Here is a 288,358-nt window from a genome sequence, read left to right on the forward strand (position 1 = left end):
ATTCATGACAGAAATGAAAAATAACTGAACTTTTCTCAGATCCAGCTTCTAAAATGAATTGCTATAGCACATTTGGCTACTTTTCTGGAAACCTAGAATATTGATAATTTAATAAAAAATGCAGTGGCCTATTTAGATCAGCTAGTAGCATTCACCTGCTTTTTTCCTAGATGAAGTTTCCACAGCCTTGAAAGGAGCCTCTATTTTGTAAATCTTAACCTGTGTGAATATAGCAGAGGTGTATAACCTGAGGCCCCAGGGGCACATGCAAACTTAAAAACCTCAGGGACCTCCAAATGTTATATAAGGAAAACATTAAATTCTTTTTGATGAGTAATCATAGCAAATCTATGATTACTAGGACTACCTACGGGAGCACCTTCTGCCGATGTCAGCACCCCACCGTCCTGTGCGCTCCCACAGAGAGGGCCTCCTCAGGGTGCCACCGCTCAAGGAATGTCGGCTGGTGGCCCCCAGGGGGAGGGCATTCTCAGTGGGTGCGCCAGCCCTCTGGAACACCTTACCTACCGAAATCCGGATGGCCCCTGACCTCCGTACCTTCCGTCGCGACTTAAAAACTTTTTTGTTCCAGCAGGCTGGCCTGGCATGATAGCGTTAATTAGGGTCCCAGTTTGTGTGCATTAGTGTTTCTTATTATTTTATTGTTCGGTCTGTATACCTTCCCTTCCTCTGTACACCGCCCCGAGTCCCTCGGGAGAAGGGCGGTTTATAAAAACTAATAAATAAATAAATAAATAAATAAATAAATCTATTATTTTTAGCAGAAGAAGCAAAATCAAATTTAGTACAGCAACAGGCATGTCAAAGTGCTTAAAATCAGAAGCTGTACATTTCCATTTGTTTCTATGTGGATTTTGGAATTTTTCATGGGCAAGTTGATTGCTTTTGTCAAGTTGTATTATGAACACTTGGGGGGAGGGGGGTAGAAGCCCTACCTTGTTTGAAAACCCTTATCAAGAAAAAAAAGTTAACACTTCCTTTCACAAGCATTTTTTGCATACGTATCTGCAGATTCAGATAACAAATGAAACGCCTACAGAAGTAACATGAAAGTTTAATTTTATTCTTGTTAGACATCCCAAAATATTGTTATAAATACAAGATACATAAAGAGATTACTACATTCTTTATTTTATAAAGTAATATTCTGTAAGTACATTTATATACAAAATTTACAAACGTATTCAGATAACTATGTCTCTACATTCACAGAATAGCCTAAGTAATTTAGAGAAAAGTAAATTTGTTTGATTTGGCAAAATAAAGTTAAATAAAAAGAAAGTTGTTTGTTTATATATGAAAAATGTAGAATTAAGATACCCACCAAAAAAAAATCAGTTGATTAAAGGAAGATGCCATTTTGGTTAAGTCCTTTTCTGAAAAATATTCTGTTGATTTAATTCAGAATTAAATTTTGAGTCAATGAAAGTCCTTGCCTAGACCATACCCCAAATTTATGCAACCTTCCATATTTTATTTCATCTGTGTTTTACAGATTTCCACGGTAGCGTGCTGTTGTTTTGTGGCACTAACTAGGTTAAAAATAGGGGCCCAGGAAGCTACCTCAAACAAGTACAAAAAGGTTCATAGCACATCTTTGTAAAATGTGCCTTCAAAAGTCCATACTATTCAAAGATCTCAAGGCTTAAATATTTCAATATCTCCTTTCTTTTTATACAACTTACTGTATTCCTTCCTTTTGCAAGCCGATCTCTAACCATCTGACTTTTAAACAATCCAGTTTCTCCTATTAACAACTATCCATTTTTGATTTGGAGTATTAATATTGTTATAATAATTGCGGCAAAGCTGCTAAGCTGAAATGTTTTTCAGTACCACTTTAGACAGATATGAGCTTGATTTAGAGGGTTTCAGGAAATGCCAAGCTCTTTCCCTATACTGAATTTTATGTGCAATGCTTTGGCATCATATTTCTCTCTGCTGCTGTTTTTATTACATTGCCATGTGTGCTTTAGACCTTTAGATCCTGTAAAATAAATAAACTATAACAAGAAAGTGTTAAAGACAGAGCTCTATGTACAGCACTTCTGACTGGTGCATTACCTACCATTCTTGGTTCAAGTACTTGGGAAAGCAAGCCCATGCTCATCAGGAACTTAATAGATCAATATACTGCACACAGAGAAAAGGCTAGGTCATTCAGGTTGGTGTTGATGAATTGCCTTAAAGCAAACACCAATTGCATGAATACTAGACTTGCTATGGTTGAAATTGGAATGGAGTTTGAAGGACATTCTCTCCACTTTATCTTGTTTTTCCCTATTCCAGAGAAACATGAAAAAGGTTTCAATGAGTAAGAGAGAACAAAGTAGGGGAAAAGGGACTAAGTAAAAATGGCTACAATTTGTATGCAATATGTTTTCAGGAAGCTTGCCAAGGCCTGTTCTTTGTAAAACTAGATTTGAATAAACATTTAAATATGAAATATGAAACAAGATGCCAATGGCAGTAAGACTAGTTTTTAAAATAATCTATATTCTTTTTAAAATAGCATACATTGCATTCACCACTGCTTGCACAAAATGTTCCAAAATGGTAAAAAACATTCACTACTCATTGTTCTGTGTTAACAGGCTGATACTTTAATTTCAGTATTTGAGCTATTGTAGAAAACTACAAAAATGCTAAAAGTGGGGAACACGTACCTATTCTGATATAGAACAAGTTGAGGTTTAACATGATTGCAGCCAAAACTGAAATCTTAATCTAGTGAATTCCAAAAAAATAAAATCTAGCTTTTGGTCAATAGACATATTGACCTGAAAAGGCAAGCATTATGCAGCATTAAAGGTGACATTAAACAGCATATTTTACAATTACCTAGTGATCTCTCCTAAGTTAACTTAGGTGTAGTATTTTTAACATGACCATAGAAGAAATTGGTTAAATGAATGGGCCTGCACCCATGTCAAGTTATCTTTTGCCACAGATTTATAAAGACACAGTTTAGTGCAAAAATTGATTACAGATAAACAGTTTCTCAGAACACATATATAAAAATGAAATTAAAAACTATAAGGGTGACAATCGATTCAGTGAATTATTTCCTTCCTCAGCTGTAGAAAGTTTGACAGTTGTCAGCTTACGAGGAGGATGCTGAGGGCTCTTGCGAAGATTATCATCCATCTGCAAAAGCAACATAAAGGCCAATTTGGATAGTTGAATAAAATTACTTTTAATATTGTTCACATTGCAATGTTCAATCATTTATTTTAAAAGGTAATTATATACGCAATAGTGCAATTTTCTTGAGTTCAAGAACAACAGATTAACTAATGAGTTTAATGAATTACCTTATTAATGCCATGCGTATTTTTTATACTTCAACAGCTTAACTCCAATAGTAAGTATGTTGTTTCTTATTTATCCATTAAAAGAAACAGATATGGTCCTTTAAAGATTATCTTATCTATGTATGAGATACACTTTAAAGTATTTCCTATCCATTTCTCTGTAATTCATCCCTCTTGTTCACCATGTGTGCCTGATTCATTCAGCTGACCTGACCAAACATTGTTGCATGCTTCATTTTATAATATCATCTCCTGAATGACAACATGTTTTCCAATTTATCTGTACAAATTTCTTTTCACCTCTCACAGGGAGTTAAGTGTAAAACCATGCAGCTTCCCATCAGATAAGAAAGCACTTTAGAAGTGGGAAAATGAGACATAATATTCTTGGCCAGAGTTAATTACCACTATTTTCTTAAGATCAAACAATGGAGAGCGAAAAGTACTAATAAAGTTAAAATACCTGCCAATAACAAAACAGGAAATGAGCTTGTTAAATATTTATTTAACAAGAAAATTAGAGTCAGACAGCGATTTTGAATACTGCCCAATTGTTTAAAAAGTTTGTTCCTCTACTGATTCTGACAAACCACCGAATATCTACTGTTACATAAAGCAAACAGAACTCTGGTTTCTGCCAAACAGGAAGCTACAAATCTTATGTCTAAAGTTATCCTTAAAAGGAATTTGTGTCTGCAAAGAGAAATAAATACTCAAAGGTTGACTGCTCTATGTTAGTTGCCAACTTCCTCCCGGCAAAACCAAACTACAGATGATTAACAGGTGGAGAGGTACTGACATCAAATGGCTAGATAATTTAATTTATCTTAATTTACCAAAGTAATAGTACTTTTTGCTCTCTGTTGCTCTTTTTGATTATCTATCTCAGCTTGTTCTAACAAAAAACTCTTTAGGGAAAATACATCACTTGATTGGAATAAATAACCAGAATGAAACCAAGACTGAGCAAGCATCTCTAGTGTGTCTCCCTCTATTAACAAAGTGTTAATTTCCATTACAATCTGACAACTTGTTAGGAAATAACTGCTTTTAATAATTTTGACTGATAGTCATTGTATTTATGGAATGACTCCTTTATCACATGGAATATTACTGAGTGATTTACTTATCATTCTTTTATTATTTACTTAAATACTTGAGAAAACATACTGATAGTTAGCTGCCATATTTGAATTATACTCCCCTAATGAATCCCTGGGATAGTTTAGGGCTGTTAATTTCAAGTTCATATTCTTAAGATACCCTTTCATGCTGACAATGGTACTGAAGCTTAAACACTTCAATAAATGCTCATTAATTTATATATGCAGAGATCAAACATTTGTGGAGATATAGAATACATTGCTAATTTCCTAGTATTAAATTATAGCCGCCTGTGTATAGAATTATATGGGGTGATGTAAATTCCCAAAAGGAAATTTAATCCTAATCACCTGAGTTCATTTTTCCTACTGCACCTAGAACACTGTGTGGAGTTGTTTTCAGGTACTGCATTTTCTCCTTTATCTTTTCCTTTATTGGTACTGCATTTTAGGAATGGCACTGATAAACTTGAGGATGTACAGAGGAATGCAACCAAGCTGATAAGGGGTCTGGAAGGAAAAGTGTAGGAGGAATAATTATAGGATTTCTACATGTTTTGCCTGGAGAAAGCTGTAGGAAAATGTGGTAATTATCTTCAAGTATCTGAAGGGCTTTCACGTTGAAAATGGGGCAAAAATGTTCAGTTGTTTAGAAAACAGAATAAAAACCAACAAATTTAAATTATAAGAAAATAGATTTCAGGTGGACACCATCATGGTGAAAAGCATCTTAGTTGAACTGACTGAGGCTTATCTATCTAATTTGTGCTTCCTCTAGCTTAAGAGACAGCTAAAGCTAAAATCTGTCAGTCTTATGACAGGCAGATGGATGCTATACTTAACATTCAGCTGTGAGTTTCAAATTGAAACCTACACACTACTTATTCAACCTTGTTTGATTAGCACACTTTAGAGCCTTAACTTTGGCTCATTTCAGGACTTTACCCCAGGAATACTAGATGGAAAGTACAGTAGGATCTGTTCAACGAAAGATGTTGTCCTTGTAGTTGGAATGAACTTGAAACCCTATTATTGCCTTGCGCACGGTCACTCATGCGCTCGTGACCTCTCGTCTTGATTACTGCAACGCTCTCTACATGGGGCTACCCTTGAAGACCACTCGGAGGCTCCAGCTGGCACAGAATGCAGCCGCGAGAGTTGTGTCGGGGGTCTCCCGATACTCCCGTGTTACACCTTTGCTCCGCGAGCTGCATTGGTTGCCAGTTGTCTTCCGGGTGAGGTTCAAGGTGTTGGTAATGACCTACAAAGCCCTCCATGGCATGGGTCCAGAATACCTTGGGGAGCACCTGCAGCCGGCATCAACTTCCCTCCGCCCAGTACGCTCCCACAGAGAGGGCCTCCTCAGGGTGCCGCCGGTCAAAGAATGCCGACTGGTGGCCCCCAGGGGGAGAGCGTTCTCTGTGGGTGCACCGGACTTATGGAACCATCTTCCGGTAGAGCTCCGGATGGCGCCCGACCTCCGCTCCTTCCGGTGCGACCTTAAAACCCATCTCTTTAAGGAAGCGGGCCTGGCCTGATGGGATGGGGTGGGTTTGTTATTATGACTTTAATTTTAAATTTGTACTATGGGCATTGTTTAATCATGTTTTAATAATTTTAACTTTTGTATCTGTCTTTTACGTATTGCCCTGTTAACCGCCCTGAGTCTCTTGAGAGAAGGGCGGTATATAAATTAAATAAATAAATAAATAAATAAATAAATAAATTATTACTGTAATATTATTATTATATTTTGATCACACCTTTTTAATTATGCATGTACAAGTAATCCTCATGTTAATACCAGATGTTCAATTTATCAGGTGTGTCAAACTGCTGGCCCGCAGGCCGGATGCATCATAGTGAAACCGTGCCCACCCCATCACTGGCAATGGAAAAAAACTCACAATATGTTGCAACACATCACATGACGTTGTGAGTTTGACACCCCTGAATTTATGATGGCAGTGAATGAGGACTTACAATGAGTACTTGGAATTTTGGCCATCACAGCATCCCAACAGTCATATATTAATTTGGTGCTCAGCTTGCAATTACAAATGGCGGACATATGATCAAGATTTCCAATGTTCCATGCCAACTTCCCTCAAGCAAAGTCAATGGGAAAGCCAACAGGAAATTGGAAGGACCTTGCTTAATGGCCCACATGGTTCTTGCTTAAGAAAAGCAACCTGGACCACTAGAACTGCTGTCGCCAAGCAATGCAGTCACATGATGCCACACTTCACAACTGTATTGTTTAGCAATATCAATTCCAGTACCAATTGCAATCATAAATTGAGGACCAGCTATATAACTGAAGACAGCAAATACATCTAATAATCAATCTTGCCTCCTATTTTCTGTACAACAACATCTCTATGACCTGGGTTGGGTTGACAGAAGATGACTGGCCCAGTTACTAAGCTGGCTTTTATCAGTAAGGGAGCACTGGAAGTAATTGACTTCTGGTTTCCAGGCCAGCATCTTAACCAAACTGGTTCTCTATTGTGTATTTTTTCACTACCGTATACTAAATTATGTGCAGACATATCTTCACCATGCCATAACAAAACTGCAATCTTGTATGAGGGAGAGGTAATCCATTTTCTATCAGCAGATTGGAACCATACCATCACCAATATTGTGGCTAAGTTACTATTCTCAATTATTTCCATAAGAAGTCATATAACATTGGAGCGATGACATCATGAAGTCTTTTATATTATTAAGTTTATATGCTGCCTTCTTACTATCAGGCGACTTTGCAATAATTGTTGAATTTCTCTTGTGTTTTATATTGTTTTATTATAATTTATTCAATTTCTCCTACTGATTTTAAGTCTTAATTTTATATTTTTTATACTGTTTTATATGACAGTAATATTGACTTTGATATATCTGGTCATTGCTTCTGAAAGCTTTTTTTAACTTTGCTGGTCAGTGACTTCAGTTAAAAAAACTGGCTTCTCTGGAGTGAAGGTAATTACTGCAGTTTGGCCTATGTTTAGTCACTATGTCATAAGCATGGCAGTTAGTCTTGTTGATTCATGGCTTGATTAACTAGCAGTGTCCATCTTTGGTATAAAAAAATCATTAAGCAGTTCATACGGGACAAAGCTTGTATATTAGCACCAAAACCTTGTATTTTTATATTAATACATTAATTTTGCCTGAAAAGACATAGACCCTCATATCCTTAAATTATCTTGGATATTTTTATTCTGAACCATTCACAGTTGCTAAGTAATGACTATATACAGTAAATGTGTGTAAATTTATAAAAGCTATATTTAAAATGATATTGCTGAGGACAGTTAGTTTGTGCGTCCAAGTTTAATTACTGATTAAAATTTCTCATAGTTCAGCTAGTTCTTTTAGTATTTACTGTTCATTTTTAGTTGAGTTGGATGATGGTCTCTTTAGGGAATCTGTTTTCATGCCTTTTGCCAGAATTCCTGCTATCTATTGTCTATGAAAGAGCTAATGAGTCCTTTGTAGAACATCAAAATAATTTAAACATATCCATCTGCTTTGTTAGATTTCAATCACATCTGTCCTTTTGACTCTGGAACTGCTTAAATTATTGGCTACATTTTCCCATATTGCATTTGTGTATAGAAATATACATAAGGCCTATCTGATATCTTCCTTAATGTTCAGATGACTTTTTTCTTTCCTTTATCAAATAAACATCAGTTATTATTTGTTAGGTAGAAATTCTAAGTGCTAATTAAATAAAACCCATCCAAAGATTACAACAAATCTGCCTGCCCCTTTAAGTGGCTTACATATTTTTATATATTCAAGAATTTTATGGTGGCATTATGTGAATTGTCCATACTGTACCCAACTTATATATTTACTTACTATGGAAGAAAATACAGTCAACTCAAGTACTGCCTGCTCCCTCTTTTTTAAATCAAGTGCCAATGCTGATTTTTTAAACATAATCAACCAATAAAGGAGAATATTTGTACATAATGTAATACTGAGTATTATCAAACAGTCATTTCAAAACCTAACTTATTGATACACAATAATTTAGGGTTCAGTTGTCCAGAACAATTGTAGTTTCATATATTTGTGCCATAGAACTGCCAAAGTAAGGCAGAAAAATGAGCTAAAGCTAAAGAATGAGACACTATTAAAAGAAAAAGCAACTTAAAGAACAAGGGTGTCAAACTGGTGGCCCGCGGGCCAGATGCATCACATGCAGCCCGCACCCACCCCAGCTCTGCAAAGGCAAAAAAAAGTCACAATACACTACGATATGTCACATGACTTGATCAAGTTTGATAAAGATGATAAATGCAGAACCATTCTTGGTTTTTTCCTCCCGCAGCCTATCATCTCATATGGTTTTCTGCAATGAAAACTACACTACAGGCATCAGAGTTTGAATAACACAAAAGCAGCTGGAACTAACTGCAGTAGGAAGCATCCCAAAACCTGAGATGGATTCTGCTCTCCTTGAGTGCTCTTTTCTAGTACAGGTTATCATTCTCTTTCTAGCTGATTAAAGCCAAATGTACTATCTGATCCCTATCTATCAGTTAGAAAATCAGAATGAACAAGAACCTTTTCAATCAAATTAGATTCCTTGTTCACAAGCTGTGTAAGTTTCTGGAGATTTGTATCAACTGTATCTTGTCCCTCTGGAGAGGTCCCTAAATAGGCAAGAAAGAAAGAAGACAAAGTTAGAAGCAACCAAGCTCTTTGCAAAACATTTCAAGAATTTTCACAGAGAAAAAAATCATATAACGTATGCTGATAGAGTCCTAAACCTTTACCATTTTTAAAGCTTTTGCAAATTTATACGGCAGATTCCAAGGTTTCTGATGAAGAATTTATTTCCAGTATAGACTTAGTGCAAACAAGCATTTGTAGATTTCAAGATGTATATATGTAGGGGACAAGTGTATCATTTACCTGAGAGGTTTCGTCTAAAGTAGCAACTCAGAATATCATCACAGAAGCGACATAAGTTGGGAAGCTGCTTAAGATGCTCTTGTAACTGGACTTTAAGGAATGGTGCTTTATAAAGAGGTGCAAGAAAACCAAATACGAAGGCATCAAGAGTTGTAGGTCTAGATATAACGAATACATGACATTATTATCTCAAATCCCTTTTAAAACTTTCAGAAATATATAAGTAAAATGTTATGTTTGAAAATTTTGAATTCATAAAAATGTAACATGCTCAACTATAGAAACAGTCGAGAAATTTGTGTCATTATTTCACGGTAGTTTAATAATCTAATAAGACTGTATTTTCTGAAAATGACTAATTTCTCTTCATTATTTATTTAGCATATGGCAGACATGTCAAACACAAGGCCTGGGGGTCAGATCCGGCCCGCGAAGTGCTTTCATGCGGCCCACGAAGCCATCCTGGAAACAGTGAGGGAACGGCCCCCACTGTCTTGGCCCTGGCCCAGAGACCCTCCTCCTGCCAGAGACCCTCAGATCTGTCCCACTCCTGCCCAGGCCCCCATAGGCACCCTTGATGCGAACGATGTAGAGCTGGCCACGCCCACCCAGGCCATACACACTCTAGCCATGCCCACCCAGTAGGCCACGCCCACCCTGGCCATACCCACCCGGCCCCGCGAGGGCAACCGCAATGCTGATGCGGCCCTCAATGAAATTGGGTTTGACACCCCTGGCATATGGCATCCAGAGGTCATGCAATCACTGATATACAACACTAATAAACCACATTATACATAGAAACACAAATATTTGAATAAAACATCAGCAAATACATGTATGTGTGTGTGTGTGAACAATACGTAGATGAAATAAAATATTGAATTAGGATAAAACCATGATAAAATTGCTATCATATGGCACCACAGAATCACAATAGGATAGATCCTATAGTTCAATATCTAAGGAAGTAACCTATCTAACTGCTTCTACTGTTGCTGTGATGAGATCATCCCAGGTGCCTTGAAACCTCCTGAAGAGACTTTCTGGAACTATGTGTATTATCATTTGTTCCAATGCACCACACTCACATTGCAGGATTTTGGCCATTCCCCACTTAAAGAACTTTGTCTTAATTCTGACATGGCCTGTCCTGATTTTATTCGGATGGCTCCATCTTTTCCAGAGCAGCTGCATTCCTAGAAGTGGTTTTATTGGATCTATGTGATCAGTTTGGTTATAGTTATCAAGGGTCATCCATTTTGATCACCATTCTTCATCTAAATTGTAAAACTGCAGTATGTTATTCCAAATTGGTTTCCTAGACTTAAGCCTGGTGCAAGATAGAGAATCTAATATTTTATGTATTGGTAGATCTCTAACAGTATATGGACTGTTTATCTTATTCCACTCTTGAACTGTCTGTTGTTGACTGAGATAAGGGGGGGGGCAATGTTAGAAAGAACATGGAACCAGGATAGCGATGTAGATTTGAAGGTTTCAGATGTTATTCTCATTGTATCACTAAGATAAACTTCAATCTTGTTGGTATGACAATTTCTTCCCCATACAAATGTGCAGTATTCAGCGACAGAGTAAACTAGTGATTGTACCATAGTTCGCAGTGTTTATTATGGTTGTGTTCCCCACCCTGTTCCTGCAATTTTCCTAATCAAGTTGTTCCTGGTTTTCAATTTTTGTCCAGTTACTTCAAGATGTTTTCTAAATATGAAGGATCACTCAAGATTTGTCTTCACCAAATGGGCTTAAACCAAATAGTTATAACAGTCAACTAAGCAGTTGCAATTAGCTGCAGGCTATACGTGTAAAGCAGCAGTTTTTCTGAAGTGTAAAGCCTGTTATCAGTAATATCAGCTGTCAATATCAGATGGTCCTCATACAAAGGAATTGATAAATGAACAGCTTTAAGCCAGATTTTGATATTTGGAACATAATCTACATTTCATCAGCAGGCATCAAAGTCAAGTCTAACTCTTATATAAACAGATGAAAGTGTCTTCAGGATAAATCGTTAGCATTTTGCCCAAAAAAACCTGAATTGGAACCCACATGACTTAGACAAGTTAAATAAATCTCTTCCATGGCCATATCATTGATTCAGATATGTGAATGTGTTTTTTTCTCCACATCAATGTAATTATAAAAAAGATGATTTTCCATGATAAAAGAAAACAGCATCCTGAATGCTATATAAAATCAACATTGCTTCAGCATACAGTGCACTGAAAATGGAAATACATAGGTGAGGGCCTTTTGTAGAGCAGGATCTGAGCAGCTATACCATGGGAATAACTGGACAGTCATTGTCTAGTTTTAGCAAGTTAAAGCTTTCATCAAAAGCACTATAAAATAGTGTCCTAGCAGAGAAGCAGCTTTATTATGCAGAAGAATAGACTTCTGATATCTACAATTTAAATTTTTAAAAAATCCACAAACTGGACAGAATTCTAGAAATTTAATTTAGTTTTAAATTGGTAATCAATGAGGCAATTGCCTGCTTGAAAGAGGGAAGAAATGGCCACATTAGCCATAAGTAACCTGTTGGTGATAAAAAAAACATGCAGTAAACATGGTGTAGTAACTGCGGTTAGGTATATGGATCTTGGTGATTAACTTGGCTTTTAAAAATAATTAAGCCTCTTTTAAAATTTATGCTGTAGGTTTCTTGCATTTTTGACTCAAAATTGTGGAAAATTATGCCACTGATATTCAAGGTATATCTATGTCATTTTATATAGAATCTGGAAGAAGCTGTTCTTGAATTCTTTTTAAAATTCTTTTTAATTAGTTATCATTTAGTTTATGGTGATCAACAATTGAACAAGTGTAGATATTAAAAGCTGGCAAGTCAAACAAAGCCTAAACATATTTTTAAATACAAAATGTAGTAGCATTAAAAATGCCTTGCAAACACCATAAATATTCTGTACTCACTTATTTCCAAAGAAAAATGGAGCTGAGCCTAGTCTATTTGACAGAAGATTCAGACACTCTTTTGCATCTCTGTAAATCTAAGATGGAGAAAAGTTCATTTGCACAAAACTTTTCTAGTACTTATTTCAAATCAATGTAGTATTCATAATAGATAGTAAAGTATTAACTTTGACATTACCTATCACTATATCACAATGTTGAAAAATGTGCCATTACAGACACAGCCATTTGCAGCCAAACATAATGTTGCCAAAATAACATGTACATGATGATGTCATCAATTAAATGCTATTACAATACTTGTGTCTTAGTATTTAACACAACTGCATAAGTTGGAATATTTGCATAACACCATCTCATATATGCTGCAATTCGATTCCTCATGCAACAGTTACAGAATATCTTTTTTAATCTTGAAAGAGTTCTGAGAACTTGACTCTTGTTTGTGGAAGCATACAAAACACCACATTTCTACTTACTCCATTATATATTAGCCCATTTTCTCTGTTTTTACAGGATTTTACAGAAGCCCTGATGGCACAATGGTTAGAATGCAATATTGCAGGCAAACTCTGCCCATAGCCTGGAGTTCAGTCCTGATGGAGCTCAAGTTGACTCAGCCTTCCATCCTTCCGAGGTTGGTAAAATGAAGAACCAGATAGTTGGGGACAATATGCTGACATCGTAAACTGCCCAGAGAGTGCTGTATAGCACTATGGGGTGGTATACAAATGTGTTATGGCTATTTTTCTCTGTGGCTCATTCATTTTGTTATCATATTATTCCTACAAATCAAAAGTAGGGAACCTGTATTTCAAGACAGGAAATATATTAAAATTGGAGTGACTATGCTATAACAGCCTTATTATAAGAATCATTTAGAATCCTTCAAAAATTAATGAAAAAAGTTAGCTTGGTGTTGTATTCCTGTTCCACCTACAATGTTCCTTGAGCTCCCCAAAAATGTTGTGCAACCCTCTGCCACCATTTTTTTTTTCATCCTTGATAACCTAATTTATCAAGCTACTCCTGAATTTTGTAGTGCTTCAGTTATCTTAAATGTATTTTTCCACTCAAGTTATTAAATGTATTAGCATATTTCAAAGCACTGGTGCTAAAATTAGAGTCCCATTTTATAAATGTGCCAATTTTGACTTAACTACCTAGTTCTTCAGGATGTCCATACTGCCTCTTAAACTTTCCAGCCACACAAAAAATAAAAAAAATCCAAGATGTTGCTCTTAGAACCACAGAAATACTGGGGTTTGAGTATAACCCATGGGCTGCCCATCTCTACTATTAGCAGTGTATATTGTATGTATTATAATGCATTATAATGTATTATATAGCAACACTATAGCTTTGTGTATCATGCTGAAGGGCTATAGGAGCTTATATACAGTATATACATATATATATATGTGTGTGTGTGTGTGTGTGTGTGTGTGTAAATTACTAACAAAGAATTTAGGGAGGCTGATATGCATTTCGGACTCATTAGTCCTCATCAGTCAGTCATACCCTTCTGAGATTCGAACCTGGGCTGCTTGCACGTTAGGCAGTGTTTTTACTTCTTGAGCCACAGGGTCTCTCTCGCTTTGTTAGCCTTTTTGCAAGGGGAGAAATATGTGTCATATGTTAACTCTTAGATTACCTTGCTAGGCCCCAAACATGGGGCAAATCTTTATTTCCTGTTTTCAGGCCAGTTCGATGGCCTTTGAGATAAGGCTGAAAACAGGAAATAAAGATTTGCCCCATGTTTGGGGCCTAGCAAGGTAATCTAAGAGTTAACATATTCCGTCGAAACGTTGCGCCTACACCTTTAGTTCTACGTGGGGAAAAACCCGAATAACCAAAGATCCATATATATATATATATATAATAGAAAAACAAAACCCAAAGAAAATTAAATTCAGGCCATCTCTTATTTAAAGGGACACTCTAATTCATATTAGCTTCCAATAAATGGAACATATCAGAGGAAATATTGCTCATAGGTTTCAAGAAAGTAGCAGGAATTATAGCAATTATAGCAACACAGATAAAACAGTGGAGTGCTTTTACAACGGTGGACACATTTTGAGCACTACTTTTGTGCTGAGAAATCTCTCATACTGGCTGCAAAGGTTACAAAGTTATGAAAAGCTCTGGAAAATATTCCTATATGGTAAACAATTGTTCTTTTTGTTTTAATTTCTGTTTTGGAAAAAAAGCTTGTGCAGGGTTTTAGATTTGATTCCAAAATAATGCTTTGGAATTTACATAAGTATAAACAAAGTACTTGTCTTGAATGTTTTCAAAGTAACATTTTTCTTCGTTTGTATAGCACCATATTAGATTAATCTTTTTTAATGTTAATAATAAAGTGCACAGAGGAGGAATTTGGTTTAAAAGGCAAATGGATCTTTCTATAATAGTCTGGCAAATATAAAGGTGTTCTCCCACAAAATTAGGCTCCTTCTCACAAAAATATATGCTATATATAAATATAAGAAAAGACTATATATTCTGTTCTGATAGATAAATATTCTGTAAATAATGTCAAACGAAACAAGACACCACTTCATTCTGAAGATTAAACATCTGCCCTCATATAGTAAAGTAGAATAGTAAACAATATCATGCTGTTTAGTATATCTGCATCAATTTTAACTGATTAAGAAAATTTACCTGAACTTCTACTTCAGTGATGCTATAGAGTGGAGGTCCTCCCTTTGTCAGCAAGATCCTATTAAGAGCTTCCCTGGACATCTTTCTAGGTAGGTACCAACTCAATGGAAATGGAATCCTTGAAGCAAACCATGGTTTTGTCAAATTATAGTAATTATCAGCTTCAATCCAAAAAGTATACAGCTGTATCATGAAGATAAAGAACGTTGATATTCAAGAATGAGGACACATTCTATAAAGACCACAATATTCTTTTCATTCTTAAAAACTAAATTCAGATTTTTTACTGAAGCTTTTCAGTTCAAAATCTACATAGCCCAGATTTATGACTAGGGAAATTCAGCACATTTATTATAACGAAATGACTAGAAATAACATTTTTCTTCCTCTAAGGGCATATTCTTCCTGAAATATCATTTGTGTAGCTAAGTAATAAAAGTAATTAATTTGAAAAACATATGTGGTAACAATAGTTGAGCACATATTGCACCAACATATGACTTGTTTTGATCACAGTTGCTGAACAAGCCACAGAAATTTGGTTCAAACAGAGCAAACCATAATGCCTTGGTTCATGAGTCATGCTAACCAAAATCAAAATTAATAACATTATGGTTTAGTATGATGTGTGAATATAACCTTGAAATTCCAAAAAAATCTCATAATTAGCTTAATGGTTGTGATATCACATGCCTATTTTTACAAATTGCAGGCAGAAGCCTATATAACAAAAATATAAAGAACATTTGTAAGTTTATTTGCTTTGTGCCACTTCACAATATAAATATAAAATCCACTTATTTTGAAAACTAATAATGAACTATTGCATATTACTGCTGCTTGATTAATTTCCGTTTGCTTTTCTGCATTTGCAGTTCTATGTTTTATATGACCCATCTACAGAAAACATATAAATATTTTAATAAAATAAATCATAGCACCCTTTTCACCTTCTAGTTTTTACCTTCTGTTGAAAGATTTTAATCAAATCTCCATTCACAGTGTGAAGTAACACACTCCAGACTTAGGTTGAACCTTGTTTTTCAGAGGTAGGCCACACAAGTATAACTTATAAAGCGGATTAAGCTTCCTGTTTAGTTACATTAATCTCATTTTCAATTATAAATTTAAATGTTGATTTTAAACAGACACCTCCTTAAGTGTTTTATAGTAAATTCATACAAACGCTAATCCCAAATTAAGTTCCATTAATTTCAGTGATAGAAATATGAGGTTATTAAGTTATACAATCAAATTCAATTTAAAACTAACAGAACATGAAAGCAAAACCTTCTGCTTGTAATTGGATACTTCATTGCCAAAGTTGGAAATATTAAGGAAAATGTTATACTGCATGGTTTAAAGAGAACATCAGCATATCAATTTCTGCCAATCTATGATTTCTTTATAGCTAACACTATCTTCAAACAACTAAAATGATACATATGTCCATGGAAGTGCCAAATGGAGTAGAGTATCAAACTGATTCTACTATTGCTAAAGCAGGTTAGAAGAGTTCACTTATAGCATCAAACTGAAAGCCAGATTAGAAATTATAAAACTCATGTGCAAGTTCTAAGTTAGATTAAAGAAGAACAAGAAAGACAGTTTCCACAATATTAATATATACCTGCCATTTTCACGGAGAACATCAGGAATCACTTTGAAGTTCTGAGGTCATTGAGACAGAACCAGAGGAACTGGTTAAGGAGGAAAGTGAAAAGAGACTGCCAAAGATGAGGAAACAGAAGAAAGCAAACTGGATGTCAGGGAAAAAAACAAAACATCAAAATTGCCAAGAAGAGAAGCCAAAGCCAAGAAAAGTAAAAACCTCAGGAAGGAACTGAGGGAAGAGTTTCAGAGAGCTTTTAGAAGAGACATGAAGCACTATTATAACATCTATAAAGACACAAAAGATGGAAGCAGAAATTTAAAAAGGATAATCTTCTGACAAATCTCTGAAGAAAGTTTCAGTCTCAAATTGGTATGCTAAAGGATGCCAATGGACATATAGTAACTGATTAGAAAATCAAAGATTAAAGGGGCATACTAAAATATTACACAGTAGAAATGTCAACATCCAACGTGCCTTAAAACACATTCCCTATTTACACAATTCTTAGTACTAGAAGATGAAATTACAGTAGATCAGCATCCTGGTCATTATCAAGTCAGAAGGCTATAGGAACTGATAGAATACTCACAGAAATATAGCAAACAAAAAAGAAGAATCAATAAAGGTTCTAACCAAGCTATGCCAGCAAATCTGGAAAATGACATAATGGCCAACAGATTTAAAGAGGTCAATCTACACTCCTTTTTTTTAAATTTTCTTTTTTCATTTTTAAATTATTTTTTATTTTTTTTAAAAAAACTAGTTTATAGTATAAAATACAAAAATACAAAATCAAGTAGTGGGAAACAAAGAGGAGAGGAAGGTAAAGAGAGAAGTGTGGGAGAGAGGGAGAAAAAAAAGGGGGGTTGATGGTAGAATAAGGCATTAATATTGAACCTCAACTTTTTACTTTTCCATAACAGCATAAACTAGCCATTTCTATAATAGCAAATCAATCTAATCAATAAAACCCAAAATCAAAGTTTCATTTTTTTCCACCTCAAGGACAAAGTCCAGAAGTTTCCAAGTAGAAACAAAAGTATTTATATTCTTTTATCAGAATCAGAATCAAAATTGAGCTGGAAGGGACCTTGGAGGTCTTCTAGTCCAGCCCCCTGCTCAAGTAGGACACCCTATATAATTTCAGACAAGTGGCTGTCCAGTCTCTTCTTAAAAAACCTCTAGTGATGAAGCACCCACAACGTCTGAAAGCAAGCTGTTCCACTGGTTACTTGTCCCCACTGTCAAGAAGTTTCTCCTTAATTCCAGGTTGCTTCTCTCTTTGATCAGTTTCCAACTATTGTTTATTGTCTTGCCTTCTAGTGCTTTGAAAAATAAATTGACCCCTCCTCCTTGTGGCAGCCTCTCAAATACTGTTGTTAGCTGCGAAGTCGTGTCCGACCTACCGTTGTCTATGGACAACGTTCCTCCAGGCCTTCCTGTCCTCTTACCATCTTCTGGAGTCCATTTAAGCTCACGCCTACTGCTTCAGTGACTCCATCCAGCCACCTCATTCTCTGTCGTCCCCTTCTTCTCTTGCCCTCAATCTTTCCCAGCATTAGGCTCTTCTCCAGTGAGTCCTTCCTTCTCATTAGGTGGCCAAAGTATTTGAGTCTTAGCTTCAGGATCTGGCCTTCTAAAGAGCAGTCAGGGTTGATCTCCTCTAGGACTGACCGGTTTGATCGCCTTGCAGTCCAAGGGACTCACAGGAGTCTTCTCCAGCACCATAGTTCAAAGGCCTCAATTCTTTGGCGCTCAGCCTTTTTTATGGTCCAACTTTCACTGCCATACATTGCAACTGGGAAGACCATAGCCTTGACTATACGCACTTTTGTCGACAGGGTGATCTCTCTGCTTTTTAGTGTGCTGTCTAGATTTGCCATGGCTTTCCTCCCCAGGAGCAAGCGTCTTTTAATTTCTTGGCTACAGTCCTCATCTGCAGTGATCTTGGAGCCCAGGAAAATAAAATCTGTCACTACCTCCATTTCTTCCCCATCTATTTGCCAGGAATTCAGAGAGCCGGATGCCATGATCTTGGTTTTCTTAATGTTAAGTTTCAACCCAAATTTTGCACTCTCCTTCTTCACCCGCAACAAGAGGCTCTTTAGTTCTTCAATTTCTGCCATTAGTGTGGTGTCATCTGCATATCTTAGGTTGTTGATATTTCTTCCGGCAATCTTAATTCCAACTTTTGATTCATCTAGCCCTGCCTTTCTCATGATGTGCTCTGCATATAAGTTAAATAGGCAGGGTGACAGTATACAGCCTTGCCGGACTTCTTTCCCAATTTTGAACCAATCAGTGGTTCCGTGTCCAGTTCTCACTGTTGCTTCTTGACCCGCATATAGGTTTCTCAAGAGACAAATAAGATGGTCTGGTACTCCCATCTCTTTAAGAACTTGCCACAGTTTGTTGTGATCCACACAATCAAAGGCTTTAGCATAGTCAATGAAGCAGAAATAGATGTTTTTCTGGAACTCCCTAGCTTTCTCCATGATCCAGCGTATGCTAGCAATTTGATCTCTAGTTCCTCTGCCTCTTCGAAATCCTCCCTGTACTTCTAGTAGTTCTCGATCCACACACTGCTGGAGTCTAGCTTGTAGGATTTTAAGCATAACTTTACTAGCATGTGCAATGAGTGCAATGGTGTGATAGTTTGAACATTCTTTGGCACTGGCTTTCTTTGGAATTGGAATGTAAACTGATCTCAAATACTAGAATACTGCTATCATGTCCCCCTTCTTTTCTCTAGACTGGCGATTCCCAAATCCTGCAACCATTCTTCATATGTTTTAGTCTCCAGGCCTTTAATCATCTTAGTTGCTCTTCTCTGCACTTTTTCAAAAAATTTTCAAAACGGTTAATTTAGCCATCTCTGCTAACTCCATCAACTTTTGTAGCCATTCATACCTGGTGGGAATCGAAATGTCCTTCCATTTTTGTGCATAGTCTTGCTGCCATCAACATATATAAGACCAAAGTTCCAAAAAAATTTCAAAGTCTTTTTCAATTAAGCCCAAAATAAAAGTTTTTGGTTTTATCTTTATATTCACTTTAAGAATATTCTGTAAAGCCGTCAATCCAATACCAAAAATAGGAAATTTAACTATGTGCACACACCTATCATACAATATCCTTAATTTCACATGCTAGTAAAATAATACTTCAGATCATCGAACATAGATTAGAGTCCAAATGGAAAAAGAAACACTTGATGTTAAAGCTGGCTTTAGAAAAGGCCAAGAAACATGAGACATTATTGCTGATGCATGATGGATAATTAAAAGCCACAAAATACAAAAAAGTTGTAGTATGTGATCCATTGGTTATAGAAAGGCATTTGATTGTTTTATCATGTCAACCAGGGCTTTTTTTCTCATAGAACGCTCAGAACGGCGTTCCGGCACTTTTTTTTTTGCAAAAAAAAAAACAAAAAAACCAGCTCCCTTATTGGCTTTCCTAAGCCTATTGCAGGGCTAGGCAATCTTGGCCCTTTTTTATGACTCATGGACTTCAACTCCCAGAAATCCTGAGCCAGCCATGCTGAGGGGAAAGGGAGAGGTTTCCAAGCTGAGCCATGCTGGCTCAGGAATTCTGGGAGTTGAAGTCCTTGAGTCATAAAAGAGCCTGCACTAGAGGAGGACATTAAAATTATTTACAGGATTACTTCTTTAGGAACTAAACTTTTAGAATCTAAAACAGCTAATTCAAAAAAGCCAACAGGAAAGAACCTCACATTTTTCATCTGCTTCTGTCTTTTGGAAGGTAAAATTAGATAACAAAATAATCTATTTCTTATGTTAACATCTCTGCAATGAAATCAAAGGTAACAGGAAAGAAATGAGAAACATTTTTCTCAATGTAATATGATTCTAGAAAAAAAATAGCATCTTTTGTACACTCTTGAAAACTATTTTGAATCTAAATAATTCTTAAGAATGAAATATTCTTAATTTGGACTTTACTTTTACTGTTTGGACTGTTGTGTGTTTTGAAAAATAGATTATTTAGAATCTAGTTATGTTGCACTTCAGTCTTTAAATAATTAACCTAGTATATACATAACAATATATGATGTTTTCCCTGGTGAGCTTAACATCAATAACAACATTTATTAAAAAGGCTAAAATAATTTCTGGTGGTATTATCTGTATATTAAAATTTTGGACAAGCAGTGATCATGTATCCTAGCAAAAGATGCTACATATGTCCATAAGCGTAGTCAGTAGCATATGCCTTTTTAAAAATATCAAACATGCAAAGAAACAAAAATAAGTCCAAAATGGCACCCTAAGGATACCTGCATACATGCAAATGCTTCTCTGGGATCAGTAACACAGCAGGGATTGCTTTTTCCTTCCAGTAACATATACATAAAACCAGTTTATTGCATTTGGCAATTCTACTAAAAAAAAATCTCATTGTCAACCAATATAATTCATTTAATTTGAAATCAAGTGAAAAATTGATTTAAATTATTTTATTAAAACAAATTAATGGCAATTCTTTTATAAGAAGTTGCCTCAAACAAAATGAGTTTGACATGGCTGCTCTAGATAGTTGAATGCTCCAAAATAAATTCTAGACCAGGCCTGTACATGCAGCCTACCAAGCACCCTTGGACAGAGCATAGACTTTTTTTTTAAAAGTAATAAAATCATCACCACTGCCCTGAAAGTCATGTTGTTTAGTGCCTCCATGGCTTACCATGACCACAAGCTCCAACACTGTAGATGCTCCTCTAGTCACCAAATCATTGATTAGCCCACCAGCATTCCTTTGCAGACCACAAGGATTTTTAATTTATCAGTGTGGGCCTTTCCCTTCTACAAGTTGCACAGATCTCTTCTAGATTTTCCTCTTGCCTTTCCGAATTAACTCCTTGGTCTGTCATTGAGCAAGAATTGACTTTGTAGGGAAGCATATTATCATTTGATGTATATTTAACATATGCTCTACCTTTATTTACCAATTATATAATATTTGTATGCAATCCATGTGGTGAGGTTTGGGGCAACTTACAATAGAAAAAATATATTTTTAAAATCATAAGATTAAAACATAAAAGCAGGGCTTTTTTTCTCATACAACACTCAGAATGGTGTTCCGGCACCTTTTTTGCACCAAAAAAAAAAAAGCTTTTGCACAAGCTATGCTACTCTTTCTATTGGCTTTCAAAAGCTAATAGGAATTGCTACTGAGCACTCCAAAAGACCTGGCTGGCAAACGCTGCACCGGCTAGTTGTCTGCAGCGAAAGCAAGTAGGCAGGAACTTTGCATCCTTCCCTGCTGCCCAACTACACCATCTCAACTAGGTAAGTAAGAGAGGACAAGGAGTGGGAGGTAGGTTCTGCGGAGTCCATGTGCACTCCTTCCTTGTGCTCACCTGTGTCAGCCAGGCTGGTGGCCTACCTGGTGCTGGACCTGTGCCACCGTCGCCTCGCCCTGCGCGCCTTAAGTGGCCGCCCTGCATCGCCTGGCCCGCACCGCCTCCACTGCCCGCCCTGCACAGCCCTGCCATATAGAGTGGGCTCTGCTGCTCCCACAGCACCAGCCGCGCCGGCTCCAGCCCTGGGGGGGGGGAGCCCGCCACCAACACCCCTCACACCTGTGACTGCAGCAGCGCCGCCCCCCACCCACCCTGCCTCCTGCACCTGCCAAGATGAGAGTTCCGGCACCTTTTTTTTTTTTTTTAGAAAAAAAAAGCACTGATGTCAACTATAGAAAAATAGAGATTCCAGAGTATCTCATTGTTCTAATGTAAAACAAGAAGTGACAGTATGGTCAGAACATAGCAAAACAGATTGGCTCCAGATTGGCAAAGAAGTAAGACAAGGATGTATCCTTTCATTTATTTAACTTATTTGCTGGATATATATTATGGGAAGCTGGGTTGAAAGAGATTAATATGATTTTAAAACTGGAGAAAGAAACATCAATAACCTGCATTAGAATGGTATTATTCTTGATAGCTGAAAATGAATCTGCAGAGTGTAGTGAAAATTAAAATCAAATAAAAAGAAAACCAAATTAATGGCATCAGGTATAAAAAACAAGGCTTAGAATTGACAATGAAGATATTGAAGTAATAGATAGCTTCTGCTTTTTAGGATCAACTATCCATAGTAAAAGAACAAGTAGTCAAGAAGTACACTACATATTAGCATTTGGGAGAACTGCTAAGAAGGCCTTTAAAAAAGATGCCATGATGTGTTTATACTACAAAGATTGGAATAGTGCTAGCAGTGTTATTCCCTGTGCCACTTTATGGAAGCAGGATAGGAACAGTATTGACAATTTTGAATTCTGGGATTGCAGAAGTGTTCCAAGAATACCATGCATTGCCAAGAAAACAAACAAATGGATCACTGAACAAATCATCCCAGAGTTCTCTCTCAAAACATAAATAACCAGGCTCAAATTATGCTACTTTAAAACAGTATATGAAGTCCTAACTCCGGAGAAGGAGCTAATGCTGAGACAAAAAAATGGAGTAAAAGAAAAGAAAGGGATTACTAGCTATAAGACTGATGCATTACTAGAAGACTTGAAGGACCAATTTAGGGGCAGATTGTCATAGAGAAAATAAATCTACGTAATGGCAAAGAGTTGACTCTAACTTGATGGCACATAATTTCAATGAGAAATATTAACTTTGGCACACATGCCTACTGATCATCTTAGTGCAAGCCTATATAAGTTTACTGCCCATTGCCTAACATTATCCTGGTTTTTCTAAATCATTAGTGAATTCAGTGTTATGTATCTGCAGTGCATGCTGGATAAAAGATTGGCTAAGTACTATTGCTTTGCTGCCCTTATTTTTCAACATGTTAGAAAATCAGAAGAAATATCCGCCAATCAAGTTTCTGCAGCAGAAATGGAACAAGTACAACACTGGGCTCTGTTGGATGGCTTTAGGCCAGTTTGCGTGCTGTTGTTTCAACAAACCATTCTGGCATAACACATTTGTAAAGTGTCAATTCATTCCCATGCTGTTTTTCCTGAGAATGATTCCTGGCCTTTCATTTCACTGTCATGTTACTACAGCCTTGAGGAAATTAGTAGGTACAGTAGAAAAAGTATTAATAAAAATATGAACTAAACCTTTAGTGCCGTAATGCAAATCCACCAACTTCCAACTCACCTGCAAGTTCCTTGAGTAGCATCAGGTGTATTTCCAATGAAACCACAAAGTTACCTTTAGGCTGAGTTTGATCATAAGCACCCATCCTTATAAATATATTTACATCAATATGAAAGTGATGAATTGATTAAAATAAGTCTCTCAAGCTCAATAGGAAATGAATAACAGAATGGTGACAGAAGAGGCTTATGAGGAACCAGGTGGAACATCCAATCACCCACTGCTAATCACCTGACTTCACCTCCAATATACAGGATAGTAAAAATAACAAGCTTGCTAAGTCACAATAAATGGAAAAACATCATTTTAACATTGATACAGCTATGTACAATTTAAGTCTGTCAGTCACAACTGTCAGGAATTGTGCAGAGATCTCCTCGAGCTAACAAGAAATTGCACAGACAAAAAAGGGTACTGAGAGCAGCAAAGTTCACACAGTAACCACACAGATACACTGAGGTGTGAAAAACAGAATACTTTACTTTGTGGTGTAATACAAAGCACAGTCAAAAATAAACAGTCCAGGTCATACACGTGTAAAGAACAGATAAACAATAGTAACAGTCCAAGGAGTATTCCAAATACAAAGTCTTACCAGTCCAAAGGTCAAAACACAGTTGTTCAGGTTTAACACAGTAGCAAACCAACAATAACAGTAACAGAGTAACAGTGAAAAAACAGCGAGCAGAGAGAGAGAAACTACGTCCCTAGCTCCCTCTTATGGCCATTGGGAGGCAAACACACCCTTGGCCAATCATCACATTTAAAGTGATATCATACATCATGGCTTATATATTTCCAACCCAACCAGGTAGGCTTAATCATATGCTTAACAACAACTGTGGACTAGGGAGAAGATGAAGGCCATAATTTGAGGATGGAGTGGAAATAACTATGCTGTGGTTAAATGCACTTTGAGAGACCATAAGGCTCTTACCATAGCAGGATGTAGTTTTTCTTCAAGCAGTGCAATATATGCCAGTGTGTCAGCTCCTTCTTTTGAAGACAATTCATAATCAGCATTATATTTCTGCCAAAAAAAGGCAGCAGAGAGCTATATGAAACTTTCTAAAAAGAAACTAGATGTAACAACTGGTTACACATTTTATATTTCACTAAACACATGGAATAATAAAAATAACATTTCTATCTTTTTCTTTGAAATGGATTTACATATTTTAAAATATAGATAGCACGACTACGTACTTGAAATGCCTGTTTGAAATGTTCTGAACATGGAAAATTCTGTTTTCAGTTTTTGCTTTGAAACATGAATCAATGGAGCTTTTTGAGTGTTATGATGTCTACAACTGGTTTGTGTTTGTTATTTAAAAAAATCTTTAAGCTAAAAAGATCTAGAAAATGCATTGGAAAATAGAAGGTTTTGTCCCTATTACCACTGGATAGAGCTAAATGAAGAGGTGAGATATGATGGGATATAATCTGAGAGGGAGGGAGTGTATTACAGAGAAGTAAGAGACAAATGAGTTCAGATAATTTGTGTGAGAGGATAAAAATGGCTCCTCCCTAATAGTTCCCAGAGTATATCTTTATGTAGGTAGTAGCCTGCTTCAGTTTGGTAAGATTTTGTCTATAGGTGTGGAACAATACAGAAATCTGCTTGGAAGAATCACTCTGGGTCTTTCTTAGTCTTGGGAAACTGACATGGGCTGAGAGAGAATCAGTTAAACATGAATGCTCTCTGCTGATAACTGTTGTGTTTAGGGTTTTGTTTTTGTTTTTTGCTTTGAGGAAGTTAAAACTGCATGGGTTGCAACATAATGCTATTGTTCCTATGGAGTCTTTATGTGTTTTATCTTTCAGGCAGGTTATAAAACATCTAAGTGTATACTGTGCATATGCATCCTAAATTATGTTGCTATGCTGCTCTCTTTTCAAACTATTAAATGCATGAAACAATGTTACACTGTCTGCTGAATTTTAAAGATAGGTTGTCAGATCCAAGCAACTAACAGAATCATCTACTCTCATTCAGTCCTTCCTACTTCTTAAAACATGAGTGAGGCCTCTTCAGCAAGTCTCATTATGGAGACATTTGTTATCAATAAACAAATCAATTCTTTCTGGTAGTGGGCTCCATTGTAGTGAAAGGAATCCAATAAATTACTGGAGCTGAAACAAGCTTGCTTTCAACTACAGTTAAGGAAGAAGGTTAAATTATATTTTGTCAGATAGTCCCCAACATATTTAACAACCATTTAAAATTACAATAGCCTTGGGAAATGTGCCTTATGGTCTATGAAGCACTTCCAGCCATCATAAATGCCATACTGCCCTGCACAGTTACGTCTGCATAGAGGGGAGGAGAAACCCTTTAGAGGGCTGCAGGATGAAAGCTGAAATCCTAAAGATTTCGGCTCTACTCCTGCAGCCTCATGAAGAATTTCCCCTCTTTGCATGAAAAGGAGGGGAAACCCTTTAGCTGACTACAGGAACAGAGCTGAAATCTTTAGGATTCAGCTCTGTTTCTGCAGCCTCACAAGAATTTCCCCTCCATACACAAAGGGGAGCTGAAATCTTTTGGTGGACTGCAGAAACACTCCAGAGCAAAAGGGCTTCTTGCCAGGAGGATTTCAGCCCGGTGTAGACTTAAAACCCTCCAACAGGCAGGCCTTTTGCTCTCAAAGAACTACCTCCCAAGAGGATTTAGCTCCATGGCAATTCTTTCACTCCATCCACTTAATGAAGAGATTGATTGCTTAATGACCACTTTGTTCCACAACAGAGATTCCAGTCCCAATTGTGGTCACACGTTGAGATCTACCTGTTATCAAATTATTTAACTTTCATATATTTTTATTAATTGGTTCTTTTCAAAATGGATCCTAATTATGTTTTTTATTGTTTTACTTATAGATTGCCCAGAATTCTTAATGGCACTGGTTTGATATACATTTTCTCAACAAAAATAAATGTAAAATCTTCCCTCTGAGTCTTGGAATCCTCAATGTCACAAGCAGAAAAGTATATTTTTTCTGTTGCATTATTTATGAACTATGCTGAAGAGATTCTATCCTTTTTAGTTCTCCAGTGGTCCAGTTCTAGGGCTGTCTAGATAGCCTGTAAAAGGTATGTTTAAGTGTTGCTTAATGGGAACCTTTGAAGTATATCTTTTATAAGGTTATGCTCTTGGCATAATATATGGCATATACTACAGTATATAACAGGATGACCTATTATTTGCATGAGTCTGTAACTAAAAAAAGAAGAAAGCAGTTGATTTCTAGTTTCTATTGTTCTATGATAGAACGTTCAAAATATTTCAAATTGTATTACATCAGAACATTCTGATGAAATTATGGATTTAGGAAATACAATTCAGCTCTACAGTGAATGTGCATACCAACATACAGTTTCAGAGTTGTTCCCCAGGAGAACAAAATATAATTCTCTCTGCTGACCAGATGCTATACTATAAATCAAGTTGCAGCCATTCTTAACTGCTTCACCATTCATGAATTTTACTTTAAGCAGAAACCTGTGATTTGAGCAAGATAACTCACTCTCCTCCGGCTCTTTTGTAAGCAGTTTCTGTTAGAAGAAGAGTTAAACAAAAAAAGAGGAGGAATTCTAAGTGCCAATAAAACATGGTTTTTATTTGCCCTGATGCATTTCAGAAAACGTGTTCTTTTTCAAATACACTTCTAGAATATCCAAGAACTGACTCTGTCAATTTGTTCATGTACGTTCCAGGAGTGCCCTTGAAAAAGAACACATTTTCTGAAACATCTCGAGCCAAGTTAAAAAAAAAAAAACTGGCCCACATTAAAAATAAAATCCTGTTGCCTGCTCTCAAAAGAAAGTATATATCTAACCATACACAGACATAACATATACACATCGTAAATACATACATACATACATATATTAATCACTGTCCATTTTGAATACATAATGGAAAGAGGAAAGTTGAGTGTTCACAAGGTTGGTGCTATATGGAACAAAAAATACCTTGAATTGGACCTAGAAGCAACCCAATGCAATTCCTGGAGCAGAGGTGTGCTGTTGTAGAAGGAGATAACTGCCAATGCCACTGCATTCTGCACTAGCTGAAGCTTCTGAATACTCTTCAAGAACAGCCCCATTACAGAAATCCAATCCGGAGGCGATTAGGACATGAGCAGAGACTCCCAATCTAAGAATGGGTGCAACTGGTACACAACATGCAGCTGTGTAAAGGCCCTTCTAGCCGCAACTGCCATTTGCTACTTGAGCAAGAGTTATGTATTCAGAAGACCTCCAAATTACACAATGGGTCTAACTGGGAAGTGCGACCCCATCCAGCACCCAGGGTTCAGCAGAAGCTGTTGTTCCCCATCTAGTCCCTCACTGGGCACTGGGATGAGGTTTATAGTGGCACTTAATTTCTTAGAGACAGAGATATATGATTGGGTATCATCAGTGTACCAATGATATATCAGGGTGAGGAATAAGTTCATTCACACAGCTTCATGTAGATGAAAGCACCGAACTCTGCAGCACCTCACATGGTAAAGGCTGAAGGCAGGATCTCTCCTCCCAAATCACCACCAACTGGAATTGACTCTGAAGGAGGAGGAGAACCAGCACAACACTGTGTATCCCTCTAAGCCAAGATAGAAGAATACCTTGGCCAATGGTGCTGAAGGCTGCAGAGAGCTCAAGTACAACCCCATCCACCCCCACCACAGAACATAGGAAAACATGACCAATGCCATTTCAGGCCTGAAAGGTGCCTGAAAGAGATCCAGATAATTTATTTCGTCCAATGTCCTCTGAATCTGTTATGCAACTACCTTCTCAATCACCTTCTGCAAAAAAGGAGTTAGATACTGGATGAAAGTATCCCACCATCCCAGTAGGAAGGGATCCAGCAATGGCTTCTTGAGAAGGAAGTGAAGCAGGGCCCCCTTAAGAGGTAAAGGAATAACCCCCTCACTCAAAAACAATTAAGATTACTTCTTAATTTAAGCAGATAGCAATACAAAGAACAAAGACAGTGACACTGCAATCCTTTATCCTACAATCACCAAAGCAAAAGGATCTGTACTATGTAGCTGGTATTAACACTAACTAATGGATGTGCTATATCTTCAGTTTCAAAAATTCCACTTCTCTATTATACCACTAATACAGCTAGTTTGTAGTAGTCCAAACCTGATATAACTATGTCAGAGAAAGTACAAATAGTTTACTACTGATACTGTCCATTTAATATAGAAATTAAATGGCACCAGTTCCTCCAGTATTCCTGTGACAAAACTATATACAGTACTAACAAATATAAAACAAGCCTAGAGTATATCGTCCTTAGTCTTTAAACATACTGAAATGGGTAATATTAAATATAAAACTTACCTGTTTTCTTAAAAAGTTTAATATTTTTGCTGGCTCAGAAATAACAATATCATCTGATAATAATAATGGTATACTCCCTAAAAAAGATTAAATCAGATAAGATCATACAAACAGAACTGCATTGATAACTCAACAGACCCTAAAGTTTTATTATATCAGATACCAATTAGTTCAGTATCTAGAGTTTGAGTTGTATCAGATTGTAATCTAACTTATTTGTCATTTAATCTTTAGACAAGTAATGTCTTTGTAATAATGCTTACATTTTGTAGTTGTGATACTATATCAGCATATCAGATGAGATGGGTCTTGATTCTGTTACTAGATATATATCATAGCTCTAAATGTTGACAACCTATTATCCTACCTAATTCCTTTTATATGATTCACACATAGCTTGCATAGTACAATTATGTTTTAAACCAAGGGTCCCCATGGCTGTTAGGAATTGGGCCGTGCCAGCAGCAGGCAAGTGAGCAAAGCTCCGTCTGTGCATGCGTGGGATCTATGTTGCGCACAAAATCATCCTCCCCCTGGGTCTGTGGAAGTCAATTTTTCTTCTAAAATCCATTCCTGGTGCCAGAAAGGTTGGGGACCACTATTTTAAAAAACAGAACCACATCAAAGCAGTTTGTTCAATATTTTGTGGCCCTTATCTTGCAACATAGCGCAGGTATAAAACAAACTTTATTTTGAGTCTATCCACTGTTTGTTTTGTATTTCAAGACTGGACTATAAGCCAAGTCAAACCAATTTCTTATTTAGACAGTTCTAAGTATATACAGTATATACAATCACTACTTGAAACAGAAGTGGGCAATTAATTTTCCCAGGGGGCTGCATGAGAAATTGGTACAGTTGTGGAGGGCTGGCGCCATTGGCACCTCCCTGCCAGTCCCTACCACTACATACCCCTTGTTGCCTTCCCCACCCACCACTGCCATGGGCCAGACACAGATAGTCAAAGGACCAGGTGTAATGCATAGGCCATAAAATGCCCAAGTCTGACATAAATGTGCCATTAAACTTTTAAAATATTCAGGTAATACCTCTTTGTGCTTTCCATTCATTATCTATTACACTGATTTTCAATGGTGCGCCTGAAAACCTGGCATATGTCTGTAATAAAAGTTAAAAAAACACAATTCAATAATGTACCATTCAGAAATTTTTTGAAAGTGAAAATGACAGCTTGGAAAACTGCAGCTACTTCTATAAGGTTCATGCTTACTATGCTGTTGCCATAGTAAGCATCAAGGCTAAAATAACCAATAAGAAATTATCAATTAATTCTGCAAATTTTAGTGGGAAATTAATTGTCCACTAGAAGAGAGCTAAATTTAAAGAGTTGCTTTTTAAATACATTTACCAATATTTAGAAAAACAAATCCACTTCACACCCAAAATTGAATCCAGTTTGGTCTAGTGATTAAGGTACTGCTCTAGAAACCAGGAGACTATGACTTCTAGTTTCACCTTAGGCATGAAAGCTGGCTAGGTGACTGGTCCAGTCACTCATTCTCTGTCAGCCAACTCATCTCACAGGGTTGTTGTTGTGGGGAAAGGAGGAGGAAGCACTATTAGGTATATTCATTGCCTAGAAGTATTTATAAAAATAATAATGGATGGATGGACGGACAGACGAACAGATAGATAGAATTTCACTTCCTGATTGCAAATACAGATTTGGAAATGGAAAATGTCCATGTTTAATTTTTCCACATATGAAGCTAGTTTATCTTAAGACAAAGAATATAGGAATCACAAATGTTGACATACTTTTTCAAATTATTTTGCTATCCTAAAGCCTCTGAATCAGTCCTGAAAGAAGTCCAGACTTCCAAATAAAACACAACTTTCCTCAATCCAATGTCTTTGAATACATTACTTTTTCAAATCTTATTAATCTCATTCAGAAAGCTCAGAGTTTTACAGCATAGTAAGAGTTGTAGTGCAAGTATTTGAAGGGCACAATTTTGGGAAAGGCGGTTTTAGTCAACAGTAATCCCTGTGGAGCTTCTGTGATGTGTCCAGAGGTATATTTGAGTAGATATATTTGAGATATATTTGAGACATATTTGAGGGGCTGCCACAGAGAAGATGGGGTCATCCTATTTTCCAAAGCATCAGAAGGCAAGACAAGGAGAGAACCAACCTAGAACTAAAGAGAAATTTTCTGACAGAACAATTAACCAGTGGAACAGCTTGCCTTCAGAAGCTGTAGGTACTCCATCACTGGTAGCTTTTAAGAAGAGATTGGGCAGCCATTTTTCTGAAATGGTATAGGGCAGGGTTTCCCAACCCCCGGTCTGTGGACTGGTACTGGGCCATGGCATGCCAGCAATCAGTCTGCACAAGTAAGCAAAGCACCATGCATGGGATGCAGACAGCACACAAAACCATGCACTCTCTGGTGCGTGGAAAAACCTTTTGGTTTTTTGGTACCCAAAAGGTTGGGAACCTCTGGTATAGGGTCTCCTGCTTGAGCAGGGAATTGGATTAGAAGATCTCCAAGTCCCTTCAACTCTGTTATTCTGTTATATTTTCAGAGACCAGACAGATATCTTTCTCCGTTTAGCACCATGCATATTTGCTCAAAAGTCAGATTGATCATTAATCTTATTTTTATTATATATACAGTGTACTTCAGATACGTCTGCCAAAGAATGGATTTTTTAAAATTAGCATCTAAAAAAAACTATGTTGATTCCCCGAAGAAAAACAATGCAATGATTACATATAAAAATGGAAACAATAAATTAAAATATTGTGGAAATGAGGTCAGAGGAAGCTTGCCTTCTGAAGATGGAAAGCACAGACATAATAACTCAGTAAATATATGCTGCAAGTATGAGATTACGCCGTTTTTTTCCAAGGCCATGCTTTCCAAATGTGTTGAACTGTAGCATCCATCATCATTGTCAAGCATAATGGTCGGATTAAATTAAGACCGACATTAAAAGGCAATTCCTAATTACTTAATCTGGGAGATATTATAGCACGTCCCTGTAATGCACTAAGCTACAGACCGCGAAAGCTAACGGCCGCAATACTTAATCCAGTTTTATTTCCCTCCAGAACTGATGCCCCATTTATACAGACTCGTTGCAACCTTTCTGGGGAAGCCAGCCCAACAACGGCCCTGGAAATGCTGAAGTTCGTTTCTCCAGTTCTACTCCAGGGACGGCCACCGTACCCGCTGGGCCGGTTCTTGCAGTAGCCAGAACCGGACAACCCTCCCGTTTCGCCTTCCAGCTTCAGTTTTTGTTTCTCCTCGCCACAAGAGGCTTTCGCTCGCGTGACCTTGCCAGTCCCCCCGTTACCATGACAACGAGGCACTCGGCGTGCACGGACGGCAACCCCCAGTCACCGCCCCAGCAACTCAGCTCCATTGAAGACGCCATGTTGACACCGTTCACCTTTGGCCTCGCAAAGCCCCGCCCCGTGAGTTGTCTTCGCCTCCCCGTAGACTGGGCGCTGAGGCAGCCTCTCGCGCGTATGACCGTTGGTCTCGGGGACGAATGTGGCGCGTGCCCGGTTCAACAGCTTGAGCGCGCGCGCGATCTCCCCATCAGCCGTGCTAAAGAGACAGGCGCCTTTCCCAACCTGCTGTTCCTCGTTAAATTCGGGGGTGCAAAATATGGGCGACCGCAAATAGGAGCAGTGAGGTCGCGTTTTGAAGCTTTCGCTGCCATATCACCTGATTTCTTGGCTCTCCAAAATTAGATAGCTATGAAATACGCTGGCTTTCACTTTACCTTCTCCCCAGCCAGCAACTCCTTTCGGGGAATGATGAGATATTCAACAAACGTGACAAGTACTTGGTGGGGAAAGCTAGTCTTGCAGTTCTTAAGTCTGGGTCCAAGAGCGAACTATTGGCGCTGTTGAGATTGCTGTGCGAAAGGCTTTCACTTACCTTTCAGGAGCTTCATTTTCGACAAGTTCGTATTTCACGTGCAAAACAATAGGGCTCACCTTTGTAGCGTGCAGATTGGCAACACACTTCCAGCTGGGGGAAGTCAGCCCCCAAGAGAAGGAAATATTAAAAGAGTAGAAAAATATATTTCCTCAAAGGATCTTAAAAGAGGCACAAAAACATGCCCAGTTTTTCTTAATAGTCCCAAGTCTCCTTCCCCCAAGCAGAAATCAGCTCTGTATAAATGCAGATGTAAATCCAGGAAGGTTGAAGCTAGATCAAGAAGACAAAGACATCTAAAATCTACATACCTCACCCAAACTCTTAAGAGTCATCAGCCCGAGGGAAGCAGGATATGACCTTTGGGACATAATAGGATTAACCCATCACCATCAGAATACCAGAAAGGCACACTCAGACCCAGGTTAACAATTCTAAACAAAAGGCTCTAGAGCAGACATGTCAAACACAAGGCCCGGGGGCCAGATCCGGCCCGTGAAGTGGTTTTATGCGGCCCGCAAAGCCATCCTGGAAACAGTGAGGGAACGGCCCCCACTGCCTTGGCCCTGGTCCAGAGACCCTCCTCCTGCCAGAGACCCTCAGATCTGTCCCACTCCTGCCCAGGCCTCCATAGGCACCCTTGATGAGAAACGATGTAGAGCTGGCCATGCCCAGCCAGTAGGCCATACGCACTTTAGCCACGCCCACCCAGTAGGCCACGCCCACCCAGGCCACACCCACCTGGCCCCTTGAGGGCAACCGCAATGCTGATGCGGCCCTCAGTGAAATTGAGTTTGACACCCCTGCTCTAGAGGGTATAAAAACCCACTCCCTACAAGTGTTCACTCTCTTTTCTGCCAGAGCCATCTTCCTGTCTGGTTCTCCTCTTCAATAAACTACAACCTTCTTCCTAAAGCAGTCGCCATGTTTATTCCCAGCTTGGACTGAACCATGATGAAGACTTCTACCAACATAGCTAAGGCCATCTCGGTTATGTGTAAACATTCCCAGCTTCAATTTTCTACAGTTAAGGAGGAAGCTTTCTTGAAGATACAATTCAACAACGCTCAGCAAAATATTGAGAGGGTTTTCTAAAAAACACACAAACCCCCACTGAATTAATTTATTCACTGACCACTTACAGCTTCCTCACAAGAAACAGGACTACAGATGTTTCTTTATCCTCTAAAAAAATGTTGACTTTACAGCATGTCGCTGAAACAGAATCTTTTATTGCAAATCTTATTTGGCTTTAAAGAATGTGATTGTTTTTATTAATTTATGCCCCCCAAGAAGGCTAAGATAAATAGGTGACTATTAGGTTTATATCCTGCCTTTCTTCCAGACATTGAAGTTAATATATTGTTTCCTCTTTCAATTTTATCCTCAGATAGGTTAAATGTTTAGGCTTTAAGATGGACTTCCACTCCCATAATTCCCCAACCAGCCTTGAGAAATATTGGATTAGACTATGAGATAATAAGGGACGTGGTGGCTCAGTGGGTTAGGACGCTGAACTTGTCGATCAGAAGGTCGGCAGTTTGGCAGGTTGAATCCCAAGTGCCGCGTAACAGAGTGAGCGCCTGTTACTCGTCCCAGCTTCTGCCAACCTAGCAGTTTGAAAGCACGTAAAAATGCAAGTAGAAAAATAGGGACCACTACGGTGGGAAGGTAACAGCATTCCGTGCACCTTTGGCGTCTAGTCATGCTGGCCACATGACCACGGAGACATCCTCGGACAAGCGCTGGCTCTTCGGCTTTGAAATGGAGATGAGCATCGGCCCCTAGAGTTGGAAACGACTAGCACGCATGTGTGGGGAAACCTTTACCTTTATGAGATAATGGTTGGTTCACTGAGCTTCTCATCTTGGGATGAATAAGACCCTAGTTCTTCCCAGTGTCAGTGCAGTTCTTAAACATATCTCCACCTGTCTCTTCCTATCTCCCAATTTTATCTGTGGAATTTTTTACATAGAGTGATCATCACAAGGCTTATGGCTTTGTAACGGAAGGAAAATGAACTTGGGTTTTCAAAATTTGCAGATTATATCTTGATCTTTAAGCCATTATTGTTTTAAATGTTCAGTGTTTAAACATGGGTTGTTGAAAAAACACTTGGTTTCACATATTATAAATTATAATATCCTGGATTGTACAACTAAGCCAAAAGCACATTAGAATGAGGATGATGTATTCACCCCAAATTTTAGAATACCATAGTCAAAAGTTCTGTAGTATACTATATGAACATGTAAAGTTTTCAAGATCTATTGTTTTAAAAAAGCAGTCCTTCAAAGAAAACGTTCTGCAACTTTAAAAGAAGACCTTGGGGAAAATATCTGGTACACCTGGGGATGCAAGAAAAATAACTATTCTAAGGCACACACATACAGTATTCTTTGCAAGTTATCCTCTTGAGCAGTGTTACTAATTGTTAAAGTTTTATGGAAAGTTTACAGTCTATGCAGAATGACTTAAAATATTTTGTGGTTTCAGTAAACCCTCTGTTCCTGGAGCTATTTTTTAGTTTATCCTTTTTCCACCATGGATACAGAAATTCACAATCTCAGTAGTAAAGCAAGTAAATAATATGCAAAACCATGTGGCTGTTTTCCACATTTCTGGTGAATTAAATGTGCACATGTTTAAAAATTACAAGTTAACTTTTGCATATATTTTGTGGATCATTTTGCAGGGTGCATCTGAAGATATAAGTGAGAAACTTCTAGTGAAGGGAATTAAAACAAAGTGAAAGAATATGTCCATTGGATTGGATTGGATTGTGAAGTATGTGATTATTTGCTAAGGCAGAAACTAGATCTTATAAGAACAGTTAACAAGGCATCAATGGTAACATCTCTGTATTGTGTATCTGGTTAATGGGTAAATAAGGTTATATATACAGTATTTACAATGCTTTTTTTGTAAAAGAAAAAGGTGCCGGAACTCACATGTCATACAACCCGCCTTGCCTACCCTACAAGGTTCCATTCAAAAAAGGTGCCGGAACTCCATTCTGAGCGTTCTATGACAAAAAAGCCCTGAGTATTTACATAGTAACCATTCTTTCAAATAAACATATGAATTATACAAAGATGTAAACAAGGCAACAAAATACTTTTGTGAAGACTGTTGTACAGTAAAATGTCCCTCTGATAGCCCAACCTTACACTATTACCACAAAGTAGGGCACCTAAAACAGAGGATTTGTGAATCTTTATTCCTAATATCACCTTTCTATATAATTCTTGTTGACTTACCTCCTTGGTATTTCAGATACAAATTCTATGTTTAGTAGGTAAACCTATGTTCTCCCATTTGCTATTTTCCTTTTTGTCAAACATCCATTAATAATTTGTCATCACTAATGTCCAAGAAGCTATCAATCTCTATTTTCTCTTTTTCAATGTCTTTTTAATGTGTTACTTTAACAACAAGTTTGATGTAAGAATTGATCGGTTTACTAGATGTGTAACTTGCCTTTCCTTCAGGAAGTCAAAGCAATACACAGAATATTCTTTGCCCACCACAATGAATGAGTCAAGGGAAATGGTTCAAAGTCATCCAATGAGCTTCCATGTTTGAAGGTGAAGTTAAATTTGGGTTCTTCTTGATTCTAGCACATTAACGAGCTACAGATAGATAGATAGATAGATAGATAGATAGATAGATAGATAGATAGATAAATAGATAGAGACCCATCCATCCATTTTATCTCAGGACCAAAGACTTCACAGTTCAGCTCTGAGCTAAGTATATTCTCTTCTATTGGCATATACATTTATTAGTATTACTAGAAGAAATAGGGAGATAAGCTATAGATCTGGCACTCCAGATAGGGGTGACATAGCACTCTCAATCTCTGTCATTGTTGCCCTGGGATTACTTTAGCTTATCTGGAGATTGCAAGCTCCTCATGTTTGCTAGAGATTAACAGTGAGAAATGTTTTTATGGCCGGAGGCTTCATTCAAGATTTTTGAGGAGTAAGAAATGCAATGAGTAGGCAGATGATAAATAAGTAGGGATGCAAATGGATTTTCCATCTTTGGAGAAAAGTTATTTAAATTTATTTAATTTAGTATTAAATTATCCTTATTATGGCTTGCACAACTTTTTTCCTATTTTCTTCCCTCAAAAGTAAATTCTGGCAACTCCAGTGAAATTTTGTGAGTGGTACTCTTCTGGACACAAGGATTTTCAGGTTACCATAATGGTAACTCTATAACTATAATGGCATAGAAACTCAATTACCGGTACTTCTGTATTTGGTGTAATTCCTAGATCCTAGGTTACTAATTGGCTAAACAGTTCTAAGTGATATCATTTAAAAACAAAAGCCAAAGTAATAATATCATTCTTCCGAATCAAAAATTTGGAGCTTATTCACATGACTATTGAACACATAATAGTTACAGAAAAATAGTAGAGTTTTGTATGTTGGGTCCCAGACCATGTATTTTGGCACACATTGAATAAAGTTAAACAAAATTTAACTGTAATGCAGAAATCGAATCCTGAAAATGTTGGGGGTTTACAATTAGCTCACTTACAAACTTTTCCCTACAATTCTCATCTATCTAGGCAGGATCCGAAAAGGGTGAGTCTACAACAAGAAGTGAATAGAGGCAAACCCCAAAGTATCTTACTTCCACTGCTTACTTTTTTGCTCTTTCTGACATCCCTCCTCCAGTAAAGAGACAAGTAGCTCTTACCAAAAGCCTAAACTTGGTGGGGGTGGGAGGTGGGGGTGGGTGGTGGGATGAAAATTAGGCCAAGGAATGCATTAAATTAACTGGAGAGCCCTGAATTGCCCACACCTGCCCTGGGCTGAAGCAATGGTCTGATTCAGCAGGAAGCAGTTTCAGATGCCATGACTTCAACAATAGTCCATAAGCAGGAAGTCACAATGATCTGTATCTTCTTACATTCATACAGATTAAATTAAGCTCCTCAGGATATGATCCAGAATAAGCAATTTGAGAATAAAATGCCTACTTTTCTCAGAACCATTTTTAAGAAAAGATAAAGGTTCTTTTGTTGTATTCTAGGAATCAATTTTAGAACTTGTCTTAATCAATTATTCATGTCTCATAGCACTGACATTTTCTTAAATAAAACCAGCACAACCAGATCAATTTTCTATGTGCCTAAGATGTACATAGAAATGTGTGTTTATATAAACAGAAGGGAAAGAAACATTGTAAAGATTGAGTTGAAACTCATACTTTAGCTCATATGCAGAAACTAAAGATTTAAAATACAATAAACATTTTCTTGTCCCAGTATCTAGTCAAGACTATTTGTCTAGTGCAGATTTTTAAATGTTTTCAGGCTGTGGAATCTATTACTTTTTTAGTCAAGAGGTAAAACTCTACTTCAGTGATTCTCAACCTTAGCAACTTTAAGATGGGTGAACTTCAGTTCCTAGAATTTCCCAGCCAGCATCTAGTGATAGAAAATCAGCTGCTTGAGTGATACATTTAGTGGGATTTTTTTTGTCCATAGTCCCTTGAGGAATCTCCATCAAGTTCTGAGGAGTTGAAAAACTCTGCTCTAGGCTTCTGGTTAGGGGTCACGGCATGACAGACGCAGGAAGACAGGGCTCTGTCCTCCATGCTCGATTTTGCCCCGCTGGGGACCCTAAAAAGGGTCAAAAATCACCCCAGAGAGGCAACAAAGAAGGAGGGGACCCTTGTTGATCGTAGTGGGGTGGTGGCCCTTTATTTTGATCCAAGGAAGCCCTCCAAACTGGCAGGAGAAAGAAGCTGCTGACAACCAAAGAAAATAAGTACTAACGAGTAACTTTTGAGCAACGTGGATGGAACTGGGTGAGACTTTATTTTCTCTTTATGACTTTAAAACTTTTTCCTGGAAAAAGCCACCCAAAACAAAGAATCCTCGCCAATGAGAGAGGGAAGGGGAGTGTCTGCCCCATTCCCTCAGGAAAAGAAAAGTGGCAAACTAATTGCTTGGGGGGAAAACAGAGAAAATTACAAGATTAATTTGGAATCAATACAGATATATAACTTTGAAATTAGGGGACTAAAAGTGCTTTTGAAACTTTGTTAGAAAAGAGATTTGACTATATGACCATGGAGATGCTGCAACTGTCCTAAGTGTGAAAAGAGGTCATAAGTCATTTTTTTCAGTGCCATTGTAACTTCAAACAGTCGTAACCAAAGTATTTTTGGAATTTTCATTGAAGTAATGGAATGTGTACAAATGTGCATGAATTTAAATAAGTTCCTCATGCTAATAAGTAATAGCAATCTGTCTTCAGTTTTGGCAGTTTCATAATTTAACAGATTAAAGTGTCAAGAATTTAGCTTTGTTAAATTAAATAGTAGACATTAGGGTTGTGCACACTTCTAAAACCAGATGAAATAAGTGCTTTAGACTTCACATAAGGACAGCAGCTCTGCCATAAATTAAAGTAGCCCAGCATTAAAGTAGCCCAGCACAGCATCACTGCCATAAATTCCTTTTTAAACAGATTTCTCTGCTTTAAGAAACTCACTCTTTATAGTTCATGTGACTCTTAAAGTAGGGGCACTGTGTTTTTTTTTGTAGGATCAAGCAAAACCCTAAAAAGTAGTCAAGTTAGGTAAATTAATTGGAAATAATGCTATGCTTGTAGTTATCCAAGATCTAAAACACTCTTTGAAATCATTTTGAAGCAGATAACCCTCTTATTAGTAACAGGAATATCTAAAAGTTATTAAAATGACATAAAATGCAAATTTACACAAATGTGAAATTTCATATTTCAAGATGTTAACACAAGTTTAACTCGATGTATAAACTGACATTTGTTTTGTTTCCTTTATATCATAATTATATGACAGCATAAATATACATTTATAAATAGATATAAAATACTAATAACTTTGTACAATATTACATTATGTATTCCTTTTAAATCATTGTCTTCTTCTTTTCCTTAAATCTAAGTGTACCCTGGATTTTCTGATGGTCTCCTATCCAAATCCTAAATTGGCTAATTTTAGTGGATTTGAGATCAGCCAAAGGGGCAAACCACCACCCCTCCAACCCTCAAAAAAACAAAGCACTGTGCTCAGCTCCAAAATTTAGAATGATAGCTTGGAGAAAAATACAGGAAAAAAGTAGGTGATGAGAATGGAATTATACTCACTGTAGGAAATGATTGGCTGGAATTCTGAACAGGCAAAGAATGAATATAGCATGTAGCATTTTCTAGCACAGAGGCCCCCAACCTTTAGGGCACAGGGACCAGTTCCATGGAGAGGTTTTTTCGTGGACCAGGAGGGGCATGGTTTTGCGTGCTGCCTGCATCCTGCGGATGGGGCTTCGCTTGTTTGCAAAGACCAATTTCTGGCATGCCGCGGACCGGTGCCGGTCCATGGACCTGGGGTTGGGGACCCCTGTTCTAGCAGATAACACTTGCTTACATATACATTAACTCAATTAGAAACCTTTCCTAAAATATAGATACTGTTGCTCTGATAATGTGGCTAATGATCCCACTAAATGAGGAAATAGCTTCTCAGAGCTATGGGCCACACATATTCATTAATTTTGAACTTCAAAAAGCTCTTACAAAGCCATAATTATTGGATAACTTTTGAAACCTGCTGCTTATCGTATGGCATCCTGCTCTCAGTCTCACTATTAAACATTAAAAAGGAAATGATTTGTGGACAAAAATTAGCTGTTAGTATTTTATGAAAACTACATGGATGCTTTCTATGAATGCTGAATGTTATTGTCAGGTGACAAAAGACAGTGATGGATTTCTAATTGCATTTTCAGACAGAAATAATAGACCTCAACGCACACAGACACATCACTCAGAGTGCTGAGCTGATTATTTAATAACAAAGCTCACACATAAACACAAAATAATTTCCAACAAGAATTAAAAATAAATCTAATGCCAAATCCTCTGCTTATTTAACAAACAGTCCTGTTGAATTCAATGAGACGTACTCCAGAATATGTGCAATCCTACGTTTGCATAGGATTGCACCATAAAGAATTAAAGTTCCATTTCACAGTTAAAGTGGATTGTTCAAAATCTGCACTAAACATCCTCATAAATTACAAATCATAAAAAAAAACTGCTTTTTGTGTACTCTATGTTGTTTACGAAATCTATCCATTCATCCTAGTCCCATCTTCCAGATGCATATGCCTTTCAGAAATAGGAATCAAAGCCCATCATATGAGGAGAATGCCAAGTTGGGACAACAGCTGATTGGCTTCATGTTTTAATTGAGATTTAAAACCAGCAACAATATCAAGGTAAAGTTATCACCACCGCTCTGGCAGCTTTACAATAACACATGGTAAAATTAGGGGCAGTTTTCATTCCTCATTTGACTCGCACGTATTGATGATCCGGAGCTCGAGCTTCCAGATCCCGCCTGGAAATTCCTCCAGTAGTTGGCGGCGGAAGCGCACGATTTGGCCACTGGAGCCCAGCCTCGGTCCCTTTCGATCGCCCCTTTTGCTAAATCGATTCTCCAGTTCTTGCCCGGAGAGGCTGCCGCCGTTCGCGGAAGGAGGGGCCTGGCCTCAGGTAGCTTCCTCCCTCCGTCTCTTTCTTAAGGGGGAAAAGGTCGTTTCGCCTCCCCATTCCGCGCACGTGTGCAGGCAGAGACTAGCGGAGCCTGGAGAAGAGCGAAGCAACTGAGCCGGCAAGCGGGCTGTGGGCGGGATGAGGAGTCAGTGGACGGGCCTTTGCCTTCTCCTGCTGCATACTCTGCTGCACTTTTCTCCCGCTTTTCGCGCTGAGCTCGTCCCTCAAGGTACGGTGGTCTCTCTGGAAGACTTGAGGGAGCGGGGTAGACGGGAAAAAAAAAGTTTTCGTGTTTTGACCCTCTTTGCTGCAGCTGCACTTTAGAAGAGAGAAGTATGAGCCAGAGTAGGTCCCAGACTTTTTGTCAAAGTGGGCTCCTGAGGTCCTGCTGAGCAGGCAGTTTGATGGACAATACATGACAGCTACAGGATCCTCAAAAAAAAAAACCCTTCTAAATAATTTCCCTTGCTTCTCTCTGTTCTGCCGAAATGTGGAAAAATTCTAATTTAAACATCACCAGTGCCAAAGATGCTGTTTTAAAGTAGTACACCTTGGGAAAGGGGGATTCAAACTGTGTTGTTACAGAAATCTCTTTTTCGAATCCAGATTTTGATACTCCCTTAGCTTTTCTCTTACATTAGTTTTTAAAAAGAATTATCTTTAAATAAAAACCGTAAATAATCATTTCCATTGGTTTGTTGATCTCTGTTCCTTGGGCAGTTTGTCACCGTTTGACACTTTGAGCTAGACATACACACTTGTTTGTCTTTGGTCAATCTCTGCATCTTCCTCTCTTTTGTTAATAGCCAACAACATTAACAAAATTATATTTTAAAGATCACAGATCTCTCATTTGAATGCCATTAGTATAAATGTGTTTTTTTATTCCAAGTAGTATGTTTAGATTATTGCTAAGAAAAAAATTAAAAGATTTGTGTTATTACACAGGATGTGAAAGGGCACATCCTATGTAAAAGCTGACTTAATGGGACTTAATCCCATGTAAATATGCTGTGTAAAGCAGTGTTAGAAAAGTAATTATTTATCAACTAAGGAAAACTCTTGTTAATCACAATGTGATCTTCTTCTGGATAAATGTAAAGAATACTGCTTATCCCAAATTGATTTGTTTATTCAAAATCATACCCTGCCTATGTTATTAAAAAAACAAAACAAAGTAAGTAATAAGACCTCACTTAGCTAGAACTACAAAACAATGAAAGTCAAAGAGATAAAATAATAAAGAAGTATAAAGTAGAAATAAAGAGAGGGACAAAACCCAATAGGGTTCAAAAAAATCAGTTTCATATTTTCTAAAAGGCCACTTAAGAAAACAGATATTTTCAGTGCCAAAAATTATATAGAATCTTAAGTCTGCTGGAAAACTTCTCACTGCTTCTCCCAGACATTACCTAAAAAGAGGAAATGTATGGGAAAAAAGAGAAAAGAATGAATGGCAAAAACAGGTAGAGATTTGTTTGTGCTCTAAAGTACTATAACATAACTTGAAATCTAATATGTTTCCTCTTAGTGGGCAAGATCAAATAATTTATGAGTCTACTCAGTCTGCTGCTGATGAAGTTGAAGGGCAATTCCAAGTCCTCATTTCTTCCCCTAGCCTAGCTCTTCATTTTTAACCTGGTGTTCCTTCAAACAAAAGGTGCTTTTTGGAGGACTGTGTTCTGTAGAGGTAGACATACCTTCCAAGTGGAGGAAGACTTCTAAAGTCAAGTGAAAAAGCTTAGCTTTGGCTGAAATCTGATGATTCACATTGAGGGACAATGACCAGAATCCTATGTTATTGATGAGGATTTTTGAAAGATATATTAAATAGTTAGAATGTTCTCACGTTGCTTAACAAAAGCCAGTGGAATTTATTATTGAAGGAAGAACAGTTTGAAATAAACTTAGGCATGATCCATTGAGATTTCCTAGGTGCATTAAAACAAAAGTTTAAATCTTTCTCCAAATGTTGTGACCCAGTTATATTTATGGGAGAGGATAAAATAATTAAATATATAACTAGAAGGTAGTCATCTTTAACTATTTTATTTACATTTAAATGTAATCTGATCAAATTTAATTTTTTTCTAGGTTTCCAAAAATGTTTTTTTTTTGAAGATGAGTTGCCAGGATGCCATTTAAATGTTAAATGTAACTTTGAGGTCTTAAAAGTTTAATTGTGTCATGAGTGACCGTGTGCAACTGTGTGTGAAATAAGTTGAGATGACACTACAGTACAATTACATGTAAGCCATTTTTCATGAGTCGCATGGAGGTTCCTTTTGGAAATCGTAATGACCAATGATTTAAGTTTCTTTTTCTTTCTTTATAGTATTGGATCTCCTCTCAATACCCAACCAGAAACTAGTAAAGACCTACTTACAGCAATCAATTTCTGATCCTGCTGTCAATGAAATATATGTGCTCTCAACATTCAGACTACACGCAAAAAGTACAGCCCTTATATTTGGCTTATATTCCTCCAATGAAAACATAAAATATTTTGAGTTCATAGTAATGGGACGAGTAAATAGAGGTAAGGTGTATGCAATGAAAACATTTTATGTACTTTATATCTGCTAACTGATTTGAGACCCATTCTACAAATGTAGGATATAGCTTAGCAAGTTTTCTGGTAAGAAAATTAATGCAATTCATTTAGACTCAGATGTTCTGTGGAGGGGCTACATGCAAAGTTTTCTGTTCTTCTCAATCTTATCCTTACTTTGACATTGGGAGCCTGCTCATCTGAACAGAGACTGAAATAGTGATTAGCCCAACATCACTTCTGAGATTTATTTTTTTCATATCCGTATGTCATCATCTCAGACCTGGAAAAAAAGAGAGGGGAAAAAAGTGTTTCATTCCCAAAGTAGTCTGAGAAAAAATAAATAAATAAATTGATTATTTGATGTCTGGTTCATTTTGTTAGCTCCTTAGAGCTTTTCTTAATATTTTCAGATATAATGACATTCTTTTTGAACAGCGACATCAGTAGAGGTTATTACAATAGTGCTAAAGAAATTTTAAGAGGGCTAAGATTAGGAAACAAGGCATTTAAACACAATTCTTTTTAATTTTATTAAATTGTTCCCTATGATATTTGTTGCTTTTTTACTTTCAAGGAAATGTGAGTATTAGCTTATGGCAAAATCTTGTTTCTATAGTTACACAATCTTCATCGGTGTTCATTCGTTTTCTTTGCCAGGAAGGTATCCCAAACAATGAAGTAGCTAAGTGATTTTTTAAAAATTTATTTATTTATTAAATATATATGCTGCCCATCTCAGTATCCAGAGTGACTCTAACCATAAAATCAATTTTAAATATAGAAAAAGTTAAAATTAGAGGGATTAAGTAGAGAAAAAGAGTAAAAAACTTTTCTTTTTTCCCCCCTTGAAAAATCTTGTTTCAAATTACTGAAGAATTTGATACATACATACACATGCTAAATTCTTCATATGAAAGAAAAGAAATTGATTTAGTTGATCATAGAGTTTAGCTCTGACTGAAAAAGCTAAATATTCCAAGTGCAGATGCTTTGTACAATCAGATGTTGAGCAAGGAAGTGTTTTGTTAAGCTGAATGTTTAGAGCAGAGGTGTCAAACTAGCGGCCCGTGGGCCAGATGCGTCACGTGCAGGCCAACCTACCCTGGCTCTCCAAAGGCAAAAAAGTGACAATATGTCACAATATGTCATGTGACACGATCGAGTTTGACACCCGTGGCTTAGAGCTATGGCCAGATCTGAAACATAAGTACACCCCAATTGGATCAGACAAGACCTATCTCAGCCTAGCAGTTTTTTTTCAATCTGATGCTCCCAGGTTGCTTACAAACAGAAAATGGAGGCATACCCCTCTAATCACCACTGTTTCTTATAACTGGCGCTTAAAGGCACACTACCACCAGATGTAACCTCAAGTCAAGATTAATAATCCTGGATAGTATCCTCCCCTTTTAAAGCCACCCAAGTCACCACCTCCTATAATAAGTAATTCCACAGGTTAATTGCTTTGTAAATAAGTAACTTCTTGTATATATAAGTCTATATCACAATATGGAAATTGAATGGACAACATGAAAAAGTGCAAAGTTACTATCCAGAGAAAAGTGAATAAGGAATGTGCATCAACTTTCTGAGTCATATTGCAATCAAGCTGACTACTTCATTTAACTGCACTTAAATCCATCCCACAACATTTAATAGATTAGTTAACTTTTAAACAATAATTGTTGAGATGTATTTTCAGTGCTGTTTTATGTGTCCACATACTCAGAAGTAAGCCTCATTCAAGAAAACATGCCTTGATTTGATTTATGAGTATGTAAATTATAATCTTCACTGAGGATTACATGCAATTAACTCAGTATGTTAATCCTATACTATTTCTTTGAATACAAACTAGTAAAGAAGGCAAGTATGAAGCACCATTTTTAAAAAGGCCCTTTCTCTCAATAGGAGAGAATGCTTTCTCTAGGATAATGCTTGCTTTGATGAGTTGGACATATATCATATAAGACTAAAGAATAGGGGGGGGGGTTTGCTTGAGGTTTGTAACCAGCCCCTGCAATTTTAACACATTTGTTGTTGTTAGTTGCGAAGTCGTGTCCAACCCATCGCGACCCCATGGACAATGTTCCTCCAAGGCCTTCCTATCCTCTACCATCTTCTGGAGTCCATTTAAGCTCACGCCTACTGCTTCAGTGACTCCATCCAGCCACCTCATTCTCTGTCGTCCCCTTCTCTTGCCCTCAATCTTTCCCAGCATTAGGCTCTCCTCCAGTGAGTCCTTCCTTCTCATTAGGTGGCCAAAATATTTGAGTTTCAACTTCAGGATCTCGCTTTCTAAAGAGCAGTCAGGGTTGATCTCCTCTAGAACTAACCGGTTTATTTATTTATTTATTTATTTTTGGGACTTATATGCCGCCCTATCTCCCGAAGGACTCAGGGCGGCTAACAACAATAAAACCAACAATACAAAAATTAAAAAAGAATTAAACAAACAGCTCCAAAATAAATTAATTACACAGTTAAAAATTAAAACAATTTAAAAACCCATCGTCAATCCAGGTCAGCCTGAAGGAAAAGAAAAGTTTTGAGGTCGCGGCGAAAGGACCGGAGGTCCGGGGCCATCCGAAGCTCAAGGAGGAGTTGGTTCCAAAGGGCTGGTGCTCCCACAGAGAAGGCCCTCCCCCTGGGGGTCGCCAGCCGACATTGTCTGGCCGACGGCACCCTGAGGAGGCCCTCTCTGTGTGAGCGCACTGGGTGATGGGAAGTCGTCCCCGGCAGCAGACGGTCCTGCAAATATCCCGGGCCTAAGCCATGTAGGGCTTTAAAGGTAAGTACCAGCACCTTAAATCTCACCCGGAAGACAACTGGTAGCCAATGCAGCTCATGCAGGAGGGGTGTAATATGGCAGTATCGGGATGCTCCCATCACTACCCGCGCGGCCGCATTCTTCACCAGCTGAAGCCTCCGGGTGGTCTTCAAGGGCAGCCCCATGTAGAGAGCATTGCAGTAATCTATCCGAGAGGTAACGAGTGCATGAGTGACCGTACGTAGGGCATCTCGGTCCAGATAGGGGTGCAACTGGCTCACCAGGCAAACCTGGGCAATTGCCCCCCTGGCCACGACTCCAATATGATCTTCAAAACTGAGTCGTGAGTCCAGGAGGACGTCTAAATTGTGCGCCCTATCAACGGGAGGCAACACCTCTCCTCCCATAACCAAAGATGGAACCTCTTGGACAAACCTCTTGGTTTGAACGCCTTACAGTCCAGGGGACTCGCAGGAGTCTTCTCCAGCACCATAGTTTAAAGGCCTCAATTCTTAGGCGCTCAGCCTTTCTTATGGTCCAACTTTCATAGCCATACATTGCTACTGGGAAAACCATGGCCTTGACTATACACACTTTTGTTGACAGGGTGATGTCTCTGCTTTTTAGTATGCTGTCTAGATTTGCCATGGCTTTCCTCCCCAGGAGCAAGTGTCTTTTAATTTCTTGGCTGCAGTCCCCATCTGCATTGTTCTTGGAGCCCAGGAAAATAAAATCTGTCACTACCTCCATTTCTTCCCCATCTATTTGCCAGGAATTGAGAGGGACGGATGCCATGATCTTGGTTTTCTTAATGTTGAGTTTCAAGCCCACTTTTACACTCTCCTTCTTCACCTGCATCAAGAGGCTCTTTAGTTCCTTTTCACTTTCTGCCATTAGAGTGGTATCATCTGCATATCTTAGGTTGTTGATATTTCTCCCGGTAATCTTAATTCCAACTTTTGATTTATCTAGCCCTGCCTTTCTCATGATGTGCTCTGCAGATAAATTAAATAGGCAGGGTGACAATATACAGCTTTGCCGGACTCCTTTCCCATTTTTGAACCAATCAGTGGTTCCATGTCCAGTTCTCACTGTTGCTTCTTAATCCGCATATAGCTTTCTCAAGAGACAAATAAAATGGTATGGTACTCCCATCTCTTTAAGAACTTGCCACAATTTGTTCTGATCCACACAATCAAAGGCTTTAGCATAGTCAATGAAGCAGAAGTAGATGTTTTTCTGGAACTCCCTACTTTCTCCATGATCCAGCGTATGTTGGCAATTTGATCTCTAGTTCCTCTGCCTCTTCAAAATCCTGCCTGTACTTCTGGTAGTTCTCGATCCACATACTGCTGGAGTCTAGCTTGTACGATTTTAAGCATAACTTTACTGGCATGTGGAATGAATGCAATGGTGTGATAGTTTGAACATTCTTTGGCATTGCCTTTCTTTGGAATGTAAATTGACCTTTTCCAATCCTGTGGTCACTGTTGAGTTTCATTGTAGCACTTTTATTGCATCATCTTTTAAGATTTTGAATAGCTCAGCTGGAATATTGTCACCTCTACTAGTTTTGTTGTTGCTCAGATTTCCCAGGGCCCATTTCACTTCTAGGATGTCTGGCTCGGTGTCAGTGACCACCCAATTGTGGTTATCTGGGACGTTAACCTCATTCTTGTATAGTTCTTCTGTGTAATTTTGCCACCTCTTCTTAATCTCTTCTGCCTCTGTTAGGTCCCTGCCATTTTAGTTCTTTATCATGCCCATCTTTGCATGAAACGTTCCCTTCATATCTCCAATTTTCTTGAAGAGATCTCTGGTCCTCCCTATTTTATTGTTTTCTTCTATTTCTTTGCACTGTTCATTTAAGAAGGCATTCTTATCTCTTCTAGCTATTCTCTGGAATTCTGCATTCAATTGGGTGTATCTTTCTCTTTCTCCCTTGCCTTTCACTTCCCTTCTTTCCTCAGTTATTTGCAAAGCTTCCTCAGACAGCCATTTTGCTTTCTTGCATTTCTTTTTCTTTGTGATGGTTTTAGTTGCTACCTCTTGTACAATGTTGCGAACCTCCGTCCTTAATTCTTCAGACACTCTGTCTATCAGATCTAATTCCTTAAATCTATTTGTCACCTCTACTGTGTATTCATCATATGATTTAGTTCATATCTGAGCGGCCTAGTGCTTTTCCCTACTTTCTTAAACTTAAGCCTAAATTTTGCAACAAGAAGCTCATGATCTGAACCACAGTCAGCTCCTGGTCTTGTTTTTACTAACTGTATAGAGCTCCACCATTTTTGGCTGCAGAGCACAAAGTCAATCTGATTTCTGTGTTGGCTGTCTGGTGATGTCCATGTGTAGAGCAGTCCCTTGGGTTGTTGGAAAAGAGTGTCTGCTATCACCATCATATTCTCTGGACAAAATTCTATCAGCCTGTGCCCTGCTTCATTTTGTACTCCAAGGCCAAACTTGCCTGTTATTCTGGTTATCTTTTGGCTTCCTACTTTAGCATTCCAATCCCCCATGATGATAAGGACATAATTTTTGGTGCTAATTCTATAAGGTGCTGTAGGGCTTCATAGGTAAAGGTAAAGGTTCCCCCGCACATGCGTGCTAGTCGTTTCCAACTCTAGGGGCCAGTGCTCATCTCTGTTTCAAAGCCGAAGAGCCAGCGCTTGTCCGAGGATGTCTCCGTGGTCATGTGGCTGGCATGACTAGATGCCAAAGGCGCACAGAACGCTGTTACCTTCCCACCGTAGTGGTCCCTATTTTTCTACTTGCATTTTTACGTGCTTTCGAACTGCTAGGTTGGCAGAAGCTGGTATAAGTAACAGGCGCTCACTCTGTTACGCGGCACTCGGGATTTGACCCGCCAAACTGCCGACCTTCTGATTGACAAGCTAAGCGTCCTAACCCACTGAGCCAGAACCAGTCAATTTCATCCTCTTTAGCACCAGTGGTTGGGGCATAGACTTGGATTGCTGTGATATTGAATGGTTTGCCTTGGATTTGCACTGAGATCATTCTGTCATTTTGGGGATTGTATCCCAGTATTGCTTTTCCTACTCTTTTATTGACTATGAAGGCTACTCTATTTCTTCTGAGGGATTTTTGCCTGCAGTAGTATACCTGATGGTCATCTGAATTAAATTCACCCATTCCTGTCCATTTTAATTCGCTGATTCCTAAGATGACCTGCTCACTTTTTGAAAGATATGAGAACAGATCTAAAGCATGATATTAATTTCCATTGGGTGTCTAGCTAGGGACTAAAACGGGTCTCCAACCCCTGGTCCTGTTCAGAACTGTGCTGCACTGATGGAGGTGACCAGTGAGCAAGCAAAACGAAACCATCCCCACTCCTAGTCTGTGGAAAAATTGTCTTTCACAAACCCGGTCCTTGATGCCGAAAAGGTTGGGGACCACTGGACTAAAGGCATTAAAGTAAAAAGGCCAGATTAGACATCATTTGGTTGTATCATTTATAGACTTCATAACTTGTCTTTTTACAATTGCATGTAGACTTATTTCATTCAGGCACCAGGCTACCTTTGGAACTTAAATGTCCTTTTCCACCTTTGTTGCTGGGATTTAGTTATATAATAACAGTTTTAAATTTGGAACTTTCTTGGTAAATATGCTGGCAGCAGCAAAAATGCTTTGTGCACAAAGGTGGAAAGATACTTTAATTCCCACAGTGTGTTCTGTACCAGCCTGCTACCAGCCCTGCAGAAAAGGCAGGGACAACCCCTTTTACAAGAAGGCAAGAGGCTGGAATTAAGCCTGCCAAATTTATTGATACGGAACAAGACACGAACCAAGAAACAGGAGCTTTTCAAGCGGTTGCCTTCAGCAAACCAGCCCTCCCACGCATTCCCCTTTTATACAGTTCAGGGCGTGGCTTCTCTCTGCCTCCTTCCAAGGTGCCCCATTGCCTTCCTCTGTTTACTCCTGATTGACTGCCTCCTGTGTCGGGCGTCCTTGAACAGGGCCAGCTGTGGGTCATCTTCATCCACGCTGTCAGGCTCACACAGCTGGGTCTCCGTCGTGACCAGGTGGGAGGGGCCTGGCTGAGGGCTCTCATCAGCAAGATCTTCAACCCCCTCAGCAAGCTCTTCAACACCCCCCTCCTCCTCTGAGTCGTCCGACCCAACTGCCCAACCCACAGGCTGACCCTGAATCACAACACAGTGGATGACTGACTGGAAAAACTGATGGAATAAGCAAAGCAGGTCTAAACTGATTGATTGCCTTAATCAAAGAAAAGAATACAACTAACTTTGTTACCAGTTGGAAACCGCTTTTGGACATTGTGCTTGAGGTGGAAAAAAAATGAAAACTTTGGGTTTTGCTGATTAGATATGTTTGTTATAGAAATAACTAATATAAATTACTATGTAAAAGTACATTATTGAGGCTGTATAATAATATCTTATTCTACTGTGCTAAAGTCAATACTTTCCTTTCTTTTTTTCCTTTCCCCTATCCTTTTTCTCTTCCCTTTTTCCTCCCCCTACTTTGTCACTCTCTTCATTTTTCTTTGTATTTTATAGTTTGATAAACTAACTAATAAATTAATAATTAGAATAACGTTTGTAGTTCTGGCTGGATTTTTCAGTGGTATTCTTTCAGTTTTCATCATAAGGATGTGATTGGAGGAACACATTTCCAATCCTCTTCTGTCCTTTTTGGTTGTGTCTAAGGTTTTCCAGTGAAATCTTTTCTGTACTCCAGTTTTTTCTTCCAGGAATTGGTTTGGCAGTATAATTCGCCTTCTAAGCTTATTTTCCTCCAGCCTTGAAACTGACTGCTGCTTTTCTTTTATATATCCTGAAAGCATTTCTTGGAGTCCTTTGATCTACAGCTTTCCTGGCCAATTTCCTTGTCCCTTTCCCTATGGATTTCCCTTTCTTCTTTCTGATTCTTTTTCTAGCTTGAAATACACCCAATTTATTTTTCTATTGTATCTTCCTGCCCACTTCATTCTATTTCCTCACATTTTTTCCCCTCTTTTGGTCCCTTTCATTTAGTCTGTTTTCCTCCTCTTCCATTCCCTCTTCTATTTTACATCTTTTGTTTGTGGCCATCTCCATCCTCAGTATATTTTTCCCATTTTTTATGTCTTCATATTTTCCAGTTTCCTGGCTTTGATCAGACACAGACATGAAGTGGTCTGGTTTCAGGGAGTGATGAAAATACAGCACCTGCTTCTAAAATCTGTGGAAACATTTATAGGATCCCTTGGGAAATCATGATCTCTTATAACCACAGAACAAAGAAGAACCAAAACCCTGGGAATATTACTGTTTTACTGTAAATCCTCAGATCCTGAGATTTAACAAGGATTCAGTGAAGACACCTTTTTATGTACCTTTGCTTTTGATCTACCTTAATATTGGAGGAAAGCTTCTTTGATGGCCTCCTTTGATCAGAATGGAAGTCCTTCTCAAAGTGGAATCAATGAACTCTAACAGAAAGTCTTGGCCATTTGTGCACACAGAGAGATACATTTTACCAGGGCTTTTTTTGTCCTAGAATGCCCAGAATGGAGTTCCGGCACATTTTTTGGATGGAACCTTGTAGGGTAGGCAAGGCGGGTTGTATGACGTGTTTGAGTTCCGGCACCTTTTTCTTTTACAAAAAAAGCACTGCATTTTACCAGTTAAGGATAATATTTGTAGTTCAGGGTTGACCTTGGTTGTTTTGTTTGTTTCAATACCCACACTAGGTAACACCATTCCTCAACTGAATTATGGGAAGTGTTTATTCATTATTTTTAGAGTATGTTGTAATCATGATTGTGATCAAAGCCCTGGGCACTACACATGTAAAAGAAACAGGGCTTTGATCATGCAACCGTAGCCATTATTTTGACTTTATTTTTTGACATCCCTCTTACCTCAATATCCCTGATTATCAACCATATAAATCTTTCTAGATTGGATTATTGTAATTCTCTCTACATGGGACTATCTTAGAAAAGTCTTTTGAATCTTCAGTTGATCTAAAATTAGTAGTGAACATGGTAGTGTGTGCTCGCTTAGTAAATGATTTTATACCTGCTTTGAAATAGATGCACTTGTAACCAATCTTTTTTTAAATATGCTTCAGCCATCTTGAATGCAAGATAAATCATATTGCCTATTATCATACCAGTCATACAACTATAACTTAAGTTAAAATTCAGGTATCTGATTATGAGAGAGGATGTTTGATCAGAAAAAGAAACAACTTCTTAGTAATCATGGTCAAAGAACTAATGAGGGGATCTTTCAGACTGTTGATTTAGGGAAAAGATCTAGTTAATCATAAAAGGAAAAAGAAATAACAGAACAGAACATATTTTTTATAAATGTATATTTGCTCTTTTCATATTGGCAAGCAATTTTTATTCCTTTCTGAATTAGTTTTCTTAGATTAATAATTTTAGGTGATGTCTTTACAATGTTCCAAGTGTATCTCAGTTATATCATTGATATTTTTATGGAATTTATATAGTTCACAAAGTGTTTTAAACTATATCAAATTATGTAAGCACCAGAAAGGTGATGTAAATAAATAGATAGATGCATAGATGGATAGATAGATAGATAGTTAGTTTCAAAATATTGGAAAAAATATTTTTCCATGAGTTATCTTGGAATTGTGCTGCTTTAAGCAAATAATTATAGGTTATTAACAGTTTAAAACATATTCTAGAAACTTCATATTTTGAGATGCTACCTTAATGCTACCAATCAAAGTCTTATAACTCATTAGTCTTTTCTACCTTCATACATTTTATTTGCAAATATCAAAGAAGTGGGAATACGCAAAAAGCTATAGCTACCAGAATTGCCTCAAATTGATATGCAGCATATAAATTTAATAAATAAATGAAATAATAAATAAATATACCGTAGGTGGCAGATGCCAATCCTCATCTTTCATAATGTTTATGAGACAAGTTAATTATGTAATAAAGAGTTGTCTAGAATTTTGGAATTTGTCAGCCCTTGTATTTTTCTAAATTTTATTGAAAGTAAAATTTAATTTCTGACATATATTCTAAACAAACAGTCTATACCTGGCTAAGACAGTCTACATGAACATAGTTACTGTACAATAATAGTTGCAGGAGGAGATTTTTGTTTCTTTTATTTTGGCCAGTCTAGAATATTTCTTGTCCTGTTTGTATGTTCTGTATGTTTTAAATGAATTTAAATGAAGCAGAACTTGCTTATAATCTGATCTGCTTGACTTTGACACAACATTCTTTTTAAGAAGATGTCGATTTCTTTCTTCTTTTTTTTTAAAAAAGCTTTTTTTCTTAAAAGAATGCTTCAAGAGGGAGAAAGCTGCCACTGATTTATTTTATTGCTCATTTGACTAATAAAAGGAGCAACAATAGTTAGGGAATTGATTACTGTTATACCTGAACTTGTCAACACAGTCCATGATTTATCCCTGACAGCCAGGGTTTGAGACCAGAGCGCTGCATGACGGGTTGAGCTCCTGTTACTTGCCCCAGCTCCTGTCCACATAGCATTTTGAAAGCATGCAAATGCAAGTAGATAAATAGGTACCACTTCAGTGAGAAGGTAACAGCATTCTGTGTGCCTTGGCACATAGTCATGCTGGCCCTATGACTACGGAAGTATCATTAAATAACACTGGCTCCCTTGGCTAAAAAAAAGAGATGGACATGACTGGACAGAGGAATCCTTCACCTTTTCCTTTACCTATACCTGTATTATTAATTAATGAAGCTGAATGTTGATAACGCCCTCATATTGATACAGAATTCACCCATATAACCCTAAGATTGGGTTAGGGTGCATTATCTACTGTAGTCATTAGGGATAAATAATGGACTGTGTCTTTACTGTCATAATGAAATCCTTATTCTCTAGAGGTGTTATGTTCAGAATACAACATATTTTGAACATTATTAAAAATTACATTGATTTAAGTGGGATAGGTTAAGTGGGATAGGTTAAACATAGGTTAAAAGCTGACTGCGCTAAAACAATAAAAACGTATTTTCTAGAAATGAACCAAATAATCACAGAACCATCTGTGAATTGAAAGGCTCCCTTTTGGGTAGGCTGCAATATCTTCAGATGCTTCCCATCCATTCAATATCTCCACCATCTGTAGCTTCTTGGTGAGACGAAATGGCTCACTTTTAAAAACTGTCTATTATAAATGACGTAACTTCAGTTAAACACAATGCTTTGAAACCCAATCTATTGTTTAATGAGATCTCTGGTATCTTACATTTTGTACAAATGACACTGTTTTTCAGAAACAGAACAGGGACTTTTGGGTTTCCCACAATGAAAACAACTTCATTGTATATTGGCACCAGTAATTTAATTTTTTTTTTGGTAGCATAAAAGGACAGGAACACAGATGTTTTAAATATAATTATGCCTTTGGTCCTAGACAGCATTTCCCTCTAGCTCTCTCCAAAAACAAGCTGAGCCTTGATCTTCCATCCAATCTTGCTGCCTTCAGGCTTTCCAGTCTCTTGGTCCTTTGCCAACTCTGGGCTCTTCTACCTTTTTCTGTTTTTTTCTTGTTCACTGACTTTCTGTGTAGTTCTGATCCAGATCTTATGTATGCAGGAGACCTGCCAGATTCAAAGGCCAGCATTTGTTCATCTATGTAAAGTTGCAATGCAATTAGAGAGAAAACAGTTTCTTCTTTTCATTTCTTCCCACCCAGCCTTGTAACCCCATCATACCCCACGTTCCGGACTTAATGTTTTTTTACATCTGAACTAACATCTCATCAGCTTAATAACTTCTGACCCCATTTGTGAACAATGGCTCATATGGACAGTTCCATCTCATGGCTCGCGTACAATACTCTGGATCGGACTTGTGCGCCCTCAGAGGGGTTTCTCCCTCCTGGATACGACCAGCCTTCTTTTCTAACATTCCCCTTGATGACGGACCCAATTGCTGGGGTTCCGAGAGGTGGCTGGGCTTAACTAGGGGCCTCGAGTGGAGACGTGCTAAGAGGCCCCTGATAAAATTTTTAGCCGGTTATTTTAAAAGGTTAGGGAGGGGGAGGGAGGGGAGGGTAGGGAGGGAATCTTTAACCAGCACTCAGTCTGGACCTGTTAGAGGTCCTGACGGGACGGGGTCGGGGGAGGTGGCTGCTGGTTCTGGGAATGTGGGGGTGGGTTTCAAATCCCCACGGCGATAGGGAATGGCAGCAGGTGTTTGCGTGGAGGGCCATATCAACACCTGGGATCGCGCCCCCGCTATCTCCGAGCGGTGGTGCGCTCCGACCCTCCGGTTAGCACCCTCTTACCCGGGGATGAGGGTGATCAGGCCCCAGAGCTCAGGTTGGTCTATTTTAACGCTAGATCCGTAGTTAACAAAGCTCCCCTCATCCATGATCTGATCGAGGAGGAAGGTGCGGATCTAGCGTGCATCACGGAAACTTGGTTGGGTTCGGAGGGAGGGGTGCCTCTCACCAAGTTATGCCTGCCAGGTTTCCGGGTGCTGCACCAGCCACGGGCTCAGGGCAGGGGTGGTGGGGTGGCAGTGGTTATTCGGGAGACTTTGTGTCCCCGGGAGGCCACCATTGTCCAGATGGCCGGGAGTGAATCCCTCCTCTTGAGATGTGGTTCTTGGGTTCAGTTGGGTTTGTTGCTTACATACCTGGCGCCCAGCTGTGTGGCAACAGCCCTGCCTGAGCTGCTCGACACCCTCTCAGGGTTGGCGGTGGAGTTCCCCAGGCTTATAGTCCTGGGTGACTTCAACCTGCCGTCACTGGGAGGGTCGTCGGAGTTAGCTCAGGAGTTCATGGCTTCCATGACAGCCATGGGCCTGACCCAGGTTATTGAGGGCCCGACTCATGTGGGGGATCATACTCTCGACCTGGTATTCCTGTCTGGACAGTGGTTGGATGATCTGGGAGGGGGCTCCCCATCCATCACCCCTCTGTCATGGTCAGATCACCACCTCCTGAGGCTGGTTTTCCGTCATGCCACCCCCCGCCGCTGGGCGGCGGAACCGACCAGGTGGTTCCACCCCAGGCGCCTAATGGACCCGGATCGGTTCCAGAGGGCGCTTGGGCCTATACCTATCACCCTTACCCACAGCCCAGTCGATGGTCTGGTGGAGGCCTGGGAAACGGCTGCCACCAGGGCACTTGACTGCGTTGTACCCACGCGACCTCTGACCCGGCGCAGATCCCGTTGGGCCCCATGGTTCTCTGTGGAGCTCCGGGAGATGAAGCGTCGGAGACGAGGTCTAGAGAGCGGTTGGAGATCCAGCCAATCCGAATCCGACCGATTGCAGTTAAGAACCTTTATAAGGTCTTATCTTGCGGCGATAAGGACGGCGAAGTCTAACTACTTTGCCGCCCTTATCGCGTCCGCAGATAATCGCCCGGCCGCCCTGTTTAGGGTGACTCGCTCCCTCCTTAACCAGGAGGTGAGAGAGGATCCCTTGCAGGGACGAGCCGAGGAGTTTAGTCATCATCTGGCGGACAAAATTGCTCAGATCCGGACCGGCCTGGACTCTGACTGGGCAGAGTCTGATGTGGAGGAATCAGGCGGTCTTGAGCACGTTATCTGGACTGAGTTCGACCCTGTTTCCCCTGATGATGTGGACAGGATCATGGGGAGACTGACCACCACCACCTGTTTGTTGGATCCGTGCCCCTCCTGGCTAGCTTATACGGCTCGGGAGGGAACACGAGGCTGGTTCCATGCAGTAATAACTGCTTCTTTGAAGGAGGGTGTCTTCCCTGCCGCCTTGAAGGAGGTGGTGGTGAGACCCCTTCTCAAGAAGCCTGCTTTGGACCCGGCTGCTTTAGACAACTACCGTCCAGTCTCCAACCTTCGCTTTCTGGCGAAGGTTGTTGAGAGTGTGGTGGCGCATCAGCTCCCTCTGTTCCTGGAGGAAACTGATTATCTGGACCCATACCAATCGGGTTTCAGGCCCGGACACAGCACGGAGACGGCATTGGTCGCGCTGGTGAATGATCTCTGGAGGGCAAGGGACAGGGGTTGCTCCTCTGTCCTGGTCCTATTAGATCTCTCAGCGGCTTTCGATACCATCGACCATGGTATCCTGCTGCGGCGTCTCAGGGGGTTGGGAGTGGGAGGCACCGTTTTACAGTGGTTCTCCTCCTACCTCCAGGGCCGCTCGCAGTCAGTGTTGACGGGAGGGCAGAGATCCGCCCCGAGGCCTCTCATTTGTGGAGTCCCTCAGGGGTCGGTTCTCTCGCCTCTCCTGTTCAACATCTATATGAAGCTGCTGGGCTTCGGGTGGGGTATCACCAGTACGCTGATGATACCCAACTTTTTCTTTCCACCCCGAACCAACCCAGTGATGCCCTCTCCGTGATGTCCCGGTGCCTGGAGGCGGTTCAGGTCTGGATGGGGAGAAACAGGCTTCGTCTCAATCCCGCCAAGACTGAGTGGCTGTGCATATCGGCATCTCGGGTTAACCAAGTTATTCCACCTCTAACGATGGGGGGTGAGGTGTTACCCCCCATTGATAGGGCTCGCAACCTGGGCATCCTCCTGGATTCACGGCTCAATTTTGAAGATCACATAGGAGCCGTGACCAGGGGGGCTTTTGCACAGGTTCGCCTGGTGCGCCAGTTGCGTCCCTATCTGGACCAAGACGCCCTACGCACAGTTACTCATGCGCTTGTGACCTCCCGTTTGGACTACTGTAACGCTCTCTACATGGGGCTGCCCTTGAAGACCACTCGGAGGCTTCAACTGGTGCAGACTGCGGCCGCGCGAGTTGTAATGGGGGTCTCCCGATACTCCCATGTAACACCTCTACTCCGTGAGCTGCATTGGCTTCCGGTTGCCCTCCGAGTGAAATTCAAGGTGCTGGTTATCACCTATAAAGCCCTACATGGCCTGGGTCCGGGGTATTTGAGGGAACACCTGCTGCCGGCATCAAACGCCCTTCGCCCAGTGCGCTCCCACAGGGAGGGTCTGCTCAGGGTCCCGTCGGTAAGAGATTGCCGGCGGGTGACACCCAGGGATAGGGCCTTCTCAGTGGGGGCGCCTGCCCTCTGGAACCAGCTGCCGGTGGAGCTGAGGACTGCTCCCGACCTCCGATCATTCCGCGGGGGCCTGAAGACCTGGCTCTTTGAGCTCTCGGGCCCAGGCTGAGGAGACATTCATTTTAATTGGGGGTTTTAATAGTACAGGGTTGATTTAATATTTTTTAAATTGGGTTTTAACTTTTGTATGGTTGATTTTTAACTCCCTGTAAACCGCCCTGAGTCCTCAGGGAAAGGGCGGTATATAAATGCAATAAATAAAATAAAATAAAATAAAATAAAAGGCCATAAAGAATCTAAAATCCAAGAAAGCTGAGGAGTTTTTCTCATAACTTCATCTCTGTTTAAGATAATTCTGAGGTCATTTTCCTTCCTTCCTTCCTTCCTTCCTTCCTTCCTTCCTTCCTTCCTTCCTTCCTTCCTTCCTTCCTTCCTTCCTTCCTTCCATATGCTGCCCATCTTGCCATTAAGTGGCTTTTTTGTTTTCTTCATTTAAAAAATAAAAAAGAGAAGTTCAATATATTGTAATTTATCTTCTTTGACTGAAAATTATATGATATTTTGAATATTCAGAATTAACCTTAGTTTTGAGGAATAAAGTGCAGTTTAGATGTATTGTCTCTCATGTCATGTCTAGTTTGATCCTAAGGTGCTACATTTGGACTGACATGAAAAGGGAAAAATGAATTAATATAGTATTATGTATTTAGCATGGACAAATGACAAGGTTATCTGAATGTTCTTTGTCAGGCAGTAAAATATCTTAAACAAATCATGCTCTACGTCTATTTCTGTAGAACTAGTTAGGAAATAGAAATTAGATTTGTGGCCAAGTCCAAGGCTACCCAGTGACTCTTTGACTTCAGATTCAAGTCCAAAAATCTGGATACAAGTTTACACTATTGTTTCTTTAGCAATGTCTAAGAAAATACTGATTTCTAAATAAACTTGTGTTAAGAAAAAAAGTGGTTTCTTTGGTGCGGCACAAACTCATTCCAGTTTAGTAAATAAAATTTACAAGTCATAGTTTTCTATAGTGTATGAATCAGGCCTAGGTCAGCTTTTCCTAACTAAGATCCTCTAGATATGTTGTATTATATCATAGAAGGGCATTAGTTTGGAGGAAAGCTGCATTCCATGTGATATTTAGGTTATTTATCATGTCCATTCATCCATATGGATAATGTACAAAAGAATATACAAGAAGGTATTTATTTATCATATTTACGTGGCTATCTATCTCACATGACAGACCATACAAATAATTTTAAAAGCATAAAAAGTATAAAATATATTATTATCAAAATGCTAAGAGTGTCAGATATTCTCAACAATGATGCCTCAACAGATCTCTGACATCCCCCCCACTTAGTGCCCATATAGGGATTCTAGACTAAGTCCCCATTTGACTCCTTCCCCCAGCCCGGCCAGCCTCTCCCCTACAGCCAGCCCCATGCCATGAAAGGATTTAAAGATCAGAACTGGCACCTTGAATTGGATATGGAAGCAAACTGGCAACCTGTGCAAATCATGTACCCCACGCTAGAGGCATACACAACTGCCTGTGTTACCACATTCTGTACCAGCTGAAGCTTTTGGATATCTTTAAGGATGGCCCCATGTAGAGCACATTACTTTAGTCCACCTGGTAAGTGACCGTAACATGTAGATATAGGTATAGATACAGTTGTAAACTCAGGTAGAGGACTATATTGCTACAAAAGAGGATTTTCACCTAAGAACAGCTGTGTAGGCAAAGAGTTGCTATAATTTTCTATTCACTTTCTCAAACAGACTGAGATTTCTACTGTAAGTTGTGAATTGTATTGTATTCACATATTCCAATGGTGTTATTTTCTGTTAGTTTCTCTCCGATATTTGAGGAATGATGGGAAATTAAATGCTGTGATCTTCAACAATGTGCCTTTGGCTGATGGAAAGCGCCATACAGTCCTCCTTCGGTTAAGTGGATTGCAGCATGGCAACAGTAAAGCTGAATTGTATGTGGACTGTGAGCAAGTGGATTCTGTTCAAATTTTACCTAATTTTTTTTCGGGGCTGCAGCAAAGCTCAGGATCTATAGAATTACGAACACTCCAGAAGAAATCACAGGTGAGTACTGAAGGAAGGGAAAAATGTTTGTGTAGGAAGGGCTTATGGTCCATGAGCTAATATACTCTTGACCCATATTTCCATGCCTGGAATCTCCCCAAATACATCACTGAAATCTGGTAGCAAAATGGCCATTTTTAGTAGTATGATTTTCAGAGTTTTTATTTTAATAAATCAAAGATGTGTGAAGCCTTCTCTACCCTAGCATGTTTAGAAAATCAAGGTATAAATCAAAACAATAAAATCAAAGCAATAGAACCATCCTTCCTTTGCCCCTTATTTTTATTGTCAGATGACTTTAGATGATTTGAAGCTGATTGTGAGGGGGTCTTTGTCCCAAGTGGAAACTCTACAAGACTGTTTTCTCCCACAGACAGAGCCACCAGTTCAGTATTCAGGTAAGGTTGATATCTTGACTGTAAGTAAATTAAACAACCCTTCACAAAACTGTTGTTTAAAGCCTAAACCTTCGTACAGCTGTATTTTTTATCTGGGACTCCAAGCCATCTGCTCACCATATGCTGAATGCACTTTCACAGCAGCAGGATCACTCAAGGAGTTCTTTAACACTAGATGTTCATATTCTTAGACATTTATTTGCTTGGTGGACATGTTTCTAATATTTGTTTTCTTAGCAAGTCTTAACAACCAAAAATAATTTTAACAATTTCATTAGCAAATGAAACCTAAAAGAATATGGACACATAAGAATAGTATATTTTGTGTATTAATTGGAATTAATGATAAATAAGCATAGTACAATTATATTTTTATTTATTTATTTATATCCTGCCTAGCAATGAACTTGAGAGGTGAGTTAGGCTGAAAGTCGATGACTAGCCCAAAGCCACCCAGCCAGCTTTCATGTCAGAAAATGGGATTAGAATTCACAGTTTCTCAGTTTCTAACCTGGTGCCTTAATTACTAGACCAAACAGGTCCTCAATACTGTACAGAATCTATACACTACCTAAATTAGAACTGGTTTGTTTTTTACATGACTGATAGCTTCTGCATATATCTACTTACATAGAAGTTAGATGCCATTGTTGTTGTTGTTAGTTGCGAAGTCGTGTCTGACCCATCACAACCCCATGGACAACGTTCCTCCAGGCCTTCCTGTCCTCTACCATCTTCTGGAGTCCATTTAAGCTCACATCAGATGCCATAATTCTCTATAAACAAAGGTTTCCGGCATACATTGAAAAATAGAAATAACTCTGTGTAAAGTATTCTTCATAGCTGTATTATGTAAAATATAAAAAACAGGTCTTTCGTAAATACTGTTTTTGAAAAATATCAGTTTATATGCTTAAGTGCAAATTTGAAAATAATCATTAAAAATTAGGTAGCAAACAATACATCTCCCACTGTGACTTGTTTGCTTACTACTCTTGTTCTCCAGATCTTGAAAACGTCACAGCTTTCTGGCAACATTAGGATGGTCCTCAATAGTTGAGTACTACCAAATGGGTGGGGCCATAATTAAACATATAGATGGGGCTTGGTTGGGGAAATTTCGTGGGCCGTCTTTTTTAATTTGAGGGATACCTATTTCCAATTGTTTCTGTCTACCTGGTATATTTGGGCGGAGTGGATGCTCTGGGTCCCCTCTATTAAATGTCATCTTGTGGGACCAAGGAAATATGCTTGCCTTTTTTCAGCCTCAGCCCCGCCAGATATAATCAGCCCCCTCTCTCCAGGGGTTCTGGGAAGCACATAATATCTGGCTTTGCTTCCAGGTCTAGAATTAATATGTTTGTGGTGCTCTTGTGCTTGTATTATTATGGTTTGTTTTTAATTTAGGCTTGTTTAATGTTTTTTTTTAAATGTTTTACACTCTTTTAACTATGTATTTGAATTTTATAATCTGTCCAGTCTCCTAGAGTGGGTGGCCATAATAAATTGCAATGAATTAACAATTATTTAATTAAGGGAAACTGCTGCCAGCATTCAGCAATCATAACCTGAGCCCTGCAAAAGTGGACTTGGAGTCTTTTGGCACCCAAGCCAAAGCATAATGCTCCCCTTGCTTTATTTTTAAACCATGCTTGGGGTGGAATGTCTTTTCAATAAAGAACAGTTCCCTGTAAAGTGGGATGCCTAAGTATCTTATAGTTAAATGAGAATTTCACTCAAGTTCAGCTGGATAACTATATGAAACACTTAGTGTTTGAAAGGACTGTATCACTGCTGGTATTGCTAAGATTTCTGATCCTACTGTATTTTCTGTTATTTGCTTGATTCTCATGCATGTCTCTACAGGTGACTTTAACAGGCAATTATTAAGTCACATGTTGCAAATGAATCAGATACTAAATGAAGTGAAAGATCTCCTCAGACAGCAGGTATCTCTGAGCTTTTTGTTACAGCTTCTTTGTTTTGCGCAAAGAAATATATACAATAATGTTATTTTAGGAAAAGAACTGATTGTGTTCAAATGCAAAAAAGATCGTTTAATCTTCTCCAACTTAGTCCTCTTCTTTCATTGGCTGGATTTCTGTTCCAAAATTGAAAATGGTATCTCAGAACAGGAAGATGTGCCTAATTTTATTACATTATTTGTCAGCAAAGAGCCCATTCCTGCAAACACTTTTAGACCTGCCAAAATTATGACCACTAGGACTATTTAGGGTGAGAGCAAGAAAATAAGGCAAGAAATGTGTGTTAAGGCCACACTCCAAAGCACAGGTGTCAAACTCAATAGCGTCACGTGACATATCATGATTTTCGCAATGTTTTTTGCTTTTGTGGAGCTGGAGTGGACGTGGCCTGTGCATAATGCATCTGCCCGTGAGTTTGACACCCCTGCTCCAAAAATATTGAACTGCCTGGTCACCTGACTAGGAATCTAGATCCCCACTAGATTTAGATGCTGGAGCATAATTTTAATTCAGCAATCAAGCTGAACATGCAATAAAGGTGACATTAATTTAATTTAATAATTTAATTTAATAATTTGATTTCTATACCGCCCTTCTCCCGAAGGACTCAGGGCGGTGAACAGGGCAATACACAATAAAAATATTATACAAAAATTAAAAAGCCATTAAACATTATGCCCTTAAAATTAATACATATTACAATTAAAACTATTTATAAAACCCAACCCCATCCCATCAGACCAGGCCAGCTTGTTCGAAAAAGAAAGTTTTGAGATCGCGCTGGAAGGAGCGAAGGTCGGGGGCCATCCGGAGCTCAACCGGTAAGCTGTTCCAAAGGTCTGGCACGCCCACAGAGAACGCTCTCCCCCTGGGGGTCACCAATCGGCATTCTTTGATTGGTGGCACCCTGAGGAGGCCCTCTCTGTGGGAGCGCACTGGACGGAGGGAAGTTGACGCCGGCCGCAGGTGTTGCCGTAGGTAATCCGGACCCATGCCATGAAGGGCTTTGTAAGTCATCACTAACACCTTGAACCTCACCCGGAGAGCAACCGGTAGCCAATGCAGCTCGCGGAGCAAAGGTGTAACATGGGAGTATCGGGAAACTCCCAAGACAACTCGCGCGGCTGCATTCTGCACCAGATGGAGTCTCCGGGTGGACCTCAAGGGCAGCCCCATGTAGAGAGCATTACAGTAGTCTAGATGAGAGGTCACGAGCGCATGAGTGACTGTGCGCAAGGCATCCCGGTCTAGATAGGGCCGCAACTGGTGCACCAGGCGAACCTGGGCAAAGGCCCCCCTAGTCACAGCTCCAATATGCTCTTCCAAAGAGAGCTGTGAATCTAGAAGGACCCCCAAGTTGCGGGCCCTATCTACGGGGGGTAATAGCTCACCCCCCATGGCCAATGATGGAATAATCGGAATTTCCCGGGATGCCGGCACGAACAGCCACTCAGTCTTGTCAAGGTTGAGTCGAAGCCTGTTCCTCCCCATCCAGACCCGGACCGCCTCCAGGCAACGGGACATCACGTCGAGGGCATCGCTGGGGTGGTTTGGGGTAGAAATAAAAAGTTGGGTATCATCAGCATATTGGTGATACCCAACTCCAAAACCACGAATTATCTCACCCAGCGGCTTCATATAGATGTTGAACAGGAGAGGCGAGAGAACCGATCCCTGAGGAACTCCACAAATGAGAGGTCTCAAGGTCGATCTCTGCCCCCCTGCCAACACCGACTGCGAACGTCCCAGAAGGTAAGAGGAGAACCACTGGAGAACTGTGCCTCCCACTCCTAACCCTCTGAGACGCTGCAGCAGGATACCATGGTCGATGGTATCAAAAGCCGCTGAGAGGTCTAAAAGGACTAGGACAGAGGAGCAACCTCTGTCCCGAGCCCGCCAGAGATCATTCGCCAGCGCGACCAATGCCGTCTCCGTGCTGTACCCGGGCCTGAAACCCGATTGGTACGGGTCTAGGTAGTCAGCTTCATCCAAGAACAAAGGGAGCTGCTGCGCCACCACGCTCTCAACAACCTTCGCCAAAAAGCGAAGGTTGGAGACTGGACGATAGTTGTTTAAAATTGCTGGGTCCAAGGCAGGCTTCTTGAGGAGGGGTCTCACCACCGCCTCCTTCAAGGCGGAGGGAAAACTACCCTGACTCAAAGAGGCAGTAATCACTGCCTGGAGCCAGCCTCGTGTCCCATCCCGAGCTGCATAAGTCAGCCAGGATGGGCACAGGTCCAACAAACACGTGGTGGAGCTCAGCTTCCCCATGATCTTGTCCACTTCTTCAGGAGTCACAGGATCAAACTCTTCCCAGATTAAATCGACAAGGCCGCCCGTATCCTCTTCGTCAGACTCTACCCAGTCGGAGTCCAAACCGGTCCGGATCCGAGCGATTTTGTCCGACAGAAATCGGCTAAATTCCTCGGCTCGACCCTGCAAGGGTTCCTCCCTCACCTCCTGATTAAGAAGAGAGCGAGTTACCCTAAACAGGGCGGCCGGGCGATTATCTGCGGACGCGATGAGGGTGGCAAAGTGGTTAGACCTAGCCACCCTCAACGCTGCGAGATAAGTTCTCGTAAACGACCTTAGTCGTAACCGGTCGGATTCGGATCGGCTGGACCTCCAACAGCTCTGTAGGCCCCGTCTCCGACGCTTCATCTCACGGAGCTCCATGGAGAACCATGGGGCCCGTTGGGATCTGCGTCGGGTCAAGGGCCGCATGGGTACAACTTGGTCGAGTGCCTCTGTGGCTGCCCTTTCCCAGGCTTCCACTAAGGCATCGACCGAGCTGTGAGCAAAGGAGGCAGGTGGGGGCCCAAGTGCCGTTTGGAACCGCTCAGGGTCCATAAGGCGCCTAGGGCGGAACCATCTTGTTGGCTCAGCAACCCCATGACAGGGAGTGGCAAAACGGAAGACCATCCGCAGGAGATGATGATCGGTCCATGACAGGGGTGAATTAATTGGGGAACCCCCCCCAAGATCATCTAACCACCGTCCGGATAGAAAAACCAGATCGAGCGTGTGACCCCCCCCGTGAGTTGGGCCCAGAATAACCTGCTTCAGGTCCATGGCCGTCATGGAAGCCATGAACTACCGAGCTAACTCAGATGATCCCCCCAGGGATGGTAGGTTGAAGTCACCCAAAACAATAAGTTTGGGGAACTCAACCACCAACCCTGAGAGGATATCGAGAAGCTCAGGCAGGGCTGCTGCCACGTGTCTAGGTGAAACGTACACCAGCAGCAAGCCCAACTGAGCTCTGGGACCACATCTCAGGAGGAGGGACTCACACCCGGCTATCTGGACTGTGGTGGCCTCCCGCGGACATAGGGTCTCCCTCACAACAACTGCCACTCCACCGCCCCTACCCTGAGCCCTAGGCTGGTGCAGCACCCGGAAACCTGATGGGCTAAGATCAACCAGGGGGACTCCGCCCTCTGGGCCCAACCAGGTCTCCGTGATGCAAGCCAGGTCCGCATGCTCCTCCTCAATCAGATCACGGATGAGAGGTGCCTTATTCATAACGGACCTGGCATTGAAATACACGAGCCTGAGCTCAGGTGGCTGCACATCCTCGCTCCCGGTACCACGTGCTGAAATTAGAGGGTCGGAGCGCATCACCGCTTGAAGACAGCGGGGACGCACCCCCGGGAATTGATGTGGCCCTCTGTTCCTACACCTGCGGCCATTCCCAACCGCCGTGGGAATAGATAATCCCACACCCCGCCCAGGGGCCCCGTAGGCCCCCAGCCCAACTCCCACCACGGCGCGATCAATCCCTGACCTGGTCTGAGAAACGGTTGGCGGAACCCCCCTAGTTTCCAACCGAGCCGGTAAACCCACCCCCCTCCCTAACCCCTCAAAACATTTAGCTAAAAAACACACCAGGGGCCTCTTGTTAAATTTGGAAGAGAGGCTCCTGTCCCTGCCCAGCCATCTCTCGGGGTCCCAATAATTGGGCCTGTCATCAAGAGGTCCGATGGAAAGGCAGGCGGGTCGCACCCAGGAGAGGGGGGCACCCCTGAGCGCCAGTAAGGCTGTGCTGGAGTAAGATAAAACCATTAGTCCGGGGGAGTCCAGTCAGGCAGTCCATCAGTCAAAAGTTGGAAAGCTGAAAAGCTGGTCAAGAGTGTCCAAGGTCAAGAGTGTCCAGTTCACCAGCTCCCTGCCACTGAGCTGGGTACCAATCAGATGACTCCGAAATAGAACAGGCACCTCCCTCTCACGAAGGGCACAGATCTACCATGGGATGGACAAATACCAACTCAGAAAGGCATACCTCCCTAGATCTCTCACCTCTAGGGAGGCAGCAGATGGTAGTTGGTTGGTACAGATGATAACATATACGAGCCGCCCTGTCACAGAGGCTCGTCCAGGACCTTCTTGCTTCAGTAGGGACCATAGAGAGAGAAAGAGAAGAGCAGCAGTTATCAGGGTTAACTTGAGGGTAACCATAGTTAGGTTGAATGAAGATGATAAGGTGTAAATTTTAAATTAATACTTTGGCTTGAGGAGATGTAGGTTTCAAACCTTAGACCTAAGTATTAGCTGCTCTATGTACTTCTACTAAATCCATCAGAGAGCTAAAATACAAAAGGGCGGCTGTTTATTTGGAACAGACTTGTCATACATTCAGTATGAATAAATATGCTGGTATCAATCTCTTACTGAGGATTTGCAAACCTAAGCTATGCTATAGCATTAATTGTATAATGTGCCTTTTATGGACAAAAAGTAATGAAGTCAGAATAATTTGAGGTAGATGGCTTTGTTTAATACATTTTATTTGTTCAACTAAGGTTAAGGAAACAGCATTTTTGAGGAATACTATAGCTGAATGCCAGGCATGTGGTAGGTGCTTTTGATCTTCTGGGTTTAAGTAGGATTTTTATAAACTTTACAATTAAATCACAAGAAACCTGTTATTATGTTTAGTTGCTAACTATATACTTAGGTGGCATGAGACATGATTGATTTTTATGGAGCTTCCTTAAATAATGGTGGAATTATGCATATAGCCTTAAGTGATTAACAATTAATTTAATAGCCTGGCTCTATGCATGCTAACTCAGTAATTGTGTTGTGCATGCTGCTGTTCACATAATAAGTGCAGAAATGAACTACTCTGATTCAGCAGGAGAAATGACCTGCTGGCTTACTGAGGGATATTCTCATTGTCTGTCTCAAGATTTACTTGATTTAAAATGCTATATTTTATCATCATAGGATTGGGAATCGGAAGTTTCCCCACTCCTTCCCCACATCCCCCAAAACCCAAATGTGAAGCCAATACTTGTTTCCCAGGGGTGCACTGCATAGACACGACAGACGGCTACCAGTGTGGTCCTTGTCCTGAAGGCTTCACTGGAGATGGAATTATTTGCACAGATATTGACGAGGTGGGTTATTCTTTGAGTGCTTTTCAGAAGGAACCCAGGGCTAGTCTGAGGTACAGTATTTTTCTACCCAAGACATAGGTGGAGATAGCAGAGACTGAAACTAACTTAAGAGAATCAGCTTTTCTAGCATACCCAAAGGCAGCAGGTGAGTTTAAAAGCTGCAGACAACAGGGCATAAACAGCTTTGTTCTCTGAGGGAGAAAAACAGAGGAGAAATACTACATTTGCATCTATGCATTTGTTCCTTATGATACAGATAGTCCGCAACTGATCACTGTAATTGAAGCCACAATTTGGTCATAATTTGTGATGATGGTTAAGTGAGTTGCCATGTAACCATGCCTGAAATTTTTATCTTTTACATGGTGATTGTTAAGCAAATGTGGTGGTTGTAAAGTGAATGCTAGAGCAGCCACATTTCAAAAACAAAAATTGTGGGGTTCCTTTTTCATTCTAACATTAGAATTAGGGATTCAGAATGTGAGCCAAATAGAGCATCGAACAAATATCTGCATGTTTAACTTGGTTGGCTGGATGGTTGGCCTTATAATTAGCACATAGTAAAAATTGGACCTTTCTCTTTCAGTGCCAATATAAGCCATGCTTCCCAGGAGTGCAATGTGTGAACATGGCTCCAGGTTTCAGATGTGAAGCCTGCCCACCAGGATATATTGGGCAGATCATCCAAGGAATGGGAATAAACTTTGCCAAAAGTAACAAACAGGTTTGCCATCTCATTACTGTTCTTTGCAATCAAAAGCAGCCTGGTTCCTATAAATATTTTACTTCATATAGCTGAAGTAATATTTCTTCAAAATCTAATTAGTCATTTCTATACAAATGCCTGCATCATTTCTGTATATACAGCAAAGTGTGATTTATATACTGCTCAAAAAAATAAAGGGAACACTTAAACAACACAGTGTACTGTATTTAATAGTAGGATGTCTTATTTTGTGCTCCCTTTATTTTTTTGAGCAGTATATTATTAATAGGCTTTCAGTTGATAGCCCACTCATTTTAAGGTCTTCAAGGGCTTTGTAACATTTTAAATTTATTTTGTCATTGTTTTGTGTCTGGTCCAACACACATATCCTTAGGTTCTTCTTAGTTGGATTTGTTGAAATGTGATACTATCGTGACACATTACACCTTTGCCCTTTCTTGAGTGGAGCTTCCCAGGGTCTCCCCCACTTCCTCTAAGGACCCTCAGGTCTTTACCTGAGATTCTGTCCATTTAATGTCTTGTAAAATCGCTTAATGCTACAACTGGAAATGCTGGGATTGCAATCATTGCAAAGCAGTCACATGGGCATCTTGCTTAATGACCGTTTCACTCTACAACCAAGATTTCAGTTCCAGTTGTGGTTGTAAGTCAAGAATTACCTGTAATTTAATTTCCATCTGCTTCTCACTTCAAAGGCTTGCATTCATGACCATTCAGCATTTATCACCAGAAAAGGCTGTGAGTGCTGCAAAAAGGAGATTTGATGTTTGCTGGTGTCCCTGATCTTTCAACTTGCTCCTTCTTTTTTCTAGACTTAGTGCAAAAAACAAGCAACTTTCTCTGATGTTCTGTTATCAGATTATAACCAAATGGAAACATTGTGATTTAAACTTTACTTTCTTTTTTGTTGTCTGTGTTTTGCTTTGTTTATTGTCTTGCCTCATGAAGCGTTCTAAAAATCACTCATTATCTTGGGAGCTTACACTGATTTCAGAAGATTGTTGTTGTTTTAAAAAATGGATCTTATAATTTTTAAGTTAAGAAAATAAATGCCTATAATCTTTATCTACAAAAACCAGCAGCTCAAAATAAAGACTTTCCACAAAGAGCAAATATAGACTTAATGCGAGTTATGTGTGAAATGTTTTGCTTATTTACAATAACTGATTTCATTTGTTCCCCAGTCTCCCCATCCAACTTCAGCCAGTTTTTGAAATATATATTCATTATATCGTACAGACTGAATACACCTGCTGCAGTGGAATGATTTGACTTTTTCTTCTACATAAAAACTCAGTTATGATTTAATAATATAATTCTTTAAAAATATTCCATTTTCTATATTTAAAGTATATTCCTTGCTATAACCGTTTTATTCTTAAATAGTGTAGCTGTTAAGAGTCGGTTTTTTATTATATTAGGCTTGTTTGGACATAGATGAATGTCAGCGTATAGCAAATGGAGGTTGTGTCCCAAATTCCCAGTGTATAAACACCATGGTAAGCATTACTTACAATTCTCTGAATTTACTCATTCTTTATCTTTCAGAAATAACACTAAAGTTGTCTTGTTGATGACTTTTTTGCTGTGAATAGAAGAAACACATTAATGAAAGCAATAGCAATAGCACTTATATATCACTTCACATTGCTTTACAGCCCTTTCTAAGCAGTTTACAGAGTCAGCATATTGCCTCCAATAATCTGGATCCTCATTTTACCGACCTCAGAAGGATGGAAGGCTGAGTCAACCTTGACCCAGTGAGAATCGAACTGCTGGCATTTGGCAGAATTAGCCTGCGGTGCTGCATTCTAAGCCATCATGGCTCTTATATAATAGACTTATTATTAAGTTTGATATTGTTGGAACCATGATGTCCTTACTTTGAATAAGTTTTGATGTCCAAGGCTAGAGAAATGCATCCAAGACATGGATGAGTAGGGAGGAGTGTTAAATGATGATGTGCATCATCATGATAAAAATCTCAGGAGTTCTATACTTACATCAGATGTTGGAATGCCTGTACAGTATGTATAAGGCTGGGATTTGCATTATGAAACAAGCATGTGTGCATTTATTTATAGATTATTTATATTTTGCATTTCTAGGACACCCATCTCCATCATGGAGGGACTCTGGGTGGTATACAGTATTGTTTTACTTCATAATGGCTTGCTACAGATGCTGAGAATTACAAGATATCGGAAGAAGTTGCTGACAGTTTAACTCAATGTTTCTCAACTTTGGCAAGTTTAGGGTGGCTGGCTGAGGAATTCTGAGTGTTGAAGTTCACCCATCTTAAAATTGCCAAGGTTGAGAAACACTGGTTTAACTGAATGTATAAGTATTACCTTTAAGACTTCTTAGATAAATGGATAAAATGCCAAATGATTGAAGAACAAAAGTTGAACCTAATCTTCAAAAAGGAATAAAAGGAAAATCCAAAGAACTATAGAGCACTTAGTCTGACAAAAATGTCCATAAAATTCTAAAACAGACCATAAAAAGCTTGATCTGTTAAATATCATGAACTCAATATAATAATTAGAAGTCAGCATGGATCTGGCAAAGAGCAAGTCTTCCCAAGTGTAATCTCTCTTTTTTTTGTTAGATATCTTCTGTGATAAATTGTGGAAATGCTATAGCTCTAATATAGCTCAACAAAGCAACTGAAAAAAGATCCTGTGAATTTCTGATTAACAAGTTAATAAGGGTGGGCTGGATAACAACAAAGTAATGATTCTAAGTTAGAGGAAGACAGATTCTAACTGAGCATTAAAAAAATATAGCAAGTCAGCAATGGAACCACTTACCTAGACAGTGGTTGTTTTTTGTCACTAGATCTTTTAGTTGCAATGTTTAGTTTATGGATTTATCTGCTTTTCCCAAGGGTTCTTACCACTGTGGTGCTTGCAAGCCAGGATTTACTGGAGACCAAGTCAGAGGGTGCAGAGCTGAACGAAGCTGTAGAAATCGTGTTCTGAACCCTTGCAGTATCCATGCCGATTGTTCAGAAATAAAACAAGGAGACATCTTGTGTGTTGTAAGTCAATGCTCTTCCCATCATTATTAAATATATATAAAACTTAATCTAGGGCAGGGATTAAGAAGAAAAGAAAAGCAAACAAGACTAATATACAAGACAAAATATGCTATAGTAGGCCCAGAGACCCTCCTCCTGCCAGAGACCCTCAGATCTGTCCCACTCCTGCCCAGGCCCCCATAGGCACCCTTGATGCGAACGATGTAGAGCTGGCCACACCCACCCAGTAGGCCATATGCACTTTAGCCCCGCCCACCCAGTAGGCCACGCCCACCCTGGCCATACCCACCCGGCCCCTTGAGGGCAACCGCAATGCTGATGCGGCCCTCAATGAAATTGAGTTTGACACCCATGGCTTAGAATATGTTCTAAATGTGATACTATTATGACATACTATAGCTTTGCCTAATTTAGTATCCTTAGATATTATGGGAATATAGCTCCTGAAATTCATTGGCTATGCACATAGAAATTCAAGGGCCTACAAACTCATTCAGAAGACATCAGATAGCGAAGGCTGACATACAAGGATATGGATCAAATTCTTGTTGAATTTCAGTTGAAAAAGAAAGAATAGGAAGGACTGTGCCCACAAAGATAACTCCAATATTTCTTTCATTTTGTTATACTTTTGCTCACAGTGTGGCATTGGCTGGGCTGGTGATGGCTTTCTGTGTGGAAAAGATGTTGATATAGATGGCTATCCAGATGAAAAACTTCCATGCTCAGCTGACAGTTGCAAAAAGGTTAGCAGTTTGACAGAGGTCTGAATGACAAGATGAGTATGTTTTATGTTTGTTTCATGTTTCAAAATTTTATCAAAGAACTGCTAGAAAAAGATAACTGAAAACCTTTTGCGTCCTAGAGATATAGTGAAATATCATATGTATTCTTCCTATTGATGCTAGTTTGTGATTACCAACACTGCAATCCATTTCATCTGATGGCACTGGTTGGAAATGAATGCTCTATTGTGCTCACTTTGTAGGACAACTGCATGTTTGTTCCAAACTCTGGACAAGAAGATGCTGATGGAGATGGTGTGGGAGATGCGTGTGATGATGATGCAGATGGGGATGGTATTCCTAATGATCAGGTACTGGTTAGGAATTGGTGTTTTCTATAATTAAGCAATGCTGCTACCAGTCTGGACAACAGGGGCCATTGTATAAAAAAAGTAATCCATCTCTATATTGATTTTTACCATCGTGTACCAGCACTTTTGGCATTTGTAGAGGTTAAAAAATACATTTTATGCAATAGTATAAATAGGCCATGTCAGCTAGTAAACATGGTAAGAATAATTGTGGTTGGGTGAGCATTTTGTTCTCCCAAAGTTACAATTTAAAAAAAAGAAGTTTGAAAAGGACATTTCTTTTTTTTAATATATTGTATTAATTTTTTAACATCATCACTTTAATGTTTGGTAAATAGCGTGTTGTCTGGGTTTATATTTAAAAACAAATAATAATTAATTACTATAATTCCATAATCCACATAGCAGCTTCCCTTGATTTACTCTTCCAATAGTATTCTCTTTTATCAACCTTGAATTAGTACATTTCTTAGTATTTTGATAGATAACAATTGAATGTAAACATTTTTCTAGTATTTCTACAAGTAACAACCACATCAATATAAAGCTTCTTTTCTAATTGATCGTTCTTAATTACCTTGTCATAGATCCTGTTTTCAAAGTTCTTATTTAGATTTGTTTTCCTTGCACTAGATGTCAGCACCAGTTTATTTTTCAGTTTTCAAAATAGGCAATTGCCTTTTGTTTTCATCAATAATCTTTTGCCAAGAAAATCTTAAACCAATTCCACCAATTTCAAACTTATCCAGATTTAAGCCTTATATTCATTTCATTTCAATATATTTCTGTCCCCCATAAAAGTTTAATTCGCCGCTTCCATCTGTGGGAGAGTGGAGCAAAAGTCCCCCTCCTTTTCACTTTCAGAGGATTTTTGCTTCTTGGAGTTTTTTTTCCAGGAAATCAATTATCAAGTAGAAGAGAGAGAATTGATATTCTTAAAAGGTAAAGGTAAAGGTTCCCCCGCACATGCGTGCTAGTCGTTTCCAACTCTAGGGGCCGGTGCTCATCTCCGTTTCAAAGCCGAAGAGCCAGCGCTTGTCCGAGGACGTCTCCGTGGTCATGTGGCCGGCATAACTAGACGCCAAAGGCGCACGGAACGCTGTTACCTTCCCACCGTAGTGGTCCTTATTTTTCTACTTGCATTTTTACGTGCTTTCGAACTGCTAGGTTGGCAGAAGCTGGGACAAGTAACAGGCGCTCACTCTGTTACACGGCACTCGGGATTCGACCCGCCAAACTGCCTATCTTCTGATCGACAAGCTCAGCGTCCTAACCCACTGAGCCACCGCGTCCCTAGATATTCTTACCCAGTTCCAAACACGTTGTTTATGATCAAGCTTAAATTAGTGCTTTTTGGCTTCAGCTGCTCATAGCTTGGGCTAGATTCTGGCATGAAGCTACCCTTACTTCTGCTAGTTTCTGGATGGCTTTCCCCAGATGAAAGGATCGACTGCCATCTCTCCACGGTCAGTGGGGCATCCCTCCTTTGTCGCCTCTTTGGGCCCATTTAGGGTCCCCAAACAGAAAAAAATCGGCCATATTGTGTGGAGCCCTGCGATCCCTAAGATGCTGCGCTACTGTACAAAACCGGAAGCCCTGAAAAGGACATTTCTGCTCTGAAATCAAAATGTTTTTTTAATTAAATGTTACTTTTTATTTTGTGGGGTACCCCAACTACGAAAATTGGGCCACAAGAATCTGACTAAAGTAAGTGAGTGATTCTCAGTAGGCCTATCCTTTTACTGTTAATCTTGCTAAGCAAAATCTTGAGTGGCTATAAACTGGGAAGGATTTACATGTGTTAGATTTGACTTTCCAGTAATTGTGCAGGCTTCTGCAGCTGTCTGTGCTCTGGGTAACAGTTAATGCTCTTGATATTTAGCCTTGTTTTGTCAAATAAAGGAGAAACTCTGACATGGGAAGGCTAAGGGGGACAAGTGATGTCACATACCTTAAATTATGCAATATGCATTGATCACAAAAAATTGTAATTCACAGCATTTGCATGATGTTATGATGGCATCATAGCTCTACTGGATGCCTACAAATATGGCATCTTTTTAGTGTGTTTCTCTTATCCATTTATCTCTCTGTATAATTTTTATATTTAGATGACCAATATCCTGTCTCCCAACTATACCCAAAATTGATGCAGATTATTTGGTTATTTTCTTATCCATTCAGATAGGAGTATGTAGTGAGCATAAATATGCTTAGATATTTGCAAATCTTTACAGGTTGCAAATAACCACCATGTTTTAATGCCATCTGTCAGGGCCATCTGATGGGCAGTGACAAAGAATCCATCCTAGGTCACATTAGATGACCTTATTTAATCAAGGGGACCCAGAGTATATCCTTCCTATTGGACTCCCTGTGAGGGGCAGAAATAATTGGGGTTAGACAGTCCTCCAAATAATCTGACCTTTTCTCATGAAGGCTTTATAGGTGATAATCAGCACCTTGAATTGCATCTGGAATTACAACTTTCACAGATAAGATTGATAAGATAACCTTTATTGTCATTTTTTTTTACTGTGGGCACACTGGCACACATTAAAAATGAAATTCTGTTGCCTGGTCTCAAAGTATACACATACATAACAAACATACAAACATGCTATATACAACTAATGTATATACGTGCACCCTTACATATAAATACATATAAATATTAGTCACTGTCCATCTTCAATACATAGTGGAAAGAGGAAGCTTGAGAGTTTACAAGGTTAATACTGCATGGAATAAAACTGTGACTGAATCTGGATGTTCTGCTTTGGATGAAAGGAAAGCTGAAGTAAGATCACAAGCAAGTCACAATTTTACTTAGCAACTGATTCATTTAACAACACTTGGTTGGCCTGGAGTAAAGACTGATGATATCTAATCCTGGGCCATTAGATGACCTCAACCAGTGGCTTCAAACAGAGATTAAGTGGGAGAGGGGAGAGGATAAAACTCTCACAAAGCAGTATCTAAGGCTAGACTTCTAAATTTATCTCAATTTATTTATCTATTTAGATTTATCTAACTCTCTATTTCAGGACAACTGTGTCTTGGCTCCTAATGTTAACCAGAAGAATAGTGACCAAGATATCTTTGGTGATGTTTGTGATAACTGTCGCGTGGTATTAAACAATGACCAGCGGGACACTGATGGAGATGGCAAAGGAGATGCCTGTGATGATGATATGGATGGAGATGGTGGGTCAAACTTCATTACCAACATATTGAAAAGTCATGTAGGCAACTATGTGTAGCATTTAGGGGGTTTGTGGTTTGCATATAAACAATCACATTTAGGCAACTGTACATGCTTTGAAGTATTTCAGACCTGCTTTCTCATATCAGTTTATCAGAAAGCTACTTTGGCGTCAGATGGGCAGTGACCTCAGTGCCACATCATGGGCAGGAGATGGTAACATAGCTTAGATTGAAAATTAGGCAGACCCATACAGAGCGTTCATTCTTTGCTCTGATATTGGAGGCACTGAAATTTCTAAAATCATGCCTGTGACAGAGCAGCAGCACAAAACTGAAGGTGCACAGATGACAGTTCCTTCCCCCCCCCCCAGGATACTCATTTAACTAACAAAAAATTCTTCCTGATGCTTGTAAGCATTTCTTTTCAATTGCCTTCACTTCATCCCTGCCCCTTGGGCTGGAGCCATGATTGAGGGTTGGCAAGGCTCTGGATTCAAACTCTCTTCCAGCACACCTTCACCTAAACCCCAACATGTTTCTATTTTCCTATATCTTGATATTGAACAGATGTCTGGAAACAGTGTCAATGTGCAGCAGGGGATTTTTGGCATCAGATTTCTGGTTGATGTACCTTATTTCTGTTTCAGAAAGTGCATTCTAACTTATCCTGTGATCCCTGAGATATCTTTCCAGAATTATACTTCAGCTGAATCGGTAGCTAATTTTTTGTTGCCCAGGCCCAGAATGGACTTCTGGAAGCGGCATCCACACAGAGAACTGGTTGTTCCCATATTTGAAACCCACCACTAGTCAGGCATACACTTTGACATATGAAGCATAGATAGATTGATACTCCCACACACAACACATGCACAACTTGGGAGTCCCAGATTCTTAATTCCTGTTCAAAGAGTAGGTGATGATAATGGCTATAAGGATCCATTTGGGGAATTGCCATTGCATCCAGAATCAACAATGGAAGCTCTCATTCTAGGAGGTCCTAAAACTTATGACTATTTTGTCTTGTTAAGAATGGTAACAAAAACTGAGTAGGGCCAGGATGGATATACCACCTTCATCCAGATCCTACCAAGGCTAGTAATCCACAAGTGATATCTTTCCATCTTTGTTTAAAATAATATTGCATATAAACATATAAAAATGAACCAAGTAATAATTTGAAAGACATCTGCCCAGTCAACCCATTCTACATTCTATCTAACAGGCTACCCTAAGAATTAAGATGAGGTAGAGCAGTGGTGAACAATCTTTTTATGGCTATGTCCAATATTTATTTTTCCTTTTTTTTCAACCATGGGAAGATTTATCCATGTCAGAAACTGAAAAAATGTCAGCCTTTTTTTTTACATGGATGGATTCAAATAGTACTTTTAGCAGTGGTTTAAGAAACCCTTTCCTCATTTTTGCCCTTCCCCCAATGGGAAAAAGAAAACCTGAGCAAAAGTTGTGATACCAAAAATTGGTCATTATGCTTGAATTTCTGAGATCTGGTCTGGGAATTTACTTGGACACATTATTCTCCATCCTGGTTTTTTGGTGAATATGAGGTTACATTAATTATGTGTGCAATTTTATTCAGGGATTAAGAATCTTTTGGACAACTGCCAGAGAATAGCCAACTGGGAGCAGAAAGATAAAGACAATGATGGTGTTGGTGATGCATGCGACAGCTGCCCTGATATCAGCAATCCCAATCAGGTGAGCAGATAGCTGGTGTATCTGCAAAGGCATTGGTCTTCAGTGGAATTAAAAATGAGAATGCAAATTGCTATAAAGTTGCAGGTTTATTACTCTTTCTTCATTCAGGCTTATTAAAAGTATTTTACAAGATGTATTCAAAGCCATTGCTGTTTCATCTTACATTCATAAATTTGAGCAAAGTCAAGAATAATTGAATTAATATAGGTAGTCCTTGAATTATGACAAGCCTCAAATTTTTGTTACTAAGTGAGACCATCTTTAAGTGAGCTTTGCCTCATTTTATGACCTTTCCTGACACAGTTTTTAGTAAATTAATAAAACAATTAAGTGAATCTGGCTTCCCCATCGATCACATGACCCTGGGACACTGCATCCATCATAAATATGAACCAGTTACCAAGCATCCAGATTTTGATCATGTGATCATGGGGATGCTGCAGTGGTTCTAAGTGTGAAAAAATAGTCATAAGTTACTTTTTTCAGTGCCATTTTAACTGAGTGGTCGCTAAAGGAATGGTTGTAAGTCGAGGATTACCTGTACCAAATCAGAACAGTTTTTAATAGCTAATAGCTAATCAAATGACTGCCTGAATGTTTTCTAAAAAGGAAGACTTTTATAAGCTCCTAGAATGTTATTACTAAGATAATGGTGATGGTTTCATTTGACCACAAATATTCAGAAAGGAAGAAAAGCCCATTGTGAAAAGTTTCAACCGGACAATTTTCCCCAAGTATCTTTAAATGGTATTCTCTCCAGAATTTTCTGCAAAATGCCAGTTTGAAAAAGCCAGTGTAGATAATTGTTTTTCAGTGCAATGTACATAGCAGTATTCATAACCTTTCATCTTATATAATGTAATTTATTTTTATTATTTTTGGGTTTTACAGTCAGATACTGACAATGATCTGGTTGGAGATTCCTGTGACACCAACCAAGACAGGTAAGGTAAAGTTTACTGTAATGTGCTTTAATATTGTGTTTCTTAACCTTAACAGCTTTATATGTGTAAACTTCAAATCCAAGAATCACAGTGTTGAATCACAAAATTGGAGAATTGGGAGGAGCCATGCAAATCACTGAATCTACTTCACTCAGAGCAGGAAACCAAATTAAAATTTTCAGAAGATAGCTGCTTAGTTTCCATTTGAACAAATCCAGTGAAGAGACATTCGCTGTATGTTTGTCTAATTGGTTCTCTTGTATGAACTGTTCTTGCCATGTACATTAACATTTTTTCCTACAAAATGTTTGTCTTTGAGCCAAATGAAATGAAATAGTTCAAATCCACGATTGGAATTGTTATCTCTTTGATTTTTTGGGGGGAAAGGTTTTCCAATGGGACAAATATTCCAAGTATAATTACAATCACAAGAAATAACATTTCTGCTCTATTTAGCATTGGTCAGAACCCACCCTAAGTCATGTCTCTTATTTACCTGACTACATTTTAAAAAGGGTTCATAAATTGAACAGGGCCCAGTCTAGGACATTTGGGGTGATCAGGGACTGGAAATTAAATTCTACAGGGAAATAGAAGGATGTGTTTAGCTTTGCAGAAAACCTACTGAAGAAGGATAAGGTAGTACTTTAGGGATTTCCCCCCTATCACAGAATATACAATGCAGATTTTTGATTCAGGAAAGCGGATTCTGGATTCATAATAGGGGGAGCTTCTTAGGGCTCAGAACAGAACAACAGACATTTTCAGTATTTTTCCAGTGGAAGAAGCATACCATTTGTTCTGCTTCATGTAGAAAATAGAATCACCAATTAAGAAGTTGCCAAAAAAAAGGAAGCATAATGAAAACCTCTCTGGTTTAGTTTTGTGCAAAAAATTGAAAAAGGATACTAAAGTGTGAAAGCCCTAATAAGCAGGCATATACATAGAATGAAGGCTACTGCTAAGCTTGTAAGCCGCCCTGAGTCTTTGGAGAAGGGCGGGATATAAATGGAATTTTTTAAAAAAGTCATGAGCATCTGAGAGAGCAGAGAAGCAGATAATGAAATGTGCTTCACCATGTTATTGTGTAAACACTGTCTCTTTTTTACTTGTGTTACGTTGCACACAAGTATGTAATAGGTGGAGCTGGACAGAATCTTGGCTTGCTGTGTGTGTCACTACAGAGCTGAAAGCCTGCCTACCAGCAAAGAAGGAAAAAAAAAAACATCAAGGAAGCCCTCAGAACATGTGGCTATTCCAAGTGGGCCTTCATCAAATCTCAAAAAAGACCTAGCAGGAGCTCCTCCATAACAGATGAAGAAAACAATAAATGAAGCAACGTAGTCATTCCATACATTGCAGGAATATCGGAAAAGCTCAGCCAACACACATACATGCACACTTCAAACCGAAGAATACACTAAGGCAGAAGCTTGTCTATCCCAAGGATAAAACACCCAGACAAGCTGAGCAACGTGTTATATGCAGTACAATGCAGTGAGCCATGTGCAGATCTGTACATTGGGGAAATGAAGCAACAACTTCATAAACGTATGGCACAACACAGGAGAACAAACCTATCAGGACAAGAGTCAGCAATCTGTCTGCATTTAAAAAACAAAGGCCACTCTTTCAAAGACAGCAAAGTCCACATTTTGGACAGAGAGGATCGCTGGTTTGAAAGAGGGGTAAAGGAGGCCATCTATGTCAAAATTGGATAGCCTTCTCTCAACATAGGGGGAGGGATACGACATCATCTATCTCCAGTCTACAACACAGTCCTTTCAACTGTTCCAAGAAGGCTTCACACCCATTTGCACTACTCAGGTGACCCTGAAGACACAAATAAGTCTCCAGGTAGCTTTAATGACTCGCTAAAAGAATGCAAATGAACAGCTGTCTGCAGGAGTACAAATCTTTCCATTCCCCACTATCCAGTCAGAGCTGAAGAAGCTTCTTGAATGAGAAGCAAAATGTCTTCAAAGAAAAACAAAGTCCAGTTGTCTTGTGAAAAAGCATCTTTGGGTCATTTACAATGATGTAATTAGCAAGAGCATTTATGGAGGATGTTAAAAAAATAAAGACCATCGCAACAATAATTTAATCCCACCCTTTTTAAACTTTACTGGCAATTATCATCATCTTTGGCTTCAATTAGTATTGACATCTGTCAGCCCTTTAAGGTAGACCACACCAGGAAATCAATGCCATGTGGCTCTGTCCTATTTTTATTGTAGAGCTACGTAACAGAATTTTGCAAGTCTGAATGTGCTTCTCTCCTTTATCTTTGTGTGAACTAAGGAGCTTATCTACAATATTTACTCTTATTACTTTCTTGTTCTGGATTCAGGTCCTGTTTATCTATCTGTTGCCTTGGTAGTGGCTCTTGCTTTTGTCCTTCAAGGCCATTCCCCTGTTGTCTATATCATCAAGCATACTATGAATGGAGATGTTTCTAGCACTCTGTGGAATAACACAATGCCATGCTCTTTACTCATACAAAATTATAGCCCAGATTCTTACACTTGGGGATAGACTTCCCCCATCTGGTGACAGAATGTAACTTGCATCTGACTTATCTTTACTATTAGCTTCACTCAGCTTCAATATTATTTGTGCTGGCTGGAATGATGGAAATTGTAGTCCAGTTATGTTTAAGAGCTAATGCAGTATACTAATTAAGGTGTTGAACTAGGACTGGAACATCAGGCTCAGATCTTCTTCAGTCAGGGATGAGTATGGGGTGACTAAGCCAGTCACCCTTAGTTCATCTGCCTCACAAAGTAGTGGGATGGAGTATTATCTCAACTGCCTTGGAATTTGGTAAGGATGGTGGGATATAAGCAAATAGATAAATAAATCAGGAGAAAAGAGTTGGAAGAGATTAGGAACATAGATATAGAAATTAGCACATTGTGTATGTGGTTTTTTTTCTACCTTGCTATACCCTAGTGATGGGGATGGACACCAAGACAACACTGATAACTGCCCCACAGTCATTAACAGCTCCCAGCTTGACACTGATAAAGATGGCTTGGGGGATGAATGTGATGATGATGATGATGACGATGGAATTCCTGACCACGTCTCTCCAGGGCCTGATAATTGCCGGCTGGTTCCTAATCCAGGACAGGAAGATGAGAACAGTAAGACCATCCTCTTTCTTTTCAGTTCTGCACTACTGATTTTATTTTTGAATTTATTATTACTGAACTAGTGCTTCATTCCCCTGGAGAAGGTTCAGCAGGACCAGGAATAAAGGAATCATTCTGGATTTTCTGAAACATTCCATTCCCAAATTGGTCATTTTTGCAAATCACTTTGCACCTATGCTTTGGCAAATGAACTATTTCAAGCATCGGTTTAAACTTCAGCTATCAAATGACACCCCTTAAACACGTGAGTTTTGGTTTGCAGGTGATGGAATTGGTGACCTTTGTGAATCAGATTATGATCAAGATACAGTTATTGACCAGATTGATGTTTGCCCTGAGAATGCAGAGGTTACCCTGACTGATTTCAGAGCTTATCAGACTATTGTCCTGGATCCAGAAGGTGATGCTCAGATTGATCCAAACTGGGTGGTTTTGAATCAGGTAAATAATTTTTGAAATCTAAAAGCAGTCAGGAATGAACAGTTGCAATGAAAACTAAACACTTCTCCAAACGTGATTAATCTGATTATGTCTTTAGCAGTGAAATGAGTTGGTTCTCAGAGGAAAATAATCACTTCGTTGGTTTAGCAAAGAACCCCAGAGTTGTCTACAAACAAGCTAGAAATAAATCACCTGAGCAGAAATTTGCTTTGAGAATTAGGAGGGAGCCCCTAATAAATTTGCCTTCTAGGTCAAGAGATAGTACTTGGTTAACATAAGAAATTTAAAGGGAAAGTAGTAAGAGCCATTCTATTCTAGTAAGAGCCTTGGTGGAGCAGTGGGCTAATGCCTCCTTAAGTAACACCAGCTGCCTGCAATTAGTGCAGGTTCGAGTCCCACCAGGCTCAAGGTTGACTCAGCCTTCCATCCTTCCGAGGTAGGTAAAATGAGGACCCAGATTGTTGGGGGCAATAAGCTGACTTTGTAATAATGCCGCTTGGGGTGTGTGTGAAAGCCCTAACAAGCAGGCATATACATAGAATGAAGGCTACTGCTAAGCTTGTAAGCCGCCCTGAGTCTTCGGAGAAGGGCGGGATATAAATGTAATAAAAATAAAAATAAAATAAATAAATAAAAAATATTCAGGGTACTCTTAAGACTGAAAAGTCCAAATCAATGTACAAGAGTCTGCAGCTGTAACATAAAATGCTTATGCCATGTTTCTTTTCCTGCCAAGAAACAACAGGCATATGTCTGTAGCAAAATCAAGCTCATGGATGTCTTTGAAAAAGTTAAAAGGTTTAAGTAGCCAATGGCCATAGTTCAGCTGATGACAAAGTTCAAAAAAAAAAAAGGCACAGTAGCAGCAACTGACTTTAGAAGCAACTCTATGGAATGATAGAAGAACAGGCCCAGTGGCTGAAAATCTTAATGAGAAAGAAGAGATTTAGAAAACATTGTGCCCTGCAGGAACCCAAAAACAATTTTCAAGCTTTATAGATAAAACAGGAGTGGCCAGGAGAGGAAAAATAAACTGCAGGATGTGTCAGGCTTTACCTAAGCCAACGCTGAAAGTCAATGATTCAGAACAGATGATAGATTCTGTTTACTGCAAGAACTAGAAAAGCCATTGAAGAACAAATCTAACAACTGCCAAGAATAAAATGCAGGCCATATTTATTTCAAAAGCAAGTTTACATATGTGTACCTCTTTCTACTGCCAGCATTATATTACAGGCTAAGAATTTCTTGGGACAAGAGTAACAGTTGGCATCTAGACTTTGTTACGATAACAATCCACTTTGATGTCAGGTTTTTTTTTCTAACTTTGCCAGGTGGTGGATTCCTAAAGGGCAGAGGGGAGGGAAGAACAATGTTGGAGCCCAAAATACTGCAGTGAGTTTCTTAAGCCATTAAAAAAATAAAATCAAAACACTGGCTTACAAAGTGTCTGATCTTTGTTATCACTAATCTTAGAGCAGGGGTCTTCAAACTTGGCCCTTTTATGACTTGTGGACTTCAACTCCCAGAATTCCTCAGCCAGCTTTGCTGGCTGGGGAATTCTGGGAGTTGAAGTCCACAAGTCATAAAAGGGCCAAGTTTGAAGACCCCTGGCTTAGAGCATGAGAAATAAAGATGACCTTCAACTCATAGTACAAAATAAAAAATATGATTTCACTGATGTAACAGAGATCTGCTGGAATGCTTCCTATATAGCAACTAAAGGGTACCGTTTATATAAATGAGATAGAAGCCATTGAAAAGGAGGGAGAAATCACATTGTTGGTTAAAAATATGCATTCTTTCTCATAAATTTAAATGAATGAACTTGCTAATGCTATAGAAGCATCTGGCTTAAGAAAAAAAAGATCAACAAATAAAAGCAGTATTGTTGTAAGTATCTGCTATTGCCTAACTGACCAAACAGAAAAAGCAAATGATGCCTTCTAAAAATGCAGATCTTTCAAAGAGGCATGGAATCATAGTGATACAGTAAGAGACTTTAATTACCAAACATCCGTTGGGAGATAAATTCTATCCTAGATTTTCCATTTCTAACTTGCCTTGGTAATAACTTTTTCTTTAGAGAATGTAAGGAAGTACAAGAGGATCAACTGTTCTTGACTTGATAATATTCAGTAGAAAAGACTTAGTTGAGGAATTAGTAGTAGAGGAAAAAAATGAGAAAAATGACCAAATAACATTGGAATTCCTGATTTTACATTCATACATATACAGTATACACACAGATTTATCACATTATTCCCTTTTGGGTTGTAATATTATGCAAAGCACAGGAAAAATAGAAGAAGTGGACAAAATCAAGGCAGAATATAAGACAAAAATTGAATTCTAATTCAATTTAGTTTACACAAACACTATGCTATCTTATACCATTGCTATTCAGTGCCAAGACTAGTTTATAATAATAATAATAATAATAATAATAATAATAATAATAATAATAATAATAATAATAATAATAAACCTTTATTGTCAAAGTACAACATGTGTACATTGAGATTAGCTGAGCCTCCCCCTGTGCTCTCTCCCCCCAACACACAGTGACAACAAACCCTCCATCCCACCACACTATGTGAACCAACTACACCACACACCGGCCTCCCAAGTCAACTCTGCATAAGATTACATCCCATTCAAAAGCCTAACAGCCCACGGATAAAAGCTATTCTTCAGCCTGTTGGTACGGCTGGCTATATTCCTATATCTCCTACCGGATGGTAGGAGAGTAAAGAGATACCGTCCAGGGTGTGAGTCATCCCTGAGAATCTTCCTCACTCTTCCAAGGCAATGAGCCCTGGCGATGTCATCCAGTGGTGTCAGGGAACAGCCCACAATGTCTTGTGCTGTGCTCACTACCCTCTGTAATACTTTCCTATCCGCGGCTGTCAGATCGGCATACCAAACCACAATACCATATGAGAGGACGCTCTCTATGGTAGACCGGTAAAAGAGGGTCATTAGCTGTTGTTCTACCCTGTTCTTCCGCAAGATCCTAAGAAAGTGAAGCCTCTGTTGGGCCTTTCTAGCCACCTGGGTTGTGTTAACTTGTGTCAACCTCTCCAGACTTTTCTGTCTTTGCACACCATTCTTATTTTCACCTTGAAAGTGTTTATGAAATATGAAAGATAAAAGAATAAAATACAAATAAACAAGGATTGAAATATGATAGAGAATATAGTTTTCCAGAGTTTCCAAGTAAGGAATGGTGAGGTAGAACATCTCTGAATGGAAACAATGACTGTGAATAAGACTGAAGGACCAGTGAATATGCCAGTTCCATGGAATCTCTCTGGATAAGGACATGATGGGAGATTGTCAATGTGTTTTGAATATCTGTTCCTCATAAGGAGACCATAGGACATCAATTACTAGCAGATTTGAGTGCAAGGAAGTGAAAGGAACCATCATGGTCTCAACTTTGATCCTTTAAAACAGGCATGTCAAACTGCTGGCCCATGGGTCAGATGCATCATACTAAAATTGCACCCACCCCATTGCCGGCAATGAGGAAAAAGTCGCAATACGTCGCGCGATGTCACGTGACGTCGTGGGTTTGACATGCCTGCTTTAAAAGGACACTGAGCTTGGTAAATTCATTTTCAGAAATTACCTGTTCAACTACTTAAGGGTAATAGAGATCTTCAAAACAATAAGTTTGAAAAGCCACTTAACTATAAGCTTAAGAAGTTAAATAATTAGAAATAAATGGCAAAACACTGAATAAAAATTTGGAATAGTATGATAGACATGTCTGTGTGTAAAGAGCCAATTTGGTGTAGTAGTTAAGCACCAGGCTAGAAATCAGGAAACTACGTCTTAGGCATGTGACTTTGGGTTGCTCATTCTCTGTCAGCCCAAGGAAGAAGGCAATGGCAAACCAATTCTGAAAATCTTGTCAAGAAAACTCCAGGGACTTGTCAGGAATCAAAAATGGTGTAGAAGGCACACACAGAAAAGTATGTGTGTACATTTACAAAAGAGACCTTTCTGAACTCATTGGTTTGATATTTTTGTATTTTACTGTAGGAAGCAAAATCTAATTTCTTCTACTCTTTGGTTCACTAATTGTGTTACCTACATTTTGCAGGGTATGGAGATTGTGCAAACTATGAACAGTGATCCTGGACTTGCTGTAGGTATGTACCCATTTCTACGAAGACATTTACAGCAAATCCATACACACTAAAATGTTTGCGCATAATCAATTTAAACAATGCAATTCACTCCCCATTCTTCAGCCAGCTGAATTTACCATAGGAGTGTTCATTGCATCTCTCCTTCCAATCCTTCATCATTCTGCTTAATAGAAAGTGCTCATCACAGAAAGTCTAGTGAAGAATGAATAAGCTGTAGGAGCACCAGTCTCTTGTAAAGCATATATAAAGGGCAAGCTTTAATTCCTTCATGACTGGTTAAAAATTAAGTGAACAGAAATTGGAAAAATCCTTATTTGTACCTTGAAATGCTGTTGTCAATAAAAGTAGACAGTGGTGGATTTGATTGCCAACCGTGAGACTCAGCATAAAACAGTTGGTATTTATTGATAAGTCTTCCTGGTGCTGGTGGATTGGGGCTCTTGGATCCAAAAGATTCAACAGTCCCTTGCAATGATATTTCTGGTGGGGATGTTCTTCATATGTTTAGAATCATAATTCCCATTTTCTAGCTTTCACCCAAACCAGCAAACAATTCTGGGAATTGTCCCAAGGCATGTGGAAAACTCCAGGTTGGGGAAAATCTTATCAGTGAATCAGATTCTATAATTGCAGATGGTTTGGATTTCATGCATCTTGTTTACATCTATTGGATAGGTTATACAGCTTTCAATGGAGTTGATTTTGAAGGCACTTTCCATGTGAATACAGTAACAGATGATGACTATGCAGGCTTCATTTTTGGTTATCAAGACAGCTCCAGCTTTTATGTGGTAATGTGGAAACAGACTGAGCAGACCTATTGGCAAGCCACTCCATTTCGAGCTGTTGCAGAGCCTGGGATTCAGCTGAAGGTACTGGTTTAAGCAAAATGATAAAGGCTTTCATCTAACAATATGCTTGGAGAGAATTGCCAACATCTGTGTTGTATAACATTACTTTGTTGGGATGTTTTACAGACTGGAAAGGTCTTTACAGATTTTGGCATTCCTTAGAATGTTGAAGAAAAAATGTTGATGGATATTTCTTCTTTTTAACATGTCTGTGTGTAGGCTGTTAAGTCAAAGACTGGGCCTGGAGAACACCTCAGAAATTCACTTTGGCACACTGGAGACACTAATGATCAAGTCCGATTGCTCTGGAAAGATCCACGAAACGTTGGCTGGAAAGATAAAGTTTCCTATCGCTGGTTCCTACAACACAGACCTCAGGTTGGATATATTAGGTAAAGCTTTGAGGCAAGAAGAGCTTTATTGTTTTATATCCATTTTCATGTTATTGACTAACATGTATATATATTTATACACATATACACATACCAACAACTGGGTTAGACTTGCTGAATTGAATATATACCGTAGTTTCCGGCGTATAAGATGACTTTTTAACCCATAAAAATCTTCTCAAAAGTCAGGGGTCGTCTTATACGCCGGGTGCTGAAACTTTAGGGACAGGGCTGGGTGGAAAACCTGGAGCGGATCTCCCATTTGGTCTGCACAGGGAAAGCGGGACCAATTGGAGAAGAAGCTGCAGTCTGTGATTTTTTACAGGCTGGGGTCTGGACGTCTTTCCTTCTAAAGTTGAAGAGCAGCTGTAGTCTATCCCAACTTGAAAGGCAGGTGGGGAATGCCACAGCCAGAGCAGCTGCTTAGCTCTAAGGACACATTTGACTCAGGAACTGGGCAGGCTGGCTGGAAAACCTAGAGCGGATCTCCCATTTGGTCTGCACAGGGAAAGCGGGACCAATTGGAGAAGAAGCTGCAGTCTGTGATTTTTTACAGGCTGGGGTCTGGACGTCTTTCCTTCTAAAGTTGAAGAGCAGCTGTAGTCTATCCCAACTTGAAAGGCAGGTGGGGAATGCCACAGCCAGAGCAGCTGCTTAGCTCTAAGGACACATTTGACTCAGGAACTGGGCAGGCTGGCTGGAAAACCTAGAGCGGATCTCCCATTTGGTCTTTTTTTTAATCCCATTTATATCCCGCCCTTCTCCGAAGACTCAGGGCGGCTTACAATTTAAAGCACAAATCAATGTGCTTAGCAATAGCCTTCATTCTATGTGTATGCCTGCTTATTAGAGCTTCCACCCCCCCCCAAGCAGCATTATTACAAAGTCAGCTTATTGCTCCCAACAATCTGAGTCCTCATTTTACCTACCTCGGAAGGATGGAAGGCTGAGTCAACTTTGAGCCTGGTGGGATGCAAACCTGCACTAATTGCAGGCAGCTGGTGTTACTTAAGGCTCTGCACAGGGAAAGCTTTAGAGTGAATTAGGAAAAGTGAAAAAGTGAATTAGGAAAATAGGAAATGGTTGCTGGAATTGGGTATGTGTAGTTTAACGAAGAGAAAGGTGAGGGGTGACATGATAGCAGTGATCCAATATCTCAGGGGCTGCCACAAAGAAGAGGGAGCCAAGCTATTCTCCAAAGCACCTGAAAGCAGGACAAGAAGCAATGGATGGAAACTAGTCAAGGAGAGAAGCAACCTAGAACTAAGGAGAAACTTCCTGACAGTTCGAACAATTAACCAGTGGAACAACCTGCCTCCAGAGGTGGTGACTGCTCCAACACTGGAAGTTTTTAAGAAGAGACTGGACAGCCATTTGTCTGAAATTGTATAGGGTTTCCTGCCTTAGCAGGGGGTTGGACTAGATGACCTCCAAGGTCCCTTCCAACTACTACTTCTTCTTCTTCTTCTTCTTCTTCTTCTTCTTCTTCTTCTTCTTCTTCTTATTATTATTATTATTATTATTATTATTATTATTATTATTATTATTATTATTATTATTATTTTATTATTATTATTATTATTATTTAATCCACTTGCACTGTTTTATGTTTACATGTTTGATGACAAACAGCGTTATGTTTATAAGTGACAGTTTTCCTACTAAGTACCTGCATGTCATAAGCATTTGAATTAAAATTACCATATTAAAATCAAATCTGATGTTTTTTAATTTTTATTTGGTGTGCATTGGAAGAGGGGTAGTCTTATACGGCGAGTATAGACCAAACCCTATAATTTAACAGGAAATGTAGGGGGTCGTCTTATACGCCCAGTCGTCTTATATGCCGGAAAATACGGTATCTTCATACTATTAAACTGGTAGGCGAGGGGATCTTTTGCACATGCCTGCATACACTTTATTTATTTTATTTATTTATTTATTTTTATTTTAATCCCATTTATATCCCACCCTTCTCCAAAGACTCAGGGCGGCTTACAATTTAAGCACAAACCAATGTGCTTAGCAATAGCCTTCATTCTATGTATATGCCTGCTTATTAGGGCCACCCCCAAGCGGCGTTTAATCAAATCTAATCACTTTAATCAAATCTAATCTTTAAAGTTTGAAAGATTTGAATCAGTTCAATATTTTAGGTTTTTCTTTTGTAATTTTATTAAAAGTTTTTAAAACAGAGGTAAAAACCAAAAATAAACTAATATAAAATATGGAAGAAAAAAAATAAAAGAGAAAGCTTTAAAGTTCAACAAAGAAGGAAAAAGAAAAATATAAAAGAAAGAAGATACAAAGAGGTGACTTCCATTCCTCTTTGCAGCAGTTATATGTACAATTATAAGTTTACCTGTTACCATATACTATATCTTCATTTTTTCTGTTTTATGTAAAAGTCCATCTAGTCTAGAAAGAATATTGATTTATAAAGTGAATTTCTCTTATTTTAATGATCAGAAAATCTCTCTTTAGCTTAAATTGATTACACTGGAAAGTATTTAAAAAAATGACAGTTGCAACCTTGTGTTCATATAGATTGCATTGCAGCTGTGAGCTTGATTGAACTCTTATTGACTCCCAGCTGAACCCATGAGTCAACCCAAAAACCTCAGTTCCTGCTGTCTCCTCACAAGGAATAGTAGTCCAAAGTGCAAGTGAGTGATCTCATGATCTCTCCTTATCCAGAAAGACTATGCCAGCCAGAATTTGACATCTGGCCATCTGTCTCTGCCACAGTGCTATCCCTGCTCCTTCAGGGACATTTGGTCCACCATAGATTCCTCCCCAGAAGTAAATCAATTCAATATTTTGAAGCAAATTACAAAGTTGAAGGGATTCAACTAAACTTTTTGGATCAAGCTGATGTTCAGCTTCAATTGTGCTTGATTTACAACCTCTCTGATAGATATAATAACAAAAAACAATAACAATAAATTAAATTTTAGATATAATGTCTGTGCATTAAGCTTCATTGAACATAATGAATGAAGTTAGTAAAATAAGGATTTAGATTATTGGGGGCAATACACTGACATTTGTAAACCGCTCAGAGAATGCTGTAAAGCATTATTGGAATGGTATATAAGTTAAGTGCTATTGCTATAATGACACTTGCTGCACAGAGAATGAAGTCACTGACATTTTTAACTTTTGTCTCCATTTCAAAAGGGCAAGATTTTACGAAGGATCTGAACTGGTAGCAGATTCTGGAGTAACCATAGACACAACCATGCGTGGAGGAAGACTTGGTGTTTTCTGCTTCTCTCAGGAAAATATTATTTGGTCCAATCTGAAATATCGTTGTAACGGTAGCATTTTTCTTCCATCTGTTTTCTTGCATAATCAAAAACCAACTGAATAAAGGCTAACTCCTTTAGTATGGTTACAGGAATAACTACATCTTTAGTCACCCTTTTACATAAACACTGGACTACACCAACCCACTATTTTTCCATTGTAAGAATGCATATTGCCATTGTGAGTCCCAGGAAGTTTCCTTATTTTAAAAAAATGATGCTTTATTTTAATTAAAATAAAAACACTTATTTTAAAAACACATTAAAAACACTTTCCAGTGCTGAAGCAGCGGATCAAGCTTACAGTTGCATAGTGATATTGCATATCTCCTCAGCTCCAAAGTTGTGATTTTTTGGCAGCAAACAGGCCAAGCAACAGTATCTTTCTTTGCTTGGAAAGAGAAAGTCAGATGGGTCATTATTGGTTCAAAGTTTTCCACATAGCTTCAGAGCACAACCTTTGCAAGCTGTGTTTCTCATTGGCCTTTCCTTGAAATGGGTATATAGTGTGGAAGCTGAAATAGCCACTAAATGGTGTGCTGTATGCTGTCATTCACCAGATTTGTCACTGGTGGACCAGAGTGGTTCAGGTGCTGAAGATGGATCAGGAAAACCAAAGTTCAAATCTTAGTTGACCATTGTGGATGATCAAGTGACTTTGGGTCAATTGTTTTCTCAGCCCAAACAAACTGGAAGACAAAATTAAGGGAAAGCTTAACTGCTCAGAGAAAAGAAAAAGGCAGGACATAAATGCAATAAAGTATTATTCTGTTGATTTAATTCTTTTTCAAATTAGTATTTAATTGGAGGTGCATCTCTGCCCTTAATTTTCATTGGGATTATAGAATAAGTACAGGGAGGTTTTTCACTATTTCTTTTTCTAATCTGAGAAATCATCAGTGTAGCCTTGGGGACAGTTTCCAGGGCTTCCAACTGAAGCTTGCTCTCTCTTTTTAGCAGAATTATAATTTGGAGGACAAGAAGTGACATGCTGACATTCATATTTAATTAGTGAATTTTTTTTAAAGTTTTATAGCTATATCTACCATTTCCTTACCTGCAATTTAAAAACAAAAAAACTCAACAGTTCCATAACCACAATGGACAGTGATTCTATCTCCTTTCTTGATTTCAGATACAATCCCAGAAAATTTCCAAGAATTTCAAGCTCAGAAGTATGGAGTTGGAGGTATTTAAGGAGAATCAAGAATGCAAGATATTATGGTGACTAACAATGCAGCACCTTTTTAATTCTTATACAGTTGTTTGTGTATAAATGCCCAGTTCATTTGCTATGATTGATAAATAAAAAGATAAAGTAGATTAGGGTTTCTTTTTGTTTTCATTTATTTTAAGATAATGTAAAATTTAACTCCCAGTATGATTTTGTAGGCAATAACAGACAAAGACTAATAATGTGTTACACAAAAACACAATGAGAGGCTGAATATGTAAATGATTTGATATTTATAAGACAGAAATATGGAAATAATTTTGCTCGCTAATTTATATATTGATTCAAATCCAGAACTAAATGCAATAACTGATCTGAATTTCACACAAGGAAGGACTAGCAGATTAATTTCCCATAGAAATTGCCATGTAAGACCAATTTTTCAGTAAACTGACACCCCCAGTAATAAATCACACCAAATCTCATGTTCCTCTTCAATTTTAGTATTTACAATGGTTCAGATTAGTCCTAAAAGCATACACAAGAAGGGTGGATAGTAGGATTTATTTTTTATGACTTCTTTAAAGTCCCATCCAAATGGTAAATAATCAGAAGAGAGATGGAAGAGCAAGTCATCATCCAACTGCCCTGCAGCAGATGAAGCGGATTTTAGACCACTACATTAGCTAACACAGCTTTCTCTGATCAAACACATTTTCATGTTTATGTTACCATTCTGGCCTCCTAATATAATCAACCCTGGATGGTCCCACCTGGCTGCTCAACCCACTTACTTGAGCCCTCTGAGGAAAATCAGTGGCTGCTTCACCACCTGGGATCCTTTGCCTGGACAAGAATAGGCATGAAGGCAAAGTCAAGAAATGTTTAGAGAGAGGAGGGGAAGCGATCCTAACATTTGTGTTCCAAAATGACTAAGCCTTGCTAAATACCTCATTGGTTTCTTTTCCTTCTCAAGTTGTGTTCTGTAAACTTACTGGAAGCATCCGAGTCTGCAACCTATATAGCAGAAGTCTTAAAATTGAGCTTAGATGCACAGCAGGACTCCTCAAGATCTTTGGAGGTTATTATCCTATGAGCAGAGCTGAGCTGAACAGAAGAAACAGCCAAGCTGGGCAACATCTCTGCAATTGGCCTCCTTGGAGCCACAAAGCCAGGTTCAAGATGGCTTTTTGTTCTTGGTCAGCATCACGGTGCCTTTGCATTTGTGCACTGCCCCAGAATGGGGATAGCATCTCTGAACACATCTCCAATAGGAGCCACAAGGAACAATAGCCAATATCAAAGTTGCAGAGCAAGTCAAGGAACACAAACTCTGTGTTCTGCTGGCAATGAGCCAAAACCTATCAGTAGGTGACAACAGTGAAGAGTGGAAGTGAGAATCAGCATCAGGAAGAAGCCCAGACATTTCCCCAACTTAGAATTTTGAGGTTGCAACAACCCTTGAGTGCTAAATGCCACCTCTCACTTAAACACAACACTTGTGCTTCTTTCCCACCCTTGGACCTTATAACTCACAGTGGCTATTAAGAAAAATGATCTTGATGGATATATGCAGGTTAAGGAACTGAAGCATCTTAAAGTCCAGAATAGTGAGATAACATTTGGATGTGTTTCAGACTGACTCCTCCCTAAATCTGAACTACAAGGTGGAGGAGGTATAGCAAAATCAGATTTGCAAGATCCCATTATTATGGCCTTTCTGCGGAGTTTATGTCTCGGTCTGGTCTGCCTAATGGGGTTGGTACACCTAAAATGCCTCTGAAATAATTTATTTATTTTATTTTTATTTTAATCCCATTTATATCCCGCCCTTCTCCGAAGACTCAGGGCGGCTTACAATCTAAGCACAAATCAAATGTGCTTAGCAATACAAAATTACATTCATTAAAAAAGAAACTTCTTTGAGAGGCAATATTAGATGAAGTTCTTAATGTATTTTCTTGGTATAATAACCTCTGTGCGACTCTGCCTTCACAGTGTCTTTTTCAATCTTTGCCAATGCAAAGCTGGAGAATTCTGGGGATTAAAGCCCACATATTTTAAAATGGCTAAAGTTGAGAAACATTGCTCTACGGCAAATCAGTCCCACACTGACCTTGCAAATGTATCACTAACTTCATTCCTACTATCATGTCTCGTTTCTAAACCCCTTCCTGCCAGAGTAACCACTTGTATATAACATGTCAGTTTAATTCACACTTGGTAGTAAGCCGCAGATTCTTTAAATGTAGTTTGCTGAAATAAGTACAACAGGCCATGTTCACTGGAGGTGCCTTAATTGTGTTGTGCTGTCACATTTGTTGGAGAAAACAGAAATCAGAAACTAGCACTCTTGCAACAGATTATACAGACCTATTCTCACGTATTAAACACTGTGGCATAGATTGAATTAATTAATTAGCTCCCAATATGAGAGAAAAATAATACCAAGGCAAAAACGGAACAGCTTTTAATGCACACTTTTAGAGATGCACATAGGAAGCTTCCCCATGCAAGCATGTAGCAAATAATGAGGAGCATGTTACCAACTGTTCAGCAGCTGTGCATACAAAACAGACATTGTGCCCACAATTGCCCACATAGATCCAAGAGTAGGGGGGGGGTGTAACCCTGTTAAAGGATGCTGGAATCATAGCAACCAGCTATCTGAAAGGATAGGAAAGATTTTATCGCCTGTCCTTTAAACGAGAGGGCTGAAGGCAAGAACTATGTGCCCCTGCAGTTTTCACATACTGTTCTTCATTTAAACATTTAGCTTGCAAGTGATCTACTGTTCACTGGACTGTCTTGGGGCTGAAACATCAGTGCTTCTGCTTCTCCCCCATCCCTTTATCTTTTCTCCAGTCCCTGCTTTCCTGCTGAGCTTCTTCTAGTCCCCGCTGGTTTCAAAGATGCGAACAGTAGCCAAGGCTTCCTTTCACATGAAGTCAGCCAAGTTGCTGACTGCTGAAATAGCTGCTAAGCAGAGGCATTCATTTAATGGCCTAAGAGTCCTCCCCCATCCTCGTTCAGCACAGCACACGGTGACACACACAAGGGTGTCTGTTGGAGTGTTTATATACGTGTGTGTGTGTTGGAGGATGTTTATATATATATTTCAACAAACACCTGTGTGTAGGTGTGTATGAATACACACATGCCACACACACTTCTCTCTGGGTTATTACAAGCTTTGTATAACAGCTGGAAAAGATATTAAATGATACATCTTGCATATTAATCTCAATGAAGCAGGAAAACGTGGGTTGTTCTTTGTGTATCATTTCATCCTATTGATTTCACAGCTCCAATTGTCTGGTTTTGAATCTCACATCCACTTATGCAAGGACAGGATTACAAAGAAAAATCACTGTTGCATTCATAGTGAATAAAGTTTATTGTTTTAAATAGTACGAGCTAGTGGCTAAGATTTCCTACAATGTAGGGAAAAATAGTTTTCAACATAAAAAGCTCAAATCAGGTAAAAAGAGGCAGAAAATATTACAGGTAGTTCTTGACTTACAATGGATCATTTAGTTGTAACGGTTGCAATTGCACTGAAAAAAGTGACTTATGTCCAGTTTCATATTTACAACCTTTGCAGCATCCCCACGATCATGTGATCAAAATTCAGATGCTTGGCAACCGGTTCATATTTATGACCTTTGTTGTGTCCCAAGGTCATGTGATTACCTTTTGCGACCTCCTGACAAGCAAAGTCAATGGGGAAGCCAGATTCACTTTACAACCAGGTTACTAATTTATCAACTGCAGTAATTCACTTAACTAATATGGCAAGAAAGGTTGTAAAATGGGGCAAAACTCACTTAACAACAGAAATTTTGAGTACAACTGTGGTCTTATGTTGAGGACTACCTGTACCTTAATGCAAAGTCATCACTAAAAGCCAACATGGGTTTGTCAAAAACAGATCATGCCGTACAAATATTATTGCACTCTTTGACCAAGTGACAAAATTAGTGGACCAGAGGAATGCTGTAGATATAATTTACTTGGACTTCAGTAAAGCATTTGATAAAGTAGATCACAACCTACTACTTGATAAGATAGAAAAATGTGGGTTAGACAGCATCACCACCAGATGGATTCGTAGCTGGCTGACAGGCCGTACTCACCGAGTGGTTCTCAATGGAACTGCATCTACATGGAAGGAAGTGTGTAGTGGGGTGCCCCAGGGCTCTGTTCTGGGCCCAGTGCTCTTCAACATCTTCATCAACGATTTGGATGAGGGGATAGATGGGGAACTCATCAAATTTTCAGATGACACCGAGCTGGCAGGAATAGCCAACACTCCAGAAGATAGGCTTAAGATACAGAAGGATCTGGACAGACTTGAACACTGGGCACTATCTAACAAAATGAAATTCAATGGTGACAAAAGTAAGGTTCTACATTTAGGCAGGAAAAATCAAATGCACAGGTATAGTATAGGTGGTACCTTGCTCAATAGTAGTAACTGTGAGAGGGATCTCGGAGTCCTAGTGGACAATCACTTCAATATGAGCCAGCAGTGTGCTGCAGCTGCCAAAAAAGCCAACACGGTGCTAGGCTGCATTAACAGAGGGATAGAATCAAGATCACGTGAAGTACTAATACCACTTTACAATGCCTTGGTAAGGCCATACCTGGAATACTGCATCCAGTTTTGGTCACCACGATGTAAAAAAGATGTTGAGACTTTAGAAAGAGTACAGAGAAGAGCAACAAATATGATTGGGGGACTGGAGGCTAAAACATATAAGGAACGGTTGCTGGAATTGGGTATCTAGTTTAACGAAGAGAAGGGTGAGGGGTGACATGATAGCAGTGTTCCAATATCTCAGGGGCTGCCACAAAGAAGAGGGAGTCAAGCTATTCTCCAAAGCACCTGAAAGCAGGACAAGAAGCAACGGATGGAAACTAGTCAAGGAGAGAAGCAGCCTAGAACTAAGGAGAAATTTCCTGACAGAACAACTAACCAGTGGAACAACCTGCCTACAGAAGCTATGAATGCTCCAACACTGGAAGTTTTTAAGAAGAGACTGGACAGCCATTTGTCTGAAATGGTATAGGGTTTCCTGCCTGAGCAGGGGGTTGGACTAGATGACCTCCAAGGTCCCTTCCAACTTCTCCTTCTCCTTCTCATTATATTATTATTATTATTATTATTATTATTATTATTATTATTATTATTATTATTATTATTATTATTATTATTATTATCTAACCCTAGCCCTAGCCCTAACCATAATTTCATTTTCATTGTCCATGCGATTTTCCCATGTATTTTATTGCAGCTGAAAAAGGACTCAGAACAAAAAGCTGTTACGTTCTTTCCTTGGAGAACCTCCTATAATCTACCCCTAACATCCATTTTCAGCCCTAACTCCAAAGTAATCTAACCCTAACCCTAATCCCAGCCCTAACTCTAGTTTTCATTGTCAATGGGATATTCCCATGTATTTCATTGTGGACCACAAAAAAGTCCACATGAAAATCTGTTATGTTTTCTTTCCAATTAGAACTTCCTATAATATATTCCTAACATCCATTTTCAACCCTGACTCGAAGGTAATCTAACCCTAACCCTACCCTAACCGCAGTTTCATTTATATTGTCCATGCAATTCTTCCATGTATGTCATTGAGGCCCAAAAAGCACTCATAACGAGAAGGTGTTATGTTCCCTTTCTTCACACCATTTTTCATCCATGACTCCAAAGTGATCTGACCCTAATCCTAGCCCTAACCCCAACCCAGTTTCATTTTCATCATCAATGGGATGTTCTCATGTATTTCACTGTGGACAACAAGAGTCCAAAGAAAAAGCTGTTGTGTTCTTTCCTTTGAGAACCTCCTATAATCTAGCCCTCATACCATTTTTCAACCCTGACTCTAAAGTAATCTAACCCTAACCCTATCCCTAGCTTCACTTTCATTGTGAATAATGTTTTCCAATGTATTTCACAGTGGCCTAAAAAGATCTCAGAACAAAAAGCTGTTATATTGTCTTTCCTGTGAGAACCTCCTTTAATATACTCCTAATACCCATTTTCTGCCTTGACTCCAAAGTCATCCAACGCTAATGCTAACCCTAGTCCTAACCCTAGTTTCATTTTCATTGTGAATGGGATTTTCCCAATGTATTTCACTGTAGACCACAAAAGAGTCCAAACGAAAAGCTGTTATGTTCTCTTTCCTTTGAGAACCTCCTATAATCTAACCCTGAAATCATTTTTCAGCCCTGACTCCAAAGTGATATAATGCTAACCCTAACCCTAGCCCTTGTTTCATTGATTGTCAATGGTACTTTCCCATCTATTTCACTGCAGTCCACAAGAGTCCAAACAAAAAATTGCTGTCTTCTCTTTCCATTGAGAACGTCCTTAATCTATCCCTAACATCCATATTCATTCCTGACTCCAGCGTGATCTAACCCTAACCCTAGCCCTAACCCCCTAACCCGTTTCATTTTCATTGTGAATTGGATTTTCCCATGTATTTAACAGAGGCCCACAAAAGAGTCCAAACGAAAAGCTTTTATGTTCTCTTTCCTTTGAGAACCTGCTATAATCTGGCCCTCACACCATTTTTCATCCATGATTCCAAAGTGATCTCACCCTAAACTTAATCCTAGCCCTAACCCTAACCCTAGTTTCATTTTGATTGTCAATGTGATTTTCCCATGTATTTCACTGTGGACCACAAAAGAGTCCAAACAAAAAGCTGTTATGTTCCCTTTCCTTTGAGAGCCTCCTAGAATCTAGCCCACACATCATTTTTTCATACATGACTGCGGAGTAAGTAAGTAATCTAAGCCTAGCCGTAACCCTAGCTAGCCCAAAACCCTAACCGTAGTTTCATTTATATCGTCCATGCGATTTTTCTATGTATTTCACTGTGGCCCAAAAAGCACTCAGAACTAAAAGTTGTTGTCTTTCCTGTGAGAATCTCTTTTAATCTACCCATAACACCCTTTTTTCTGCCCTGACTCCAAAGTGATCTAACACTAATGATTTAACCCTAACCCTAGCCCTAGCTTCATTTTCATTGTCAATAGGATTTTCTCATATATTTCATCGAGGACCACAAGAGTCCAAACGAAAAGTTATGTTGCCTTTCCTTTGAGAACCTCCTAACCTCTAGACCTCACATTATTTTTCATCCATGACTCCAAAGTGATCTAACCCTAGCCCTAGCCCTAACCATACCCGTAGTTTCATTTTCATTGTCCATTTGATTTTTCCATGTGTTTCACTGCGGCCCAAAAAGGACTCAGAACGAAAAGCTGTTATGTTCTCTTTTCATTGAGAACCTCCTTAATCTACCCCTAACATCCACATTCATTCCTGACTCCAAATTGATCTAACCCTATTCTTACCTCTAGATTCATTTTCATTGTCAATTGGATTTTCCATGTATTTCACAGTGGCCCACAAGAGTCCAAATGAAAAGCTTTTATGTTCTCTTTCCTTTGAGATCCTCCTAGAATCTAGCCATCACACCATTTTTAATCCATGACTCCAAAGTGATCTAACCCTAACCCTAGTCCTAACCATAACCCTAGTTTCGTTTTAATTGTCAATGGGATTTTCCCATGTATTTCACGTCTGCCCCTAAGAGTCCAAACGAACAGCTCTTATGTTCTCCTTTCATTAAGAATCTCCTATAATCTAGCCCTCACACCATTTTTCATCCATGATTCCAAAGTGATCTCACCCTAAACTTAATCCTAGCCCTAACCCTAACCCTAGTTTCATTTTGATTGTCAATGTGATTTTCCCATGTATTTCACTGTGGACCACAAAAGAGTCCAAACAAAAAGCTGTTATGTTCCCTTTCCTTTGAGAGCCTCCTAGAATCTAGCCCACACATCACTTTTTCATACATGACTGCGGAGTAAGTAAGTAATCTAAGCCTAGCCGTAACCCTAGCCCAAAACCCTAACCGTAGTTTCATTTATATCGTCCATGCGATTTTTCTATGTATTTCACTGTGGCCCAAAAAGCACTCAGAACTAAAAGTTGTTGTCTTTCCTGTGAGAATCTCTTTTAATCTACCCATAACACCCTTTTTTCTTCCCTGACTCCAAAGTGATCTAACACTAATGATTTAACCCTAACCCAATGGGATTTTCCCATGTATTTCACGTCTGCCCCTAAGAGTCCAAACGAACAGCTCTTATGTTCTCCTTTCACTAAGAATCTCCTATAATCTAGCCCTCATACCAGTTTTCATCCCTGACTCCAAAGTGATCTAACTCTAAGCCTAGCCCTATCCCTACTTTCATTACGATTGTCAATGGTATCTTCCCATCTATTTCACTGCAGTCTACAAGAGTCCAAACGAAAAGCTGTTTCATTCTCTTTCTATTGAGAACCTCCTTAATCTACCCCTAACATCCATATACATTCTTGACTCAAGTGATCTAACCCTAACCCTAGTTTCATTTTCATTGTCAATGGGATTTTCCGATGTATTTCGGTGCAACTCAAAAAGGACTGAGAATGAAAAGCTGTCATTTTCTTTCCTTTGAGAACCTCCTAGAATCTAGTCCTAATACCCTTTTTCACCCGACTCATAAGTGATCTAACCCTAACACGTTTCCATTGTCAATGGGATTTTCCCATGTATTTCACTGCAGTCCACAAACCAGTCTGAACATTCTTTCCTTTGAGAACCTCCAAGAACCTAGCCCGAACCACCCTTGACTCCAAAGTGATCTAACCCTAACCCTATTTTAATTTTCATTGTCAATGGGATTTTCCCATGTATTTCACTGCGGCCCAAAAGAATCCGAACGAAATGCTGTTGTTTTTTCCTTTCAGAATCTCCTAGAATCTAGCCCTCACACCATTTTTCAGCACTGACTCCAGTGACTAACCCTAACCCTAGTTTCATGGCCCATGGGATTTTCCCATGTATTTCATTGCAGCTCAGAAAAGGGTCCAAACGAAAAGCTGTTCTCTTCTTTCCTTTGAGACCTTCCTATAATCTAGCCCTCACACCATTTTCCAGCCCTGACTCCAAAGTGAGCTAACCCTAACTCTAACCCTATCCCTGACCCTAACCCTAGTTCAGGGGTAGGCAACCTTGGCTGTTTTATGACTCGTGGACTTCAACTCCCAGAATTCCTGAGCCTACCCCTGCCCTAGTTTTATATGCATTTCAAATGGGATCTTACCATGTAGCCACAAGAGTATGAACGAAAATTTGTTTTCTTTCCTTTTAGTTTCATTTTCATTGTCAATGGGATTTTTTCATGTATTTCACTGCAGCCCACAAGAAACTGAACAAAAAACTGTTATTTCTCTTTCCTTTCAGAACCTCCTAGAATCTAGAAAGATTGTGTTGTAAAGCACAAATTAAATAGCCTTCATATTGTTGTTTATATTTTGTGTTTTTAGCTTTTTTTCCTACTTTTCTATTGTTTGATGGTTTGCTTTACTGTGTTCTGTCATTTATAACCTGGTCATATACTGCAATAGAATCTACATGGGGCTACCCTTGAAGAGTATTCGGAGCTATCCAGGCTCCTTGGATGGTCCATATAACATGGCTGTGCCATGACCTACATTGCTGATTCCTTGATCTTTGTCACTGATTTGCCAGTACCTCTTCTGGAAGCCTCTCAACTGTCACCAGACCTTATGATCCTACTTCAGCTATTCTTTGCTTTACAGATCTGTGAAAGACGTAAATACAAGGACTGGTTGCAGAGTTATTTTTTTTAATTACTGTCACAACTGTGAACGGTCACTAAATGAGGCAGTTGCTAAACGAGGACTACCTGTATTCATTAGAAATCAATTAGTGCAGATCAACGAAGATATAGTATCCGCTGTTATATCAATCACCATATGAATAAAAATCTTGCTGATACTTTATTTAGATATGCATATAATTAATTATTATTAAATATATTAAAGGTTGAAAAAGATTCAGAAGTCTAAATATACAGTGGAAAAGCTATGATGCAAAATGAGGAGAAAATACACATCCCCTTTCCAGTGAAATATTTGCTCCCCTACTTGAAACGGTTTGATTAACATTTTCCAATTTTTTTCTAAAAAAGCTACCAAGAGATAATTGAACTAAAAGATACAAATAAATGGATGTGACAGTGAATATATGACATACCAGTAATTGAAATTTTTAACAAACTCACGTTTATTGATCAAGGAATTACAGCTATAATACTTTTTGAATATGCAATTATTCTTGAAAACTCCAACAAAATACTTCAAAAACACAAACTGCTTGACTTGTACAATGGATTCATCTCAAAGCCTCGACCATTAACTTCCCCCTTTGCTTTATGCAAGTAAAAACTGTAATGTTTTAGGTATAATTCTGAATAAAATCCCTGGATATTTACAAAAGGTGAACACTGTATCAAAAGTTTAAAAAATTAAAAAAGAATTGCATATGAAGAACTATCCCAAGATGAAACTGCAGTAAATAAAAATAAAGCAAATTATTAATTTCTGAAATTAAAGTATTGCAGCTTTATCGACCTGCTTAGCTTTGAAAACAGGCACTTTTTATCATCAGTTGGTTTCCATTTATCAGAAATATTAAATGGAAGCAGCTGTTGTAATATATAGTTCACAAAAACCAAAGCATGACAGCATCATCCTATTAATTCTAGTGTAATTTTTCCAGCACATGGCAATTGAGCTTCCACAGATAAATCAAAAGAAAGCAGTAATGCCCATTTCCTAACAAGCTAATTCTTAAATTTATGATTGCAGTGTAATCCTAAACACGTTTAATCTGAATCTAGTTCTGGTGTATTTCATGGTTCTTACTTCCTAATAAAGAACCATGTTTGGACTGGAAATTGACAGGCATGAGAAAGAGATCTTATGCCAAATAAGGAATAGGAAATGAAAGCAGTTCAAACTGTGATATTAAAATTACGTTGAATGAAATTGTTTTTTTCCTAATTTATCTACTATTGAATTTAAATATGAGTGCATCAAAATATATTTAAGGATGAAACCGAAGAGATGCAAGAAGGATAAAGACAATTTAATAAAAGATTATATTAAAAATACTTTGATAACACAGAATTCTTACTTTATTGTCCACTATTCCTAACTGAATAGTTTGATAGATGCATCTAGTCCCACAGTGGCTCATAATAGTTAATTAATTGCACCAACATTTACAGTGTTACACATCCCAGTCAAATTTTCAGGTTCCATGTTATGTCACCCAATGATTCATAAAAGGTGCTTTTCGTTAATATAAATATTTTATACCCACAATCTCATTCACAATCCAGATTTGTAATAATTTACTATGAGATCTATTGCAGAATAAAAACCTTCTTGGCCTGATACTCTTCCACTGAATATGACATCTCATCCAGTGAAGTGTTAAAACTCTTTTTCATACATCTAAATAAAAGGGTTCAGGTGTATTACTTATTATGGAACACCAAACACATATGAACATATATTCAAGATCCAGCTGACTTGCCACATTGAACTAGATGTGTTTCTTCAGTGTCCTTTAAATTCAGATACTGAATTTTTTTTTTAAAAAAATCTGTCTCAAAATGTAAAGTGTTCCATGAGAGAAGCACTATCCTAACCATCAATGTCAGGAAAATGATTATACAGATAACTTTATGATTTATCAAACCAATGGAGCTGTAGCAGAAGCAGTTTCAAACATAAAATCCTCTGGTTGGGCAGCAGAAAGGTGCTAGAAGAGTCCACAGGTAGAGGAGGACACACACCCAACAAGAAGCCATTTTAATCCAGAAAATGGACCAGGTTCCAGCGAAGAATTTTTCAATTGCAGCATTTTCATAACTACAATGAAAGGGAGTGGAGGTTACCTAATTTGCTGACACACAAATCAATTCTAGAAGGATGGTGAAATTCTATGAGGACTTATTTCAAAGAAACTGTAGTGAACTTCCCTGGATCCTGTTTCCTCACTCGTAAGAAATATTTGTATATTCAAACCCGTTCAGAGCTACTTTCTCCCAGATAAGATAACCCGTGCATAGAAGTCTGCTTTCAACTAATTTGTGCAGGCCAGACATCAGGAAATTGATTTTTATTACATTTCTTGTAAACCTATGATAAGAAATGCAGTTTTAACAAACCATTTCAGATTACAGTTCTATAAATGCCAGCCATCATCCATTATTGTTAATTTGCAAAGCAACAGTTAAATCTAAAACATTTTCTTCTGAAACTTAACTTCTATTTGATGTACCCTGTTTCCAGAAACACAAAGATGGATTTGGACTTAAGCTATGCTATAGTTATAATGTTGTGTGCTTAAAATATCTAATTGCATCATCTCAGCAAACTTTATATAACTGGCCACAATTATTTATCTCATTTTACAGGGAATTAGGCTTACACTGAAGGAATAATGAGTTGCCTAAAGCCATCAAATAGCTGGTGTGAAAGGTGAAGTTTAATTCAGAAGCTCCTATTACCATAAGCATCACCTGGCAGAGGACTAGGTTTCTTGAGGGACCACCTGTTTCCAAGAACATCTGCCTGCTCACATGCTGCCAGAACATGCATCTTTCACTTTTTTGTCACCTAGAGTGATCTCCCTCCACCTCCCCCAAGCCCCAACTTTTCTCACCTTTAGGGAACTATCAAGGTCTGACTCTTCTCTTAGGCATTAGGGGGCTGGTGGAAGTCCCCTTGTGGTTTTGTTATGTGCACAATTGCCATTTTATATTTGGCATTTTATATATTAATCCAGCCAGGAGTGTAATTTCATTTCTACCCCATTAAGTTCCATGCAGTCCTCCCAAATTCTTCTCCAGGAGGCTAGACAGTCTTGGAGTGGTTATGAAGGGGCTTATTGGAGAAAGAGGACCAGAGAGGTTCCCACTACATAAAATCAAACTGTACATTTGTTTTGAGAGACTTACTGGAACCAATGGGTAACAGTCATCATCACATAAAGAGACGCCAGGAAGAATACAAAGTGGAAATAAGCATAGCTGTATACAGTTCCTTTCTTTTCATCATAAATTACTCTCTGACCGCTTTCTGTCCCAATATGCTCTTCAACCTCAGCTGGGTAAAACAAATAGAAAGAGAAATATGATATACTTTAGATCTAAATCAGTAACATATACTTAGAATAAAGTTAACAATGCAAAATAACCCAGTGTTGAGTTTGAAACAGCTGTTTTAAGCATAGAATGGCCCTGCAACAGCTGTTTTAACCTCAAAACATTTCTGAAAAAAGCGATACAGCCATTTTGCATTTGAACAGGGTCATTTCAATTCTGAAACATTTTGCACGCGCATGCGCGCACACACACTCTACCTGGAAAAAATCCCTAACGATTATTTTTGAGTTAACCTAGCTAGGATTGCCTTGACTGAAACTCAACTAAAAGGATTGGGAAGGGGGAGAATCCATTCTTAAAGTGGTATGCCAAACTAACCATATTAAATTAGTCCCCTTTCACACTTATCTTACTTTAAGAGTATTTTTGCTTAAATTGATGGTTGCTGGTCTTTGGTCAAGCCATTGTGAGCTGAAGTTTAGGACTTCTGATCTTGAGCAATTATTAGTAGTGTCAAGAATGCGGACTGGAAGAGAGCCAAAGGATGTTTTCTGCAGTGGCTATTCTGTTTGATGTGAAATTTCACATTCATTTCTCCCTGGCCTTGATATACTTTCCACTTGTGGGAGGACACACAAATGCAAACTTTATTACTGAACTACAACTCTTCGCATTGTTGAGAATTTTCTTCTCAATTTAATGGCAATATTATAATTAATTCCAAAATAAAATATATTCCACTAACAGATGGGATAAAAATACTGTTTTCCATCCACAGATATGTTCTTTTTAAAGCTATGTCTGTAATCAACATGCTTGTGGTTATAACATATATTTTAAGTTTTAAGCTTCTTGTGTGGTTATATGGTTTTTCTCCACACACAGAAGCAAATCTAAAAAAGAAAAACTGCAGTGCTTTAAGATGACAAAAATAAGCTTTCAACAGAATCTTTTTAATACACTCGTATTCAAGTTTTAAGAGACTCTATATGCATTTGAAGTTTCTGAAAATGCTGCCATATGTCAAACAGGCTCTCTCCCACCCCAAATATGTGATAAACTAGTATCCCATGTAGCCTTTAAATCTCAATTCCTAGGGGTGAAGGCAAATAACTAGTAGCTGAAAATTACAAACTAATCCCCAAAAATGTATCATAGTACTTCTGTTAGTAATCACAATTTATTAACTGCAGCTTTAAAAAGAATCTATTTCTGTGTCTGTGGGAATAGTTTAAAAAAATGATGAAATATTTTTGTGAAGTTGATAGCACTTATGAAATCTACAAACCAATTAAATTCAAAGGTAATTAGAATTAGAAATGTAGCATGACAGTTCTCAGGTTTATTTATTTATATCCTGACGGGATGCGATGGCGCAGCAGCTTAATAATGCTGGAACTGCCAGCCAGAAATGGTCTGCACTCCAGCACTTCAAGCCCAGCTCCACGAGATGGGGTGAGTTCCCACTGCTTGCTCTCCAGCTCCTGCCCACTCAGCAGTTCGAAAGCATGAAATATTACAAGTAGATAAATGGACACCACTTCGGTGGGAAACACATACAGTAGCTGCGTTCATATGTGCGGAAAGCGGAAGCCAGTGCTGGACCTGGCCGGATGTGAGGTAATGCAACATGAGGCAAGGGGATACCAGAGGGGGAGCCCGGAAGAACCAGCAACCCAAGTGCCGCTAGTCAGCCGGTGTAAGCTAATTTGCTCCCCGTGGTGCACCAAGGATAAGCACACAAGTGTTGAACAGAATGAACTAGCAAAGTAGGCTATCAGGACTGTACTGTGTCTAGTGTTTGTAGATTGCTATATGCCGTAAGCTAAATAAATATTTATATCCCGCCTTTATTATTTTTACAAATAATTCAAGACAGCCAACATATCCAACACACCTTCCCAGTGAAGTAGGTTGAGCTGAGACAGAGTGACTGGCCCAAAGTCACCCAACTGGCTTTCATGCCTAAGGTGGGACTTGAACTCACAGTCTCCCGCTTTCTCTGTTTTAAAAAATACAAATCTGCACAGAAGAAGAAAATGGAATTCTTACCATCTCCATCAGGAGTACAGCAGAAACAACAGCGAGCTACCTACAACAGAAACACAAAACCAAAAGGTTTTTCCCACTAATTCAGAAACAAGTAAGTTAGCAGTGATACTCCTCAAAATATTTCAATGACACATTATTAGCAAAAGGACAACACATTTACATTTTCGTTCAAAGGACCATGGTACCATGATTTTTATACTGGCAACGTTTTCTTTTGTCAACAGCTTACATTAAATAAACAAAAGAAAAAGCTGAAAAGAATGGATTTTGCTCTTAGATTTTTTTTTCTTTTAAAGCAGAGGGGTTTTTTTATAATAGCAATATATGGGTGGTACTCCTTGCTAAATGATGCTAATTGAGACTGGAATTTCCATTGCTAAGCAATGTATGGTCATAAAGCGAGACACCACATGCTTGCATCAGTCTCTGTTGCCATCTTACAGAACTGAAACTTGTGACTTCCTTCTGGCTTTCAACAAGGAAAGTCAATGGTGAAGCCAGCAGGAAGTTGTAAGTCCTTGTCACAAGCTTGTCCTTTGGTGGCTAGCAAGGAGGCTGGCAGGCAGGTGAGTGCTATGGAGTGTGGCTGAGTGGTGGAGGGAATGGTGTGATGTGGGACTGCAGTGCAGTGAGTGCAGCACTCCCTCCCTGATTCAGGCTATAGAGCAAGCGTGTGGCAAGGCTGAGGGGTGCACAGCTCTGTGGTGTGCGACTGCAGTGGAGTTGTGGAGCAGTGGGCTAATGCCTCCTTAAGTAACACCAGCTGCCTGCAATTAGTGCAGGTTCGCATCCCACCAGGCTCAAGGTTGACTCAGCCTTCCATCCTTCCGAGGTAGGTAAAATGAGGACCCAGATTGTTGGGGGCAATTAAGCTGACTTTGTAATAATGCCGCTTGGGGTGTGTGAAAGCCCTAATAAGCAGGCATATGCATAGAATGAAGGCTACTGCTAAGCTTGTAAGCCGCCCTGAGTCTTCGGAGAAGGGCGGGATATAAATGGAATTAAAATAAAAAAAATAAGGTGCAAGGGTGGTGGGGCTTGGGGTGCACAGCTTGAATGTAGCTAGGCTGTGTGTGTGTGTATGTCATGTGTGAGTGAAGCTAGTCACCTGCTCACCCTGTTGCCCAGGGACTCCTTGGGATGGAAAGTGGCAGGAGCAGGAGCAACTTACAATCTTTCCTGCCAGTGTCCCCACTGACTTTGTGGGAAGCCAGCAGGGAAGGCCACAAATAATGATATAACCACGGGATACTGCAACCGTTGTTAGGTGCAAGCCAGTTGCCAAGTGCCTGAATCATGATCACTTGCCTGCATGGATACTGTGATGGGCACAATTTCAAGGACTGTTATTCCTTGAAATTTTAAGTCCCACTCAAATTTTAACTCAGTGCTTTTGTAACTTTGAATGGTTGTTGAAGAAGTGGTCGGTCAGCAAGGACTACCTCTAGTTAGTTAGCTATATAATTTTGTGTTCATATTTATATGCATATTAATAAATAGGATTTTAAAGATAAGTTAATTTTATTTTTTTTAAAAAAAGTCTGTATATTTAAAAGCAAAGGAATATGCCTCAGCTTTGATAAATGATTATTACAGCAAGAAAGGACATTCTGTAAAGGCACGTTTCATCTTGACAATCTCTAATTATGTTCTTCCAAATAACTATGAACACCAAAATAGCAATGTAAAAGGTTATGTTTAGCAGATATTCTGGTCTCGTAAATCCTTGCAAGATGCAGTTAGCAATGTTGCCATGCATATAAAGAGTCCTTCACAATGTGACTAACAGTCAAGTTCAGATGCAAGAAAGCCTCTCTATTTAAAAGCAGCAGCTGGAGAATTATGTTTACATTTCTAATCAGGAGACAAAAGAGCTTCTGTCACAGGGAAGAATGAGACCTACAATTAGTTGCCTGCTGCTAGTCTTCTCTTTATATTTCCCCTACAATAGTTCTTGTAGTGCTCTTTAAGAGCAAATGATCTAAAAATAACGCTATTATGGTATACTCCAGTACTACATTTCTGAGCTCTCCCATGCAGCCTGGACTATTGTCCTAGACAGCATCCATCTGTGCTGGCTCTTGCTTAGCACAAGAACACTGCTTTCTGATAGCACTGTCTGAAGTGGCAAACATGTGATACCACATGTTGCAACTTTGACATTGCTGCTAGTCCAAACAAGGTGGAAAGGATAACAATGACAGCAACATTATGGAAGTCAATAAAATAGATCAATACCCAATGTCCCAGACAAGACATTGAGGCCTTTTTGAAATATCTATTTGAATGCTAACATTTCAGTAGCACCTGCAAAAAGAACCAACTGGTAGGATATTAACATAAAAACTGGTTTTAGATCTTTTGTTAATTAAAACAAGTTGGCAGCCACAGACACTAAAAACTGAATTGTGTTTATACAAGCCAACCCAAAGTGAAGATAGTTGGTATGTTGACTTGCCCTGGAAATATGAGGCAGCACAGGTATAATATTAGGACACTGAATATTATGGCTTGACCTCCTTGAAATTATAATGCTGCATTTTATTTTTTCCTTCTCCACATAACATAGAAGGGACTGTGGACCACTAATAGAACCAGTATCTACACATCCACCCTAGTATAAAATACATTTACCACCTCTCTAAATTCTATTGTTTTTTCTTCTAAGCAAACAGCCTGCATCCACAATATTTAGAATCCCGCTCAGCAAAAACTGTCTAGTTTTCATAATATATGAAACTATGTTAAATTGCTAGATGAGCTCCAGTAGGTAGTAATAGAGCAAATAAAATATTTAAGAACTATAATAATAAAACATGAAAATATGCAAGTCTCTGTATGATAATTTCTTACATTGTTATAATCTCTGAATCCAAATCTTTCTCCTGAAAGAATACAACACTATAATCTTATCTTATAGTTATTTGCTACTATACATCAAAGTAGGGATCACTTTTAGAATAACTAACCATGAAATCTGGCCAAACGACATGTTTGTGTTTGCAGACTTGCTCTAATGTGAAAGCTTCACTATGCAGACTTCTGTTTCACCAGGGGGAGAGAGAATTATTATTATTATTATTAATTTTATTTGTACACCGCCCTTCTCCCGAAGGACTCAGGGCGGAGAAGAGGGCATCATGCCAATAAGACAACAAGACTTAAGAAAAGGACCATCTAATCAGAAGAGACACTTTTTTACAGTTAACCTCAGCCTACCTTGTTTGTTGAAGCGGCTATATTAAGGTGGCAATTCAATAGCCTTCAACTTTGGAATGAGAGAAGAATCTGTTCTGATTTGACTTGGGCATCTTTTAAAAGCTAATCAGAAAATGGAGAAAAGGTTAAAGGGAAAGAGAGGAATGACTACTGTAGGTGTGGATGTCTCACCATGAAGCCATCCGTTTTTAGCTAAAGCAGAGGTGTCCAACCTTGGCAACTTTAAGACTTGTGGACTTCAACTTTCAGAATTCCCCAATCAATCATACTTTCTTCTGGCTGGGGAATTCTGGGAGTTGGAAGTCCACAAGTCATAAAGTTGCCAAGGCTGGACACCCCTGGGCTAAAGCAATGGGTTGTATGACAATGCTGACTCACTTCTGTTTCAGGTGTTGCATATATCCCTTTGAGTGCTTCAGAGCTTGCTCGTGTTGTTGAGGTCAAACTAGAGAAAAAGCAGAAAGGAGAGGCGGTTCTGTAGTAATATTGTATATTGATGTGAGAGGGATATTTTATTTGCCTAACAACATATAAAACAGTTTCAACAAGATGCCAGTTCCTATGGCATTAAATTTAATATAGAAGCTTTGAAGTTCAAAGAGCCTTGATTCATGTAAGCTGCCTCTTCCATGGAAAGCCAGTAAAAACTTGAAAAAATGGTCTATTCTAGCATTTTTTTTCTTCTGCTCAATTATATCTGATTCTTGGAGACTGCATAAGGCAGGCATTTATATTGCGATGTCCTGGGTCATGTGATGACCATTTGTGACCATCCTAGCTGATTTCCGACAGGCAAAGTAAATGGGGGAAGCTGGTTTTGCTTAAGAACCACACGATTCACTTTAACAACTAGTGAATTGCTGAACAACCATGGTAAAAAAGGCGCTGTTCACGATTCACTTAACAACTGCCATGGTTAGCAATGAAAATTTGGGGTCCAATTTTGGTTTTAAGTTGAAGACTACCTGTGCCTTGTATAGTAAAGGTAGCCCTTGATCTACCACTGTTTTAATGAAGGTTTGAACTTAGAAGAGCCTCAGAAAAAGTTACAACCTGTCTTTGGAGTTATCACAGTCGCATTACCCTGGCTCTTGGCCATCAGCTCATACTTGCTGAAGTTGGTGTGAACTTCCCAGCCAGCTTCCAACAAGAAAAATCAATTGGGGAAACTGGATTTGCTTAACAACTGTGTGATTCACTTAACAGCCTCAATAAAAATGGTCATAAAATCAGATCGGGTCATAGGAAGACTTTTAAAGGCTGCATTGCTTAGAAACCGAACTTTTGGTCCTAACTGTGATCACAAGCCAAGGACTACCTGTAGTTTTCAATTAAATCATTTTCCAATTCCTTAAATAAAAGTGTTACATATTTTTAAGTTTGATAGATAATAAGCTATGGCAGAAAGATGTCAAACACTTACTCCCCTCTGAGAAGTAAACAAGTATCTGTCTATCTGCATAAAATTGTATTACAGCTGAAATGAAGACTTACCAGGAATATAAAATGCAACAGAACAAAATAGTAGTTCCCAGCCCGGTCACCAAGTTTTCATCTGTTTGCAGCCCTTGGCCAAAGTTAGGCACACAGATTGTTATATTATTTTGATTCTCATCTAGGACTTGAAAAAGAGCCCACAATTAGCACAATTAATTCTATATTTCATGTGTCCAATTATCTACATATGCTTTAGCCTGGATAAAGATGTGTTCCCTTTTTTCCAATTCCCTCCAATTTCCTACATCTCTTAATTAGTGGAAGATCTTCTAAGTCTGTGCAGCTGATTTCTGAACTGTATGAGGCCTGCTGGGGGAAGAAGGTTTGACTCCTTTGATTTTAAAGATGGAGATTATTCATCTTTACAAATTACTTTTAAATAGGGAAAATATTACTGCAACTGATTGGGATTTAAACATCTGAAGAGATAACTTACAAAATAAAGTTGCTGCTTCTATTCCCTTCTCTTTAACTAGATGTATTAATTGATTATAGTATCTCCTACACAATACATTTTTGGGAGTTTCCAGTATGGTGATTTCAAAATGCGCTGGACATTCAGAATTGCCAATTAGCACATGCAACCTTAATTGGAGAAGGATTATTTTACATAGATAATCAGTGCACATGTATATGTTAATTTCTAATTCAAGGTAACTTACTGATTTCTGGAGGTTTGCTTGAAAGAGATGAGAAGGTGAGGTACATGACATAGCAGCTGATAATGCCTGACTGCAACAAGCCAGAATGAGGCTGACCTGTAATTTTAAAACAGGGTTACATCTGTGGACTTTTCTTTGGCAAAAAGGTTCAGTGTAAATAATATTGAGTTCATGGGCCTTGAATCTTAAATTCAGGGGTCCCCTTCATGGACAGAAGGAATGCTATAGCTGAACAGAAACAGGAACCATAGATCCAACCCTAGTCACAGAACAAAATGTATGAGGATTAGATCTCTCTGAAAGTTATGACAAACCCTTCACATTACCTCTCTCTGCTATACTGCTAGTCCATCAAAAGAGGGACAAATAGTTCAATTCCTGAATTATGTTTTCTGTCATCAAAGTATATTAAATGTTCAACAGGATAAAGTGAATCTTGAGAAAATACAAACAGCTGAGAAAAGTCAAATTAAACCTGAAATCTAAATCTCACTTTAACACACAAAAACGTACTTTCATTTCCCTGGAATAACCACACTGAGGGGAAAGGGTGATGGGGAAACCAAACACATACCAAGCACTAATGGTTTAGATACAGATTTAGTCATATTTAGAGCAACCTCCCTGAAATCAATGAACACAAAGCAGTTCTGACTAACAGAAGGCCCTTTCATTTCAAAGAAGTTGTTTAGGGATGGGTATTCCTTCCAGGACTTAGAAGATCCCTCAGAATCCCTTCAGATATTGACATAAGATTGAAGTTTTTAATGTGACCCACAGAAAATGATTAAATAATGGGGAGTAATCATAAATAAACAGAAAGGTAAAAAAAAGATAAAGTTGTTTCTTCACCTTCTCAATCCCTGAAACAATCTTTAGTTATTGCTGGTATTCATTTTAATAAAAAAAAATCTACCTATGCTTTATAACTACTGCATTTTATAAACAAAACAATATTTAGTTTGCAGTCTCAGTGTTAAGACCTGAATAGGCTCACTTTGGTCCAGACTGAATATGAGGCATTTTTTTCTACTATTGGTCTCATGACCTGACCTTCTTTGAGCATCTTTATTTTTCCCCAGTCTATGATTTGTGATAAACTAAGGGATTGAATATGGATAGGAAATGATCTCCAATTCCAAGCAATCAAGTCCAGAGTGACAGTAAAAGAAAGCTTGCTTACGGTGTTGGACACAAGGTGAAATGGCTACCATTGAAATAAGCAAGCACAAGCCGCCATTGATGCCAAGCAGGATCTTGTTAAACGTACAGCCATCAGCGCGGGTATAAAAGACAGCCATCACAACTAGAGCTCCAACAGCAACGGAATACAATATGAGAGTCACAAGAGCTAAGGAGCCATACCAAAGTTGATTGTGCTTTGTGCCAGATGTCCTGTTTGGGGGGAAAAAAGCAATTACGCATTAAACTTAAAGAAAAACAAATGATATTAAGCATTTAGAAGCCTCCAAAGGAGATTAGTTCATTAGGCCTATATGAAGTGGATAAAGAATTAACTCTTTATACAGAAAGATATTAGTCTTTAGACACGGGTGTTCAATTATTATTTTAAATTTATAGAATATTCAGATTAATGCATTTTATTAGTTTGTACTGTGTCTAGTTATACCAGCAATATATTGAGTAATATTTAAATTATTTCACTCTCCAAGAGCATGGTCTCATGTATCTTAAGGTAAAGGTAAAGGTTCCCCCGCACATGTGTGCTAGTCCTTTCCAACTTTAGGGGCTGGTGCTCATCTCCGTTTCAAAGCCGAAGAGCCAGCGCTTGTCCGAAGACGTCTCCGTGGTCATGTGGCCGGCATGACTAGACGCCAAAGGCGCACGGAACGCTGTTACCTTCCCACCGTAGTGGTCCCTATTTTTCTACTTGCATTTTTACGTGCTTTCGAACTGCTAGGTTGGCAGAAGCTGGGACGAGTAACAGGCGCTCACTCTGTTACGCGACACTCGGGATTAAAGTTAGGTTTCTCTTGAAATGTGCTGGGGAGATGGGAAATAAAACCTGGGGACAGATCGGTGATTTCCCAGGTCAGCTTAAAGATGCATATTTCTAAAAAGATGTTATATGTCTTTAATATTTAAAGGAATGTATGTGGGATATGTACACAAATTAACTTGTAATCAATATGGTGAAACTTTCAAGGCTAAAAATGACACTGCTTTGTTTTATAAAAATTAAAATGATTAAGACAATCAAAAGTTTACTTCAGGATATATTTGGAAAGACTAAAGCTATTTCTTCTAAATTTAGAGAATACATTAACAAGATCCAAGAACCTTGAAAAATGTCTATGTAAGGAAGTTAGGACAGTTCAGTAATTGTTAAACCCCATAAAGATTTAGATTTTATCTGTCGATTGAGATTTTAGCTCTCTTATGAATGTCACACATTTTTAAAAACCGAAACTAAGAGAACCAGCTGAGGAAATATTGTAGCAAGCTTGTTTGGCCAAGTGAAAAGTACAACAGGCAATAAATAGGAAGTAAGATATATAAAAAGCTACAAACAAAGGAAGAGAGAAACAAAGAAACAATTGAAGAGAGAAACTGAACAAGAATGCCTGCTGTAAAAAGGCAGATCAACTGTGATTTTGATTTTTTAAAAATTTTTAAAAATAGAATTCAGCTAAAAGGACACTTCCTCTTACAGTATATGCAGGCATGAAAGAAACCTACCAGTTTTTATTCCATTTGTGTGCAAATTCTACAAGGAGGATAAGCTGAATGATGATGAAGAGGAAGCCTCCTGTAGCACCAACGTAACGCCATGCTGCAGAAAACATAAAAATTGCTTCATTAATTATGACTCATAAAGAAAAATACCAATTTTATTCATTACATTTATGAAGCAATTAAATTATGGTAAGGAGGATACTCTTTAAATACATTCACCAGATAAATACATATATATTTGCTCAAAAAATATTTCACCAAATCATGCTCCTTTCTAGCAACTACTTCTATGTATTATGGACTGCAATTATTACTCAGTATTGAGAAACACAGGATAGCAATAATTATTATTAAATTTTAAAAACAGGTTCCCATTATATAATGTAGGGGTCTTCAAACTCAGCCCTTTTATGACTCATGGACTTCAACTCCCAGAATTCTTCAGCCAAGCACATTGTCTGAGGAATTCTGGAAGTTGAAGTCCATGAGTCATAAAAGGGCCGAGTTTGAAGACCCTTGATATAATGCATGAATATTAAAAACTAAAGACTGCACACATAACATTAAAGGACTATGTCTATGGAGATTCTCAGTCATCCAGGTCATAGTTATCCCAAAGGTGCTTTTTCACGAGGCAACTGGACTGATCCAAGAAGCTGAAGAATCAAAACGTCTTCAAAGAAAAACAAGAAAGTCCAGTTGCCTCACGAAAAAGCATCTTTGGGATAACATTAAAGGAATACACAGACACAGAAACACACACAAAGAGACACCTATAGCAAATTAAATTACTTCACAAAACTGCAGATTTTTTTTAATAAAAAATACTTTAGTCATTTTATACTTAAAACAAAAGGTTAAAAAAATGCACGAGTCCTAAAAAGTCTTTATATAAATACATTCCAAATTATGGAATGTAATTATAAATTATAAATACATTACAAATTTTCCAACATATAGGGACTGTCACCCAAACAACAGAAATAAAGCATTTATTGTTTTATGAGACCCTCAAATCATCCCAAATATTTCCATCTTCATAATGAAGTTCATTGTCTACTCTCATAGTTTATTCACAGGGGAAAACAGAGAAAAGGACAATCTGTAATAGCCTTCTTTTTTGCCTCTAAGATATTTTGGGTTTGGGCCATACTGGCAGAGAATTATTGGAGGTTGCCTTCAATACATTTGGAAAGACCCAAGTAATGGAAAGCTACTCTACAATTAAAGCAGCTCCTGTTCACAGATAAAATTTGCTATTGGCAATGCACATTATGTCACACTCAACAAGAATTCAAGGAGTGCCAGTGCAATTACAGAAGCAACTAAATGCAGGGAGTGGTTGTCCTGCTGGTTGCATTTAGGTTAGAGGACATTATGGCCTATAATTTTAGATAAGCGAGAAAAAGCTTTCTGCAGTGAATATTCATAATGAAGGCTGATATTTTATGCTATGCTAGTATCAAGTTTGCTCTCCAGATTCTGGGCAATGAATTGAATGAGTAAAAGAATGAACTAGTTAATTCAGTGTTCAAAGAGCTACAAGTCTCAGATTTGAAAAAAAGCTGCTCTTTTTGAAGAAATGCAGTACAAAGATAATACCTTGCAACTTCTGTCAGTTATTCAGCTTAAAAGTGGAAATGGTTTGAAAAAGGTTTCTGATCATAAATATCATGTTAAATGGATTAAAAAACACTGTTAAATTTAGTATGTCACCCAGGGTCACTAACTTGATAAATAGATAAAATTCAAAAATCAAGATTGTGCTACACGAGTCCTTGAGCACTCTATTTTCTCCCCCCCCCCCCCAGAGTTTGGACTCTGCAATCTACAAGCATTTGTGACTAGCAAATTGTCTTTATTAATTGGAACTGCTATCAGATATTACTACAGAGAAGGATTATTTTAGTAATAAAATGGAAGCTCTGGAAGAAATCTCATTTTGCATAGTAAAGGCAATCAAACTGAAGACTAATTAAATGGCAGGAACATTTAAATGCAGTGGCTGCTGGCCTACCCCAACAGAAGAGCAAATGCAGCTTGCTTCAACTGTTATACATCAGGAACTAATTGAAAGTTTAATTTCTGCAAGCTATATAGTTCAGCTGCACAATGAGCATTGTGGTGACATTTGAGGAACATCTGAACTTTAAAATACTCTTTCCCAGACAAGAGAAGCCGTTGTGACTGCAGCTTCCTTGCTAAGGTAGGGCACACTTTTGAAAAGGGGGAAGAATTTAAGATGAGAAAGATCAACTTTCCCTTCAACACATTCTTTGCCTTATCTACCTTCTGCAACATCTTCTTTTCTACTTCTCCTCCACTCCCCATGTCCTTCTCAATGCAAACTAGAAGCTGGCTTTTAATTTCTTGCACAGCTGGCCTTTTATTGTACAGCCTCATTTGAATTGTGCAAGATTTGTTATCGAAAAACAACTTAGAAAGAAAAAGTGATGTGCTACTGTAGAAGAGTTATTTTAAACTAAGAACTGCTTAATTAGGTAAGACAAAATTATGAAATAAGAGAGCGCTTTACATTGGTTTTGGGTTTTTTTGAGTTTGTGGACAATGCTACGCTGTATTGTTAACTACAGCATCCAGCATTTTCTGGGGTGTTTGGCCCAAGATAAAGTATGAGGCTATACTTCTGCAGCTGGAATTATTTATGTTCATCAGATTTATGTTTTCACATTTAACATGCTAAAGAAGAAGCACTATCGTCTGAACCATTATCTGGAGGAGGAGGAGGATTAATTTACTGTGAGCTCTGAGACTTTAATAATGTTTCTACATAGCTATTTTTCACGGTCTAAACAACAAAGTGCAATCCAAACAGTATACACAATCAACATAGATCTGTAAAATTCTTGTATCTGAGTCTTTCACAATTATTTCTAACTAAAATGAGCTGAACATGGGGAAACAGCTGCACAACATCTGCAAAAAAAACAACACACCACTAAAAAATAACAATTTCCAAGGCAGTTTTTGTATAACTTTTTAACTGTACATAATAGTGTGCAAGTTTGATTTAATCTACATCCTTCTACAATCCTATCACCCCTATGCTACAGTATGTCTTTGTCTAGAGTACAGATGCCCACTTCTGTTCCTTTTCCCAGAAAAAACTCGGACTGGTATAAAAAGGCCCCATTCTATGGCTGTTTCTCTCAACAGCTACACTGGTTGTGAAAGACTGAATTTGGAACAAATGTAGCATACCTGTATCTCCTGTTAAACACGTGTCCTTTGGTAAGCTGTAGCTCACTTTTATCTGCTGCATATAGTAGCTAGACTGAAGTACAATGTTAGTTAGGGTGTAAGTAGAGAGGGAAGGGAAAAAGGGGAAAGCAGGTTGGTTATGTACAAGCAAACTATATGTAAGATAGATTATGAGTACCTTATCAATTAACAATTGTAACATGTTAATTGTATGTTGGTTGAAGTTTTCTGAGATTGCCTAAATCTTTTGATGTATGTGAATGAGGCAATCTCTTGCTTAGTGGTGCTGTCAAAAATTTGGATTTTCCAAAACTTTGCTCTTTTACAAGTGTCACTTTTACAAGTGCCAAAGAACACTTCGCTCTTTTCCTACAATATCTCACCTGTAAAATGATACCTGTATATATTCAACTGTAGAGAAAATTACACAACAGTTCTTTTTAAAAAATGTGTACCTTTAAGAAAGGTATCCTGATCTGGAATGAAAAAGGCTCCTGAGCACATTGCTGCCAAGATGAGAAGTTTAATAAACCAAAATCTGGAAAAGAAAAAAAAATAGGAAAAAGAAACATAAATACGGAAAAGAAACATAGAATTACTGTACTGTACTTTAAAATCTGACCAAAGAAAAAATGTGGACAATAGATATAAGTAAAACAAATAAAGAAGAGATAAACTATGTCATTACGTTGGTAAAGAAATGCAACTGTTTATAGTACAGACAAAACTTCAATGAAAAAATCCATCTCGCTTACCCATTGTGGATGTAGGCACGACAGCTTTTGCTATTGTTGATTTTAATTGTGAGTAAAAAAAAGATGAAAAAGAAACACGCCATTCCAAAACATACTCGATAAACTGCAGAGTAGCCCACCAGCTTCTCACAGGAGTCACCTGCTTGAATATGTTGACATATTGTTTCATAAAAATAAATCTGAAATGAACAATGAAGTACTGTAGATAAGATGAAATGTTAACTGTGTATGATTACAACTATATTAAGCAGTTTGGAGATAACTGTTACTTTCAAATTAATCAAGGCATCTTTATTTATATATAAAATTTAGAAACCATGCTGCTTCTTCATTTGCATTTCCTAGCAATTCATTTCTGATTCATACAACATGCGTAGTTTGCACAGCAGCATTAGAAAATAGGAAAGCAAAACATGTCTTTTGGGGTTCAAGTTGCCAACTTTTGCTGTGCAGGTGGTCCTTGTTTAACAGCCACTCCTTCAGTGACCATTTGGATTTACAATGTGCTGAATGGGTGCAACCTATGACTGGTCCACAATGTTCTGGCTGTTGCAGTGCAATCACATGAGGTTATCACTTAGCAACCCACACTTAATGACAGGGACCAGGGACTGGGAGAAATGGTTTTGCTAAGTGGCATAGTTACAGTATATGATGATATGCTTTGCAACTGCATTGCTTAGCAATAGAAATTCCAGTCCCAATTACCTTTGTTAAATAAGGACTAGTTGCAAAGCATTATTTCTTGATGTTCTTTGAATGCTTAGAAGTTTTTTAAAACATTGCAGAAGTAAAAGCAGAAAAATGGGAAAATTCCAGCCCTCTCCTCACTTGCTTAAATATTTGCTTTTGAGGCCACACTTTATTGCACAGAAAAAGATCAACAAGTAACCCGTTTTGGCCTCAAGCTCACCACACAATTTTCAGCTACACTCAGAAAACATCTTAAAAGCACATTTCTATGTCCTTGGTCACATCCTAGGGCTGTGCCTCGTATGAAAATTTGTACCCACCCTTTCACAAATGGAACAATCTATAAATAGATGCACTGATCTATAAATATGCAGACATACATTCACCCACACCCATTTACAGTTAAATAAAATCTTCTCTATATCCTCATAGGTATGGAGTTCCGAAAGTAGCAACTAAGTTGAACATTAATGTAGCTGGGTTTTTTCCTTTGCTTTCTTTTTTGGCTATAAACAGAGACAACCATTCCAAGCTTAAAACATTTTCCCATGTTTAAACTCAGTTTGCAGAAAAACCTGACAGGGTCTAGAGAAAAATAACATGGAACATAAATTTAACTTAAACTAAGAAAATGTAGAAGCTGTTATACAGAGTTCACGATAGAATGAAATGTAATGTTCTAAAATAGAAGTACTTTAGTACTTAGCTTTTTTTTTTTATATAGGGCAGCAGATGCAAATTTTGACTCCACCTCCTCCCTCCCCCAATGAAAAAGGAGTTCTGTGAGCAGACAGCCAGCACAATAAATTGTAATCGTTAATCATAATGTGTTAAACGAGGGTGAGAGAACACATTCAATCATGAGGCTCAGTGGGTGAGTTTAGACCAGTGTTTCTCAAACTTTAACAATCTGAAGATACGTTGACTTCAACTTCCAGAATTCCTCAGTTGGCATGCTTTACTATAGAGAAACAAAACCATGGGTACTTTCATTCACAATGATCAAAATTATGTATGCCTGCTAATAGCCCAAATGATTTCATGGTAAGTCATAAGGTAACTACAACATTAAAGAGCACAATGAAGAAAATTGTAAGGGATGATCATTTTAAAAAGACTGGCTGGAAAGGCAAAGTCTAGATGCATTTCCACTTATCTTAGCCAATGTTAGCAACTTATGAATTTGAGAAAGTACACTGCTCCAAACTGTTTTAATAATGTCTGGAAACATTTCTTTCAGCATAATAAACCAGGAACATAGCTAATGCTTTATTTTTTTCAGATACAGAATCATTCCACGGTAATACTGCATTTAATTGATCAGGAGTAAAATTCTCTGCCCAATAAGCCACCAGGAAGGCTTGCCAGAGGTGTTTTGAAAATCCTGGCTACATACAGCCACTAATGCTGCAAAGGGTACTTCTCAGCACTAAACTGAGAAAATATACTAACTATAGAAACATATTATCAAATGTTCTCCCCCCCCCAAAAGCGCTGGGTATGCAGCATATGAGGACAGCAGTAAACCAAACATTCGAAATCAACACAGTAAAATTATAAAAAAGGACAAGCACTAGCAAGCTATGCTACTCATCATGAGAAATCAGTAGCACACTGCTTCACCAGCAACATTTACAGACAAGGCTGTTTGCACAGTCCGGTCAGCTTGGCTCACATTGTTTTACAGAAAATGTGGCAATTTTAGTAGATACTGACTGTAGGAAAATCTATCCATTGCTTCTACAAAAGAAGCATCATATTTAGTGATAAAAGTCCATACAAACCTTTGAACATTCAGTTCCAGTAGCTAAGGCAGAACCCTCCTACAGGGACCTGGTGGAGGATTGAGGCAGATGGTGCAGCATTTGTGGTCAGCTGTAAAGGTGAACAACTGCAGGGGGGTGGGAGGAATTACAGTGGCTATAACTTTGGAACTGGGACATAAGTAGCTTGGGGGCGGGGTGACTGCCATAATGTTGACCAGTTGCTAAGGAACTGTTTGTAAGATGAGGACTATCTGTACTGATGTTATTTTAATTGATGATTGGGAGCTGATTGGGAATTCGCTATAAGATGGGCAACTGTATAAATGTTTTAAATAAATAAAGCAATAGAGCTTGACTCGAAGGAGACGACTTCAAAAAATAATCAGTGGAGTAGAAACTAAATTACAACAATCTTAGAGGAATGAGGCAAGAGTTCCAAAAAAGGATTAGTTTGCATACTCCCATTCAAAGCAGTCAAACACTCAAATTTCAGAGAGCAATAATTTTTTGTCTTTGAGGAAACAGTTATCCAGTGTATGGCTCTTCCTACTCCTCAACTTTCAAAGTGGAACAGGATGAAACATTTGGCATTGCTGAACCACACACAGTTTGGGGTCTTTCAAAATGTCTGAGAGAGTTTATTATAATTACATATGAATATATGTTCACACACACACACACATACACACCTATGTTGTAATGCTAAAGTATGACATAAATTATGAGAACAGTCCAGTATTCATCATTATGCCTTCCAAAATTTTACAAAACTCAAGTCTAATATAATGTGCTTTATTCTGTAAGTTCCCTTCAAATTTCAAAAATATCTTCTTTTCATTCAAGAAATTATTCTAGCATCTCTCCCTTTTTCCTCCTTGGATCCCCAAGAATTAAATGCTTTTACTTACATGTTCTTTCATTTGTTTTGCTACGGTTTCTGACATCATGATGCAACAGATGAGAGCCACCAAGATGAAATACAAGGCATACATAAAGCGGGTGCTGGTTGATTGTTTTATCTTTGGGCAACAGCGACAGCAAAGGGAACAAGCAGCGGTACCACAGCAACAGGCCAACTACAGGAGTTTAAAAAAAAAAGGAAAAACATAATTTTATTCTTTGACATGGCAAAACAACAACAAAATCTGTTTGACCTCCCAATACATCCATTTGTAACTTCTGTTTATTCATTGTTTTATTTTTCCTTCTCTTATTTTCTTTTCCCTTTTCTCAAAAACCTTTAATAAAAGTATCCTGAGAACTAAAAATTGTAATGTTTTGATATCTTTTTTTTGGTAAAAGAAAACCCTAAATGAACATTTTTTTTAAAAAGCAACAGAATGACTTAGAAAGGCAAACAGTAGTATTTATATATGGGCTCATAACACCATCCAAATTGTTACATTTATTAAAATAGTATGGTTCTACATCAGGCTGAGATAGAATTACAAACTTGTATTCTTGTTTTGACCCATCTTGGGCTATATAAAGTTTGTTTTTGGAATTACACACTATATTGTTGAGACAATGGAAAGAGAGCAGAGAAAAGCAACGAAGATGATTAGGTGGCTAAAACATATGAAGATCGGTTGCAGGAATTGGGTATGTCTAGTTTAGTGAAAAGAAGAGGGAGGGACTTATCCAAAAAAAATGCAACTCAGTAATGAGAAAAGTAAGGTCCAATACATAAGCAGGAAAAACCAAGCACACAGGTATAGAATGGCTCACAATAGCAACTGTGAGTGGGATCTAGAAGAGCATAACTTACATATGAGCCAGCAGTGTGCTGCAGTTGCCAAAAAAGCTAATGCAGTCCTGGGTTGGATCAACAGTGGAATAACATCCAGATCACAAGAAGTTATAACACCACTTTATACTGCACTAGTGAGGCCACATTTCAAATATTACATGTAGTTCTGGTTGCCGTAATATAAAAAAGATGCTGAGACCCTGGAAAGCATTTAGAGAAGAGTAACAAAGATGATAAGAGGTCTGGAGCTAAATCATATGATCAACGATTGAGGAAATAGGTATGCCTAATCTAACAAAGGACTTGAGGGGCTGCCACAAAGAAGAGGGGTTGACCTATTCTCCAAAGCACTTGAAGGCAAGACAAGAAGTAACAGATGGCAGATCATTAAAGAGAGATCCAACTCAGAACTGATGAGATATTTCCCAACAGTGAGAACAATTAATCAGTGGAATGGTTTGCCTCCAAAAGTTGTGAGTGCTCTATCACTGGAGGTTTTCAAGAACAGACTTGACAGCCATTTGCCCAGAATGGTATATAGAGTCTCCTGCTTGGCAGGGAGTTGGACTAAAAGACCTCCAAGGTCCCTTCTCGCCCTATTCTATGTTCTATCTTTTTCATCCTGTCTCCCAAGGACTTTCCCACATACCATTACACAAATAGCAAATTAGTTACCTCCTGGGCTAAGTTATGCTTTGCTCGTCCTCTTACCAGAGCTTTTGCAACTTCTCCTCCTTTCTGTACAAGAAAAGAGGACAGAAATCCACCTAGTCTGCTATTTGTAGGGAGAACTGGCAATAGTCAAGAAGGAAAAAGAAAATACATTCCTGAGCTGGGATGGTAGTAATTTTCACCTGCCTATGAACAAATTGGAAGTGAAGAATAATTGTTTTAATAACTTCTAGAAAAATCAAGAATCTGTTATGGGGCAAAAGTTCTTCTAATGTGTTTATAAATAAAATTATTTTCTCGGTGCTCCTTGCATGAAGTCCTTTATAGACTTCTGCTACATGCTACCACATCATAGAAAAGGAAATCACTTAAATAGTTCAAGCCTATTAATTCCATCCTCCACCTGATAATGCTATAGGGTAAGGCTTTGTTTGTGCAAATGCTGCTTTGTATTTATGACTCAGAACATTCCATCAAGGTTTTGACTATTGTATCAGACAAAACTCAGTTTGCCCTTTCTGCTAAGCATCTAAAACCAAGCAGAAATAGATTAATTACCTTTTTGAATGTTTTTTTTATTCACTGAAGTATACAGTATTATGTTTTTTAACAGGTAAACATGAAAAATATTACTCTTAAATTGTTCATGTAAATCAGACATGTCAAACACAAGGCCCGTGGGCCAGATCCGGCCCGCAAAGTGGTTTCATGTGGCCCACGAAGCCATCCTGGAAACAGTGAGGGAACGGCCCCCACTGCCTTGGCCCTGGCCCAGAGACCCTCCTTCTGCCAGAGACCCCCAGATCTGTCCCACTCCTGCCCAGGCCCCCATAGGCACCCTTGATGCCAATGATGTAGAGCTGGCCATGCCCACCCAGTAGGCCATATGCACTCTAGCCAGGCCCACCCAGTAGGCCACACCCACCCTGGCCATACCCACCCGGCCCCTTGAGGGCAATCGCAATGCTGATGCGGCCCTCATCTCACTTGGCACCCAGTAGACTAGTGATAAAATCCTAGGCAAGATGAACCACAGCGATAGTGTTGTGTGTTTTTGGCTCAACATTACATATGAATCCATACTGAGTGAAACACAATCTACATAACCAATGGCACAGGAGAGGCAAACTGGATATTAAAATACAGATTAAGAAGAAAGTCACACCCTACAATCTTTTTTTTTTCTTAAATGCCTACAGAAACTGGGATTCTGCTCTAGGGTTTCTCAACTGTTCTTTCAAGAGCAGGTTATTGCAAGTTTTGCTGAAACTGAATAAATTCTTGTCTGCTGAAAAATCTGAACCTTGATTTGCTAATCCACAGTTTGCTACTTGTAATCTGTAGTGATTCAACCTCTTTTTTTCTTATTAAAGCTGAATCTTTCAGGCTGCTGCAATATCTAAATAGAAACACCGATCACCTGGAAAGTGGCACTGATCCCGGCGTGTCTGCTGAGCCCAGAAGAAGCGTCGATCACCTGGAAAGCAGCACTGATCCTGGCGCTTCCGCTGAGCCCTGACAGCCTCTCCTCTGTGAAGGCACAGGCAGGTTCGGCATGTCGCCAGTTTGCCTCACCCGGCCACTTCGCGTGGTGAGGAAAGTGTACCAAAACCAGGCTGGGGTTTGGGCGGTGTAGCGCAGGTAATGTGGACTCTCATGCCGCTCGCAGCGTCCCCTCCCCCGGAATCCACAGGTGTGTGAAGAGGATGGGGGCCATTTGCTGGTCTCCTTCAGGGGATGCCTGTTTTTCTCCTTCCCTCATCCCAAATATCTTCCCGCCACTCTACTCTTAACGCTGTGTGGCTCTTGTCCAGCAATTTACAGTGGCCTTTCAAGCCATGGCCACCAGCAGCACAGCCACCAGCCACGCTGGCAGCCTGTCCTCCTCCCCTTGTCCCTTCCTGGGCACGGAGGGGGTGGAGGGAAGGAAGGGACGAAGAGGGAGGGAAGGACAATAAGAGGGAGGGAAGGAAGGAAGGAGGGGACAATGGAAGGGAGGAAGGGACAAAAAGAGAAGGAAGGGAGGGAGGGAGGGAAGGACAATGAGAGGGAGGGAGGGACAATGGAAGGGAGGGAAGAAAGGAAGGGACAGAGGGAGGGAAGGAAGAAAGGAAGGGACAATGGGAGGGAGAGAGGGAGGGAAGGAAGGCGCCCACACCTGTCCCACGCCCCTCCACCAAAGTTGCACAGATTCCTCCCCACATCCCTGCCCCCCCGGGCACCCTGCAACCTGATGAGCTGGCCACGCCCCCCCCCGGCCATTGACTTCACTTGTCAAAAAAGTTGCAAAAGGTGATCACATGACCCTGGGATACTGTGACCGTCATAAGTATGAATCAGTTGCCAAGCATCCGAATGTAAATCACATGACCCTGGGGATGCTGCAACAGTCATAAGTGTGAAAAATGGTCACGTCACTTTTTTCAGTGCCGTTGTAACTTCAAACAGTCACTAAGTGAATTGTTGTAAGTCGAGGACTACCTGTACTTTATCATTTTTTCCCTTTTTTTGGTCAAGTTTTTGACACCTTGCTGGGCGACTGGCGGTACTCAGATATTGCCTTATCCTAAAAGTGGTACAACGTGGGTGAAAAGGTTGGAAAGCCCTACTATATAGTATTGTACTATGTCTGCTCATGAAGAAAGGATACACTACTCAAGGTTGGCCAGAGGCTTTCAAAAAGAAAAGGCTGTAAAATAAAGCAATATTTCTCACCTCTAGAATATGGTTTACTGCTTTCAAATATTGGTATTTATTCATCAGTTGAGCCAAGACATTTATCCACATTTTAATTAAGGTAAATTTAAGCAAGACCCTTATGCAGCAAACTACACACTTCTTCCTTGGCTCAGTTTCTAACTGCATACATTATTTTCTAATGAATACTAACTTGTCCAGTTGTTTTTCAAAGGAGCACTAAGGCCAGGGCCAAGTATGAGATGCTCTAGAAGCATCTGCTTATCCTGTGGTTTTAACAGAACTCATCCTTTTGGATTGTGACTTTCAATATATGAAAATTACAAAAATAAATAAGACATCAAAAATGGAAATAATATAGTAGATAGGCAAAAATTAATAGAGTAATAAAATAACCATCTGAAGATGTCTGGCATTCCTTAAGGAAGCATTATGGTTGTATTCTTGTATAAAAATAGAAAACACAACTTTTGTTAACATCAGAAGTAAAAAAAAACCTGAACTCCACAGAGAGGAAAGTATATATAACAGTCTAAAAGTATCAGGTTTCAGATTAAAATAAAACAAAATCAAAAGCTAGTTTAGGTTTACATATGAAGCATAACTATTTAAAACATGTTTGAATGATGAATTCAGAAACATTTAAAATTCTTTCCTTGCTGGGTTTCTCTTTTTAAACATTAGCATGTATGTCAATTCAAAATTAAATTCCACTAATTCAGTGTGTCTTTATTCAATATAAGATTGGCATATTACTATGAAAATACACTAAATAATTGAGCCCACACACAGTGCTAAGCTATGATATGCCCAACAGCCTAAAAATTAAGCAAATCAATAAAACATGCTTCAGCTACTAAACAAATTAAGTATATGCTGAATGCTTATTGTGTAGATCACAACTGAATGGCTGTGACAACAGAGTAATCAGTGCTAGAGTGAAACATGGCTTGCTGGGATGAGTCATATCCAATATAGTCCAAATCACTGTAGAACGTGAACATAGTGGTTTTCTATATTTCTGAACAATTTTGTATTAAGAATAAACCTTCAATATATTTGGGGTATTGATATTAGGAGCACTGATGGGATGTGTAGTTATTATTCTCAATGCCAAATTTCTGCCCCTATCCAATATGGTTGTTCTATGTTATTTTTGTTGGCAGTCTATTTGAGTACCATGCATCTCATCTCCACAAACACTTTGCTTAGAATGTTATATATTTCAGAGATGTAAACTAGTTTCTGAAGGGGCCAATATACAATACAAGCAGCAGAAATTAATTAGTTGTCCAGCAGCATTAAATTATACCACACAACCTCCACAAACAAATTTTTGAACTAGACTAATAAATTGCTTTTATTGGATTTCCTGTCACAGCCACTATCAGAAAGATATAGATATCTTGCTAAAATCAATTACTTTTTCCTATCTTAGAAAGGAAACCAACAATTTGCTTTGCCTATTTCCAGACTGCATGTGAAACAAAGCCTTTTTTTTGGTAGATGAAATTCTCTAAAAATATTTGCAGGATTGTTGTAGGGAAAAAAACCAACACCTTCAACTCCCAGGGGAAAGGTGGAATTACAGTCAACACTTTTATCAGTCAAATAAATGAGCTGTGATCCAGAAAGTTCAAGGATTCTTTTTGCCATCCATTAAAATACAATTGTCTCCTGGCCAAGTTCCTGAGAATGTCTATGTTAACTGCTTGTGGCAGAGGTAGGAAACTCAGTTTTAGGCTGCATGTTGACTCCAAATTCCTTTTCTAGGAACTTCCTGATTGCAATTCCTAATAAACAGCGTCACCATTTTGAGACTATACAACAAATGTAGAGTAAATCCTAATGCAAATGCATGAAAAGAAAATCTGCACGTTGTAATGGTTAAGGCACCAGGGTAGAAACTGGGAGACCATGATCACATTCTAGTCCCACCATAGGCACAAAGCCAGCTGGGTGACCTTGAACATGGTTGCTCTCTCTCAACCCTAGAAAGGAGGCAATGATAAACCACTTCCAAAAACCTTACCAAGTAAACTGCAGGGATTAGGTTGGGCTCTTGCCAAAAGTCAACCTTGAATTGAAGGTGTGAGTTAGTAGTAAAAACACACACACAGATTCGTACACAAACACGGATGTACACGTACACCAAATCAGTAGGGTGTGAAAATTAAAAATGTGACTTATGTATCTTTGCATGTTTGCATATCAATCTATGTGTATGTTTCCATCTACTAGCTCACATCCATAAAAAAGTGGAGAATTCTGCCCTTAGTCTTTAGCTTGAAACCTGTTTAGTATAGTCCTAAAAATGCAATAAGTACAGATGCCTTAGTGTTCTTAGATTCAAGATGTTGACAGGCATTAATTTTTTTGGATACTGTTGAGTACTTTTAAGTGTAATAGAACTAGAACAAGCAAACACCAATCTATCAGTTTCTCATAGTGACTTCTTGGAGTCCTAGGCAGGCCTGGGGAGCTCTAGTTTATAAAACCACAATTTCCTTGGCTAAGTACCGTAATTGAGGCTGCTAAAAGGCCAGATTCCCTACTCCTATGCTAGTACAGTTTAAGGAACCCACATAGTTGCACATTATAATTTCTCAAAATCTGCCAAACCAAAATTAATTTATGATTGAGTGTTACCTTAAATTTACGAGGAGGAGGAGATTCTTTTTACAACAGGTGATCTGGCAATAGGTATATTTCTGCCTAAGTACAAGACCCTGCTTTTCTCATCACTGAACTGTATCTTATTGGATTGGTCCCAATGTCTGTCAAGATCCTTCTGAATCTTGAATCTATCTTCCAAAGCGTTGGCAATTCCCCCAAGTTTGATGTTGTCTGCAAATTTGATGAGTTCCCATTCTATCTAGGTATACAATAGGCACTACGTGGTTCAACAGAAGAAACTGAGAGGGATCTAGATGTCCTAGTGTAAAACCACTTAAGTATGAATCAGAAGTGTGCTGCAGCTACCTAAAAAGTCAATGCAGACCTGCATTAACAGAGGGATAGCCTCAGGATCGTAAGAAGTGATAATGCATGGTAGCTGTCTACCAATACTTGTGGGGCTGTCACTGGGAGGAGGGGTCAACTTATTCTCCAAAGCATCTGGTGGCAGGGAAAGAAGTAATGGATGGAAGCTTGTTAGAGAGAGATTCAATCTAGAATTAAAGAGGAAATTCCTGACTGTAAGAACAATTAATCAATGGAACAGCTTGCTTCCTGGAGTTCTGGGTGTCCATTGCTAGAGGTCTTCAAGAAAAGATTGGACAGCCATTTGTCTGGGATGCAATAAGGTCTCCTGCTTTGGGTAGGGGGGTTGGACTAGAAGACCTCCAAGGCTCCTTCCAGGCTTATGATTCTATGATTCTAATATAGGGATTGTATTACAATTATAATTACGAGGACCAGTCGTAAGTCACTTTTTTCCTTCTAGATCACCCAAAATTGGCTAGGTGTTGCTATCAAGCTAGTCAATTTATTTATTTGTAGGATCAATTTTTTTAAAAAAGCAAGCAAAACAATATATACAAACTTTTAAACAACAGCCAGTCTATACTATCCAGAACCCATTTTCTTGTCAAATAGCAGCAAGCCCTAAAATATTTAACTACAATTTATTAAGATAGGAGCACTACATTTCTGAGTACTAACATCTGTCTAAACTTTTAGTTGGCTTACTTCTTAATACTACAGATTGGCACTCTGCCTTTAAGCCATTCTTCTTCAGCCTAGTAGTTCTCCAATTTAGCCAATTCTCATGATGCCATGGAATTCTAAAACTTGTGGTGCAGAAATTTTCCTCTGCAAGTTTCTGCTAAAAAAATGGCCCTTAATTTTATCAGAAAGTGTTAATTCTAATTTCTTACTACCGGTAATTAAATAGGACCTCAAAGCTAGCAAGCTTATAGTTTAAAAATATGTAAATCAAGATGTAATGTAAATAAAAGTATACATAGCCAATCTTGTGTCTACATTACATTTATATACAATGAATCCCAAAAAAATTAACTAAAGTTTTCCACTGCAGCTGCTTTATTTAAGACAGAGGTCAACTTCTAGTCTCAAGAGACGCTCTACAGAAAAGCCACATGTAAAATCCCGTTTCCTGTGAAATATAAGCAAAAACAAATCACCGCTTTGCAAGTAATAGGGCAGTCATTTCTCTTTTAAAGGAGGAAAATATATTTCTTTAATCTAGGAATTCAGTTCACTCGAACTGGAGAGCAGACATGTGATCTCTGTCACTGAAAATAACACCTGAAGCTACATTATGGTTTGTCTGATTTAGCACAATGGCTGAATCCAATACTGGCTTATTCATGAATGTTTGGTAAACAAACCATGCTTAGCTCAGTGTGTGTAGCCAAAAAGATGAGCTAGCTTTAAATTGTTCTCTGTCATCATATGGTAAAAAAATGCATTTGTTATTTTTGTCAGAAACTGGCAGTATGATAGTCACAAAACAGTTGTCAGCTTCATCACTAAATACAGCTCACAATCCAACTAGCATAAAGTAGCTGACTCAAAATGAAAAGAGTTGAACCTGGGTAGTGTTTGAATGGGAGACCACGAGGAAATCGTGGTTCTATAGCAGGGGTTCCCAACCGGGGGTGCTTGCACCCCCTGGGGGTGTGAGACGATATTCCAGGAGGTACAAAAATTAGGCTCAGAAGTTTCAAAATTATAGTGTATATGCATAATTCGTTGCTGTTATTTCGAACTTTTTAAGGGGTGCGAGAATATATCAGAAGCGTTCTAAGGGGCACGGGGTATAGAAAAGTTTGGGAAACGCTGCTCTATAGGCTAGACTGTGAAGTTTTTAAAAAATTGGGAAGAAGCCAATGGCAACCATTTTGATACTACTGCCATGAAAGCTATATGTGTGTATCCATGAAGTCACTAAGAGGGATGCTTGCCGTAGCAGTCTATCTATCCTGAGTACTAACAAAAAATGTCACGACAGAGATGTTTGATCAAAAGTTTTATCTTACAAAACATGCAGTCACCCTAATTTTACATGGTTCCTGCTTTTTGTTAGCTTTTCATTCTGATGCAAATGGTTTTAAAGATGTGCAAAAATATTTCTGTGGAATGTAAGAAAATTTGATTGGGGGACTTCCAGAGTAAGAAATGACAGACTAAAGATGGCTCTGAAATGCAGAACTGACAACCATAGCAGAATGAAAAGCCTACATGTGGACCAACTCTTTGCAATTTCTGTTCAGACAAAGACAGACTTGAGATCACCCACAAGTGCACCAGACAGTTGCTCCTCATGAAATTGCAAAACAGGTGACTTAGAACTTTGGGAGACATGGGAACAGCCATCTATACCTTTGAAAGACCACTAAATTTACACAAGTAACTAGTAATTTTCTAATTACTTTTACAAGATCACTATCACTTTTACTAGCCATTTATTGCTTGTTAGCTGCTTTTCAGCTGTTAGGACAAGTTTGACAGCACCAGGTAAGTTCCTTCAATCTTCAGTGAAATGAATTTTAACCCCAAGAACTTTTAAAAAAGAATTTCTATAGAGATTCTCAGTCATCCAGTTCATGGTTGGTCCAAAGGTGCTTTTCTAAAAGGCAATTGTACTTTCTTGTTTGTTTTTTCATTTGAAAACATTTTGCTTCTCATCCAAATAAATAAATAAATAAATAAATAAATAAATAAATAAATAAATAAATAAATAAATAAATAATAAAATAAAATAAAAACCACTAAACAAGAAAGTCCAGTTGCCTTTTGGAAAAGCACCTTTAGGAGACACATCAAAATGATTAAAACTTTAATTTTAGACAGTTACAAACAGACTAAGAGTATAGATAGATTTGAAAGAAGAATTTGGAATTAATTATGAAGAATCCTTCCCATGGGAAAATTCTTTTGTTTTGAGTTTTTTAAATAAACGTAAGATTTTGAAAACTGGACACGAGAGAGAACTAAAGATTACAATTAAAAGAGAACAGAAACTACAAAAAATTGTAATGACTTACAGAAACAGGATATTTTTGAGTAATGGACTCAAATATTAATTTTAATAGTGTCAACAGAGACATCTGCCTCTATGGGGAAACTGTGCCAAAACATGTTCTGGAAGAGGAACAAGTTTACTTGACAAAATTGAGATTGAACTGAAACTGGATTTACAAATTACAGCCTACAAGAATGCCATGGAAAAAGATGTGAACTGATAAAGAAACTGGCGGATTACTTAATAATTAAAAGGGTTATACAAACAGTAAACCAAGAGTGAGATGGATAATTTTGGATTTATAAGAGGCTTGTTAAAGTTTGGAAGAATTTCATTGGAAGGGTTAGGTTTTATGACATTATTTAAATGGCTAAAGATTAAGATTAGAAGAATTAAAAGGAATGAATATAGTTTATTTGACCAAGGTTAAAATGTTATTTTTGATGACTCTTAAAAGACTTTTTTGCTGACACCAGGACTGACATATTTTTTAAATTGGCATATAGATAAAAGATGGGATAGAGGAAGAAGAGATTATTGGTTGCATTTAAGAGGAGGTGATGTGTTAGTAAAATTGTTTATAGTTGTGATGGTGAGAAATAACTTATGTATATATCACTTTTACTTCACTATATTCTTATTTCCTATTTTTTCTTTATATTTCTGCACCTTTTATACTATTTTTAAAGTTCATATTAGTTTTTACTGTTGTAACTATGGTATAATCTTTAATAAAATTACTGTAGTACCAAAAAATAAAAAAGAAAATCTATTCATAGGGTTTAAACTTCAGTAGACACTCGGTGGATATGAAACTAACATACAAGGTAAAAAGTGCACATGGCTGGATTGTCAACTGGATTCCAAATTCTATAGAAGCTGTACACATGGTCACCAGTTGTGAATTAAGATGCTATCAAATTTCAACCACTTTCATATATTAACATATTTCACATGCACAGTTAGAGAACACTTATACACTCCTTTATGTTATGACTTATGAAAATAGGTAGAATTGGATCTAGAATTTAGAATCCCAATTCTTCTTTCTTATTCTGCAGGCAGAATGCAAAATTATATTGGGGGAAGGGGTCAATTTCCTCCATTTCCAGAACAACTCCATGTTAATTATTGCATAGAAAGTAAGTGCATCTTTTTTTTTTCTAGAGATTTGCTGTTCCTAATTGAAAACTGTCAGTTTTCTTGTTCAATGCTTGTTTGGAAGAGGGTATACATTTTTAACAGTACAAGGGAAAGTTTGGAGGCAGCACATTTATACATGATTTCCTTCATCAAATTATTATAGTAACCTAGCACATATGCTGCACTAATAATTTTATTCATGCTTTATTTAAAGCAACTATGCTTTATTCATTAAATCATAGCTCAGCAGAAGGTTATAAACTCCACCACACAGCAGAAAAGTTAATTTTCTTAGGATAAGCAAATACAGATATAAACGTTACAAAAAATGCATAGTACTGAATTTAGACAAATTCCAAGCAACTGAAATTGGGATTGGGTTGCATGATGACAACCGTGGACATGATTGTAACTAAATAATATAATAGCTATTGTTTTATCAAAACACACATATTAGCAGCGACTTCTTCAGTGAGTCTTTTCTTTATTGTTTTGCTAAATTCCTTTGACAGCCCCCCCCGGTAATAAAGCAGGACTTTATAACAAACTGACCCAGAGAAAAACAAAGATATATCTTAATCCAAGTCTGCAATCATCAGCTTGGCCCTGATTTCCGGTTTAACAACTAAAGCAAGGCTGTGAAAACGGCAAGCGATCCCCGACGCCCACTCAACCGACAGGGAAAGCGATTTGCAGCTGAGAAATCAGAGGAAGAGCTCAGCTAGATCCTAGTTCGAGCCCAGAATCACCTAAATGGGTGGACGATCCGGTCAGGAGCTAGGCTTCTGCCGGAGAAGCGCAACCGCCAGCGCATCTTCCTGCCCCAACGCGAAGGCGCGGCTTGAACGGCATTGTCCGGCGAAAAGAGGCGCTGAGGCAGCCCCCACGGACACTTGCCTGCCACGAAGCCAGGGTGGAGCCGTTTAGCAAGGCTTCCCTACCCGGGACAGAAATCGCGGGGGTTGCGTTCGCGCGCGCCTTACCTGGCCGGCGCAGCAGCGCGCAGACATGGTCGACGCCGCGTAACGCTCTCTTCCCCGCACCTGCCCGCACTCCTCAGGCGTCTGGCGGCCTCTTCCCGGCAAATCGTCGTCGGCGGACAGATGCGGGGTCCCCCTCCGGCGCAGAAAACGCCGAGCGCAGCCTGCTGCCGTGTGGCCCCGGCGCCCAGCTGTCCAGAGACTGACCCACCTCTTGGGTGCAACCCTCCGGGCGGAGAGACAGCTAGCTCCAGCCCAGCCCAAACTCTGGGATTAGGCTTCCGCTGTCGTCAGCTCGCCTCTAAGGAGCTAGATGGCTTTCCGGTGCGGGGGCCGTCTTAGGCAGAGCGGGAGAGGGAAGAGGGATCGGGTAAACCCCAGCAGCAGGCCACCTGTCCGCGTTCACACGCCCCAAGGGCTCTGCTGGGCTCGGAGATGAAGCGCAGGCGCGAAGCCAGGCGGCTTGGGCTTCCCGGGAGAGAAAGGAGGGAAGAGGGAGGAGTTGGAGACGGACGACCGCGCTTGTTTACGAGGAAGGGAAGCGTCCTTCGCGGGTTAGCGCTCTGCGGGAGGGCAACTCGCGGGGAGGTCAGGGCATCAGTCGGTTTCAGGAGAAAATGCCTAGTGCAGCGTTTTCCAACCTTAGGAACTTGAAGATGCGTGGACTTCAACTCCCAGAATTCCCCAGCCAGCTATGCTGGCTGGGGAATTCTGGGAGTTGAAGTCCACGGATCTTCAAGTTCCTAAGGTTGGAAAACGCTGGCCTAGTGGACTCGCTTTCACCCCTTGCATTTTATTTTGCATCTGAAAGCCCCTTTCTGCTGGATGAGGCTGGAGCTTGGTTCTCGCGGTCCATTTTTTTTTAAAAAAAAATGTTGGCAAGGAAAGATGCAGAGCTTCTCAATTGTTCAAGCAGCGTGGGTGCTTCCCCATCTTTTTTTACAGAGCCTGTCTCTGCAGTTGCTTTTACATACGTTTTACAATTTTTTTTTCACGTATTGTGTGTTCTACTCACACTTGTATTTACGATGCAGTAAGCGTGTTATTTTTTTTTTCAACCCGTTGACAAAGAGGTAGCTACAACGCAGATTCAGCTACAATGCAGTCTTTTTATACAGTACCAATTTTCCTTCTTTTCCCTGTCCAGCATTTGGTGGTGCAATTCTATTGGTTCTCATCTTAATGACTAAATTAAAAAAAAAAAGACAAAGTGAATGTGAAAATGTCAGTCTAGTTTTAGAAAAATGAAAATTCTGTGAATTATAAAAGAAACAAGGGGAATTCTGAACGTTATGAAGCACTGATTATAAGAACTGACATTCTTAAATTCCTGGATCTCAACAGCTTTCAGAATCTGCCTAGGGCAGTGTTTCTCAATCTGCAATTTTGGGAGTTGAAGTCCACAAAGTTCTGGGAATTCTGGGAATTGAAAAATACAGATGTTAAAATTGTTAAGATAGAAAAACACCGTACTAGAACATTGCCTTGGTGAATTAGGCTTTAGGAGCAATAAATATTTGGCGGTGTTTTTGGTTCTTCTTATTGGGACTCACTCAGAATATGAACTCATCCTGTTTGACACCTCAGTTGTTGGCTATGGAAGCCCACATGCTGTTCAAAAAGTACATGAAACTGTGGAACATAATCATTTAGAACTTTTGAGAGGGGGCAGGAGCACACTGAAGACATGGTAACTCTATAGTTTGTTACTCTAAAGCAGGGGTCCCCAACCCCCGGTCCATGGACCAGTACCGGGCTGCGGCATGCCAGCAACTGGTCCGCACAAATAAGCTAAGCCCCATCTGCGAGATGCAGGCATCATACAAAACCATGAACCCTCTGGTCCACGGAAAAACCTCTCTCCAAGGAACTGGTCCCTGGTGCCCAAAAGGTTGGGTGCTTCTGCTCTAACACAGTGTTTTTCAAACTTCGCAACTTTTAAGAATTCTCCCAGAATTTCCCAACCAGCCCCGTTGCCAAGTTTGAAAAACAATGCTCTAAAGAGTAACTATAAAAGCATAAGGTAAAAGGTAAAGGTTCCCCCGCACATGTGTGCTAGTCGTTTCCGACTCTAGGGGCCGGTGCTCATCTCTATTTCAAAGCCGAAGAGCCAGCACTTGTCCAAGGACGTCTCTGTGGTCATGTGGCCGGCATGACTAGACGCCAAAGGCGCACGGAATGCTGTTACCTTCCCACTGGAGTGGTCCCTATTTTTCTACTTGCATTTTTACGTGCTTTCGAACTGCTAGGTTGGCAGAAGCTGGGACGAGTAACGGGCGCTCACTCTGTTACGCGGCACTCGGGATTCGACCCGCCAAACTGCCGACCTTCTGATCGACAAGCTCAGCATCCTAACCCACTGAGCCACCGTGTCACCGTATAAAAGCATATTATAGACTTAAGAAATGTACCAGAAGTTCCTATTAGAGGGGAAACTAGCATTCAGTTCAGACTAGACAACAAGTAAGAAATATATGAATGCAGAAATATTAGAATTTTACATTATTAGAATGGTTTAAAAATAAATGCAGGGATTTACAGGAGTAATACAGATATTCCTCAACTTACAACCACAATTGAGTACCAAATTTCTGTTGCTAAACGAGACAATTGAGTTTTATTATTTTATTCATTTATTAAACTTATATACCGCCCTTCTCCCGTAGGACCCAGGGCGGTTCACAAGGCAATTAAAACAACATTACAATACAAAAATTAATAACAATTGAAATAGATTAAATTATCCTTAATTAAAATCTAAAACCCCTATAACTCTGATTAAAAACCCAATTACAATAAGTTAAAAAATTAAAAAATCCTCAGTTTTGATCCATTTTATGACCTTTCTTGCCACAGTTGTTAAGAAAATCATTGCAGTTAAGTTAGTATTACCGTTGTTAAGTGAATCTGGCTTCCCCATTGACATTGCTTATCAGAAGGTTGCAAAAGGTGATCAGAAGTTATGTCCCAACTATTCACATTCCTGAATTTGGGATTGCTATTCAATCACTCATGTCTTACTTCTCACATATACTACTGCATTGTACTCTACCTGGGACAGCCCTTGCAAACTACTCAGAAGCTGCAGTTAGTATCCTCCCCTAACATCATTAATAACTTCAGGATGTTTGTGGAACCATCTACCTCCAATTACCATGCTCTTCTTTCCTCAGAACCCATGGAATAACCTCTCCCCCCACCCCACATTGTAAATTCCTGAATCTGCTGGCCTTTAGGAATGCTTGAAGATGATATATGCACCTATTGCCACTATAAGAGTTTTTGTTCTTTCTCTTGAATGGGAAGCATAAAATTATTATGGGATAAACAAGTCCACAGTTTTTTCCAGGGACATTACAGTAATCTCTGATTTAGTTCATCTATGTTATCCATTGTTATATGTCTTTATTTCAATCCATTCTTTTAGTCTAACATACTTTTTAATTCAACATCTGCTGAACATCATGTCTTCAAAGTATCTGAGTTTCTGCTTGGTAATCTGGTTTCTCAAGAAGCAAGCAGCTTTATCCTATATACTGAAGCATATTTTCAGAACAAAAATATTTTGGCCTTCTCTCTGCCTAACAAGGATATTTGGAAAAAAAGTTTCATTTCTATTCTTTGCATTTGCAATTTATAATTTTCCAGTTCATTCAGCTGACTGTTCATGTATTCACACTTAAAACATTTTACTCACCAAATCATTTTTTTGTATTTGTATTTTTTATTTTTTAAAAAGGCAATAAAATACATGGTTATTATGTACTGAAATACTACATACATATTACAAACATTTACAAACATAGCTTTCACCCATTTTTAATTGACATCTCCCAGTTGTCACATTTGGTCTTTTCAGATATCATAGCAGCAGAAATGTTCAAGATCCTCATTTCCATAGCTGTCAAAAAACCAGTTTTTTGGGTAACCCTGGGTGGAAAATATACACATAACATATTTTTGCATATCAGTTCAGCAAATTAATATGTCCTGATCCTTCTGAAAATTTTATTATATTTATGTGTTGTTAGGAATATATAAAAAATAGGTTTTACTATCCATTTCCAATCTAAATGTGGGAACTGTGGGGATGAAGAATTTCTCTTCTGATTTTAAATAAAAAAGACTATATTCAACAAATGCAAATACTCTCTTGCTTTATATCTGAACCCTCATGAAGTCTAAGACAGGCTGCTTCAAAGTGATAAAATTCATAGCTGTTTGAATAATTCCAGTGAATAGTTTCTAGTTTTAGGACTGTTATCTGGATTTTTTCCATTTGTGAAACATACAGTTGCAAGAAAAAGTATGTGAACCCTTTGGGATTACGTGGAGTTTTGCATGAATTGGCCACCAGCCTTGGTGGAGCAGTGGGCTAATGCCTCCTTAAGTAACACCAGCTGCCTGCAATTAGTGCAGGTTCGCATCCCACCAGGCTCAAGGTTGACTCAGCCTTCCATCCTTCCGAGGTAGGTAAAATGAGGGATTGTTGGGGGCAATTAAGCTGACTTTGTAATAATGCCGCTTGGGGGGGCGAAAGCCCTAATAAGCAGGCATATACATAGAATGAAGGCTACTGCTACGCTTGTAAGCCGCCCTGAGTCTTCGGAGAAGGGCGGGATATAAATGGAATAAAAATAAAAATAAAATAAAAATAAAATGCGCTCTAAACGTCATGTAAGTCACAACAATAAAAAAACACAGTCTGCTTAAAATAATACTACACAAACATTAGCTGTTGTCATGTTTTAATTGAACTTAAGATGGAAACATTCACAGTGCAGGGTGGAAAAAGTATGTGAACCTTTGGACTTAATAACTGGTTGACCCTCCTTTGGCAGCAATAACCTCAACCAAACGTTTCCTGTAGTTGCAGATCAGACCTGCACAATGATCTGGAATAATTTTGGACCACTCCTCTGCACAAAACTGTTTCAGTGTAGCAATATTCTTGGGATGTCTGGTGTGAATCGCTCTCTTAAGGTCATGCCACAGCATTTCAATCGGGTTGAGGTCAGGACTCTGGGCCACTCCAGAAGGCGTATTCTGTTCTGTTGAAGCCATTGTTTTGTTGAATTACTTGTATGCTTTGGGTCATTGTCCTGTTGCATCACTCATCCTCTGCGGAGCTTCACTTGGCGGACAGATGGTCATACGTTTTCCTGCAAAATGTCCTGATAAACTCGAATTCATTTTCCCATCAATGACAACAATCCGTCCAGGCCCTGAGGCAGCAAAGCAGCCCCAAACCATGATGCTCCCTCTGCCATGTTTTACAGTGGGGATGAGGTTTTGATGTTGCTGTGCTGCGCCTTTTTTTCTCCACACATAGTGTTGTGTGTTTTTCCCAAACAACTCAATTTTGGTTTCATCTGTCCACAGTATATTTTGCCAGTAGTGCTGTGGAACATCCAGGTGCTCTTTTGCAAACTTCAAACGTGCTGCAATATTTTTTTTGGACAGCAATGGCTTCCTCTGTGGTGTCCTCCCATGTACTCCATTCTTGTTTAATGTTTTCCTTATTGTAGATGTGTCAACAAAAATGTTAGCATGTGCCAGAGATTTCTGTAGGTCTTTAGCTGACACTCTAGGATTCTTCTTTACCTCATTAAGCATTATGCGCTGTGCTCTTGCAGTCATTTTTACAGGACGACCACGCCTAGGGAGAGTAGCAACAGTGCTAAACTTTCTCCATTTGTAGACAGTCTGTCTTACCGTGGACACATGAACATCAAGGCTTTTGGAGATACTTTTGTAACCCTTTCCAGCTTCATGCAAGTCAACAATTCTTGATCGTATGTCTTCTGAGAGCTCTTTTCTGCGAGGCATGGTTCACATCATTTTTGAGACCAGTAAACCCAAAACAGGTGTGTGTTTTTAAAGGGCAGGACGGCTGTCAGCAACACATCCAATATCATCACACTGGTTGGAGTCAAGGTTGGCTCACTCCTGGCTCCAATTAGCTCTTGGAGAAGTCATTAGGCTAGGGGTTCACATACTTTTTCCACCCTGCACTGTGAATGTTTCCATCTTATGTTCAATTAAAACATGACAACAGCCAATGTTTGTGTAGTATTATTTTAAGCAAACTGTGTTTTTCTATTGTTGTGACTTACATGATGTTTAAAGCGCATTTTATGGCCAATTCATGCAAAACTCCACGTAATCCCAAAGGGTTCACATACTTTTTCTTGCAACTGTAACTCATCAAAACTGAATCACATTCCAAGCACAAAATGGCTAAATTTCTCTTAATATAATCTTATACAAATCAAAAAGCAGTCTAGAAATATTTAAATAAAAACATTTTAAATAATGGCAACACTAATTGAACTATTAAACCTGGAATGACAAACCCACTTTCTCTTCCCTTACTTTGAACAAAATGCAATATGTTTATTTTAAACATTAGAATGATGTAGTCAAATATGCCTTTGTGCATATTTATACGTGTGTATGAAAAGATCAAAGTTCTGTCCCTATTTATGGAATATGGAGCATACATAGAAAATAAACTGCAATTATGATCTTCATAAACTCTTTGTGGGTGCCCATGGATATAGCAGTTAAGGCATCTGACTAGTACTGAGAAGTTTCAGGTTTAAGTTCAGCATGGAGACCCAGTGCCTGATTTTAGGCCAGTCATTTCTCTTAGCACAACCTATAGGGCTCTTATAGAAATAAAATTTAATAAGATCTCCATATAAAAACCATTAATTTCTGGGAGAAAAAGCGCAATATAAATTATATTAATTAACACAAAATCTAAGAAACAACTGATCATAATTTTACCTTGATCTTTTCCATCCATCCTTTTCCTTTTTAAATTAGAAACAGGATTTTGTTGCTCTTTCAAAGCTTCTGCAGGACAGTTGGGTCTTGGCAATTGAGTTCCAGGTGTTGGTGCTGGTCGATTACTAAAATACTCATGTTTCAGTGCCTGAAAGGCAAAAGAACAGAATAAGCTGCATCTTTGAAGCGATAGTTTTCTCTATAAAAGCTTTATTTAGTTTTCACTCTACAAGCTTCATTTAACAGGTTTGGCTGTATGAACTTTTGTTTGGTTAATTAAAAGGAGTTTTTGCATGAGTTGGAAAGAAATATAATGGTAATAAGAGAGATTATTGCCACAGTTCTATATATTCCATTTAGAACTGAGAAGTGGTACATGATTTGAAAATGGTGTCACTGTAAAGGTAAGAAAAAGGCAGTAAGAAGTCCAATTTTAGTAGCAAGTTAATACTGGTAGCTTTGGTACACTTAAAAACATGTTGTCAACATGTGCTGCAGTCAGACTTGAAAAGTCTGGACTTGTTTGGGACCAGCTAGGAACATAGATTTATCATACTAACTTAGCCTCCAGCAACTTTGTGCCTTCCAGATACACTGGATATCAGCTCTAATCTCTAGGTAACTTGTTAATATTGTGTTGATACTTTCATCTTGATAAAATATAGGGCTGAACAGGCAGAGAAGATCAAAGCCTGATCATTCTCAGGAAAGTAGAAATAGGTAGGTAAGCTAATTAATTATAAATAAGTTAGGTTACTGATATGTGCCAACACATAGATAGATATAGGCTCATAGGGGGTTAAGATACCCCCTGCTCAAGCAGGAGACCCTATAAGCTATGAAATAAAACAGAAGCTCCTTTGAGTGCTATTCTTTATACAATCAACAGCTCTTAAACAAGAAACAATGAGGATGTGAACAGATTTCTATAAGTTTACGAAATATTGTATTCCTCACCCCTAAACAAAAACATCCAAAGAGGACTGAAAAAGCTAAGGGGGCACAGGATGCTGAATGACTGCAAGGATGTGGTATGGAGTACCTTTGAATAAAGTATAGGTACTCCTCGACTTACAACCACAATTGAGACCAGCATTTGTGTTGCTAAGCAAGGCAGCTGTTAAATGAATTTTGCCTTATTTTAAAATCCTTCTTGCCACAGTTGTTAAGTAAATCACAGCAGTTGTTAAGTTAGTAACATAGTTAAGGTAATCTGGCTTCCCCATTGAGTTTGCTGGACAGAAGGTTGCAAAACCTGCTGCCGGCGTCAACTCCCCTCCGCCCTGTGCGTGCCCACAGAGAGGGCCTCCTCAGGGTGCCTCCGGTCAGGGAATGTCGACTGGTGGCCCCCAGGGGGAGGGCCTTCTCTGTGGGTGCTCTGGCATTATGGAACCAACTGCCGGTTGAGCTCCGGATGGCATCAGACCTCCGATCCTTCCGTCGCGGGCTGAAGACCCACTTATTTGAATTAGCTGGTCTGGCATGATGGGGGAATATGGGTTTTTAATTGTTTTTTTTAGTATTCTATTATTGTTGTATTTTAATTGGGCACTGGTTTAATTTTCTTTTAACTTTTGTACCGCTATTTATATATGCCCTGTGAACCGCCCTGAGTCCCTCGGGAGAAGGGCGGTATAGAAATCAAATAAAACTAAACTAAACTAAACTAAAAGGTGATCACATGACCCTAGGACACAGCAACGGTCAGAAATATGAGTCAGTTGCCAAGCATCTGAGTTTTGATCATGTGACCATGGGGATAATGCAACAGTTGTGTGAAAAACAGTCATAAGTCACTTTTTTCAGTGCCATTGTAACTTTGAACAGTCACTAAATGAATGGTTGTAAGTCGAGAATGGCCTGTAGAGAAGGCTTGCACACTCAGTGGGACTAGGATTTTAGGCACCAGTCCTTGGCCGTGCCCCCTCTCACCTCAGCTGATTTACAGCCAGTTTTCGTCCTCCACTGGCCCTCCCCCGGCCATTCTCCACAGCCAATGGCCCCCTGGCCCTCCGTCCCTGCCCATTCACCCAGACGCCATTTGATCCAGGCATTTTGCTGTAGGGAACAAATAGCCCCAGCCAACCGGGTGGCAGGCAGAAGCAATGGTGCTGCGGGGCAGTGTGCAATTAGCAATGGGCGATCGCAGGGGCTGTAGGGTGGGCAGTGTGCAATGCACTTTTTTTTTAAAAAAAAAAGCGCCAGAGCTGCTCTGCAAGTTTTTTTTAAAGGGGCTGTGCTTTCTGTCCAACTGGGTGACTCCAGAGTGTCAGGGGACCATTGGCTGTGGAGAATGGCTGTGGGGGGACCAGGGGAGAAGGAAAGCTGGTATAAATCAGCTGAAGCGAGCAGCTGGGGGTGAAGGAGATGCAGCCAAGGGTTGGTGCCTAAACATCCCATTCCAGTTGCAACTATATACCTCATTTTTTTTAATCCCATTTATATCCCGCCCTTCTCCGAAGACTCAGGGCGGCTTACAATCTAAAGCACAAATCAATGTGCTTCATTCTATGTATATGCCTGCTTATTAGGGCTTTCGGGGCCCCCCAAGTGGCATTATTACAAAGTCAGCTTATTGCCCCCAACAATCTGGGTCCTCATTTTACCTACCTCGGAAGGATGGAAGGCTGAGTCAACCTTGAGCCTGGTGGGACGCGAACCTGCACTAATTGCAGGCAGCTGGTGTTACTTAAGGAGGCATTAGCCCACTGCTCCACCAAGGCTTTTCTGTTTGGACTTATAGGACTGAAATACATTTCTAAGTATCTATGCCAGGAAAAACTTTTGGTGTGATCTGAGAAGAAATGAAGACCACAAGAACAGCTGCAGCACATAACTAGATGTTCCCAATCTTAAATAAAATAAAATAAAACAAAGATATATCTATCCGGAAACATTTGTTCATATGGAGTTCTCAAGAAGGGGTTTAAGAAAAAGGTCTGAAACATTTTGCTAGGGTTGATTAAAAAGCACACCAAACCAAGATTTTAAAACACATGCTTTCAATTACAAATACAATATGGGAATAAGTCTCTAAATTCAGTGATACTTGCATCTTCTTATGATAAATTCTGTTGCAAGCACTCTAGCTACTTGTGGGGCCTCAGAGAAAGGGAAGTTATTGGTTTGGTGCCCATTCTTCTTCTTTGCAGTTTGAGCCAAGAGAGAAATTGCTTTGCCACTAAGTGCTGAGAGATCAGGCATGCTTCTCCTTCCCACTAGCAAGACACAAACCTTGCTCCCTTCTCTCTCTTCTCCACAGCTTAGCTTCTTTACCTGACTGATTGCTTGAGTTGGTGGCCCTAGACTTTGGCTGAAGAGGTCCTGCTGTGACTGAATTATAGTTTAGCCACCAGCCTGATTCAAATTGGCCTTTCTCCTACCATTTTACCCGTACCTTGAGAACTGGTTGTCAGAAGACAAACTGAAATACTGTATTTTCCAGCGTATAAGACGACTGGGCGTATAAGACGACCCCCCCAACTTTTGAGGTGATTTTCATGGGTTAAAAAGTCGTCTTATACGCCGGAAAATACGGTATTATTAACTCACCGATAACATCAGAAACAAGCTCATTGCCAAGAAAATGGCCCCAAAAGTGCAATAGGCATGGAAGATGTAGGTTTTTTTTTACAACAAAATAGGGCAGTTTTGCCAACAAAAAAAAATATCTGAGTACACTAGCAGTAATTTATAGGGTAAATTAAATACCTGAGTAGCTGTGAACCTAGTACAAGGATCAAACCGAAATAAGCCTTGCAGTAATTCCAGCAAATCATCACCAGCAGCACTGAAGATGTGCTGAAAATGCATTCCAGGGAAACTTTTAAAAGTAACATAATCTGGAAGATTTGTCATACCCTATTGGAAGAAAAGAAAACCAATATAAGAAGAAAAGCTTAGTCACTATGGAATGATAGTCCCCCATCTATAAATACAATTTAATTCTTCAGCCAACCAACTTACAGGCCACTGCTCCTCTGTTGGCGTACCAAGAGTTTCAAAAATCTTGGTGAGCTGATCCAGATCAGAATCTCCTGGCAAAAACGGAACCTATAGTAAGATGAATATGCTGACATTCAAAATATTTAATCATTTGGCTTTACAAGTCTCAGGGTTTCTGAGCAATAAATTCAAGCCATGGCAATAAATTCTCTACATTGCGAGATTCTGGTTTTTTTGCAATGATGGGAGAATGATTTAATTTCATACAGATGAGAGGGAGGACTAGGATGGGGAGAAACCCTGGAATGACTGAAGTGATGGAAGAACAGAGAAAAGGCTTCTCCAAGCAATCTGTTCACTGCCTCATCAAGAGGGACATGAGAAAGAGATTGGCAAAACGAAAAACAGAGTGTCCCACTCCAATGTGGCTCAGACGCCACCTATTATTAGCATCAATTGAAGAAAAGCAAGCCTAAACAGAAGGAAATTTTTAGGTTTTACGGAGATACCAAAAATGATTGTAGAGTAGTCTTCCTCCCCTACTCACCCCCTGAAGTGTGACTGACCCTTCCCTTCAAAGCAGCTCTATTTTAATGGGCTGCTGGAGCCTGGAATTATTTGCAGGGTTCATCTGGCTTTGGTTTCCTCTTCTCTCTCTCTCTCTCTCTCTTTCTCTCTCTGTCTCTCTCTCTCTCTCTCTTTCTCTCTCTCTCTCTCTCTCTCTCCCCCCCCCCACCTTGATGAGTATGACAACTGATTTTCTCTTTTAGTAATGAGGACGCTCTGCCCTGCTTTGTGCTCTACACAGTCAGTTAGGTTGGGCTCATCTATAAATATAGCTAAATAAGTAAGATACTTGTATTTGTTATGGCAGAAGGAAAAACCTTCAGGAACAGCCTCAACCAAGACAATGGTTAGATAAAAGAAACCCGAGTTAGGGACAGAACTATAACCTAAGAAAATCTCTCAGTCAAGGCTCTCCCTAGTTCTCTCTTCTTTGTTAACACTGTCAGACTGAACGATGGTGCAAAAAGTGAAATTTAATCTGTCAAGCATTTTCAGTCAAGCCCTGTCCCCCATGCTTACCCTTAGAAGCAATTCAGCCAAGATGCAGCCTACTGCCCACATATCCACACCCACTCCATACATTCTAGCTCCAAACAATAGTTCAGGTGCTCGATACCACCTGTAAAACAGGTTAACAATCAGAGTACATTGTATTTCTTCACTAAAAAGGCATATGGAAAGCAAAGTGCAAACTTGGCAATTTTTCTCAAAGTACAAGTATAAAACAATATAAAGAAATGCAGATAAGAAATCAAATATAAACAATAAAATATAGGTGCAGTTAACAAATCTTTAAAAAATCATGTACGAGTAATATATTCTAGTACATCTTTAAAAGCTTACCATGGTATGAGGCATTTTATACCCTTTTCACAATCAAGCTATATGGAGAATGAAACTACAAACTTCCTCACTTTGTGTTTAAGGATGAAAATATTTATTTAAGTATAGACCTTCCCTACAGATAAGTACCTTAAAATTAACTTGAAAAAAATACGAAAAAGTTGGAGAGAAAGTAATGAACAAGATAATTAATACCATTAATATCAAATCTTCAGAAACACAGTTTCTAAAGAACCTCATGGTTTTAATTCAGCTTAAATTCACCATTAGGCTGAATGAGTCCTAACTGTAATTACTAATATAAAAAATGGCCAATTCTGAAGTAACACATGGACTGAAAGTAAAGTTAGAAGAAAGTAAAGTTATTGTTAAGTAATAATTGTATGGAAAAGATGTACAATTAGCTCTCATTTTCACATAGCAAAGTAGATATGCAGCAGTTGGTACATTTCATTTTATCAGCTTTCTATTTCCCCCTATTTCCTACATTTCCTTTGTCAGGATAATAATTTAATAGCTAAACAGTTTATGTAATGATGAAATGCAATATAAGATGGATGATGCAATAATAGGAATGACTCAGCAGGTGTGTGTATCCCTTTAAGAGACTGAGTATAAAAGGGAAGGCTTTTGCTGCTGTGTTCTCTTGTCCGTTTCCTGCTGTGTATTGGAGTTTGCTGAATTATCACCCTGTGTATGTATTTTGTTTCTAATATATTTGTAGATATTGTAATATAAACCACCATTGAATACAAACTACTGTTTACTGTACTTACTCCTGCGTTACCTCAGCGCAATAAGACTGTGCATACTATAACATCCTTCCATGTCCATTTCCCCCCAAGATCCTAAAATGATCTTTCCCACATTCAAAACCACTCACCACCCTTGTATTCTTCACTAATTCTCTCAATACTTCAACACAATCACATTAATCATATTTTTAGATTTGTACTTTCTTTGTCAAGTGTATGAATACATTTATGTTTAACCACATATTCCAAACAGACAGACTGTTTTCTAACTAATTCTCACCATCTGCCCTTCTAATTCATTTTTAAGTTACCTCATAGACCAATAGTTTTTTCCATACTTTCCTGTTGTGGTCCTCCCATTTTTTTTATAGTTTAACAAAATAATTTCTTTCTCATTTGTATTCATTTAAAATGTTGCATGATTTTATACAAAATTCATTTTATCATTGTTCAGTGGAATATGTCACTATAATAATATAACAAGAATCTATGGATTCCTACTTTCATACATATAACAGATTAGATTATTTCAATTCATACTTTTAGATATATATTTTAGTCTTTCATTCGTAATTAAATCCTACATGTAATTATTAACTGCATTCTCCAAGAATAGCCAACCTTTGTTAAATCCATCCTCTTTTTCTTACTTGCACTGAAACACAATACACCTATTCTTTCTTTCAGTTATTAATGCATGCTTTGTATTATTTATTCTTCTTACATTTCAAGACACAATCTTCCATATGCCATGGGCGTAATCAGATGTGCTTATAAATATTGACTACCACCATCACTACTCAACATGGCTTTGGTCCTTGAAGACTTTTACACAGCATTATTTGTACGAGAGAAGGTGTAATCTAGTTATCAGCCATAGTTGTACCCATGCTACATATAACACCTTTCTAAGTTTAGGGACAAGTCATTTTTGGTGCATTTTACCCAGTATGTCACAAACACAATCAAATCAGGTACAAGGTTTATTCCTAGCATGCTCACATTATTTTCTGCAAGCCAGGATATTTATTGCAGAGATATCTTGCAAGCCAGGATACTGTTGTCCATTTCCTACCAAGTATAGTCATGTGAAAAAGTAATTACATCCCATGTAAAGGTGAAATAACTGAACAACAATAACAGCAAACCTATGAAAAATTTTAAATTTATAAAAAGTTCTTAATCTCTGTTTAAAATTAATCTGGAAGGAATCTAAACCTTCCAATTCAGTATCATTATATATGATGAGATGGAGAGGAAATAATGATTAAAATGTTCATCTATCCCAGGATCTGAAAACATACTTAATATTATACTATAAATTAAGCTCTGTTTTTAATGTACCATGTAATTTACTGTATTTATATTCAGCTAATGTGAAAATTAGTGTTTTTACTTTAGTATTAAACTAAATAAGTACGAGAAACATCTTCAGTGTCTGTTCTTCTGAAGTTTTACATATATATCATCTTTTTCCTTTCCCCCCAAAGTAAGAGATTCCTCCCCCCTATTAACTATAATACAGTTCAGTCCTGACACTCCAGCAATATTTAACATTTTCTGAGTTGGAAGGGAGAATTGCTGCATTCCCCACCTCCCTCTCTGTAATCACACTCCAACCAGCATGTCTTTGTAAGCACACAAAATTGCATGAGATGAAGATTTCTAATTTCCTTGCTTAGTCTCATCTATACAGAATAAACTTGGGTATTATGTGATGTTGAATCTTCTGCTTGTGTATATTATTTATCTGTGTCAAAAATGATGCAAAATCACTCCTTTTCATTAGCACTGGACTAGCAAATTCCTCATTTGTCCAGTTGGTGCTATGTATCCTATTATCCTTGGCTATTTCATTGAATGAAAGAAAAGCCATTATTGCACTCAAAATTTTATAACAACCATAACCTTGATTACGTCTACTGGATTAGTGCATTTTGTCTTATTATATAAATCTAATTAAAATTACTTTTCTGATTGTGTGTGTGTGTGTGTGTGCATGTGCATGCCTTTGAGTCAGTGCTGACACCTGGTAATTGTCGGAGTCACTTTTTTTTGCAAGATATTTGGAAGTGATATACCATTCCCTTCTTCCTAGGATTGAGAGTGAATGATTGATCCAAAGTCATTTAATTGGTTTCTTGCATAAAGTGAGGCTAGAACTCACATTCTACAGGTTCTAGTGTGGTGCCTTTAACCACTACGCCAAAATGGCTCTTGACTTTGCTGGCATTATAATATTTTGTGGACCAAAGCGGATTAACGGCATCTTTAAAAATCAAAATTATTTGAAACGTCTTCACATTAACCAAGTCTATGGAGTGGTGATTAGAAGCCTGTATAGAAGATAACATGAACTATCTAATATTTTTTATTTAGGTACGGTTCAGGATACATTTTGATTACCAAGAGCATAAGACATTGAAGTGATAGTCACAGCCATACTGCTTTGCAGTATCACAAGCAAACTGCCAATGGAATGAGAAGCTATCTTTACAGATGTATTTTTTTTCCTGGCAGTAATGTTAGCTTTGACTGACTAAAAGATATAGCATTAGGTCTGTGTTCAAGGTCTTTATTCAAGGAAGACGCTGTAAAAGAATTCAGAAAATCCTAAAACAACAACAACAAAATAGCATTAAAGGTATTTTCTATAAATTTCAAATGCTTTTTTATTTGTGCTTCTATACATCCAGAAAAAAACCACTAGTTACTAACACAGTTTTTTGGATTGTAAAATATCAGTAAAACATTACTAAAAAAACCCTCCAGAGCAGATCTTTTTTTATCCTAATCCAGGTCTGATATCCAATCCATTCTGCCCCAGTGTCCATCTTATTTAATTTTCCCTCCTTCCCTAAGTTGTGACTAGACAAGCAAACGAAGTGATTAGCTTATTTATGTGCACTGAAATTTTCTTTCTTACCTTGTTACTACTTGATGTGTATAAACTCTGTTTGGACTTCCAAAAGATTTTGCCAAACCAAAATCAGCTAGTTTTAAAACTCCATTTTCATCCAGCAACAAATTATTTGGCTTAAGGTCCTTGAAAAGAGAGATTGAGAAAAATGATAGTATATTTTCAAATGAAAATATGTTTAGAAAAGGAGTAACTTTTACCACTCATAAAAGGAATAAGTTAAGCTATCAAAACATGTACAATGAGAAATAGGTTTACAGGAAGATGTTTACAATTACACACATACCGTATTTTCCGGCGTATAAGACAACTGGGCGTATAAGACGACCCCCTACATTTCCTGTTAAATTATAGGGTTTGGGCTATACTCGCCGTATAAGACTACCCCTCTTCCAACACACACCAAATAAAAATTAAAAAACATCAGATTTGATTTTAATATGGTAATTTTAATTCAAATGCTTATGACATGCAGGTGCTTAGTAGGAAAACTGTCACTTATAAACATAAGGCTGTTTGTCATCAAACATGTAAACATAAAACAGTGCAAGTGGATTAAACTATAATAATAAGAAAGAAGAAGAAGAAGAAGAAGAAGAAGAAGAAGAAGAAGAAGAAGAAGAAGAAGAAGAAGAAGAAGAAGAAGAAGAAGAAGAAGAAGAAGAAGAAGTTGGAGGGGACCTTGGAGGTCATCTAGTCCAACCCCCTGCTAAGGCAGTAAACCCTATACCATTTCAGACAAATGGCTGTCCAGTCTCTTCTTAAAAACTTCCAGTGTTGGAGCATTCACCACTTCTGGAGGCAGGTTGTTCCACTGGTTAATTGTTCTAACTGTCAGGAAGTTTCTCCTTAGTTCTAGGTTGCTTCTCTCCTTGATTAGTTTCCATCTGTTGCTTCTTGTCCTGCTTTCAGGTGCTTTGGAGAATAGCTTGACTCCCTCTTCTTTGTGGCAGCCCCTGATTCCAGCAACCATTCCCTATTTTCCTAATTCACTTTTTCACTTTTCCTAATTCACTCTAAAGTTTTCCCTGCGCAGAGCCTTAAGTAACACAAGCTGCCTGCAATTAGTGCAGGTTCGCATCCCACCAGGCTCAAGGTTGACTCAGCTTTCCATCCTTCCAAGGTAGGTAAAATGAGGACCCAGATTGTTGGGGGCAATAAGCTGACTTTGTAATAATGCTGCTTGGGGGGGGGGGGTGAAAGCCCTAATAAACAGGCATATACACAGAATGAAGGCTATTGCTAAGCACATTGATTTGTGCTTTAAATTGTAAGCCACCCTGAGTCTTCGGAGAAGGGCAGGATATAAATGGGATTTTTAAAAAAAAAGACCAAATGGGAGATCCGCTCCAGGTTTTCCAGCCCGCCCGCCCAGTTCCTGAGTCAAATGTGTCCTTAGAGCTAAGCCCGCTGCTCTGGCTGCTGCCTTCCCCACCTGCCTTTCAAGTTGGGATAACAAACTGTGGCAAGTTCTTAAAGAGATGGGAGTACCAGACCATCTTATTGGTCTCTTGAGAAACCTATATGCGGGTCAAGAAGCAACAGTGAGAACTGGACACGGAACCACTGATTGGTTCAAAATTGGGAAAGGAGTCCGGCAAGGCTGTATACTGTCGCCCTGCCTATTTAACTTATATGCAGAGCACATCATGAGAAAGGCAGGGCTAGATGAATCAAAAGTTGGAATTAAGATTGCCGGAAGAAATATCAACAACCTAAGATACGCAGATGATACCACTCTAATGGCAGAAAGTGAAGAAGAACTAAAGAGCCTCTTGTTGCAGGTGAAGAAGGAGAGTGCAAAACTTGGGTTGAAACTTAACATTAAGAAAACCAAGATCATGGCATCTGGCCCTCTCAATTCCTGGCAAATAGATGGGGAAGAAATGGAGGTAGTGACAGATTTTATTTTCCTGGGCTCCAAGATCACTGCAGATGGGGACTGTAGCCAAGAAATTAAAAGACGCTTGCTCCTGGGGAGGAAAGCCATGGCAAATCTAGACAGCACACTAAAAAGCAGAGACATCACCCTGTCAACAAAAGTGCGTATAGTCAAGGCTATGGTCTTTCCAGTTGCAATGTATGGTAGTGAAAGTTGGACCATAAGAAAGGCTGAGCGCCAAAGAATTGAGGCCTTTGAACTGTGGTGCTGGAGAAGACTCCTGCGAGTCCCTTGGACTGCAAGGCGATCAAACCGGTCAGTCCTAGAGGAGATCAATCCTGACTGCTCTTTAGAAGGCCAGATCCTGAAGCTAAAACTCAAGTACTTTGGCCACCTAATGAGAAGGAAGGACTCCCTGGAGAAGAGCCTAATGCTGGGGAAGATTGAGGGCAATAGAAGAAGGGGACGACAGAGAATGAGGTGGCTGGATGGAGTCACTGAAGCAGTAGGCGTGAGCTTAAATGGACTCCAGAAGATGGTAGAGGACAGGAAGGCCTGGAGGAATGTTGTCCATAGGGTCGCGATGGGTCGGACACGACTTCGCAGCTAACAACAACAACAGCTGCTCAAGTTGGGATATACTACAGCTGCTCTTCAACTTTAGAAGAAAAGACGCCCAGACCCCAGCCTGTAAAAAATCACAGACTGCAGCTTCTTCTCCAATTGGTCCCGCTTTCCCTGCGTAGACTAAATGGGAGATCCGCTCCAGGTTTTCCAGCCAGCCCTGTCCCTAAATTTTCAGTACCCGCGTATAAGACGACCCCTGACTTTTGAGAAGATTTTCATGGGTTAAAAAGTAGTCTTATACGCCGGAAACTACGGTATATGATTAAACAACCAAACAGAAACAATAACACCTAAACGTTATGCTTATTTTTGTCTCCAAGGATATGTGAAGGTCCATAACCTATTAGAAACAAATAAAAAGTGAAGACAAATAATTTTACCCAAATGATCAGTCTGTTATGTCTCTTTATGTTGGCAACACAAATATGTTTTTCCACCATTGAAGGCATTCTGAGCAAGTTACTAAAACATACCATAAATCCAAATGATATATTTGAAAGTATTGGCTTTGTGAGAGGTGTCTTTCAGAAAGATCACCATTTCTATATTTCACTATTAGGACAAAAATAGCAACATGACTGCAAATTATTTAGACAAATAAATGAAATTTTATTTAGATATTAATGCTTCAGATTTCATTAAGGACAAGACAAGGAATTTACAAAGAGCTCCATCATTCTAGTCCCCCAACTCCTATTTAAAGAAGACCACTGTTGGCTGGAGGTCCATTCATTTTATCTCTAGGCTTACTTACCCTATGAAGTATCCAGTGTTCGTGTAAATATTCTAATCCCTGAAGTGTCATCAGCATATATGCTTTGATGTGGGAAGGTGTCAAAACAAGACTAGTGTCCTTTATTATAACCTGTAAAGCAATATATTTTATAAACTCCAACCACTTAATAACTAAGTTTACACAAAAGGTCTGTATTCAAATATAGAACAGGCCAATGCAGATGGTACAAAGTTTCATGTCAATAATAGTGAGGAACAGCAAACATGGAGGTTTCCAGAATAATGAATACTTTTCACTGCAGACTTACAGAAGATGAATTCTTCAATAATATTATTAATGGACTTTACCGAGTGACAAGGCTACTTACTACTAAAGATTATATATTTTTTTGAAATCTTGATGGTGCTCCCACAGGATAACTAAGCTATACCCTGTAGTTTACAAACTACAATGGTTGGTATCTCACTTTACATTAAACCATAATGTGACTTGGTTTTGGCTTAGTAAATGGTATGAACTGAGCCCACAAAGTTCAGAATTATTAAATCATAGGGCATCAGTTTGTCTTAACTTAGTCTCACTGATTTCTACGGCTCTTTGCCAAACATGAGTAAGCTGACCCACAGTTTCTATTTGACAAAAGGTTATATAAAACACTTCATTAGAATGTTTTAGGTCTAATTTAAATGAATAACTCCTTAAGCAATTTACTCTCTTTGATAAAAGCACTAATATCTTCAGCCCTCTGTTTCATGAACTTGTTACTTTCTTGGACTATATCAAATAGGTTGTTTTGCAGTATGACTCAATTATTTTACTTGCCTTCAGAATAATGCCATGTACAGAAACGGAGATGAGCACCGGCCCCTAGAGTCGGAAACGACTAGCATGCATGTGCGGGGGAACCTTTACCTTTACCTTAAAGAGTGAAACTTGCCACTATACGCAAAGTTAAACCAGTAGAAAATGCTCCTGGCTGAGGAATTCTGGGAGTTGAAGTCCACAAGTCATAAAAGGGCCAAGTTTGAAGACCCCTGACTTAGAGGATAAAAACTGCTATTCCTCTAATACAGTGGTGTCAAACTGCCGGCTCCCGGGCCGGATGCGTCACGTGGAAGCTGCGCCCACCCCATTGCCAGCAATGGCAAAACTGTCCCGATACGTTATGCGACGTCACGTGACGTCACGAGTTTGACATGTCTGCTCTAATAGAAGAAAATGGAATTAGGGACAGAATGTAAATTACTTCAGTCACACTTTCTTAGACTTAAAAGCAATAAGATACCTCAAAAGGGTTCAAGGAGAAGTTAAAGTTGAAGGAAGTAATAAATGATACCTGAAAAATCTTATGAGAGATACTTTCAGATATAAAACAATTCATTAGACTTATTTAATAAATCAAATGACACATTCTACTTTTCTATTCTTTTATCTAGTTCTTCCTGCAACTTTGTGACTTCTTCCTATGAGCTTTGATTATGCACAAAGAGTGATTAGGATTATTGAGTATGTATAAAGAGTGGGTTAGGACGCTGAGCTTGTCGATCAGAAGGTCGGCAGTTTGGCGGGTCAAATCCCGAGTGCTGCGTAGCAGAGTGAGCGCCTGTTACTCGTCCCAGCTTCTGACAACCTAGCAGTTCGAAAGCATGTAAAAATGCAAGTAGAAAAATAGGAACCACTACGGTGGGAAGGTAACAGCGTTCTGTGCGCCTTTGGCGTCTAGTCATGCCGGCCACATGACCACGGAGACGTCCTCGGACAAGCGCTGGCTCTTCGGCTTTGAAACGGAGATGAGCACCGGCCCCTAGAGTCGGAAACGACTAGCATGCATGTGCGGGGGAACCTTTACCTTTACCTTAAAGAGTGAAACTTGCCACTATACGCAAAGTTAAACCAGTAGAAAATGCTTTAAGCAGTCTTACCTCTAGATCAGTTTCCATAAAGTCAAACACTAGACTGATGTTTGATTTATGTCCAAATGCATCAAGAAGCTGGAAGAAAAAGATATCTAGATGTTTCTAGTTCTTGTTTCATAAACGGAAATGGGTCCAGGTTTAAAGAAATCCTGAGGAAAATAACCTGTGGTGTCTTCTTCCTGCTTGGTCAATTCACAACCAGTGTTAGTTAGCTGGGAGGCATGCCAAGCCATCAGGTGATTGTTCTAGCTATTTTTACCTTTCTACAGTGCCCCAAAGCTACCTTCTGTGTCCAGGAGTGCTAACTGGATTTTTTTAAAAATGAGGAAACTTAACATCTTTTCCTCACTAACAACTTCTTAAAGATATCAAATAGTGTGATCGTTCTGCCGTATGTAGGGAATATTAATAGTGGAATACTAATCTGAAAGGGTGTTTGATTCTTAAAGAGAATTATCTCACTGTTTTAGAAATATATACTATGATTTTATTAATGCTTGTTAATATTGCCTATAACCCACCTTGTTACTATATATATACTGAAAGGCAGGATAAATTTAAATAAATAATACACAAACTAGAAACAGCATTTTTGAGTTCTTGGTATGCTGGCTCAACTTAAATATAAGACTATAGAAAGGAATGTTAAAATGTGCGCTAGCATTATACTTCAATAAATAAAACATAGTTAATGTTTCTGCTCCACCTTTGCAGCTGTTTGCTCTTATCTTTGGCATCTTGAATATGTTATAATTTTCTAAATCTCACATAGCAAAAACAATAATATGATGAAAAGCTCCATTCATTCTATATCAAGCCAAAAAGTTAGTAGAAATAAACCAATGTAAGAGGTCAAGTTTATGTATTACAACAGTGAAGTTGAGCTGTTTTTCTTTAACCTGCTTAACTTGCAAACATTAATAAGTTGTATAACAGGACCACAGTGGTGAGATAATGTTAGACAATAAAGCCCTGGGTCATAGGAGTGATTTCTGTTGATCTAAACATGAAATAACTAAGCACATTTACAACTGCAAAAGGTCCTACTTATCTGAGTAAAATAACCAAGGCAAAAGATTAAAACCACATTCCTGCAGTCAGGTTTCATTGCGAAGCTATAAACTAAGCTCTGGATTGTACTCAGGACTGTCCTTAATTTTTAGATTCTGGAGCAGGAAGAGAGGCAAGAGAGAAACATTACAGTACTCATTATGCAACAAGCAGTATCCTAAAGATTTTAGTGTTCCCTAAATAATAAGCTTTATTCTTTGAATCATACTCCAAACTGTTTTCCTTTTAATTTTGATCATTACTGTTGCATATTGTTACTAGTTCCTGGCCATAGTCATACTGTAACATGGGGTATATGTAGAGATTTACAGATTGGAGCTTGCAAAACTCTTTTTGACGGAAGAATATGTTTTCAGTGTCTTGAGTTCCTTTGGAAAACTATTCAAATATAGCATAATAGTTAGCAAAGGCTTTCTCAGCAAATAACCAAACTCCAGCCCACTGGTTCATAATTAATAGCACTTAGCAATAGCACTCAGACTTACTTATATACCGCCCCGTAATGTTTTATAGCACTCTCCGGGTGCTTTACAATGTCAACATATTGTCCCCAACAACCAGGGGCCTTAATATTTGAAACCAAGGTGTTCATTGCTATTAGAAATTACATTCTTTTATTGCAATATATATGGTTTCTTCCCACTTTAACATAATCAAGATTTACCTGAAACTGAACCATGCGATTTGCCTCTTTCATATCATCCTAATATACATGGAGTACTTGGGTGAAGAGAAAGGTGCCATAGGTAAATAGCTTATACAAGAATGTAATGAGTTAGGCCTAATATAAAAATGGCTTTTCCAAGTCAATTTTTTTCCTGTCAACTTTAGAAGATAGATTTTTCTGGGAATTCTCAACTAGAAATAGCAAGTACTACCCAATTATGTTGACAGCAAGATAACAACATAACAAAAAAAAATACTTCATACTTACTCCAATAATATTTGGATGGCTAAGCTCCTGCAGCAGTTTTATTTCTCGAAGTGCTGTTCTATTTATACCTTATTTGAAAGAACAAAAAATTAAAAGACTTTGAGGTAGCTTAGGTGTTTCAAAGACTGCATTGATAAGGAGTGCTCAGTGCTGATACTTCTATCTTAATGACTTATGTACACATTTGTAATAAGTGTTATGCCCGTACGATTCAACTCTAGAAATCCCGAATCTATTTCAGGTGATCAGCCCTCTTAGAAGGACCAGACTCCTGTTCTGAACCTTTCTTCTAGACCAGGGGTAGGCAACCTCGGCTCTTTTATGACTCATGGACTTCAACTCCCAGAATTCCTGAGCCAGCTAACAGAGGTTGCCTACCCCTGTTCTAGATCTTAGAAGAAAATTCCCCAAGTAAGAGTTGTACAGGAATTGCTTTGTGTTTCTGGTTTAATACTAGAATTTCCAATTAAAAAGAAAGCAAATTTCAGAGAGATTCCTACCATTTCCTATCTTCGTATACAATGGTGAATTACAGGAACTAGTTTAATAGCATTTTAAAGCAGTTTCATGATGAACACATTAAGCACAGCATGAACTTTCCTCATAAAATTTACACAAACAAGGCACTCTTAAATATTTCCATTTATATCCAAGATTCACTCAAATATTGCAGAAAAAAGAATAGGATATTTTACATTCTATATATCCTGAGTGATGAGGGAAAAACTGTTTCCAGAAAAGGCTAGGTTCCTATGCATATATTCTATGTCACATTTCCTCCAAAATTCATTGTTTCTATAGTAGACTGTGATGGGTTCAAAGGGAGATAAGAGCTTATTTTCTATGGGGTAGTAAATTAGATGCCCATATTTACACTGATACATTTTAGAATCTTAAATTTCCTAATTATCATTAATCAGAGTACAGTAATTACATGAGCCTGTATTATCTGTATACACAATATCACTGCACTAACTCTCTAATAATTGCAAACTGAACAGTGCACAAACAGCCTGAAGTAGTCTGCTTCAGATATCAGATGGGCTTAATATGCAGTAAATCTTTAAGATTAATTTCAAAAGCCATGTTGTTCATTCCACCTGCTTGTGTATCAGGTGAACAACTTAAATAATATTGTTGATGTCATCTGAGGTCCATGTTTAGTAAGTTCTTAATTCTTTACAAATTCTTTGTAGATGAGTATGTTAATGCAGAATATATTACTGACACCTGGATGGGCAAAGGCAACAAAGTCAAGCAGTCAGAGTTTTCTCACTCCTAGGTTTTGGGTATCTCATCTGTTTGACGTGATCTGCTCAGTTTTTGGTGTTGGGTAACTACAATTTCCATTGAGGTCTTAGAGGTGTTAGGAAAGAGTTTGAGAGCTCATAGCCTCTGTGGCAACTATGGGCTTGTCCCATGTAATTTGTCATAACATACAAGCAGTTCGGCTTTTTTTGTCTGAGTAGATATTATGATCTGGATACAGAAGGAAATTAAATCTGCCCTTTGTTGTGATCAGATCCCTCTCTGGTCCAGATGATATGGCAGCTACTAAAAATCCTGCAGAGCAAACAAACTTTTTGGATAGTCTATTCTAGTTATGTATCCAAAAGGTTTCTGGTACCTAGGTTTTTTTCTCAATACAGATATCCCAGGAGAAACTGATGGTGATTCCCCACTTTCATGTAGTGAAGGGATTAGAGTAGGGATCCCCAACCCCCAATCCGTGGACCAGCACTGGTCCACAGCATGCCAGCAAGCAGGCTGCACAAACAAACAAAGCTCCATCCTCAGGATGCAGGGACTATCAAAACCACACCCTCTGGTCCGCGAAAAAACCTTTCTCCATGGCACTGGTCCCTGGTGCCCAATAGGTTGGGGACCTCTAGATTAGAGGATTGCAAATGCTGTTTTTTTTTGTCAGTGTTGCTGCATTCTGGAATTGTCTCCCCTTAGAAATTAGATCAACCCTATATTGTTGGCTTTCCAAAAGCAATTAAAACAGAGATACTCTCAGAATTTTGTGATAGGATTTGACACCAAGAATTTTAAATTTATGTCAGGATTGGTTTATTTTCTCTGCTTTATTGGGGATGTTTTATGATATAGTTCTGATATATATTTTGAACTGCTGAGAGTCTTTTCAATTATGACAGGGATAATTCTATTATATAAATAAATCTGAAATGGGATTCCCTCCCAACCACTATCCCTTATTTCATCTTTCAGAAACTACCTAACAAAGCAGCGTTTTTAAAATTAGGTATTTCAGATACTTACCATCTTTAGCTTCTGATCTATGTCCAAGTTTTATCTAGAATACAGAATATTTCTTTTTAACATATATAGGTCAGAAACTGCAATAGTTCAGTAACAAATAGCTATATCCTATGCATATAAACATACATGTTTACTTATATATATATACATAAAAACTATACATAGCTACTTTTATATATTTTATTACTTCAAATACTTCAAGCGGTTTGGTGCTTATGTTTTGTAGAATTACAAAGTTTGTCAAACATAATTAGATGTTACAATAAACCAGGTATCTGTTTAGAAAGGCATGATGTAAAAAAACCTATGGATTTATATATGGAGATTAACTGTGTTCTACTTCACAAATACCATTAACAACCAAGAAAGTCTATACATGGTTTACACTTATGCATAGTGAAAGTCATGATTCATATGCCAAATTTAAATTTAAATTCAGGGATCCAAAGAGTTTTAGTTAATAATGTTTATCTACCATCCCTATGGTCCAATTCTTCATTTAAAAGTAATTATGACAAACTGAAAAACTACTTTGAAGGCTTAAACTTCCCTACTGCTTATGTAATAATTGGAGGAGACTTAAATGCCAGAATGGGATCCAGTGATAAGACACTGTCTACTAGTTATCATCAATGGACCAGTAAAGAGACTTCATTGCTGCAGTGTCAATTCAAAGACAATATATCTATATCTATCTATGTTGGCTACTGGCTACCTCAATAAACTTACTGTCCTAATTTTAATATCATAAAAGAGTTAACGTTGAATGACTGTCTAGCAGAGTACAGATACTGGGAGACAGGAATGAGTCCTACAGATTATATCAGTCTCAAATAACATGATTGCTTTGTTAATTTCATTCCAGGTGAGAATTGGCAGGCTAAAAATAATTAACAGAAGATCAATGTCTTAAATTTAATGATTAAAAACTGTTGATGGTTTCAAGACTGCATTTTAGGAAATAATGATAAATAATGATAGTACATTTAACATAAAATATAAATAAAATAAATTATTTAAGAAAAACCTAGTTTTCAGGTAAATAAGATGAATTCTTATGTTTCGATATACAAGAAACAGGCTATTTTTGTAGTGATTTTCTTTTTACTTTAATTAAATGATTTTTCAAATTTATGTTGTTTGCAGAGGAATCTATTATCTTCTGCAGAGAATATTAGGTTTTTTCCAAATATATTCCTTTTATGTACATAATAAGGTATTAGTCAGACTTGCTGTATCTAAATACTGCTTCCTTTGAACTAATGGTGTAGCCTAGAACACACTAAATACTTTTTTATCTGAAAATTACAGCAGAAAATCAGTGGTAGTGGGAAAATAATTTCAGGAAACACTGCCTGCTATTGCAAATGATTTCTCTCAATTTTTTTTGGTAAGCTCTCAAGGAGTACTACAGTTCTTCAGAAACAATTAGAAAATCACAGATCTAAAGTTTCATTCTACTTTATACATATTTACTGTAATATTACAATCACTAAGAAGTGAACAAAATTGGCTCAGTTAAGATACTATATCAAGCTATGGTTAAGAAAACTTCATATACAAGTAAGCCAACATTTTTAGTTATGCTTTCTCAAACCCATATTTTCATGCAGTTCTAAGCCATAATGTGTAGATTTATCCATCCTCCATCCATCCATTGAGCCATCATGGTCATCAGTTTGCCTGATTTACACATAGTGATAAGCCTCCTTATTAACTGATGTCCATGATGCTAAATTCATATTGTTTATGATGCCAACATTACCAACATATCCATAAGAAGTACATTTGAAAATCAGGAGGAGTATTGAAAAACAGCTTCAGAATATAGCTAAGTGATAGTTTAGATCTAAAAACATTGATGCATTTTAAATTATGGTTAGAACAAAGGATGATCTGAGGAGATATAAAATACAGCCAAAATAAGACTTACTTTTTTAATAGCAACAATTTGATTTGTGCTCTTGTCTCTTGCTTTATAAACAGTAGCAAACTAAAAAGAGAGAAGATACCCTGAATGTTAAATTTTCAATTTTCCAAAGTTAAACCAATATCATTACCTAGTTTTATTTACTTGGAACACAGAGAGGAAACCTGTTCCTCTGATCCAGAAAATACAATTTTAAAGTATAAATAAGTTATTTATACTTTGGAAATATACACTGTAATTCAGTAATTTCTGAAAAACAATAGCAGTAGCACTTAGACTTATATACTGCTCTACAATACTCTTTGAGTGGTTTACATCATCAAATATTGCCTCCAACAATCTGGGTCTTCATCTGCCAACCTAGGAAGGATGAAAAGCTGAATCAACCTTGAGCTGGTCAGGATTGAACTCCTGGCAATGGGCAGAGTTAACTTGCAATACTGCATTCTAACCACTGCGCCACCAAGGCTCTTGAAGAACTGTCCTTCACTCCATGTCTAGGAAATATGTAGTAAGATTATGCAAAACATTCAATAAAATGCAGCATACAAGCAAAACATTCATCCTAGAACATGAAAGCAAGGTGTTCTTCAGAAAGCTTGACATGTCAGTTTATGTGGTTTATGCACCAGAAACACTTTTACTGGCAGTGGCAAAGAAACAATGGTGCATAAATATGCACGCAGATGATATGGCTAAGGTTTTGAGAGATGGGGCTTCTTTAGCATCATTGTACTTTGTGAAATATTGTTTTCAAATGCTTTGCATAGTTTTAACGTTTACCCTTCCTATTGTTCTATGATATAATTGATGAAAATATAATACAGGCAATAAAAAATAATTTTTAAAATAAATATTTTAATAAAATCTAATACATTTTTATTCTTTAAACTAGTCAATATCAGTATCTAAGGGAAATTACAGGCAATTCTTGACTTATAACTATAATTGGGGCCAGAATTTCTATTACTAAGCATGGAAGTTAAGTGAGTCATACTCAATATTACAACTTTTTTTGCTCTAGTTGCTAAACAATTCACTGCAGTTGAGTGAATAACATGGTCGTTAAGTGAATCTGGCTTCCCCCATCGATTTTGCTTATTGGAAGCCTCCTGGAAAGTTTGCAAATTGGTGATCATGTGACTCCAGGATGCTGCAACTGTTGTAAAGGCATGCAGGTTGTCAAGTGCTCAAATTTTGATCACATGGCTGCAGGGACGCTGCAACAATCGTAAATGCAAGGACCAGGCGCAAGTCACTTTTTTATTGATGCTGTGATTTTGAACAGTTATTAAACAAATGGTTCTAAGTCCTGGACTACCTATAATTACAGCATAAGCTTCAAGGCAAAGTTATTTTAAATATTATCAATCATGTGAAGTACATACATCTGAGAGTTAACATAACAAAAGGCTGCAAAGCTCTATTAAGAAGGGTTTCCTACAAAGAAGTAATGCATTGTTATTTGTCCAATTTCTAAATATTTGAAAGATTGTGTTATAGAATTTAATTGCTTTTTGGGTGAAAGATTAGGCATGTCAACAATATTTTGACAAATTTAACATCAATATGTAGCATCAGCTTCCCAAAAGAGAATTACTGTCTTTTTATCACTCTTTGCAGAGCTATTTTTTGGCATTACTTTGTAATTGTTGTTTCTATAATCATTAATCATCAAACCCAGTTTTGTATAACTTTCTTAATCAGATAATTAGCAATCAGTCTAAACCAAGATAAACACACTGCGTAATCATAATATTCTATGACCATTTGTTTGGAAGAAGAAAATTTGACTATAGGCTGAAATGTTAATCGAAGAATCACTCCAGCTTTTGGACTAAGCCTGGTTCTCTGCCACCATTTTAATAGATTGTTGCTGCTTACTTTCTAACCTATATCTTCACAATGCTGCCTAAAATGACAGGTAAAAAATTACTATAACAGCAATCTGAAGAAAGTAAACTTAGAGGCTGCATTTGTGTTACATGCTTAGTGACTGAGATAACTCAAGTTTTCTCTGGTAGTGTCCCAAACAGTTACAACTTACTATGTTACACCAATATCCATCCAAAGCATGTTTTCTCACAATTAAAAATCAGATTAATGTAATTTGATTCCAAATTAGGGATGAGTAGGATTACATAAACGTTGAAGCCAGAAACCTCATGTATTTCTTTCCTTGAAAAAAATGTGGCCTAGAATAAGAGAAAATGCTGAGGGAAAAAAGTGTCTAATTAGGAGAGATAAGATGCCTCTTTTGCAGGCCCTGTGGCATAAAAAAATGTGCACAAACATCCTGAGGACTAGATGACAAAGGCAAAACCATTTTAACACAAAAGCCAAGTGAGGCAGGAACTATGGTATGTTGGCATGATGCACACCGTTTACTGAGTTAACGTTTTCCACCAAATATAACGTACTCCTAATTCAGACAGCCCCTTTGTCACGGCAAAGGGGCTTGTGTAACTCAATGAAGCTATGAGCTATGCCGTGCAGAGACACCCAAGATGGACAGGTCATAGCAGAGAGTTCTGACAAAATGTGATCCACTAGAGAAGGAAATGGCAACCCACTCCAGTATCTTTGCCATGAAAACCCCATGGACAGTACCTAAAGTCAAAAAGATATGATGCTGGAAGATGAGCCCTCAAATCGGAAGGTGTCCAATATGCTATTTGGGAAAACCAGAGGGCTAGCACTAGTAGCGCCAGAAAGAAAGAAGCAACTGGGCCAAAGCCAAAAGGATGCTCAGCTGTGGAGGCATCTGGTAGTGAAAGGAAAGTCTGATGCTGTAAAAAAATTTTCTCCATAGGAACCTGGAATGTAAGATCCATAAATCAAGGCAAGCTGGATGTGGTCATACAAGAGATGACAAGACTGAACATCGACATCTTAGGAATCAGCGAACTAAAATGGACAGGAATGGGTGAATTTAATTCAGATAACCATCAGGTATACTATTGCGGGCAAGAATCCCTCAGAAGAAATGGAATAGGCTTCATAGTCAATAAAAGAGTAGGAAAAGCAATACTGGGATACAATCCCCAAAATGACAGAATGATCTCGGTTCGAATCCAAGGCAAACCATTCAATATCACAGTAGTCCAGGTCTATGCCCCAACCACTGGTGCTAAAGATGAAATTGACCAGTTCTATGAAGCCCTACAGCACCTTATAGAATTAACACCAAAAAATGATGTCCTTATCATCATGGTGGATTGGAATGCTAAAGTAGGAAGCCAAAAGATAACCGGAATAACAGGCAGGTTTGGCATTGGAGTACAAAATGAAGCAGGGCACAGGCTAATAGAATTTTGTCCAGAGAATATGATGGTCATAGCAAACACTCTTTTCCAAAAATCCAAGAGACGGCTCTACACATGGACATCACCAGATGGTCAACACAGAAATCAGATTGACTATGTGTTCTACAGCCAAAGATGGAGAAGCTCTATACAGTCAGTAAAAACAAGACCAGGAGCTGACTGTGGCTCAGACCATGAGCTTCTTGTTGCAAAATTTAGGCTTAAGTTTAAGAAAGTAGGGAAAAGCACTAGGCCACTCAGATATGAACTAAATCATATGATGAATACACAGTAGAGGTGACAAATAGATTTAAGGAATTAGATCTGATAGACAGAGTGCCTGAAGAACTATGGACAGAGGTTCGCAACATTGTACAAGAGGTAGCAACTAAAACCATCCCAAAGAAAAAGAAATGCAAGAAAGCAAAATGGCTGTCTGAGGAAGCTTTGCAAATAGCTGAGGAAAGAAGGGAAGTGAAAGGCAAGGGAGAAAGAGAAAGATACACCCAATTGAATGCAGAATTCCAGAGAATAGCTAGAAGAGATAAGAATGCCTTCTTAAATGAACAGTGCAAAGAAATAGAAGAAAACAATAGAATAGGGAGGACCAGAGATCTTTTCAAGAAAATTGGAGATATGAAGGGAAAATTTCATGCAAAGATGGGCATGATAAAGGACCAAAATGGCAGGGACCTAACAGAGGCAGAAGAGATTAAGAAGAGGTGGCAAAACTACACAGAAGAACTATACAAGTGCAACCTTAACGTCCCAGATAACCACGATTGGGTGGTCACTGACCACGAGCCAGACATCCTAGAATGTGAAGTGAAATGGGCCTTAGGAAATCTGAGCAACAACAATGCTAGAGGAGGTGACAGTATTCCAGCTGAGCTATTCAAAATCTTAAAAGACGATGTAGTAAAAGTGCTACACTCAATTTGCCAGCAAATTTGGAAAACTCAACAGTGGCCACAGGATTGGAAAAGATCAGTTTACATTCCAATTCCAAAGAAAGGCAGTGCCAAAGAGTGTTCAAACTATTGCACCATTGCACTCATTTCACATGCTAGTAAAGGTATGCTTAAAATCCTACAAGTTAGACTCCAGCAGTATGTGGATCAAGAACTACCAGAAGTACAGGCAGGATTTCGAAGAGGCAGAGGAACTAGAGATCAAATTTATTTATTTATTTATTTTTTATTTTAATCTCATTTATATCCCGCCCTTCTCCGAAGAATCAGGGCGGCTTACAATCTAAGCACAAATCATATGTGCTTAGCAATAGCCTTCATTCTATGTATATGCCTACTTATTAGTGCTTTCGCGCCCCCCCAAGCGGCATTATTACAAAGTCAGCTTATTGCCCCCAACAATCTGGGTCCTCATTTTACCTACCTCGGAAGGATGGAAGGCTGAGTCAACCTTGAGCCTGGTGGGATGCGAACCTGCAATAATTGCAGGCAGCTGGTGTTACTTAAGGAGGCATTAGCCCACTGCTCCACCAAGGCTCATATTGCCAACATATGCTGGATCATGGAGAAAGCTAGGGAGTTCCAGAAAAACATCTACTTCTGCTTCATTGACAATACCAAAGCCTTTGATTGTGTGGATCACAACAAACTGTGGCAAGTTCTTAAAGAGATGGGAGTACCAGACCATCTTATTTGTCTTTTGAGAAACCTATATGCGGGTCAAGAAGCAACAGTGAGAACTGGACACGGAACCACTGATTGGTTCAAAATTGGGAAAGGAGTCTGGCAAGGCTGTATACTGTCACCTTGTCTATTTAACTTATATGCAGAGCACATCATGAGAAAGGCAGGGCTAGGTGAATCAAAAGTTGGAATTCAGATTGCTGGGAGAAATATCAACAACCTAAGATATGCAGATGATATCACTCTAATGGCAGAAGGTGAAGAGGAACTAAAGAGCCTCTTGTTGCGAGTGAAGAAGGAGAGTGCAAAAGTTGGGCTGAAACTCAACATTAAGAAAACCAAGATCATGGCAACCGTCCCTCTCAATTCCTGGCAAATAGATGGGGAAGAAATGGAGGTAGTGACAGATTTTATTTTCCTGGGCTCCAAGATCACTGCAGATGGGGACTGTAGCCAAGAAATTAAAAGACGCTTGCTCCTGGGGAGGAAAGCCATGGCAAATCTAGACAGCACACTAAAAAGCAGAGACATCACCCTGCCAACAAAAGTGCGTATAGTCAAGGCTATGGTCTTCCCAGTTGCAATGTATGGCTATGAAAGTTGGACCATAAGAAAGGCTGAGCGCCAAAGAATTGAGGCCTTTGAACTCTGGTGCTGGAGAAGACTCCTGCGAGTCCCTTGGACTGCAAGGCGTTCAAACCGGTCAGTCCTAGAGGAGATCAACCCTGACTGCTCTTTAGAAGGCCAGATCCTGAAGTTGAAACTCAAATACTTTGGCCACCTAATGAGAAGGAAGGACACAGAAAGAAGATCTTCCTAGATTCCCTTCTAGAAATAGGCAAGATGTAGATCAGAATAACTTCAAGAAAAAAAGAATATTTTCGGGCTATTCCCCTCCAAATAAAAAAATAATTTTTATTACAGTCACAGACCATAATTACAGATAAAAGCACATTAAAAGGCAGATGAGGCCGCTATTCCTTACCTGCCCCTCACCCAGAAAGTCCAATTTTTCGTAGCGTTTGGCTCGCGCTCGCGCATCCATGGCGACGCGGGGCCAGGGAAGACTGGAAAAGCGATTTAAAATCCCCCGTAGCTGAAAACTGCAACTCCTCTCCGCCGCTTCCGGCTTCCGGCGCAGCACTCTAAGCTTGCGCATGCGCCGCACGTTGACCAAAGACGCTTTTGCCGGCCGGGTAACGGCGTCCAACGCGAAGAGGAAGAACACGCGACACCCATTGCTGGGACTCCGCTGTCAAGGGAACGAGCGCGAAAATTGGATAATGCGCTTAGCTTGACTGAACAGCAGCAGTGTTCCCTTCCAAAACTTGGCATTGGAAGGTGGTGCGTGCTTCCTATGAGTGAAAACGTGATACAGCAATTTTCAGTTTTTAAATAACGTTATCTGCCACGTTTTATGCTTAAATGCTTTGCGTTTTAACCATTGCGTTACCATTGTAAGTGGTCATGGTATACTGGACATTTTGAGGTGGGGTGGAAAGAGAAGCAGCACTTTATAAATCTCTTAAATAAAATTGTTCTGCTTATGCTTGTAAGGTGATCTGAAACACGAAACAATTAGACTTCGGTTAAGTGGCCAACTATGTGGAATTGAGGAAATACCCTACTGACGATTAGATCTATTTGCTAATTGGTATGTATCTACATAGCTCTAGAAATCATAATTAAAGCACAAATCACATTATGTCGGAGAAGATAACTATGACCAATTTATCTTATCCCTGTCGTGTGCTATTCAGATAGTATCTGTTGGGGAGATTGTAAATTCCCTGCCAACACTTTTGATGGTTATATCGGTGTTAAGGGTTGTAACTGATCTGGTTTCCAGCTAAAGTTTATACATAGAGCTGCGGTGTATTAAAATCTTGCCAGATTCAAATCATTCAATTACAGTCAGAAATCTTCATCTACGAGTACAGTTTGTAGGCAGTAAATTGTTTTGATGAAACATATTTGAAAGTTGATTTGCTTTCTCTTCCTTAAATTTCACCTCCAATTTGCTGCAGTTTGACTAGCCAAACCTTGAATAAAACAGTACTGTAAATGGATCTAATGGTGATCTTTCGAGATTTAATAGCATAATGGTCAGACATCCTCTTAGCTCTTTTCCAGTTGTGGGGCTGATTATTGAACACTAGCAATCTAGGTAGCCCTTGTCTTGTCATAATTCATTTAAGAATGATTCAGTTATGACAGCACTGAAAAAGTTACAACCTATCCTTGAAGTTACAAATGTTATTTGAATCCCAATGATCAGGTGTTCATGATTTGAGTCATTGACAACTGACAACACTTGCAGCATCCTGTGGTCATGTGATTTGTTTGCAATCTTTCCAGCCAATATCTTGAGAAGCACTCAATGGGGAAAGTTGTATTTACTTAATGGCAGTGGTGATTCACTTAATGACTATGGTCATAAAATCAGGTGCAGTCACATAATGCCTGACTTAATTACTGTGCAGCTTAATGACAAATTTTCTGGTTCCAATTGTGCTTGTAAGTTGAGTACCTGTAGCACAGACATGTCAAACACAAGGCCCGGGGGCCGGATGCGGCCCGCGAAGTGGTTTCATGTGGCCCGCGAAGCCATCCTGGAAACAGTGAGGGAACGGCCCCCACTGCCTTGGCCCTGGCCCAGAGACCCTCCTTCTGCCAGAGACCCTCAGATCTGTCCCACTCCTGCCCAGGCCCCCATAGGCACCCTTGATGCGAACTATGTAGAGCTGACCACGCCCACCCAGTAGGCCACGCCCACCCTGGCCATGCACCCCCCCCCCCGGCCCCCTGAGGGTAACCGCAATGCTGATGCGGCCCTCAGTGAAATTGAGTTTGACACCCCTGCTAGCAGATGCAACTAGGTCAGACATGTCAAACTCATGACATATCGAAACTTTCCCCCCATTGACAGCAATGGGGTGGGCGTGATTTCCTTGTAATGCATCGGCCCATGGGCTGGCAGTTTGACACCCCTGAACTAGGTGTTTTTCACTAGGCATGTCTTGTAATTCCAATAAGGAGTATCCATATTCCCTGGCAATATCCATTGTTCATATAGCTTTTGCCATTTCAAAAACAGAAGTTGCTTTGCATTCTTTTTTTGTAAGTTTGCTTGTATATTTGGGATTACTATCTGGTACATGACTTGCTTACACTTCAGCTGATGGTCAAATGGCTCAGTAGTCTCCTGCAAAATTCTGATACACATATACATATCAGATGACAGCAAGTCTAGGTCACTCCCAAACCGTGACATTACTGCCTGTGTGCTTCAGAGATAGAATGTTTTTGTTGTGAAATGTACTGTTTAATTTCTTCCAGATACAATAATGTCCATATGGCCTGAAAAATTCGACTTTTGACTCGTCATTCATTGAACATTCCTCCACAAGCCTGGAGAATCATCTGCAAAGTATGGCTATATCTGTGCTTAAAAGATTTAGAAAGGGTTTGTACTTTTTTATACTGACAGGCATTTCTGTAAGAATTTTTACAGAGATTGCATACTTTTAAAACCTAAGTGATGAGAACCTCATTGTCTAATGAAAGTAGCAGCATATTATATGTTGGGAGACTTTATGAAATGAAATGAAAGATAAATATTAGTGTTATTTACATAAGTTCCTTTTATATTTTTCTAAGACCCACAGAAATGTTTAGTTTTTGCAAAAAATCAGAAAATCTAAAAAAGAGCAAGTACTTTTTCCATAGAAGTGTAAGTAATGGGAAAAGCTAATCAAAGCGCACATATGTTTCAGAAAAGGCTGGCAGCACTGAAATGTACATTCTGTTAAGGAGGTGCATTCAAGACAGCAGATCCATATTGTGTTTTTTATTAGCCAACTCTCCAGAGGGGTTTCCTATATTTGTATTATTTGTTGTACACCCGTCTTTAAAATTTTGTTTTGGTTTTGTGCAAATGCTAAGATAGAACAAATCTTAAAATACATATGAAGAATATATCAAACAATAATAGAAATGCAAACAGTACATTCAGTATCATACACAAAAGTATTTTTTACAATAATAAAAGGTGAATAGCTTAATAGACCTTTACCTACTGATTTAGTGAAATCTTGCATACACATTTACATTATAAACTTGAATCCTTTTCCTACTTAAACAGAACAGATGAAAATTCTTCTCAAGTTTGTGTAATCAAAAACAGTTGTTTCAAATAACATTTCTCTGATTGTGTAGCTCCTCTTTCCTGTCATAAAAATATGTTATAGCAGTTACATGTTAAAAATGAAATCAAGTATTGATCACACAATCTATGAATATATCCATTTGCAGTTTGTGTTGCTCCATAGAAATAAATTTTGTATGTGTTTCAATATATTTCAATATGATGTGTATTATAATCATGTACTAAGTATTAAACACTATAAATTATACTTCATATCATTCTTGATTTATAAATTACTAGTGTACAAATCAGTGCTACCCACATCAATCAGCACAAGTTCTTCCAGCTCCTTGATTCAGTGACTCAAACAACCCAATCATGGAGATGTTTTGATGTGCAAGTGATGAGCTCCCTACAAGAAACAGGCATTTTGATGGAGCAAAGTAAATGTACACAAGAGAATCTTACACTCTGCAATTCATGGAAATTTCTAGAACTCATCTAAGTCCATCTGAGAATACTGGTATTAGCTCTGATTGACAAGAAAATATTACTAATATTTAACTTCTTATTACAATGTAGTCACTAGGATTATTTAAAGACAGACACATGAAATTCCTGCCTATTCTGAACCAAATTTAACAACTGTGTAAGTTGAGGTAGTGTAGCACTCAGAAAGGGAAGAGCTGGATTATTTCTTTTTCTGAAGGAATATTGTGCATATTTGTAGATTACATTGTACAATGAGCTCACTAACAAAATTTGTCAAATTTTGATATGGCTAACTTTAAGTTTATTTCTCAGTTCTTTGGAAGGACATATTATTTGCTAGAAGAATCCTGCATTGTTCAAACTTTGAAAACAACATGGTGGTCTTCAGGCTATTATTGTCATTTTATTAGTTGCTATTTTTAATTCTTAGTGTATTAGCAGCAACTATAAGAGATAAGGAAACTATACTGAATAGAATGAAAAACTAAATTTCATCAGGCAATTAAAGTGGATGCTTCTGGTTACCTGAAACAGAATTATTTTTGAATGAGACATAACCACTTTCTAAAGCGATTACCTTTTAGTCTCTCACAAAAGCATTTTGGGAAAAAACCTTTCCTTTGACCTCCTTTAATATCCAGAGAGAGAGAGAGAGAGAGAAAGTGAAGAAGGACTTTATTGTAAGTACAACGGTTTGTTATTCAGCAGTTACAAACTGCACAATGCTCCACCTTATTCTGGGCCTCCACGCTGTAAAATAAAATATTATCTTTTAGCAGAAACAAAAATTAATTTTTGCAGCATTGCTGATTAGAATACTATGTACTCATTTACTGCTTTTCCTTTAGGAACTCAAGTTGATATACGTAATGCCTCCTCCTCTTATTTGACACCATAACAGCAATCTTGTGAGGTGGGCTGAACTAAAAGAACTGGCACAAAGTCATCCAGTGAGCTGTAGCTGAGCGAACTAGAACCTGTTTTCTTCATTCCTATTCCAATTCAACTATTTCTACTGCTGTCATACATAGTGACAGACATTCTCTCTTCCACGCCCACGTGACTATTTCAGCTCCTTCAACCAATAGCATGTTCCATTAGATTCTTTTGGGCACAAGCCAAATGACCTCCGAGTGCCAACTGGAAAACTGTAACAAACCCTTTCCCAAATGCTGCCATCTTAGTTAAATTTTAGGACAGAAATTATGCAAGTGAGTGATTTTGGAAGAACAAAAATGTGAAATTAAAGAATGATAAAACACAGTAGGACACAGTACATGAGAATTAAAAATCAGAAGCTTTCTAATTCCATTTAGAAATCTCCTGAAATGTCTTAATTTCAGAAGATTTCTAATTTAAAAAATAACATTTGGAATAATTTCAAGCCATTGCAATGTTGTACAAATAACTACCCACATGTTTTTGCAATGCTGATCTTGCAATATTTTTTCTACACTTGATTTCTTGCAGTTTTCCTACTAACCACCTCCTGAGTGTCTGAAATAGTATAAATAAAGATTAGTTGTTCAGTAAGGAGGGGAGAGCAATTGAGCAGATTTTAGCAAATCTGATTCAGCATTGTAACTGTTTCATTTATCACAATCCTTACGGAGACAAGGTCTGGTGTTCTGTATGTTTTAAAACAAGGATAACCAATCATACAAGCTGATAGAGGTATCCAGCTCCAATATTTCAGACTCAGACTGCTTCAGTCAGATATTCCAGCCTCCCACCAGCTCGACAATATGCCCAGCTTTATTGGAGGGTACCAGGTTATCTAAATCAGTTGTATGAAATTGAAGATTATATGTTTTAAAACTATCGAATATTGTTTGTCTTATTTTTGTAGGGGATCTTTTGGAGAAAGTGACTAAATTCCCACCTAGATGCATTCTTCAAAAGACAGGACTGAGAAAATTTTCTTCTGTACTATACACTTATACTATGAGGTTCCTGAATCATATCAACAACAGACTATTGGTAAAACTATTCAGAATTTGGAAAGAACGATCACCAATAGGTGAATGATGTAAAGTAATGAAAAGGAGGGAGTGTTGTTGTTCTTGATAAGTAGAACTAACTTAAGAGAGGAGTATTCATCTTGTACTTTATGCTTGTAGAATAGATTTATAAATTGGGCTCCCCTGGATTTGTATTGTTGTTGGGTTTCTTAGCAGCATTTTAGGCAATCAATGCAAGCTACTGCTTTATTTAGGAAGAATAAACTCTCTCCATAGTTAGCCATGGGAGCTGATAGGATTGTTTCATGCAATTCTACTTGCAGCCATCTGAACTTGTTTGATAACTGAGATAGCACAGAATTTCCCATAAGCTAGTTAGACAATTAAGATGCAAGTGAAATAGGTGGCTATATAACTTCAATCAATTTATTTAGTAGTTTTCATACTAAAGTTTCATACCAAAATTTAATTATGAAGTATTTTTCCACTGAATTTATTTGGTTCTTCATCTGTGGTTTCAGTTTGGTTGATATGCTATTGAGAGAGTTAGAATTTTTAGTTGTTTTAACCATATTATGGCTGAAAAGATGGATTCATATCAACAAGAACTTTGTTTTGCAATAGGCAGTCCATTCCTGGTTTAAATCAAACCTCTTAATATTTTTTGGTAGGATCTAGAGATTATTCCAACTGAAATTCATCAGCTAATCATTAGAAATCCATAGTGTGAAATAAAACCAATACAATGCTAAATATTAGTATGACTAAAGCCTAGTTTCAACCTTCTATGATTTTATTGTCCTGCTTCCGTAGCACACATACACACCTAAAGAACTGGTTTCTCATCACAAAAAGCAAACCACAGAGTCTAAATTTTTATTTAATCATTTGATTTTTTTTAAAAAAGTAAAGCTTTGGAAAGAACACTAACATTTTAATTTTAAAAGAATGAGAACTTACTTGAATGTATTCCATCTCTTCAACTGACATGGGTTTCCTCCTGTATTTCTGAGGTAAAGTTCTTATTAATTCTGCTGTGTCAGGTATACCTTGTGTTCTACCAGTAAATAAAGTATTTTGAAAAGATGGTGCTTTGTTTTCTGCAGAAAATTGTGAGGCTGTCCCATGAAGCGGAGGCACTCTTGAATGTAGAGACTCCTGCACTGGGACATTAAGAAACTAAATTATATTAGCAAAAATATTCTGAGTGCCTTACATCATGACTAACCATGTTGGTTTACTGCAGCAAAACATTGCAGCTACCTCAAAGGCTCAATAGTTTCCTGATCTGGCCTATCTCAATGGGCTGACAAAGTCAATCTGGTCCTGATCATTGGCCATGCAGATATGATGAGAGGATTGTAATCTGGCACATATGGAGAGTCAAGGATTAAGGAAGGTTGGCGTATACACATCATGCAAACCACTGAAGTTAAATGGTTAATTCAAAAAAATTAACTGACTCTTAATTAAAGCTTAGAAGTACCCAGAAGAAATAGTTACATTTGTGCATAACAGTGAATACTGTCAGCATCTTAGTGATGTGAAAAAAATATTTTATATATCAAATTTTTAATTTATTTCCCACTTTTACAATTTTTACAAATAATTCAGGCAGCGAACATATCCAACACACCTTCTTCCTCCTCTTTTCACCACAACAACCACCCTGTGAGGTGAGTTGGGCTAAGAGAGTAACTGGCCCAAGGTCACCCAGCTGGCTTTCACAGCTAAGGTGGGACTTGAACTAATGGTCTCTTGCTTTCTAGCCCTGTGCCTTAACCATTAGACTAGACCAAACTGCCCATCTCCCTCAGAGCAATACTGTTATAAATTAGGGGTTATAGTTAGAAAACATTATATTGGGTTCACATATCATGCTAACCTATAATGTGAATTATAAACAATGAATTGCAATTTAAATTTCTTGAGCATAAATTATGGTAAGAAATGGCATGGCACCATGTGCACTTAGTAAAGACATACTTACTTTTAGGTTTTGGAGTACTTTTTCTGTCTGGAAACTTAATCAGTGGTGTATGTGGTTTGACTACCTAAAGGAATGGAAAAAGCAAATCAGTATATACATTTATATATGTGTGCAGTTCTGCCAAGAAAGGATAAAATTTATATCCCCTTTTCGACTGAGAGCCAAGCTGATATAGTAAAGATGCTGGATTAGAAACCAGAAGCTTGTGAATTCTAGTCCTTCCTTAGGCATAAAAGGTGACTCTTTCAGCACAACCCACAACAACATTGCTGTGAGGAAAAAAGGTGAGAGCATTATGCACATTGCCTTGATTTGTAAAAAACAAAGATGATGTAATGATGATGTAATGTTTCAGTGGAGATTAAGTGGAAGCTCGTATAGAATCAACTGAACCTGTCAGAACCCTCCATTATTAATTACTGGTATTAATCATTCATATTCTCTGGGCTCCCACTGTTCAGGTTCTATTCTCCTGGGGGAGGAGGGGGAGATCAGGGGCTTGTAGTGCAGTAGTACATTTCCTCTATTTGCTTTGATGTCTTCACTATGGGATGTGAAAGGAATGCCTGGGGGGGGGGGCATCTGCCTTATCTCAGCACAGGAGGAGGAACCAGAGAAGACCTAACAACCTTGAGAGGCGTCTTATCAGCCTATTTTCCCACAGCTCGATGGCACCTGTGGATTGGCCTGTTTGAACTGACCCATGGACAGTTGGGGTGGGGTTATTACTTCCCGGGTTTAACCTGTTGATTTGGCCGGGAAGCCCTCAGTCCCTGCCTAACTTTCCTGCATTCTGTATCTGCTAATAAAAGTTCCTTTTGAAATGATGCCAGTTTCAAGAGTTCTGCTTTCTTGGTAGAGGAACAGAGGCAGGGAAAACAGAACTTAATAATGGGCTAATGGGAGGAAGATGGGGACAGTAGTGGAGGACAGAGGAGGGAAGATTCTGGGATATTTGGCATCGTGGCTGGCTGAAGGGTATCACTGACATTAACAATGGTGACAGTGGGTAGAGAAGAAAAATGCTAAGGAAGAAGGCAGACTGATAACTATTCTGCACGATCAATGGAAAGGAATGCAAGGACACTATGTGCCAGCTTTGCTCTTTTTCCTTATTCAGATTTTTTCATATAAAATCTGAAACATTCTGAGTTTTGGGTTTTGCAGAATCCTGACTGATCTGAAATAGTTCAGTAGAACCCGTGAAATGTGAAAGTTTGTTCCAGATTCAAAAACCATTTTTCCCATTTTATGCACACCAACACCAACAAAAATATCTATTTTTATTTTTGATCCAAGTTATCTTGTATTTGCACAGTCAAGGCATGAACAGATTTCATATCACCATTAGAGTTACAGAAATAAAAAAATTGACGTATTTTTAAAATGAAGTACACATTATTCAGTGGATCTAACTGCTGTAAAGCTCAGGTAAATCTAACAATTGAGCAGGTGGAAAGAAGAAAATGAATGGAAAAAAGTCAGCATATGAGGGAGGGGGGAGGAAAGATACATGCAATAGAAAAAAAACTATCACCAGGTCTTAATGTTAGTTCATGACTCACATTTTTAAATTTTAGAAACCACTCCCCCACAATAGAAGTGAGGATCACCCATAGAAATTGAAGGAGAATCATAGGCCATTTAAACTGCTGGTACTAATCTGTTTAGTGCAGAAGCATCCCAGATAGATATCTATCAAGACTCTTCTTGAATACATCCAATGGTTGATGCCATCATATTCAAAATAGCCAATAAATGCAGCATGTTTAGTAGGCACAGAATGGGAGAACTAGACGTGAGAAAAAGGAGATATGTCCCAGCCAATGGATTTTATATGTTAAATAACCCCAACAGAACTTGCTGCACCTCAGTTTTCAACAAGTCCAGCTAATAAGACCAGTAGGAAGAGATTAGATAGATTAGATAAACCTTTGTCATTTTTTACTGTGGGCACACATTGGCAAACATTAAAAATGAAATTTAGTTCTTTCCTGAACTTTCCATTCACAGGAAAGATATATTTCAGTTTGGAGGAGATGGATAAATTATATTCAGAACAAATAAGGGACTAAAAAGTTCCATTTAGCTTATGAGTAGATTTTAGTGGGATATTGTTATTGGTACTTTGTTTGTAGTTATGTTAAAGGGGAGTTAAAGCACATTATGAATTTGGTTAATTGTATATTCCGCAGTTTGGCGGGTCGAATCCTGAGTGCCACATAGCAGAGTGAGCGCCTGTTACTCGTCCCAGCTTCTGCCAACCTAGCAGTTCGAAAGCACGTAAAAATGCAAGTAGAAAAATAGGGACCACTACGGTGGGAAGGTAACAGCGTTCCGTGCGCCTTTGGCGTCTAGTCATGCCGGCCACATGACCACGGAGACGTCCTCGGACAAGCGCTGGCTCTTCGGCTTTGAAACGGAGATGAGCACCGGCCCCTAGAGTCGGAAACGACTAGCACGCATGTGCGGGGGAACCTTTACCTTTTATATTATGCATAATTTTTATTTAGATATTATTGTAACTAATCCTGTATTTAGCTCTGTGAAGTGGGGGGGACGTGGGTGGGTTTGGGGTGGGAGGGATTTGGGGATATATTGTAAAATTTTGTTTTTGTAAAACTCTAATAAAAAAAAAGAAATTTAGTTGCTTGCTCTCAAAAGTGTACACATACATAACACACATTTAAACATGCTATATACAATATATGTATAAACTTTCATCCTTACATATAAATAGCATAAATATTAATTACTGTCCATCTTGAATACATAACCAAGTATTGTAAGAGATGCTTAAAACTAGTTTACCAACAACTATAGGATCATGCACTGTCCACCCAATACCTCTAAAATGCTTGACTTTGTAACAACATGGATGGTTCTACATTTTTGCAAAGCTGTTCAAATAACAAACCATATAATTCAATTAAAAAGGAGCCCAACTTTTTTTAATGTCAAATAAATATTTGAATGGAGGGCAATATTCTATCAAAACTGATATTTGATGCAACAGCATAAAATCCTGTTTCACATTTAGCCTTGCTTCCAATATGGAAAATATTTTTTTTAAAAATGTCTTGGCAAGCATTTATGGAATAAATCTCCAAGCGCCCTCCTTTAAAGCAACGTCTACAAGGCCTCTTCGGGTTTGGGCTTCGGAAATCTTGAATAGAACCGAAACTGCAGACAGTTCCCAGGCGCACTCAAAACTTTTGTCAAGATACTCGTGTCAGCCTTTCCCACAAGCTGGTGTGCCTCTACTTAGAGGTCCGGGAGTTGCAGTCCAACAAAACGGATAACGCGTGATTTACTGCGGAGAGGAAAGTCAAGGTTTTAACCTGTAGAAGACCGCTAAGAAAAGTCTCCGGAAGGTTTGCCGTTTTCACATGAAATCTGCCAGGGACGTCTGTGAGGTTGGCTGGCCAAGACCCCGACCGCAGCTGAGTTTAAGATACCCGGGTAGATCAAATCCACTTTGCAGGACAAGCGTTCCTTCTCCTTCTTACTCAAGGACACCGGCACCGGTTGGTGCAGCTTCGCACCAACGATTCGGGTCCCAACCTGCAGGCCCCGGAAACCTTGCACAGATCTGCAGCTGCAGACAGTTCCCAGGTGCACCCAAAGCTTCCGTCAAGATATTTGATTTGAAGGACTTACCTGAACGACCCTACTGGCCGCCGCCATTTTGCTGCCCATGATGATACCCCGCCCGGGCAAAAGAAAGAGCGCGCCAGCACAAAGCGTTGTGGGAGCGGTAAGGCGGGGTCTAGCTAAGCTCCGCCCTCCATTAAGGGCACGGCTTCGAACCCAACGGAACAGCTGTGACATATGCAACTACTGAATGGGGGATTGGCGGATAGCTAATGTTTTTTAATTAAGTTATTTATCCAACTTCTATAACCGCCCATCTTAATGATTCTGGGCTGCTTACAGTTCAAAAATACGTATTTAATTTCACTAAAACGACTAGTTAACCTACCCAAACTTAATAAATGATTAGTTATCCCTTGTTTAAAACTGATTTACATATTTACCATGTAGCAAACAATAACTATTTTCACTATGTAAATTTGTTTGCTTAGCACCTTCTCATATTTGCACAAAAATTGCACGGCAAATACAGGCTGATTTTTTAGAATATCTGCACACATGGATATCTGCATGATGGGCTTTAGCCTACAACAGAATATCCAGGCAGACACGAGTTAAGTCATGTCAAAGCATTGAACTTTTCTCTTCATCCGTGGGTGATACTTAGCTATCTTCTCTGTGACCTTCCAAAGGGAGAAAAGATTAATGTAATCTCTAGTTACACAAACTAGAAAATACTGCTTTCATGTCGGATCACTAGACTACACAAGGTATTTTTTTGATTGCAAGCACAGCTTCAGTACCAAGCACATTTATTGAACCATTAATATTTCATTTTAATACAATTGTGAAATTCTGACTTTCAAAACAATATCGTTCAACTAAAGTATCTATATTTACTAAATTGTATATTGTATAAAATTCACACCCCTACCACTGGACAATTAATTTGACAACCATCCTACCCTTTTTTAAACATCTCTGGCAAAATCAGTCTATTATCTCTGAAGGCAAGCTGCACAGTATTTAACACATTCTTATATTTCACAAACCTTTTTGTATTTTGAACTTCTCAATTGGGCCTTTCTAGTAACAAAAGCCCCCCCCCCAAATCTGCTTTGTTTTTTGTGTGGCAGCTTTTATTATCTTAATTTTTTTTCCCTAGCATACTCAGCTTCAACCATTTAAGGAATTTCCAGGACTAATACAATTTTTGCCACTGCCTCTGGACGTAACCAGTTTGGTATCCTTCTCAAACTGTTGTCCCTAGAAGTGTAAATGATAACATGAACTTCAGTTATAACAACATTACGTTGTGAATTATCAGCCCTTTTCTCCTGTGATGTTTTCTTAAGAGACTATTTTAAAAGAGAAGCTCCTTCAGATTTTTACCTAAGTACAGTTCACATATTGGCACTGAAATAACAGTAGCAGTGGGAATTTTATATATCTAGTGTTGTTAAGAGAGCAAGATCCTACTGCCATTTTGTATGGATCCTTGTGTGTTTTGGCTCAAAATATTTATTTTTGTCTGGGAATACAAACAAGACACAACCAACAATATAGAACAATTATATAGTATAACATTTCTTAAAAAAATCTATCAACATTTAGGAGATGGCCTCCTATTTAGATACTGTAGAACCTACTTTTGGTTTTTCTATATTATCTATTCATCGGCTATGAAAAACTACAGCAGATATACAGAAATAGAATATTACAATATCTTACAAGAATGACCCAGGAAGAAAATACTATTGAATAATATTTGGCAATGTCAACTATGAATATTTGAACTACTGATGATTCATTAAAAGCCCATTGAAATTAGACATAAGGTATTGTAATAAGAGAGTTTAGCAAAAAAAAAAGGTGCATCATACATATCATACATAACATGGAGACAAAGCACAGTCTAAATTGTGATGAGAGAATGAAGTGGCTACCTATGTAAATAAATACCTGCTTTTTCAGAAAGCCTAGTGCTCTGTTATTGGAATCAGCAGTTGGTAATTTATGTGAAATTAAGAGAAGGAGAAGTGAATTATTTTACAGCTAAATGACTCTCCTATAATAGCTCCTTGGATATATTTACAATGACTGTAACAGAATTTCACTTTTGTTGCTATATCAGTTGTACTTCACTGTAATATATTCTTGTACAAATACATAGGTCTTAGAATATGATTAGTATATTACAAAAACCTGACAGATTATCCTGTTGTCTCTGAATTTGGAAATCACAGAAAGAAAATACAGTCATTAACTTAATGTTGTTTCAGATGCCAGTCACATTTTTCTCCAGTTGTAGAACAATTTCCTTCAAAGCTGGATCCATTGCCCAATTGACTCCACTTCCAGTAATAAGGTTCTGCAATAAATATTATTTAAATATAAAATTAACTAATTAATTTAAATATAAATGAAGAAATAGGATTTTTTGTTCTCAATTATATTGTTTTAATATACAAATTCCACAACAAAATAAGCAATCAAATATTGCTAGGTTGTATAATTTGTAAATTATATTATGCTTCTACAAGGAAGTTTTTTCAAATGTCTTTCTACACAAGATTTATTCTTAGAATATGAATATTCAATATATTTCATTTATACAGGTAGTTCTTGATTTATGACTGCAATTGGGACTGAATTTTACCATTTTTAGCATTACGTGAATCACATAGTCATAAGTCTAAATCACATGATTGGTAAGTGAATCATGCAGTCATAAATCTGAATACATCCTCCAGAAAGGGCATTTTTGCTGGAAACCTGCAAAAACAATGCAAATAGTGGTTGTGTGACCACAGGACACTGCAACCAGTCATAAATGTGAGTCATAAGTTGAGGACTACCTGTAAACTGAATAATAAAAAGGGATAAAAATATGTTGCATACAGAGCTTTGTTCTACATTATACTAACCTGTGCAAGTTATACCTGTAGCTATAATAGTAATTATGGTAGTAATAATTTCAAAGTACAATATTTATCTACCAATAAACATTAAAACATTCAATGTCTAGAGGTGGTCCTTGTTTAAGGACCACTCAAACCTACAAGAGAAGTAGTAGTTACAACCGGTCCTTATATTTATGTTGTTCACAGCATCCCTGCAATTGGGATTAAGATCTCAGTGCCTGGCACACATTTTCTACATCATAGCATTTCACAGTCACAATCACCATTTGTGACTTTTGCCGGTTTCCCACAGTCAGTAAGGAAGCTGACAGAAAGTCACAAATGCTGACAGCATGACATTTGGTTCACTTAAGGATGGCAACTGGAAGTGCTGGAACTTTCATTAGTAGGTAGTGTGGCCACATGCTTTAAAATGCTTTAAAATCATGCTTTAAAATCAAGTCACTTACCAATGAAAATTCATATCCTAGTTTCCATAGTTAATCAAGAACTATCTGTATTTGATACCAACATTTTAATTTTCATGTTTCACATCTAGTAGAAACTAATTCATCCTAGCAAGTAAGACATTTTTCTATCTATATAAATACAATTTACCTGAAAAATGTTTTGAATCAATGTAGTCATCTGAATTTCCTTTTGTAAATTTTTACGAACTTTCTTCAACATTTCGCCAACCTCCATATTTTCTAAATCTTCTTTTTGTTTTCTCTTCATATCATATATTTGTGCCAGTTTACATTCTCCAGCTCGTTTTAATTCTATTGAAGTATTGGAGGGGGAGGAGGGAGATAGAAGATAGTGAAGCTAGCTAATTTAAAAAAATCAGTTCAGGAACATGCCTTGCATTCACTATACTTGTGGATTAAACTAATGAAATTAACACTTGAATTTAAATTAAATTTGTGTTGTTTCAAATTAATTTATCATACTGAATTTATCACAGCCAATTATAACTTACCTAGTCTGCTCTTCTTAACCTCATTCAATTTTTCTTCCAGTTCACGGGATTGCTGCAAAAGCAAGTAATTTATATAAATATGTGTATATATTAAAAGTATCCATACATCCAGATTAATACAACTACAAAGATTAACTTTTCAAATATGTTACTCCATTAGTTTTAAATATTGCTTTTATAGACAAATAGTCATTATCATTTTCTTATAAAGGATACTCACCTGCTTTGATTTAAGTATTGCTGTACTAAGCATCATGATATGTTGAATGGTATCCCAGATAAACCTAATGAGAAAATGCAGAAAAATCAACAGGATCTATTCATACGTGAAACCAAATCACATGTTAGATAGATTTAAAACACTGGAGTATCTTGCTTAATTTTTTTTCAAGCTACAGTATGCCTTTCTGTCCACTGCTTCTTACAAAAATGCTTTGACTGGCAACATTAAATGCAAGAGAAGAAACAGACAAAAGAGCTATAAATACATTTCAAGATTGCCTTATAAAATGGGAAAACATTGCCCATAACAGGTTTAGCTAACACATACTTTTCATGCATTATAGTATTTGTATCCAAATAGTGTACACTGCTAGTCTTCCTATGTGTTTCATTATTTTTCCCTATCCAACATGCCGGGAAGCTCTAAAGCTCAATAGTTGTAAACACTTTCCCAGAACTCAGTCACATACTTTTCAACATAATTGGATGGGAAAAGTCTAGTCCTCAAGTGCCCAAGCTAGTAATTTTTTAACATTGCCATTTGAAAGCCATTTAGATAAAAATGTATTATAAACGAAGTGAACTGAAATTATAATTAGCAAAAATCATTTGTAGTCTGAAGTAGTACTATGTAATTGATTTGCATTCAGCTTGCTATTTTCATTCTATGTATAGAATGTATTACAGTTTCTCATTTAACATGTGTGATGGGTCCCCCATATGGTTTGATGAAGATGCCAACAAAGAATGTAGCCACACCTTTTTCTTTAAGTAAGGTCAGCTAACACAAAAATGCTTTCTTTCCAAAGTGGGGTTACTTTGGAAATCCAAAAATGTTTCCTAAAATGTTAGAAAGGATGGCAGAATCTCAGGTATATGATCTAACTGGAAGCTGATTTGGAATTGACCAATTCATTATTCTAGAGATCCTACAAGACTGTTATCTAGGTCCGCACAACCTGTAAAATCAATGATCAAAACTACTCTTTTTCAAAGTGAAGAAGATGCATGCTGTATTCTTATCTATTGTGTCTGAAAATATTTATGATTAAGAATTGCAGTGCAAAATTTTTGATTAATCTCATAGTGCTCACTGCTCATGAGGTCTATTGATTATTTTGTCAGTGGTTTAGCTGTCACATCAGAATAACTTCCATTTGTTCCAAGACTGTGTTCTAGATTATGATGACTGTAGTTGAGATACAGCTACAACCTAAACGAAACAGACTATTTGAACTTTTTTCAGTTAAAGTTCAGTCCTGAGAATAGATGGCTATAAACTTTAGTGAACTATTAATCACATAAACAGTATTTATATGGCTGGCCAAGCAAAGATTCTTCTCAAATATACCGTAGATATTTTAAAAATGCATTTCCTTCATGATTTCAAAGCTTACTTTGAATCATCATCTTCATTTTTCAGTTTGGTTCTAAGGGCATCAGTTATTTGGATCCTATAAAACAAAGAGAAAGTAGATATAAGATTGTTCTGATACATGTAACAGTGTATTTAGAACTTTTATAATACAAGGATAGATTTGGATACCAATATATTTTCTTCTCATAATTTATATATATCTTAAGTGTTTTTTTCTAATGCACCCGGTCGGCCCAAATATGGTAATCCAAATTTAACATATGTATATATGTATATATAATTTCATATAATACTAAGCATTGTATATCAAAGATGAAAAACAATGTTAAGTAAAGAAGTTTTTATTTTAAGTGTAAGCTTGAATTCTTTTAGCAGATTTTAATATTTCTCTAAAGCTTATTTCAATTTGCAGCTGGACTTTTTCATCAGTTAGAGATATTAGATTTGGAGAATTTGGCATATTTTAATCAATTGGTTCACAGTGGTGACTTAGGAGAGATCCAACACAATGTTAGAAAAAAACAAAATTCACCTTTGAGAAAATCTTAACTCCAGGTATTCTCATGGCAATTCATGTAATTTGGCAACAAAACAAAAAAGGACCTTTTCAGAGATTTCTATATCAGAAGGATGACTAGGTCAGGACTTTGCAACCTTTTCACCCATTGTACCACTTTTGGATATGGCAACATCCGAGTACCACCAGTCGCCTAGCAAGATGTCAAAAACTTGATGACCAAAAAAAAAAAAAAAGGAAAAAAGTGATGAAGTACAGCTAGTCCTCGACTTACAACAGTTCACTTAGTGACTGTTCGAAGTTACAATGGTACTGAAAAAGTGCCCCCCAAGCCACAGTCGAGCAAGACACCTGCCTGCCCTCCCGGTGGCGCTCTTCCTTCTGTCTGAGGTTTTCATTGTTGTGAGCATTTCTGTTGAGGATGGGCAGCGGGGGTGGGGTGGGGGGAGTTTGGATTTTATTTCCCCCGTCTACTGGGTTGTTGTAGCAGGTTTTGGTCACTTCACAAGATCCTGGGACACTGTGACCATCATAAATATGAATCAGTTGCCAAGCATCTGTAAATCACAAGACCCTGGAGATGCTGCAACATTCCAGCTGATTGGCACTTCTTCTGGGCTCAGCAGAAGCACCAGGATCAGCGCCGAGCTCCAGCTGGAGCCTGGCACTGATCCTGGCACTTACGCTGAGCCCTGACAGCCCTGCAGCTCCAGCCGTCTCTCGCTCAGGCTTGTGCAGTGCTGCCACGGGTTCAGCTCATTCCCCTCCCCTGCTACTTTTCTAGGATGGTCGCGTACCACCTGCCAGGTGCCAATGTAACACAGGTGGTACTCGTACCACTGGTTGAAAAGCCCTGGACTAGGTGGTCTTCCATCTAAGCACTAATCAGGATCAGCCCTGTTCACCCATGAGATCAGCCAAGATTGGCTAGGTACCACTATCTAATGGGCAGAAATGGGCAAGCCTGCAATCACAGGTAGCCTTTTGATCACTCCATTTACAGCTTTCCAGCATCTCAAAATCCTGCTCTGAAATTCAATGACAATATGACGGGTTTTCAGTAGTGGGATTCTACTTTCTTTTCCCCTTGCTCAAATTGGAAAATTGATAGAAAATCAATTTCTACCCTTAATCAGGCTACTTGAACCAGGATTCAGATATAAATCACAAAACCCTGACTGTGCACATGAGGCTGCTGAACCTGGACTTGGCTGAAATCTTTGTTATTTGATATGACACTGCTAAATAAAAACCATTATTACAATGCCTTGTTTAAGTCTACTGTTTTTTACTGTCTTTTTCATAATTCTGTGAGGCTTCCGAATCTGCACCTGAAGGCCTTAAAGCTGAATGAACGTTGGCTGCTGAAAGAACTAATAAGCCTTTTCTGAGAACTGATGGTTCTTGTCTTGTCTCTCATATTGTTCTTCTCTTTCAGTTATGCCTCTTCCACTTCTATTCACTCCCAGCGGCTGAATAGGGTTTCTACCCTTTCCTCTTCCTGACTCTAAGCTGCAAGAAATAATGGTGTTTCCCCCTCTTATTTCATGTTTTTCTCTGAAGCTGGAAAGACTTCTATTCTTTCACAGCTTTGTCTTTCACATGCTGCTGTCTCTCCATGTAGCCTCCCCATATTACAACCTTTTCCTACTTAGAGCCAGAACAGCTGGCAGCTGCAAAAACTATATCAATCACCCAGTCAAATGATTTAGTATATATACCGGTAGGTCCTGAAAATGGAACTAACAAAGGAAAGGGAACCAACATACTTTGTCTGAAACCCCATAGAAATAGAATACTGCAGCTGAAAATTATCAGAATATGCTGGCCTTCTCTCTGACAACCATCCTGTCCAGGCACAGCAAGGACAATCCTCTCAATACTGTTTGTGCGTGTGCGTGCGTGCGCGCGCGCACACACACACACACACACAGGGTTATGACCACAATTTCAGAATTCTGCCTTGAACTAAAACAGACATACTTGAGATTTTCAAATGCAGAAGACTTACTTAGACTACTTTTAGTATGTAGGGAAATTAGAACATAAAATGCATGGCAATATAAATGTACCAAGTAGTCCTCAATTTATGATGGTAATTAGGTTTTGAATTTCAATAAGTGATACAGTTGTAAAGCACAGCTTCATCACTTACTGACAGCAATCTCTACAGTCCCTCTTGTCATTGTTAACCAAATCCCATGGTCAATAAGTGAGACAACTTCCTGCTGTCTTCCCACATCCAAGTCAATGGAGAAGTTGGCAGGAAGCTGCAAGTCTCAGTAATTTGCAGGCAGGCCGGGGGCAGGTAACTGGGAGTTATCAGATGGCAAAGAGTGAGGGGAGGTGTGACAAGGGTTAAGAAAGGTGTGTGTGGGTGTGTAGGATGCACAGCAAGGGTCTGAAAAGGACCAAAGGGATACATGGTAAGGATTGAGGGGTGCAAAGGTATAAGGGGATTAGAGGAGGATGCAAGCATGAGAGATTTATCATAGTGACTTGCAACCTTTACTGCCAACTTCCCTATTGACTGGGGAAGCCAGCAGGGAAGGTTGCAAATGGTGAACACTTGATTATGTGGTGCTGCAACTGGTCATAACTGTGAGCTGGTTGCCATATGCCCAGACTATAATTACAAGTACTGCAGGGGTGCTGGGCTGGTTGTGTTCTGTACCAGCCTGCTACCGGCCCTGCAGAAAAGGCAGGGACAACCCCTTTTACAAGAAGGCAAGAGGCTGGAATTACGCCTGCCAAATTTATAGCTACAAAAACAAACAAGACACGAACCAAGAAACAGGAGCTTTAAGAAACAGGAACTATCCAAGCGGTTGCCTTCAGCAAACCAGCCCTCCCACACATTCCCCTTATATGGAGTTCAGGGCGTGGCTTCTCTCTGCCTCCTTCCAAGGAGCCCCATTGCCTTCCTCTGTTTACTCCTAATTGACTGCCTCCTGCGTTGGGTGTCCTTGAACAGGGCCAGCTGTGGGTCATCTTCATCCACGCTTGCAGGCTCACACAGCTGGGTCTCCGTGGTGACCAAGTGGGAGGGGCCTGGCTGAGGGCTCTCATCAGCAAGATCTTCAACCCCCTCAGCAAGGTCTTCAACACCCCCCCCTCCTCTGAGTCATCCGACCCAACTGCCGAACCCACAGGCTGACCCTGAATCACAACAGGTTGTAACTTTGAGGACTAGTCATAATTACCATTCATTAAGCACCGTCCTAATTTTGAACAGTCACTGAATATATGAATTACATATTTTATTTTAATTTAAAAACAATGGTTTCTTGCTAGAATTGAATTTTTAATTAGCTGCATTGGACACATCTTGTAGATATTATACAGAAATGCAATAAATAAAGAAAAACAATACAGAATCTTTACCTTTGTAATGCTAAAGTTTTGTTTTGATACGATATCCTCATCTCTTCCAAGTCTCTTTCCAATTCTTCTATAGAACTAAAAACAGTGAACTTTCTTTAATAACTAAGTTTGTATTCTCTCATAAATTAATGTTAAGACAGATCATTTGTTTCCTATCAGATCTAAAAGGGGTTTGCTGTTTGATAGAGCGACTAGATGGTTGTGTTTTGATACTAGATCTGGATATTTTTTTCACATTCTCATTATCAACAGAATGTAAAACAGCAAACCGAAATGTAGTGCTAACATATTTAAGAGTAATGCATTCATTCAGAAATATTTTTCCTTTAATAGAATTTCTATCACAAAATAGGAAAAGGATATAAGCTTGTGATTTGTTATGGGCATACTGAAAACTGAAGCATAAACATGTTTTCATTCCTTAAATTATGAAAATAGGATGGGATTCAGCAATATAATATAATGCATAAGGCATTAATGCAAGACGCAGTTTGATGCTTCTCATGACTAGAAAAGGCATATACTATACATCAGCCATAGTAGTTACTGTAATTGAAGGACCCCCACCCCACCCCCGCACATTCAGCATGTATACATGAGATACATGAGATACATTTTTAAAGACAATCCAGTCAGGTAAATGTGGTGTGTTTTCAAGTAAAACACAAGAAAGAAAATATATTAAAATCTTTAAAATACCAAGTTTTCTTAAATATAAAGAAAAGTTTGATCAATTCTAATTTTCAGATGTATGAGACACTGAAATATTTTATATATGATAAGTTTTGAAAACATACCCCTCTAATATTTTTTCATTTCTATCTTGATCCGGAATATTTTCTGCAGTTGCTAAACAAAAAAGACACATTTATAAAAGATAGCTGAACAATCCTCTCATCTCTCAACACAAATATGGCATAGAGAACTCCTATGCTACAGAGAAAAGACTTGACATTTTAATCTTACAAGAAACTTTAATCTAATTTTTAAATATTTACTTTCACATCTAATATAAGTTTGAATTTTTACAATTCACTTACTTGAATTGATCATTGTATTATATTCCATAAGATGCTGACTTATTTGTTCCTTGATTCTATAAAAAGGAAAAAAAACACTTCACAAGTGTACACTTCACAAGAAAATTAGAAAAATAAAATGCAATTGTAGCAGTCACTGCAGAACTAAATTGCATTAGTGTTCACTGAAGATTTTAAACTCATAAACTCAAGCTTATGTGCATTTAAATATTTGAAATCTAAATTTAAATTAGGACAAATTATAAAACCATCACAACATGAATATAATTTCTTCCATTTACACAACTATTCACAACTTTAAGTTTCTCCTTTTGTAGGTTTTTGTTGTTGCAACCCACTTCGCAGTTTTTAGAGATCTCAGGAACAACTTTTATTAGAGACTTGTGAGCATTGCCTAACTGAAGCACTAGAAACATTTTGATACATAAAACCTATCTTGCTAGTACTTCTACCTCCCTAAGTTCAGAACAGTCGCTTTGGAGGGAAACAATATTTCTGGCCCTCTCTAGGCTTATGTTCAGCGATATTCCTCACAGCTAAAACAACCTGCATTTCATCCTTCCTCGGTTTCCTGAATCAGTGGAAAAATATGTCCGCACAACTGGTGCTATCCTGACCGACCAGCTTTAACCTGGCTTCGCGTTCAGGCCTGCGACTAGATATCTCCATCTTTACAACTAGCCCTTGCGGGATTTCCCCGGCTGTCAAGGGAAATCCTTAGGGCGGTACTTACTCCTGTGGAGTTTCCGACCAGGACTGCAAAACTCCGGACCACCATTAGATGGAAGCCAAGAGAGGCTTTTTTTTTAAAAAAAAAAATCTCCATCTCGTTGGTCCTCCGAAGTTTTGCTGCCGCTAGAACAGGGGTAGGCAACCTCGGCTCTTTTATGACTCACGGACTTCAACTCCCAGAATTCCTGAGCCAGCTATGCTGGCTCAGGAATTCTGGGAGTTGAAGTCCGTGAGTCATAAAAGAGCCGAGGTTGCCTACCCCTGCGCTAGAATGACCTCCTGAGGGAAGAAGCCATCGAGGGGCTGTAAGACCGACAAACGACTGACCGATGGAGCTTGAGCAAGTCCGGCGACTTTTCTTTCTCTTCGTTGGAGAGCAAACGGGCTCCTTCCTCCAGCACTCCTCCCGTGGGCTTACCGAAAGCCGCCACCTTGTCTCCTACCTCCGAGCAGCCCGCTACGTCCTGCGCTTCCATCCCGGCGATGGCGCCCAGACCTCTTTCTTCCCGCCAATTACCCGAGCGCTCTGCCGCGGCTTCCAAGGGCCGCTCTTTCAAATAGCCCGCGGACGGACTCCGCGTTGCGTGAGAGGAGGGGCGTCAAATCGACGATGGTTTAATTAATAAGTGGCCTCCGCTCTCGCTCGAAAGGGAGACAGCGGCGCCCAGCGGCGCCTGTGAATAGCTTAAGGAAGCCGCTCCATTGGCCGGGGACACCCAAGCGGTGGTGGGGAGGAAATGGCGAATTGTTTTGGATGAGGCCTTTACGTCCGGGGAGCGCCGTTTGCGGTTCTAGGTTTCCCCAAAGGAAAGCGGGACAGAGCGCCAAAGGAGAGCAGGAATAAGTTAAGCTAAGGAAAATTTCTTTAGGCAGGGCGGCAATCCAAACATCTCACTTGGAGAGAATTTATATCGCTTTAAGTCAGGGGTCTTCAAACTTGGCCCTTTTATGACTTGTGGACTTCAACTCCCAGAATTCCTCAGCCAGCAAAGCTGGCTGAGGAATTCTGGGAGTTGAAGTCCACAAGTCATAAAAGGGCCAAGTTTGAAGACCCCTGCTTTAAGTAAAGAGCACGGAGGCTCACGTGCTTAGGACGATGGTGGACAGGCAGCAAGCCGGCGGTCGAGACCCGAGTGGTGCCCTGCGTCGGGGTGACTCTGCTCGTCCGCTCAATCTCTTGTGGAGCTTAGCAATTGGAAAGTGCGTTCCTGAGTAGATAGGAGACGACTAATGGAAACGTTAATGGAGACATGAAAGGAGATCTTAACTGGCGCCCTCCCGAGCAACGGTGATGTCACCGGCTAATCCTTTCTTTGTTTTTTCATAAAAAAGTTTTTATTGAATTTTATAAGGCTGGGGAAGGGGTAGGACTAGGGTAGGGATTAAGGTTCAGGGTGGGGTTAGGGCTCTTCCTTTCGACCTGGAAGAGCCTGGGTGCTTCCGACAGGAGTGCCATGTTGATTGCATTTCATAGCACTTTCCGAATTAGATGGCTTAGGAGTGATTTCTTAAATATGAAACTCATGTTTTCCACAGTGATATTGTATTTGGGGAAGGTGTTGAATCCTGATCTTGAAAGGGGCCTGTGGAGATCTACAAAATCAAAACCGCTTACTGGACATTGAAGACATATGCAAAAATTGTAAACAATGTCACTCATTATATTAGGATATTTTCATAAAGTATCTATTTTAATCTGATTTAATATTCTACAAATGCATCATTTTAATTTTTAACATGGTAAACATCAATAAATATAACTTGCACAAACAAAAAGCTCTTTGGGGTCCTATGCAATTTTTCAGAGTGGGAGAGTAGTTTTTACAAACACAGTTCTAGAGCCGTTGCTGTGTGGAGATTAACACTATGTGAGCTTCTTTCAGAGGTTAATATAAATAACAGCATTACTAATGAAATAGTTGGTTCCCAGACAAGAGACTGTTTTGTAAACAACCAGCTGCAATTTTCCTCTATTATCACTCCATACCACCAGTTCTAACAGGGTGGGGATACCAAGGATCATCCCAGTGAAACAATACTTTCTTGAAGGGCCCAAATGTGCCTTCACTGTTGTGTATCTCAATGGAACAGCTCCCAAATGAATAAAGCTGGTCCTGCTTGCACTAAGTGGATAACAAAACATCTGCAAGGAAACAACTCAGGACCACAAATCTGGCTTTCTCCCCAGGAATTAGGACCAGATTTAGTGGAACCCAAGACTTGTAAATTTGTGATTGAAGATTGGGCGAGACATGTTGGCTTTGGGATTACAGAACTTACTATTTGTGTCTATATTCATGTGCTTTTTATTGTTTTGTATTGTAAGTCACCAAGAGTTAGATGCTTAATATGATTTAATAAATAAGCCAACCCTTCAAGAGACTTTAAAATCATAGTTTGGCAAGCATCAGTTTTGGTCTGAAGGAGATATTAAAGTGTCTGACAGGTTAAATAGACAAACCTGCACTCCATATTGCCCTGTGGATATCCAGATTTTTTTTAATGCAAGAAAGGCTAATAAATTTACTTTTTTGATAATGGCCTGATTGGGCAATTTGAATTTTCAGAAAACCAATGTGAAAAATGTGAGCATGGGAGATATGCCTACTCAAAACAGATAGCAATGCATTAAATGGAGAAATAGGCTTAATGTGATCAGAAAGCCTAAGAGTTCCATTGCTGGAACTAGGCCTGGTGTAATGTAATGAATAGGAGATAGAAGTTCAAATCTACTTTCAGACATGAAACTTCTCAAGCCCAGCTTCTTCTCAGATTTGTGGAAACTAAGAGGGAATGCTTTCTTGTGTTCCTGAAAAAGCAGGATATTAAATAAAATATTTAAATTATTGATATTTAACTCAACTTGCCTAAATCTGGTTTATTTGGATCAGTTTAGCATACTTAAACTTAATTGAAAGCAAAACCCTACACTTAGTTCTGATGTATATTTAATGTTCTACATTGCATTATATCAAGTTTATGAATGAATTACAAAGTATAGCAGCATACATTATGCAAATAAAAAAAGCTGTGGAAAAGTTTATTTGCAGCTATGATTCATCAGAAATAAAAATGTCCATTTGACTAGATACAAAGTTTATTAAATAACAGAATATATTTTCCAGATTTTGGAAAATATTTTTTCTTACATTTAAAATGCTATATATCATTAAATTTCTTTATAGTAAAAATAAATCTCCTTATAAAATATGCTATATATAAATGCAAAATATAGCTCACAGTAAGAATATGATACATCATTTATTGAATCTGAGGTATATTCACTATTTTTAGTACTGATAGTTGTCATATTTAAACCAAATTAATTCCTTCTGCAAATTTTGCCTATATTAAGACAAGTTTCATATGACAATTTATTTCTTGATGGTGTACTCCTAAACACAGAATATTTAATATCTTATCCATTTTATGTATTTACTAAAACAAGTAATTAGGAATGGCTGTTGTAATTTTTATTATTTTATTTCAGAATACAGATAATGAAAAATCCCTCTGAGAAAATAAACAAGATTTTTTTTCCTGTTTGCTGATCTTCATTCAACAGATTATATAGGCATGACCTTCCAACATCCTAGTTTTATTTTAGGCTTAACATCTGACAAAAGAAATGTTTAAATCAAAGTAGACCATGACAAGAGTTGAAATAAAAGTAAGGAAGTTTATTAAAAACTTTAAGGGAATATATTATATACACACAAACAACAGTGACACATGGTGTCAACTTTGTCCAAACAGTTAAATTATATTTATTTCAATAATGGTTTAGCCAGATCCTGTATGACTGCAGAATTCAATGCTGGAAGGGTGCTAATCTTGGCGTGCTTGCTGCTGGCATATTTGTTTTTGATCGTCTAGGGAGAAAGATGTGATTCATTATGGAATACTTTGTTTTAGAGCAAAATGTCATTAACATATTTTTACTGAATTTCTAAGACAGCCCATTTATCAAACATGTTAAACCATCTTTATTGAGGAATATATAACAGCCATATGAGCTACATAATCAGCATTACTTAAATGTTCGATAAAACTGTATTGCTACATTATACAAAAAAGTCATAGGAAGTTGAGAACACAACTGAAAATCCTGCAAATATATTATGAGTAATTATGAAATGATAACCATAATAACTTATGTACAAAATGGCTGCCACAAGGAAAAGGACTTATGTTCATTTTCCAGAGGGAAAAAGAAAGATAGCCCACTACTTGTTTTCCCACTAGGAGCTATTTTGGGATGGTCCATGCTTGAAAGAAGATACGCATGTCATGGGACATTTTGGCCAAGCTTGGGATGTCTGGTTCCTCCAGGCAGAAGTGATTTGGGAGCTGGGCATAGAAGAGTGGGGGAAAGGGCAAGAGCATTATCAGCAGCAAAAGAGGATAGATGCAGGGACAATGTGGGCAGGCACAACGGGATATGCCAAGGTGGATTCTTTGGCAGTGATAGCAATGGTGATCAAAGGAAGAGGAAATATGCTGTGAAAACTGGGAGGTTGAGAAATAGCTACCCTGGAAGCCACTGAGGGAGCAATAGCAATAGCACTTAGACTTATACTGCTTCACAGTGCTTTATAGCCCTCTCTAAGTGGTTTACACTCGGTATATTGCCCCCAACAATCTGGGTCCTCATTTTACCAACCTTGGGAGAATGGAAGGCTGAGTCAACCTGAGTTGTTCAGAATTGAACTCCTGAGGTGAGCAGTGAGTTAGCCTGCAGTACTGTATTCTAACCACTGTGCCACCACAGCTCTTCTTATATACCAGTCTTGCTCTACTCATTCTATTTGGTTGTTATTTTGTGTAAAATACAGAACCAAAGCACGCTGGGGTATTGATCTAATGTCCCATTGGTCCTCTGAAGCCTGGTGGTTTGGTTTTCTGCACACTTCCCCTCTGCCCATTGTATCTTTGTTTTGTGTTCAAATGGGGAATTTTCAAATACTTTTATTTTCTCAGAATGCCTATGAAGCCATTTGGGCCTTAGATTCTTGCAAATAAAGATATTGTGAGTGACAAGAACACTAGAAGGTTCCAGGGAGAGTTGTCTACAGGTAAATTGGTGTTTATGTCATAATAGTACATTTCCCAACCTTACAGAACTGCAGTAGTTGCTATAAATTACAAAGTCAACTTACTCTGACAAAAGCTTTCTTAATAGAGGATAGTGGAATTAAGGAGAGATGGCCGGTTCCCCTTCTTACCCCTCAGGCAAAGGATAGGCAGCCACATAGTGGAGTTTTGATTTGGATTTTTCCATTGAGCAAGTTATTAGACTTGGTGTCTCCCAGCCCCACGAGACTATTTAATTCACAGCCCTTCCTAGGATTTATTCCTGAAGATTGAGATTTGTGCTTTTTAAGTATGGATAAGTACAAATAAGGGACGCGGTGGCTCAGTGGGTTAGGACACTGAGCTTGTCGATCAGAAGGTCGGCATTTTGGCGGGTCGAATCCCGAGTGCCGTTTAGCAGAGTGAGCGCGTTACTCGTCCCAGCTTCTGCCAACCTAGCAGTTTGAAAGCACGTAAAAATGCAAGTAGAAAAATAGGGACCACTACGGTGGGAAGGTAACAGCATTCCGTGCGCCTTTGGTGTCTAGTCATGTCGGCCACATGACCACGGAGATGTCCTCGGACAAACGCTGGCTCTTCGGCTTTGAAACGGAGATGAGCACCGGCCCCTAGAGTCGGAAACGACTAGCACGCATGTGTGGGGGAACCTTTACCTACCTTTTACCTAAGTACAAGTAAGCAAGTGGATATATTTACCATGTGCTTTACAAGGCCCCGGTTTACCAACATCACATTCTTTGCCATATGCTGCATCACAGGAATAAGAGCGTCTTCAGTATAATACATGTAGTGTTGAAGAATTGGTGTCTAAAGATAAAGCGTAAATTTATAAATTAAAGATTTTGAAGACCTTTTGGTTTTCCAAAGAGCTACCTTCCATGAATTTTTTTTGAGAGCCCTTTAATAGCAAAGTGGAAATTTTAGTATTCAGTACATGATAGGTATATTCAGGACCATGTAATCGTTTGCTTACAGATCTGAATTGGATTTATAGCAGAGAAAAAGTGACCTGTACCTTTCCAATTAAATTTCTCCATCATGCTAATCAGCTTCAGTAACTACTGAACAACAGACATTACTTCAAGCACTATTTGGGACCAGCAGCTTGGTTGTTAAGTGAAACCATTTATCTTGCTTCAGTTTTACAAACCTATAAAGGTCATAAATCTGAGGACTGATCATAAAGTTACTTTCTTGTCACTGTCATAACTGTGAAGGTTACTAAAACAGTCAGTCGCTAAGTAAGGACTACCTGAAACTTCCTTTGTTAAGTTAGGGTTCTGTGGCTTACCCACTCTCCCTCTTCCAGAACTTTAGTAGACAAGCAAAAAGCTGCAGCTGCAACCTGGGAGGGAGGATAATGTACCATTTCATAATCCACCAGTGAAAGTTCCATCAGGTATTTTGCCAATGAATGCTGATTTATATCTGCCTAAAATAATCAGAATAAAGATGTTATCCTCATTGTCCTACAAATCTCATTGGCTTTTGTTACACATTGCATAAGATTAAAGCATCAGGTTATTTTCTCTAAATTGCATATATATAAAATTAAACAAACCAAAAACCTTTTCACTGGAAAACAGCAGCCATTACTATATGACAACATTGTGTTAACGCTGCTTTTACAATTAGAATTAGGCAGTGTATTAGGAAGAAGATATTTTCCAGTTTCAACATTTAAAGGAGCATTACCTCTCCAATTTTCGACGCCCTCCTTAGGAAATGCAGTGGAAGAGGGCGACCAAGGTTAAAATCCAGTGATCTTAAGATTTTCATTTCCATTTGCCTGATTTGTAGGTTGGTATAAGTATGATCAGTCACATAGGCAAAGTCACCAATTTCTGGTGGAAACATTTCTTCATATTTGCTAGCAATGAACATGGCTGTTATACCAACCAGTTGTAGCATCCTCTTGGCTACTTTGTTATTCTGCAAGAGAGTTCCCATCAGTTATTTTTAAAACATTCTGAAAATACTGAAAAACAATCCTTATGTTGTCCCAATACGGTATTTGTTGATCAGGCCACTCATTGCCATTGGATAAATACATCTAGGTTAATTGCAGAGCAAATTTAGACTATGTGTACAGGTAGTCCTCAACTTGCAATCATTCATTTAGTGACCATTCAAAGTTACTATGGCATTGATAAAAATGACTAAGACTGACCTGTCCCTGCTCTTATGACCAGGACAGCATCCCCAGTCATATCATCAAAATTCAGGTGCTTAGCAACTGGCATGCATTTATGATGTTTGCAGTATTCTGGGTATCATATGATCACCATTTGAAACCTTTCCAACTGGCTTCTGACAAGCAAAGTCAATGGAGGAAGCCAGATTTACTTAAAAGGTGCAACTCACTTAACTGCAGTGTTATCAGGTGCAAAGAATCAGGACCATACATTAAGGTTGCAGTACAGAAGATTTTTTTACTCAAGGCTATACACAAGAACCTAAACTAAAATTCAACACTAAACTGGTGCAAGATAAAGGTCAACAGAATTCAAGGAGCTGGATTTAGACTGTGGGAACGTAACAAATCTAGGCTGATGACTCATTTAATTCCCTTTCCCCCCAGCTCTGCCTACTCCTACAACTGTTTCCCTTAATAACTGTGGCAAAAAAGGTTGTAAAATCAGGCAGGGTTCAAATAGCCATCTTGCTTAGCAATGTAAATTCTGTTCCCAATTGTGGTTGTAAGTTGAGGACTACCTGTATCCATTGGTCAGGCTATTCATTCTCATTGCCTAGATATATATAAGTTGATTGCAGAACAAGTTTAGTGACTGTAGTTAAAGAAAAATGTTGCTAAAGAGCCAAGCTGCTATTCAAGAGAAAGGCTTATACAATGGAAATCTCTAAAATAACATTCATCTCTTGATGAATGAAGCCACATTACTTAAGCTAAAATTCAGTGGAGACTTCTCATTATTCAGTTTGTTCAAATTTGGCATGAGCTTTTTGATGGTTTTCCTTACCTGCAGAAACCGATCTATTATGGCAACAGTCATGTACATAGTCTCTTGCAAGAGTCTGAATTTCATCTGAACTTGCACAAGCCAGTCAACCAGGATGGCCCGCATATTGCCAGTTATTTCCTGACCGGCCAAGTAGTTTACTCTCACTGATTGCTGACTCTGGAGGAGCAGAAACATTCAGTGTTAAATTATGTATTTCCACCTCTATAATTATGTTCTGTCATTGTCCCTTTGATTAAACATATTTCCCAATATGAAGCCCTCTAGATTGTGGAGAAGATTCTTAGCTTCTTTCTCTAGTTAAATCACCTGAACTTTAGAACAAGCTGGCATCTTGTGCTCTCAGACATATGGTTTACTATGATTAATATTAGCTTAATTGCTCGACACCTAGCCACATGTAAACATAGCTACTTGTAGTATTCAAACTATAGGTAAACCAAGATAAAAAATACCCCCAGTTTAGATGTTTAGTGATATTTCAGAAATTGTGCCAGAGATAGGATAAAAACTAATTACCAACAGCAATCTAACATTGTAAGAAAATACCTTACAAGGTAGTTGTAATTCCAGGTTTATAGGTCAGGCCTCATTAAACCAACCTCAAGAACTTTCAAGTAGTTGTAGATGTCCTTCACATATTCACTGCAGAGGTTTGGATCAGAAACATCATCTGTATCTACATCTTTCACTTCAAGCAGTACATCTGAGAAAGCCTGGCATAATATGTCCTCTGCTGGAGCACAGCCAGATGTTTCCATGGGGCTTGGGGATAGAGACTCCAACTATAAAAATATTATATTTAGTAATTAACCTACAATATTAGAAAAAAATGTAGCATATTTTTACTTAATTCAGAGCATCTTTCTTGCACCCACAGATGTTGTACCAGTGTGGAAGGCAGAGGATTTTGATGAAAGATATAGAGCATTTCTGGGAGAAAGAACACAATATGAACAAGAAGATGGAAAAAGCTAGAAACAGACAGAACAAACAATAGAGGAAAAGGAAAAAGAGAAGATGAATCAAGAAGATGAGGGAATAGTAAAAGAGCAGAGAATTAAGAGATCAACAAGACCTAAATATAAGTAAACCAAAATGGAGAAGGAAAATGGATTTTTTTCAGTGAATCGATTGAATTCCCTATCAAAAAGGAAAAGAATTTACAAACTAGAGAAATTAAACATTGATATAATTTGTTTGCAAGAGACACAAAAAAATCATAAATTTTTGGAAAATCCAAAACTTGGAAAACATCAGCCAAACAGAAAAAAATAGTTATATATGTCAAAGAGACAATAGATCCCAAAATGATTTGTGCTGATGAAGAAGGTAGACATATTTTTAAATCAAAAACAGATATAGAATTTTATCAAAACCTTCACAGAAAAATAGTAGAAATGGAATATCAAAATATATGCTTAATTGGGAATTTCAATGCAAAAGTAGATGAGACATTAGACTATAAAAGCAGTAAATCAGGGAAACAAGGAAGATTACCTAGGACTTTTTTCAATATGATAGAGGAAATTGGTATACAAGATATCTGGAGAAATGAACCCAGGAAATTCACAATATATATTTTATTATAACAATTATAAATCTTGGTCCAGAATTGATGATTTGGATGACGCCTGAATTAACATGCAGGAAACTGAAATAGAATTAGGTACTTGGGCAGATCATAACCCTTTAAAAGTGGTGTGAAAAGGAATGCAGAAAAAATTAAGATGGACTTTGTATCAATCTATGTTAAAAGAGAAAGAATTTATAGCAACAAAACAATGGAATTTTTCTTCAAAGAAAATAAAAGGATACATTACAAAATGGAATACAGCCAAAGCATATTTTCGAGGCGTAGCGATAACATACATGGTGAAAAAAAAAGGAGACAACAGTCAGTTAAAAGAATTTAAAAAAAATAGAACTTGAACTTCAAATAAACCCACAAAAGAAAATATTGAAGACAAATGGAAATAATAAAACATAAATTACCGTAAATAGAATCAGAAAAATTGGCACAACAAATTAAAAGGGCAAAGAACTTTTTTGAAAATGCAAACAAACCCGGAAGATTGTTAGCTTATAAGCTAAAAAAATAGGAGAAAAAATTGACAATTAAGTAGATGAAAAAGGCTGTTTACAATTTGAAAATGAAGAAATAAAAAAGATAATTAAATACTATGAGAAACTATATGACAAGGAAGAAACTCTATGGGAGAAAATGACTCAATAAATGGAAGAACATAATTTACCAAAAATTCCAGAAAACTTTAAGACTATGTTAAATGAAAAAACAACAATGATGGAATTGACAGAGGCAATAAAGACAAAAAACAAAACAAAACAAAGAAACAGTGGGACCAGATGGACTCCTGGCAGAGTTTTATAAATATTTACAAGATATATTACGTTCGAGGACAGGAAGGCCTGGAGGAACATTGTCAATGGGGTCGTGATGGGTCAGACACGACTTCACAGCTAACATTAAGTTCACCATTGAAAAATGTATGTAATGAGCTTCTATTGGAGGCAAAACTCCCAAATACATGGACAGAAGCTAATGTTACTTTGATACCAAAAGAGCATTCAGATCTGACCCAGATCAAAAACTATAGATTGATATCACTACTGAATGTGAACTATAAAATCTTCACTTCAATGATAGCTGAGGCTGAAAAGATTTTTGATTGAATTTATATACCCAGATCAAAATGGATTTTTGCCAAAGAGACAAATACAAAATAATTTGAGGGTAACACTAGATACATTGGAATATTATGAACTTCATCCAGGGAAACAACAGGCACTAGTATTTTTAGATGCCAAAAGGCATTTGATAATGTTTCTTGCCAATTTATGATTCAACAACTAAAAGCAATGGACTTTGGTCAAAACTTTATAAATACGATTCAGACAATATATCAGAAACAATCAGCAAAAGTAATTGTAAATGGGGATTATACAGAGAATTTTGATATACAAAAAGGCACAAGACAAGGATGTCCATTATTCCCATTGCTATTTATCTTAACTTTGGAAGTTTTAAATAGAAACATTAGGCAAAATCCAGAAATTAAAGGATTGAAAATAAAAGGTGAAACCTACAAACTGCAAGCATTTGAGGATGATTTGGTATTCTAGAGGAACCTTTAGAGATGATTCCTACACTCTTGGAAAAGATAGAACAATTAGAACAATTTGGAGATAGCAGGATTAAAGATAGACAAAAAACTAAAGTGATAGTTAAAACAATGTAAGAAGGTAAAGTAAAATCTTCCATAAAATCACCATATAGTGCAGAAAAAAAATTCATATTAAAAGATTGTTAGATAATTAGGAATACCTAAACCAGAGTTAAACCTAGAATATTAGCCAAAAGATGTTTTGCCTATTATAGCTAGATAAGGCTAACATATTTTACGCTATCGAGAGATCATTTGAAATTTTGCAACCTATATTATAAGGCTTAAACAAGTTTGAAATTGCAGCCTATTAAATTATAAAACTCATGCTTCCACCTAAAAGTAACAACTAGAGATTTACAAATCTAAATAAGTTTGCTCCTAATTACCCATGATCTTTAAACACTTATTTACAAGCTATTTAATTAACCTTAACAGGTTCTGGAATTAGCTTTTCTTCTTTCACAGGTTCATTTAGTTTTTCAATAGGTTTTGTGGTTTTCCGAGTAGTCACTTTTTCCAGGGCTGTAGGCTTCAACATTTCCTAAATGGGAAAGTGGTGCGGGAAGGAAAAAAATGAAAGATAGCAATAAGGACTATGGCATTACTAACTAGTACTGTAATATTGGATAAAGAACAGGCAAAGAAAGGATTACCTTTTTCACTACTTCTTTAGGCTGTGGCTCACAAGCTTTGTTGGCAATGTCTCCCAAAGCAGTCCTAGCCCTCAAAACCGGCTTGATAGCAGCAACCTCTCGCTTACCGAGGGCCATTGCAGGTTTGGTTTTGTTCTCCGTATTGACCTTTGTGTTCTACAAAAAAAAAAGTGACAGAATATTCAGAAAAATTCACACAGCATGATGAACTGGGAAGGAAAACTACAAATTACTCTTTCAAGTAGTTGTAGGGAAAAAATATATGTTAGGAGTAGGATTCAATTAAATACGTTTAACAAGGTGAGATGACGCAAAAGGCTACCTCGACTTCCCCGTTCAAATATAGGGTTAGAAATAGGAGAACCACCTCAGAAAGAGACATGAATAAGGTATATTTGTTACTCGCGCCATTACTGCACCTTCATCATTGACAAAACTAGCATTTATTTAGAAGTAAACCCCACGATGCTCAAAAGTATTCCCCCTCCCCCCCCCCCCCCGTTACGTTAGGTAGAATTTCAGCATAAATAGCCCTAGCTAGGCTCCTACAAAACGTAATGTGCAATATCGGCTTAAAGATTCCCTGTCAAATTCCTCCATACCCGGGTGACCCGCAAAGCCATGACCTAGGCTGGATTTCTAGATCCGCACGACCGGCCTGTTCTGAATCGCTCCCTTTCTCGCCCAGGACCAAAAGACAGCCGATTGCTGCTACGCACGAGTCCGATATTCCCTTTGCCTGCCGCTGCAAGTTTAAAACTCGCACCAGGCTGCGTTCATTGGCTGCTTTTCAGTTTCCGCCTTTTTCTATTGGCCGCGCAGCGTTCTATTCTAAATGCGTTTCTACGACTACGGGAGGCTGCTTCCTCCAAAAGTTCGAAAAAGGAGGCGTGGTTAAGAGAGGAAGATTGGCAGCTTGGATCACATGTCCTTCAGTTTAGTGTTCAGCTGGGAAATAAAAGGTTATTTACTAGAAGGGTGGGATAATTGCGGGTGGAAGTTGGGATCGATGACCACTTGGAAAAATTAAATTACGTTTATGCATATGTTAACTAAGAAATTTTAGAAAAGATCAGTTCCTATAATAATATATCGCAGCCTACAAAAATAAGTGGTTTTTTTTTTTAAAATGTCTCTTTTATGTGCCAGAGTTTGAAATTTGGTGTATCTTAATAAATCAATACAATGAAGTGTATCATCGTAAGTACAACCAGGGCTTTTTTTTCTCATAGAACGCTCAGAACGGAGTTCCGGCACCTTTTTTGGATGGAACCTTGTAAGGCGGGTTGTATGACATGTGTGAGTTCCGGCACCTTTTTCTTTTACACAAAAAGCTCTGAGTACAACGAATACCTCTTTTCCCAATTCCCGACTAGTCCCCATATGTTTAAATGTATATAATCGTCAGACAAATACCTATAGTATCTGATTGCACGTTTCTGCTGGAGCAATAACAATGATTGAACTTTGCTGGTCAGTTGTTAAAATGTAGATGGAAAAGAGGGAAAGATGGTTTCTCCTAATTTATTAATGGGTATTTATTATTTTCACATAAAGGTTACTTATATAGAAAAGCCAGGAATTTTACTGTCTCAGCAATGGTGTATGTTAAGCAGAGATAAAGCTAGTCTCCAGGTAACAAACAGCACAATCCCAGGAATGTCTCCTCAGAAGTAAACTTCAGGCTGGTTTATTCCCAGGTGAAGATTGGATTCAAAATTTAGGAATGTTAAAAGCCTTTGGTAGTCAATATCTGCCATTGTCAATGTATGACACCTGTTGATTTTATGATGTCATTAAACTGCTTTTATGCAGCTATTGAAGCAGTTACTTATGTTTCCAATAAGCAATCGTTATAGTGGCTGAGTTGTGGAGGAATGTTAGGCTGTGTAAGGCTGTTATCAAACCTCAATGGGTCGTGTAGCTGTGTGAAGAAAAACATCTTCACAGAGTTTAGAATAGATCAGGGGTAGGCAACCTTGGCTCTTTTATGACTTGTGGACTTCAACTCCCAGAATTCCTGAGCCAGCCATGCTGAGGGGAAGGAAGAGGTTGCCAAGCTGAGTCATGCTGGCTCAGGAATTCTGGGAGTTGAAGTCCACAAGTCATAAACGCCAAGATTGCCTACCCCTGGAATAGATAATAAAACTGTTGAAGGACATCATACTGGGACAAAAGACTCCCTCCAGTTTGAATAGAAACAAGTAATGATCATGTTGAGGTTTTTATCTTGCTGGTCAAAAGATTTCTTCAAATTGAGTTTGATTTCTAGTAACTATGTAGAAGTATTCATATAGTTTTATTAACAGCAACATCAAAATGCTTGTCAGTGCTTGCTTTTAGACGCTTAATTTTCCATCCTAGTCCACTGCCCTTGGATTTCTTCTCATTCAGGTCCAACTGTGCTATGGCTGTGATGGTGGTGAATCAGGTTTGGTAGATGGTGGCATCTGCTGTAATGGCTTGGCTTATAATAACTCAGTTTGCTTACCAAAATATTGTGTTGGACTCTTAGAAACTTTATTTACATTTGTCACATCCATTTAAGTCTTGTATTCTTCATTTTAACACAGAATGGAAGTTAAAAGTGCTGGATTGTGCTAAATACCTTTATCTTTTTTTGGCATTCAAAGATACCAATACAAGCAGATTCAACACTGACAAAATGTTGTCTACATATTTGTTCAACTTTCATAGAATGCTAGGGAAGACAAACTGCATCTTATTAAGCAGAAATGTGGTTCATTATCTTAAAAAGGGAGATATTTAAGGTCAATTTTCAACTAATATATATAGACAACTGCCTCCATTATTTGAAATACTAAAAGGGTCAATTATATTTAAGGGAAATTAATCCCTTAATGATCTCATTCTTGTTACATCCGAAATGAAGAAACATCTTTCCCTATGTTCTCTTTCCAACCTCACCATCACTTATTCTGCTTGTTTTAATATATGTTGTCATAGCAGGTATTGAACGTCTAAATATTCTATGCCATTTTAGAGGAACTTTGTAGCTCCTTAAAATTCTACAGAAAATTCAATTCACAGTATCATTTTTTATCTTGATTACTATAATCAGAGACAAATGACTCAAGGCAGAAAAATCAATTGTCACTGATTTTTTTTCTAGTTTTAAACCTGTAGGTTATACAATAATTTCACTAGATATTTATAAAAATTATATTTATTTTACAGTGGTTCAAACTAAAAAACACAGAAGTGCAAAAACAAAACAAAAAATTTCCCTCCTGATTTGTGGTTACCAGGGTTTTTTTCCTTCTAAAAAAAATTAATTCACCTGACAGTATTTCTATAGCAGAATCTATTTTCCTTCATCTAAAAAGCCATCCGTAGAAAATAAGATTGTATACAGAAATGGAATATAAAAATGTACATTTGTATTTAATGTTCTTAAAAATATTTGCACTCAATGTGTAAAAATACACATACAGCAGCAAAGCTTCAAAATAATTTTGAAGACTATTTTTTATGAAGTCTGCTAATTTCCTTTTGAAAGCTTATGAAAACAATTTTAGGTTGCAATGGAAGAGAATTTTTCATTATTCCTCTTTGGGGAAAGTGTACAATACATTTATGCTCATCCACATTCATATACCAAAATCAGTTTTAATAAGACACCAAATACAATATTTTACATTGCCATTATTTTCACATATACAGCATATGTTCTAGGTGTCCCACATTTTTTATAAACCTCTTGATCCGGCTATATTTGGATGGCTGATACAGGAAAAAGATTTCACCCATATTTGGGTTGACGAGGTGCTCAAAACACTCAAGACATATATTATAAATCCATCTATGTGCAAATTCTCTTGATGAAATAATGAAGATAGTGAAATCGACAGATGTGAACTCCAAATTACATTATGTAAGTACCATCTTTGTAGTACTTCATTGATTCCATTTGTTTTGTCATTGCAAGGACATCATGGAACCCTGTACTAAGGCCGGACATATGCTGAAAATAAGCTTCTTTTTCCACCTGGATAGTCAAATTGTTAACACCAGCATCTTTGAGAACAGCTGATACCTAAACAAAAAATGAACAGTAAAACACAAACATTTAATTTAATTTAATTTAATTTAATAACATTTATATACCGCCCTTCTCCCTGAGGACTCAGGGCGGTTCACAGGGCAGAATAAAATAGCAAATACAAACATTAAAAAAAGATTAAACAATTGCCCTAGTTAAAAACAATGGAAATACAGCGCTAAAAACCCCAAGAAAAATTAAAAGACCAAAGATAAAACAACCCCAGCAATCCCCATCAGGCTAGGCCAGCTTGTACAAACAGAAATGTCTTAAGATCGCGACGAAAGGAGCGAAGATCGGGCGCCATCCGGAGCTCTACCGGTAGCTGATTCCACAGCTCCGGAGCGCCCACAGAGAAGGCTCTCCCCCTGGGGGCCACCAATCGACATTCTCTGATCGGTGGCACCCTGAGGAGGCCCTCTCTGTGGGAACGCACAGGGCGCAGGGAGCTTGATGCCGGCAGCAGATGTTCCCTGAGGTACTCCGGCCCCATGCCATGGAGTGCTTTGAACACCGTTACCAGTACCTTGAATCTCACCCGGAAGACAACTGGCAACCAATGCAGCTCACGGAGCAGAGGTGTAACGTGGGAGTATCGGGAGACTCCCAACACCACTCTCGCGGCTGCATTCTGTACCAGTTGGAGCTTCCGGGTGGTCCTCAAGGGCAGCCCCATGTAGAGAGCGTTGCAGTAGTCCAGACGAGAGGACACGAGCGCATGAGTGACCGTGCATAGATCATCCCGGCTAAGATAGGGCCGCAACTGACGCACCAGGCGAACCTGTGCGAAGGCCCCCCTAGTCACAGCTCCTATATGGTCTTCCAAGGTGAGCCGTGAATCTAGGAGGACCCCCAAGTTGCGAGCCCTATCTACGGGGGGTAATAGTTCACCCCCCATAGCCAGAGGTGGAATGTCCGAATAAACCCGGGATGAAGGTATGCAAAGCCACTCAGTCTTGTCGGGGTTGAGCTGGAGTCTGTTCCTCCCCATCCAGACCCGAACCGCCTCCAGGCAACGGGACATCACGTTGAGGGCATCACTGGGGTGGTTTGGGGTCGAAAAGAAAAGTTGGGTATCATCAGCATACTGATGATACCCAACTCCAAAGCCACGAATGATCTCACCCAGCGGCTTCATGTAGATGTTGAACAGGAGAGGCGAGAGGACCGACCCCTGAGGAACTTTTCAGAAAAACTCTCTCTGAAGATCTTAGCAAGACGACTGTTCTTAGGCAAGAAATACTACTCTGTCACCTACATTGTAAATCTTTTGCATGTAAAAAACATATTTTCTTTAAAAGCTTCTTTCTGGACAGCACAGGAATGATTTGTCTCAGCAAGTCTAACAAAACCTACAATGAAAGCACACTGTGCCCAAGATGCTGCAATTTCAAGCAAAATTGGAAAAACAACAGGGAAATGAATTTAATTTCCCTTTCTATTGGAACTCTGCAAAGTTGTACTGATAAATCTAGGCATATTTTTTAATGAGGTAGGAAGAAATAGAAAAATAAGTGCATTAAGCAAACAACATATGTGTTATACTTATTTTTTTTAAATGCATAAAATGGGAAAAGTGCTCCACAGTTCCATTTCTGTCTCATCTAATAGTCATCACTGCTACACCAGTTAGAAACTTCTGAAGGCTTGGAAATAACTTTGAAAGATTACCTTCAACAATGCACACATAGGGAAGTTATATGCCAGACATGTTAAAATTACCTACCAGTTTAAACATTCTACTAATTGAAGACAATGAGCAACTTTTAGAAGATGTTATCACAAAGATCCTTTTTAGCTTATTAGACATACCATTTGGTTGTACTATTGGTGACTCACATTTCACTAGTCTAGAGAAAGTCATAGGTGTGAGAACTGAGGATTCATGAAGAATGAACATACTAAGCTACCTGTTGTATAATTCTCTGTTCCATTACTTCTGACATTACTTGTACATGTATTGTGCCTGCCACTACATTAGCAGAGTGACACCAGAAGTGAGGATCTCTATAGGAGATGACACCATCTATGTTCTGGATCTGTAAAAAAAATATTGCAGGATAACCAGTAATATTCTATAATACTGTTCAATATTATGCTTCTCCAAAGAATGAATTTGTATGAAATTATAGGCAATGTTACTACTAACCTTTTCTAAAGCCATGTGCAGATCCTTTTCATGTTCTTGAGGCAGTCTCAACAAGAGTACCTGGCAAGCATCTTTTAGTAGAGGGATAACACTGAGAAAAATCAATGTAGCAATAAATAGAGAACAGAGTGGATCAGCTATCAACCATCCAAACTGTTGAATGAGAATTGTTGATATGATAACACCAACACTGCCAAGGGTATCTGCCAAGACATGTAGAAACACTCCTGGAGTGGTAAGGAAACACAAATCATTAATACCCTTAGCAGCTTAATGTTATGAACAATACAGATAAGTACTCCTATCAAGTAGTCCAATCAATTTGTATCAGATTTAAAAACCTGATATCCTAAAATACTTTCATGATCTATTTTTTTAAAAAAAACTTTTACATTTGTATGCCACTCAACCCCCAATAACTATGGGCAGATACAAGATAAAAAAACACAGTAAGAAATAAAAATAAAGAATAAAAAATAGCAAAGATGACAAGAACTGAACAAGAAAAAAGCAAACAACAGACCCCACAATTCAAGGGGGTTTGCCAAAGCCTTTATTTTATATGTGATTAAAAAAACCCTTTTACAACCCTATAATCCCTTAATTCGGTATAGAGACTGGGAGACTGAATGGAGCTGAGTGTTTACTGGCTGGATGCCCTTCCTGATGGAGGCCTTTCCTTATAATATATTATCTTACATGTCAGAGGTCCCCAAGGGACCGGTTCCATGGAGAGAGGGTTTTCTGTGGACCGGAGGGTGTGTGGTTTCATGTACTACTTGCATCCCATGGATGGGGCTGTTTGTTTGCACGGCCTGGTGCTGGTCCATAGACCGGCGGTTGGGGACCCCTGTTATATGTCATTATATGGTAAATAAAAACTGAACTCATAAAAAATCCATTGCTTTCTACTTACCTCTCATATTGGTATTCATGTTGCCTCCTAACAATCCATGCCCGTGTCCATGATTATGAGTGTGCCCATAGTCATTGTGGGAATGGCCATGGCCATGACCATGGCTGTGATGGGAATGACTGTGCTCATGCGCATGACATCCTCCTCGAGAAGGCCCATGGGAATGGGCATGGCTAAAGGCGCAGATACCAACAAGGTTTACTATCAGTCCTCCAACTGAAACAGGCTGCATGAAGGAGAACAAAGAAATCTTTATACCTTATTTAATACCATTAACTATGCCTAAGAAAACAAAGCCTAAAGCAACTTCCCAAAGTTGTTATCCTCCACTGGACTTGGTTCTATAGATTCCAGAATTCTTAATAAAAATAGAATGACTATATTGCAGCATAAATAATAGCTTTTGTATTCAGAGAATCATGATGCTGATGAAACTTAGCATCATGTAATGTAATGTTATGTAATTCTCAGGAATAAAGAATCATACAATTTTTTACTCCGCACAACTAAGAAACAGATGGAAGAGTGCAAGACTGTTATGTTTAAAGTAGTGCTATGTATGAAATTCCTTAGCCATATACATGTTCATTGTTAATATTAATCAGAGTTTAATGCTAATTATGATTTGGAATCAGTTAATTCCCTTTAACTATCTAAATGATATATAAATGTACCCTTGAGAACTCTTAAGAACAGTGGACCAACAGTCAGGCTTGACTGATTGATTCATTCATTTGATTTACAATGGCCACCTAATCACAGTGCCTCAAATAGGTAACCTGAGGTGGCATAATATATAGTAGGATGGCGGTGACTCTGGCACATAAAGGCTTTCTGAGTTGCCGGCTTCAGTTCTACACTCTTCCCGCCACTTTTTCTCTGAAGGAAAAGCATCTTTGAAAAAATTTAATGTTGAAAATTTTGAGGCCAGCTAAATGTAACCTATTTTCACTGTCATAGGAAACTTCTATGAACTTAACAGGATTAGAAATGCTTGGAAAAGTGAATCCTGTTTCTACTGAATTTTAAAAATGCTTTAGAGCAGGGCTTTTCAATCAGTGGTACGGGTACCATCTGAGGTACATTGGCACCTGGCAGGTGGTACATGACCATCCTAGAAAAGTGGTAACAGGGGAGGGGAATGAGCTGAACTGGTGGCAGCACCTCACAAGCCTGAGCGAGAGATGGCTGGAGCTGCAGGGCTGTCAGGGCTCACCAAAAGCGCCAGGATCAGCTGTGGCTTGGGGGACACTTTTTTCAGTGGCACTGTAACTTCGAACAGTCACTAAGCAAACTATTGTAAGTCGAGGACTACCTGTACTTCATCACTTTTTTTCCTTTTTTTTTTGGTCATCAAGTTTTTGACACCTTGCTAGGCAACTGGTGGTACTTGGATGTTGCCATATCCTAAAAGTGGTACAATGGGTGAAAAATTTGAAAAGCCCTCCTTTAGAGCAGTACTTTTAAAGATAGTAGAAAACAAAGTTACAAACTTACAGTCAGCATATTTGTATCTATATCTGGAGGATCAACCAGTCTGGCCACCGACTCAGTGAAGACAAAGAAAGCTATTACCATGAGAAAAAGGCCGTTAATAAAACCTGAGAGAATTTCCACTCGGCCAAACCTGTAATCGAGAAAACAAATAATAAGACTATAGACAAAATATACTGAGATGTTCTGAATATGCTGAAATTCCAAACTATTCTGAGAATCCAAGATTTCAAATAGTCCTTGCTTAACAATGCTAATTGGGACTGGAAATGCCACCATTTTTTAAACAGATTTTTTTTATTTTATTTTGAAAGTTAAAATACAAATTCTAACCACCCTCAACATACAAACAGAAAAGCAAACAAAAATAAACAAAACATTTAAAAATGTGCAGTAAAAAGGATAAAAGACAAAAACACATATACATATATTACCTCCCGATTGATTACTGATAAATATACTGCAACAATTAGTTTCTCCCCTTGTGAAGCAGGCTCACAATTTAAAAACTTCTACATCTATTTACAACCCACTTGGCCTATCCTCTATCTACTATACGTAAAAAACAAAGTAGTTAGGAAAATCAACAGCAAAGTGAAACTTCAAAGCCCTCTGTCAACAATCTGGATAACTTTCTTCTTTGTAAAACAGAATGGCAAAACCAAACTTGAGACTTTATCAGTCAGGTTCCAGATGTTCTATAGAAAGCTGGAAGGATTTTTTCTTAATGCCCAGAGCTGTGATACAGGTATTATTGTATCTTGCTAGTATAACTGGAATCTGATGAAGAATAAGACTTTGAAAAGTAGCAATGGTGTTTACTTATAAAACTTTTCTTTGAGTGCCCTGATTACTGGAACTTCAAGAAATACTTGGCAAAGTGGTTATTCCTATTTTTCTCTTTCCTCATAATGGTGGCAATCATAGCTATCTGAGGAAGCCCCCATATGTTAAAGCAGTGGTCTTCAAACTTGGCCCTTTTATGACTTGTGGACTTCAACTCCCAGAATTCCTCAGCCACTGTACTGAGTTATTATTTTTATTTATTATTTCAGTTTCAAAGTTGTTCTACTCCATAGCAATTCTGAGCAGCTTGAAATAAAAAAATTAAAAGGAAATAACACACACACACACACACACACACACACACACACACACACACACTTACTTGACTAGAAGACAGAACTAAAAATTAAAAAGAGGCTCAAACACCATCCTAACTCAAGGCTTTGGACAGGAACCAGGTATTTAACACTTTGTGGAAAATTAAGTGTTGGGAGTAGTATGCCTCTTCTCCTGGTTTGTAAACCATGGCTTAAAAAAACTTAAGTGTTTTATAGCAATACAGAAATTGTAATTATTCAAAAACAATCTATCACTGTTTAGTTTAGTGTAAACTGAGCCGTTATATTTATTTGGTTTAATTTACCTGTCTTTTTAGTCTCACATCCTTGTCTTTACATCCTTTAAAAAATCTTTATAAATTAACCAGTATACATACCCATAGGAGAATATACGGGTTGCTTTCCATCTAGTCATCAGCGCTGCAAAGAGACCCATAACTAAAGCTGAACAGTCAAAAAGCATGTGAAACCCATCTGAAATTAATCCTAGACTATTGGTCCATACACCATAAAATAATTCTATAAATGTAAAAGCCTAAAAAAAAAAGTAAAAATTTAATTTTATCTTTGAAAATCAAGCACATTTTAGTATTACATATCTAAATTTGAAAAATTCATACCTAGTGGGAAAAATATATAAAAAAGGTTCATGTACTACTCTACAAAGAATAATCTGGAAGAAAATTATATTCTGAATAAGCTTTTCAAATGTTTGTTTTTATAAAAGAAAAAATTATACCCAAGAATGATTAACAACAACTATTAAAAGAAGGATGCAGAATAAGGTTTCACTCCTTGTCTTTTGAGCCATGATGGTGCAGTGGTTAGAATGCAGTATTGCAGGCTAATTCTGCCCACAGCCAAGAATGTGATCCTGACTGGCTGAAGGATGACTCAGCTTTCCATCCTTCCGAGGTTGGTAAAATGAGGACCCAGATTGTTGAGGGCAATATGCTGACATTTGTAAACTGCTCATAGAGTGCTGTAAAGCACTATGGAGTGGTATATAAGTCTAAGTGCTATTGCTATTGTCTTTTGCCTTTTAGTAATTTATCTAGCTTTTAAAACAGTCCACTGATCCATTATTTCTTTTCACCGTGACAATTTTATGCCTAAACATTTAAAATGCACAGTGTAAGACAGGATCAAAAAAGTTTTTAACAAGGCTTTTAAAAATGGTTGGGTAATGTGGCCAAGAGAACAGCTAAGAGAAGAAAATACCATCCTATTTTCAGGAGGAAACAAAGTAAATGCTAACTCCAAGTCAATCGGGTCTACACAATGGGATGGAACTCCTTTTTATACAGTTTTGGCAGTTGCAATTTTTGGGTAAGACTAGATATTTTGGACTTTGGGGACAAAGCTTGGATGAAGCTGATTGATATTAACTAGGAGCATATAAAAATAGTGGAAAGGAATCAAACACTCTTACTTTACTGTTTCCTGCCCACACCCACTTTATAACCTATGAATAATCTCTCATGCCATATCACTGAGTGCTTTTTTATCATCAGTTTCGAAAGCAGTTGCCCTTCGAATGAGTTCACAAGTCATTTACATGGTTCTGTAAAACACTGTCATTAGTTTTACTACTGACTAAATGGCCTGGAGGAACGTTGTCCATAGGGTCGCGATGGGTCGGACACGACTTCTCAACTAACAACAACAACAAAATGGACAACTGAGGTCTTTAAGGATATATACATTTTTGTAAAATTAACATCCATACGAAAATGCAGAGAAATAAAATTAGTCTCTGATTGCTAGGAAACTTCTAAAAATGCAATGCCTATAACACAAAACAAGTTATCTATGGAGAAACGGGCTTCCTTGAGAAGCTTTCATTAAGATGCAGTGTTTTATTTAAAGTTGTAATACTGGACTATATGACCAGTGCAGGCCCTTCCAGAGAGATTTACATTAAATAGAGGCTTCTGTTTTATTCTCTCTCTCTCTCATACTTACACAGGGTTAACTATTTTAAAGATAAGCTTACCAGATTTAGGCATAGAAAATAAAAGATCTGCCTTGAGTCAGACTCCTCAAGAATTTGCTTCAATGATTCTTTAATAAATCGAGGCAAGGACTGAGAGCTGTGTTGTAAAGCATCGCCCATAAAATTGTACAGTGGTATTCCTTCTGGCGAATAACCAATAAGAGTGCCTTTCTGCCCTTTCCGTGTTGGGGATGAAAGTATATTGGCAGCTGAAAAGAAAAAAAAAATACTTGTATCTTACACGAAATACAAACACATTTTAAAAAGTTTTTTTTTCAGAGACTTAAGACTATTCAATATTAGTTCAGTTTTATATCACTTAATCACAATGCATAGGATGATACTGTTTCTTTGTGCTTCAAGTTAAGCCTCATGATGATATTGAATTAATTAATATATATGGCCACCATCTCAACAAATGAGTCAGGGTGGTGAACAATATTAAAAAGGTGAAACAAAAACATATACAAAAATTAAAATACACAGCAGCTGAGAAAAACATAATAATTAGCAAGGCTGGGAGATGGGTCTGAGCACTAGATTTTTTTTTCAAAAAAATAAACAATAACTAATCACTCATCTAGTAAGAAACTTCAAATTCAAAAAACTAATTTATTTCTGAAATTTAGCCTATGGACATGTTAACCAAGCAAGATTTTCAAATGAGATAATTCATGCAATTTGATAGGTTATGTTATAAAAAATGAAGCAAGAAATTTCTTTCAAAGAAGATCTAGAAACTGTAAACCTAATAACCTTGTCTTCATACTGCAACAGAATAACCAACAGGGAATGGCTTTGCGCATGTGTACACAAGTTTAAGTTCAGGACACTTAGTGTAACTTATTACTTTAAAATTAACAATGCAGCTCTCTGTAAACCAAATCTCTATAGAAGCAATAGTGATGATTTATAGCTAGAAATTTCAGCACAGTATTTGGGAAAAATAATGCAAATGACTGCATTTATATATTTTGTGATATCAAGGTCTTTTATCAATGCATGCAAATGTCTTGAACAACACTTCATATTTTTTCCAAAAAAGTCATACTTACATAATATAAAGAAAATGGCACTGACCACCACTCCTCCAGATATGACATGCTCTGTAGTTTCCTGGTGTGCTGGTTTGTTCATAGCACGAAGCTGGTTTGTTATTGGATGTGTCCAAAAATTACCAAAAATTAAAGCACTAATGAAAATGGGAAAGGATCCGTAACGGGCACATTTTGATACTTCCATCTTGACAAAACACACAGATTCTACATAGAAGTCCAAAATTATGACGAAAAAGATTATACTTAAAAATGGCATGATGAGGGAAGGCCATGATTCTACTTTGCTCTGCAATCAAAATATGCAGATATGTAAATGCAGGCAGTAATATTTAAATGCTGTTATATATTATTGAACAAATGTATTTTTCTTTACTTTTGAAACAACAAAAATTAGCATTTTATGATTTGAAAACAACATTGTGTACTCAGAATCTCTTTAACGGTTCAGGAACCTACAGTATATTAAGAGAAATAAATATACATTGTAAGGAAATATTTTGTGAGATCAGATTAAAATCCATGAGTACAACATTCATGACAAATCTCCAAGAATTTACTCTAGCGCTCTCTACAGTACTATGCTGCACAGTAAATCCAGAATCTTAACTGATCAACTTTCCAATCAGAAAGCCAGTTTGGATTAGGTACCAGGCTAGAAACCAGGTCATGAGTTCTAGTCCTGCTTTAGGCACAAAATCAGCTTGGTGACCTTAAGCCTCTAGGAATGAGGCAACAGCAAACCACTTCCAAAAAACCTTAACAAGAAAACTGCAGGGACTTCTCCAGGCAATTCCCAGAAGTCAAGAATGACTTGAAGGTACCCCAACACTTTCTAATTATAGCCCATTAGGTTTATAAAAATATACTGCTCAAAAAAATAAAGGGAACACTTAAACAACACAATGTACTGTATTTAATAGTAGGATGTCTTATCTCGTGTTCCCTTTATTTTTTTGAGCAGTATATTTAAGGAAAAGGTAGCAAAATTCATAAAATTGTAAAGGCAATGTTCTTATAGATAGCAAGAAATTGGATTAAATTGAAGTTATTAAAAAATGAAAGTGAAATTTAGAGTGGTGAAAATCTGCTGGAATTATGATATCAGTTTCAGAAAAAAAGTGGACTATAGTTGCATTTCTAACAGACAAAGCATACTTAGTATTCACCTATGTCTTCATAATTTCATCTAATGATTACTGTAGTATTTTCTGTGTCAAGCTGTAACACACTGCAGGAATCTGCTCCTTCAAACCTCTTTCCCTTACACTGAACAGGATGTGTCAATCTGGTTCTGCTTTGATTGCCCCCTTCCTACCTTTATGGTGAAGGAAATGATAAAGGTGGGATAGTCATACCAGGAGGGTGTTTTTATTTTATCCATTTCGTTCCCTTTTTATTTGGGAAACGAGAGAAGTGCAAAAAGCCACTTCTTCTAGAGAATATGTTTCAAGATGGAACTGCAGAAGTTTCAATCCTGGGATCCCCAGTCTTTTGGGAAAGGCATGGAGCAGACAAAACTGCCTCTCCAAGAGTCACAGCTTGAAGGTACTGACTGCATTAACAAAGATGACTTAGATCACGGGTGTCAAACTCACTTTTTTTGTACTGCTGGAGCTGGGATGGGTGAGGCCTCCGCATGATGCAACTGGCCTGCAGGCCTGCAGTTTGAAACCCCTGACTTAGATATAACATTTTGACATCAGAATGCTTTCTCTTTAATAGTCAAGTAATGCTAATTACCTCTGTTGTCAGAGACAAAACAATCACCCAAGGGCACAGAAGAAGAACTGAAACAAGATGTGATAATGATTGAAGGCGTTTGGCTCCACCAATATCTACTGAGAGTTTTCGGGAAGCTGTGTGAAATCCAACTTTACAACACAATGCTAATACAAGCAAGATTACTCCACCCTACCAAAAGAAGAAAAAAAAACAGAAAGAAAAAAAGGCAGACTACAATTAGCACTCTAAAAACCAAATGCTCAATATTTCTTTAAGTGTATCTCCATGAATAAACAGCACATACTGTACTTTAAATGTTTCTAAGAAAGCAGAGGAAAAGATGTATATAAAATTTCTGACAGCCCCCCAAATATGTAAACAATTGATAAAATCAATGCCTACAGCTGTACCTAATGATATCCAAGTTTCCAGTTTCCTAAATCCAAGTCCTCTGCCTCCTAACATATTGTCATTATGATACAAATACATAAAAATGACTGCAAATGGGGGGCCATTAAATCAAAAATTATTTGTCAATGCTCTTGCAATATACAGCAATTGTAAATGTCTATGGAGATTCTCAGTCATCCAGGTCATACGGTAGTTATCCCAAAAGTGCTTTTTCACATGGCAACTGGACTTTGTTTTTCTTTGAAGACATTTCACTTCTCATCCAAGAAGCTTCTTCAGCTCTGCTTCTTGGGTGAGAAGCGAAACGTCTTCAACGAAAATCAAGAAAGACCAGTTGCCTCATGAAAAAACACCTTTGGGATAATGTAATGTATAGTCTTTCTACTATGAAGTAAGCTATCCTAAGTATAAAGGGGGTTTCCTCCAAGTAAAAGATGATTGAAAAACGTCCTTCATCTACAAAGATACTTACTGTGCATATATCCAAAAAAGTTGAAATAATTCAGCAGGATTATTTTAACAGAATTAGTTAAAAGTATATTAATAGTACTTTTTAAAAAAATATGTCTGATAACAGTAACCCATTAAAAGAATTTAATAAGCTTATTAACTTTTCAATAGTTCATTTAGCATTTACCTTATGATCTGCAACTCCTAAGAAAGTGATAACTGTATAAAGCATATGGGTTAGAGCACTGTCGTGATGTCCTTCAGCTAAAAAATTTGAAGTTCAGGAAAATTCTGCAATAGGACCTTATTCCTCACTCATTCAGGCCTACATAACATGAACTACATTCTGATTTCTATTAATTACTTTATTGAAAAAACTTAACGAAAAATAATCCCTATAGTGAAAAAAATGTTTCATATGATTTTTGGAGGATAAGCTGAGCAATACTCAATCACAAACGACTGCCTTAAAGATGAAAAACAAAGGAACAAGTAAGAGAACTTTTTAACTATCTGGGGAAATATTTTAGAATTCTTTTGTTCATGGTATACTTTTCTTTGGTCTTGTTTTTCCTTTTTTGGTTTTTGTAAGTGTTGATGTTATATTATTTTGTTAGCTGTTTATAACTATTCATGTTAATTGGTTGATAGCTCTTAAAAAAACCTAGATAATAGAACACACATTGGAAACATTATTAGAAGATATATGCTAAAATATAAATAACCATTTTCAATTTAATGGGAATTTTTTCAAAGTTGAGTTATAACCTTTAGACTGTAATCTTATAGAACAGTCTAACACAGGCATGTCAAATTTGTAACATCACATGATGTCGCGCAACGTATCAAGACTTTTTTTCCCCATTTACGGCAATGGGGTGGACGTGGGTTCAGTATGGTGTATTCAGCCCACTGGCCGGCATTTGACATGCCTGGTCTAACACTATCAATTCCTTCTTGTTCCTTATTTTTTATTCTTACGAAAGATAATGTTCCATGACCTCAAACAGAATGCATATCTATTAGAATGCATATCTATCAACAACCTAATCTGTAGACATGCCAAAAATCTGAATCTTGATTTATTGAGAAAGCTGGATCATTATATTGCAGGTAGTGAATGGCCTCTGAAGGAGAGTTGTGTGCTTTATGTTCTTAAAGGGGCAGTATTGTAGTAATTATTTATGGAACCAACTAGAATCTAATTTTATATTCGTGGTCAACAGTGTTGAATACCTACAATTTTGCTTCCTGGACTTAAATGTTTTTGAGAGGCTCATAAAATAACAGGGTAGCATACAAGTGGGCACCAATATTTTCTGGGTGTTTGCAGGATTTTTTTTTTAAAAACTGATTTAGATAAACCTTGAGTTATGACAGTAATTGGGGTTGAAATTTCCATCACCAAGTGCTGTGGTCATAAAGTGGGATGTCATGTGACCACATTGTTTAGCAACAGCAATCCCTGTTGTTGTGATTAACCAAATCTCATCAGTCACTAGGCAAGGATCCACTCAGATCCAAGCAAGTCCTGGCTTGGTTCCTTTTGGAAGCACCCTTGCAACTACCATTTGTTTAAAAGTGCCATAACTTTGAACAATCGCTGAACAAACTATCATGTGAGGACTAGTTCTATACTTACTTCACTACTGTTTTCAGCTGTTACCTATCACAAGATACTGGAAAACTGTGCTTTCAGCAACTATGGTGAGAGAGTTATGATCACTGTAACAGCTGTTTTCACAAGCTGCATGGAGCCCTGGGAAGGTAGGTTGCCACCTGTGACCTAATGCTTAATTGGTGTTATTTATTTATTTATTTATTTGTTTGTTTGTTTTTATAAACCGCCCTTCTCCCGAGGGACTCGGGGCGGTGTACAGAGTAAGGTAGGCAAACATAATGAAACAGTACTGAAAAACAGTAAACAAAACAAACTGGGACCCCAATTAGAGCTATCAGGCCAGGCCGGACTGCTGGAATAGGTAAGTCTTCAAGTCGCGCCGGAAGGTGCGGAGGTCGGGGGCCATCCGGATTTCAGTTGGTAAGCAGTTCCAGAGGGCTGGCGCACCCACTGAGAATGCCCTCCCCCTGGGGGCCACCAGCCGACATTCCTTGAGTGGTGGCACCCTAAGGAGGCCCTCTCTGTGGGAGCGCACAGGGCGGTGGGGTGTTGATGTTGGCAGAAGGTGCTCCCGTAGGTAGTCCGGACCCATGCCATGTAGGGCTTTGTATGTCATTGTTAGCACCTTGAACTTCACCCGGAAGGCAACCGGAAGCCAGTGCAGCGCACGGAGGAGAGGTGTGATATGGGAGTATCGGGAGGCTCCCAAAAGTGTCCGTGCCGCTGCACTTTGCACCAGTTGAAGTTTCCGAGTGGATCTCAAGGGCAGCCCCATGTAGAGAGCATTACAGTAGTCTAGGCGAGAGGTCACAAGGGCATGGGTGACTGTACGTAAGGCATCCAGGTCCAGATAAGGCCGTAGTTGGCGCACCAGTCGAACCCGGGAGAAGGCCCCCTTGGTCACAGCTCCTATGTGATCTTCCAGGGAGAGCTGTGAGTCTAGGAGGACACCCAGGTTGCGGGCCCTATCAACAGGGGGTAGTAACTCATCCCCGATGTTAAGGGATGTGATGCTCTGAGTAACCTGGCTTGCCGGTACGTACAGCCATTCAGTCTTGTCCGGGTTCAGTTGAAGCCTGTTCCTCCCCATCCATTCCCGGACCGCTTTCAGGCAGCGGGACATCACGTCGAGGGCATCACTGATGCTGTTTGGAGTTGAGATGAAAAGCTGGGTGTCATCAGCATACTGATGGTACCCTACTCCAAAGCTATGAATGATCTCACCCAGCGGTTTCATGTAGATGTTGAACAGGAGAGGCGAGAGGACCGACCCCTGAGGGACTCCGCAAACGAGGGGCCTCGGAGTCGACCTCTGTCCCCCTGCCAGCACCGACTGCGAGCGACCCTGGAGAAAGGAGGAGAACCAACGCAGAACCGTGCCTCCCACTCCCAGTCCCCTGAGGCGCCGCAGCAAGATACCATGGTCGATGGTATCGAAAGCCGCCGAGAGGTCTAATAAGACTAGGACAGAGGAATGGCCCCTGTCCCGGGCTCTCCAGAGATCAGAGCGACCAATGCCGTCTCCGTGCTGTAGCCCGGCCTGAAGCCTGATTGGCACAGGTCTAGATAAACCGCTTCATCCAGGATCTGAGGAAGTTGGTGCGCTACCACGCTCTCAACAACCTTCGCAAGGAAGCGAAGATTGGAGACTGGACGAAAGTTATTCAATGAGGATGGGTCCAAGGTGGGCTTCTTGAGGAGAGGTCTCACCACCGCCTCCTTCAAGGCGGTGGGGAAGTGACCCTCACTCAGAGAAGCAGAGATGACCGCCAGGAACCAGCCTCGTGTCCCCTCTCGAGCCGCATAAGCCAGCCAGGAAGGGCACGGGTCCAGTAAGCATGTGGAGCTCAACCTCCTCATGATCCTGTCCACTTCCTTAGGAGTCACAGGATCAAATTCCTCCCACATGACGTCGACAAGATTGTCCATGTCTTGTTCTTCCAACTCAGCCCAGTTGGAGTCCAGGTCGGTTCGAATCCGAGCAATTTTATCCAGCAGATATTGGCCGAATTCCTCGGCTCGACCCTGCAAGGGTTCCTCCCTCACCTCTTGGTTCAGTAGGGAGCGAGTCACCCTGAACAAGGCAGCCGGGCGATTATCTGCGGACGCGATGAGGGTGGAAAAGTAGTTGGATTTTGCCACCCTTATCACAGCGAGATAAGACCTGGTGAGGATTCTTAATCGCAATCGGTCGGATTCGGATCGACTGGATCTCCAACGGCTCTCTAGGCCCCGTCTCCGATGCTTCATCTCCCAGAGCTCCGCGGTGAACCATGGGGCTCGCTGGGATCTGCGCCGGGTTAGAGGCCTCATGGGTACAACTCGGTCCAGAGCCTCCGTGGCTGCCTTTTCCCAGGCTTCCACTAAGGCATCCGCCGAGCTGTGAGCAGGGAGTGCATGTGCGTCCCCAAGCGCTGCCTGGAACCTATCAGGGTCCATTAGGCGCCTAGGGCGGTACCATCTGGTTGGCACCGTGCACCCACGGCGGGGGGTGGCAAAGGGGAAGTCTAGCCGTAGGAGGTGATGATCGGTCCATGACAGGGGCGTAACAGTCGTGGCACCCCCACCAATATCATCACGCCACCGTCCAGACAAGAACACCAGGTCTGGGGTGTGACCTCCCTCATGAGTCGGTCCAGAAATTATTTGCGACAGGTCCATAGCCGCCATGGAAGCCATGAACTCCCGAGCCAGTTCGGACGATCCTCCCAGGGACGGTAGGTTAAAGTCGCCCAAGACCATGAGTTTTGGGAATTCAACCACCAACCCTGAGAGGACATCGAGTAGCTCGGGCAGGGCTGCCGCTGCACGATTAGGTGGTAGGTACGCCAGCAGCAGGCCCAACTGCGCCCCTGGGCCATATCTCAGAAGGAGAGACTCATACCCGACCATCTGAGGGACGGTGGTCTCTCGCGGGCTAAGGGACTTCCTGCTTATCTGCTTATCTGCTGTTATGCTTATCTGCTGCTGATTTTCCTAAATGTCTCAGTAGCTTTCTGGACTGACCACAGCATTCTTTTGACCACCCTTAGGAGGAACTGTGATGATGAATTTCCAACCATTTTTGGTAAACAGAAGGCAATACTGAGTGGCTGAGAGATTACCTATTACCTATTGCTATTAACTATTAGCAAGTTTATTTCAGAGACAGTAATTGAATCGGGCACAATTTCTAACAGAATAAGTACTTCACTTTTTGCAATATGTTAACAGTCTCATGTTAAAATTAAGTTAGTAGAAAATTTTCTATTATAAAATCAGAAAGGATACGGTGTTCTGCAATTTTAGCCATGAGATCATCATTATCAAAAAGCAGTAGGCAGACCACAGCAATTATAAAAAATGCCACACCTCTAGTCTGGGGGAAAAATGGAGAAGTTGGTTATAAAAGGAGACAAATACTCTGACTAACAAACTAACAAAGAAACAGGTAATATGAAAACTTATTACATAAAGTATTTTGTAAAACAAATGATACCTTTGCTGGTCCTCCTTTGGAACTAGTGAACAGGACACTGAGTAATGAAATGACAACTATATCACTATGTTCAAAAATCAACACAGTTCTGCAAAAGAAGAACACAGCATATAATTTTGTAAGACAGTAATTCGAAAGCCTGAGGCTCAAACACTCAAACAACATTCTGGAATTCTTCCTACCAACTTAATCAGAACAGTTGTTGCAGTACCGTCTCATTCTTCTCATCTGTCTATAGTTGGGGGTGGGCGATACAGTACTTCCCCTGCAGTTCTGCAAGGCACAACAGAAATAAAATTCTGCCTCTCCCTCTGGTTTAATGATGAGCTACATATTAATAATTTCATCTATATTTCCTCAATAATACTTTGAAGTAATCTTGCACAGAATAAGTGCAAGTCCTACCCTTGAAGGACCCCCTTCTCCATCACTAAATGGATCAATTTCTGAACAGAGAGGTATAGGATTGCACTGAAGGGAGGGGTCTAGGCCAGGGGTAGGCAACCTCAGCTCTTTTATGACTCGTGGACTTCAACTCCCAGAATTCAACTCCCCTGGTCTAGGCTAACATAACTTTGTTTCGGCTAGCATAAAATTATGAATTCTAGACCTAATATACTGGTTTCAAACTAGTGTAAGAAAAAATGTTAAAGCTTCTCCAACTGTATTAATGCAGGTTTTAACTCATGGTCTAGGAAGCTGATGCCACAATCATGGACATTTTGGGTATCTCAGGCTGTTTTAAGATATTGTATTGTAATATTTTAGTTTAGCCTGTTACTGTTACCATGACTGGGTTCAAATACTGCTAATTTGAGCTAATACTGATAATTGGAAGTTTTGTTTTAATGCTTCTGTAGGACTGGAGAAGGCCAACCTATATAAACGTGATTTGCACATCACATTTTTCATCGATAAACCCACAATATATTTACCTTAGTGGTCCACACAGAGTGAGCCCAAAAAACCACAAGAATGATATTATACAACCAACAACAGCATGTTTAATTATTTTGATCCACTGGAAGAGAAGAAAAATGCATGAAGATTCTTATACTCAATTCTGAATCCAAATTATTGTCTTAAAAAGTACACCCAATGTTTTGTTAGTTAACCCTGAAATATACAATTCAATAATTCATATTTAAACAGTTTTAATACAATTGCAGAAATATACAACTTTGGAGGCCATTTGATGCCTACTAATTTCTTTTCTCTGCAATATCCAAAGCTCTATAGGACTGTGACACCAAACTTTACCATCCTGAGAGAAATATATAAAATCATGTTAATTTTTCACTGTTGAACTATTGTTTTTAAATAGTGAAAAACTCCAAAATCTCCCCCACACACAAAAGAACTGTAGAATTCCAGTCCTTATCTCACTTAACAAAATAATTTCAGTACCAAAATGCTATACCCCCAATTCTAGATTGAATGAATTCATTATTATCTAGCAATTAAACTCAGAATACTGGTTGTTAAATTTTCTCACAAAATCCTGCTTACAACTTCTTCCTAGAAGGACCCCAATATTTTAGCTTTCAGGAAGGCTTTAAAAAGCTGGCTCTTGCCCCAAGCATAGGGAAAGGGTGAGGTTAGAGCCAGAAGATTGTATTTGTTGGTGATGTACTGCTTATACTGTTTGTTGTTTTTATTTTGGTTTTATTGTTGTGAGCAACCCAAAGTTGTGGCACTTAAAATAAATGCATGAAAATAAAGGACACTTCTACATGAAATACAGATAGTCCTCGACCAAATTGTTATTGCTAAGTGAAACATTTAAGTGACTTTTGCCCCATTTTACAACCTTTCCTGTCACAGTTGTTAAATGAATCACTCAGTTCTTAAATTAGTAACATGGATGTTAAGTGAATTTGGCTTACCCATTGACTTTGCTTGTCAAAAGGTCACAAAAAGTGATCACATGACCCCTGGACACTGCAATCATCATAAATATGAGTCAGTTTCCAAGTGTTTGAATTAATGGTCATGTGTGAAAAATGGCCGTAAGTCACTTTTTCAGTGTCGTATCTTTGAACAGGCACTAAATGAACTGTTATAAGGTGAGGACTACCTGTATAATGGCAGCTAATATATAATGTCTTGAACTGACAATTGAGCTTCTTACTGAAGAGAATGGCATTTGGTCTTGGATTGCAAACGTAACAAAGTATAAATAATGTAGAGAACTAATATTTTGTTTTCAATGTATTTCAATAGGCAACCTGATTATTTCAATTCTTAACTTTTATAAACTGTGCAGAGACAGAAATATGCAAGACACAATATTTTTAAGCTTTCCAAAATGTATTTTCCAATGCAAATCATGAAAAATATCTTGAATCTTTCATATGATTTAATACAATTTTGAGACAGTTTCTGCAATACTACAATTAATTTCCAACTGAAATAAGCATTATATCATTGTAATTCCATATGCTATGTTCTGATCTATACATATCCTCAGCTTGTCTAAATACTTTAACAATCCCTTAAACAAGTTCATATAAAAATGATCTCTGTAACCAAAAGTCTTACACACCTGATGCTTAGTTACTGGTTTTCCAGAAGAAAATGGTTTTTGAATCAAAATCATAAAAAATGCAGATCTGTACAAATACAAAATCCTGTCAGTCAATGACTGCACTTTAGAAAAAAAAATCAGTGCCTACATTACATTTATATATCCTATAAATTTGGCTATGTCACTTTAAAGCATTCATTTCACAGAATAAGACAAATCCATCATTTCTAATCTAGAACCCAACAAATCTTATTTCATGTAGGAATTAATATGGATTTATAGAAAGCTACAGAAAAACAGCATTCCTGCTTTATTTATGCATTTATTTTTACATATTTAAAAGATATGTAGAAATAAACTTATAAATACATCTGCAACAACATTTTCACTAGCCAATTAGTCAAAAGTAATTTGCAAACATATTTCTTTTGACAATGGTCTCAACTCTAAATTGATGCTAATTATTTTAGCAAACTACTGTTGCAGACTTTTAGTGACAAAATAAAATCATTTAATTGCAATGACCTGACTCACTCAAACAGTGACTAGATATGGTTATGAAAAAGAATTAGAATGACGGACTATGCTTGGTAACAGACCACCATCAATTTTCAAACAGTCCTTTGATTTCAACAAGTCTATGATGATGTCCACCTACCCCAGGAAAAATGTTTACATACAAATGATAATAAGTGCTGAAAAAAAATCAAAAGTCAACTCACCCAAGTTTTACAATGAAGATAAATTGTACAAGATGAACTACTTTCAAGAGATCATATGATTCAAACAATCCTAGAGCCTTCAAAAATTTAGTTAAACATAGTAACACTATATATTTAATCAGGCTGAAAAGAAGAAAAAAATGTTAAATGCTAACTTTTCAATCAAAGCTATACAATTATATAAACATATTTTAGATAAGTTAACTCTCAACTTTTAATTCTAGAACAGAAACTACTGTAAGGTCATAAACATTTTTACTCTTAGGGAAAAATCAAAAGTAAGCCAATTAAAAAACTTACTTAACTTGTATATATTTTAATGGATAACTGCATGAAATTGTTTCTGATCTATAATGCCCAATAGCTAATTAAACATTTAAGGTGTAAAATGCTAAGAGAACTAAATGTGCCTAAGGCTTGATTTATACTCTGGAATTATATGCTTTAAGCATAACTGTACTATCCATAAGGCATTTGTTGCTCAAAATACTATCCCATTTTTAATTTCTCTGCTTTACTCTAAGTTATTTGAAACAAAAGATGCATGCTGGATTGGTCCAGTGCAGCAGTGCTAATAGCAAACATTTACTATTAGCAAGTAATATCCCACTTGCATATTTATGGCTTTATAGTGCAATACAATTTAATATGCATGCATAAGTTATATAAAACCAAGACACTCAAAACTGTAAGGAACCAGTTGACTTCTACAATATAGGCTAAAGTGACAGATAAAAATGAGATACTGATTCAGTCTCTAAAATTCAGCATGTTCAATTATGGGAAATTAAGGTCTGTCCAGGTTACCATCTGATAGATAATACACTGACTTTCGGACAGAGAATAAATTGGTAAATTTTACCTGCTTATCAGCCACAGACTATTTGCTAGGGTTTTATTGGGGTCTAGGATAAATAAAATTGTTTTTGACAAATGAAAGTATATTAAAACTGAAGTCTGAATCTGGTTCAGTGTAGGCTTTAGTGTAAAAGGACTGTTGCTATTCTAGGTGAATAGTGATGTACGACTAAAGGATCTATATCTTTAACTGGGGAGCCAGTTTGGTGTAGTGATTAAGGCATCAGGCTAGCAAAAAGGAAGCCTCTGGGTTTTAGTCCAGCGTTAGGTATAAAGCCATATGGGAAGCTTCTCTTAGTCCCAGCAAGAAGACCATGGTTAACTATTTTCGAAAACATCGCCTAGAAAGCTGCATAGCCTTCTCTGTCTCTCTCACACACAATCTTTTTTGCGGAGAAGAAATCTGGCAGGTGTAGGTTAACATAACGAAACCACAGGTGGGAAAGTCCAGTACTGCTGCTTGTCCCCGTGGCTCTCACCGCAAGGAACAAAGAACCTCTGAGGAGGATACGGAGCGCCCAAATGCCAAAGTCTAACGTGGCTTCCACTTTTGTAGCAGAACAACGACTCCGTCGCCCAGTCTTCCATAGAAAGACCTGGCTCCAAGCCTTTGACTGCTCTACAGTGGAGACGATAGCACGTTAGCCCGGCTGCAGGCGGCGTCTCGCCAAAGGACCTTTATTCCCTCCCAAAGAAATAAGAACCCTCCTCGCAGGCTCCGCCTGGACCCGCTCGTCCCCCTCGGCTAAACGCTCCCAGGACGGTCAGTTACCGGGCGCTGGGCACATCCACGGGCCCCAACCGCCCGCCTCTGGCCAGGGCCTCGCTGCTGCTCCCGCTGAACTCTTCTTCCATTGCCGGCTCTCACGCCCGGCCTCCTCAGCCGCCACCGTCGCCACCTCCGCCGCCGTGGGGCCTCCTCATCCTCCACGGACTGAGTCGGGTGAGCGAAAGGTAAATGACGGCCGGCAGCAGGCCTCAGCCCGCCGCGGAACAGGAAGAGGCCGGTGAGCCAAAAGCCACGTCCTCAGTAGCCGCCGGAACTGCAGAGAAGCGGAAAGGGGAAAGCGGGGACCGGAACACAGGAGACGCTCGCTGCTCAACTTCCCATCTCTTCCCCCGCTCCCGACTGAATGGATTCGCCCATCAGGGCTTTAGGAAATGGTATGAAGCAGCGCCATCTATTGGCGTATATCTGCATCGTTTTCTTCCTGGAATGATGCTTTGCAGTACAATATTTATGTCCATTTTATCTGGAGCAGATTCTCTCTAATCGAGTCCTTCAAACACGGTCATGTCATATTGTTGCTCCTTGTAACCCGGTATTATTTAGTTGGCTATATGGGCTTAGATTTAGAATGGAAATCTGTGGCCTTCAATTAATGACATATCACAGTTCCCATAATCTGCAACTGTCTGCTTGAATTAGAAGCTTTCCAGTGGGAAAATACTTGTGCTGCTGTGGGCTGTGGCTTCTCCCAATAATTTATTGGATTCACTTAGAATTCTCAGATAAAATAAGGTACAAAGTTGTCTAATAATAACAAAGAAGCAAGTTCCAAAGACTTCGTGGAATAACTACACTGGATTGCAACCTAAAGACTACTATAAGAAGCTTTCTCAAAAATAAGCTCCATTCAGGTTGAACTGTAGGAAGAAAAGTCTTCATCATGGTTCCATCCAAGCCGGGGATAAACAACATGGTGACTGCTTTAGAAGTAGGTTACAGTTTATTGCAGAGGAAAACCAGACAGAAAGATGGTTCCAGCAGAAAAAGAACTGAGTATATGTAGGGAGTGGGTTTTTATACCCCCTGGAGTCTTTGGAGTTATTTCCTGCTTCAGGCTTTGTATTTCCTGTGTCATGTATTCTGACCTGAGTCTGGGTGTGCTTTTCTGGTATTCTTGATGGTTGTGGATCAATCCTATTATGTCCAAAGGTCATATCCTGCTTTCCTGGGACTGGGATATGTAGATTTTAGGTCTTTGTCTTCCTAAGCTTTCAGCTCCAACTTTCCTGATGGTTTACATTTGCATGTCTATAGAACTGGTTTTCTGCTTGGGGGAAGGAGACCTGGGATTATTAAGAAAACTGGGCATGCTTTCCTGGTTCTTCAATATCTTTTTAGGAAATATACTTTTCTGCCGTTTTTAATATTTTCTTCTCTGGGGAGCTGACTTCCCTCAGAACCCAACAGGATTTATATTACTGGATCAAGTGTTCCACTTATGACTGCAGGCCAAGAGTCTCCTCTTAACTTGTCAGATGCCGTGTGATTCCTGGCACACCATATTGAGGAAGGAGTGTAATTTCATACCTTGCCATCCAGGCAATGGAGCTTCAATTTGTGACCCTAAATTTCACCCTCTGATGTCTTGACCAGGGTCTGCTTGTCACTTGTGTACTGTCTGAATATTTTTGCTAGAAAGTCCAAGTGAAAGGTGAGATTGGAGCTGACCATATCTGACCCCAATAAGGCAGACAGATCGCCCAACCTTTGGGTACATACTTCTCTGATTTCAGTGCACTTTCTTCCACAAGTATATCACAGCAAGCTAATTTGATTATATATGGGAAAAATCTGTGTATCAGAACATCCTTCTGTTCCAACATTACTTCATTCAGATTGATTACCTCATAATGTTCTTTTACTGGCATGTCTTCAGAGGAGAGGGAAGACACCTAAGTCTAAGCAATGCTGTGACTCAGGTGTACAACTGGAGAGCCTAAAGCAACATAGAACCATCAAAGGTTTTGGATGCAGCTACGACATATCTCTATTTTGAAAATGCATCCCTTAATTACTCCTGCTTTTGGATACTATAAATGTCCCCTTATTTATGTTAAAGATAAACAATCTTTTCAACAAGGGAGCTGCATGTTTTCCTCTTATTCTGCCTGAGGCTGGAGAGGGCATTCAGCATGACTAATAAAGTTGGGATATAGCTGCATCGAATAATTATGGAGCTGTTTATCCCCATTTTGAAGGCTTGCTATGGCTATTCAGCAATGAAATTAATCCCTTAAGCCTTGCAGAGACTTAAAACTTTTCCAAAACTATTTAGGATGTTCAGGAGGACTTACAACTATGTTAAGGCTTTGCCTTAAATCAGTGTGGTGTACTAGTTATGTTGATGGACTCAAAAGAAGTTCAAATCCATCCCTAGTTCTAAAAGCTCAATCTCTCTCAAGCTCAACTTACCTCACAGGGTCATTCTTGTGGAGAAAGCAGGAGGAAACGTTATGTATACTGTCCTGAATTTCTGAATGTTAGGCAGATATAAACGTAATAAACATAGAAATAAATGTTACGTTGTCTTGCACAAAGTCCAACCTGGGAGGGTGGGGGTTTCAAAGACAGTTTGTAGCAGCTGATTTTCCAGTGATTCATAGCATAGATTCAAGCTCCTTTGGAATATAGTATGTATTTCTGTTATTTGGTTTTCAATAGTAAGATCAAGGAGAAAGTGTAGTGACTGTTGTATTGGTCAGCCTTGTCCACTTGAAACTTATCTACGTATACAAATACTATACTATTTACAGCATCAAACTATCTCTTGTAAGTCAGAGGTCTTTCATTCATGAAACTCTAATGCCTTTACTTATGAGAAATAAATGAATTAAAGAGCAATCCGCTATCAGTAGCCTGCAAATTTCAGTTTTAGAGTTTCATTCTGTGATAAAATTCCAACCGGAACTTCAGTTTCTTGCTGAGATTACTCAATTTTCCCTTTCCTGATATTAACCATTGATGGATTTTAATAGTATATAATAGCATAATAGTATATATTTTATATCCAGAAGGGGGAGATGTTGCCAAACAGAGAATGAATATTTAACAGTCCAGAAAACTTGACCTCCAGAAGACACCCACTAGTAATAGAGAAAGAAAAGCATAGTTCTTAAACTTTAGCTGCAGGCAACAACAATGGCTTTCATGACTATTTTGTACAAATAGATGGCTATGTCAAAGTAAAAACTGTTAATGGTCCAGATCCAAAGATATTTTATTTATTCAGCACATTTCTATGCTCTCCATCTTACTGACTCCAGGTGGCTTATGTGATATGCAATATGAAGGCAGCATTGCTGACTTTGGGCAACATTTCTGTCACAGTCTCAGAAAGCAGCTTAGGATATACATTTCCCTCCATTTCAGTGGCATACCTTGTGATCTTATTACATATTTGCATTTCACTTGGGCTTTCAGATAACGATGTCTCCTTAGAATTTAAAGTAAATTCTGAAAGCAGAATTTTTTAAAAAGAAAAGAAAACCAAAAGCTTGTTGTCACAGAAAGGCCTATATTTATTCACACTAATGAATAAATTAGTTACTGCTGATGATACATTTACAATCAATTGTTTATCCAGAAACAGGAATATGGATTGTTTCATCTTTTATAAATATTCTGACACTGTGGGATGTAAATATTTATTTATTTATTCAGTTTATATACCACCCTATTCCCAAAGGACTCAGGGCGGTTTACAAGGCAAAATTTAAAAACAATCCAACATAAAATTAAAATAAATTAAGTCTAGCCACAAAAATTAAATCACAATTTAAAAACATTAAACCCCTCAGTCCAGACCAGATAGCTCAAAGAGCCAGGTTTTTAGGTCCCGGCGAAATGAATGAAGGTTGGGGGCAGTCCGGAGTTCTGTTGGCAGTTGATTCCATAGGGCAGGCGCGCCCACAGAGAACGCCCTCCCCGTGGATCGCCTGTCGGCAATCCTTGACCGGCGGTACCCTGAGGAGGCCCTCCCTGTGGGAGCGCACAGGACGATGGGAAATTGACGCTGGCAGCAGGTGCTCCCTTAAATAATCTGGGCCCATGCCATTTAGGGCTTTATAGGTCATCACTAGCACCTTGAATCTCACCCGGAGGGCAACTGGAAGCCAATGCAGCTCGCGGAGAAGAGGTGTTACATGGGAGTATCGGGAGACTCCCATCACAACTCGCGTGGCTGCATTCTGCACCAGCTGAAGCCTCCGAGTGGTCCTCGGGGCAGCCCCATGTAGAGAGCATTGCAGTAGTCTAGCCGGGAGGTCATGAGCGCATGGGTGACTGTGCGTAGGGCATCTCGGTCCAGATAGGGCAGTAACTGGCGCACCAGGCGAACCTGAGCAAAAGCCCCCCTGGCCACGGCTCCTATATGATCTTCCAAACTGAGCCGTGAATCCAGGAAGACACCCAAGTTGCGGGCCCTATCAACGGGGGGTAACATGCTGAAGATGTGTAAATTGCTATTATTGAGACCTATTTGCTTTTTCGTTTTAGTTGTTTCTTGTTTAGGTATTTTTTTATAGTTTTAGGATTACCTCAAAATGACAAGTTATTTTGGTGTTAACATTTTTTACTATAGAGAAGGTGTTTATTACAAAAGAAGAAGAAACATTTAGGAACATCAGAAAAAGGAAGGAGATTCTCCAAACAAACAAAAAAGACAAAAAACACTCATATAGAATTGGAAACAATCGGGAAAGCGAATACCAAATTGATAAATGCTACTAGTATTTTACCAGGAATCCCCCATGACCACATCTTTGTAAACAATGTAAACAAGTATCTATAAATAAACAAGTTTCATAGAAATAGTCCTAGGCTGTGGTGGGATTCAAATATGGGAACAACTGATTCTCTGTGTGGATGCCGCTTCTGGAAGTCCGTTCTGGGCCTGGGCACCAAAAATTAGCTACTAAACTGGTATGAACTGGCTGAATCCCACCACTGGTCCTAGATCTTATTCTAAAACTTCCTTCAGTGCATCAATTGATGAGTGATAGTTGAAACTGAAAATTAACCCATGCACATGTATTCATCTAGGATTTTATTCATATTCAGTGCACAATTTTACCCTCATGGCCTTGGGTTTATCCAGCAATAACCTTCCTTCAGAAGGACAATTGATGGAAAGACAGCTGAATAACAAATTGACTGAGTGTGAGGAGGAGGCTTGTGTATGTATGTCTCTGCCTTTTCCCTCCCCACTACTGCATGCTTTTGCCTGAGAGGCTCTGACATGTGTTAAGGCTTGGCTTTGTATTTTTGGTTCCCCCGTTCTGCTGTCTGTGGCTGCACTCTGCATGAGAGGTTTTCAAATACAAAAATATGAGAGTGGAAGAGCCAGTGGTTTCAGGGAAGCATGCAGACGGCTGCATTCCATGGCCCTTTAGTCCAGTTTCTTAATACCACCACTAAGTAACAGGATCCCCTGTGAGAAGGGGAGAATTCTAACTCTGGCATTTGCTGATAGGAAAACAAATCTTGCTAAAGCTAAAATAAAGCGATGGCCCCCTCTGTAGCCTAAGAAAGAGAATGGGTATTGAATTATCATTAATTTCCACTTTGCCAAGGAGAATTTAACGTTTTTCTTCTTCTTTTCTTTTAAGATTTTACTTGGATTGTGTGGAATTAAAGATCTTTAAATACCTAACTTGGATGGGATTTCCTGCCAATTTACAGGGAAAGGGGCAGGTTGTCAAGCCCAGGAAGTAAGTAGTTATAGAAATAACAGACTTTGTCCAGATACATTATCCAGCCCTGTTATTATTACCTGTTATTATCACATTTTGTGACCTGGAGTCCTCTGGATGAAGGAGGATGCAGCTTCAAGGATTCCAATGTAGTTGCTGAAAATTTGGGCAATTTCAGTCCCAACACACCAAGCGACTGTTTAATTGGGAAAGACTGATTTAGTAAATGAAGAGTTTTTCTCTCTCAATTTGGCCTTCTATAAAATGTAGGATTCTGTGCTTTGTTTCTCTGCAGAGGTCACATTATGTTTGCACGAGAACTCTCTGCACAGGTTAGAACATATAAGGCTATCTTCTTTAAAATGAAACAGCATTTCCCGTATTTAACATTTGTGTCAATATTATATTTTTTCTTTGAACGTCCAAGTTTAAAGTGCCCTTGTAATAAAATAAGGTAATGGTGGGATAGAGATTTAAAACTGTTTCTGTGAAAGAATTCTTTCTGCAAACAAATGAAGAAAAAACCAGGAACTAGCTCTGTTCAAGAAAGCAAACTGCTCCCTGCTCACGTGTATTCACACAGGGCTTTAGCAAGCAGTGACTAGACAAGTTGGCTTGTGTTGATTTTCTTTTTCCACCTGAGCAAAAATAGTTCTCAGAAGAATGCCTGGTTAGGTTTTATTTTGTTTTTGTTTTTTTAAATTCTCAGAAATACCACTGCTCTTCGGTACATAAATGTCAGAAGCATTTCTGTGTACTGCATAGTGAAAACAAGACAGTACATGGCCAACAAGACAGGTCCTTCGATAAGTGCTGAAATGTGCTTAATCTTACATTCCTTTGAAACAGTTGCTAGCTTTTTTTATACTTGAGCTCAGAACATTTATCATAACTACACAAATTCTCTCTCTCTCTCTCTCTGATGGCATCCAACACAGAGCATATTTCTTTGAAGTGGACTTTTTATTATAGCCAAAATATTCTTTTTTCTCCTTGTTCATTTCCAAAGTCATAAATATATTCCAGTAATATAATTTTGTTGGACATATATTCTGGAATGAATGAATATTTAAAAAATTCAGATTTGATAAGATATTTGCAGTTCAAATTATAACTTACTAGCTATTGGCTAATGCAAGTGTGCAGGTCAATTAAATGGCCAACTGATATAGTCCTTATGGAGGGCATATCTCACCACTTTCTTGAGGAAAGGACTGATTGAAAGTCCTTGTGGTGTCATTAATTGGACCAATATATGTCTCCCATGGACTTTGGAGAACTTCTGAATTAGTACCTTATTATATGAAATACGAGATCTTCATGTTTTGCAAATCGCAGTCACATAAGATCCTTTCTTAAAAACCCACAATTTGATGAACCACAAGCAATGCAGGCACATGATGTTGTGCTTTATGACCATATTGCTTAGTAATGGAAATTCTAATCCTAATTAGTGTTATTAAGAGAGGACTGCTAGTAACACCATATACCGTATATACTTGAGTATAAGCCGAATTTTTCAGCCCACTTTTTGGGCTGAAAAATTCCACTTCGGCTTATACTCCAGTCAACAAAAAAACTTACCGAGGACTTGTGCGCGGCCGAGGCTTTGGTGCTTCCGGGATCGCCTCCCCAAACCTCCCCAAACCTCGGCAGGTCTCTGTTCTTCCTGCCGACCTTTGGGGAGGTTTGGGCGCCTCCCCAAACCTCCCCAAACCTCGGCAGGTCTCCGTTCCTGTTTGGGGAGGTTTGGGCGCCTCCCCAAACCTCGGCAGGTCTCCGTTCCTCCGCGCAGACCTGCCAACGTTTGGGGAGGTTTGGGCGCCTCCCCAAACCTCCCCAAACCTCGGCAGGTCTCCGTTCCTGTTTGGGGAGGTTTGGGCGCCTCCCCAAACCTCGGCAGGTCTCTGTTCCTCCGCGCAGACCTGCCGACGTTTGGGGAGGTTTGGGCGCCTCCCCAAACGTCCCCAAACCTCGGCAGGTCTCCGTTCCTCCGCGCAGACCTGCCGACCTTTGGGGAGGTTTGGGCGCCTCCCCAAACGTCCCCAAACCTCGGCAGGTCTCCGTTCCTGTTTGGGGAGCTTTGGGCGCCTCCCCAAACCTCCCCAAACCTCGGCAGGTCTCCGTTCCTCCGCGCAGACCTGCCGACCTTTGGGGAGGTTTGGGCGCCTCCCCAAACCTCCCCAAACCTCGGCAGGTCTCCGTTCCTGTTTGGGGAGGTTTGGGCGCCTCCCCAAACCTCCCCAAACCTCGGCAGGTCTCCGTTCCTCCGCGCAGACCTGCCGACCTTTGGGGAGGTTTGGGCGCCTCCCCAAACGTCCCCAAACCTCGGCAGGTCTCCGTTCCTGTTTGGGGAGGTTTGGGCGCCTCCCCAAACCTCCCCAAACCTCGGCAGGTCTCCATTCCTCCGCGCAGACCTGCCGACCTTTGGGGAGGTTTGGGCGCCTCCCCAAACCTCCCCAAACCTCGGCAGGTCTCCGTTCTTCCTGCCGACCTTTGGGGAGGTTTGGGCGCCTCCCCAAACCTCCCCAAACCTCGGCAGGTCTGCGCGGAGGAACGGAGACCTGCCGAGGTTTGGGGAGGTTTGGGGAGGCGCCCAAACCTCCCCAAACAGGAACGGAGACCTGCCGAGGTTTGGGGAGGTTTGGGGAGGCGCCCAAACCTCCCCAAAGGTCGGCAGGTCTGCGCGGAGGAACGGAGACCTGCCGAGGTTTGGGGAGGCGCCCAAACCTCCCCAAAGGTCGGCAGGAGGAACGGAGACCTGCCGAGGTTTGGGGAGGTTTGGGGAGGCGCCCAAACCTCCCCAAAGGTCGGCAGGAGGAACGGAGACCTGCCGAGGTTTGGGGAGGTTTGGGGAGGCGCCCAAACCTCCCCAAAGGTCGGCAGGTCTGCGCGGAGGAACGGAGACCTGCCGAGGTTTGGGGAGGCGCCCAAACCTCCCCAAAGGTCGGCAGGAGGAACGGAGACCTGCCGAGGTTTGGGGAGGTTTGGGGAGGCGCCCAAACCTCCCCAAAGGTCGGCAGGAGGAACGGAGACCTGCCGAGGTTTGGGGAGGCGCCCAAACCTCCCCAAAGGTCGGCAGGAGGAACGGAGACCTGCCGAGGTTTGGGGAGGTTTGGGGAGGCGCCCAAACCTCCCCAAAGGTCGGCAGGAGGAACGGAGACCCGCCGAGGTTTGGGGAGGTTTGGGGAGGCGCCCAAACCTCCCCAAAGGTCGGCAGGAGGAACGGAGACCTGCCGAGGTTTGGGGAGGCGCCCAAACCTCCCCAAAGGTCGGCAGGAGGAACGGAGACCTGCCGAGGTTTGGGGAGGTTTGGGGAGGCGCCCAAACCTCCCCAAAGGTCGGCAGGAGGAACGGAGACCTGCCGAGGTTTGGGGAGGTTTGGGGAGGCGCCCAAACCTCCCCAAAGGTCGGCAGGAGGAACGGAGACCTGCCGAGGTTTGGGGAGGTTTGGGGAGGCGCCCAAACCTCCCCAAAGGTCGGCAGGTCTGCGCGGAGGAACGGAGACCTGCAGAGGTTTGGGGAGGTTTGGGGAGGCGCCCAAACCTCCCCAAAGGTCGGCAGGAGGAACGGAGACCTGCCGAGGTTTGGGGAGGCGCCCAAACCTCCCCAAAGGTCGGCAGGAGGAACGGAGACCTGCCGAGGTTTGGGGAGGCGCCCAAACCTCCCCAAAGGTCGGCAGGTCTGCGCGGAGGAACGGAGACCTGCCGAGGTTTGGGGAGGTTTGGGGAGGCGCCCAAACCTCCCCAAAGGTCGGCAGGAGGAACGGAGACCTGCCGAGGTTTGGGGAGGTTTGGGGAGGCGCCCAAACCTCCCCAAAGGTCGGCAGGAGGAACGGAGACCTGCCGACGAGCCGCGGCCACACAGGGTATTCCTGTGTATTCAGGCTTGCAAAATGGCGGATCGAGCCTCTGCTGGCGGCAGAGGCTTGCAGAACGGCGGATCGGCTTATACTCGAGTCAATAACTTTTTCCAGTTTTTGGGGGTGAAATTGGGGGTCTCGGCTTATACTCGAGTCGGCTTATACTCAAGTATATACGGTATATGGTTCTGAATAGAAGAGGCCTACTGTTATATAGTAGTATGTGGAAATGGCCTTTGGGAGAGATGAGGAAGATCCGCACACTTCCTCTTGTTTGCCAACATTCCCACATACTATTTGAGAATACCGTACAGAGTTATAAGAAATATTTTACTTCCTTCTTTTTAATTAGCCACACTAATTAAAAAAGTCTGTCCAAGAGTTTGGTGGCTGAAAAGGAACAAATTTTTAAAACATGTTAAATATTTGACTAATCTTTACTAGCCGAAATTAAGATGAAGCATGATTTGGTAGTTTTATTTATTTTATACAGGAAGCCCTCACAATGGTTCTGCACTCACTCTACAACTTCTTTCTAAAACATTGCTGGGAAGAATTCCTTTCTCTCTGTTTTCTTCTGAATTAAGAAACAATCACCTTCTTGGGGCAGAAGGTAATTGATCATTGTTTATTTCCCCCAGTCCAGTTTAGAAAAAGAGTTTAAAGGAAGGAAGGTCATCATTTCCTGACGCTCCATCCTCTGACTTTGGTAGGGTGGGAAGGTTAAATGGTCCCTGACTCTCTTTTCCTAGTTCATTTTCCTTCAGCAAGTAGTTGTGATTGTGTGTTTGTGTGTGTTTGTGTGATGGGGAATGTGATTCTAAATGATATAATGCCTCTGTATGTATATATGTATGTCTCTATATATTTGAAAAGGAAGATTTCAGTGAACATGTTATTTGCTTTATTTCCTACAGGAAAATGAAGTCTAAAAAGTCATGTGCTGGCTATCTTAGATATGGATGTGATAATGATAACAATAACAATGATAATAACGATAACAATAGCAGCTGCAGCAACAACAAGAATAATAATATTGGAAGGGACCTTGGAGGTCATCTAGTCTAACCTCCTGCTCAGGCAGGAAACCCTATACCATTTCAGACAAATTGCTGTCCAGTCTCTTCTTAAAAACTTCCAGTGTTGGAATATTCACAACTTCTGGAGGCAGGTTGTTCCACTGATTAATTTTTCTAACTGTCAGGAAATTTCTCCTTAGTTCTAGGTTGCTTCTCTCTTTGATTAGTTTCCATCCATTCCTTCTTGTCCTGCCTTCAGGTGCTTTGGAGAATAGCTTGACTCCCTCCTCTTTGTGGCAGCCCCTGAGATATTGGAACACTGCTATCATGCCAACCCTAGTCTTTCTCTTCATTAAACTAGACATACCCAATTCCAGCAACCATTCCTTATATGTTTTAGCCTCCAGTCCCCAAATCATTTTTGGGATTTTGGGATTCATCTGTGGGCTCCAGAGTGGTGTATTTGATTTGAACAGCTCCCTTCACAAGGTTACCTTGATCCTTCCTTGCAGGCTGAATATTGATAAACTAACACTACAGTAATTCTTTTTTTCTTACCTAAGTGAGACTGCCTTCTCTGGCTATGCAACACAATGCATTCCAGCCCTTTTGGTTAAGTGCACAGCAGAGAACAAGAAAGCTATTTAAGGCAAATTGTACATAGTTAATCACTTTTGCCCATTGAGTACTACATTGTTTAGACTCTAGAGGGTTTCCTATTATGGGCTGTTAAAGTTGATAGTAGGTTTCCAGGTGTGATCCACGATAGTTTTAACTACAGAGGCTGATATGGATTGGCTCCTAGGAATTTATAGAACCACCTTCTCCAAATAGAATAAACCCATTTTAGGTTAGAGGGCCCAATATGTTAATTCACAGATGGCCCCTGTTTAATGGAATAAACTCTACCTTGAGGCCAAGTTGGTGCCAAGTTTAAGGATTTTACTTTCTGTAAAAAAGATGCTCTTGCAGGGGTTTCAGGGTGAGAATGGTGCTATCGAGGATTATGGTTGCATGTTTTCTTGGTGTTTATTTCTGGTGATTATAGCTACATACAAAATCAATAAGTGAATTAATAGATAAAGAGACAAAGATTATTGTAATTCTGAAAAAAATTCAGAATGAAAAGAGTAAATGTTCAGGTTATCGTGGCTTAGTTAAATGCACAAGCTGTTTATTAAAAGAAGGCACATTAAAAGAAACATGAATGACAGAATTTACTGAAATTCTTTTGCCAAATAACTCTTTCTCTGAAAAAAAAATTGTTTGTCTAAATTAACATGAGGCACAATTTCATCTTCAAAAAAAAGGGTGTGGAATCCAGGAGAAAGATACTGAAACCACATGTATTCAGATTATTAGGGACATGGAAAGCAGCCTTATCTCACCATAGGTTATTGGTCCATTTCACCTGGCATTTCAAGTTTTCAGTATTAAAATAAGCCACTCAGAATCATAGATGTTGCAATTTTAGTGTAAAAATTATAGTTGCACTGCTTCAGAAATACATCCAGAATGATATGCTCTGAAAAAATGTAAAAGAGCAGTAACCATCAAGATTAAGTAGAATAAAATATATTGTTTCAGTTTATACAGCCACTGAAATACAAAGCACAGTACTGTATAATTAATGAAGCCAGGAACAGCTCCAGATATGCATGTATATTGCCATTAAATGCTATAAAACATTGGATGAGCTACGTAAAATTAAGATTTTTTTTCAGTCCTTGGGTTGTGTTGCAATGATATCACGCCACGATAGAAAGCTCCTCCCCTGCTCATTTTTTTTTGTAATGACTGAAAATAGAAAAGTTTCACAATATTTCACCCCAAGATCTAATGTGATCTCATGTAGGACCATTGAAATCTAATGAAACATCAGTAACTACATTATACCACATCTTATAAGATTTGTTCATTTTTACTTACTTCTATTTTTATTATTTATTTGTTGGCTGTGAACAGTTACTACTATTGAGCAAGGTACCACCTATACTGTACCTGTGCATTTAGTTTTTCTTTCCTAAATGTAGAACATAGAATGTAGAATGTCTGGCATGATTTGTTTTTTTACAAACCCATACTGGCATTTAGTAACGACTTTGTTTGCTTCTAGGTGTTCGCTGATTCGTTGCTTGATTATCTTTTCCAGAATCTTCCCAGGTATAGTGATCAGGCTGATAGGTCTGTAGTTTCCTGGATCTATTTCCCCCCCCCTTTTTTGAAGATGGGAACTACATCAGCTTTTTTCCAGTCCTCTGGTAGTTCCCCAGTGCTCCAGGATCTTTGAAAGATATAGTTCAGTGGTTCTGAGATCACGTCTGCCAGTTCCTTCAGAACCTTGGGGTGAAATCCATCTGGTCCTGGTGATTTGAATTTGTCTAGGGTGGACAGAAGCTCACTTATCATTTTCTTGCCTATCTTAACTTGTGTTTCTAATCTGTTTATTATGGTATTTTTGATAGGTTGGACTGTTTTTTTCCCTTTGTGTAAAGACAGATGCAAAAAGCAAGTTAAGTAGTTCTGCTTTCTTACTGTTCCTTGTCACCTTCATGCCACTTTCCCCCACTAATGGACCAATCATTTCTTTAACTTTTTTCTTGTTTTTTTACATGTTGAAAGAAGCTTTTTTGTTATTTTTTACTTTTGTTGCAAGCCTTAATTAATTTTGAGCCTTAGCTTTCCTCATTTCATCTTTGCAGGCTCGGGCTATTTGCTGATATTCTGCCTTTGTTATGTGCCCCTCTTTCCACTTTTTATACTTGTCCTTTTTATCTTTCAATTTATCAGAGAGTTCTTTATGCAGCCATGCTGGTTTCTTTTGAGAGCTGTTATTTTTCTTCTTCATTGGTATTGTGCTAGACTGGGCTTTTATAACCTCACTTTTCAAAATTTCCCAAGCTTCTTGAGTTGTTTTCCCATGAGGATTCTTATCCATGGAATCCTTCCCAAGTTCTCTCTAAGTTTGTTGAAATTAGCTCTCTTAAAGTCCAAGACTCTAGTTTGACTATGTTGTATTGCTTGTGCTTGCATAATGTTGAATTCAAAAATCATGCCCACTCATTTAAAAGTCTGTAATAATGAAACCAGACATGCATTGCCCTCCCTTTGTTTATTATGAGAGTTGTGCCTATCACATCCTAGACATAAAATGATTATTGAAAAGTATGGTTATATTGTAAGTGGTTATGCTATAAAGATAAGATTTTCAATGCAAATTCAAATATTTTGCAATGTCATTTATTGAAATGCTCCAGGGATTTTTGAACTATGTAGCTAATGGGAAATATCTATCCACAGGAATTCTTAACTAAGGTTACATTGGCATATGTCCATTGAGGAGATAGATATAAACATTATCCAAGGTTATCATCAGTTCAGAATTAGGGCTAGCTGTACATCTTAGCCCTTGGCCAATCAAGTGATGTCACGTTCTTTCCCCAGAGTCTAGAAATTTTACAGTTCTAGATGAGAGGAACAGAGTCAGGCTCAATCCTACTAAATGAGTGACTGTCGTTATATGGGCTCCCTGTAGACTTTCCACTTTTAGCCTGTATTTTCCCAGTGAAATCTGGTTTGCAGTCTGGAGGTTGTTTCAGAGTTCCAGATCCAGGTCAAAGAGATGTTGAGCTGCTGACAAGAGGGCTCTCACACAGATTTGTCTAGAGTGTTAGTTACACCCATTGGGAGGCCTTTCAGATGGTTACTCCTGTCCTAGTCACCTCATGTCTCCTTAAAGACCACTTAGAAGTTACAGCTGGCTCTGAATGCAGCAGTGCAGGCAGAGTTGGGCATGCTACAACATTATGCCATGCGATGCCATGGTTCCACAAGCTACATTAGTTACCATTTGTTTTTCAGGTGCTATTCTTTTTTTTTGGAAAATGTTTTATTAATGTTTCAAATATATATAAAAAACTAGCATTAACATAAAAATATGAAAAAGAAAAAACAGAAGTACAAAAAAGGTAAGAGAATAAAAATAATGATACATAAAAGATGACTGTGCCCCCTCCAGACAAGTATAAGCAATTTCAGTAACTTAGCTACATGACAAAGTAGAACTATGCATTGAAATATCTGCAAGAAGTACCATTTCCATGCAAGCAAGAACTGGTGGGACTACAAAATAGATAAAGAAATAGAAAATGAACAAACTAATGTTCTTTAGAATTCAAACAGACAGACAGACATCTGTCACATAACACCTCAGACTTAATATTCTGGATCAAGCTCGTTTTGCTAGTGATTTAATTCCTTGTTAAGACACTTGCACTGGTCTGTTTAAGCGAATTTAGTCACAATTAACGGCCCTTTCCAGACAGTGAACTCATAAAGCACCTGGTTCATCTGAAATACCTTTATTTTGCATGTAGAAGAAGGTTACAGCAGAGAAGGTGTGGTCAGGTGAAGTCTGGACGGTACTTTAAGGGCAAAAGACAGTAACAGGATTACTGTCTGCATGGCTTGTGTTCAGATGTTACAATGGAGGATGGAACACAAGGGAACAAGGAGAAAGGGGAAGTCCAACCCAGAAGGGGTGGATCCTAGTACAGCATCATGAGCAGGTTAGGAAATACATCACAAAGGGGAAGGTACTGGCAGACCCAATTAGCATATTATAATTTCCCAAAACAGCCACGTGGTGGCAGCACACTTAATAATTATTGATAAGAAGGACAAAAAAATGTCAATATTGAACACTACAATTCTGGAGACAGAAGAATAGAAGAGAAAAAACTAGAGAAAATCATAAAATACAAAGACTTGCAAATAGAAGTTAGAAAGTACAGAGAGTACCAGTAGTAATAGGCATCATGGATGCAATCTCAAAACCTCTGGAGCATTACTTGAACATCATCAGCATTGGCAAATTCTCCATCAGTCAGTTGCAAAAGGAAGCTTTGTTTGGAACAGCTTACAGTTCAATACCCTCAAACAACAATATCTGCCTATCCCAGGTCCTTGGGAAGGACTCCGTATAGGTGGATAAAAATGCCAAATTCAGTCTGAACATTGGCTGACATTGGGGAATCCAGGAGGTTCTGTATAACCACTAACACTAGTAGCTATTGATAGTCATTTATGTGATGAATTATTCTATTCCTTTCTAAAACCATCTAATGTGCCATATACCGGATGACAGCAGTTGTATAGTTTAATTATAGTTTGGGCATGGGAGTATTCATTTTATTGATCCAGAATCTTCCTTTATTTAAAGTAAATGATGGAAATTTATTACATTGAGCAGTCAGGATGCAAACTTGGCCCTTATGTACTTACACCAAATTCCTGAAAAAATCTATAAGCTATGGGGGTTAGTGTTGTGGCATCATGATATATAGATTTCCTCACTTTTCCTGTTCTATTGGCACCTATTTCCCTCCCCTCCTCCCTCCCCCAATATCATTCAGCCTTTCTGAGCCACTGCAGCTGCTGTGTAATAATAATCTCTCAGGGGAAGTCCACGGCAAGAGAAAATGTTGACTCTTCCATTCACATTTTCTGTATATGTGTGCATTGCTCTGGTCATTTGATAGGTGAGAGGACACTAACTATTTATATTACTTTCTGTCTCCATAGCTTGAGAGTTATAATGGTGAAATAATGTGTGATGTGCATTTGGCATCAGTCACTTCTATAGCCTTCACTCTTAAACTGTTATTTGTGATACAAAGTGGGATGAAAAGGTGCTTACCTGGTGAGATTTTATTTATTTATTTATTCAATTTCTAGAGTACCCATTCCAGCCAAGTGACTCCTGCAGTTTCTTCTTTATCCCTCACAGTTGATGCCTTTTTTGGGGGGGGGGGTGTTACCTGTTCACTCAGCTTAACCATTTTTTAATCTATCTCTTCCCTTTTCCCAGCATGATTTAGATTGTAGCAAAACCTGGGTCAATAGTTTACAATATTTACTACTAGGAAGATATTATAAGGAACCTGAATAGGAAACAGATTGTCCATAAGCTGCTGCAAAAGTTCCAGCTCTGCTGTAGTTCCACATATATCACCACAGAACCAGAAAGATATGATTCAGATCCTGAAACCAGCCAGCATCATGGGAATGAGCAGCCCCAGAACCAATTCAGAAGTGGCTTCAAGATCACGAGTGGCAATATTTTATTTTGTAAAAAACATGTATTAGTCAAAACAGTATTCTGCTTCCTTGATGATGTCAGCCAAATGATTTTCCATTAAGGAAACATTTTTACTGCTACTCAAGGACGTAATCATGTATTATTATGTTTTAATCGTGTTCTTTGCTATCATTTGGTGTTATCCTGTATTTGTACTCAGAACATCATTATGTTACAGAAACTAAGGCTGTAGGGCAAAGGATAGGCTCTATGATCTAAAAAAAAGGGAATGGTCATACCTCTTGTCAGATTTATTTACTGTAAACATGACATATTTGTTCTTTGTGCTACCTGGAAAGCATTTTTATAAATGTCATTATGAATCTATTGCTGAGAGAGCTAAAATCAATCAGGAAATCAGTTTTGGCAATCCTGAAATGCTTATGCTGCTGAGATGTTATTTATTTTCAACTCAGATTTGTCCATTTTTATAGTTGAGTTTGGAACAATAATAAGTGTTATGCTTTCCAGGATTAATCCTTTAAACCATGTATTATTTTTTTCCAATCCAACAGTAGAATAGAATATTTTATTGGTCAAGTGTGATTGGACACACAAGGAATTTCTCTTTGGTGCATAAGCTCTCAGTGTGCATTCAAACAACAAAGTAATATAATCATAACATACCAATAGAAGATAGTAGTAAAGATGAGAAGGATAATAGTACTACATACTACATGGATAAATATCCTTAAACGTGAGACATACTGTGGGAATTAGGTGTTCAGCAGAGTGATTAGTCTAGGAATTCCATAATAAACATATATAGTTATTTGTGTAAATGAAACTTAGGATGTTTGCACTTGAGTTTGTTTGTTCCCAATATTATTGTTATGTTAATATGGTTTTCGAACTGTTACGCTGGGTTCTATAATGGGGTTTTGTTTCTTTTTTATTATGTTTGTGTATTAATATATTGTTTTGTTACAGTGATATTTACGTAGTATTAATTGAAGAGGCAGTTTGGTATAATTGTTAAGACATCAGACTAGAAACTAGTCTTGCCTTAGACATGAAGCTAGTTGATTAACCTTGGGCCAGTCACTTTACCTGAACTCTAGGAAGCAGGCAATAGCAAATCACTTCTGAAAAATGTTGCCAAGAAAACTGCAGGGACTTGTCCAAGCAGTCACCATGAATCAGCACTGACTTGAAAGCAATAATAATAATGAACTTCCAGTGAGGCACTACCTTAAGGTGGTCATGGGCTTGTATGTTTTGAAGATGATGAGAACTATGCCATGGTCTGCCATTGTGCAGACAAAGAGTATCTCTCCCATAAAAAAATATGGTGAGACATAAATTACAGAAACTCATTCCAGCTGAGTTGTCTCCTGGGTCTATAAGGACTGTGCTAGGTGTTGAATTTCCTGGACATCTGGTGAAAAATGGGCTACAGGATTCAGGACTGTTGGCTGAGTAACCAGGGCTAGCAGCTGCAGAACTACTGGAAGGAAAGGTTGCCTGTTGCAAATATACAGAGATAGAAAACAAAGCAACAATGATTTATTACAGATCGAGTTAGCAAGAACAGGATATTTGAAAAGAATGTACCCAGATTCAGAAACAATAGAACAGAGGGGTAGCATATCAATCTATAATGCAAAATAAAGTATTCACAGAAGCATAATTGGAAGAATTACAAAGGTCTATCTAGGGCAAAGAAATCAAAGCCTTGTCAGAAGTAACTCAGATTGTAGAGGCAAACCAGGGGGAGTTGGCAGTAGGGAAACCAGGATAACAGAATAAGGTTGCCTGTGTTGAAGCTTGTTCCAAAGAAACAGCTAGCACAAACATTTAGATATGCCAATACTGCAGTATCAAATATAGCCACCTGGTCACAGCAAGAAACAAACTTAACTAATATATAGCATAGCTGCAGTTATGACTGGATACTTTGGGATGCAAAATCAACAAAGAAAAAATAGCCAAACAGTACATCACCAAAATGGAAGATCAGGTTAGAAAATAAGATCAGCAAGCTGAGATCAAATGCAAGTCAACTAGAACAGATGAAAGAAAAGCTGAAGAACAAGTAGACCCAAGAATATCTGATCAAGAAATATCACCTAGAAGCAAGGAAGATCAAGAAAGCATTGAAAATAATAAAGCAGCAAATAACAGCTACAACCAAGAAGAGCAGAAGATATGAAGGCTGAATTGCAAATTATAGCAGAATCTCCAATTTCAGTCCAATCAGAAGCATTTCTACCAATCCATCAATGGAGAGACTACAGTGAATGAGTCAATACCTGACAAGGAAGAAAGTGCAGATCTGAGTACAGATACAGATAACCCTAAGAAATCTAACAAGAACGCAGCAGCTTGGTTAAAGGAAGTGGATAAGAATAAAAAAGTTGAAAGAACATGTAATAATAGTAGAAATGGTGGAGAAACCATTTTGCATGAAACCAGAAGTAAAAGCCAAAAACTAGCAAATATAGCATATTGCAGTCATATGATTGTACATGGCTGTAAAGGTGAGCTGGTTGCCAAGTGACCCAATTAAATGACCACAGGTGTGTGTGTTTCTGTGTGTGTACCTTTTTGTAGTATCCATTGTCATTTCAAATGGTTAAGTGATTGGTCATAGGTTGAGGACTGTCTGGAGTACCCCCACCATCGAAATATTGAGATAATTCTGGCATGGACAAAATATTTGTGCAAGTACAAAACTAGGTAAGAAATTATGTGTAACACATGACTTGTTGAATCTGCACTTTGATAGACTTAGCCCTCTTTTTCAGTTTTGCATCCAGAATATCATCTTCTGATCATCTGATATAAAAGAACTCTGAGCACAGCAGAACAGATATAGTGTTCCTCTACATCTAGCAATTTTTTGAATCAGGGTCTTTCCTTTTTATGAGCTCTGCCTGCACTTTAATTATTGGTAATTTTAGGACACATCTTTGGAGCACAGTTTGCAAGCAGTTCTAGAGGCATTCTATATTTAAGTATCTTATGGTTTGTTTTTAATGTTCTTAGCTTTCTTTATAAGGTAAAAACTTTTATTTTGATAGTACAGATTCCTGACTTCTTGTTAATAGAGTTTAAATATAAATACTGTATATTTTGTTGTGTTAATGCAGCGGATTTGAATTAGAGTTGACAAGTTTATTATGCATTTTAAGCTCCATTGTGCTGGCTAGAATGAATCATAAGATATATACACTGTACCTGACCAAATGTATTTTTAACAAAAAAATAAATACCGTAAAGCATAACAAACCAGACAAGCTGCACTAATCTTTTAATCCATTCCTTATTTCAAAGTTTTGAGGACAAGCTCTCATACTTCATTTGTAACTATAGCCCACTCTGACATTTAACATGCATGAATAAAGAATAATAATGACCTCTTGTTCACATAAAAGAGTTGCAGACTCTGATACTACTTTTGGAATATTTATTTTTTAATCTGATAGTGTATTTATACACATAGTATAACATTTCATTGCTCTGGAAACATTACTTTCCAAAATTATCTGGAAATAAAATAAAAAATTTGTTTAAATGCATTTTAAATAAAAATACTTCATGTGTGCATAGCCCACATTAGTGCTTGCACTTGGCACTGATAAAAAAGAGGCCGATTTATTTAGTAATTGGACTTACACAGAGCTTCCACTGAAAACTATTCAAAAACTGAACTTGGTGCAGTATACAGTGGCTTCTTATTGACAATTTAGGATTGTCGTCATATAACACTGATATTGTGGATGCTACACTAATTTCTATAGTAAGAAAATTTATGGAAGATATTATCCCATGGTTAACATGATTGTATTATTTCACTTGCAAATAAATTTAAATCCCATCATTAGGAAGAATAAATGATTAGTTCTCAAGTGATTGAAAACAAGAAGCTTGGTTTTAGGTTATTTGATCTTAGTATGATCAATCTATAAAATGTTACCCAAATATATGGGGCATTGGGATTCAACAGCTCCCTTCACAAGGTTACTGTGATCCCTCCTTACAGCTGAATGTTGATAAACTAACACTACAGGTCAAGAATACCTTGACTCTCTCTTCTTTGTGGCAGCCCCTGAGATATTGGAACATGCTATCATGCCACCCCTAGTCCTTCTCTTCATTAAACTAGACATACCCAATTCCAGCAACTATTCCTTATATGTTTTAGCCTCCAGTCCCCAAATCATTTTTGGGATTTTGGGATTCATCTGTGGGCTCCAGAGTGGTGTATTTGATTTGAACAGCTCCCTTCACAAGGTTACCTTGATCCTTCCTTGCAGGCTGAATATTGATAAACTAACACTACAGTAATTCTTTTTTTCTTACCTAAGTGAGACTGCCTTCTCTGGCTATGCAACACAATGCATTCCAGCCCTTTTAGTTAAGTGCACAGCAGAGAACAAGAAAGCTATTTAAGGCAAATTGTACATAGTTAATCACTTTTGCCCATTGAGTACTACATTGTTTAGACTCTAGAGGGTTTCCTATTATGGGCTGTTAAAGTTGATAGTAGGTTTCCAGGTGTGATCCACGATAGTTTTAACTACAGAGGCTGATATGGATTGGCTCCTAGAAATTTATAGAACCACCTTCTCCAAATAGAATAAACCCATTTTAAGTTAGAGGGCCCAATATGTTAATTCACAGATGGCCCCTGTTTAATGGAATAAACTCTACCTTGAGGCCAAGTTGGTGCCCAGTTTAAGGATTTTACTTTCTGTAAAAAAGATGCTCTTGCAGGGGTTTCAGGGTGAGAATGGTGCTATCGAGGATTGTGGTTGCATGTATTCTTGGTGTTTATTTCTGGTAGCCTGGTGATTATAGCTACATACAAAATCAATAAGTGAATTAATAGATAAAGAGACAAAGATTATCGTAATTCTGAAAAAAATTCAGAATGAAAAGAGTAAATGTTCAGGTTATCGTGGCTTACCGGGTAGTTAAATGCACAAGCTGTTTATTAAAGGAAGGCACATTAAAAGAAACAAGAATGACAGAATTTACTGAAATTCTTTTGCCAAATAACTCTTTCTCTGAAAAAAAATAAATTGTTTGTCTAAATTAACATGAGGCACAATTTCATCTTCAAAACAAAAGGGTGTGGAATCGAGGAGAAAGATACTGAAACCACATGTATTCAGATTATTAGGGACATGGAAAGCAGCCTTATCTCACCATAAGTTATTGGTCCATTTCACCTGGCATTTCCAGTTTTCAGTATTAAAATAAGCCAAAGATATAACTATCATCCTCAGAATCATAGATGCTGCAATTTTAGTGTAAAAAATATAGTTGCACTGCTTCAGAAATACATCCAGAATGATATGCTCTGAAAAAATGTAAAAGAGCAGTAACCATCAAGATTAAGCAGAATAAAATATATTGTTTCAGTTTATACAGCCACTGAAATACAAAGCACAGTACTGTATAATTAATGAAGCCAGGAACAGCTCCAGATATGCATGTATATTGCCATTAAATGCTATAAAACATTGGATGAGCTACGTAAAATTAAGATTTTTTTTTCAGTCCTTGGGTTGTGTTGCAATGATCTCATGCCATGATTGAAAGCTCCTCCCATTTTTTTTTGAAATGGCTGAAAATACGTAGTAAAGTTTCACAATATTTCACTCCAAGATCTAATGTGATCTCATGTTTTTGTTGTTGTTAGTTGTGAAGTCGTGTCCAACCCATCGCGACCCCACGGACAACGTTCCTCCAGGCCTTCCTTTCCTCTACCATCTTCTGGAGTCCATTTAGGCTCACGCCTACTGCTTCAGTTCGCCTGGTGCGCCAGTTGCGGCCCTATCTAGACCGGGATGCCTTGCGCACAGTCACTCATGCGCTCGTGACCTCTCGTCTAGACTACTGTAATGCTCTCTACATGGGGCTGCCCTTGAGGTCCACCCGGAGACTCCAGCTGGTGCAGAATGCAGCCGCGCGAGTTGTCTTGGGAGTTTCCCGATACTCCCATGTTACACCTTTGCTCCGCGAGCTGCATTGGCTACCGGTTGCTCTCCGGGTGAGGTTCAAGGTGTTAGTGATGACTTACAAAGCCCTTCATGGCATGGGTCCGGATTACCTACGGCAACACCTGCGGCCGGCGTCAACTTCCCTCCGTCCAGTGCGCTCCCACAGAGAGGGCCTCTTCAGGGTGCCGCCGATCAAAGAATGCCGATTGGTGACCCCCAGGGGGAGAGCATTCCCTGTGGGCGCACCAGACCTTTGGAACAGCTTACCGGTTGAGCTCCGGATGGCCCCCGACCTTCGCTCCTTCCGGCGCGATCTCAAAACTTTCTTTTTCGAACAAGCTGGCCTGGTCTGATGGGATGGGGTTGGGTTTTTATAAATAGTTTTAATTGTAATATGTATTAATTTTAAGGGCATAATGTTTAATGGCTTTTTAATTTTTGTATAATATTTTTATTATGTATTGCCCTGTTCACCGCCCTGAGTCCTTCGGGAGAAGGGCGGTATAGAAATCAAATTATTATTAAATTAATTCAGTGACTCCATCCAGCCACCTCATTCTCTGTCGTCCCGTTCTTCTCTTGCCCTCAACCTTTCCCAGCATTAGGCTCTTCTCCAGTGAGTCCTTCCTTCTCATTAGGTGGCCAAAGTATTTGAGTTTCAACTTCAGGATCTGGCCTTCTAAAGAGCAGTCAGGGTTGATCTCCCCTAGGACTGACCAGTTTGATCGCCTTGCAGTTCAAGGGACTCGCAGGAGTCTTCTCCAGCACCATAGTTCAAAGGCTTCAATTTTTTGGCACTCAGCCTTTCTTATGGTCCAACTTTCACTGCCATACATTGCAACTGGAAAGACCAAAGCCTTGACTATACACACTTTTGTTGGCAGGGTGATGTCTCTGCTTTTTAGTGTGCTGTCTAGATTTGCCATGGCTTTCCTCCCCAGGAGCAAGCGTCTTTTAATTTCTTGGCTGCAGTCCCCATCTGCGGTGATCTTGGAGCCCAGGAAAATAAAATCTGTCACTACCTCCATTTCTTCCCCATCTATTTGCCAGGAATTGAGAGGGCCAGATGCCATGATCTTGGTTTTCTTAATGTTTAGTTTCAACCCAACTTTTGCACTCTCCTTCTTCACTTGCAGCAAGAGGCTCTTTAGTTCCTCTTCACTTTCTGCCAAATAAGATGGTCTGGTACTCCCCTCTCTTGAAGAACTTGTCACAGTTTGTTGTGATCCACACAATCAAATGCTTTAGCATAGTCAAGTAGAAGCAGAAGTAGATGTTTTTCTGGAATTCCCTAGCTTTCATGATCCAGCGTATGTTGGCAATTTGATCTCTAGTTCCTCTGCCTCTTTGAAATCCTGCCTGTACTTCTGGTAGTTCTCGATCCACATACTGCTGGAGTCTAGCTTGTAGGATTTTAAGCATAACTTTACTATGAGAAATGAGTGCAATGGTGCAATAGTTTGAACATTCTTTGGCACTGCCTTTTTTTGGAATTGGAATGTAAACTGATCTTTTCCAATCGTGTGGCCACTCTTGAGTTTTCCAAATTTGCTGGCAAATTGAGTGTAGCACTTTTACTGCATCGTCTTTTAAGATTTTGAATAGCTCAGCTGGAATACTGTCACCTCCACTAGCTTTTTTGTTGCTCAGCTTTCCTAAGGCCCACTTCACTTCACATTCTAAGATGTCTGGCTCGAGGTCAGTGACCACCTCATCGTGGTTATCAGGGATGTTAAGCTCGTTCTTGTATAGTCCTTCTGTGTAATTTTGCCACCTATTCTTAATCTCTTTTGCCTCAGTTAGGTCCCTGACATTTTGGTCCTTTATCATGCCCATTTTTGCATGAAACGTTCCCTTCATCTCTCCAATTTTCTTGAAGAGCTCTTTAGTCCTCCCTATTCTATTGTTTTCTTCTATTTCTTTGCACTGTTCATTTAAGAAGGCATTCTTATCTCTTCTAGCTATTCTCTGAAATGTTGCATTCAATTGGGTGTATCTTTCTTTTTCTCCCTTACCTTTCGGTTCCCTCCTCAGCTATTTGCAAAGCTTCCTTAGACAGCCATTTTGCTTTCTTGCATTTCTTTTTCTTTGGGATGGTTTTGGTTGCTACTTCTTGTACAATGTTGCAAACCTCCGTCCATAGTTCTTCAGGAACTCTGTCTATCAGATCTAATTCCTTAAATCTATTTGTCACCTCTACTGTATATTCATCAAGAATATGATTTAGTTCATACCTGAGTGGCCTAGTGCTTTTCCCTACTTTCTTCAGTTTAAGCCTAAATTTTGCAACGAGAAGCTCATGGTCTGAGCCACAGTCAGCTCCTGGTCTTGTTTTTATTGACTGTATAGAGCTTCTCCATCTTTGGCTGCAGAGTACATAGTCAATCTGATTTCTGTGTTGACCGTCTGGTGATGTCCAAGTGTAGAGCCGTCTCTTGGGTTGTTGGAAAAGAGTGTTTGCTATGACCATCGTATTCTCTTGACATAATTCTATCAGCCTGTGCCCTGCTTCATTTTTTACTCCAAGGGTATACTTGCCTGTTATTCCGGTTAGCTTTTGGCTTCCTACTTTAGCATTCCAATCCCCCATGATGATAAGGACATCATTTTTTGGTGTTAATTCTATAAGGTGCTGTAGTGCTTCATAGAACCGGTCAATTTCATCCTCTTCAGCACCAGTGGTTGGGGCATAGACTTGTACTACTGTGATATTGAATGTTTTGCCTTGGATTCGAACTGAGATCATTCTGTCATTTGGGGGATTGTATCCCAGTATTGCTTTTCCTACTCTTTTATTGACTATGAAGGCTACTCCATTTCTTCTGAGGGATTCTTGCCCACAGTAGTATACCTGATCGTCATCTGAATTAAATTCACCCATTCCTGTCCATTTTAGTTCACTGATTACTAAGATGTTGATGTTCAGTCTTGTCAACTCTTGTTTGACCACGTCCAGCTTTCCTTGATTCATGGATCTTACATTCCAGGTTCCTGTGGAGAAAAAAAATCTTTACAGCATCGGACTTTCCTTTCACCACCAGACACATCCACAGCTGAGCGTCCTTTCAGCTTTGGCCCAGTCGCTTCATTCTTTCTGGCGCTACTAGTATTAGCCCTCTACTCTTCCCCAGTAGCATACTGGGCGCCTTCCGACCTGAGGGGCTCATCTTCCAGCATCATATCTTTTTTCCTTTTGGTACTGTCTATGGGGTTTTCATGGCAAAGATACTGGAGTGGGTTGCCATTTCCTTCTCCAGTGGATCACGTTTTGTCAGAACTCTCTGCTATGAGCTTTCCATTTTGGCTGGCCCTGCATGGCATAGCTCATAGCTTCATTGAATTACGCAAGCCCCTTCGCCATGACAATGCAGTAATCCATGAAGGGGGTGATCTCATGTAGGACCATTAAAATCTAATGAAACATCAGTAAGTACCTTATAGCACATCTTATAAGATTTGTTCATTTTTACTTACTTCTATTTTTATTATTTATTTGTTGACAGTGAACATTATTTTCCCATGAAAATGATATGCCTTGGGTATTATGTTTATGAATTAGTCCAAATAGTAGATAAATTGATTTCAGAAATTGAGATCAGAGTATTCCCTTCTATAATTTGAAGTTCACATATTTTTATTTTTTGCCTAGAGAATTTTGTAAATTTGTGTATCAAAACTGACTTCTGCATTGTACATGGGATTTCAAAGATTTGAATCTTTAGATATATTAACTTGGAAATCCAGAAATTCAGTGTTCAGTAACTCCAATAGTATTTGAATTTAAAATTCAAAGGAGAAATTTATATGTGTACAGGTGTATACGCCCGCTCTCTCTCTCTCTCTCTCTCTCTCTCTCTCTCTCTCTCTCTCTCTCTCTCTCTCTCTCTCTCTCTGTGTGTGTGTGTTTGTGTGTATATGAGATCATAGATACCTACTAGATTGATAGTGGTATAGTCTTCTTTTTGCACCCAAGGTGCCCATTTTAAAAAATAATAATCTATTTAATATTCTAGTAGAGAAATCACTAAGTTGTACACATTAAGAACTGATCAATATGCCATAAAAGATGATCATTAGGAAGATGATATTTCCCTAGCTTGTAGGCAATTATTTTATACTATTTTTGATTAATGATTTCATTTTAGCTGCTTCAGTGTTCTGTGGTCTTCATTTGTTAGCAATAATTATAGGACACCATGCCTTGCTTGGATCTGAGTAACTCTGACCAACAAATATGAATTAAAATCAATAGAAATGTCATTAGCATCCCACAATCATTCTTCATGCATTCACTTTATTAAAATATGCTAAAGTGTGAAATATGTATGACAAGTAACGATATTTTAATCTTTCACCAAGGTAACAATTGAAAGCTGATTGATTCCTTTCAGAATGTCATTCAGTAATTATAAAATCAAAATGATGGAAGATTGTAATCAAGAAAGATTCAGACCTATATACCGTTGTTCATCCATGCAAAATAAAATTCTAATTTGCATCCTGATTTTAATCTGAAAAGATAATGAAACTCCCATTTATGCCAGTATAAATAAAACAGATCAGTAGATAATAACATGCTGGGGAAAAGTTGCTTAGTTGTTCTTCGGTCAGCTTTAGGTCATCTAATAAAAAAAGCTCTCTATTTTAACAGGTTTACAATGTAGAGCCAAAGATGGATAAATCAGAACTGTCATCATAATAGAATTAAATAACAACACAGTAACAGATCAAGCAGTACAACAATAAAACATTTTAAAATGAAGAACAAGTGGGTGAAATATTGAGTAAAGTGTTACAGCTGTAATCTTATTTATAAATAATTATATATTAATATTTGTGACTATTAGATCTATGTCTTCTTGTAGTTTTACATTTACTTGCATTAGATGATATTGGGTCTGATAGTTGTTGCAGCTATCTTACTGCTTTTATTTATTTATTTATTTATTTATTTATTTATTTATTTATTTATTTATTTATTTATTTATTAAATTTTTATACCGCCCTTCTCCCGAAGGACTCAGGGCGGTGTACAGGGCAATAAATATCAAAATATAAATACAAAAGTTAAAAGAAGTTAAAAGAATTAAATAATCATGCCCAATATAATACAATGCTTAAAACTATGTTAAAATTAGATCCAACCCTAAACCCATCAAACCAGGCCAGATTGTTCAAATAAATAAGTTTTTAAATCGTGCCGGAAGGAGCGAAGGTCGGGGGCCATCCGGAGCTCAACCGGCAAGCGGTTCCATAGGTCTGGCGCGCCCACAGAGAACGCCCCCCCCGGGGGCCACCAATCAACATTCTCTGATCGGAGGCACGCTGAGGAGGCCCACTCTGTGGGAGCGCACTGGACGGAGGGAAGTTGATGCTGGCAGCAGGTGCTGCCGTAGGTAATCCGGACCCATGCCATTTAGGGCTTTATAGGTCATTACCAGCACCTTGAATCTCACCCGGAGGGCAACTGGCAGCCAATGCAGCTCGCGGAGCAGAGGTGTAACATGGGAGTATTGGGAGACCCCCAACACCACTCGCGCGGCTGCATTCTGCACCAGTTGAAGCCTCCGAGTGGTCCTCAAGGGCAGCCCCATGTAGAGAGCGTTGCAGTAGTCCAAACGAGAGGTCACGAGCGCATGAGTGACTGTACGCAAGGCATCCCGGTCTAGATAGGGCCGCAACTGGCGCAGCAGTTGAACCTGGGCGAAGCCCCCCTAGTCACAGCTCCTATATGATCTTCTAAGGAGAGCTGTGAATCTAGAAGGACCCCCAACTTGCGAGCCCGATCTACGAGGGGTAATAGCTCACCCCCCATATTAAGAGATGGAATATTCTGTGTTTCCCAAGATGCCAACAAGCACAGCCACTCAGTCTTGTCAGGGTTGAGCTGAAGCCTGTTCCTCCCCATCCATACCTGGACCGCCTCCAGGCAACGGGACATCACATCAAGGGCATCACTGGGGTGGTTTGGGGTTGAAATAAAAAGCTGGGTATCATCAGCGTACTGATGATAACCAACTCCAAAACCACGAAAGAACTCACCCAGAGGCTTCATATAGATGTTGAACAGGAGAGGCGAGAGGACCGATCCCTGAGGAACTCCACAAACAAGGGGCCTCAAGGTCGACCTCTGCCCTCCTGCCAACACCGACTGCGAACGCCCCAGAAGGTAGGAGGAGAACCACTGAAGAACTGTGCCTCCCACAGTAGTAATTTTTTCCTTCCTCTCGATTGGCCCATTTGATAAACCCCTAGCCCTCCATCTAATGTAGGCAATTGTGTGCACCTATTTATGTTGATTCTGAAAGATTGGGTAGTTCTAGATGAGATCTTCACTGCACAAACATCTTGCCTTATTGAAGGAATTTTTGAGGTGCTACCTGTCTTTCTCTGCAGCTACCAAAAAAAGCCAACATAGTGCTAGGCTGCATTAACAGAGGGATAGAATCAAGATCACGTGAAGTATTAATACCACTTTACAATGCCTTTGTAAGGCCACACGTGGAATACTGCATCCAGGTTTGATCACCACGATGTAAAAAAAATGTTGAGACTCTAGAAAGTGTACAGAGAAGAGCAGCAAAGATGATTAGGGGACTGGAGGCTAAAACATATAAGGAACGGTTGCTGGAATTGGGTATGTGTAGTTTAATGAAGAGAAGGGTGAGGGGTGACATGATAGCAGTGTTCCAATATCTCAGGGCTGCCACAAAAAAGGAGTCAAGCTATTCTCCAAAGCGCCTGAAGGCAGGACAAGAAGCCATGGATGGAAACTAGTCAAGGAGAGAAGCAACCTAGAACTAAAGAGAAACTTCCTGACAGAACAATTAACCAGTGGAACAACCTGCCTCCAGAAGCGGTGAATGCTCCAACACTGGAAGTTTTTAAGAAGAAACTGGCCAGCCATTTGTCTCAAATGGTATAGGGTTTCCTGCCTGAGCAGGGGGTTGGACTAGATGACCTCCAAGATCCCTGTGTTGTGATTTAGGGTCAGCCTGTGGGTTTGGCATTTGGGTTGGATGATTCAGAGGAGGAGGAGGGGGGTGTTGGAGAGGTTGCTGAGGGGGTTGGAGAGCTTGCTGATGAGAGCCCTCAGCCAGGCCCCTCCCACCTGGTCACGACGCAGACCCAGCTATGTGAGCCTGATAGCGTGGATGAAGATGACCCACAGCTGGCCCTGTTCAAGGACGCCTGACGCAGGAGGCAGTCAATCAGGAGTAAACAGAGGAAGGCAATGGGGCATCTCGGAAGGAGGCAGAGAGAAGCCACGCCCTGAACCATATAAAAGGAGAATGCATGGGAGGGCTGGTTTGCTGAAGGCAACCGCTTGAATAGCTCCTGTTTCATGGTTCGTGTCTTGTTCTGTTTGCTTTTGTGTCCATAAATTTGGCAGGCTTAGTTCCAGCCTCTTGCCTTCTTGTAAAAGGGGTTGTCCATGCCTTTTCTGCAGGGCCGGTAGCAGGCTGGTACAGAACACCCTGCCAACTTTATTATTATTGTTGTTGTTGTTATTTGTTTATTAATCACTTTTTTCCTTTCTGGTTATGCTATTAGGTTAGAGTTTCTTAAAGCTTACTGAGATCTGCTAGAGTTTTCAAAATGGAATTAGTGCTGGGGAGATTGACTACCCTTGACTGGGATAGTTTCTGGATTGAGAAGACTTTGTTGCTCCTGATCTGTGTGATTTGCTTCCCTCAGTGCTGCTTCAGTTTGTGTTCTGTAAATGGAGTTTCTTCCTGCTTCAGCTGGAGTTTTCCTGGGCTTTTGCCCTTTTCTAGTTGGAGTTTTGCTCCTTCCAGATGGGTTCAACCACTTTCAGCAAGTATCTGGTTAACTTCTGAGTGCCTCTGCTCTGGTTCCTCTTGCTGTTAACTGATTCCTCAGCTACATTTGTGTCTGCAGGGAAGGGATGAAAAAAATTCAAGATGGTGGCCGCAACCAGAGTTGCTGGATTGCTGGATTGTTTTTTATTTTTTATTTTATTTTAATTCCATTTACCCCCGAGTATAAGCCGATCCGCCGTTCTGCAAGCCTCTGCCGCCAGCAGAGGCTCGATCCGCCATTTTGCAAGCCTGAATACACAGGAATACCCTGTGTGGCCGCGGCTCTCGGGGAAGCCCTGGCTGTCAGCTTCCTCGCTCCACGCTGCCATTTGGGGCCCGCGCGTTCCCCGGGCAAATCGCGGCGCCCAGCAGGCGAGGAAACACGCCCGCTCCAGTCGCCCCCCCTTCCCTCAGGAGACGCGAAGCAAGTGACCGCCCGGAGCTTACCGAGGACTTGCTTCCAGGATCGCGCGCACCTCTCCCAAGCCGCCGCCGTCCGGAGACCTGCCGAAGTTTGGGGAGGTTTGGGGAGGTGCGCGCGCCTCCCCAAACCTCCCCAAACGTCGCCGGGTCTCCGTTCCTCTGCGCCCTGCCTGCCTGCTTCTTTCCACAGCGGAAAGAAGCAGGCAGGCAGGGCGCGGAGGAACGGACACCTGCCGACGTTTGGGGAGGTTTGGGCGCCTCCCCAAACGTCGCCGGGTCTCCGCGCACCTCCCCAAACCTCCCCAAACTTCGGCAGGTCTCGGACGGCGGTGGCTTGGGAGAGGTGCGCGCGATCCCGGAAGCACCAAAGCCTCGGCCGCGCACAAGTCCTCGGTAAGTTTTTTTTGTTGACTGGAGTATAAGCCGAAGTGGAATTTTTCAGCCCAAAAAGTGGGCTGAAAAATTCGGCTTATACTCAAGTATATACGGTATATCCCGCCCTTCTCCGAAGACTCAGGGCGGCTTACAAACTTAGCAGTAGCCTTCATTCTATGTATATGCCTGCTTATTAGGGCTTTCACACACACCCCAAGCGGCATTATTACAAAGTCAGCTTATTGCCCCCAACAATCTGGGCCCTCATTTTACCTACCTCGGAAGGATGGAAGGCTGAGTCAACCTTGAGCCTGGTGGGATGCGAACCTGCACTAATTGCAGGCAGCTGGTGTTACTTAAGGAGGCATTAGCCCACTGCTCCACCTGTATTGACCTCATTTACTGCCTCTGTATTGCCATGGGTTGACTTGTCAACTGTAATATGGAGTAGTTCAAGATGTCTGGGCCCTCTTCAGTCTCTTCTTCTGCTACTCAGCACTTACCAGCATAAGTTCTAGCAGCCTTTTCTTCCTTAACCATGGGCATTATCAGATGTTCAGCCACGCTTGAAAGTAAGATAATTCTAATTCACCATTCTTTACCTGGCAGAGTACATGTATTGTATGAGTCAGCTGGGTAGGAGGAAAGCCATGGGGCCTCTCACATATCCAGCATTTGTTTCCTTTCCATGTTATATTTATATATTGGCAACATTATTTGTAAACTGCCAACTTCACTGCCTGGCCTCTTATTATGATGCTATCTTCATGTGCTTTTGTAAAAATGTAAAGATGTCCAGAAGAAAAATGATGTTAAAAATGATTTGGGCTCATAAGAACCAGATTGACAAAATATAATAAATCATTTCTGGGAAGAAGAGCTGGATTGCATGTGTATTAAAATGCTTACCATTACATCATTTCTTTCATATCTTCCGATGTCCTGTATTTTAGTGCAAATACTGTAGCACATTAGTAGTTAAAACAAATACTGCAGATGTACAATAATACATTCAAGATTTTTTTGTGTGTATATATATATATATATATATATATATATGTGTGTGTGTGTGTGTGTGTGTGTGTGTGTGTGTGTGTGTGTGTATGTGTGTGTGTGTGTGTGTGTGTGTGTGTGTGTGTATGTATATGTATATAGTCTCCCTTAATTCTTTGTTAGCAATTTAAAATTTACACAAATATGAGCTGTCACCGGTGTGACTACTGCCTGTCGATGGCCTTCAGGTTAGGCTGACACAGGAAATAAAGATTTGTCCCATGTTTGGGGCCTAGCAAGGTAATCTAAAAATAGTTAACAAGCATTTGACATATATATATATATATATATATACATATACTGCCCAATGTGCAATCAGCCCAGGTTCGAATCTCAGAAGGGTATGGCTGACTGATGAAAACTAATAAGTTTGAAATGCATATTAGTCTCCCTTAATTCTTTGTTAGCAATTTAAAATTTACACAAATATGAGCTGTCACCGGTGTGACTAATGCCTGTCGATGGCCTTCAGGATAGGCTGACACAGGAGATAAAGATTTGTCCCATGTTTGGGGCCTAGCAAGGTAATCTAAGAGCTAACAAGCATTTGTCATATATATATGTAAGTATGTATGTATGTATGTATGTATGTATGTATGTATGTATGTATTGCTTACTATAGATTTTTTATTAAGCCCAGGATGGGAGACTCTCCACTTCTTGAAACCCCATAGATTGTAAAACTGCAGACATAGAGTCTGTTATTAATCTCTGGGAACTTTTTCAAAAGTGGACAATACCGATTCACTATTTGTCATACATGACACTTTGAGTTTTGCTTATTGATGGTACATCTGATAATTTGCAAAGTTTCTAAAAGGTCAGTATTAAGAAAAGACAGAATATATTAAAACCAAAGAAATGGTTCTTATATATAGTCATTCATGGAGTTATATTAGTATAATTAGAATGGGAAGAACTATGAAATGGCAGCAATTTGAAACATGGATAAGCAAAGTACAGTTGAAAATATTTTAGTATCTTTTTTGGGGGGGGTTGCATCCCATTTATTGTCATGGACATTTATTTTGTTTTTTCTTTTGGTAATTCTCATGATGGTCCATGATGCTCTCTGAGCTTGGTGGTTTTCTTGCAAATGTTTCCTTACCAAACTAGGTAACATCATCAGTGCTAGAAGTGGAAGGGTTTGGCTCTTATTTTTATATACTAGTGGCTTGCCCTGTCAGTGTTGATGGGAGGTTCTTGGTGTTTTTTTGAGTCCACAGATCAACCTTGAGCTACAAATAATCATTTATATGTATACACACACACACATACCATACACATACACATAGTGTATAAACACATATATATACACAAACATATTTAAATGTTCAGGCATCTATACTTATATATCTATACTTTTACACCCATCTACATATTCTCATATCTATGTGATTTTTTGTAACCCTCAATTGGGCAAAACAATGTATAATAAGGCAACTATTTTTGAATTAAAATACCTTAAACGGACTAACTTACAGAATTGTCTAAAATCCAGGACCTGTGAGACTGCAAGTTGGCAAATCTGTGTTCACTGCATTGCCACTATCAGTCGTGATCTTTTGATTGTCATTTCCAATGTGCTCTGCCAGCTTTCTGCAAGGAAAGTCAGTGGGGAAACTGGCAGGAAGTTGGAATTTTCTCCCGCTCCTATTGCTTTTTGTTTGCCTGTGGTCATTCTGTTTTTCTGTTTAGATAAGGAAATATCTCTGAAACAATGACACAATAGGTTATGGGTTATATGGTATTTTATAAGCATTAGGCAGAAGTCCTGCGGGAAAGGGCGGTATATAAATCCAAATCCAATTAAACCAACTCCATTAGAATAGAATAGAATAGAATAGAATAGAATAGAATAGAATAGAATAGAATAGAATAGAATAGAATAGAATAGAATAGAATAGAATAGAATAGAATAATAACATTATTATCACTTTGAATGTACACTAATGACATACTTTAAAATGAAATTTCGTTGCACACAGCTCTCAAAGGGTCACCACTTCCACTATACACTACATAAATATGACAAAAATAAATACATACATACATACAGTACATACATACAGAATTATGCATATATCCACATATATTGTATGACACAGAGAAACAACAATAGGGAACAAAGCTATTACAGAATCGGATAGTCCTGCTAGAAATACTGTATGTTTCTGCTGTATGTTTCTCATTAGAGAGTTTTCACAGTTTATATCATGAATTTGTTTACTAATAGTAAGATCATGATTTTAGCTCAAGCTTTGATATTGGCCATGTCAGAGCATCATGCCTACATACAAGTTAACGTAACCTAACCCTCTGTAGACTCCTGGCATTTTCAATTTGAAATTATGGTGTTGAAGTTGTACCACCATTTGTGTGTGTGTGTGTGTGTGTGTGTGTGTGTGTGTGTGTGTGTGAATTTGTGTATATGTGAGTGAGTGTGGGTGTGCATATGCAATAACAAAGTTGCTCTTTCTGGCCAGCCTTGAGAAAAATTGCCTGCCTAGGCTTGAGGAAAATTGCCTTTGCTAGCTTTTTAGCTGGGCCTTGCATTGGCTGGGAATGCCTGTCGCCAGCTGCAGGTAAAGGTAAAGGTAAGGCGACCCAGGTCTAGTGGGTCAGGGAGAAGGCCGAGGGCTCTGGAAAGTGGGAGAGGGGGAAGAGAGAAGGCCTGTGCATAGGTGGTCTTACCCATCTAATATGTAGACTTCAACTTCCAGAATTTCCCATGCTGGCTGGGGAATTCTGTGAGTTGATGTCCACAGTCCTTAAAGTTCCTGAGGTTGAAAACCCTGCACTAAACCAATGTGGAATACAGATTAGGGCTAGATTAGGAATGGAGATTCCCTTGGTTCAGATCCCCACTTAGCCTTAGCTTGGCTTTGCTCCAGGGTTTAGAATTTAAATCCTGGGTTTAGAATTTTTCTGGAGCCCCATCATATTTTTATGACTGTTGTTGTTGTCTTTTCTGGGCAATTACGTTTTAAACTGTGTTTTAATTGTACATTTGATATTTTGTAAGATGCCAAGAATATTTTTGAAACTGAGCAGTTTTAACATCTAATAAATAATATAATAATATAAAACCTCCCCCCCCACCTATTGATCTACTTGTAAGGGATGTTCCGAGGATAAAGTTATAAAGGTGGACAAGTTATGAGTTCCTTAAAGGTAAGGTCTATTTCTATTTTAAAAAAAGGTAAATAATGACAGGAATGTTCTATTACATGTAATAAATATATAAAATAATAAAATCCAGCTGGGTTAAGCATTCTGAAATCTCACTGATACTAAGAGTACAGTTAAGCTTATGTGTAAATGTCCTTGAAATTAACAGCATTTAATTATGTCTGGATTGCAGTTAAAGTCCCTATTCTTCACCTTACAGAGTTTATGTAAACTATCAAGTCATTCTTTGCTGCACATAAATTATCTGATTAGAGGCTTCTTGGATACTCACATATAGCCTTTATTTACCAAGGATTTCTGAGGTCTTAGGCTTCCACAGAGGGATTGCTGATGTTAATGTTCTGATGTATGCAGATCATTCATCCTGAGGGATCTATGACAGTGATAGTCAATAATGAGGCAAGAGTATATAGTAGATAAAAATATAATTTCTGTGCCTAAGAATAGGTCCTTTTAAAAAGTACTCCCGTCTACTCAGGAAGCAGCCTTGGTTTCCAAAGTGAAATCACAGATTATTTGACTTGTCTTTTGTTAAAACAAATATCACACAGATAAGGTTTCTACCAGAAATTTCCTATGTTTGCACAGTAATATGAATTTTCATGGGACATAATCAACCTTTGCTTATTACAGGCTATTGTAAATGTTTTACCAGCTTCCACCAGCTGGTACAGAATGTTATTTTTTTTTTTTGTTCTCAAGGCAAGAATGGCAAGTCAACCCACTTAGATTGTTGAAAGGAGATGGTAGAAACCACCAGGGAGCTTATAAAGTCACTGAAGCTTTATCAAATTTTATTCCATCTTATATATTAATTTACCAATTCATATACAAATCTGTACATGTGCTTCACTTTCATTTCAAAATCTGGAAGAAAGAGAATGAAGACATATATAGGTATCTATGACAGGTATACGAACTTTGGGAGTTTCCCATATAATTATTGAATGCTTGTATACAATCCATATGTTCGCCCCACTGTCTGCCCATCTGTTTTATAGATGTTGCATTTTTCTCAAACTCTGAATGGCAAAAATATTTTCTTACTGCAAAATATTTACTACTACCATGATTAATGTGGAAATGTGATTAAAGAAATAGGTCCCTACTTGACAATGTCTGTCACATCACTTAAAGAGATGGAGTGCAATTCTTCCCTTTCTCCGTATCTGTATCATTTTTTAAATGTAAAATATTTATTATTCAGTTTTGGACGACTTTGGAGGTCTTTTTATATTAAGCTGAAACATATATGTATCTCACATTAATGTCAGCTTTTCAATGTAGACTAGGCTAAGAGACTAAAGTAATGTAGGTTACAGTCATGTAAAGCTATAACAATAGAATCTTGCAAATTTGAATGTGCTTCTTTCCTTCCTTTAACTTCAAGAGAACCTATGAAATTAGGACCTGTCTAAGTTTTTTATTCATGATACATTCTTGCTCCACACTCAAATCTCTTTTATCATTGCTTTGATGGTAGCAAGGTCATTCCTGTTCCTCAAGGCCAGACATGTCAAACACAAGGCCCGGGGGCCAGATCCAGCCCGCAAAGTGGTTTCATGTGGCCCACGAAGCCATCCTGGAAACAGTGAGGGAACGGCCCCCGCTGCCTTGGCCCTGGCCCAGAGACCCTCCTTCTGCCAGAGATCCTCAGATCTGTCCCACTGCTGCCCAGGCCCCCATAGGCACCCTTGATGTGAACGATGTAGAGCTGGCCACGCCCACCCAGTAGGCCATATGCACTCTAGCCACGCCCACCCAGTAGGCCACACCCACCCAGGCCATACCCACCCGGCCCCCTGAGGGCAACCGCAATGCTGATGCGGCCCTCAATTAAATTGAGTTTGACACTCCTGCTCAAGGCCATTCACTTTTCCCTCTACAACTGCCAAAAAAAGGAGCAGGTGCTATCAAGGTATAGAAATGTTTGAAATGTATTATTTGTAACTGAGATGCATACATTTCATAGTCCTACTTCATATTTCTGAAAATTTCAGGATTTCATATTTCTGAAAATTCCATGTTCTTTATGTCTTGTTTTCCAACATCCAACCTTTACAAATCCTGTCTTAAATTGGATTATTATTACAGAACCCGAAGAGTTGATGCAACTTTAGTTTTAAAACTTTGCTTCTTTACATTTGCTGTCTGCTGTCTTCTATTGTATTTCATCACAATCTATATATTTTATTGGCAGGACAACTTGTTGTGTAGGATCATACATTTTCAATAAATGATTCTTTATTATTTGATCTTTTTCTTCCCAGCCTTCCATATACTACAGCAAATTAATATGTCCTATAAGTAATATTTCCATAGGTTTGGGGGATATATGTTATTTGCCATTCACCACTTGTAAGTGATTTTAAAATATACTGTAGGTTACTCTGGTCCAGCAAATGTTATATAAGTTGGAGAAAATGGATTGTATATTTCAGATATGCCACAAAGGTGCCATTAAACAAATGTGGATTATAATTGACTATAATCAATAACAAATGCTAAAGTGATAAACTGCACAGTTACTTCCACTTGCCTGTATGCCAAAATTCATTTGGCAGCCATTTTGAGTTTTAAGACTGCCAAAACAGCATTGCTGAAATGATTATTTAAATAATGCTGTGATACAAAGTCTGCTGGAAAAAAACACCATTGTGTGGAAATTACTTCACAGTTAATTACAAATGGGACTAATATCTGTGGTAACTCTGTGACATAACTGTCAGATTCACTGGCAAGACCCGAGCAACATTGCCTGGGCACTTCATTTAGTATGGCTCTAGGCTGTCTGATGCATGATTTGGTGCAGCTAGATAAGAATTCTGATTGCATACTAAAAGGAAGTTACTATAACAGTGGATTGTCCTTTGTCACCAGGAAGATGCAATTCTTTTTAAAACATACTGTCTCCATACACAGAGCCAGTTTTTGGCTGAGTAGGCACTGACCGAGGGTGCAAAAGTTTGGGTGGTGCTGATTCCCACTTCTTTTGAACCATTCTAGAAATGCAAATGTCCGTTTGGAAAAGGTGGCACCGTTGGTCACTGTGACTTGATTATGTGCCATCTAGTCATTTTTGACTCCTTAGCAACTACATAGATTTTTTCCCGTGACAATCTGTCCTCATCCTATTCTTTCAAGTTTTCCAATGGTGTAGTCCATCCACCTTCCTGCTGGTCACCCTCTTCTTCTCTTTCCTTCTAATTTTCCCAGCATTAGAATATTTTTAAGAGAGTTAGGTCTTTGCATAATTGTCCAAAGTAGGATCATTTGAATCTAGTCATCTGTGCCTGTGGTGAGAACTCTGAGTTGATTTATTCAATGATCCATTGGTTTGATATCTCCAACACCAAAGTTCAGAAGCGTCAGTACTTTTCTTATCCTGCTTCTCTGACTTAGAGGCTCCATATATTTTTGAGGTAGGAGTGCCTGCACACACACACACACACACACACACACACACACACACACACACGTACTTCTGATGGTTTTTTTCCCTCCAACATTTTGTACTAGTCAACCTTGAACTGTGTGACTTTTAGTTTGTTGATGTAACTGATATCTCTGCCTTGATCCTTATTGTCATTTCTCGTTCTAACTAGAATAACTGGAAATGTTCAAGCCCTAGCTGGAGTAAATTAGATACATTGGATATTCTGCAGTTCGGATACATCACAGTGGATCATTTAAAGGACTTGGCTTGGAAGTTATGTTTTTTTGGACTCCAAGCTGGAACAGTCTCTGAGAGATCTAGGTTTGGAGACATGGCTTTTGTTCTTTATATAATTTTAAGTTTGAGCTTAAGGGAAAGCTGCTCTTGCCCATCAGATCTTCAGGGTAGGCCAAGGCAGGAAGCAAATATGCAAAGGTTACAGAAATGCTACTATACTGTAGAATATAGTAACAGAATCTTGAAGAACTGCCGGAATTTCACTTGTCCCAAGTATACCAAACAGAATCAAGGCAGGGTTTTTTGAGTTTAGTTTCATCCCTTCTCCAAGACTTCATTTCTGTTTTTCCTCTTTTAATAGCTCCCACATGCCTGTAGATCAAAGTGATCTCCATATTCCTCTATACCACTCAGGACAAACACTGCTTTGTCTCTATGTAATTCTTACTAAAGTTATAGCAGTATTTTCAATAATATTCTTACATTTATATCCCTAAAACTTAAATATAACACTCTAAATATAATAATTGAATGTCTATACATCTTCTCATAAAAAGGCCTTTTGTTTTTGTCTTGATATAACCCAGGTTTTTGATAGAGGGATTGATGGGACTTCAGATACAAAAGGTTGAGAATCATTGCTTTAGCTATTCTGAAGCACTGTAAACACTGGGTTGCCTTCTAGAGCAATATGCTTTCACCATGTGGGATTAATGTAGTCTGATGGATACAGTTTCCCTTGCTTAAATTCTCCATTTATTAATTTATCTTGAAAAATTTAGTTTTATTTGATGATTTGGAAGAAACCAAAATTTATGGAATACCTCTACCCAGCATCTTGAGATCATTATAACTATTTATTTATTGTGTTCCCTTTTCTTTTTAAAACCACATTATTTGGAGCTTATCCCATCTCCCTATCACCATTATGGGAAGCCTTCTTGATCCATTCTATGTTGTGTTATACTCACGGGAGATTTCAGGTTGTATGCCTGGCAAAATGTCAACTCCAAAACTGAGCATGCAACTACTGTTTCAGCTGTCATTAATCAGGAAGCGATGTCCTTTGCATCACATTTTCCCAGTAGTAATGTATGGCTATGAGGATTGCACCATAAGGAAGGCTGAGTGCCAAATAATCGATGCTTTCAAATTGTGGTGTTGGAGAAGACTCTTGAGAGTCACTTGGACTGCAAGGAGATCAAATCAATCAATCCTAAAGGAAACTATTTTTTATTTTTTTATTTTTTAAATTTTAATTCCATTTATATCCTGCCCTTTTCCGAAGACTCAGGGCGGCTTACAAGCTTAGCAGTAGCCTTCATTCTATGTATATGCCTGCTTATTAGGGCTTTCACACCCCCCCCCAAGCAGCATTATTACAAAGTCAGCTTAATTGCCCCCAACAATCTGGGTCCTCATTTTACCTACCTCAGAAGGTTGGAAGGCTGAGTCAACCTTGAGCCTGGTGGGATGCAAACCTGCACTAATTGCAGGCAGCTGGTGTTACCTAAGGAGGCATTAGCCCACTGCTCCACCAAGGCTCTTAACCCTGACTGTTCTTTGGAAGGACAGATACTGAAAGTAAAGCTTAAATATTTTGACCACCAAATGAGAAGAGAGGACTCATTGGAATATACCCTGATGTTGGAAAGGATTGAAGGCAAAAGGAGAAAAGGATGGCAGAAGATGAGATAGTTATAAAGTATCATTAACGCAATGCATGTGAATTTGGGCAAACTCTGGAAACAGTGGAGGCCAGGCAGGGCCTGGTTTGCTCTGGTCCATGGTGTAACAAAGAGTCAGACACGGCTTAGCGACTGAACAACTCTTATGGAAAATGTAATTCTTAACCACTTTTGTGTGGAAAATTCAATTATAAAATACTTCTGTTCACTTCACTTAAAAGATATTTTATATTTTCTCCTGGTGATGCATTTATAGGCATGCAGATTCACAGATATGTAAGTTTGTATGTATAGGGAAATGGAGGGGTTCTTCTAACAATAAGGCAGGTATTGTTTGTATGTGCATGACTTAATGTGGGAGCTTTTTAAAGTGAAGGAAGTGAAACAATGATTTTATTTTCCTAATCATTGATTTTAAAGATTAATATAATAGTGTAAAATCCTGGGAAACAAACGTGTGAACTTGTCTTAAAACATGATCAGTATGTTTTTTTAATCCATGCACATACTCCCAATGAACCTCTTCTGTTTTGATGGCTGACATACATTATGGCCTCCAGGGTATTTTGTTTGCTTGTTTAGTTTTTTTAGACAATCAGATACACAATTTTACAAAATGTAGCTCAGACTTGTACAGTCTTCTATTTATAAACAGGTTACTCTCCAAGAGTCTGTTCATAAGTCAGTTTTGTTCATAAGTTCCAACAAGTATTTAAAAACAGGCACAGTACTGTTCTTACCTTATTTAACTTAATTCCAGACATACTGTAATTCATAGTCACTATATAAAGGAAGGGGCGGTATGGTGGGTCAGTGGTTAAGATGCTGGTCTTGTGGGAAAGCTGGAAAGCCAATAGCCCAGGTTCGAGACCTGAGTGTGTCATCATCATCATCATCATCATCATCATCATCATCATCATCATCAAGTTGGCAGGGACCTTGGTTCAGGCAGGAAACCCTATACCATTTCAGACAAATGTCTGTCCAATCTCTTCTTAAAAACTTCCAGTGTTGGAGCATTCACCGCTTCTGGAGGCAGGTTACTCACTGGTTAATTTTTCTAACTGTCAGGAAATTTCTCCTTAGTTCTAGGTTGCTTCTCTCCTTGACTAGTTTCCATCTGTTGCTTCTTGTCCTGCCTTCAGATGCTTTGGAAAATAGCTTGACTCCGTCTTCTTTGTGGCAGCCCCTGAGATATTGGAACACTGCTATTATGTCCCCGCTTGTCCTTCTCGTCATTAAACTAGGCATACCCAATTCCAGCAACTGTTCCTTATATGCTTTAGCCTCCAGACCTCTAATCATCTTTGTTGCTCTTCCCTGTACTCTTTCTAGAGTTTCAACATCTTTTTTACATCATGGTGACCAAAACTGGATGCAGTATTCCAAGTGTGGCCTTACCAAGGCATTGTAAATAATATTAATAGTTCACATGATCTTGATTCTATCCCTCTGTTAATAATAATAATAATAAACCTTTATTGTCAAAGTACAACATGTGTACATTGAGATTAGCTGAGCCTCCCCCCCGTGCTCTCTCCCCCCAACACACAGTGACAACAAACACTCCATCCCACCACACTATGTGAACCAACTACACCACACACCGGCCTCCCAAGTCAATTCTGCATAAGATTATGTCCCATTTAAAAGCCTAACAGCCCACGGATAAAAGCTATTTTTCAGCCTGTTGGTACGGCTGGCTATATTCCTATATCTCCTACTGGATGGTAGGAGAGTAAAGAGATACCGTCCAGGGTGTGAGTCATCCCTGAGAATCTTCCTCACTCTTCCAAGGCAGCGAGCCCTGGCGATGTCATCCAGTGGTGTCAGGGAACAGCCCACAATGTCTTGTGCTGTACTCACTACCCTCTGTAATACTTTCCTATCCGCGGCTGTCAGACCAGCATACCAAACCACAATACCATACGAGAGGACGCTCTCTATGATAGACCGGTAAAAGAGGGTCATTAGCTCTTGTTCTACCCTGTTCTTCCGCAAGATCCTAAGAAAGTGAAGCCTCTGTTGGGCCTTTCTAGCCACCTGTGTTGTGTTAACTTTCCAGGTCAGATCTTCACAGAGGTAGACTCCCAGAAATTTAAAGGAGGAAACTCTCTCTACACAGTCCTCCCCGATGTAAAGTGGGGCAGGTTCCTCCCTTTTTCTCCGGAAGTCTAACACCATCTCTTTCGTCTTGCCGATGTTTAGGTGCAAGTTGTTGTTACTACACCATATGGATAGTTTTTGTACCTCCGCCCTATATGCTGTCTCATCCCCACCTGTAATAAGACCCACCACAGTTGTATCATCTGCGAACTTGATTATCGCAGTGGATGGGTCAGAGGATACACAATCATAAGTGTATAAAGAGTACAGGTAGGGGCTAAGCACACAGCCCTGTGGCGTGCCGGTGCAAAGCTTCAGGGGGGTGGACAAAGCAGACCTGACCCTCACTGTTTGTACCCGATCCCTAAGAAAGTCTTGAATCCAATCACAGATAGCGGGGGAGAATTTCAAGTCAGTCAGCTTCTCGATGAGAATGCTCGGCAAAATGGTGTTGAAAGCCGAGCTGTAGTCAACAAAAAGCATCCTGACGTAACTTCCAGGTTAATGCAGCCTAACACTGTGTTGCCTTTTTTGGCAGCTGCAGCACACTGCTGGCTCATATCATACGTTATTGTCCACTAGGACTCCGAGATTCCTATCACAGTTGCTATTATTGAGCAAGGTACCACCTATACCAGGGGTCGGCAACCTAAAAAAGAAAAAGAGCCACTGGGAACCGGTTCCATCACAAATTAAAAAAAGAGGGAGCCGCGTGCGTGTGTCCATGCACGCGCATGCGCAAAAAGGTTTTTTGCGCATGCGCGGATGCACGCGGCTGCCATTTTTTTAAAAATGAGATGGAACCGGTTCCCGGTTGCCCGATGGCGACGGCCCGTCTGCAAAGCTGCCGCTTTCGGCAGCTTTGCAGACGGGCCGTGGCAGCTTCCTCAAAGAGCGGCACCCCTGCCCATTCCGAGAGGTGCGCGCGCACCTCTCCGAACGACCGGAGGTGCGCGCGTACCTCCGCGCGAATGGGCAGCGGTGCCGCTCTTTCAGGAAGCCCGCCGCGGCCCGTCTGTGAAGCTGCCGAAAGCGGCAGCTTAGCAGACGGGCCGCGGCAGCTTCCGCAAAGAGCGGCGCCCCTGCCCATTCCGAGAGGTGCGTGCGCACCTCTCCGAACGACCGGAGTTGCGCGCGCACCTCCCCAAACCTTTGGGGAGGTGCGCGCGTACCTCCGCGCGAACGGGCAGCGGTGCCGCTCTTTCAGGAAGCTGCCGCTTTCGGAATGGGCAGGGGCGCCGCTCTTTGCGGAAGCTGCCACGGCCCGTCTGCTAAGCTGCCGCTTTCGGCAGCTTCACAGACGGGCCGCGGCGGGCTTCCTGAAAGAGCGGCACCGCTGCCCATTCACGCAGAGGTACGCGCGCACCTCTCCAAAGGTTTGGGGAGGTGCGCGCGCACCTCCGCCCATTCGGGGAGGTGCGCGTGCACCTCTCCAAACGGGCGGTGCCACTCTCCATTTGGAGAGGTGCGCGCGCACCACTGCCCGTTGGAAGAGGTGCGCGCGCACCGGGCGGCTGGGAGCCGCAAGAGACGGCTCAAAGAGCCGCATGCGGCTCCGGAGCCGCAGGTTGCCGACCTGTGACCTATACTATACCTGTACAGTTGGTTTTTCATGCCTAAATGTAGAACTTTACTTTTTTCACCATTGAATTTCATTTTGTTAGATAGCGGCCAGTGTTCCAGTTTGTTCAGATCCTCCTGTATCTTAAGCCTATCTTCTGGAATGTTGGCTATTCCTTCCAGCTTGGTGTCATCTGCAAATTTGATGAGTTCTCTATCTATCCTCATGCAAATCATTGATGAAGATGGTGAAGACCACTGGGCCTAGAAAAGAGCCCTGGGGCACCCCACTACACACTTCCCTCCATGTAGATGCAGTTCCATTGAGGAGCACATGCTGAGTACGGCCACTCAGCTAGCTACGAATCCATCTGGTGGTGATGCTGTCTAAACCACATTTTTCTATCTTATCAAGTAGAAGGTTGTGATCTACTTTCTCAAATGCCTTACTGAAGTCCAAGTAAATCATATCCACAGCATTCCACTGGTCCACTAATTTTGTCACTTGGTCAAAGAATGCAATAAAATTTGTCTGGCATGATCTGTTTTTGACAAACCCATGCTGGCATTTAGTAATGACTTTGTTTGCATTAAGGTGTTTGCTGATTTGTTGTTTGATTATCTTTTCCAGAATCTTCTCAGGTATTGAGGTCAGGCTGATAGGTCTGTAGTTTCCTGGATCTATTTTTTCCCTTTTTTGAAGATGGGAACTACATCAGCTCTTTTCTAGTCCTCTGGTAGTTCCCCAATGCTCAAGGATCTTTGAAAAAAATAGTTCAGTGGTGATTTGAACTCGTCTAGGCTGGATAGCTGGGATGCGGTGGCTCAGTGGGTTAGGATGCTGAGCTTGTCGATCAGAAGGTCGGCAGTTTGGCGGGTCGAATCCCGAGTGCTGCGTAGCAGAGTGAGCGCCTGTTACTCGTCCCAGCTTCTGCCAACCTAGCAGTTCGAAAGCACGTAAAAATGCAAGTAGAAAAATAGGGACCACTACGGTGGGAAGGTGACAGCGTTCCGTGCGCCTTTGGCGTCTAGTCATGCTGGCCACATGACCACGGAGACGTCTTCGGACAAGCTCTGGCTCTTCGGCTTTGGAACGGAGAAGAGCACCAGCCCCTAGAGTCAGAAACGACTAGCACGCATGTGCGGGGGAACCTTTACCTTTTACCTTTAGGCTGGATAGGTGCTCACTTAACATTTTCTTGCCTATCTTAACTTGTGTTTGTATTCTGTTTTTTATGGTACTGTTTTTGATAAGTTGGACTGTTTTTTCCCCTTTGTGTGAAGACAGATGCAAAAAATGAGTTAAATAGTTTTGCTTTCTCACTGTTGCTTGTTACCTTCTTTCCACTTTCCCACTAATGGACCAATCATTTTCTTAATTTTTTTCTTGTTTTTTACATGTTGAAAGAAGTTTTTTGTTATTTTTGACTTCATCTTTGAAGGCACGGGCTATTTGCTTATATTCTGCCTTCATTATGTACCCCTCTTTCCACTTTTTATACTTGTCCTTTTTATCTTTCAATTTATCAGAGAGTTCTTTATGCAGCCATGCTGGTTTCTTTTGAGAGCTGTTATTTTTCTTCTTTGTTGGTATTGTGCTAGACTGGGCTTTTATCATCTCACTTTTCAAAATTTCCCAAGCTTCTTGTTTTCCCCTTGAGGATTCTCATCCATGGAATCCTTCCCAAGCTCTCTTTAAGTTTATTGAAATTATCTCTCTTAAAATCCAAGACTCTAGTTTGACTATGTTGTACTGCTTGTTCTTCCATAATGTTGAATTCCAATATTGCATGATCACTTCCCCGCAAGGTTTCTGTGGCTTCAACACCTTCTATCATTTCATCTCTGTTAGTGAGGATTAGATCAAATATGACTAATCCATTCTCTTCTTTTTGGGAGACAAAGTTGTCTGCTAGGTTTGTCAGGAATCTGTTTGATCTTCCATTTGGTGCAGAGTTTGTCTCCCAGTTGATGTCAGGGTACTTAAAGTCCCCCATTACTATTGTGATGTGCTTCCTACATACCTTAGCTGACTAGCAAAAAGTTCATGTATTTTCTCTGTTTGGTTGGGTGGCCTATAGTATACACCTATGGCAATGTCATTCCCCACCCTTTTATATCGATCCAAATGCATGCAAGACAGTTTTCATCATTGTTGTGCTCTATTTCTGTAGAGATGTAGTTATTTCTTATATAGAGAGCAACTCCACCTCCTCTTTTATTTGGTCTGTTTCTTTTAAATAATTTAAATCCCTCTAGCTCTGTGTTCCATTTGTGGGTTTCATCCCACCATGTTTCCGTAATGGCAACAATGTCATATCTGCCCTCATTTACCTGAATTTCTAGTTCACCCTGTTTACTGTTCATACTCTGCGCATTTGTGTATAGACATTTGAGTCCTTTATGACTGACCCTGTGTTTACTTTCTACATAACTTGCGTGGTGCCTGATTTCTCCTATTTTTTTTACCACCTGTTTGTTTAGTGCAATTTGTGTGGCACTTGCTATTAAAAGCTTAATTTTGCTTGACAGCAAGGTTGTTGACAAGGTGAGTTCCCATCTTTGCCCCAGATCCTGCCAACCTAACAGTTTGAAGGCATGCAAATGCAAGTAGATAAATAGGTATCATTTTGATGGGAAAGTAAAGCAGTCTGTGATGTCATGCTGCCACATGGCCACAGAAATGTCTTCAGATAGTGCTCTTGAATGGTCTTGAAACAGAGATGAACACTGCCCCCTATAGTTGGCAACAATTAGTGGAGTAAAATTCGCAGGGACTCCTTACATAAAGGAAGAACACCACAAACTAAACACGATGGGACTAGCGACAGATAGGAAGAGATAGCATCCAAAATGGTATATGCTCAGCCTCTCAACATGTGATGCTGCTGACAAGCATGTGTGTGTAGCATGCTGTAAACTAACACATTCCCACCTTTCCAGGACCTTCTAGGTTGGAATTGTGGACAGGTTTGTTTTTATATCAGCAAAGGTTTGTAACTCAAAAGTTTGTAAGTAGAGGACTATCTGTAACGAGTTCTGGCTGAGAGAAAAAATGGACTCTTTTGTGGGAGAACTCAATATATGCTAGCCAAGAAAATCAAACCACCAACAAGCTTTCATTAGAAATATACTAGAGGATTGTGTACTTGAATGCCTGGAAATTATTCTTCACAAATTAAATTAAAATGATTTAAAATAAATTAAATTAAAATAATTTAATTACTGTAATTGAAACACTGAAAAATGTTAGCAATTATATATTCTCTGCTTAGTTCTGGTGGGGTAGAATTGAGAAATGAGCCTATCAACAGAATGCAAAATTAAATACTAAGTGTACAGCTTTTTCCCATTAATAGAGGACAGGTGCAGAGTCAAAGACACTACCCAGTATTAAGAATGTAGGTGTATTCACAAAGCCGTCCTCAACTTTCAATGGAGCCTGACCTGAACAGTCACCCTGCAGCTGCAGCACTGTGTTAAGTATTATATAGAAGACACTGTCTTACTTATTCTTCCTTGGTTAACCTGTGAACTTGGTAGGGTCACCAGGCTAATTGTGTAAGACGAAGCAGGGCAGTGGCATTGACAAAAAGGTTTATTGTAGTGTTGTAGTAAATGGATAATAGAGGGCATCTGATGACAAGCTTTCAAAACCGTTTTCAATACTCACATTTGTTTGTAAATCTGGGGAGGGTGGAAAGGGACGAGAACAAATAGGATGGTTTGGGGAGAAGGATTCATTGGGCAAATAATAAATGTGGATTGTTGCCTGTTAAAGCTGGGGAGTGGCAGTTTGGGGGAGGGAAACTGTGCTCATTCTTTTACAGCATAAGCTTACACTTTGCTTTATTTTCAAAGAACAAATCTTGGAGGCACTGGGAATAGAGGGGCTTAATGGTGATCTCAACATCCCTGCTGTTAATTTTGATCACGATGGGGATTTATTCCGCAGAAATCAATAGAAAGCAGCGCATCAGTCATTCTGACAGAGCTGCTTTAAAGTCAACATTAGGAACAAAGTAATTAATTACTAAAGAGAAGCTTTCCCTTTTTGGCATGCTAGGGAGGCCCATGCAACTTATTTTGTTGCAAAGTATATCTCAATGTCAGTTGAGCTTTTTATTCATTTTTCAGTTTATGGGTAGTAGGCCAAGAATTCATTCTTACCCAAGATCCAGCTGTAGGTCTCACAATCGCTGTTGTTTTACCACTCAAATTGTTTGGAGTCTATTTTATTTGTGAAAAGCAAATAAAATAGACCCCTAAATTTTGTGAAAATTATAATCAATTAAAATGGAAAAAGTCTTTAATGGTATGTGAAAAAAAATTGTCTTCAAATGCCTGTCTCTCCATCCTCCCAAGATTGGGCCGTGTAGGATGAGAAGGAAAAAGGAAGGAAGGAGTATTTTGAAAATTCAGAGTCTGCCTATAACTGGAGGATGGGAGAAGAAAAAAAAAATGAAGGATGGACAGCATCAGATACTGGGGTATAGTACTACTGGTAGGAAAAGGCAGGAAGATTCCCCCCCACCCCACCAGAGAAAATATATTCTGCTTCAGATGCCAAAATAGTTTGACCATGCACATTCTGTACCTTCATTTGGAGGTACGGCTATGTGCACCTGCAGGAGAATGCCTGGGGGCAAACTATAACACGCCGGATGACGTGATCATGCAAATGCTACATTTACATTCTTGCATCAGTATCTATTGCCATGTCAACAACACCACTAGTCAGGGCTTGGAAAAAATTGCCACTGTACTTTAAGAATGGCTTGAGCTCATTTAGATGAATGTGTTTTATGGATATATTCCAATTGAATGCTCTAAGAATGTATGTATGTATGTATATTATATACGTAGGCTTAAGGCACCTCCATATCAATGCTTTGTACTACTTTGGGATTGAGTACTGACAGATTGATCTCATGACATCTCATGATTCAGACATTGCTATCTGAATCAATTTATTTCTGAATGCTCCAGTTTATTGGAAACAGAAACAAAGCTGATATTTTTCTTTGAATTATTACAGTTCTGCAGAACTTACAATGTTAAATTTCATATTGGTGGGAAATTTTGCCATGCCCTGCTTCCTGGGTTCAATGCAGCCACTATTTCAAATACATTTTATTTTATTTACAATGTTTGTATCTCATCCACATCTCGTGACTCTGGGCCAGTGCTGTTATCTATCCCAGAAATTCAATTTTATGTTCATGGACATTATATCTTCCTGTATACAGGATAAAAACTGATTTTCCTCTCCCCAGTTCAACTACTATAACAATACACAACTATGGAGTTACTGTGAAAATGACCTGACAGTTTAGATTTACAACTGAATGAGTTCAGCAATTGGCTTCAGTCCATGTCCTTCAAATCTATGATCACTACAGTCTGTAGATCACATGGCTTGTCATACATTCTATGGTGAAATTTGTAAAGTGCATCTTCATCAATTTTAGATGATTGCTTGCATATATTTTTGAAAATAAAGATTTGTAAGAAAAATATTGCAATTTAAATACCAGTCTTTCTGATGCTGTAAACGTAATTTGCTATAAATGTAGGCTTAAGATTTTTTTTTTTAGCTTTTTGCTGTAATTTTTGTTGCAGATGGCAAGAAAGTTTATTTTCTTTTCCAGCTGACTATGTTGTTTGTCACTTCAGATTTCTGGTAACCCTATGGAAGAAGGAGGCAATTTTTGTCACCCCAGTTCCATTTAGGAAACAGGATACTAAATAAATGTTGGTCTTAGCTTTACTCTGTTGGTTATCTAAAAAAAAAGGATAGTTTGTGTTCTTTGCACATGTTCTACTTTTCAAGGTCAGCAAAAGTGAGGACAATCAAAACTGTGTTTTAGGAAGCGTGGGGCACTGGAAATGCTGGTGGCATGGAAATTAAATTATCTGTTGATAATATTGGATGCTGACTTTTGTTACCATTCACGAACAGGCTATTATCATGGCTGCAGTAAGCTTGTCTGAATATTGTTCTTTTTTTTTTAAAGGATATGTTTATGTTAATTCAGACTTAATTGCCTTGGTACTATCAAAATGTGTACAGTATTAAAGCACAACACATCTGGAAGTGCCAAGTTGGGGAAGATTCCTTTAGTGCGTTAGTGTAAACAAAATTTTCACAGGAGCTTACCTTGTTATAACAGCTGCTTGGGAAAAAATGAGACTCAAAGGTTTGCAGACAGAAAGAAACAGAGCAGTCAGTAGGCTGGAAGAAAAAAGGTTCTCCTCTTTTCCAGATATTCCTTTCCATTTTTAGTGTCAGCTTGCTGACCCAGAGTCCACCCCTACCCCCAATTATGTTTACATTCCAACAGCAGTGTATATACTACAGGTAGTCCTCGACTTACAACAGTTCAATTAGTGACCATTCAAAGTTACAATGGCACTGGAAAAATGTGACTTATGACCATTTTTCACAGGTGCAACCTTTGCAGCATCCCCATGATCATGTGGTCAAAATTCAGATGCTTAGCAACTGGTTCATATTTGCTGTGTCCCAAAGTCATGTGATCATCTTTTGCAACCTTTTCACAAGCAAAGTCAATGGGGTAGCCAGATTCACTTAACTACCAGGTTACTAACTTGTTAACTGCAGTGAGTCACTTAACAACTGTGGCAAGAAAGGTTGTGAAATGGGGCAAACTCACTTAACAAATGTCTCACTTAACAAAATAAATTTTGGTCTCAATTGTAGTCGTACATAGGTTGAGGACTACCTGTACTGATTACTGATTTAGAAACTCTTGTCTATCCTATGTTAAAAGGTAAAGGTAAAGGTTCCCACGCACATGCGTACTAGTCGTTTCCGACTCTAGGGGCCGGTGCTTATCTCCGTTTCAAAACCGAAGAGCCAGCGCTTGTCCGAGGATGTCTCCGTGGTCATGTGGCCGGCATGACTAGACACCAAAGGCGCACGGAGCGCTGTTACCTTCCCACCGTAGTGGTCCCTATTTTTCTACTTGCATTTTTACGTGCTTTCGAACTGCTAGGCTGGCAGAAGCTGGGACGAGTAACAGGCGCTCACTCTGTTACGCGGCACTGGGGATTCGACCCGCCAAACTGCCGACCTTCTGATTGACAAGCTCAGCGTCCTATGTTACTGTTGGCTTAAATACTTCCTCACTGACCTGGTGATGAATGAAACTGTGATGTACATGGATCACTTGAAAAGCTGAATGGAGAAATAATGATTGCTGTTTTTGTTAGAATTGCTATGATCTTTTATTTATTTGCTTCTATTAGAAGGAAAGCTCTCAAAGTTTCATGCCTTGATTGTAGGCTTTACCCTGATATATCTCTTCTCTACCCCCACCAATCAAAAGGATTTGCTTTTGAATTATAGGAAATAATAGGTTAGACTGAAATGCATATAATCATAATAAAGCGATTTTAATGTCATTACAGTCTTTTCATCCTCTATATGAATACTTTCATTAAAAATTCTTTAAATAGAAGGTTTTTATTTCTTAAAAACAACTTAGTAATATGAGGACTTCGTCAGAGAGATAGAGATAGAGATAGAGAGATAGATGATAGATGATAGATGATAGAGAGAGACACAGAGAGAGAATAGCAAAAAAATCAGAAGGGAAAGAAAAGTTTCAGATTGGGCAATAAATAATATTTTCTATATGCTTTTTTCCTTTCTGCATTTGCTGGAAAGAATCAGAACCTAAGAAACAAGGTTTCCCCCTTCTTATTCCATTTACTAGCTCTTGACAGAATGCAATCATTTTTATACCAAGTTGATAGTGCTGTTCTTGAAAGGATTTCACAAATTGTATGTATTTACAATTATATTCACAGTCTTTATTCTGTCTCTAGTATGCTTGGGTGTCTGTTGTTTTACTATTTCAGAAGAAGTTTCTATATGTAAGAAAACAGTCACTTTTTTAAATGAAAAACTTCAAATGTATTGCCGAGTAGTGTCCAGATGAAGATAAATTATTGTTAATATGGAATGGGGAAATCGTAAAACAGTTAATAAGATTATTGCATTGTCTCTATGATTTGTTATTGTGAACTTTATATTCATTATATGAATCAATTAGCTGCTTAACACAGAGAAAATTATAACTTGGACAACAGTTTGATCCATATGAAGGAGGAGACTGGAAAGAATCAGGAAACAAAGGAAGAAAGAAAAAGCCTTGGACAAGAAATTTATGGTTTTATATGAAACAGAAAAGGTTCAAACTAATTCAAAGGCTAGAATTTAAAATAATTGAAGATTGCATTATTGGCAATGAATCAAATGGGAGTGCTCTGGAAAATAATTTAAACATTTTCAGATAATTGTTAGATTCTGATTTCCTAGTTTCTTGGCTTCCTCAGCCTGATGCCCTCCAGATGCACTCAGAGCAGCAACTCTAAGTATCCGTAGCCATTGTGGAATTTGAAGGTTTTAGCTTCAATCATCTGCAGATTGGACAGGTTAGAAGAGGCTGTTGTGGGAGCTCATAGTCCATCCTTTTTATCCGCAGAGCAACTGTGAGGTAGGCAAGCCTGGAAATAGTAATTAGCCCAAGAGCACTTACAGAGCTTGATGGGTTGTAGGAGAACAGCAGTGACTTCTAAAGATACCTTTCTGATATCTAGGGATGCAGTGCACATTTTAGTCCTGAACTGGCTTTTCCCATCTTGCACTCTTTCCCAAAATTACAGTCCCAGCACTTCAGGAGGGCTCTCTTTGTGGGAAAGCTATTATAAATTCCTAATAACTCTAGTCAACATATAAAATAATGGATATTGGGAAACATAACACAGTAGCCTTGGAGGACTGTACATTTCTCATTCCTGACCAAAATATAACAAAATAATCATAGTGGATCATGGCATGCCACGATGTCCATTTTTAATGTCCCAGATCTTTATTATAGTAGTATGAGATGTTACAATGTATATTGCTATTTTTTTTTAGAAATTGTGGGTTAACTCTTTAGTACTCAGTGGACATCATTTTGCAAGGTTCGTCTGCCAAAACTGCTTCTTTTGAGAGCCAATTATGTCCTCAGTGATAATCTCTTGCCAACCTGACTTACAGTAAATTGGCTTTTTTTATTGTCTCTCGTTTTCCCTAGCATTGGAGTTTTCTCCAGTAACTTCTTCCTCTGTATTGTATCTCCAAAATACATAAGCTTTAGCTTCATTATGAATACTTCAAATGAGCCATCTAGTTTTATTGTTGGGCAATATCAGGCTACAGGGTTTGGTAACCATGGTCTAGAAAACAGATTTCCTGACATTTGTCCAGCAACTGTGGCTGGCATCTTCAGTGGCAAAGTCATCTACTACATAGACCACAGGCAACTGAGCAGGGACTGAATAGGCTTCTGTCTTTATAGCCAGGTGTCCTGACTTCTGCTTGGCTTTTTAGCCAAACTTGTTAGTCCAGGTTCATGTGTACCCATCTCTGACTAGTTCTTTGTGCCTAACACTGATTGGTCATTTTGGTGGCATTAATTCCTGATTGATCCTTCGTTCATGCTTGCTTCTGATTAGTCATTTTTGGAGTGTTAGATTCCAGAATGGTTTTTGGTTTCTGCAAGGTTCTGATTGGTTGGTCTGAGAAGCTGAGTTCTGATTGGGCCTTGTTCAGGCAAGTTTCTGATTTGCCCATTTAGTTTTACTTTCCCTAATATCATTTTTTTCTTGTTCTTGTGCTTCAAGTTATGAACAGTTTTCTTCAGCAGAGGCATTTTTTTTCAGGCTTTCTGATGGTCCAGCTTTCACATTGATAAGTTACAATTGGGAACACCTTGGCCCTGCAATACATATTTTTTGGTCAGTGTGATGTTTCATTTCTGACATAATTTTTCTCACAAAATAGCAGATGACTGTAATTCATGGCTACAGTCACTTGTTTATTTTGCTTTAATATCTGTTTCTTGATTTATTATATGCTAGTTTATTACAATAATGTAATGCAATGCAATGCAATGCAATGCAATACATAAAGCTTAGGAAGGCAAACTGTTCTGTTCTGCCAATTTGTTTTGGCCTGGTATTGCATGCTTTTCTAATATATTTATTTTTTGCTGTTAGCTGCGATCGTGTCTGACCCATCGCGACCCCATGGATAACATTCCTCCAGGCCTTCCTGTCCTCTACCATCTTCTGGAGTCCATTTAAGCTCACGCCTACTGCTTCAATATTTATTTTTAAAAAATGTTAAATAATAGTATACAAAGAAAAGCATGAAAAAAATAATATAGACAAAAGAATAACTACTATGTATATTTAAAAAAAAGCATGAGAGAATATACTAGTAACACATTCTCCTGTTTCTTCCATTTGTCTCCCGAACCAATAATTTCAATTTAATGCTTCACTGACCATTAATGATTGTTGTTAGTTTCTTTTAAGTCCTAGAAACCATATGTCAAATATCTAAATCTGCATTAGATATTGATATACCTTTAGCAACAGTTTTGTTTTTATACTTTTTTATCTTCACTAGAGAGGTGACGGTAAACTTGATCACCAGGAGGTATGATGTGATCAGTTTCATTCTTTTGGAACTCATCAGAAAGGGAGGGGGATGGGCAGCCAGATTTTATTCCGTGTACTTCAAACGATCTACCTGGAATTGTATTCACAGACCTTTGCACTTTAGATGACTGTATGCAGTTCAGTATCATGAGCAGCTCAGTGGTTTCAGTTGGAGATACAATATATACAGTAGAAGCCATCAGAATGGTAGATAGATAGATAAATAGATAGATAGATAGATAGATAGATAGATAGATAGATAGATAGATAGATAGACAGATGATAGATAGATAGACAGATAGATAGATAGATAGATAGATAGATAGATAGACCATTTTCCTTCAGCTTTCAGAGCAGATATACAGCATTATGTCATATGAGGTGTCGGTGGAATTTCTCTGTTTGTTCACAGTGTCATATTTTCAGTTAGATTGACTTCTAGGAAGGAACAGATTCCTTAATCTTCAACAAGAGAGTTCTACAGCATTCCTCTCTACTAACCATCCAAGATGTAGCATCAGCATATCTAAGGTTGCTGACATTTTTTCCAGCAATTTCAATTTCTTCTAGTTCAACATTTCTCACTATACATTCAGCATATAAATATAATAAATAAAGGTGACCGTAGACCACTCTGACATGCTCCTTTTCCAATTTTGAACCATTTAATTTCCATTTTCAACTGTAAGTACTACTTCTTGACCATCATGTAAATTCTTTAATAATATATTCCAGTACAATATATATAGTAAGCCTCCCAGAGTTTCCTTTTGGTAGGATGGGCAGCCAATACATTTTTAAATAATTTAAATAAATAAATAAATAAATACATACATACATACATACATACATACATACATACATAAAGGTAAAGGTAAAGGTTCCCCCGCACATGCGTGCTAGGCGTCTCCGACTCTAGGGGCCGGTGCTCATCTCCGTTTCAAAGCCAAAGAGCCAGCGTTTGTCTGAGGACGTCTCCGTGGTCATGTGGCCGGCATGACTAGACGCCAAAGGCGCACGGAACGCTGTTACCTTCCCACCGTAGCGGTCCCTATTTTTCTACTTGCATTTTTACGTGCTTTCGAACTGCTAGGTGGGCAGAAGCTGGGACGAGTAACAGGCGCTCACTCTGCTATGCGGCACTCAGGATTCGACCCGCCAAACTGCCGACCTTCTGATCAACAAGCTCAGCGTTCTAACCCACTGAGCCACCGCGTCCCTACATACATACATACATACATACAGTGGCTATTAAATGAATGTGACCCATTGTATCCAATAGGCATTTTTTACTGAATAATGATGTAAACATCTGTTTTTGGTAAAAAAAAATGTAAATTGAGATCATGTGACCACAGAATGCTACAAATGGCCTTAAATGCATCGCAGTTGCTAAGCGCTTAAAATGTGACCACAGTGGGGCTATTGGAACTTCAAACTGAGTCATTAGTAGCTTGGGAGAGGGTGTTCATTGCAACTTTGACTGGTTGCTAAATGGCTGTAAATTGAGGAATATAAATTCTATTTGAGTTCCTTAGCCATGTGGCAGTATGAAGCACTTATTTATAAAACCAGTATTTATGGGGCCTTGCTTGGTATAGACACCTGGCAAATGGCGGATTTAATTTGTATGAGAGAAGGGAAGACAGCCAGCTGACCATGTTTATCTATTTCCTTTTTTGCTCTGGGGGATATTTTTCAGTGCATAACTGTAAAAACCATGTAATCCTTATTTTAAAATCTACTTTCCTAATGAATTGTACTGATTTGCTTGAAAGTACAAGACTGGAAAAAGAAGAAAGAAATTGTGTTGTGATTCTCTCTTACAGCAGAAATATTATTTTATGACTTATGACTGTTGTGTATAATGTTCATTTTAAAATAAAGATGGTATTCCTGCCGAATTGTAGAAGTGTGCATAGAATCATCAAACTTTAAAAAGAAATAACAGTACTTACCACTGTGAAAAACAGATTCACCACAAACTTCAAAATCTCAGAAGGAAGCTCAAAATTCTGTGGACTCAGACAATACCGGTGAAACTCGAAAAATTAGAATATCGTGCAAAAGTTCATTTATTTCAGTAATGCAACTTAAAAAGGGAAACTATGAGATAGACTCATTACATGCAAAGCAAGATAGTTCAAGCTGTGATTTGTCATAATTGTGATGATTATGGTGTACAGCTCATGAAAACCCCAAATCCACAATCTCAGAAAATTAGAATATTACATGCAATCAATAAAACAAGGTGTACATAGAACAATATCGGACCTCTGAAAAGTATAAGCATGCATGAACGATTGCTGGAATTGGGTATGTGTAGTTTAATGAAGAGAAGGGTGAGGGGTGACATGATAGCAGTGTTCCAATATCTCAGGGGCTGCCACAAAGAAGAGGGAGCCAACCTATTTTCCAAAGCACCTGAAAGCAGGACAAGAAGCAACGGATGGAAACTAGTCAAGGAGAGAATCAACCTAGAACTAAGGAGAAACTTCCTGACAGTTAGAACAACTAACCAGTGGAACAACCTGCCTCCAGAAGTGGTGAATGCTCCAACACTGGAAGTTTTTAAGAAGAAGACTGGACAGCCATTTGTCTGAAATGGTATAGGGTTTCCTGCCTTAGCAGGGGGTTGGACTAGATGACCTCCAAGGTCCCTTCCAACTTATTATTATTATTATTATTATTATTATTATTATTATTCAATACTTGGTTTGGTCCCCTTTTGCAACAATTACTGCCTCAATGCGGCGTGGCATGGAAACTATCAGCCTGTGGCACCGCTGAGGTGTTATGGAAGACCAGGATGCTTCAATAGCGGCCTTCAGCTCTTCTGCATTGTTCGGTTTCATGTCTCTCATCTTTCTCTTGGCAATGTCCCATAGATTCTCTATGGGGTTCAGGTCAGGCGAGTTTGCTGGCCAATCAAGCACAGTAATCCCACGGTCATTGAACCAGGTTTTCAATGATGGTTTTCTGCACAACTGTCAGGTCTGCAGTCTTCCCCGTGATTGTGATTCCTACTGAACCAGACTCAGAGACCATTTAAAGGCTCAGGAACCCTTTGCAGGTGTTATGGCTTAATTAGCTGATTAGAGTGGGACACTTTGAGCCTAGAATATTGCACCTTTTCACAATATTCTAATTTTCTGAGATTGTGGATTTGGGGTTTTCATGAGCTGTACGCCATAATCATGACAATTATGAGAAATCATGGCTTGAACTATCTTGTTTTGCATGTAATGAGTCTACTGTATCTCATATAGTTTCCCCTTTTAAGTTGCATTACTGAAATAAATGAACTTTTGCACAATATTCTAATTTTTCGAGTTTTACCTGTACTTTCATCCATGGAAGTACTTTTTAGTCATGGAAGAGGAACATGAAGGGAAAGATGTGTTACGGTTGAAATAAAAAGAGAAATTATTTTAGGATTACTCCTTCTGTGACAGGTTTATTTTCCCCATTTCTATAATCCCATCTACTTAAGAAAACTATTCCCTTCTCCCCACCATTCTTTCTTTGCTGAAAAGAAAGTTGCTTAGCTTTCAGAGATAGAATGAAATGGACTAGAAGCAATGTAGATTCAGCTTCAATGAGTTGTTTAAGACATTGTTTCTCAAAGTTTAATCCAAGGATAGCTGGGGTTCTCCAAGACCTTCTCAAGTGTGTGTGAAATGAAAATTATTTGTAAGGCTATACTGAAAAATAATTTAATATTAAAATCCCACCAAATAGTTGGGAGAAGCAGTAGTGGTAAGAATGTGTCAATTTTAATTTTTAAAATGGTAAATATCAACAAATATAACACATTACAAACAAAAACTCTTTTGTAGTCCTCCATAATTTTTAAAAGTGGAAAAGGATCCTGAGAAGAAAATGTTTAAGAAACTCTGGTATAAGCAATAGCAATAGCACTTAGGCTTATATGCCGCTTCACAGTGCATTACAGCCCTCTCTAAGCGGTTTACAGTCAGCATATTGCCCCCAACAATTTTACCAACCTCGGAAGGATGAAAGGCTGAGTCAACTTTGAGCTGGTGAGAATCGAACTGCTGAACTGTGCCACCACAGCTCTTGTTATGGTAAGCAAACCTGATAAAGAGCCAGCCACGTAACTGAGCAAAATGACAATTTCACAGTCAAGGGTATTCGCCTAACCCCTTCAACATTCCTCCACTCCTTAACAAGAGACCATGGCTATTCCAGTTCTGTTCTAAAAAGTGCAGTTTTCCTTAAGAATAAAACAGTTCTGCTTACATAATAAACTTACTGATTTTACTTCATGATCCTAAAATCAGAAGTAATCACAGCTCTAGAATTTTCTATTCTATAAATCAAAGTTCTGGTAAAATCTTATCTTTCTATTCTTATCTGTTCCTCTTCTGTAAATTGGAACTCAGTGGTGGGATTCATCCGGTTCACACCACTTCAGCAGAACCGGTAGCTAATTTTTTGTTGCCCAGGCCCAGAATGGACTTCTGGAAGTGGCATCCACACAGAGAACCGGTTGTTCAGATATTTGAATCCCACCACTATTGGAACCCAATGATCATTGTCCCGATAAAG

General features: G+C 39.0%; 7 protein-coding genes and 1 long non-coding RNA gene across 13 annotated transcripts; 2 read left to right on the forward strand and 6 right to left on the reverse strand.

The window, feature by feature from the left end:
• Positions 1 to 771: 771 nt before the first annotated feature.
• MTX3 (metaxin 3) lies at positions 772 to 32,536 on the reverse strand. 2 transcript variants are annotated; one of them, XR_014491199.1, is made up of 10 exons: positions 32,439 to 32,536; positions 30,165 to 30,234; positions 29,116 to 29,192; positions 24,695 to 24,787; positions 14,996 to 15,178; positions 12,326 to 12,402; positions 9,371 to 9,528; positions 9,020 to 9,108; positions 4,790 to 4,948; positions 772 to 3,168 (listed from the first exon to the last, which is right to left on the reverse strand). XR_014491199.1 is itself a non-coding variant. In XM_083352580.1 (9 exons), the coding sequence occupies exons 1-9, from the start codon at positions 32,517 to 32,519 to the stop codon at positions 3,055 to 3,057; spliced, it is 942 nt and encodes a 313-aa protein (XP_083208706.1). In that variant the 5' UTR covers positions 32,520 to 32,536; the 3' UTR covers positions 772 to 3,054. The 2 variants fall into 2 exon arrangements, 1 of the variants encoding a protein (XP_083208706.1); XM_083352580.1 differs by lacking the exon at positions 4,790 to 4,948.
• Positions 32,537 to 41,229: 8,693 nt separating this feature from the next.
• THBS4 (thrombospondin 4) lies at positions 41,230 to 93,176 on the forward strand. 2 transcript variants are annotated; one of them, XR_014491203.1, is made up of 23 exons: positions 41,230 to 41,821; positions 43,928 to 44,131; positions 60,808 to 61,055; positions 61,348 to 61,453; positions 63,320 to 63,402; positions 68,241 to 68,292; positions 68,668 to 68,840; positions 69,427 to 69,564; positions 70,989 to 71,066; positions 72,458 to 72,610; positions 73,252 to 73,356; positions 73,599 to 73,706; positions 76,754 to 76,913; positions 78,514 to 78,632; positions 79,524 to 79,576; positions 82,529 to 82,722; positions 82,994 to 83,172; positions 87,284 to 87,332; positions 88,008 to 88,204; positions 88,403 to 88,575; positions 91,123 to 91,241; positions 91,756 to 91,895; positions 93,019 to 93,081. XR_014491203.1 is itself a non-coding variant. In XM_083352606.1 (22 exons), exons 1-22 carry the CDS (start codon positions 41,731 to 41,733, stop codon positions 93,078 to 93,080), a joined length of 2,865 nt encoding a protein of 954 aa, XP_083208732.1. In that variant the 5' UTR covers positions 41,230 to 41,730; the 3' UTR covers positions 93,081 to 93,176. The 2 variants fall into 2 exon arrangements, 1 of the variants encoding a protein (XP_083208732.1); XM_083352606.1 differs by lacking the exon at positions 91,123 to 91,241 and having other exon boundaries at positions 93,019 to 93,176.
• A 10,034-nt stretch (positions 93,177 to 103,210) lies between these two features.
• On the reverse strand, positions 103,211 to 136,319 carry SERINC5 (serine incorporator 5). 3 transcript variants are annotated; one of them, XM_083356542.1, is made up of 12 exons: positions 135,917 to 136,319; positions 123,591 to 123,758; positions 120,224 to 120,402; positions 119,924 to 120,006; positions 116,250 to 116,343; positions 114,733 to 114,944; positions 113,550 to 113,645; positions 112,885 to 113,011; positions 111,769 to 111,835; positions 108,172 to 108,211; positions 105,973 to 106,120; positions 103,211 to 104,881 (listed from the first exon to the last, which is right to left on the reverse strand). In XM_083356542.1, exons 1-12 carry the CDS (start codon positions 135,941 to 135,943, stop codon positions 104,734 to 104,736), a joined length of 1,389 nt encoding a protein of 462 aa, XP_083212668.1. In that variant the 5' UTR covers positions 135,944 to 136,319; the 3' UTR covers positions 103,211 to 104,733. The 3 variants fall into 3 exon arrangements, with proteins under 3 accessions (XP_083212668.1, XP_083212670.1, XP_083212669.1); XM_083356543.1 differs by lacking the exon at positions 103,211 to 104,881 and adding an exon at positions 104,896 to 105,151; XM_083356544.1 differs by lacking the exons at positions 123,591 to 123,758; positions 135,917 to 136,319 and adding an exon at positions 119,469 to 119,541 and having other exon boundaries at positions 119,924 to 120,336.
• A 2,213-nt stretch (positions 136,320 to 138,532) lies between these two features.
• CDK7 (cyclin dependent kinase 7) lies at positions 138,533 to 180,528 on the reverse strand. 2 transcript variants are annotated; one of them, XM_083353806.1, is made up of 14 exons: positions 180,325 to 180,528; positions 176,665 to 176,728; positions 175,635 to 175,837; positions 163,118 to 163,177; positions 161,185 to 161,218; positions 158,902 to 158,969; positions 156,903 to 156,971; positions 154,999 to 155,109; positions 151,742 to 151,860; positions 147,737 to 147,836; positions 146,672 to 146,758; positions 146,417 to 146,566; positions 142,706 to 142,853; positions 138,533 to 139,843 (listed from the first exon to the last, which is right to left on the reverse strand). In XM_083353806.1, exons 1-14 carry the CDS (start codon positions 180,493 to 180,495, stop codon positions 139,818 to 139,820), a joined length of 1,410 nt encoding a protein of 469 aa, XP_083209932.1. In that variant the 5' UTR covers positions 180,496 to 180,528; the 3' UTR covers positions 138,533 to 139,817. The 2 variants fall into 2 exon arrangements, with proteins under 2 accessions (XP_083209932.1, XP_083209931.1); XM_083353805.1 differs by lacking the exons at positions 175,635 to 175,837; positions 176,665 to 176,728; positions 180,325 to 180,528 and adding an exon at positions 169,060 to 169,212 and having other exon boundaries at positions 138,535 to 139,843.
• A 553-nt stretch (positions 180,529 to 181,081) lies between these two features.
• On the reverse strand, positions 181,082 to 192,074 carry CENPH (centromere protein H). The gene is made up of 9 exons (XM_083353807.1): positions 191,744 to 192,074; positions 190,685 to 190,740; positions 190,442 to 190,493; positions 189,645 to 189,719; positions 185,763 to 185,819; positions 184,364 to 184,427; positions 184,144 to 184,195; positions 183,780 to 183,943; positions 181,082 to 182,629 (listed from the first exon to the last, which is right to left on the reverse strand). Exons 1-9 carry the CDS (start codon positions 191,890 to 191,892, stop codon positions 182,537 to 182,539), a joined length of 762 nt encoding a protein of 253 aa, XP_083209933.1. The 5' UTR covers positions 191,893 to 192,074; the 3' UTR covers positions 181,082 to 182,536.
• Positions 192,075 to 194,439: 2,365 nt separating this feature from the next.
• LOC310634045 lies at positions 194,440 to 202,549 on the forward strand. Its single transcript, XR_014491141.1, has 3 exons — positions 194,440 to 195,086; positions 196,397 to 196,491; positions 200,372 to 202,549. It is a non-coding gene; the product is annotated as an uncharacterized lncRNA (long non-coding RNA).
• On the reverse strand, positions 195,116 to 204,028 carry CCNB1 (cyclin B1). Its single transcript, XM_083352089.1, has 9 exons — positions 203,935 to 204,028; positions 203,333 to 203,488; positions 203,107 to 203,220; positions 200,094 to 200,276; positions 199,492 to 199,650; positions 198,206 to 198,442; positions 197,802 to 197,942; positions 197,207 to 197,317; positions 195,116 to 195,288 (listed from the first exon to the last, which is right to left on the reverse strand). Exons 1-9 carry the CDS (start codon positions 203,953 to 203,955, stop codon positions 195,184 to 195,186), a joined length of 1,227 nt encoding a protein of 408 aa, XP_083208215.1. The 5' UTR covers positions 203,956 to 204,028; the 3' UTR covers positions 195,116 to 195,183.
• Positions 204,029 to 206,503: 2,475 nt separating this feature from the next.
• On the reverse strand, positions 206,504 to 228,977 carry SLC30A5 (solute carrier family 30 member 5). Its single transcript, XM_083355098.1, has 16 exons — positions 228,694 to 228,977; positions 227,064 to 227,186; positions 226,360 to 226,426; positions 224,750 to 224,835; positions 223,815 to 223,902; positions 223,607 to 223,694; positions 218,903 to 218,979; positions 217,873 to 218,043; positions 216,130 to 216,418; positions 215,075 to 215,283; positions 213,456 to 213,613; positions 211,958 to 212,087; positions 210,461 to 210,686; positions 209,545 to 209,771; positions 209,306 to 209,434; positions 206,504 to 207,389 (listed from the first exon to the last, which is right to left on the reverse strand). Exons 1-16 carry the CDS (start codon positions 228,774 to 228,776, stop codon positions 207,219 to 207,221), a joined length of 2,322 nt encoding a protein of 773 aa, XP_083211224.1. The 5' UTR covers positions 228,777 to 228,977; the 3' UTR covers positions 206,504 to 207,218.
• Positions 228,978 to 288,358: the final 59,381 nt, after the last annotated feature.

This window comes from Vipera ursinii (genome assembly GCF_947247035.1).
Source record: "Vipera ursinii genome assembly, chromosome: 2".
Classification (NCBI taxonomy): domain Eukaryota; kingdom Metazoa; phylum Chordata; class Lepidosauria; order Squamata; family Viperidae; genus Vipera; species Vipera ursinii.

Excerpts from the sequence above, each read along its gene's own strand:
- MTX3 (XM_083352580.1), bottom strand. The coding sequence starts at position 32,519 with ATGGCGTCTTCAATGGAGCTGAGTTGCTGGGGCGGTGACTGGGGGTTG. Across the intron at positions 9,529-12,325 it reads CCATTTTTCTTTGGAAATAA|ACCTACAACTCTTGATGCCT; the intron begins GTGAGTACAGAA and ends CGTTATATCTAG. Across the intron at positions 9,109-9,370 it reads CTTTAGACGAAACCTCTCAG|GGACCTCTCCAGAGGGACAA; the intron begins GTAAATGATACA and ends TTGCCTATTTAG.
- THBS4 (XM_083352606.1), top strand. The coding sequence starts at position 41,731 with ATGAGGAGTCAGTGGACGGGCCTTTGCCTTCTCCTGCTGCATACTCTG. Across the intron at positions 73,357-73,598 it reads CAGCTGACAGTTGCAAAAAG|GACAACTGCATGTTTGTTCC; the intron begins GTTAGCAGTTTG and ends CTCACTTTGTAG. Across the intron at positions 91,896-93,018 it reads TCTGAAATATCGTTGTAACG|ATACAATCCCAGAAAATTTC; the intron begins GTAGCATTTTTC and ends TCTTGATTTCAG.
- SERINC5 (XM_083356542.1), bottom strand. The coding sequence starts at position 135,943 with ATGTCTGCGCGCTGCTGCGCCGGCCAG. Across the intron at positions 114,945-116,249 it reads CACAAATGGAATAAAAACTG|GACATCTGGCACAAAGCACA; the intron begins GTAGGTTTCTTT and ends CCCCCCAAACAG. Across the intron at positions 113,012-113,549 it reads AAGCAAACCTCCAGAAATCA|TCCTAGATGAGAATCAAAAT; the intron begins GTAAGTTACCTT and ends CTCTTTTTCAAG.
- CDK7 (XM_083353806.1), bottom strand. The coding sequence starts at position 180,495 with ATGTCACAGCTGTTCCGTTGGGTTCGAAGCCGTGCCCTTAATGGAGGG. Across the intron at positions 156,972-158,901 it reads GCCATCCAAATATTATTGGA|CTTCTTGATGCATTTGGACA; the intron begins GTAAGTATGAAG and ends TTTTTCTTCCAG. Across the intron at positions 155,110-156,902 it reads TTATGGAAACTGATCTAGAG|GTTATAATAAAGGACACTAG; the intron begins GTAAGACTGCTT and ends ATTGCTTTACAG.
- CENPH (XM_083353807.1), bottom strand. The coding sequence starts at position 191,892 with ATGGAAGCGCAGGACGTAGCGGGCTGCTCGGAGGTAGGAGACAAGGTG. Across the intron at positions 190,494-190,684 it reads TAATACAATGATCAATTCAA|CAACTGCAGAAAATATTCCG; the intron begins GTAAGTGAATTG and ends TTTTTTGTTTAG. Across the intron at positions 184,196-184,363 it reads CAATACTTAAATCAAAGCAG|CAATCCCGTGAACTGGAAGA; the intron begins GTGAGTATCCTT and ends TTGCTTTTGCAG.
- CCNB1 (XM_083352089.1), bottom strand. The coding sequence starts at position 203,955 with ATGGCTTTGCGGGTCACCCGG. Across the intron at positions 199,651-200,093 it reads ACTACTTGAAAGTTCTTGAG|AGTCAGCAATCAGTGAGAGT; the intron begins GTTGGTTTAATG and ends CTGCTCCTCCAG. Across the intron at positions 198,443-199,491 it reads TAATAGATCGGTTTCTGCAG|AATAACAAAGTAGCCAAGAG; the intron begins GTAAGGAAAACC and ends ACTCTCTTGCAG.
- SLC30A5 (XM_083355098.1), bottom strand. The coding sequence starts at position 228,776 with ATGGAAGAAGAGTTCAGCGGGAGCAGCAGCGAGGCCCTGGCCAGAGGC. Across the intron at positions 218,044-218,902 it reads TAGGAGTTGCAGATCATAAG|GGTGGAGTAATCTTGCTTGT; the intron begins GTAAATGCTAAA and ends TTCTTTTGGTAG. Across the intron at positions 212,088-213,455 it reads ACCCGTATATTCTCCTATGG|GTTTGGCCGAGTGGAAATTC; the intron begins GTATGTATACTG and ends TCTCGATTACAG.